This window comes from Panthera tigris, chromosome X (assembly GCF_018350195.1).
Source record: "Panthera tigris isolate Pti1 chromosome X, P.tigris_Pti1_mat1.1, whole genome shotgun sequence".
Lineage (NCBI taxonomy): Eukaryota > Metazoa > Chordata > Mammalia > Carnivora > Felidae > Panthera > Panthera tigris.
The window spans coordinates 37,644,158-37,932,515 of record NC_056677.1 but is presented as its reverse complement, the minus strand read 5'-3'; the positions used below and the strand labels follow the sequence as shown (position 1 = coordinate 37,932,515).

The following is a 288,358-nucleotide window of genomic DNA, read 5'->3' as shown; positions in this document are numbered from 1 at the left end:
GATCTGTGATCTTGAAAAGGGGGGAAAAAAAACCCCTTACATTTGCATTTTTTACTAACCTCTAGCTAGGATTAACATTTCTTTCCATTTGCATGTAGATAACAAACCACAGTAGTATTAGCAGTACCTTGTGACTTTGTCACTAGTAAGAAATGCAGGCGGGCATTGTTACATCAGGTTCATTGTTATAATGAACCTGCACGAATAGCCTTATGTTTTATTAATTTTCACCATCTATTCATTTCCCCCAAGTTTACTGTGCCTGGAAGCCTAAAACCCTTTTCTTTCATCCTTTCATGTCTCTACAAATGCATTGCTCTTTTGTTAAGATGCTGTATAAGCCCAAGTTCTAACAGCTTCTTTGAGTTGCTTGTCATCGAGTTCTCCCAGGTGTATGCATTTGCAATTTAAAAAAAATTATTTTTTATTAAAATTTTTTTAAGTGTCTATTTTTGAGAGAGAGAGAGAGAGAGAGAGAGAGAGCGCGAGAGCAAGGGAAGGGCAGAGAGAGAGAGGGAGAAGAAAATCCTAAGTAGGCTTCAGGCTCCGAGCTGTCAGTGCCGAGCCCTATGCGGGGCTTGAACCCCTTGAACCATGAGATCATGACTTGAGGCAAAGTCAGACGCTTAGCTGACTGAGCCACCCAGGCGCCCCTCATGTCAGAACTTTTAGATGGGAGCCTATTCTTTCTGTTTATGTGAAGGTCACTTATGTGTTTTTTTATTAATTTTTTAATGTTTTTTAATTTATTTTGAGAGAGAGATCTAGAGACAGACCAAATGGGGAAGGGGCACAGAGAGAGAGAGAGAGAGAGAGAGAGGGAGAGAGAGAATCCCAAACAGGCTCCAAACTGTCAGCCCAGAGCCCGACTCGGGGCTTGCCCCACAAACCGTGAGGTGTCATGACCTGAGCTGAAATCATGAGTGAAAAGCTTGACCAGAAGGAACCACCCCGGTGCCCTATGTGAAGGTCATTTCAAACAAGACCCAAAGCGCATTTTCATCATGTCCTCTCAAAGCCATTTGCCAAGAGGATCCACAGAACAGAAGAGTGACACAGCAGTTCCAGAGACGCCTCAGAGGGAAGATATATTGAGGAAGATGAATCCTTCACGTTGAGGAGGGAGGCAGATGTGTTCCTAACTAGCTTAAGATATTGCTTCTGTGGCTGGCACATTCAATCAGGGACAGCAGACCCCAGGCCTCTGGCATTTCTTTGCTATCTCTCTTTGGCTTCCTCTCTTTCCTTCTTTTTCTCCCTCTCCCCTTGGCTTATACCAAAGTGAAACGTAAAATCTTTCAATTGGGTTTAAGTTTTAAACACTAATGGAGGCAGAGGGCCTGGGTGGCTGAGTCCCTTAAGTGCCAGACTCGGTTTCTGCTCAAGTCATGGTTCATGGGTTCCAGCCCCGCATTGGGCTCCGCGCTGACAGTGCAAGGCCCGCTTGGGATTCTCTCTCTCCCCCCACCTCTCTGTGTGCCCCTCCCCTGCTGGTGCTTTCTGTCTCTCTTACAATAAATAAATAAATAAGAAAAAATACACTCATGGATGCATGGGGAAATTGTCGGTGTGCACAGTTTTATAAAAGAGATTCCGCAGGATGTTATGGGTCCTCACGTGTACTCCCTAGTCACCTTTATTTGCCTAGGTAGTAGGCTGAAATTTGTCAGGTGACTGCCCGCTGTGTATTCTAGGAGCCTTTTAATTTTTTTATCCCTGTCTCTTGGATGGATGAACTTGAGATTATATTTGAACCAGGATTATATTTGCTCAGTATTCCCCTTGGCTTTCCCCAGATCTTTGATTCTTGCGTTGTTGAAATTTCAGTAAGAATTGCTCTCTCTCTTGCAGGGGTCTTACATAGCTGATGACCTAGTGAACAGAAAGTCGCTTAGTGACTGTTCCTTCCACGGGATTCTTCCAGTTCTACTGCTAGTTCCTTATGTAGCTTCTTGTGCAGTTCTTGAAAAATCAGGATGTGTGAATCCCTTTCTATATCCCCCTTATAAGAAACTCAGTCATGACATCTTATTTTTTCTTCAGTTTTTATTTACATTCTAGTTAGTTAGCATACAGTATTTTTGTTAGTTTCAGGTGTACAATATAGTGATTCAACACTTCCATACATCACCTGGTGCTCATCACAGGTGCACTCTTCAATCCTTATCACTTATTTAAAATTTTTTTAATGTTTATTTATTTTTGAGAGACAGAGAGAGACAGAGCATGTGCGAGGGAGGGGCAGAGAGAGAGGGAGACACAGAATCCGAAGCAGGCTCCAGGCTCCCAGCTGTCAGCACAGAGCCTGACTCGGGGCTCGAACCCACAAGCCGTGAGATCATGACCTGAGCTGAAGTTGGACGCCCAACCGACTGAGCCACCCAGGCGCCCCAATCCTCATCACTTATTTAACCCACACACCCACCCAGCTCTTTTTTTTTAAGTTTTATTTATTTATTTTGAGAGAGGGAGAGCTTGTGTGAGTGGGTGTGGGGCAGAGAGAGGAAGAGAGAGAGAGAACCCCAAGCAGGTTCCACACCTTCAGCGCAGAGCCCCATGCGGGGCTCCAACCCATGAACCACAGGATCATGACCTGAACCAAAACCAAGAGTCGGATGCCTAACTGACTGAGCCACCCAGGAGCCCCTAAGATTTTACTTTTAAATAATCTCTGTACCCAATGTGGGGCTTAAATTTACAGCCCCGAGATCAAGAGTCGCATGCTCTACCGAGTGAGCCAGCCAGGAGTCCCAACCTATTATTTTTTTTTTTATAACCCTCTTCTATTGAATATTATTCCATCTATCTTATTTTTTATTTATTAAGTTTTTAAAAATGTTTGTTCATTTATTTTTGAGAGAGAGAGTGCAAGCAGGGAACGAGCAGAGAAACAGAGGGAGACAGAATCTAAAGCAGTCTCCAGGCTCCGAGCTGTCAGTACAGAGCCTGACATGGGACTCGAATCTATGAACTGTGAGATCATGACCTGAGTTGAGGTCGGACACTAAACCAGCTGAGCCACCCAGGGGCCCCTTATTGACTTTTAAGGGCTTTATTGAGGTGTAATTGAACTACAACAAACTGCACATATCTAAAAGTACAGTTTGATGTGTTTTAGCATCTGTATGCACACTGAAACCATCACCATGGTTAAGAAAATGAACATTTCCATCAGCCCCAAACATTTCCTTGAGCAGCTTCATCATCCCCCCCCATACCTAATTCCCAGGCAGCCACTGATCTGCTCTGTGTCACTCTAGATTAGTTTGCATTTTCCAGTATGTTGCATACGCTGATTGAAATAGGATATGTTCTTTGTTTTAATCTTGCTTCTTTCACTCAGCATATTATTTTGAAATTCACGCATGTTGTGGTCTGTATCACAGCTCATTCTCTTTTATTGCTGATGTTGGGTATTCATGGATATTGGGGAATTGTAGATCTACTACGATTTGTTTATATTCACCTCTCAAACATTGGGTTGATTCCGGTTTTGTTTATTACAAATAGAGCTGCTATGAACATTCGCATGCAGGTCTTTGTATGGATTTGGGCTTTTATTTCTCTCGGATAATGCCTGCAGGTGGAATGCGTGGATGATACAGTTGTTCTATGTTTCACTCTTAAAGAAACTGCCAAACTGTTTTCCAAATGGTTATGCTATTTTATATCCCTACGAGTAATGTACAGGGTTCCCGTACCTCCATATTTTTGGTGTACCCTGTTGAATATTAAGAGTGTCACCTTGGCAAAATGGATTTGGTATAATTGGCATAATAAAGAGAAAGCTTTTATTTTGTATAGGAGTCCATTTACATGTATGTTGGAGAGAAGTAATAATATTGTTCTAACAAGTGTTACTATTCTGTTCTCTATTTTTTTTTTTTTTTTTTTTTTTTTTTTTTTTAGGGAGAGAGAGAAGAAATCTTAAGCAGGCTCCATGCTCAGCGAGGAGCCAGATGCAGGGTTTGATCCTAGTACCCTGGGATCATGACCTGAGCTGAAATCAAGAGTCAGAGGCCCAACCAACTGAGCCACCTAGGTGCCCAACGTTCCATGTTCTTAAAATCCAAATTCCTATTACCCTCTCTTTGAAAATCATATCCAGGGGCGCCTGGCTGGCTCATTTGGTAAAGCATGTGACTCTTGATCTTGGGGTGTTGAGTTTGAGCCCCACGTTGGGCGTGGAGTTTACTTAAGAAAAATAAATTAAAAAAAAAAAGGAAAATTCTATCCCACTGAAAAGAAATAAAACAATAAAATTCTAGTATGGAAAATAAAACCATCAGGGCACCTGGCTGGCTCAGTCAGTAGAACATACTCTTGATCTTGAGGTCGTGGGTTTGAGACCCATGTAGGGGGTGGAGATTACTTAAAAAAAAAAAAAAGGAAAATGAAACCATTGACTTCATATTTAAATAGCTAAGGTATGTTAACACATGTTAGGAATAATTATTGCAAACTTGTATGACAAGAAGACAGATGATAAATTTATCACCACATTTTTTTGGATTTGAAATGTAAAAATAAACATTCAGAGTGTTTGATGGACACATTTCTTGGTGATATACAAGTGATTTTCCAAGTACTGCTGCAGTAAAGGAACAGACTTTTCTATTTGTCAAACTCATCTAGGGCAGTGAGGCTAAAGTAGTAACTCACAGACCAGGCTATTTCATGAGCATTTCTTCCCTCAAGGAAATGCAGAGCAATACAGTAGACACATTTCTGTGTCTCTAGTACCTCACTGTGAGTTTCACTTTGGAACATTTGTGCAAAACATAAAGCTGGCACCTTCACATCTGATAATACACATCTGCTCAAGTAACACGGGGTCTAACTGGTTAAGGATGAAATGTAGCTAACAGCACTTTCCCTTCCAGGTGTCCTTGGGTCCTGGGGCTTTACTGCTGATGGCTTTCTGGGTCGAGTAACCTTGAGGCAAAATCCCTTTGGTAGATCAGTAAATAAAGTCTTTTTACTGCACTTGCTAGAGCAAATAGAGTGAGGGCAATGATCCCGGGCTTTGGACTGTTTAAAAGCTCTAAAAGTCTTGGAAGACATTCCACAGTGGGACAGTGTCTTAGCCTGCTACTGTCCCACGTTCCAACCCATTTCAACGAACTCTTCTGTCCAGTTCCTAGAGAACCAGTGAAGTGAATGAATCCTGTCCAACGTGATACGGAGTATCTCGAAATTAAAAAAATACTACAAAAACTGATACAGACAAAGTCTTTTTGGTATCTTAAATTGTGAGAAAAAATATTTTAAATGCAGGATATAATTGTTTAAAAGTGATATTAGGGGTCACCGGGTGGCTCAGTCGGTTAAGCATCTGACTCTTGGTTTTGGCTCGGGTCATGATCTCGAGGTCATGGGATTGAGCCCCGAGTTGAGCCCTGCGTCTAGCTTTGCACTGGGCATAGAACCTGTTTGGGATTCTCTCTCCCTCTTTCTCTGCCCCTTCCCTGCTAGCTCATGTGTGTGGGCTCTTTCTCCCTCTCTCTCTTTGTCTCAAAATAAATAAAACTAAAAAAAAAAGTAATATTAGGTGGAAGAAAACTTTTCTACTCAACAGCAGAAATACAGGATGTGTTCATCTTTCTTCTTAGAGGAGCATTTTTCATATTTTATGAATTCTTTGTAATCACTTTGCGATTACGTAACAGCCCATCAAATGCATACATTGACTTACTTTACATGTTTGACATTTGTTTTCTTGCCACTCGAGTTATGCTGTAATGAAAAAATGCGTAGACCAAAGCTTTTCCAGTATTTGGAATTGTTTCTTTAAGAGAGATTCCAAGAAACAGAATTACCTTAACATACAGAATATTAATGTCTTAGTTTTAGTATCAAATGTCACCGTATCCCCCCTGCCCTTCTGGCAAAGGCTGTCCCAATTTGCACCATGCCAGTGGTAAGAATGTGTTTCATCAAAACCTCACCAACGTTAGGCATTTTATAATTTTTTAATGTATGCTAATTTAATAGAGAAAACATTGTTTTAATTGCATTTTATATAACTAGAGATGATTTGTTCTTTTAAAATTTTAATGTTTTATTTTTGAGAGAGATAGAGTATGAGTGAGGGAGGGGCAGAGAGCGAGGGAGACACAGAATCTGAAGCAGGCTCCAGGCTCTGAGCTGTCAGCACAGAGCCCGACACAGGGCTCAAACCCATGAACTGTGAGATCAGGACCTGAGCAGAAGTCAGATGCTCAACTGACTGAGCCACCCAGGCACCCCATGGTTTGTTCTTAATACTTTATTTTGAGTTATCTACTCATGCTATGAAACATTTATATCTTTTGAAGTATCCATGCTTTTATTTATTGATGTATATGAGCTTCTTAGACATTAAAAATATCAATCCTTGGTCTAGCCATGAAAAACCTACCACAAATGAAAACTCAGCACTTCTGCCTGGGAATATAGTTCTAAAATAACCCCATGTCGAAACATCCCTACAACTAAAACTAAGTTGAACCTAAATCATTTTTTATTCCTTTTAAAAATTTTTTTACTTTCATTTATTTATTTTTTTTTTTAGTTTATGTATTTTGAGAGAGAGCGAGAGAGACTGTGGATACGTGTGTGGATGGGGGAGGGGCAGAGAGAGAGAGAGGGAGAGAGAATCCCAAGCAGGCTCCCCACGGAGCCTGATGTGGAGCTTGAACCCATGAACCATGAGATTATGATCTGAGCTGAAACCAAGAATCGGACGCTGGAAACCACAATTTAAAAAATAATTTAGCTTCTGGGGTGCCTGGTTGGCTACGTCGGTTAAGTGTTGGACTCTTGGTTTTGGCTCAGGTCATGATCTCATGGTTTGTAAGTTCGGGCTCCAAGTTGGGCTCTGTGCTGTGGGCTGTGCACTGGCAGCACAGAGCCTGCTTGGGATTCTTTCTGTCGCCCTCTCTCTCTCTGCCCCTGCCCGTTATCTTTCTCTCTCTCTCTCTTTCTCAAAAATGAATAAGTAAACTTAAAAAAAAAAATTTCAGTTTCCTATCGACCTCTTTAAAGTTCCTCACTTTACCACTCTTTTTTTTTTTTTTTACAATTTTTTTTAATGTTTATTTTTGAGACAGAGAGAGACAGAGCATGAGCGGGGGAGGGGCAGAGAGAGAGGGAGACACAGAATCCAAGGTAGGCTCCAGGCTCCCAGCTGTCAGCACAGAGCCCGACGCGGGTCTCGAACTCACGGACCATGAGATCATGATCTGAGCCGAAGTCGGACACTTAACCGACCGAGCCACCCAGGCGCCCCTTTCACTTTTCCACGCTTAAAACAATATTCCAAGGAAGATACTTTCTGCTGCATTCATATTTTAGCTATTTGCACTCATGGCCTTTCTGTTTGCCAAACTTCGAATATCTTTTACATTTTATAAGGGGTTGTTTGAGATCAGAATCCCTATGCCCAGAAAGTAGACCCTGAGCCAGAACTTAGTGTATAGAAAGTGTCTTCAGGATCATTCTCAGGATCAACACCTGGGGAAGTGAAAGGAGCAGGGCCTGGTGGAGGTGAATGGTGCTACAGACAGAGCAAAGGTGTCAGCTGATATCCCAGGGAGCTCTGAAGCTGGGATGGCCCTTCAGAGTTGCTATTGACTTTGAGATAGGGGGACCAGACTCTCCACTCTAACCTTGACCAGTCAATGGATGAGGTGTACTTAGAAAGGGAGCATGATCTTAAGGCAGTTGATTCTTCTTTGCTTTTGCCAACTCCTGGACAGGCTTCAGCTGAGAGATAGAAGCCAGCAGCATTCCTGGCAGTTGGGATAATGAAGTTCTCAGTCCTCAAGGTGGAATCTGGGATGACGGATTGCGACAGGGTTGAAAATGCTGGCGAGACTCACAGTTCTTTGTGGCGAGTGACTTGTCGTCTGCCATATCTGGTCTTCCACAGGCCTGGGAGGGGGAGTGTGGCTTTGTTAAACCTAATTTGGTCCCAGGTCTTTGCATTCTGGGTCTTACCCAGTGGTTTACCTTCGAACTTTGGGTGGAGTTCAGGTGCTTCCTGGCACGTAGAGTCACCATTTCTAAGGTTCACGTGGCGGATCTGTGAATTACACATAACTCCTCTTCTTGCCCCAAGAAGATGCCCACACCAAGCCCTGCAGATCTAAAGGGATCGTGGGAAAACTGGCCTTCCCAGGACCTCGATGTGCCAAAGTGGGCCTCACGTCTTCCTGATCTTTTAACATCCTACATCCTCGCTCAATTTGGACCTGATAGTCCTTGATCAGATCAGAAATCAGTCAGTTTTGATCTTGGATGTTGAAGGAATTGCTGCCCAGGCATTGGCTTAAATATTTCTAACAGATTTGAGGGGAAATTTCTAGGCCCCCACAGAAGGCAGGCATTTTGCAGGGTCCTTTCGGTTTGTGTTTATTATTATCTACAACCAGAGAACAGAGAGATGTACCAGAGGCCCCTAGATATAAAAGGTTATAGAGGTTCTTCTGAAAGCCTAGCTGTATCTACGGTAAGACTCATTGAAAACTTGTTGAAGAATCATATTCATTGCTTAAAAAGAATGCCAAGGGCCCACTCAGACGAGTTAAGGAGGGGTCATGGGAGATGTTAAGGCAGGTGCTGAAGGTGGCCACCTACAGAGCATCTTAATAGACCTTTCTCGGGGCACTTGGCTGGCTAATCCGGAAGAGTGTGCGACTCTTGATCTCGGGGTTGTGAGTTTGAGCCACACGTTAGGTGTAGAGATGACTTAAATAAATAAAAGTTAAAGACCTTTCTCCCCGAGATGGTTCAAGCCTTTTTTCTTCCAGCTTGCCACGTACTCACAAAAAGAATAGTAATAAGCCTACTGCACTGCTCCTTGAGTCAGAGGAACTTGACTAAACTTCGTCCATATGCAACTGTAAAGAAATCAGGTAACTGCCCTGAACCTCAGTGTTCTCTTCTGCAAAATGGGAGCAGTATCTGAGCCTGGTTCTTGTGATCGTTCCAATGGCATTAATGTATTAATACCTTACTTCTGGAGTATCACTGAAGCAAAAGGTATTCTGCTTGAGTGAGTTTTTCAGATAACCCATCTATCTAGTAGGTGGCATAATGTTAACTATTTTGAGTGGCAATCTTTAAACATTTTTTTTTATGTTTGTTTATTCTTGAGACAGAGACAGAGCATGAACAGGGGAGGGGCAGAGAGACAGGGAGGCATAGAATCTGAAACAGGCTCCAAGCTCTGAGCTGTCAGCACAGAGCCCGACGCGGGGCTCGAACCCACATACTGTGAGATTGTGACCTGAGCCGAAGTCGGATGCTTAACCAACTGAGCCACCCAGGCACCCCTTGAGTGGCAATCTTTTAGAAACTACATTATACATTATATACATTATACATTATAAATCTTTTAGAAACTGCATTATACGTAATACATTGAAGTTTTTTTTTCAGGTTTATTTACTTATTTTGAGAGAGAGAGGGGGAGAGTAAGAGAGAGCATATGAGCAGGAGAGGGGCAGAGAGAGAGGGGGACAGAAGATCCGAAGCGGGCTGGTTGTGTGCTGGCAGCAGAGAGCCCGATGAGGGGCTCGATCTCATGAACTGTGAGATCATGACCTGAGCCGAAGCTGGACGCCCAACCAACTGAGCCACCCAGGCACCCCAAATACAGTGGAGTTTTTGAAAGTCGTTCACAAGAAACATAATCTTCTTGATAACTTTGGTCACCATTATGAATATCAGCCATAGTATTTTGATATCATGAACTCCATTTAAACTGTGTTTTTTCTCAATTTTAACTTTCTTTTTTTTTTCTACTTTTTTTTTTTTTTTTAATTTATTTTTGGGACAGAGAGAGACAGAGCATGAACGGGGGAGGGTCAGAGAGAGAGGGAGACACAGAATCGGAAACAGGCTCCAGGCTACGAGCCATCAGCCCAGAGCCTGACGCGGGGCTCGAACTCACGGACCGCGAGATCGTGACCTGGCTGAAGTCGGACGCTTAACCGACTGCGCCACCCAGGCGCCCTCAATTTTAACTTTCTGTTGAAGTACACTGTACATCCAGAAAATTGCACAAGCCAAACACAGCTGGGTAGTTAGCACACAGATAAAGAAACAGAGCATTACCAGCATTCCAGAAGCTTGACTCCTGCTCCCTTCTAGTTACTACGTGCACCCCTCCAAGAGAAACCATCATCCGGACTTCTAGTAGCATAGGTTAGTTTTGCCTGAAGTGTTATCTCATTGCAAATATTTTATTTAACAAGAGTAAATGATCATTTCTTCTTATGATCTCACAATTTTTATGTAATTTAGTACACTTTGATTCTGCTTTGTTAGTTGTTTTTCATCAATTCATCTATTCGAGCTACATTTTTTTAAAGTTTTATTTATTTTTTAATTTATTTTTTATTTTTTTATTAAAAAAATTTTTTTTTTACATTTATTTATTTTTGAGAGACAGAGAGAGACAGAGCACAAGTGGGGGAGGGGCAGAGATAGAAGGAGACACAGAATCTGAAGCAAGCTCCAGGCTCCCAGCTGTCAGCACAGAGCCCGATGCGGGGCTCGAACTCATGAACGGTGAGATCATGACATGAGCTGAAGTCGGGCGCTTAACCGACTGAGCCACCCAGGCAAGGCACCCCTGTTCTGTTTTTGTTTTTTTAAGTTTATTTATTTTGAGAGAGACAGGGATAGTGTGAGTGTTTTCTTAGTGCCCCTTACCCATTTAGCCCATCCCCCCCTCCCATACCCCCTCCAGTAACCCTCTGTCTGTTCTCCATATTTATGAGTCTCTTATGCTTTGCCCCCTGTTTTTATAGTATTTTTGCTTCCCTTCCTTTATGTTCATCTGTTCTGTGTCTTAAAGTCCTCATATGAGTGAAGTCATATATTTGTCTTTGACTAATTTCGCTTAGCATAATGCCCTCCAGTTCCATCCACGTAGTTGCAAATGGCAACATTTCATTCTTTTTGATTGCCGGGTAATATATATATATATATATGTATATATGTATATATGTGTATATGTATATATATATATGTATATATGTATATATATATATGTATATATGTATATATATATATATATATATATACACACACACACACACACACACACACACACACACACCACGTCTTCTTTATCCATTCATCTGTCGACGGACATTTGAGCTCTTTCCATACTTTGGCTATTGTTGCTGGGGGTGCTATAAACATGGGGGTGCATGTGTCCCTTTGAAACAGCACACCTGTATCCCGTGGATAAATGCCTAGTAGTGCAATTGCTGGGTCGTAGGGCAGTTTTATTTTTAGTTTTTTGAGGAACCTCCATACTGTTTTCCAGAGTGGCTGCATCAGTTTGCATTCCTACCAACAATGCAAAAGAGATCCTCTTTCTCCGCATCCTCGCCAACATCTGTTGTTGCCTGAGTTGTTAATGTTAGCCATTCTGACAGGTGTCAGGTGGTATTTCACTGTGGTTTTGATTTGTATTTCCCTGATGATGAGTGATGTTGAGCATTTTTTTCATGTGTTGGTTGGCCATCTGGATGTCTTCTTTGGAGAAGTGTCTATTCATGTCTTTTGCCCATTTCTTCACTGGATTATTTGTTTTTTGGGTGTTGAGTTTGTTTGATAAGTTCTTTATAGATTTTGGGTACTGAACCTTTATCTGATATGTCATTTGCAAATATCTTCTCCCATTCTGTCGGTTGCCTTTTAGTTTTGCTGATTGTTTCCTTTGCTGTGCAGAAGCTTTTTATTTTGATGAGGTCCCAGTAGTCCATTTTTTTTTGTTCCCTTGCCTCCAGAGACGTGTTGAGTAAGAAGTTGCTGCAGCCAAGATCAAAGAGGTTTTTGCCTGCTTTCTCCTCGAGGATTTTGATGGCTTCCTGTCGTAAATTTAGGTCTTTCATCCATTTTGAGTTTATTTTTGTGTCTGGTGTAAGAAAGTGGTCCAGGTTCATTCTTCTGCATGTTGCTGTCCAGTTTTCCCAGCGCCACTTGCTGAAGAGACTGTCTTTATTCCATTGGATATTCTTTCCTGCTTTGTCAAAGATTAGTTGGCCATACGTTTGTGAGTCCATTTCTGGGTTCTCTATTCTGATCCATTGATCTGAGTGTCTGTTCTTGTGCCAGTACCATACTGTCGTGATGGTTACAGCTTTGTAGTACAGCTTGAAGTCTGGGATTGTGATGCCTCCCGTTTTGGTTTTTTTTTTTCAAGATTGCTTTGGCTATTCAGGGTCTTTTCTGGTTCCGTACAAATTTTAGGATTATTTGTTCTAGCTCTGTGAAGAATGCTGGTGTTATTTTGGGGCACCTGGGTGGCTCAGTCGGTTGAGCGTCCAACTTTGGCTCGGGTCATGATGTTGCGGTTTGTGAGTTCGAGCCCCGCGTCGGGCTCTGTGCTGACAGCTCAGAGCCTGGAGCCTGCTTCAGATTCTGTGTCTCCCTCTCTCTCTGCCCCTCCCCCACTTGTGCTCTGTCTCTCTCTGTCAAAAATAAATAAATGTAAATTTTTTTTTTTTTTAGAAAAGAATGCTGGTGTTATTTTGATAGGGATTGCATTGAATATGTAGATTGCTTTGTAAAATGTATCGACATTTTAACAATATTTGTTCTCCCTATCCAGAAACATGCAATCTTTTTCCATTTTTTTTTTTGTGTGTTCTTCAATTTCTTTCATAAGCTTTCTATAGTTTTCAGTGTATAGATTTTTTACCTCTTTGGTTAGATTTATTCCTAGGTATTTTATGGTTTTTGGTACAAGTGTAAATGGAATCGATTCTTTTATTTCTCTTTCTGTCGCTTCGTTGTTGGTGTATAGGAATGCAACCGATTCTGTGCGTTGATTTTATATTCTGCAACTTCGCTAAATTCATGACTCAATTCTAGCAGTTTTTTGGTGGAATCTTTTGGGTTTTCCATATGGAGTATCAGGTCATCTGCAAAGAGTGAAAGCTTGACCTCCTCCTGGTCGATTTGGATGCCTTTTATTTCTTTGTGTTTGACTGCAGAGGCTAAGACTTCCAATACTATGTTGAATAACAGTGGCGAGAGTGGACATCCCTGTCTTGTTCCTCACCTTAGGGGGAAAGCTCTCAGTTTTTCCCCATTGAGAATGATATTAGCGTTGGGTCGTTCATCTGTGGCTTTTATGATCTCGCGGCATGCTCCTTCGATCCCTACTTTCTTGAGGGTTTTTATCAAGAAAGGATGCACATTTTGTCAAATGCTTTCTCTGCATCTATCGAGAGGATCATATGGCTCTTGCCCTTTCTTTTATTGATGTGATGAATCACGTTAATTGTTTTGTGGATATTGAACCAGCCCTGCATCCCAGGTATAAATCCCACTGGTCGTGGTGAATAATTTTTTTAATGTATTATTGGATCTGATTGGCTAATATCTTGTTGAGGATTTTTACATCCATGTTCATCAGGGAAATTGGTCTATAGTTCTCCTTTTTAGTGGGGTCTCTGGTTTTGGAATTTAGCTACATTTTTAAAAAAAGTTTATTTATTTTGAGAGAGAAAGAGACAGCATGAATGCGGGAGGGGCAGAGAGAAGGAGAGAGAGAATCCCAAGCAGGCTCCTTGCTGCCAGCCAGCATGGAGTCCAACACGGGGCTTGAACCCAGGAATGGTGAGATCATGACCTGAGCAGAAAACAAGAGTCGGATGCTTAAGTGACTGAGCCACCCGTGCACTCCAAGCTACATTATGTGATACCTGTTATATGCCTGACACTGTTCTAACAACTGAGGACAAGACACACCCAGTCCTTGACCTTGTGGAATTCACATGGGAGGACAGACAAAAGTAAACATAGAAAAGTACTAAAGATTGTCTTAAGTGTTATGATGGGAATCATTAAAGTTCTAAGATAGGGAGTAGAGTGAGACACTTCTTTTTAAATTTTTAAAATTTTTGTTTAATTCTTTGTTTACTTTTGAGAGAGAGAGAGAGAGAGAGAGCGCGCGTGAGTGAGCTCGAGTGGGGCAGGGGCACAGAGAGAAGAGGACAGAGGATCCGAAGCAGGCTCTGTGCTGTCAGCAGAGAGCCTGCCTGACATGGGGCTCAAACTCAGGAGTCATGCGATCGTGACCTGAGCCGAAGTTGGATGCTTAACTGACCAAGCCACTCACGTGCCCCTCAACATTTTTAATTTTAATTTTTTAAAGGTTTATTCAAGTCATCTCTACACCCCGTGTCGAGCTCAAACTCACGACCCTGAGATCAAGAGTTGCGTGCTCCTCTGACTGAGCCAGCCAGGTGGCCCTAGGGAGTAAAGTGAGACGCTTTTGGCGGAATTGCCCTGAAACACATTTTTCAAGAGGGACATTGAGGTTAAGCAAGCGCCAGCCATGCAAAAAGTCAGGGGAAGCATGTAACAAAAGTAGAGGAACAGGAGGCTCAAAGGCCTTGCGTTGATCCTAGAGCTTAGCATATTCTAGGAACTTATTATCAGGCCCATGTGGAGGAGGTATTTTGAACAAGGGAAATGTGGTAAGGGTGAATTTGGAAAGATGAGCAGAAGAACATTCATGTAGCGTCTTCTAGGGCATATGGTGAGCATGTTGGATCGTATTTTCCGAGCACTCGGAAGCAGTTGGAAGATTTCATGGAGGGACATACAACGATGCGATGTTTGTTCTAGCCTCTGTGGGGAGAGTGGATGGAAAGAGAGAAGCATGGACGTGAGGAGGAGGGAAGTTACGAGGAGGGGTGTTAAAGCCTACACAACAGGAATGGAGTCGCTCATTGCTAAGCCCCTTGTCGCCAAACTGAGACTTAGAGTTTTGGCTGTCCCCAGATTGGAATCTTAAACCAATCAGGAATCACGTGCTGAACATGAGTTAGGTAATCTGCTTGATAATCCCTACCATCCCCTGTAAGGAAAGTAATCTTGCAATAACCAACCCAACTTTTGCCTAATATAAAACTTCCTTGTTCCTGCTCCCTTCTGCCTAGAAAATCTCTTGCCTGTGCAGCCCTTTCTATTATCTAGACTGGATGGTGCCCGATTCGTGAACAGCTGAATAAAGCCACGAAATCCTTTAAAATTTACCCAGTTGATTTTTTTGTATTCTTTAACAGCAACTACTGCTGCAGTCCTTGTGGAAAGGGCTAGCGGCTTGGACCAAGGTTGAGGCAGTGGAGCTGGAAACAGCAGGCGCGTTCCGGACCTGTTTTGTAATCAGAATTGACAGGGCTTCTCAGTCAGTTGGGTGTGGTGTACGCGTGCGCGTACATGCGCTTACGCGCGTGTACGTGCGTTTACATGCTGTACGTGCGCTTACGTGCCTGTATGTGCGTGGCCGTGCGTGGCCGTGCGCTTACCTGCTGACGTGCGAACGTGCACCCAGAGGGGAGGGACGTGGCCGAGGAGAGGTGAGGGAAAGGTAGGAGTTGGGGTTGACTCCTGATGACTCCTAGGAGCAGCTAGAAGAATCGTGGAATGGTGGCGCCGCCATTTATTGGGGGGTGGGGAGGAGGGGAGGTTGGTTTTTTTCCCCCTCGGTCATAAAAATAAAGCAATATGTTTTCCAATGAAGTGGCCTCAGAAAACCTACTCTAGTACTAGGTGAATCTTCGGTAAAGAAATGGTAAATAAATGAATAGCCTTTAAGATCGACTGTTAACTTTAACTTTACGTATGTATAAGTAATCTCTGTGGCCAAGTGTGGGGCTCGAACTCCTGACGCCAAGATCAAGAGTCGCATGGTCTACCGACTGAGCCTGCCAGGCGCCCCCCGGAGATGAACTGTTAACTTTCATCACTGTCCCCTTTCATTACTTGCCCACACCTTCAGATTTTCTTGTCTTTAATCTTATGAGGCCTGGAAACCCAGGTAACATCCTGTCAGCTCCGTGCAATTCAATCTTTATCATCATTCCTCTGTTTTTTTTTTTTTTTTTTCTTCCCCATTCCCTCCAGTTCTGGTAGAACCTGTGCTCTGGATCCTGTCCTTTAGTATTGTGAAATAACAAAAGTCAACCGAGTACATTTGAAGATCTAATTGGCTTTATTAAGCGATTCAGGACGCTGGTAGCATCCCATCTCGAAAGGAAGCAGGGCGGGGCAAAGAAGTTACTAGCAAAAGAAAAGAAAGGATCCCTTCAGGCCTGGATGGCTGCCTTTAGGGGGTGGGGATGAGGAAGGAAACAGCCAGGATTTTAACCTACAGGTTACACTCAGGGAATTTCAGATCCGACTGTTGGAAGGTGACACTCCTGGGAGAGGTTGAAGCTGAAAGAGTCTTGATTTGCTGTCGTGGGGGGCAAAGGATTCCATGTTTCCCCCAAATGTCTCCATTTGGGGCTGTTTTTTTATTTTTATTTTTATGTTCGTTCTAAGATTTTTTTGTTTTGTTTTGTTTTTTTTAGCAAGCTTTACACCCAACATGGGACTCGAACTCACAACCCTGAGATCAAGAGTCGCAGGCGGCACCGGCTGAGTGAGTCAGGCACCTCAGGCTTGTTTCTATCTAAAAGGTATTCGTATCCATCGCTGCATTCTCCCTTGCCCCCATTATTTTTAGCCCCTCCTTTTCTCTGCTCTCATCCCATCAAAATGTAAATACGCTCGAGTTTCTCCCATTAAAAAGTGATGAGAGAAAACCAGGCTTTAAAGGCCTGAGCTAGGAGGAAAGCCATCTTAGGTTTCCTTCTACGTTGGCATGATTGTATGTAAACTTGGTTTAAACAGAGCCTGATGCCTCACCTGCTTTGTGAGCACCTGCTTTGTGAATGCGTTGCCTAAAGGAAAACCACCTTGTCCTTGAGACAACACCAGTGCTCCTACCCCCTGCACTCCTTGATGTTAAACCCCTTGACTCTTGCCTATATGCTAATCTATAATCTGCGCTTTTTTACAAGATGTAAAAAAGTACATAAGTTCGTAAAAACGGTTCATTCTCCAGAGTACCTTCTGGAGTGAACAGTGTGTTTCCTGGGCAGCTGTCCTAATTTAGGGTGGAATAAAATTCTCTTTGTTTCTTTTAATGTTGATTTATTTATATTTGAGGGAGGGGAGGAGCAGAGAGAAAGAGAGAGGGAGATAGAGAATCCTAAGCAGAATTTCTTATCTGTTAGCGAGAGCCGGGGCATGAGCCCATGAACCAGGAGATCGTGACCTGAGCCGAAATGAAGAGGCAGACGCTCAACCCACTGAGCCACCCAGGCGCCTCTCTCTTTGTTACTGTTAGAGATTCTAAAAGGTTTGTTCATTTTGCCTCTACAAAAGCAAAAGCAAAAAAAAGTCTCTTTTTGTCCCCTCCTGCTTCCCCTATTGCTTATTCCATTCTTTCTCATTTCCTGATTCTCTCATCCTCTAGCTCTCACAACCCCTTTGCACAACCAAACTTCTAGAACGAGTTGGTTACACTTGATGTTTTTCCTAGTTCTGCTCCCACTCTTTAGAGATCTGTATTCTGGCTCTACCACTAGGCTCAGTCTGGTTTTGCCAAGCTTTTTTTGTTTTTTTTTTTAATGTTTATCTATTTTTGAGAGAGAAAGAGAGAGAGAGAGAGAGAGGGAGAGAGAGAGAATCCAAAGCAGGCTCCAGGCTCCGAGATGTCAGCACAGAGCCCAACATGGGGCTCAAACCCACGAACCGTGAGATCATGAGCTGAGCCAAAGTCAGGGGCTTAACTGACTGAGCCACCCAGGCACCCCTGGTTTTGCCAACTTTTGTCAATCAGCTGCTTATCACTGAGCTAATGAACATTTGTTAGCTGTCATTTTCTTTGGCTTGGTTTTTTTTTATGTTTTATTTTTGAAAGAGCAGGGAAGGGGCAGAGAGAGAGGGGACAGAGGATCGGAAGTGGGCTCTGTGCTGACAGCAGAGAGCCTGATGTGGGGCTCGAACTCACGAACTGCAAGATCATGGCCTGAGCCTAAGTCGGCCGCCTAACAGACTGAGCCACCCAGGGGCCCCATTGTCTTTGCTTTCATCAGCACTCATTGTCTCCTCTCTCCTGGAAGAGCTCTTTCCTTTTGTTTCTGGAGCCATCACACGTTTCGATTTCTACCTACTTTTCCGGAGGCTCTCTCTCTGACTCCTTCCCTTCTGCCTTTTCTGGATGGTTTTTTTTTTTTTGTCTTTCATGACGTTGACTTAGGGACCCTCTCTTTTCACTCTATGTCCTCTGAGTGGGTGATCTCATCTTCTTGTCTGGCTTCCTTTGCCAAACACAGGGTGAAGACTCCCAAGTCAGATCTTCCATGAGAGCCCCAGACAGGAGTCATCCGCCTGCCACTAAAATGTCATCACTTGTATGTGGGCACTAGAAGTTCACTCAACAGGTCTAGAATAAAATTCCTCATTTCCCCCAACATAATTGCTACCTCTCCTCTCCTTTATTATCTTAATGATCTGCACGATCATCTACCTGGCTGAAAAAATCACTTCCTCCAAGAAGCCTTCTGTGATTGTCTGCCCTAGTTTAGGTCTCACTGCCATGTATTCCTTTAATTCTCTTCCAATAATGGCATGCACACGATTTTATTACAGCCATTTATTTAATTATCTATATCCTTCTATACAATGTAAGGTTTGTGAGTGCATGAACTTGTCAATCTAAAGTTGTCGGGAGGCAGTAGTTTAGGAAGAACATTCATTTGGGATCAGAGAATTGCAATTCGGGGTACACAGATTTGGGTAGCAACCCATATAGTGTCCCACTGAGGGAGCAAAAGTCAGGGTTTTTAAAGTGTAAAAGGAATGCCTGTATATGTTAAGATTTTTCTTAATGTTTATTTTATTTTTGAGAAAGATAGAGCAGGGAAGAGGCAGAGAGAGAGAGGGACACAGAGAACCTTAAGTGGGCTTTGTGCTGACAGCAGAAAGCCCGATGCAGGGCTCGAACTCACGAAGTTCGAGCTGAAGTAGGACGCTTAACCGACTTAGCCACCCAGGTGCTCTTTGCTCCTTGATGTTTTGACACGCCACCAGTCGTCTATTGATTCTGGTTTTCTTAAAATTGTGAAGACTATTTTGAAAATATTATTAGAGCCTGAACATCTTAACATGGTTTTTTAGTTACGCTCAGCATTTTTCTACCTCAACGATTTGAAGGTTTATAGATGAGCTAAGGCAATAAATAGTCCCAGGGTAGCAAGTTGTCTCAAAAGTGTAATTTAATGCCTTCTTTTCAAAAGCAGCTGTTTGGTGTTGTGAGTATGCAGTTCCAAATCCGAGATTATTTAACCTAGATGAAAGTAAGAGCATCTGACCAGTGAGGTTGAGGGACTCCAGGCCTTTCTGAAGAACCGGACAGCCAGATGTTCCCCTTGGGTCCTAGGCCATGCCACGTGCTCACCAATCCCATTTCATTTTCCAGTATCTGGATGCATGGGAAGGGGACAGTCCCCGAATTCTGTTGCATTTAGGTTTCAGTTACATGGCTGGATTCCGGATAATGAGTTGGCATGCGAAACTGAGCGGAAGACACGTTTTCTGAATGGTAGAGCTTCAGAATGGTGGAGCTCCTATGCCTTGGGTGACTTCAGTGTGCAGCACAATCTTCCACTGAGTGTTACTGATCACCTGATTTAAGTAAGGAATAATCTTTTGTTGGGTTAGGCTGCAGAGATTTGAGGGTTTTCTGATGAATCTACCCATCATTGATAGGAACCTGGGACCGAACTGAAAATTTATTTATTTTTAAGTGTATTTATTTTGAGAGAGAGAGAGTGAGGGGGGCGGTGGAGAGAATCCCAAGCAGGCTCCACACTGTCAGCGCAGAGCCCGACGGGCAGCTGGAACTCACGAACCCGGAATTCACGACCTGAGCCGAAACCCAAGAATTGGATGCTTAACCGACCGAGCCACCCAGGCGCCCTCTGAACCGAAAATTTGGAACTGAGGTTAGAATTATACTCTGGTTCCTAGGCAAACATTTCAGAAAAAGCTACTTTACTCCACAACGTGGGAGAGTTTGTAAGTAAACCGGCATTTTGCTGGGGTCCTTCCCTTTTTTAAGAGAGATCATTTACTTGCTTACAGATATAACCAGAGGGTTTCGTTTTATTTTTTTCGTATGTTCTCTCCAAAACTTTTTTTTTTCTTTAGAGGCTTAGTGTTTCCTGTGGCATCCGGCTTAACTGTGGGAAGACTTCCAGGGCCAGAAATCACCAGTGTTTTCTCTTTTGGAGATATGAGGTCTGTCTTCTGGGTACCCCATCCCTAAAGGGATAAAGTGTTTTTAGAAAAGAGGAACAGAGAGCCGAGAGAGAAATTAAAGTTCTTGCTTCATTTGACTTTCCATTTCCTGAGAGATGTACCTAGAGCCCTTGATCTTCCCTTGGAAACGGTCACTCTCCTCCAGCTCCCCCCAACTGCCATTTGGCTTTTCTATCCTTAGCTTTGCCTTTTGCTTCCCAAGTACCCTTTGTTTCACATCTCTCAGTCTGAATACTCTCTCCTCTTTGTCAAAAAAATCGCATCCCATTTCACGTGGAAAGGCCTCTGTGTTCAACACAGAGATGCACCACTGAGATCCGTCTGGAAGAAAAGATGTGCTAGCTAGTGGTGAGGAGTGCAGTTAGCAGACAGCTTCCAGCCCTTGGCTCTTCCAGGGTGGGCCTTGTCTGCAGAGAGCTGCCTTGTGGAGGTCATGCCCTTCCGGCACAGCCCCCGTCCAATGGCCGAGGGAGGGCGTGGTATAAACACCCTGTTATTTTGGCCAGATGGGAGAGATCTCTGACGATCAATGTTTTTTTTAGGATTTTACTCTGTTTTTTAAAGTTTATTTATTTTGAGAGACAGAGAGAGAGAGAGAGAGAGAGAGAGAGCGCAAGCAGGGGAGGGGCACAGAGAGAGGGAGAGAGAGAAAGAATCCCAAGCAGGCTCCACACTGTCTCAGTGCACAGAGCCTGATGTGGGGCTTGAACTCACGAACCGTGAGATCATGACCTGAGCTGAAATCAAGAGTTGGACGCAAAACCACCTGAGCCACCCGGGCCCCCCCAAAGATTTTATTTTTAAGTAATCTCTGCATGCCACGTGGGGCTCAAACTTACAACCCTGAGATCAAGAGCAGCCTGCTTTACCGACTGAACCAGCCAGGTACTCGGCAGGCAATTCTATCTTCAGAGATTCCCCTTGGGATTGAATTAATCAGACCGGCTCGGTAGCCCAGCTTCTCCTTTTGTTCCCCTTCCTTTCAAACATGTTGATTGCTAATAAGCATCTTGCACCCCAGACTCTGTCACAGCATCTTCTTCCTGAGAGCTCAACCTGTAGGAGGCTGTCTGGATCCTGTCTGGTTCCTGAATTTGTCTGCCAAGTATCCTGCATATTTCTGGGTAGAACTTGCTTGATGTTTATGGCTGGTTGGTCAGCAGGCAGTAGTGGGAGTAGGGTGTGTGAACGGGTGGAGACCTACTTTTGTCCAAGGGGACTGTTGTCAATAACAGCTCCATTACTCAGTGACCTAAGCACCTCTTTTTTTTTTTTCTTTTACATTTATTTATTTTTGAGAGACCGAGAGAGACAGAGCACAAGTTAGGGGAGGGGCAGAGAGAGAGAGAGGACACAGAATCCATAGCAGGCTGGAGCTCTGAGGTGTCAGCACAGAGTCCGACGTGGGGCTCAAACTCACGAATCATGAGATCAGGACCTGAGCCGAAGTCGGACACTTAACCTAACCAACTAAGCCACCCAGGTGCCCCGTCTTAAGCACCTCTCTTAAGTGCTGCCATTCATTTCCTTTAGAGATCATACAGTTCAGATACATACTGGGGAAAAAACATACTCCCCCAATTAACAAAGGGCTGTCTGCTTTAAGAAAATTTTTTTTAATGTTTTATTTATTTTTGAGGGAGAGAGAGGGAGGGAGAGAGAGAAAGAGAGAGAGAGAGACAGAGAGAGAACGAGTGTGGGGGAGGAGCAGAGAGAGAGGGAGACACAGAATCCAAAGCAGGCTCCAGGCTCTTGAGCTGTCAGCACAGAGTCCGACGTGGGGCTCAAACTCACGAATCGTGAGATCATGACCTGAGCTGAAGTGAGCCACCCAGGCACCCCAGGGCTGTCTGCTTTTAGAGACAGTGGAAAATGTGGGTTTTTATTTTTTGGGTTTTTTTTTTTGTTTTTTGTATTATTTGAGAATAATACAACTGCTAACAGTCATATTTCCGCTGTAATCCAGTGATTCAATTCTGCCATAGAAAAGAAATTAATTGGGATAGGTGAAAGTCATAACAAGTGTTAAGCATCAATAGTAAGCTCATAATAGGCAAAATTCATAGGATGTGTTAAGTACAGATAATGAGTAATCATGTGAAGCAGGCAGAATATAAAAGGTTTTAAATTTAGATAGTAAGTCATCTAATTAAAAAAAAAAAACGTTTTAATGTTTCTATTTATTTTTGAGAGACCAAGAGAGACAGAGTGCGCGTGGGGGAGGGGCAGGGAGAGGGAGACACAGAATCTGAAGCAGGCTCCAGGCTCTGAGCTGTCAGCACAGAGCCCGATGCGGGGTTTGAACTCCATCATGACCTGAGCCGAAGTCGGAAGTTTAACCGACTCAGCCACCAGGTACCCTAATAAGTTAGTCCTCTTAAGATAATAAATGGAATATGTAATTGAACAGACAAGACCGTTCTTATGAGTAGAGGGTGGTGATGGGAAGACCAAAGCCACATCGCCATCATGCTACCTCTGGCTGACAGTTATGTCACCCCTAAACTGGCCACCCATTGGTATCAAACATCCTGTAGGGGAACAGTTATGGCTTCACATGTGTTCTTCCCAAGAAAAACGAATGACTCTCATAGCTGTTGAACAGGCTTACTGACAAGGTACACGTCCAAGTGTGCTTGTCTCTGCGTCTCCCCAACTGGGCAAGTGTATACCTGTAATCTCAGGAATCTTCAATGTGCGAGCTGAGAGCCCACAATACGTAGTTTGTAACTACACCATCATTGGGGTAAGGCTGATGTGGAGAGGGGGGAGAGAGAGAGATGGACAGAAAGAGAGAAATATTGAGGGAGAGTGGGAGAGGGAGAGAGAAAAGGAGAACATTCGAAGGATTCAGATGTGTGGTTCTTCCACCCCTGCCTGTACACTATTCTAAGTATATTAAGCTATCCCATTTCTACCTTCTTGTTCCTCACTGTAGTTTACTTATTTTTTATTTTTATTTTTTAAATGTTTGTTTTATTTTTATTTATTTTGAGAAAGAGACAGTGTGAGCGAGGGAGAGGGAGAGAGAATCCCAAGCAGGCTCTGTACTGACGCGGGGCTCGATCCCATGAATCTTGAGACCATGACCTGAGCATTTTAGTCAGAAGCTGAAATCAAGAGTCAGACGCTTAACTGACTCAGTCACCCAGGCACCCTTCCTCACAGATTTAATAAACTGTGTCTTTATTATTTGTATCATAATGTGGTTTGTGAATCTTTCTGTTCTGTAAACTCCAGGATTTTGGGATACCTTGGCTGATAGTGATGATGGCCCCCATTTTGTCAAAGTGATTTCCCACATGATAGAGTAGGTCACCATTACTTTGCTTTCTTACTAAACAGCTTGGCACTCTTAAGCGGCAGTCACAAGGCAATACCACTAATATTTAATCGGAACTTTATCTGCTTTACAGGCAAACACACTCATTTTTGCTTTAGGTGGTAATGGTTTTAAAATAAGTCCAGGGGCACCTGGGTGACTTGGTCGGTTAAGCGTCCGACTTCGGCTCAGGTCATGATCTCAAGATTCGTGGATTCGAGCCCCTCCTTGGGCTCTGTGCTGACAGCTCCCAGCCTGCTTCAGATCCTCTGTCTCCCTCTCTCTCTTCCCTGGCCCCGCTCATGCTCTCTCTCTCTCTCTCTCTCTCTAAAATAAAAAATAAACATTAAAAAAAAATTTAAATAAGTCTACAAATTTTTTGCTCCTTCTTTCAAGATGTGGAGTTGAATTTCCTCTTTGAGTGTGTGTGGGCTGGGCTTTGAGACTCACTTCTAATGAATAGCATGGCAGAACTGATGCTGTCTACTTCCAGGATGAAGTCATGATGCCACTGTGGTTTCTTCTTTGCTTCTCTCGGCCTTGGATCGTTGTCTCTTGGGGATATCCGCTCTTATTGTGACCCATGGTATGTGCCTGTGCTGTGACCCATCTGGTAGCAGCTGAGGTCTTTGGCCAACAGTCACATGAGTGAGCTTGGAGAAGGCTTTCCTTCTCTGTGCCTGTAGGGTGACTTTAGCCCTGGCCAACATTATGACCTTAGGGCAGCCCCCGAATCAGAGCTACCCACTAGGCTGCTCTCAGATTTTCGACCAACAGAAACTTTTCAATATTGGTTGTTTTAAGACACCAAGTTTCAGAGTAACTTGTTATTCAGCCCTAGGTAACTAATACAATGATCCAGTATGACAGGTTGCCCAGGATGGGGGGTTCTTACATATGAATATTCATGAGAACAGGGTTCTTCCTATCCTGTCTGACTTTATCTGGTTAAACACAGAGAGAGCAAGGAAACCATCCATTTGTAGAGAAGAAAGAATCAACATTTCCAGGTTTTGTGGAATTGCTGGAAACTCTATGTTTAAAACAGGTTCATTTTCATAAAGCTGTGCCATTGTCATGATCTTTAAAAAGCTTGGAATAATTTGCTGTGCCCTTTCTGCGTTTGAATGAGAAATGATATCCCCCAGGGAGTCCATGCCTCATGAGAAGCAAAAACCTTTTGGGGATTTAATGCCTTATCGTGGTCCCTCAGATTGATACTTAACCTAAAATTGTATTTAACACATCAAAACCCAAACTTCCCCTCCTTTCGCATGGAAAAATCTGATTACCTAATTTAGTATTAGGTTTACGTCAAGCTTCGGGGAAGCTCTAAGATTCAATACTTGCAGCAAAGCTGATTTGTAGTCCCACACAACTGAGTATATGTGCTGCTTCTAGTTACCATGGCCTGTCTGTCTTGTGGTAATGCCAGAGTCCTGTTTTCTCTTTGAAGATTTGATGAAAATGTCCAAGATGTTGGGGAGGAAGAACTACTTTGGCCTTCAGTGACTCTTTCACAGCCCCACTTTCCATCAAGGGTTAGCTAAAAATTTTGAGGGGTGACCGTATGCCTTGATTTTTTTTCCCTAGCAGTGCTCTTGTGCAGTTTGGATGGTTCTAGAAATGTGTAGCTTATATAGTACTTTTAAAACTTGGTGGCACAAATACATATTTTTGTGCTTAGATTTGAGTGCCCTCGCTGGGTTGTGAATTCCTCTCGGGCTGTGTGGAACAAAGAAAGCACAGACGGGCTTTGAAACAGACAGATGTGGGCTGGTCCTGCTGCTTTACTAGAAGTATGACTCAGGCGCAGCACATCATGTCCTTAAGGTTTGGTTTTTCTCATCACCAGAAAGAACACAGTGATTTTAGTTTCACAGTGGATTTCTAAGGGCTTGGTGCGATCGTAGATGTCACAATCTGCGACACGGTAGACACTCCTTTTTTCCTCATTTACCCATCACTGTAAACCATTACCATGCCTCTTACTCGTACTTACTCCATGACATTTCATGGCGCCTGCTGTAGTGTTTCACAGTGAATATTTATTCAATTTGTTCTTTAAAAAAAATGTTTTATTTATTTTTGAGAGAGAGAGTGAGGGGGAGGGTCAGAGAGAGAGGGAGACACAAGGATCCAAAGCAGGCTCTGTGCTGAGAGCAGAGAGCCTGATGCGGGGCTTGAACCCATGCACCGTAGAATCATGACCTGAGCTGAAGTCGGTCGCTTTTTTTTTTTTTTAATGTTTTTTTTTTATTTTTGAGAGAGAGAGAGAATGAGAGAGAGACAGAGTGTAAGCGGGAGAGGGGCAGAGTGAGAGGGAGACACGGAATCAGAAGCAGGCTCCAGGCTCTGAGCTCTCAGCACAGAACCCCACGTGGGGTTTGAATCCACAAACGGTGAGATCATGACCTGAGCCGAAGTCAGTCGCTTAACCGACTGAGACACCCAGGTAACCCAGAATTTTTTTTAAGTTTATTTATTTATTTTTTTTCGGTAATCTGTACACCCGATATGGGGTTCCAGCTTATGGCCCTGAGATCAAGAGTCGCATGCTCTTCCGACTGAGCCAGCCAGGCACCCCTTGAATTTATTCTCATCTTTTAATCGTATCAGTAACACTTCGGAGTTTTACAAACTCTGATGGGATCAGAAATAGTTATCGAGTAACCAAATTACTGTGTGCTGTCTGTGTCTGTGTATAATCATACTACCTAATGAATAGCATGGCATCCATCCTTAGCATACAGCCTTGCTAACACAAAACAAATCAGTCCAGACAGGAGAATCATGGGAGTGCATAATTCTGTCCTTTGGAAACTGCTACTCGCCTTCCTCCTCCCCATGTCATTCAACTTATCTTTTAGAAACAGATTGGTTTACTTTTGTTAGAATATTCATGAGTTCTTCATCATTGTTATCTGAATACCATTTTTATGGTAACCAGAAATAGTGGTTTCAGTGAACTCAGGTAAATCTGATTCATTATTTATTCTTTAAAAAAATATTTTTTATTATTTCTTTATTTTTTATTTGAGAGAGAGAGAGAGGGAGAGAAAGAAAAGACACGGGGGTACAAGGGATCAAGCAGGGAAGCGGGGGAGGGCAGAGAGAATCCCAAGCAGGCTCCATGCTCAACACTGAGTCTGATCCGGGGATTGATCCCACGACCCTGAGATCGTGACCTGAGCCCAAATCAAGAGTGAGATGCTCAACCAACTGAGCCAGCCAGGCGCCCCCAGTTAGAATTATTTTGATGTCTGTGTTTAACCGATTTTGCCCTCTCTCCCATACAAGTCCGTAAACTCCATCCCTCCTTATTTTCCTAGTGCCTCTTGCATCTTGTGGGGAATGGTACAAAACACTGGCTTGCCCTGTGTTTTCTTCCCATTCATCATATCTTTATACGATCTTCCTTCCATCTGTATGTGATGGATAAAGAATAAAGGTTTTGATAGATTGAGAACTGTTGATATTTACCTTTTCAGTAAAAAAGCTTTCACTGAGTCCCTGGACAGCTTAGTGATGGAGTTTGCCAGTAAATAAAACCTAACTAAGAGGTTTTAAAACTCCTTTAAATATTAAGAAAAGCTACAGAATATATTGAGGAAGGGTAGCAGAGAATGTTAGCTTTGGGGCGCCTGGGTGGTTCAGTTGGTTGAGTCTGACTTCGGCTCAGGTTATGATCTCACGGTTCTTGGGTTTGAGCCCCACGTTGGGCTCTGTGCTGCCAGCTCGGAGCCTGGAGCCTGCTTCAGATTCTGTGTCTTCTTCTTTCTCTGCCCTTCCCCTGTTCGTGCTCTGTCTGTCTCTCTCTCAAAAACAAACATTAAAAAAAATTTTTTTTTTTAAAGAGTGTAGCCAAGCATCATTTAAAGTTTTCTGAATGTTGTCAAAGTAGGGACTTTTTCCTTGTGTTGGTGTTTCGTTTAAGTACGTTGGCTCTTTTTCTCTGGTTAACTTTCTTCCATTTGTTTTTTTCTTCTGTCAGCCCCTGGTCTTTGGGAACTAGGGGTCCAGTTGGGTAAGAAGGTGGTTAACCATGAATTAGAGCACAGGGTCAATTTTACTTAATCCTAGGTGAAGATGAAACATGAGCATTTCAAAGTGTAGTTAATGCATGGGAATTGGAGCAAATAAGTGGAAGTAAGTTCTAGTAGAACAGGGATTTAACAAGGACAACAGTGAATCCAGGCACTTTTGAGTTTTTTCCTGCTCTTACTCTTTTTTTTTTTTTAATTTTGTTTTAATGTTTATTTTTGAGAAAGAGAGAGAGAGAGAGACAGAGCACGAGTAGGAGAGGGGCAGAGAGAGAGAGGAAGACACAATCCAGAGCAGGCATCAGGCTCTGAGCTGTCAGCTCAGAGTCCAACACGGGACTCGAACCCATGAACGCTGAGATCATGACCTGAGCTGAAGTCAGATGCTTAATCAACTGAGCCACCCAGGTGGCCTGCTCTATCTTGTTCTTAAATGAGATTAAATTTCTACATCTAAATCTGGTGTCTGCCATTCAGTTTTACTTATTTTTTTTAAGTTTTTTTTCTGTTTATTTTTTATTTTAGAGAGAAAGGACATGAGCAGGGGAGAGGGGCAGAGGGAGAGAGAGAATCTCAAGCAGGCTGTACACTCAGCAATGAGCCCAGTGCAGGGCTCGATCCCATGACCCTGGGATGGTGACTTGAGCTGAAATGAGGAGTTGGATGTTTAACCGACTGAGCCACTCAGGAACCCCAAAATTTACTTTTAAGTAATACTACCCCTAACGTGGGCCTCAGACTCAGGACCCCGAGATCAAGAGTCCTTTGCTCCTCTGACTGAACCAGCAAGGTGCCCCTTCCATTCGGTTTCCAACTGGAAAGCTCAGGCCTGATACTTAACTTGGGCCAGATAAGAAACCAGACTTTAAAATTGGATCTGAGGAAACTTGGTTTTTAGAGGTGCTCACCGTGTGGGACAACCATAGATCAGGGATTCGAGACACTTTTTCCATTATTGTTTCTTTTTTTGGTTCCCTTACAAGTCGTTTCTCTTCTGAGTACAATTAACATTCAGTGCTAGAGCTGATTTATATTATATGCGGATTATCCCAGTTCCAGTAGGATTTATCTTGAAATTGGTGTTCCTTGGCTTTCTTCTTGGCATTCAGACTTGCATCAAAAGGATCCAGGTCATGGTCCGTCGCCAATAATAACTTTACGTCGTGTGGTGTTGTATTCCTCACAGAGTGTTTCCACTTTTGTTCTCATTTCCTCTTCAGGCATCTTTTTTATTTTCACTTTTTCATTTTTTTTTGAGAGAGAACACGCAAACAGGGGAGGGGGCAGCGAGAGAGAATCCCGAGCAGGCTCCATGACCGATGCAGGGCTTGATCTCATGACCTTGAAGTCCTGACCTGAGCCGAAACCAAGAGTCGGATGCTTAACTGACTGAGCCACCCAGGTGTTCTCATTTTGTCTTTAGGCACCTTGACTTGGGATCTGTACTTCAGAACCATGACCAAACTGAAGCTTTGGAGGGGGAGTTGCCCAAGGACGTAGAGCGAGTGCGAGATCAAGTTGGGATGAGACTGCAGATTTGTTTATTTTGCCTAGCCAAGCAAGTTCTTGGTCTTAACTACTCCCCACCCTCCCCATGGTCCAGGAGTGCTCGTGTGCTTGCTCATCTCTGACAGTAGAAATGGCCTCAGATTTCCAATAACGTTCAAATGTCAGTGACGTTCAGATGCAATTTGTCTCTGGCTCTCAAATCAGTTGTCCCAAACTAATCTAATAACTTGGGGCTTTCTTTGTTTAATCAAATCGTTAAGACAGGCAATAATAAAAGACTTTCTCCAATGCCAGCAGGGGTTAATTCTATTATTTCAACTGTTTCTAGTGAAAGTTTTGCTGCTGTAGAATAACTAGAAAATCGAGTTCTTTTCTGGTCTGATTGACCCTTCCTTTACTAGCCTCTTGCTCAATCAGTCGCCTTGATAAGTCTCTCCTAGTGTACTTTTTTTTTTTTTTTTTTTTTTCAGAATACGAGTTTGCCTTTGTAATATGGTTAGGACTCAAGAGAAAGCATTTGATCTTGGGTTTCTTCATTTGCAAAGCTCTAATGACCTCCCTTTTTCCTGCTCTTAGTACTCTTAGAACCTTTTACGCCCAGTCAGAGTTAGACAAAGACATTTTCATGGAACATTTGGCAGGCAAATTATGGGCAGCAGAAAGGCCGTGCTTGGATGTGATAAAGTAAAAATTATCTTAGATTGAGAAAGGAAAAATCTGACTTGTCATCCAGCAACTTGGGATAACAGATAGAGATAAAGACAGCTGCGTATGATCGGGAAACAGTATTTTTCTCCAGGTTCTTGCAGTTGTAAAATATCATAAGAACCTTTTTTTTTTAATGCTTATTTATTTCCTTGAGAGAAAGAGAGGGAGGGTCAGAGAGAGAAGGAGAGAGAGAATCCCAAGCAGGCTTTGTCAGTGTGCAGTGGGTCGCGGTGCTCGATCCCACAAATCGTGAGATCATGACCTGACCCGAGATCAGGAGTCAGATGCTTTGCCGACTGAGCCACCCAGGCACCCTGAATTTTGTTGTTGTTGTTGTTAAATGTTTATTTATTTATTTTGAGAGCAAGAGAGAGTGCGAGTTCGAGCAGGGGATGGGCAGAGAGAGAGGCAGAGACCGAGAGAGAGAGAATCCCAAGCAGTCTCCATGCTGTCAGCTGGTTCTCAGGAACCTCGAGATCATGACCTGAGTGGAAGTCAAGAGTCGGATGCTTAACCAACTGAACCACCCATGTGCCCCAAGAACCTTTTTTTTTTTTTAAAGCAAAAGATGGAAATTTCTTCAGTTTATTTTATGATGCTAACATTAATATGAAAATGAAGGTCATAATACAAAAAGAAGGAAGGAAAGAAGGTAGAGAGGGAGAGAGGATGGAGGGAGAAATAAAGCTATAGAACAATATCACTTAATTGCAAATAGACTCCAGCAACATATCAGAAGAGAACCCAGTATGACTAAGGGGCCAGTGTGGCCGAAGATCAGTTAAACTATTAGCCTAATCCATTTAAGTTATAAATTAAAGTGATAAACACCCCATATGATTATAACATGCACTGAAAAGGCATTTGGTAAAATATAGCCACAAGTCCTTTGAATGACTAGTTCTTTTTTACTCACTAAGAAACTTTGTTCTCTGTTCATCCCATCATTTATCTAAACTCCACTCTCCCCAAACTCGTAACTACCTTTTCCTTTACTGAGAGATGATGCCCCATCGTTCCTCTGTTGTTTCTTCTCACTAATTGCAGTGGGTCGACAAGCCTGACTGTTAGACCACAGGTTTGTCCCTGGTGGCTTGAAGCTGATTGAACTAAGATAGGGGAAGGAAAATTTTTCCTTCTAGCCTTCAAGGTCTTCCAGCTGGTTTTAGAATTGCGGGTACCTGCGTGGCTCAGTTGGTTAAGTGTGCGACTTTGGCTCCCCGGTCATGATGTCACTATTCGTGGGTTCGAGCCCCGTGTCGGGCTCTGCACTGACAGTGTGGAGCCTGCTTGAGATTCTCTCCCTCCCTCTCCCTTTGCCCCCCCCAATAAATAAATACACTTCAAAAAAATTAAATTGACACGAGACTATTTAACAGGAGAAAAAAAATCCCAAAGTTTTAATTGAAATGAAATGGCCAAGACAGTCCGATTTTACACTTTTTATTTTTATTTTTATTTTTTTAATTATTTTATTTTATTATATGAAGTTTATTGTCAAATTAGTTTCCATACAAAGATTTTACACTTTTTAGGCAAAGAGACAATAAATCTTGGTTGGGGGGCACTGACAGGACAAAAAAAAAAAACTTCGGGAGTGTGAAAAATCCCTAAAAGGAAAGGTCACTTAGAATGAAGTGGGGAGGCCAGCAGGGGGAACTCTCCACCCTCTACTACTCATGGTCAATTGCAGACCAGATAGAAAGAGGAAGACAGACTCCCGTGTATCCCAGCCGTCCCCTTAACAGCCCAGCCAATGACAGTGAGAACTCAGCCAATGAAAAGCCACTATACTTTCAACTCCCAGTTTACTCAGATGGGCCTTTTGTTTATTTTTATTACAGCCTTCAAAACCTAAACTTCTCCCTTTCCTCTATAAAAGAGCATTCTTTTTCTTTGTTCGTCGGACTTGCTTCTGGTTTTCCCTTGGCTTGCTTGTCCCGGATTGCAATTCTCTGCTCTTCTCAAATAAACCCATGTTTGCTGGTAAAATGACTGGCAGTTTTATTTTTAAGGTGAATAGGAGAGTTTCCAGTAGTAAGGAACTCTAAACAGAATTTTGGCTGGGATAGTAAATTAGTAAAAAGTAACAGGGGTCGTTTACACAGTCATCTTGGCTTTAAATTTACCATCTTTGATGGTAAGGATGTCTCTTTACCTCTTGATACAGGGAGGGCACCTTTCACATGGGAGACATATTTCTCACTTTCTAGAGACAAAGGGGAGCAGGGTCAGAGTGTTCTTTTTGCTTTGACTGCTTCTTAAGTAACTTTTATTCAAAATAGGGTCACCTGGGTGCCTCAGTCGGTTGACTATCTGACTTTGGCTCAGGTCATGATCTCACAGTTCATGGGCTCAAGCCCCACATGGGGCTCTTTGCTGACGGCTCAGAACCTGGATCCTGCTTTGGATTCTGTGTCTCCCTCTCTCTCCGACCCTGCCCTTCTTGAGTTCTCTCTCTCTCTCTCTCAAAAATAAATACACATTAAAATAATTTTTTTAAATAATACGTTGGGGTGCCTTGGGTGGCTCAGTCCGTTAGGCGCTTGACTTTTGATCTCGGCTCAGGTCATGATCTCACAGTTTGTGGGATTGAGCCCCATGTTAGGCTCTGTGCTGACAGTGGAGCCTGCTTGGGATTCTGTTTCTCCTCTCTGCCCCTCCCCTGCTTGTGTGAGTGCGCGCGCGCTCTCTCTCTCTCAAAAAGTAAATAAACATAAAGAAAAGAATAAAATAAAATAACATGTTGGGGGCACCTGGGTGGCTCAGTCAGTTAAGCATCTGACTCTTAGATTTCTGCTCAGGTCATGATTTCATGGTTCATGAGATGGAGCCCCGGGTCAAATTCCTGCTTGCAATTCTCTCTCTTCCTCTCTCTTTGCCCCTCCCCGACTTGTAAATAAATAAATAATAAAATAGTATGTAAAAAAAAAAACCTGTCAATGTGGTGCATTTTGGGGTAGCCTGACTTTGGTCCTTAAAATGGTCAGTGGGTTGGTTGGTTTTCTTGGAAAAAAAATTGTTCACTCAAAAAACACCAGTGCAAGACTCTTCCTTGAAGGAGAGACTCTGAAGTCTGTCTGATGTTGGCTGATTGTTTTGCAAGTTTCCTGTGGCCAAAGTGTACCTCAAACTGCTTATTTGAAAGAAGCTCTTCCCCTGGTGTGCTCCCGACCATTGCTCAATTCACAGCCAGCTCAATTTTCCAGTTGAGAATAAGGAAGAAGTCAAATACATTATGTTGGCCTCTAGATACAGGCTTCTCTTAGAAAATGGCATTCTTCACCCAACTGGTCAGTGTTTGCTACACCCTGATGAGAATATTCAGTGGTCCGATGAGTTGGTCTTTGGAAGGACAGCTTCACTTGTGAATAGAACACTTTTGAAAAACAGCTTGGTCTGATTTTTGACCACTCTTTCCATGGCCACATACCAGTTGTGCCCTGTGCCTGTCAGTGTTAAAAAGATCAAGTTCACGGCTTGCAGTCCATTTGGTTTTCTTTTCCTGTTCTGCCTTATTTCTCATCTTGGGTCCGGAAGTCTGGGAAACGTCAGGAAACTTCACTACTTTTCTTTTTCTTCAATAAGTCTAAAACACTCTCACTTTTCATCCACAAGTGACTTTTTCTCTTAAACTCCCATAGCTGTTATAAACTACCGAAGCAACCAGCTGTGGAGAAAAATCGAGCCTAAAGTCATTGACTTAAGTCCTATCCTTTCAGGTATTAGTGGCTTGTCTTGTCCTGCAAGGACTTTTAACAAAAAAAAAATTTTTTTTAATGTTTATTTATTTTGGGGAGGGAGGGGCAGAGAGAGCGGAAGACACAGAATCTGAAGCAGGCTGCAGGCTCTGAGCTGCCAGCACAGAGCCCGATTTGGGGCTTGAACTCAAGAACTGTGAGATCATGACCTGAGCTGGAGTCGGACCCTCAACCGACTGAGCCACCCAGGTCCCCTTGTCCTGCAAGGACTTTTGACTTTGCTTTTAACTTACTGTGTTACCTTCTGCATGTTTCTTTCCTTCTCAGTTTAAAAGTCCATGAAAGGTAAGTTGTTTCATTCTTTGTGCATGGCTAAGCTTTGTTGGACCCTGTTATTTTGCAGGATTTCCTATTTGGTTTCCTGAGGCCCCTGGGGCTCTGAGTCAAGCTTTGTTTTTGCAAAGGTCTGCTCAGCTGCATGGTGACTCTTTAACACATGAGGGCTTTCTGTGTGGCTGCAGTTTCCATTTGAGACTCTCTGGGCCTCACATAAGGCCACTCTTTCAGGCACCTAGAGGTAACCTTAAACTATCAGCAGTTTTGTCTCAGGACAAGGGCCGAGTTCAGCTGTAGCCATGTTGTGATAGTCCTTGGGGCTTAGAACCAGTGGGGGACCCCTGGGAAAGAAGAAGCCTGTGGGGTAGGGTAACAGTGAGGGTGTGGAAAACCTGGTTGCTTATGGGGATGAGGGTGGCTGGTAAGCCAGAGTGGTTCTAGAGGGGCCAGATGGTGTTGGAAGCAGAGGGATGCCTAGACTAGCAGGCTTCATGCTGTGTGAAACTTGGATGTACGAAATCTTAAAAGGCAAGTGGCTGGTTAAAAAGATGGAAGGTAATCCACTCGCTTCATAAGGGTAGCTAGTCCCAAAAGCCAGGACGTCTGGAGCAACAGAGCCTGTTGATGTGAGGAGACTAAATGACAGGTGGGCACTTCTAGGGTATTCGGGAGGAGTCATGTCCCCCAGGTACTATCTATCCGATGAACATTCAGTGGAGACGCCAGAGGGATAGAAACTGTAATTGGTGTGGAACTGTGTTGGGGGTAAGTAATTAGTCCCTAAAGTGGAATTGGCACAACATTCACGCTTGGGGGAAACAATGGCATGGGTATTCTTCAAACCCCATTAATGTGCCTTAGATGCCTGGGAGTGATGGGGGAGGAGACCTAGGCACAGACTTTTGAAGAGCCTTGAGCTTATCCTCAAAATGTGGTTTTTGGACAAGGGGCACCTGGGTGGCCCAGTCGGTTAAGCGTCTGGCTTTGGCTCAAATCACCATCTCATGGTTCCTGAGTTCGAGCCCTGTGTCAGGCTCTCTGATATCAGTGGGGAGCCTGCTTCAGATCCTCTGCCTCCCTCCCTCTCTCTGCGCCCCCCCCCCCAAATTAAGTAAAGTAAAAATATGGCTTGGACTTGAAATACAGTGGTTTAGTCCACAAGTTGTAAAGTTTTGCTAAGCAAGGTTTGGTGGTGGCTGGAGTCCATGCGGTACCTGTGTTAAGTGCGAAATATGCCATGTCTTTGAAGATGTCCAGTAGGGTAGTGTCCCAATAGCCACGAGAAAATTCATACAAGATCCAGAGATGTTCGGCGTTTGAACGAGGGTCAAAGCTTTATGTTCCCATCCTTTGTTCTAAGCCGGATCGAGGTGTCACAGAGTTTCGCAAAGTTTCCTCGTTATGTCAAGTATCATCACCAGGGGTCTCTATTCCAGGTGTGTCAGAAGGAAAAGATGAATACGAGCCTCTTGGAGCTATTGCCGCTACCTGAAGCAAGATCCTATGGAGACTACTGCCCAGGTAAATTGTGTTAATTCCAGCTATAGCCTTGCATTTTTTTCCTGGCTTTGGGTGGGCACCCATTCATTATCCAAGCCAGATTGTTCTCTCCAGTTGTAGTAGTAGCCGAAAGCCCTTCCTGAAGTCTGGCAAGGCCATAGGTATCCCAGAAGTGTAGTTCAGTAAAGACCTGTAACCTTCAGATGGGAAGGATCCAGAACAAATGAAGGATGGCCAACACTCTGATCTTGATGTGGCAGAGGTTTCACCCTCCTTTAGCCATGCCCTGGAACCATCCCTGGTGTTCGTGTCAACAAACTCAGTCTGTCTGGATTCCAAAGGGGAGTCTCCTCTGGTTATGGGCTAGGAAACTAGGAAACTTGTGGAAACTAGGCCAGTCGTGCAGGTATAGAAAACAGAGGCAACTCCCTTGTTTCTGTGTTTGAAATATTTGTAGAGACAGATCATTTAAAACGTGAATATGAGGAGGAGGGTGCTGTAAGACACATAGATAGGTCTTGGTGGCACAGCTCAGAAAATAATGACAGGATCTTGGGGTAACGCCAGTAGGTTAATATCTTGAAGAACCCTATTTCCAAAGGCTCAGTACAGTCACTAAAGTAAATCAGAACTCTGTTTTACAGGGGTGGTCTTGTGAGATATCGCCCCATCCTTAGCAGGGGCTATCCATCAGTCCAGCATTTTCTGCCGGCCTGTTGGGCCAAGTCTTGGTAGTCCATCCTGTTGGACTGGAGACAGTTACTGGGCCCCATTGCTCAGAGGGATGAAATGAGCATGGGGGTGGGAGAGACCATGTAGGATCCTACTCGTCAGTGTCTAGTGCTGGGCCGGGGTGCTTCCTAGCCACAGGAACAAAAGCTTTCTGAGCCTGGGGCACCGCACTGTAACAGCTCACTTGGGGGGTGTGCTCCCCTGGGTGCTAGTGTGAACGCAGCTGGCTGTGGGGGCCGTCTCCTACTCAGTGGGGATAAGCAGGAAATGTGTGGAAAGGGAATTTAGCTGACCTGCAACCATTCTCAAATCTACTCTTTTATTTTATTATTTAAAAAAAAAATTTTTTTTAACATTTATTTATTTTTGAGAGACAGAGAGAGACAGAGCATGAGCAGGGGAGGGGCAGAGAGAGAGGGAGATACAGAATCCGAAGCAGGCTCCAAGCTGTCAGCACAGGGCCCGATGTGGGGCTTGAACTCATAAACTGCGAGTTAATGACCTGAGCTGAAGTCGGATGCTTAACCGACTGAGCCACCCAGGCACCCCTTATTTTAGTATTTTATTTATTTATTTATTTATTTATTTTAAAGTCTTTTCTTATTTATTTTGAGAGTAAGAACATGAATGGGGGAGGAACAGAGAGAGAATCTCAAGCAGACTCCACGCTGTCAGCAGAGAGCTTGACTCAGGGCTCAATGTCACAAACCATGAGATCATGACCTGAGCTGAAGTCAAGAGTTGGATGCTTAACCAGCTGAGTCAGCCAGACACCCCTCAAATCTGCTTATTTAGAGGTTGGTCAGCCCATTGGGCTTGGTCACTGCTCCCTTTGCCTCTGTGCACCTCTTCCTGAGCTTAATAATTAGGCCAGTGTCATTGCTCATGCATGTATGTGCATGGAGCACATGTCTTGTGATGAAAACTCCCGTGGCTTCTCCATGGAGTACCAGATTTCATGACAGAGTTGTAGGTCTGTCCCATGTCCTCCCTTCTTAGTAAGCTGGGACTTGTAGAATGTTGCCGTTCAGTTTCCCGTGAATTTCAAATTCTGCATTTCCGTATTCAGTTATGACAGTACGGAACAGCAGGTCAAGTGGGTGGGCTTGATGGGAATTACTCTGGGGTGGTAGCAATCATGCAGGCCCTGCAACATCAGAGAGTTATTATTACTGGAGGTTATAGGGCTGGTATTCTTTTTTAATGAAAAAAAATTATTTATTTATTTTGAGAGAGACAGAAAAAGTGTGAGCAGGGGAGGGGCAGAGAGAGAGGGAGAATCCCAAGCAGGCTGTGCACTCTCAGCCCAGAGTCGACGATACGAGGCTCAAACTCGAGAACCGCTGACATGGGACCTGAACTGAAATCAAGAGTCGGACGCTTAACTGACTGAGCCACCCAGGCGCCCCAGGGCTGGTATTTCTGACCTGATGGCTTCTCTGCAATCTAGTCTTTTCAGGATTGACAGAGTTTTCAAACTGTACTGTCTTCACAGGAGCGGTAGAATTGAAGAGGTTGGTTTGGTCTGATCCAATTGATCGATGAATGGGACCTGTAACAGGAGAGGAAAGTGTGGTTTCAAAAGCTGCAGCCTTCCTTCAACTCAGACTTGCTCCCTGACCAGGGGAAGCCTGTAGGCTTGGAGCCGTCCTGGAGGTGGGGGGTAAGCAGTTTGGGCCTCAAGCTCAGATCCTGAGCCTAGGAAATGACCTGGTCAGTATAATGAAATTGGACATGTACCAGACCTTGGGCTTCATGGGCCATTGGTTGGCTACCTTTTGAATTCTGCACTTGATTGACAGGACTCTAGTGTCTATCTCTAGAACAAATCTGTTCCTTTTCAAACAGGAGTCATCTAGTTTTATTCCTTATTTAGCTAGATCTCCCACGAGTCTGTTAGAATCCTGTTTAAAAAAATTTTTTTTTAAATGTTTTTATTTATTTTGGAGAGGAAGAGAGAGAGAGAGAGACAGACAGAGCAGGAGTAGGGGGAGGGCAGAGAGAGAGAGGGAGACATAGAATCCAAAGCAGACTCCAGGCTCTGAGCTGTTAGCACAGAGCTCAACGTGGTGCTTGAACCCATGAATCGTGAGATCATGACCTGAGCTGAAGTCGGATGCTCAACCGACTGAGCCACCCAGGCGCCCCAGGTCTGTTAGACTTCTTGTTGGAATCTCCTCCTATCTGAAAGACCTCCTGACGCATTCATCGTACCACCTATTTGGTCATTTGCTTGGTAGGGCCAGGGAGGGTAGCCTCTGCTTTACAGATTCCCAGTGCTTTTTTTTTCTAAGTTTATTTATTTATTTTGAGAGAGAGAGAGAGAGAGAGAGAGAGAGAGAGAGAGAGTGGAAGCTCAGAGAGAGGCAGAGTGAGAATCTTATGCAGGCTCCACGCGGTCAGCACGGAGCCCAGAGCCTCATGTGGGGCTTGAACCCACAACCCTGGGATCATGACCTGAGCCTAAATCCAGAGTCGGATGCTTAACTGACTAAGCCACCCAGGTGTCCCTGATTATCTGTTTTTTCTGGTGTATGCGTTTTCATCCTTTTTTGACTGGTTCTCCTTGTTTCTGAGACCACGGGATGGGGACCTCGTCAGTGGAAGTGTGGAGGTTTCTCTTCAGTGTAGTGAAGTGTCTATGTGCATCCTGGAGAGTCCAGATTCTGGGGCTTCCCTAAGGAATTGGCCTGTAACCCCCAGCTGCCTCAGGCACAGAGTAAATGACCCCAGGATAGTCCTGCTTTGCTCCATAAGGTTTTGTTTTTGTTTTTGTTTTTACTGGGGCAGAAACATACAGTTAGATGCCATCAGATCACCGGGACTTTGGCTTCTATTTCTAACTATCTGACTTGTTTGGCAAAACTTTTCTTCCTTACACCCTTAAGACGGCAGTGAGGATGTACAAACTAGCATCACCTCTGCTACTCACAGTGGTGATGATACTAAACAAAACCTGAGAGATTTTTCTGAAAAATCAGATGTAGCTCTGTAGAGTCCTAAATTGCCATTTGGGGCCGGTATCAGAATCTGCCTTTCACATTGGCTTGGAATGATCACAAACAAGCTGTGGTGCTGGGTGGCTCAGTCAGTTGAAGGCTGACTCTTTAATTTGTCACAGGTCATGATCTCGTGGTTCTTGAGATCTCAGGGCTTGTTGAGCCCCTGTGTGGGGCTGTGTGCTGACAGCGTTGAGCTGCTTGGGATTCTCTCTCTCCATCTTTCTCTGTCCCTCCCCTACTCATGCTGTTTCTCTCAAAATAAATAAATAAACATTAAACAAAATCCAAACAAGCTATTTATCTGAAATATGTATTTGCATCTTTAATGGTGAATGGCTTTTCATGTAGAAAAGCTTCATGTTTTCCTTTGCTCCTACTCAAATTGGCAATATTGGCCATTCCAGTGTGCAACATTAGATTGAGGTAGGAAGTCTGAAGCTCATTGTCACCAGCTATATTTCAGTATAACATTTAAAAAAATGCTGCAGTGATCCCTCCTGCCCTTTGGAAGTTCCTCTGTTCAGTTGCTGCATGGGGCTTGGTTTCTTTTTCCCATGGACCAGTTTGACAGCCTGAAATCTGTGGGCAGTTCAGAATAATGTAAATAAAGGTCCAGATGAAACACATGGGCCTTCAAAGAAAAGAATTTGAAAGGTACCAATTTTAAAACAAGTTTGTGATAGAAAAATATGTACCTCAGTGCATTAAGTAATAAGACCGTACATTGAAGCCCAGGCAAGTTACAATTTAAAGACACCAGTGTGGGGGTGCCTGGGTGGCTCAGTCGGTTAAGTGTCTGACTTCGGCTCCGGTCATGATCTCATGGTTTGTGGGTTCGAGCCCCACGTCGGGCTCTGTGCTGACAGCTCGGAGCTTGGAGTTTGCTTTGGATTCTGTGTCTCCCTCTCTCTCGGCCCCTCCCTTGTTCACGCTCTGTCTCTCTCTGTCTCAAAAATAAATGTTAAAAAAAAAATAAAGACACCAATGTGAAGGCTGCTTAGCTTGAATCCTAGCATTCAGTTGGACTGGTCTTTGGGTAAGACAATATGCATGTCCTACTGCACAGCCAGTCAGTTCTAATTTTCTTATTTTAATGCATTCCAGGGTTGAAAAATCTTGATTTCACAAATTGTTTCATTTAGCAAAGATTTTTTTTAATGTTTAATTTTGAGAGAGAGAGAGACCTAGAGTGTGAGCAGGGGAGGGGCAGAGAGCCGGAGACACAGAATCCAAAGCAGGCTCCAGCCTCCGAGCTGTCAGTACAGAGCCCGATGGTGGGGCTCGAACCCACAAACCTCAAGATCGTGAAGATAGCCGATTGGGCGCTTAAATGACTGGGCCACCCAGGCGCCACAAAACTGTTTCATTTTTTTAAATCTATTTTTAATTATTTTTTTTTTTTTTGAGAGAGTGGGAGCTTGAGTGGGGGAGGGGTAGGGAGCAAGGAAGGGAAAGAATCCCAAGCAGGTGCAAGTTCTCAGTGCAGAGCCTGACGTGGGGCTCGAACCCAGGAAGTGTGAGTTCATGACCTGAGCCGAAGTCGAATGCTTAACTGACAGAGCTACCCAGATGCCCCTCACAAATTATTTCAAAAGGAATTAGACCTTTCCTAATTCATATTGCAATGTAAAAACACTTACTCTCCAGGGTTTTTTGAGTTAAATTCCAGTTGTATTAAAGCATTCACACGAAGATCAATAGGCTATTTTACAACTCAACAATAGAGAAATAACCCAATTAAGAAATGGGCAAAGTATTTGCATAGTCTTTTCTCCCAAGAATATATACAATGGCTAACTAGCACATTAGCCATTTGAGAAAAGGAAATCAAAACTACCGTGAAATATCACTTAACTCCTACTAGAATGGCTGAAAAAGAAAAGACCGTAACAAGTATTAACAAGGATGTAGAGAACTGGACCCTCATAACTGTTGCTAAGAATGTAAAATTGTGTCACTGCCGTGGAAAACAGTTTGTCAGTTCCTTAAGATGTTCAGTATAGAATTATCACATGACCCACCAATTCCACTCCTAGGTGTATATCCAAGAAAAGGTAAAGTATATGTCTACACAAAAACCTGTGCATAAATGCTCATAGCAGTAGTTTTCATAACAGCCAAAAAGTGGACATCAACTGTTGAATGGACAAACACAACTTGGCATATCTGTACGGTGGAATATTATTCGCCAGTTAAAAGGACAAAACTTGAAAACATGCTAAGTGAAAGAAGCCAGTCACAAAAGGCCACACATTGTGTGTTTCCACTGGTAGAGACAAATCCATGAAGACAAAGTAGATTAGCAGTTGCCAGGGGCTGGGGGAAAAGAAAGAATGGGGGTAACTGTAACGGGTATGGGATTTCTTTTGGGGATGATGAAATGTTTGGAAGTTAGTGATGGTTATACAACCTTGTGACTATACTAATAAAACACTGAATTGTATACTGAGGTTAATTATTTAATTTGTGAATTAAATCTCAAAGCCATTATTATTTTTTTAAATGTTTAGTTTTGTGAGAGGGAGAGAAAGAGAGCACGTGCAAGTGGGGGAGGGGCAGAGAGTGAGGGAGACAGAAGATCTGAAGCAGGCTCTGTGCTGACAGACAGGCCGACGTGGGGCTTGAACTCACAGACCACGAGATCACAACCTGAGCCGAAGTCGGACTCTTAACCGACTGAGCCACCCAGGCGCCCCTTAAAGCCATTATTTAAAAAAAAAAAAATCAACAGGCCATCTTTGGCTAGGTCAAATTCTTTGATACACTTTTTGAAAAAAAAAATTGTTTTTTAAATTTTTTTTTAGGGCTTATTCATTTTTCAGAGACAGAGACAGAGCATGAGTCGGGGAGGGACACAGAGAGAGGGAGACACAGGATTGGAAGCAGGCTCTGGGTTCTGAGCTGTCAGCACAGAACCTGACGTGGGGCTTGAGTTCATGGACCGCAGGATCATGACCGGATGCTTAACCGACTGAGCCACCCGGGCGCCCCTGTGTAGTTAATATTAAGTGGGCCACCTGAGCCCACCTAGGAAAAGGCCACTAAATGAGCCCTAGAGGATGGTATTAACCTTTGTCAGGGGGAGACTCTCCTGCTGAGTATTCCTGCTTCCTCTACCACAGCTCTATCCGTGTTCCCTTTGTGAACCAGCAGCTTCCTTGCAAGGAGCCACGTGTTACCTTCAGGTGTTCTGAGATTATGCTTTGAACTAGGGCTTTCCGGATCTGTTTATGTGACTTCTTTGAGATCCCCAGAGGGCAAACCCCTCTTCCTGTTTTCTTTGCTGCCTTTGATATTAATTATGCTGGTAGAGAGGAGTAGACCACCAACACCGAGCCCTTGTTTTCACTTCTGCGAGATCATAGAATACTGTGTCCGTGCTGTGACTGGAATGCCATGTCTGAATCACTGGTGAGTCTGACACTAGGTAATCCAGTGTTCTCCTAATGAAGAATGATGAACCTATTAGCTTGGTTGCACAAATAGAACATTTTATGCCCTGTTCTTTACCTCATCTTTGTTCCTATTGATACAGCATCATAAAGGACACGACTGATAGGATAAACATCCTGCTGGAACACTAATTGTTTTTTTTCTTTAAAAAGTTTTTTTGTTAATGTTTATTTATATTTGAGAGAACGAGGGGAAGAGCGGGGGGGGGGGGGGGGACAGAGTATCCGAAGCAGACTTTGCACTGAGAGCAGCAAGGCCGATGCAAGGCTTGAACTCACAACCCATGACATCATGACCTGAGCTGAAGTCTGACGCTCAATGTAGCGAGCCACCCAGGCACTCCTAGTTGTTATTTTTCTTAATGCTCATCCTTTTGAGTTATGGGCAACAAAAATTACTACTATGTTTTTTTTTTAAACATTTATTTATTCTTGAGAGACAGAAAGACTGAGCATGAGTGGAGGAGGGGCACAGAGAGAGAGAGAGAGGCACAGAATCTGAAGCAGGCTCCATGCTCCGAGCTGTTAGCACAGAGCCCAATGCCAGGCCCAAACCCACAAACCACGAGATCATGACCTGAGCTGAAATCGGATGCTTCACTGACTGAGCCACCCGGGTGCTCATAGTTGTTATTTTTCTTAATGCTTATCCTTTTGAGTTATGGACAATAAAAATTACTACTACATTTTAGCACTCTCCAATGCCAAGTAAAATTTGGTGTGAGTGCAAGAATTCATAAGAAGGTCACAGCAAAAGCTTTGCAACCTGTTTTTTTTTTAGATTCAAATAGTTCTGGGTCCCCAGGTAGTAGTTGTTACTCATAATAGGATGGTAGCCTAATATGCCTATTGGTGTTCTGAATGTATCGGACATAACAGTAGTAATGCTTTCCAAATAACTAGTCCTAAAAACAAGGCTTCCCATATACCCAAGTGAAAAATATCTAGCCTATAGGTCGTTCTAAAGTCTTGGAAGAATTAAAATACAAATTGAGGGTTGGGAGGAGGGCTCTCTAGCTCCCATAGGGAGAAACCTGCTCCCAGACTGAGGCTTCATATCCTTTGCATCTCCTATTTCTGACTTGAATTTGTTCCTGAAAACACGCGGGTCGAAAAATTTAAAGGATCGATTTTTTTTTTTTTTTTTTTTACGTTTTATCTTATTTATGTTGAGAGAGAGTCAGAGCAACTCGTGTGAGTGGGAGAGGGGCAGAGAGATAGAAGGAGAGTGAGAATCCCAAGCAGACTCTGCACTGACGTGGGGCTCGATCCTAGGAACTGAACCATGAGATCATGACCTGAGCTGAAATCAAGAGTAGGACTCTTAATCAGCTGAGCCACCCAGGCGCCCCACGATTCATTGCTTTAACTTTTAAGACATTTTTTAAATGTTTATTTATTTTGAGGGAGAGAGAGAGCAAGCGAGCATGAGCAGGGTCGGTGCAGAGGAAGAGGGAGAGAAAGAATCCCAAGCAGACTCTGGTGCCAGTGCAGAGCCTAATGCAGGGCTTGAACTCACCCACTCTCTCACCATGTGAGAACATGGCCTGAACTGAAACCAAGAGTTGGACGTTTAACCACCTGAGCCCCCCAGACCTCCCAGGATCGATTACTTTAAATGGGACAAATGAGGGGCGCCTGGGTGGCTCAGTCGGTTAAGCATCCGACTTCGGCTCAGGTCATGATCTCGCGGTCCGTGAGTTCGAGCTCCGCGTCAGGGTCTGTGCTGCCAGCTCAGAGCCTGGAGCCTGTTTCAGATTCTGTGTCTCCCTCTCTCTGACCCTCCCCCATTCATGCTCTGTCTCCCTCTGTCTCAAAAAAATAAATAAACATTAAAAATAAATAAATAAATAAATAAATAAATAAATAAATAAATGGGACAAATGAGTTATTATTCCATCCCCAAATCCAAATCCATTTCCCCCAAGTTCCACTAAAAGCAAAATAAAGTCCTGAATGCTTCTAACAATTCATAAAGGACTTTTACGTAATAGCATATTACGCTGCTATTTCTAGTTACTTAACGTGTAATGAATTCATTAGCTACTTAGGTGTATTTGTTTTGGGGGTTCCACGAATATGAATTGTTTTCCTTCGACGTAGCAACCAACACTTTAGGAGGAAGATGTATAGGGCCTGACATTATTTCCCATCGGCTTCTGACACACCCAGGGTGGGGCTTGAACTCATGACCCTGAGATCAAGAGTCCTATGCTCTACTGTGAGAACCAGCCAGGTGCCCCTCTCTCAGACTTCTTGCTCTACCCCTGCAGGCTGCATTCCCTTGCCCTCTGAAGGCTGGCTTTTTACTGGTTTTGGCCAATGGGAGATACTGGTATGAGAGATCAAAGACTGGCAGGTGGGGAGAAGCAAAATATTAGGATATTTTCCTCCATCTTTCTGTGCCTCAGACACTACTTTGGCAGGGGTTCTGTCTCTTCCAGAGATCTAACTCTGGCTGTAGTTTCAGCTTTTGCCAGCTGCTCTTGACCTCTGAGAATTCTTCTCCTTTCTCTTGATGTCCTAGGCTAAGGGTTGCTGTTGGTTCCTGGTTTTGCTCATCTGCAGGTTCATTCACCACTGTGTTTACTTCTCATTTCCTCTATCATTTATGTGGACCATTCACTGTTAAATTCCATCCGTTGTAGATTTGAAGTGGCTTCTGTTTTCATGTTTAGATTAACATGCACTGTGCTGCTTGGTGCTTGCAGGTGAGAAAGTGAGCCTCTGAAGGAGTGAGTGAGATAGTAAATGTCTGAAGTTCAACTACATCTGAATGAAAGGAATGAACGAACAGTCTTGCTTTCTTGGCACTCAGGCACTGCAAGTAGATGGTGCTAAACCATCATGGAAACCATAAACAAAGCGACTGAAATTGGACAATTGTTTGTATTTCCTTTGCTTGCCATGACACTGCTCTTGATAACAAGATTGAATTTGTAATTGCATTTTGGAATGTGTTGATTCTATTTAGGTCATGATTACATAGACACGATTGCTATTGAAAATAAATCTTAATGATTTAGCATCAGGTGTCTATGCCTCGTCTTCCTTCGATTAATGGAATCATGTTAAAAATTTTTTTAAATGTTTTTTTTAAATTTGTTTTTGAGACAAAAAGCGAGTGGGGGGAGGGACAGAGAGAGGGGGACAGAAGATCTGAAGCAGGCTCTGTGCTGACAGCAGAGAGCCCGACCGGGACTCGAACTCAGGAACCGTGAGATCATGACCTGAGCCAAAGTCGGACGCTTAACCGACTAAGCCAACCAGGTGCCCCTGAACATTTTCTTAAAATGCTTTTCCACTTGTTCAGATGGTGTTGTGGGTTGAATTCTATCCCCCAGAGTGATAGGTTGAAATCCTAATCCCTGGTACCTGTGAATGTGAATTTACTTGGAAATTGGGTCTTTGCAGATGTAATCAAGTTAAGATGAAGTCATACTGAGTTTTGCTTTTCCAACAATTTGTATTAATGGAATCAGGTACTATGTACTCTTGGGGGAAGGAGTCTGGTTTCCTCTACTCAGAATAATTATTTTAAGGTACACATTGTTATATTGTGTTGATTCATATGTTGTGTATCAAGAGTTCATTCCTTTTATTGCTGAGTAGTATTTCACTTTATAAATATGTCACAATTTATTGATCTCTTCACCTACTGATGAAGATTTAGGTTGTTTCCAGTTCTTAAGTATTATAAATCTGTTATGAACAGCTTTGTATTCACATACTTCTCTTTCTATAGAAATCTGCTTTCATCTTTTCTATTTAAGAATAGAGTCGGTGGATCACGGGGTATGTATATGTTTAACTTATTTTTTTATTTTATTTAAATCCAAGTTAGTTAACATATAGTGTAATAATGGTTTCAGGAGTAGAATTTGGTGATTTATCGCTTACATATAACGCCCAGTGCTCACCCCTACAAGTGCCCTCCTTAATGCCCATCACCCATTCAGCCCATCCCTCCACCCAACATCCCTCTGTACTTAAGAGTCTCTTATGGTTTGCCCATGTTTAACTTCTTAGAAAACTGTCGAACTGTGTTGGACTGTGGGTAGTTTTTATCTTCAAGTTTCCTTTTTCTTTGGCAGTATCCAATCTGCTGTTGATCCTATTCGGTGTGTATTTCATTTCAGACATTGTATTTCATTTTTATAACTTGGTTTAGGTCCTTTTTTTTTTTTTTTTTTTTGAAAAATCTTTTAACGTTTTAATTTTGAGAGGGAAAGACAGAGTGTGAGTGGGGAGGGGCAGAGAGAGAGGGAGACATAGAATCCGAAGCAGGCTCCAGGATCTGAGCTGTCAGTAAAGAGCCCAACACGGAGTTTGAACTCATGAACCATGAGATCGTGACCTGAGCTGAAATGGGATGCTTAACTGAGTGAGCCACCCAGGTGCCCTGGTTTAGGTCCCTTTTAATCTTACATGTCTATACCTTTTGAACATGGCACTGAATTATAATAACTTTTAATGTCCTCTTTCTCAATTCTAGTATTTGTATCATTCTGGATCTGTTCTGCTTTATGGTTTTCCCCATTATGAGACTTATTTTACTCTTTCCTTGCATGCCACGTAATTATTGATTGGATGCTGGGCATTGTGAGTTTTACTGTGTTGGGTGCTGGGTATTTTTGTATTGCTACAAATCTTAATTTTTCTTTTTTTTAATTAAAAAAAATTTTAATGTTTTTATTTATTTTTGAGACAGAGAGAGACAGAGCATGAGCAGGGGAGGGGTAGAGAGAGGGAGACACAGAATCTGAAGCAGGCTCCAGGCTCTGAGCTGTCAGCACAGAGCCTGATGTGGGGCTCGAACTCACAGACTGTGAGATCATGACCTGAGCTGAAGTCGGATGCTTAACTGACTGAACCACCCAGGCACCTCCTTAATTTTTATTTTAAGGTTTGTTTATTTTTAAGAGAGAGAGAGAGACAGAGTGCCAGTGGGGGAGGGGCAGAGAGGGGGAAGGAGGGAGGGAGAGAGAGAGAGAGAGAGAGAGAGAATCCGAAGCAGGCTCCAGGCTCTGAGCTGTCAGCACAGAGCCTGACACGGGGCTCGAACCCACAAACCAGGAGCTCATGATCTGAACTGAAGTCGTATGCTTAACCAACTGAGCCACCCAGGTGCCCTAAATCTTTTTGAGGTTTATTATAAGAGCTGGTTATGTCACGTGGTAACAATTTAATATTTTCTGGTCTTGTTTCTATGATTTGTTAGGAGGTTCTGGAGCACTGTTCAGTCTTGGGCTAATTATCCTCCGTTACTAAGGTGGGATTTTAAGATCTTCCTGAGTATGCTCTTCCAGTGTCCCATAAATTGTTACTTTTTCCAGTCTGGTGGGTGTTGCAGGCAATGCTTTTGGCCCTGTGGGAATACCAGGTACTGTTTCCTTTCAGATGGTACTAAATCTTTAAGGGAGACCCTCTGCACATCTCTGTGGTTTCCTCTCTCAAGTTCTCTCCTGTATGGTACGCTGTCTACCAGCTCTAGCTTCCTTAATCTCCCTGGACTCTCGACTCAGTTTTTTTGTTTGTTTGAGGCTGGAGGATAGATATAGTTCTTGTTACTTCATTCTGGCCATAAGTGGAAATCTGGACCAAAGTTTTTAAAAACTTGAGAGAATAATCTCTCACATCATCAAGAGGTCCCGGCAAGCCAGTGGTTTTCTCATGGCATGGGCATCAATTGTAGCTCGTTGTCTCCCTGACCTCCCAGTTTAATACTTCTCTAAATTCCGCCCCCCCCATTCTTCCCCAGTTAATCAGACTAATAAACGGTGTATTTGACAATGTAACCCACAGAGGTGCGCCTGGGTGGCTCTGTCAGTTGAGCGTCCGTCTCCTGATTTCTCAGATCATGATCCCAGAATGGTGGGATCAAAGCCCAAGTAGGGCTCCATACTGAGTGTAGAGCCTGCTTAAGATTCTCTCTCTTTCTGCTTCTGCCCCTCCCCCCGTCTCGTGTGCTCTATGTTGCTTTCTCTCTCTAAGAAAAACAGTGTAACCCACAGATGGTGAGAGTTTTTTCTCCCAGATACCAAATATCGGGTGTCTTTTCCAACATCATTCCTTTAGTACTCTAACACCTACTGGGTGTCCAACAATTGAATTCAATTCTGATACTAAGTCTTGGAGTTAGGGTCAGACTCCAAAGATTAAGGGCTCAGTCCCACACGACCGTCCCTATTTCAGACAGCAGCTACAAATGGAGTAACCAGGCTAGCCACCTTTTTGTCTGGCTAGCTACAAATTCAGGGGTTTCCCCAACCTTCACTCAGGTTTGAAAATTTGCTAGAGCTACTTAACAGAATCCAGGAAACTGCTTTACTTACTATGCCATTATCAGTTGGTTATGAAGGATGCAACTCTGGAAAGCCAAATAGAATTGGATGCATAGGACAAAGTATGGGGAGAGAGGCACAGAGCTTCCGTTTCTTCTCTGGCATGCCACCCTTCCAGCACTTCAGGGTGTTCAGTAACCTAGAAGCTCTCTGAATTCCCTTGTTTTGGGGTTCTCATTGGTGTTTCATTATGTAGCTATGACCTAATAAATCTTTATCTGTAGGTGATCGAACGCAACCTCCAGCCCCTCTACCTTCCTCGGAGATCAGGGGGTGGGGCTCTGAGTTTCAAACCTCTGATCACGTGGTTGGCTCCCTTGGCAACCAGCCCCCCATCCTGAAGTTATTTAGGAGCCCACCAGTAGTAACCTAATGAGCAGAAACTCAGAGTGGAAGGCACTCCTATCAGGAAATTGCAAGGGTTTTAGGTGGTCTGTGCAAGGAACCAGAGGCAAAGGCCAAATACAAGTTTTCTCTGACACCATGGGTGGAGAAAGGCATTCAAACAGGAAATGAACTCAACAGTTAAAAAGTAAAGTGACTACTTTGTGCAATGCTGTGTCTCCAGCACTTGGAATGGTCTTGTTGAGTGTTGGACTATTAATAAATCAAAGCTCAGATCACTATGTACTGATGTTGACATTTTACTACCTCAAGTGAAATGTACAAAACTTAGCTCCATTTTATTCTTTGCCTTCCTCCTTTATAATGTAATTGTTTTAAACACGTTGAACGCATCAGATAATGGAACTTTTGCTTCAAGCATCAAACATAATTTAAGACTCAACAGGAGGATAGTCCTTTATATTTACCTATATTTCTACCCTTTCTGTCATTCATTCTTCATGATTTATTTATTTATTTTGAGAGAGACAGAGACAGCACAAGTTGGGGAGGGGCAGAGAGAGAGAGAGAGGGAGAGAGAGAGAATCCCAAGCAAGCTCCGCACTGCCCATGCAGAGCCCGATGTAGGGCTTGAACCCATGAAGCTGTGAGATCATGACCTGAACCAAAACCAAGAGTCAGACGCTTAACCGACTGAGCCACCCAGGCGCCCCTCTCCTTTTCTGTTTTAACCATACTTAAAATCATACTGGGTGGCTCAGTCAGTTGAGCATCTGTCTCTTTAATATCAGCTCAGGTCATGAACTCAGAGTTGTGAGATTAAGGCCCTCGTCAGGCTCTGCACTGAACTTGGAGCCTGGTTAAGATTCTCTCTCTTCTTTCTCTGCTCCTCCCCAGTTTGTGTGCCCACACGCATGCTCTCTCTCTCCCTCAGAAAAGAAAAAAAACCCCAACGGGTGTCTGGGTGGCTCAGTCGGTTGAGGGTACGACTTTGGCTCATGTCATGGTCTCAAGGTTCGTGAGTTGGAGCCCCACATCGGGCTCTGTGCTGACAGCTTGGAGCCTGGAGCCCGCTTCGGATTCTGTGTCTCATTCTCTCTCTGCCCGTTCCCCACTTGTGCTCTGTCTCTCTCTGTCTCTCAAAAATAAATAAATGTAATAAGAAAAACAAGACCAAAAACCAGTACTTCTATAAATGTAGTAAGTTCATGTCAAAGATTTAACTCATTATTGAGGGGTCTTGCAAGTTGTTGTAGAGCTGGTTCAATGGATAATTCAAGAGATTCAGTATATGTGGGTCCTGAAAGAATGTTGGAATAAGCTTGGAAAAATTGGTACAAAACTGTTTAATGGCATCATAAATGCCTCCGGGGTTATTTTTCTACCGGAAAGGAAAATCCCTTGCATCTCTGTTGGACAGAAGTCTATATGTTGACATGTAACTATATGGTCTTGAGCCCCGATAATAGTAAAAGGAGGTGAATGGTGTATTTTCCTAGATAATTAACTTATCTGTGAATGGATCTCTTAGAAAATACTTCGGTGTGACATTAAAAGCAACATGCATCCGTTCTTCTGCACTGTTTCCAAGTTGTGCATAAATTTTCTCAACATCTGTAGACATTTCCTGTTCCTTTTGGTGGTACCCTTAGGAGTGGAATTGCTAGAATGTGTATGTTGGCTTTCACGTGGTTCTTACGCTCTTTGGCACAGCTCTTCTACAAGCCCAGAGTTGTAAGAAGAGGTGGGGCGTAGTCATATAGCAAGTACAGCTGCCAAGGTATTACCCTTCTTCAGCGGGCAAGGTTTGCCATTAAATCATCCTCTGGTTTCATCGTTGACACTCCCGAATTGCAGTAATGGCTGTGTTTCCAGTCTGTCGGTAATAAGACTTTGTGCTTCATTTAGGATTCTCCAGTCTAACAACAGGGTTTGACTGTGGCTCATTTACTAACGTAGACCATTCTGAAATAGAAATCTTCCTGACATCTGCTTCTCTGCCTTGGGTAGCCAAACTTCCTGCTCATGAAGGCTTGGCCCTGGACAAAGCCTTTCAGCTCTCGTCCGTCTCACTGACTGATGGGGTCCAAGCTGCACTTTATCTGCCTCTCCAGTCTGCCTGGACTAGGTGTCTTGCACACCACGCTTTCTGTTCTGTGGCCTTGCCCCGCTCCCGGTTTTGTTTCCTTTCTATTCTTTTTTCTCTTTTTTCCCCAGTCCTAAGGGCAAAGGATATGAAAATCTTGGTTGCTATGAGATTGTGCTTGATTAAAGGCTTTTAAAACTTTCTCTGGAATTGAGGGCTGTCATTCCAAGCACTTCTTGAAATCAAAGAAATGATTATTCATAGAGATTGTGGCACAATGACTGGGCGGACAGGGAATAGACAGAAGAGCTGGTGTGTGGGGGTCCCACAGACCTGATGGTTTGTGTGCCTTGTAAGTGTAGCCTGATCTCTGGGGCTTCCAGTTTCCCAAGACTGTAAGTAAATTTCTTTTAATACTAGAGTCCTTCTTTTCCTCTTGTATGATGGAAACATTTTTATTTTTATTAAAAAAATTTTTTTTAATGTTTATTTACTTTTGAGAGAGACAGAGACAGAATGCGAGTGGGTTAGGGGCAGAGAGAGAGGGAGACACAGATCTGAAGCAGGATCCAGGCTCCAAGCTATCAGCACAGAGCCCCACGTGGGGCTCGAGCTCACGAGCTGTGGGATCATGACCTGAGCTGAATGAAGTTGGATGTTCAACCGACTGGGCCACCCAGGCGCCCCTGATGAAAACGTTTTTAAAGTTTTATTTATTTATTTTGATCGAGCAAGCGAGAGAGCGAGCGAGAGAGAGAGTAAGTACAGGAGGGGCAGAGAGAGAGAGGGAGAGAGAGAATCCCAAGCAGGCTTCACACAGCACAGTGCCTGTCGCGGGGCTAGAACTCATGAACTATGCGATCATGACCTGAACTGAAACCAAGAGTTGGCCACTTAACTGACTGAGCCACCCAGGCGCCCCATGATGGAACCTTCTTAATTTAAGGTAGGCGTATTTGTCACATGGATGGGAGACTTCATTTACTCCCTGTTCTGATTCATGTGGGATGAAAGCTACTCCTTGAAGATCTGAGAAACTTCCTTTGGTTTCCATATAGGTTCAGACTTCTAAACTAATATGAAACAAAAAAAGTAAAAGTTCAGACTTCAAGAACAGAGTTTATCTCACTAGTTTGAATGGCAAATCGAGTGCTTGGACAAATTGTCGCTTTGAGTACTAACAAATTTAACCTTGTTTTATTCCCAGTCGGGTGACCCGGGTCATGAAAATTATTTGCGACACCTCAAACTTGCAAATAACTTGCTTGGTTGAATAGCACAGCATTAGCTACAATATTGACGATATGCCAGGAAGATCCATCTTTTCCTGGGTTTGGAGGTGGTATTTTAAAAAATAACATATGCGTGGTCTGACTTTTCCTATCCAATATTGAGTAGGAACACACTCTGCTAATGAGCTGCTCATTTAGCATCATTTTTTTTTTCTTAGAGAGAGAGAGGGTGCAAATGAGCAAGGGGCAGAGAGGGAGAAAGAGAGAGAGAGGGAGAAGTGGGGCTTGTGTTTACCCAAAGCAGGGCTGGAGCTCACCCAACCTGGGGCTCAAACTCACAAACTGAGATCATGACCTGAGCTGAAGTCTGATTCTTAACCGACTGAGTCACCCAGGCACCCATCATTTAGCATCATATTAATGGGAAGCCATAACCCTAAAAAAAAAAATGTTTATTCATTTTTGAGAGAGAGCGCATGAGCTGGGGAGGGGCAGAGAGAGAGGGGGACAGAGGATCCAAATCTGGCTCAGTGCTGACAGCAGTGAACCTGATGCAGGGCTCAAACCCACGAATAGCGAGATCGTGACCTGAGCCGAAGTCAGAAGCTCAACCGACTGAGCCACCCAGGCGCTGCAGAAGCCATAACGTTTTAACGTTTTCTTAAAATCTGAGGCTGTGTCATGAGCCCTTGCTAATCTTGGCTCTGGTATTATTTCCTTGGGTAGAAAGGTTTGAGGTCTTTCAGAGAAGCAGAAACAAAGAAGGGATTTTACTGGGAGAAGTACGTGTGAGGGATGTAGTGGGAAGGAGCCACGAGTGGATGAGGAGGGGAGACTTCAGACCGCAATGTAGGTCTGCAAAGGAATGCCCGCAAAGGAATATAAAGGAAGGATTGGGCAGGAAGAGCCTCAGACTACTGCAGACTCTGAGGAGGTTTCAGTTAAAGCTGATGCAGAGTTCTGAGCAGAAGTCGCGCGTCAGGAGTCTCTCGTCGGGCAGAAATGGCGCAGCTCCTGCTTACTGCTGTGCTCGGGGCGGGGGATCAGCCCGAGAGAAGCATGACCTGCTGTGAATTCCATGGTGGATCCAGCGGGAAACTGTCCATCAGGTGTTCCCCAACTGTCCTTCAACTGTTCCCTCGAAGGGAGCTGTGAGCCGCATACCTGCCCAGCCACCTCAGACAGCAGCTTTGCTGAAATCTGGTGGTAACTCCATGGAAACCGCGCCTGTTATGTCGCATCTTTCCCCGAGCTCAGGCTTAGAGCAGGAGTGTGATTTAGCCAGGTGTTGTGCCAGGCAGGGTCTCAACAGGAAACAGATGGCACACCAATTAGGCTCATTTAAGGAGGGCTTATTTACAAAAGGTTTAATTACAACATAGGCAGAGTGAAGAGGACTTCGAGAGCTAGTACGGGTCGCCAGTCAGAAGCTGCTGTTACTGCCACCGGATGAGAAGAGTGGAGGGGACGGAGCCATTAGCGGAGACCGGAATGAGGGAGAATCCTGTAGGGCAGGCCCTGAGCCGGGAACCGTGACCTTCCGCAACAGGACGAGCCCAAGGCAGCCTTGCAGGAGAGAATCATGGGCCTAAAAACCCAATGGCACCCTCCTTTTCCTTTCTGCTCTCCTGCGTTCACATGCTCCTGTGTCGTCGGGTCTCCATTCTGCACACATCAGCTTCTCAGGGTGGAGAGCAGTAAGGAGAAGGGTCAAAAGTGGGTCTGGAAGGCAAAGGAAGATACCCAGCCCGGGTGACATTCCGCATACGTTGGCCATTGGCCGTTTCGCTTTTTGCCCTGCACTACACTGCGTGTCTCCGCCCTGTCTCCGGGGAAGAGATTACTTTCCGTGGCTCTGGATTCCCCAAGCCTAGGACCTGGAAGTTCAAGGAGTTTTAACTGATCAGGTTCTCCTTTATCTTTCCATGTCCTTCCTTCCCCTGACTTTGCAAGTGCCCTTCCTTGAATGGTTGAATTTCGAGGACCTTGGGCCTGGTGTGACTCTCTTGGCGCCCCGGCGTGGTGTTACTACCGAGTGACAGGGCCCTGAGCTCAGTTCAGAACCGAGTTGGGGACCTAGCAATCGCAGCCACCTCAGGACTCTTCTCTCTTCTCCCGGGCATCTGGCAGGAGGACCTTCCCACCAGATGAGCTTTTGCTGCCATCTTCTGGTATCCTGTCTCCACAACCGAGACTCCTCTGGAAATTGTACTCACACCTCAGCTGCTGAGGGTGGGGTCTGGGGGAATGACGATTAGACCCGGTTTGAAAACCAGCAGGCCCCCCATGGACCCCTAATCTCTTGTTGGTGAGAGGGCAGGAGAAGCCAGTAGTTCAAGGAGCAGTAAAATAAAATTGCTCTGGTCTTGAATTATGGTAACCCCAAACCTTGATTTTTATCCTATTACTATAGCTTTAACGACAGGCTGAAATGTGAGCGACGGCTATCCCTTCCCCCCTTCCCTGACACCTGGATTATGGCGGTAAGCCTGGATAAAGCACACTTCTCTAGCGCACTACAGTGGTTACCCAAAGAGAGAGAGTAGAGAATCAGCAAGGAAGGGGCAGAGAGGGAAAGAGGGAGAGAGAGAATCCCAAGCAAGCTTCGTGCTGTCAGTGCAGAGCCTGACGTGTGGCTTAAGCTCATGAACTGTGGGATCGTGAAAGACCTGAGCTGAAATCAAGAATCGACACTTAACCGACTGAGCTAGCCGCGTGCCCCACCATCTTAATCATTTTTTTTAATTTTTTTTTAACGTTTATTTCTTTATTTTTGAGACAGAGAGAGACAGAGCATGAACGGGGGAGGGTCAGAGAGAGGGAGACACAGAATCTGAAACAGGCTCCAGGCTCTGAACGGTCAGCACAGAGCCCGACGCGGGGCTCGAACTCACGGACCGCGAGATCATGACCTGAGCCGAAGTCGGCCGCTTCACCGACCGAGCCACCCAGGCGCCCCTCTTAATCATTTTTTAACGTGTACATTCAATTCGGTGGCAGTAAGTACATTCACATTGCCGGGCAACCATTGCTGCCATCCATTTTTTTACATTAAAATTGCATTAAAGCTGCCATCCAACTTTTACATTTTCTCAAACAGAAGCTCTGTATCTCTCCGTTCAACACCAGCTCCCCATTTCCTCCTCTGCCCTAGCCCCTGGCAACCACCATTCGACTCTCTGCTTCTATGAATTTAACTACTCTAGAGACCTCATGTAAGTGTACTCCTACAGTATTTGTCCTTTTGTCACTGGCGTTTTCCCCCCACTCAACATAATATTCTCAAGGTTCATCCATGTGGTAGCATGTGGCAGTATTTCCTTCCTTTTTGTGGATGTAGAATATTCCATTGTATGGATCTACATATGCACAAAATAGAGAGGAATATAGTAAGTACCGATATATATATATATATATATATATATATATATATATATATATATATATTTAAAAAAAATTTTTTTTAACATTTCTTTACTTTTGAGACAGAGAGAGACCGAGCACGAATGGGGGAGGGGCAGAGAGAGAGGGAGACACAGAATCGGAAGCAGGCTCCAGGCTCCCAGCCATCAGCCCAGAGCCTGACGCGGGGCTCGAACTCACGGACCGTGAGATCGTGACCTGAGCTGAAGTCGGATGCTCAACCGACTGAGCCACCCAGGCGCCCCATATATATATATATATATATATATATATATATATTTTAATGTTTATTTTTATTTTTGAGAGGGAGACAGAGGCTGAGTGGGGGAGAGGGGGGAGAGATAGGGAGACATAGAATCCAAAGCAGGCTTCAGCCTCTGAGCTGTCAGTACAGAGCCCGATGCAGGGCTTGAACTCATGAACCTCGAGGTCATGATCGGAGTCGAAGTGGACACTTAAACGACATAGCCACCAGGCGCCCCTATATGTATATATATTTTAATGTTTATTTTTGAGAGCGAGAGGGAGTGCGAGCTGGGGAGGGGCAGAAAAAGAGGGAGACAGAGGATCTGAAGAAGGCTCTGCGCTGTCAACACAGAGCCTGATTTGGGGCTTGAACTCATGAGCTGTGAGATCATGACCTGAGCCCAAGTCAGAGGCTTAACCAGACTGAGCCACCCAGGCGCCCCAATACTGATTTATATAAAAATGCCAGAGAAAATAGTCAGTTTTGAGGAATGAAACATTACAGATAGAATTAAATTCCTTCTCTCCAATCCCATTCTCTTTCCTCCCTCCCCAAGAGCAATCACCGTGCTGAAGTTGGTGGGTTTTCTTCCATTGTGTATTTTAATATTTCACCACATATTTAGTTTTCCAAAAACAATGTGTTGTATTGTGCTTTTATATTCATAAACAGTATGTATGTGTCATTCTGAAGTTTGCTTCTTTCGTGGTATTGCTTTGAGGATTCATCCTTGTTGATACATAGAGCTCTTCTTCATTCTGTTTTTCTGCTCTATGCCATTTAAGTGTGTGCATATGACAAATTAGCCATCCTCGTGTTGCTGAACGTTTAGGATGTTTCCTTTTTGTTTAAAATTTTTTTTTTGCTGTTGCAGATAATGCTATGAACATCCTTCGGACACCTCTCCTTGAGACCCTTAGATCTCGAGCATATCCACTGAATTTGAACTGCTGAGCCGTAGGTCAGCTACATCTTCACTTTTATTAGATTTTGCTAAATTCTTATTGGTATAGCAGACTAGCACTTCAAATTTGGACAGCAGCTTTGGAGGATTTCCATTTTTCCACATTCTTGCCTCCAGTTGGTATCAGATTTCTTATATATATATTTCCAATGTTTAATTTGTTTGATAGCACAAGCAGGGGAGGGGTAGAAAGAGAGGGAGACAGAGGATATGAAGCGGGTTCTGTGCTGACAGCAGAGAGCCCGATGCGGGGCTCAAACCCACAGACCGCGAGATCAGGACCTGAGCCAGAGTCGGACTGAGCCACCCGGGCACCCCTCAGACTTCTTTCTTAATATTTGACAAGCTGTTGGGTATAAAATGGTATCGCGTTGTTTTCATTTCCTTGATATCTAGGGACCATAATCATCTTTTTACATGTCTGTTGGTCATTTGGGGTTTCTTTCTATAGAAAGCTTAGGACTCGTTTGTATTTTAGAACTTGGAGGGCTTCTAACACAGCAGACTGCTGAAAGCTTCTGATGGGTGTTGACTGACTGGCTTCCCGAAGCATTCGAGCGTGAGCCCTCCACTTGCCTGTTGCAGAGCGAGCCGCCACCAGATGCCAGTACTGTACCACAATCTTCAAGGCCTGCTTTGCTGGGGAAGTCGTTTTCCGTAGGATTCAAGATGGTGGGTCTTAAATCACGTAAGCTAAATACAATTCTGGATTTCTGGACATTTGTGTAAACAACTTGTCAAGATGAAAATCAGCAAAGGCTATTATTCTTCAGAGTGGAATTTCCAAGCGAGTTACGCTCTGTGTCTTAATGTCTGAGTAAACGATAGATTTCTGATTCCTCCTGTGCCAGTCTTAACAAAATGTTGAAGGCAAACAGCTTTCAAGTGATTATGTGCCAGGAGCTGTGCTAAGCACTTTTCGTATGTCGTCATGTAGTTCTCACTGCAGCTGTGTGGGGTAGGCCTTTTTACTTCATCTGTCAGATAGGGATCACTGAGTTAGAGGGGTTAAGTAAATTGCTCACTAGCACACACAGCTGGTTAAAATGTCACAAGCATGGTCTTCCAACACAGGCAGACTGGTTCCAAAGTTTGTATTTCCCACTATTATGCTGGTCTTGTTCTCAACATGTGCAACTCTGCAATCAACCCATGTCCAAACCCCTCAGGCAGTTGGTGCTTAGGGATAAGAATAAACTAGAGCTAACAAGGGGGAATCCTTTCTAAAACTGTCTCCCGGTGGTGGAGACACATCTGCTTATTTCTGAGGTCAGCTGTATCTTCTAGAAATAAGCCTTTTTTCTCTCTCTTTTCTTTTCTTTTCTTTTCTTTAATTTTCTTTTCGTTTCTTTTCTTTTCTTTTCTTTTCTTTTCTTTTCTTTTCTCTTTTCCTTTCTTTCCTTTCCTTTCCTTTCCTTTTTAAAAATCTTATTCTCTTCTAAATCAGTTTCTAAAAACAATCCAAATTTTCTCTCCCCCTGCCTCTTTGCAAACTTTCTTGGAATTTTCCGGCATCCAGGAAGAAGACCCTTGTTTGCTAATGTTGCATGTGTTCAGCAGTGCAGATTTCCCTTGTAAATGTAAATGTCTTCTAGGAAAAGGATAACTTTTTACTCTGTTTTATAGTTTCCCCTGTGTCTGCTGTTTTTCAAAATTATCCACCCAAAATAATCCTTATTCCAAAGAGAACTATTTTGGGGTGGTGTCTTCTACAACCCTTCAGCTGTATCACTGACAGTTGGGGAACACTACTTCTCACGGTAGAACTGGAGTTTGGCATAGAAAAAACCTCTTGGGCATCTCTCCGAATGTTCTTGGCTCTACCTCTTGTTCCAGTGACTATTGTGGTGGCCGATTCTTAGGAAGCTTAAGCCATTTTGAAGGGGGCCACCAAACAGTCCCTGGTTCTGGGCCCACACTGATCTGCCTTGGTTTCTGCCCTGGGGCTTTTTCTGACTCCTATTTGTATCCTACAAGAGAGTTAAGACCACTGGGGTGTCCCTTGACCGAAGGAGGACAGAAACTAATGGACAAGCGCTTCCTTTTCTTCGCTAGACACATAATGCTCAGACACATTCTGTACATTTCCTTCGAAGGTCTCGAAGATCACTCATCCTTGGTAGTGGCCAACCTGATAACCTGTCCTTAGATTGAATTTCCCTCCTGTCACCCACCTCTTGGTCTCACACTCATGCTCCTTGGTTAGCACCTCCGAATAAGCTGCTGTTAGAACCCACAACCAACCACTAGGAATCCACCTATAATAATAATCATAATCATGATCATGATAAAAAGAATAAAAAATAGGTCTGTTTAGCTTTTTTGTTGGAGCAAGGGAGAACACATTCCAGGGACCTGTCAGGAACAGGGAATAGGGACGGGCTTCTTACAGGACTTGGGGGTTGTATTGGTTGATCCTGAGGAGGATTTAAGAAACTGGGGATCGGTTCTGATATGGATGTCACCAGGGAGCGGGGGCAATTGAATTATTGGTTATTTTTCATAATTTTTATTTAGGACTTGGGTGGATTAAAGACAGGCTAGGGTTGTCGTTGCTAAGAAATGTCAGTCATTCGTGTTAGTCAGGAAAGGGGGTGTTTACTTACGGTGTGCATATGTGTGTGCACATGTGGTTGTAGAGTGGTCTTGTCCCTGTCATGTTCAAAACACTGTCACAGACTACTTGTCTGGATATTGTTTATAATTCTGTGAGCCTTGTGTATATTCTGATAAGAACATCATGGCTTAGCCCTTAGCAGTGTGGTTTTCCCTTTTTAAAAAAAAAATTTTTTTAAGCAATCTCTGTACCCAGTGTGGGACTCAAACTCATGACCCTGAGGTCAAGAGTCTACCGACTGAGCCAGCCAGGTGCCCCTGGTTTTCACTTTCTTCTTTTTTTTTAAATTTATTTTTATTTTTTAATTTTATTTTTTAAAATTTACATCCAAATTAGTTAGCATATAGTGAAACAATGATTTCAGGAGTAGATTCCTTAATGCCCCTTATCCATTTAGCCCATCCCCCCTCCCACAATCCCTCCAGTAACCCTCGGTTTATTCTCCATATTTAAGAGTCTCTTCTGTTTTGTCCCCCTCCGTGTTTTTATATTATTTTTGTGTCCCTTCTCTTATGTTCATCTGTTTTGTCTCCTAAAGTCCTCATATGAGCGAAGTCATATGATTTTTGTCTTTCTCTGACTAATTTCATTCAGCACTCAGCATAATAACCCTCCGGTTCCATCCACGTAGTTACAAATGGCAAGATTTCATTCTTTTTGATTCCCGAGTGATACTCCATTGTATGTATATACCACATCTTCTTAATCCATTCATCCATCGATGGACATTGGGCTCTTTCCATACTTTGGCTATTGTTGATCGTGCTGCTATAAGCATGGGGGTGCACGTGTCCCTTCGAAACAGCACACCTGTGTCCCGTGGATAAATGCCTAGTAGTGCAATTGCTGGGTCGTAGGGTAGTTCTATGTTTAGTTTTTTGAGAAACCTCCATACTGTTTTCCAGAGTGGCTGCACCAGCTTGCATTCCCACGGTTTTCACTTTCTTATTACCTATTCACAAACCTTAGCCCATGTCCCTCCAAAGCAGAGCCTGAGGAAAAGAAAAAAGGTTGGACTAGTTAATTTTTAACATTTATTTATTTTAAGTGAGAGAAAGAGAGAGACAGTGCGAGTGGGAGAGGCGCAGAGAGAGGGAGGCACAGGACCAGGAGGTTCCACACTTTGAGCGCAGAGCCCAGTGCAGGGCTCGAACTCACAAACCGTGAGATTGTGACCTGAGCCAAAGTCAAGAGTCAGCCCCTTAACCGACTGAACCACCCAGGCTCCCTTTGTTAACTTTCCTACCGAGCGGTTCGGCCTCCTCTCTATGGAGAGGAGGTCTGCTTTTGCCCGTGTTCTTTCTTCTGAGAATGTCTTTTTGTTGTGCCTGGTGAAAGGCTGCCTACTCTTCAGTATTTAGCCTGGCCATCACTTCATCCATGTTGCCTCACTGGAGTCCACCAGGCAGGGCAGTAGTCAGGAGATTGAGCTCTGTGCCCGAGCACTTCCTGCCTCTGCTTTTATAATTTGGCCTTCTGTAAGGTGTGGGAGACAAAGCTGGTCGAGAGGAGAGCAGATGATGGGTCTTCTTTCCATCACCATTAAATTGGAAAATGATATAAACAAACATTCATCAAAATTGACGTTTAAAGGGGCACCTGGGTGGCTCAGTAGGTTAAGTGTACAACTTTAGCTTAGGTTATAATCTCACGATTGGTGGGTTCGAGCCCCGCGTTGGTCTCTGTGCTGACAGCTCAGAGCCTGGATGGACCTTGCTTCAGATTCTGTCTTTCTCTTTCTCTCTCTCTGCCCCTTCCTTGCTCATTCTCTTTCTCTTAAAAATAAATAAACATTGAAAAAAATTGGCATTTAAAAAAATGGCATTTGATGCTTACTCTAGGTCGTAGATATGGTTCTAGGACACTGACTACAAATAAGATGGTTTGGTTAGGAATGCTGTAAATAATAAATATATCGAATTGTAGTTTGACAGCCACCATTTGGCCACAAGCTACAGTCAGTTTTTTTTTAATTTATTTATCTTGACAGAAAAAGAGACTGCACAAGTGGGGGAGGAGCAGAGAAGGGAGAGAGAAAGAATCTCAAGCAGTCTGTACACTGTCAGCACAGAGCCCAATGTGGGGCTCGAACTCACGAACCGTGGGATCATAACTTGAGCTGAAACCAAGAACCGGCCATTTAACCGACTGAGCCCTACAACCTACATTTCTTTCTTTTTTTCTTTTTAATTTTTATGTTTGTTTATTTTTGGGAAAGAGACAGGGACAGAGTGCAAGCAGGGGAGGGGCAGAGAGAGAGAGGGGGAGACACAGAATCCGAAGCGGGCTCCAGGCTCTGAGGTGTCAGCACAGAGCCCGATGTGGGACTCGAACCCACAAACCGTGAGATCATGACCTGAGCCGAAATCGGACGCTTAACCTACTGAGCCACCCAGGCACCCCTACAGCCTACATTTCTTAGGCAAATTTTCTCACACCTTCCTTACCAAGATGGTTTTATGTCATTTAAAGTGCTCCATCTACTGTTATGTCATTAAAGTGCTCCATCTACTGTTCCTTCAGCATGTTTGCCACTTTCCCGTCTTCCCACCTGTGCTCACAGGCTAGCCCTCAGCCGGCAGGAAGGTATTGCCCTGTCTCTCTGCCTCCTCACAACATATTAGTGCTATGCGGATAACAGACGTGAAGGGATGTGGTCTGAATGCTTAGGAGAAGTAGTGACATCTGATCCCGGCTGTCAAGTGTTGGGACGCTTGCCCCTCAATTTTCACCGCCCACTGTCCTGCCACTGCATTTCACTAAGTATGGGACGGTATGATCTCTTTGTGAGCTTCATGCCTTCAATTCAGTAGAGCTCGGGGTCATCAGGTTTCTTCTTTAGTGAGGGACCTAGGAGTCTTGAGAAATGATTCCTCAGAATCAACTGGATGGTCTGAAGATCAGTGCCCCTGACTTGAATGGGTGGGATGATTTTGAGTATCCGTATGGCCTGCCAGTCTGTCAGTCCTCTGGTACAGCCCCCCACTGAGCAGAGTCTCGGGGTGAGAGCCTGTAGGCAAAAAATGGGTAGAATGGTCACACTCAAATGTCTGAGACTCAGGAGTCGACGTACATTTATTTCCAGAGTAACCTTGAAAATGCATAGATGAGGGGAGACGACTTGTCCCCATTTCTGAGGAAAACATAGCCCATCTGTGCCGGGGAGAAGCTCCATATATATAACCCACTAAGTACCGCCATTATGCCAGGGTCCTCACCTATGATGGCAGGTTTTTATAAACCGAGGGGCATTGCCTCTCGAGGGCCTGAGCGGGGTGACATCTCAGTTACAGGGAAGCACAGCAGGAAGAGGGAGAAACGGCTGAGGTGTCCCTCGAGGTTCCCAGATATAGTGCCTCCCTGCTTTCCTCTACCTCCGCCCAAACCTGACGATCCCGCTGTAGCAGGTGTGGGAAACCGATTTAGAGAAGTATGACTGATGATGGTGGCTTGTACAATTCTGTATTCACACAGGATCCCCAGGAATCAAGACAGCCCATTTAAAAACAAATTAGAGAAATTTGCCCTCGGGGGTTCTCACTGGGGTGTTGAAAACATAGCCTTATGTATTAATGTTTCTGAATCGCATTAGATGCTGGGAAAGATCTTGTCCCAAGATACAACACCTTGAGTTTCTTTTGTCTTCCTGTATTCATATGGACACAGAGCTCAGCCTTTCTCTCTGGGTTCCCGTTTTTGTAATAAGCCCGAGAATAATGGTTTAGTGCGCCCTCGGTGTCCATCCTGATTGGTATACCTTGAGGAGGAGAAAAGCGGAGAACCTGCTCAGAACTCCAAGGGGTTCTACTAGTCTTGCCGTGCACTTCAATTTTTTTTTTTAAGTTTATTTGTTTATTTTGAGAGAGAGAGAGTGAGAGCTCAAGTGGGGGAGGGACAGAGAGAAGAGGAGGGGGCTGTCAGCATAGAGCCCGATGCAGGGCTTGAACTCACTTACCATGAGATCATGACCTGAGCCAAAGTCAGATGCTTAACCCACTGAGCCACCCAGGCGCCCGCCACACACTTCAATTCTGTCTCTGTCGAGTGACCTTTGGTGATTGAGGTGCTTGATCTGGAGATAGTACTTCCTGGGTTGCCCACAGTTCCAGTCTATCTGAGACTTGTCTGGGCCTCCAAGTTGCAGTTCCTTATCTACAAGGGCTCTGTTATTTCACATCTTCACTCACGAGCACTTCCCTGGGTCTCATTCCACACGCAGGAGGAGCTTTGGGGTAGATTCCTCAGTTGGCCTTTTCACGCACCCTTAACAATATTTCTTCAGCACTGGAGATGCTGGCATAGAAGCCCCCATTCTGGTCTCGCCTCTTTCCCCTTGCAAGAAGGTTGTATTATCAAGGCGTGGCTATCTTTTCTATCACCAGGTCCTAGCCACAGACACCTCTAACCACCAAAATGGGGTTCAGTGACTTTGAGTCACAGGAGTTAGTTTGTGGCCTCAACCTCTGCCCTCACAGAAGGTCCCTATCAAAATCTCCCATGGCTTTCTCAGAAAAGGAGTCTTACAATGAATAGAAATGGGCAGGGGTTGGTTGGGGGTGGTGGTGCCTGGGTGATTCTGCTCCAACTATCAAAAGGGCTAGAGCTCCAAATCTTTCTCTTGATTCTGTGCAAGCAGAAAGGAGCATCTGTTTTCCACGAAATGAGGAGGGTTGGCTCCGAAGTGATTTAATGTCCCCATCGCTATACATAGAAATGGTTCTTAGAGCAACGACCACTTAAAAGTTACCAGGAAAAAAGCCCCCAAACCTTTGGCCTTATTGAGTACAATTTGTTCCTTTATTGTGTATGTAGAATGTAAAGGAGATTTTGGGGGGAGTTTACCATTTTTTTTAAGTGTATTTATTTTGTGTGTGAGAGAGAAACCCAAGCAGGCTCTGCACTGTCAGTGCAGAGCCGGACACGGGGCTCGAACTCGTGAACTGTGAGATCATGACCTGAGCCAAGATCAGGAGTTGGACACTTAACCAACTGAGCCACCCAGGCGCCCCGGGAGTTTACCTTTTTGTTCACTGTTGTGGTCATTGGTTTTACTCATTTAAGGCTGTCTACCTTCCAGATACATGGTAAGACTGAACTTCCTAACACTTTGGTGGGACCATGTGACCCATTTTGGCTAATGAATTATGAGCTCTTAATTTCTTTTTTACTTTTTTAAAAATTTTTTTATTTTTTAAAATTTACATCCAAATTATTTAGCATATAGGGCAACAATGATTTCAGGAGTAGATTCCTTAGTGCCCCTTACCCATTTAGCCCATCCCCCCTCCCACAACCACTCGAGCAGCCCTCGGTTTGTTCTCCATATTTATGAGTCTCTTCTGTTTTGTCCCCCTCCCTGTTTTTATATTATTTTTGTTTCCCTTCCCTTATGTTCATTTGTTTTGTCTCTTAAAGTCCTCATATGAGTGAAATCATATGATTTTTGTCTTTCTCTGACTAATTTCACTCAGCATAATACCCTCCGGTTCCATCCACGTAGTTACAAATGGCAAGATTTCATTCTTTTTGATTCCCGAGTAATACTCCATTGTATGTATATACCACATCTTCTTAATCCATTCATCCATCGATGGACATTGGGCTCTTTCCATACTTTGGCTATTGTTGATCGTGCTGCTATAAGCATGGGGGTGCACGTGTCCCTTCGAAACAGCACACCTGTGTCCCGTGGATAAATGCCTTGTAGTGCAATTGCAGGGTCGTAAGGTAGTTCTATGTTTAGTTTCTTGAGGAACCTCCATACTTCCAGAGTGGCCGCACCAGCTTGCATTCCCATGAACTCTTAATTTCTTAGTGTGAAACCCTCTAGAGCTATCCTTCTCCCCCATCTACTGGCAGTGATCTCTTAGCTTGGGTCCTGAACTTGAGGAAAAGTAGTCTTAAACCACAGCCAACCCATGAGGAAGATATGATCAGGAAATGAACCTTTGCCCTTTGTTTCATATTCCCCACAGACTTGGTTTTTGTGGCAGCCATGAAGTAGGGTTGGATGGCTTTTCAATAAACAACTTGCATGAGGTGAGGCGTGTGGATAGCTGGTGGCCTCTGGCCGCCGTGCTTTCGGGATCCATGGGAGCATTAGAGCGGTGGCCATGTTTTGGAGTAGCTCCCAGATAGTGATGGAACACAGTGGGAATATATCAGGGCCTGGCAGTTTCTGCCTGACGTGGACAATCTTTGCTTCATTCCTCCATTGTGTTGGTCAGACTCCTCACACCGTTGCCTCGTGAGCCTCTGCCTGCTGGAGTCTTCTTTCCTTCTTCCCTTTCACTGGAGTCTGGGGTCTGAAGGCTTTCTCTGCCCAATCCTGCCTTCTCCCCATTGATGTTTCACACGTTAGTCTCCAACACGTGTCTTCTACTCCTGTGTCTGCTTACCAGAGGAGCCAACCTGATACCATTATGCTGTGATAGAAGCCATCTTATCTCGTGCCTAGAGTGAGTAAGGCATGTGTCCTGCAGCGTAGAGGATGCTAAGCAAAGGAAAGTGAGAAATGAGCAGGTATGAACTAATATTCTTCAGGGGTAGCACACAGCTACCTTTTTTTTAAAAACCATTTTTAACATTTATGTATCTTTGAGAGAGAGAGAGAGCACGCAAACGGTGGGAGGGGCAGAGAGAGAGGGAGACACAGAACCTGAAGAGAGAGAGAGAGAGAGAGGGAGCAAATAGTGTAGGGGCAGAGAGAGAGGGAGACACAGAACCCGAAGCAGGCTCCAGGCTCTGAGCTGTCAGCACAGAACCTGATGCTGGGCTCAAACTCATAGACTGCGAGATCATGACCTGAGCTGAAGTTGGATGCTTAACCCACTGAGCCACCCAGGTGCCGTAGTACATAGCTACCTTTAAACTATCGGTGCCTGAAACTCGCAGAGCATTGATGACGGCTGCAAGTGTTCGTTTGATCGTTGCCGTGTTCCTGAACGTGTCTCCCTCCATGCCCTTACCTGAAGGGTACTGCTCCAGCTTTTGTTTTCAACGTCAAACCCAATCTCTGTCCCTTTACTTACCAATGGATCTATGCTATCTAATGGAGCAGAATGTGTGGGGGATCCGTCCCTTTCCCCTAACCCAAAGTAGAGAGAATCATTTATTTCACAGTTAAAAGTGAAGATTAACTCCTGTCCCATGAGTTTCCTGTTTAGAGAAACATACTGTGGGCATATAATGTTCCTTAATTATGAGGAGAATCATGTGTTTCCTCCGTTCCCGAATGGTTATTATTCAGCCGGGAACGAGAACACCAAATAGGTCAAAAGGACATAATCTGTAGTTCCTGCACATGGTGATCAAAATAATATGCTTTGGGTTTTTATAATCATCTTCGGTAGCTAGTGACTCATTAAGTATGATATGCCCCACAGGTTGTCCTTACTGACACTGAACCAGAAGTTATGGCCCCGTGCTTAAGTGTTCCACAATTACCTTCCTCAGGATGTTAATTATCAACTTGGATCTCTCTCCTGGATGACTCAGTGGGCTGTAATAGCCCTGATGGTAAATACCTATGGCAGGGCTGTGAAGCAATCATCCCCATAAAGGGGGCCTGGATCACTAAGACGGAAATGGTCCCATAAATATTAGCGCCTGACAGGTCTTCAGGAGGCAATCCCTCCAGCTAAGAGAAGCCATTTCGCATATTCAGCGCAATTTGCTGTACTGAGCTAGAATTCCATTGCTGGGGCATAGCTGACTTATCTGTAGGAAAATATGTCTGAGAAAGAATGATTTTCCCCCAAATTCTACTTCTTTTGCTCGTTCACTTGCTGATCAGTGTTCCAGTTGAGTCTTCAAAGCAGCAGAGGCTGAGGTGGAGTTAAAAATGCAAGTAGTTGGGGCGCCTGGGTGGCTCAGTCTGTTGAGCGTCCGACTCTTGATCTCGCGGTTCGTGAGTTTGAGCCCCGCATCAGGCTCTGTGCTGGCAGTGTGCAGCCTGCTTGGGATTCTCTCTTTCCCTCTGTCTGCCCTTCCCCTGCTCGCATGTACACGCTCCCTCCCCACCCCCCCACTCTCGCTCTCAAAATAAATAAACTTAAAAAAAAATGTAAGTAATTTATTTGGGGGACAAATACCCGCAGAAAGTAAGCTAGAGGAAGCAGGATTTCACAGGCAAAGCCTTCAGTCAGTGATCCTGAGTCGATTCCTGAGGAAGGGGGATGAGAAACAGAACTAGGCAGAATTGCTTCAGACCGGGATGCATGTATGAGCAGGTCTTGGGCAACCCATTGGCGTGCCCCAGAGAAAAGGTAGCTCATTAGAGGGATCCCACTGTCCCATTAGATAGAAATGGTAGGCCCTAGTGACCTGCCATGCTAAGTCAGCAGTCTCGGCTCAAAAGAAGGAAACTGGCTGCTAACTGCAGTTTGTGCAGCTCCATGACAAGTGCCTTCCGGAAGGGAGAGGGGAATGGTGCACCTCCATGGGTGTTAAATATAGCATCATCTTTTTGTAAGTGCAACATGGATTCCTTTTTGGGGTTACCCTCAGGGAATACATCAATGCAAAAATAATGGCAGTGTGATACATAGGACCTCAGAGTCCTAATGGTCAGGAATTGAGATAAATGACACTTGGCGGGGGGGCAGGGGCGGGGCGGCTAGTTAGTGCTTTGGGATCATCTGTGGCTCTACCTCTACTAGTGGGGGGTAACTTTTGTCAGCTCTTTTCCTAACCAGTCTGAGCCTTGGTTTCCTGATCTATGAAATGGGAATATCTACATTGAATGATAATTGTCATGGGGCACCTGGGTGGCTCAGTTGGTTGAGCGTCCGACTCTTGGTTTTGGCTTAGGTCATGATCTTGAGGTTTGTGGGTTTGAGCCCCATGTCAGGCTCCTTGAGCTGACAGCGTGGAGCCTGCTTGAGAGCCTCTCTCTCTCTCTCTCTCTCTCTCTCTCTCTCTGCCCCTCCCCTGTGCATGCTCTCTCTATAAATAAATAAACGTTTATAAAAAAAAAGAAGAAAGACAGTTGTCAGGGTTAAATTTCAGTTGAAAAAGTTTGCTTTGCAAGGGCACCTGGGTGGCTCAGTCAGTTAAGCCTCTGATGTCGCCTCAGGTCATGAGTTCGAGCCCCACATCGGGCTCTGTGCTGACAGCTCAGAGCCTGGAGCCTGATTCGGATTCTGTGTCTCCCTCTCTTTCAAAAATAAATAAGCATGAAAAAATAAAAAAAAATTGCTTTGTAAAGCACCTGAGATAATATTTTTGTGCATTTTATTTATTTATTTATTTTTAAAGTAGGCGCAATATGGGGCTTGAACTCAAGACGCTGAGATGAAGAGTCAGATGTTCTACCTGACTGGGCCAGCCAGGTGCCCCTCATCTTTCTAATTTTTTGGGTGCAAGCTAACCTTTATTTTATTTATTTATTTTTTAAACGTTTCTTGTATTTATTTTGAGAGAGAGAGAGAAGTCGGGGAGAGAGGGAGAGAGAGACGACCAGGCAGGCTCCATGCTGTCAGCACAGAGCCCGATGCAAGGACTCCATCTGACAAACCATGAGATCTTGGCCTGAGGCAAAATCAGGAGTTGCATGGTTAACCAAGTGAGCCACCCAGGGGCCCCGGAGGCTGACCTTTAAATTAAACTCGATTAGCCTGATTAAGACCAGTTTGGGAGCTGGAGATTCAAGAAGAGAAATGCCTGATTATTTCAGGATTATTAAAGTCAGATATTTTAATCAGTATTCGCGTGTTGGGTTTCTTTCACTTGCAACCAAAAATTAGATAAGGAAAAAGAATTTATTGGTTTATGTACACAATCTGTAAGAAGGCCAGAGATAATAATGGATTCAGAAATAATTGGAACCAGGGGTTGAAACACCCCAGGACCCTCATTCTTGACCTTCCTCTTTGTTTCAGTTTTATTCTCTTAGGCTATCACTTTCCCCAAGGGGAAAAGTCAAGTCTCCTGTTTCTCTGCTGGTGAAGCTGGGAATATGTATTTATGTGAATCCTGGAACTGCCAGTGAATTGTATGTCTTTCATTCTAATCCAGAAGATCTTGTTGGGGTGCCTGGCTGGCTCAATTGGGAGCATGTGACTTGATCACAGGGTCTTGAGTTGGAGCCCCTTGTTGTGCATAGGGATTACTTTCAAAGAAAAAAAAATCTTTTTTAGGGCAATCTCCACCCAAATCAGGTAGAGCGATGGAGGGTGGAGCGGTTGATTAAGAAAGAGGTTGATTAAGAGCATGGTTTACCCAAAGCCACTTCCTTCAAGGTCAGTGAAGAGAGAGAACTAGATATCTCCAAGATACTACATTGAAAGTGAAGCAAACATAGCCTGTGTGTCATCAACTCTTTCTTTTTCCATTGCAACCTCTAGCAATGAGGTGTAGAATTTATGGCGGTGAGGGGTACAGTGGATTGGGGTTAAGAATAGTCCTTTTGTCTTAGAACAAAAAAAGAAAAAGAATATTTTCCTTAATTTCTTTTTACACATTGTTTTCTGCCATAATTTTGTCCTACTTTAATGGAAAGGATGAGGTTCAACTGTCTCTTGGTGTCTTAGGTTTGGTTAGCCCTGAAGCAGACCCTGAGGCAAGGATTTGAGTAGAAGTACTTAATTTCGAAGATGATCCCAGTGGTCCATAGGTAAGGGGAATGGAGAAGTAAGATGGAGATTGACTGGAAACCAGTAAAGTGTGTATTTGTGTGTGTGTGCCAGTAAAACTTTATTTAAATGTTAATTCCTGTATAGTTAACATACAGTGTTATATTAGTTTCAGGGGTACAGTGTAGTGATTCAGCAATTTCCATGCATTACCCAGTGCTCATCAAGATAAGTGTACTCTTTAAAAAAAAATTTTTTTTTTTTTAACATTTATTTATTCTTGAAAGAGAGAGAGACAGAGCATGAGCAAGGGAGGGGCGGAGCAAGAGAGGGACACAGAGTCTGAAGCAGGCCCCAGGCTCTGAGCCATCAGCAGAGAGCCCGATGCGGGGCTGGAACTCTTGAGCCATGAGATCATGACCTGAGCTGAACTCTGATGCTTAAAGGACTTAGCCACTCAGGTGCCCCAAGATAAGTGTACTCTTAATCCTCCTCAACTATTTCACTCCTTCCCCCACCTACCTTCCCTCTGCTAACAGTTTGTGCTCTATAGTTAAGTTATTTTTGTGTGTGTGTGGTTTGTCTCGCTTGTTTTTTTTCTTTGTTCATTTGTTTTTTAAATTCCACATATGACTGAAATCATATGGTGACTGTCTTTCTCTGACTGGCTTATTTCACTTAGCATTATACTCTCTAGGTCCATCCATGCTATTGCAAATTTGTTACAAGATTTCATTCTTTATTGTGGTTGAATAATATTCCATTATATATATACCACATCTTTTTTATACATTCATCGATCAGTGGACACTTTGGGTGCTACCATAATTTAAGTATTGTAAATAATACTGCAATAAACTGAAGGGTGCATGTATCCCTTTGAATTAGTGTTTTTTTTTTTTTTTTTTGCTAAATGCCCAGTAGTGCAATTACTGGATTGTAGGGTAGTTCTGTTTTTAACTTGTTGAGGAACCTCCATACTGTCTTCCACAGCGGCTGCACCAGTTTGCATTCCCAGCAACAGTGCACGAGTTCCTTTTTCTCCACATCCTCGCCAACACTTGTTTCTTGTGTTTTTGATTTTAGTCATTCTGACAGGTGTGAGGTTGTATCTCATGGCACTTTCGATTTGCATTTCCCTGATGGGGAGTCATGTTGAGCATCTTTTCATGTGTCTGTTGGTCATTTGCATGTTGTCTTTGGAGAAACGTCACTCATTTTTTAATTGCACAATTTGGTGTTTGGGTCTTAAGTTCTCTCAGTTCTTCATATATTTTGGATACTAACCCTTTATCACGTATGGCATTTGCAAATATCTTCTCCCATTCAGTGAATTGTCTTTTAGTTTTGTTGATTGTTTCCTTCACTGTGCAGAAGCTTTTGTTTAAAATAAATTTATTTTTGGGGCGCCTGGGTGGCTCAGTCGGTTAAGCGGCCGACTTAGGCTCAGGTCATGATCTCGCAGTCCGTGAGTTCGGGCCCCGCGTCGGGCTCTGTGCTGACAGCTCGGAGCCTGGAGCCTGTTTCGGATTCTGTGTCTCCCTCTCTCTGACCCTCCCCCGTTCATGCTCTGTCTCTCTCTGTCTCAAAAATAAATAAACGTTAAAAAAAAAATTAAAAAAAAAAAATAAAATAAAATAAATTTATTTTTATTTGAGAGGGAGAGAGAGAGTGTGAGCAGGGGAAAGGGACAGAAGGAGAAAGAGCATCCCAAGCAGGCTCCATGTTTAGCACGTAGCCTGATGTGGGGCTCGATCCCATGAGCCTGGTATTATGACGTGAGTTGAAATCAAGGGTCAGACGCTCAACCAACTGAGCTATCAGGCGCCCTGAAGCTTTTCATTTTGATGTAGTCCCAATGGTATATTTTTGCTTTTATTTCCTTTGCCTCGGGAGACCTATTTAGAAAAATGTTGTTATGGCCGATGTCAAAGAAGTTACTGTCTGTGCTCTCTTCTAGGATTTTTATGGTTTCAGGTCTCACATTTAAGTCGTTCATCCATTTTGAGTTTATTTTTGTTTATGGGGTGAGAAAGCAGTCCAGTTTCATTGTCTTGCATGTATCTGTCCAGCTTTCCCAACACCATTAGTAAAATGTGTATTGACCCCTGGGCTACTTACCTGTGAGCACCTGGGGCTCCATTCCACTGAGACCCTCTGTAAGATGGTGTTCTACATTTAGGGCAAGGAGGCTGGAGTGTTCATGCAACAAACTGCCTGTCACTGAAGGAGGGCTTTTGGGATGTTGACTCCCTGTTACTTCTGGCCTACCTGTTCATGCTGGGTTGGGTGGGTTTCAGCAGCCAGAGAAAGTCCTCGGGCACAGTTACCGGTTCTTTCTTTTGGAAGCCATTGATTGGGTTGGCACGCACTCTAATAGTGAATATATTAATTATCTGTTGCTGCATAACAAATTATCCCCAGATCTCAGGTGATAATAAATGCTTGTTATCAATAAATGCTTTTTTCTTACAGTGTTACTGAGATGTTATTGACCTATAGCACTGTAGAAGTTTAAAGGGTGCTGCATAAGGACTTGACCTACGTATAGAATGAAATGATTACCACGAGAGGTTTAGTTAGCATCCATCAGCTCCTACGAGTATGAAAGAAAAAGAAAAAGCTTTTTTATCCTTGTTATGAGAACTTTTAGGATTTCTTTTCTTAGCAACTTTGAAATAAACCATACCGCAGCAAAGTTAACGGTAGTCACCATGTTGACTGTACATCCCTAAAACTTGCTTATCTTGTACCTGGAAGTGTACCTTTTGATTTTTTTTTAATGTTTATTTATTTTTGAGAGACAGAGAAAGACAGAGCACGAACAGGGGAGGAGCAGAGAGAGCAAGGGAGACACAGAATCGGAATCAGGGTCCAGGCTCTGAGCTTCCAGTGCAGAGCCCGTCGTGGGGCTCGAACCCACAAACAAGGAGATTGTGTCCTGAGCTGATGTCAGATGCTTTACTGACTGAGCCACCCGGGCACCCCTGGAAGTGTAACTTTTGACCTCCTTCCTCCAATTTCCCCACCCCTTGCCTCTGATAAGCACAAATCTGGTCTCTCTGTGAGTTTGGGTGGTTTTTGGTGTTCTTTATATTTATTATTCCACATATAAATGAAATCATACACTGTGTCTCTTTCTTGAACTTATTTCATTTAGTATAATGCCCTCAAGTTCTATCTGTGTTGTCTCCAATGGTAGGATTTCCTTTTTTATGGCTCAGTAGTATTCCACAGTGTGTATGTGTGAGAACTTTATTCATTTATCTGTCGATGGACACCTAGGTTATTACTGTATCTTGGCTAATGTTTTAAAAAAATTTTTTTAAGATTCATTTATTTTTGAGACAGAGAGAGACAGAGCATGAGTAGGGAAGGGGCAGAGAGAGAGGGAGACACAGAATCCGAAGCAGGCTCCAGGCTCTGAGCTGTCAGCACAGAGCCCGACACGGGGCTTGAACTCACAAACCATGAGATCATGACCTGAGCTGAAATCGGACGCCAAACGACTGAGCCACCCTGGTGCTGCAGCCATACCTTGGCTATTATAAATAATGCTACAGTGAACATGGTGGTACAGCTATCTCTTTGACAGAGTGCTTTTGTTTCCTTTGGATATATACCCATAGGTAGAAATGCTGGATCATGTGGTAGTTCTATTTTTTTTTTTTTACAGTGTTTGTTTATTTATTTTCAGAGAGAGAGAGAGTGCATGAGCAGGGGAGGGGTGGAGAGAAAGGGAGAAAAAGAATCTCAAGTAGGCTCCTCGCCCTCAGCGCAGAGCCCAACATAGGGATCTATCCCGTGAATCATGAGATCGTGACCTGAGCCGAAATCCAGAGTTGGATGCTCAACTGACTGATGCACCCAGGCACTCCTGGTAGTTCTGTTTTTAATTTTTTTTTTTGAGGAATTTCCATGCAGCTTTCCATTGTTTCTACCAACTTATGTTCCCATCACTGGTACACAAGGGTGGTTTCACCCAATCCATGCCAACACTTACTATTTCTTGTCTTTTTGATAATAGGCATTCTGACAGGTGTGAGATGATATCTCGTGGTGGTTTCGATTTGTATTCCCTGGTGATTAGGGATGTTGTGGCACTTTACATGTACCTGTTGTCCACTTGTATATGTATCTGTACACCTTCTTTAGAAAAATGTCTGTTCAGATCCTTTGCCCATTGTAAAATTGATTATTTGGGTTTTTTTGCCTATTGAGCTGAGGAGTTTTTAACATATTTTGATATTAATCTCTTATCAAATGTGATTTGCAAATATTTTCTCCCATTCTATAGGTTGTCTTTTTGTTCTGTTTTTTTTTTTTGTTTGTTTGTTTTTTTGCTATGTGGAAACTTTTTAGTTTGATATAGTCTTGCTGATTTGTTTGTGCTTTAGGTATCCTCTTCAAAAACTCATTACCAAGACCCATGTCAAGGAGCTTTGTTCCTCCCTTTTGTTCTACGAGTTTTTGTGGTCTCAGGTATTAAATGTTTATTATTTCTAAGTCACTGTTTCTGTGGGTCAGGAAATAGCTTCAGTGGATAATTCTGGCTCAGGTTTCCTCATGAATTGGATTCAAGATGGCAGCCAGGCTCCAGTCATCTGAAAGCTTGACTGAGGCTGGAGGCTCTGCTTCCAAGATGGTGGACTTGCATGGCAGTTGGCAGGGGGCCTCAGTTGCTTGCCAAGAAGGCCACTCCTTAGGGCTGCTTCAGTATCTTCAAGGCATAGCCATCAACTTCTTCAGAGTAATTCATCTGAGAGAGAGCAAAGAGGAAGCCTCCATGACTTTTATGACCTCGTCTTGGCAGTCACACACCAGAATCTATTTTTGCCATATACTATTTTTGTTAGAAGCAAATCACTCTTTCCAATCCCTGCTTAAGTGTAAGGTTTTCATTGTCCACCTTGTGAAAGGAGGTGTGTTAAAGAATTTGTGGCCATATTTTCAAACCACCAGAGTGAGTATGAGAGGATATGGGCTGGGCAGCAATAGTGTTTGCTAATGATGAGTCTGTGTCGTGTTGCTGCATATCACCAATCTGGGTTCTTATAGTTCCTGGTAGAAGGCATGAGGATCAATGAATCTGTCGATTGCTTTTTAACGCTCACTTCATCCCTTTCCAAACACATATAATATTCTCTTCCTGACTCTCTGTTCTTCTTTACCCTGTGTTTCCCCCAAAAGGTCAACAGTTGTTTTTTTACCACTAGACTAATGGATCTTAAACAAATTATTTCTCCATGTCAGAGTCTCTATATTGTACCACTCCAGAGGCACCATCCTATTATAATTTAAAGGTTTTTTTTAACGTTTTATTTAATTTTGAGAGAGAGAGAGACAGAGTCGGTGGGGGGGGCAGAGAGAGAGGGAGACACAGAATCTGAAGCAGGCTCCAGGCTCCGAGCTGTCAGCACAGAGCCCGATGCGGGGCTCGAACTTACAGACCGCGAGATCATGACCCAAGCTGAAAGTCGGACACTCAACTGACTGAGCCACCCAGGGGCCTTACCATCTCATTATAATTTAAAGACTATGATGCTGAATACCTTGGTGGTACACCCACAGCCGCATAACCCTTTTTACTAGGATCTCTAAGTTTATGTATGTGATCTGCCTGATGATTGGTCCTTCGCTGTCAAAGGACGTTGGTAACCTGGGCCTTGGAATTTGCGTCTGTGTACAAAATTCCCTGTTGTGCCTAATATCACCACTTCTCTTTTTTATTTTATAGTTTTATTTTTTAAAGTTTATTTAGAGAGAGTGAGAGAGAGAAGGTGAGGGGCAGAGAGAGGGAGAGACAGAATCCCACACGGGCTTCATGCTGTGAGCAAGGAGCCCGACATGGGGCTCGAACTCCCAAATCGTGAGACCATGCCCTGAGCCGAGGTCAAGAGTCAGACGCTTAACCGACTGAGGCACCCAGGCGCCCCACCAGTTCTCTATTTTACTACTACCTCTATTACCCCTATTTCAAGAATCTCTAGACCCCTTTTTTTCCCTCTTCAATGTTATATATTATTTGACATTTTCTAGAGAGATTTTATTTTATTTTATTTTATTTTCTCTTCTCTCTAGCATCTATCTATCATTTGTTTATCTATCTCTATATCCAACGTGGGGCTTGAACTCATAATGTCGAGATCAAGAGTCGGATGCTTTACTGACTGATGTAGCCAGGCACCCCTGGAGAGTAATTTTATAAGAATGCGTGAAAGATACTATATGACTGTCACAGACTCTGCTTGGGTGAACCCAAACTGAGACAGAGAATCTAGTGCAGGTGGTTTATTTGGGAATTGTTTTCATGAGGTAACAGTGGAGAAGTGGGAACATGAGATGGGGAAGGGAGAAAACGCAATGTAAGTGTACACAGTGGAGGTCATTGCTATGAAGGAGAGCATCTTCCTTCCACCTGGGCCTTGTAAGAAGTGTAAAGAGAGTGGGGAGCCTGCGCAGCTCAGTCGATTAAACGTCTGACTCTTGATTTTGGCTCGGGTCATGATCTCCCAGTCATGAGATCGAGTCCCACGTTGGATCCACACTGAGTGTGGAGTCTGCTTGGGATTCTCTGTCTCCCTCTCTCTCTCTGCCCCTCCCTGGCTCGTGTGTGCTCTCTCTCTCTCTCTGTCTCTCGCTCAAAATGAATAAATAAACAAACATTAAAAAAAAAAGTGTAAAGCAACTGATGGGAGACTAGAAATTTTATCTGTGTATCCATCTCTCCATTCCCCCGATTCTTTGGAAACTGCCCTTGGGGCCATTACTTTCCCCTCCCTCTGGGTCTCATTTAACATGCAGGCGGAGCAAACTGCTAATATCCTGGACAAAGTCCTAAAGCAAAAAGCTAAAAGAAGAGGTGTGGCTTGAGGTGGGATAGAGGCAGAAGTGGGTCTTTGCACAGAACTGTCCTTTATAGCTTTGGTTGAAATGGGAGTAGGGCCCAGAGCGTATAATTAAGGTACTGGAGTCATCTTGTACAAAGGCCAAATAGTGGATATTGAGACACCTGTTGGGCTAAATGAAAGAAACCCTGATGGCAAATCACTGTCAGCGATTGCAGTTGTCAAAGCAGAGGGAGCTGGCAGTTTACCTGGTAGGTCGGCACCCAAAAATCTTGACTCAGAGAGAAGACTGTAACTTATATCGAAATCGGACCTCGAGCAGATAGGCAGGGATAACTGGAAGGCAGACCTTAGCAAGGCACAGCTCAGCAAAGAAACAAGTAAGTAAACGTAAGTGGCTCTTTGCTAGAGGAGTCGGTGCATAAAGATGGCTTCCCAAGAGGCCAGGTAGCAGTCTGATCTGTAGTAAGGCTGTAAGGTTTCTAGCAGAGTTTGGTATCTGGGGGAAGGATGTGAGGCAGGGTAACACTGGGGGAGAGGGAGGACAGAGACACAACACATCAGGAGTCCTGTTTGATTGGCATGGCTGAAAACAAGAGTACTAAAGTGACCCTGTGGGTAGTGCTAGAGGAATTGGTAGAATAGAGGAGAAAGAGTATGGTGTTCATAGTAGAAGGTTGAAATAGGGTGAGGTTCTTTCCAGAAGGCAGGGCTGAATGGGCTGTGGTCACACATTTGGGTGTCACTCTTGAGAAGCATGACTGTATGTAAAGCTAATGTACAGCTATTCCAGGACCTAATCGTTCTATTTCTTTAATGGTTCTTGACTGTCCATTTTTTTGAGAGAGAGAGAGAAAGAGTGCCTGCTCGAGAACGAGCAGGGGTGGGGCAGAGAGTGAGAGGGAGAGAGAATCTTAACCAGGCTCCATGCTCAGCTTGGAGCCTGATATCTCAGGACCTTGAGAGCATGACCTCAGCTGAAATCAAGAGTCAGACGCTTAACTGACTGAGTCACCCCGGTGCCCCTTAAGACACTATTCTTCGGAGTGCCCTCGAAAAGATTTATAAAACTCCTGGTCTCTTAAGTATAACAATGTAAGCAACTCCTATCTGGTGCCACATCAAGCTACTACACACCTCAGTTTGCAGAGAACAAGGCTCTAAAGGGAAAGGATAGAGAATAATGTCTTTGTATGAAGGAGAAAGGGGTGGAGGGGGTGGTGAGGAGAGACAGGTGGTTCTCAAGGTGTGATCCCTGGACTAGAAGCATCAGCATTTAGAATGAAGTGGAAATGTGAATTCTCAGGCTCCATGCCCGACCTACTGACTCAGCAGTCGGTTTTAGCAAGTTCTCCAGGTCATTTTGACCCTTCCTAAAGCTTGGGAGATACCCCCGTGCGCATGCACACATACACACACACAAAAGCTAAGCCGGGATGCCATTTCCGTTCACTGCCCCCCTGCCCACCCCATTACTGTTGAATCAGACTCAGGTTCACAGTTCAGGACAACGCTCCAAGTGTCCACTATTGATTAATCAATTCAGGAATGTCTGCCTGAACTTTGTGATGGGGCAGGGGATGGAGGTTACACATATCAGTTACAAGGGCATATCCAGGTAGGCACAATGGATCTCCAGCAGAACAAACACTGCAGATAAATAAACACTTGAGATGTTCCCAGATCATTTTTCCTCTTGGCCAGGGCTACTCAAACTTTCATCTGCACGTGAATCCCCTGGGGATTGGATTTAACCTGCAGATTTGGGTTCAGTCGGCCTCGTGCTTGGTCCAAATTCTGCTGTTTTTAATCGCCTCCCAGATGCTGCTGGTGGTGCTGGTCACCATGCCTCAATTTTTTTTTTTTTTTTTTTTTTTTTGTGGTAAAGTTTATTTATTTATTTTTGAGAGAGAAAGCGCGAGCAGGCGAAGGGCCAAGAGAGAGAGAAGGAGGCATAGAATCCAGAGCAGTCTCCCGGCCGCAGCTGTCAGCGCAGAGCCTGACACGGGGCCCGAACCCATGAACCTCGAGATCATGACCTGAGCCGAAGTTGGACTCTTAACCGACTGAGCCACGCAGGTGCCCCCTGACGCCTCGATTTTAACACCAACTCTCTAATCTTAATTGTTCTGCCTTATTTTTGTGATTCCCTGCCAAAATACTATTTTTCGCAAAAATAAGATAGTATTCTATTTTCCAAAGAAAAATACCAAACCAAACGATACTGGGTAGAATGCCCTAAAGGGCAATTAACTGCAGCATCCGGGTGTATATTTTGTGCAGTGCTCAGTCGCTGCTCCTGTGCCCCTGCCTGTGTCAGACCTGTGTTGCAGCATTGAGAGAAACCCCTGGAACCTTCCCACCTTTATTTGTGTTTGTTCCCTCACACTGTTTTCTACCTTTGGTTCAATGCAACGTGGGAGCCAAAATGGTAAACAGCATTTGATGACTGATGCCTTTCCCTTCCTCTCTCTCTTAAATAAAATCTACCTGCTGTCAATTATGGAGTGCTTCTAGGCAGCTTTAGAAATGTTAGGAAAATCAGGCCAGTAATACTTTGGAACCTGTTCTCCCTGGGGTTCCCTTGCATTCCAGCAATAATAATACATTAAAAGCCTCCTCATCTTCTCCTCTTCAACCTTTCTTTTCTTGTACGTGTTTCTTCTTTTCCTAGCCTTGCCTAAGTTATTCTACTTGGTTTTTTCCCTACCAAAAAAAAAAAAAAAATTGCTCAGTCACCATGGAGTACAGCCAGCTGCAGCAGTGACAACCAAGATCCTCTGTGCATTAAGAAACAACCGATCAAAAACAAAGAAAAAAAAACCCCAAAAACCCTTTAGGTTATTGTTTTTCTTCTCCTAAAATTCATTTGTTCTTTTTTCTTTTAATGTTTTTTATTTAGTTTTTGAGAGAGCACAAGTGGGAGAGAGAAAGAGAGAGAGATTGAGACAGACAGTGGATCCTAATCAGGCTCCAGGCTCCTAGGTGTCCGCACAGATCCCGACTCGGGGCTCAAACCTGTGAATCATGACATCGTGACCTGAGTTGAAGTTGGTCACTCAGCCAGCTGAGCCACCCAGGGGCCCCTTCTTTTTTCTTTTTTTTCTTCTCTGTCTCTCCCCCTTACAGCTTCCCCCTCCTCCTACCCCCTCCCATCTCCCTGTTTTTCCCTCCTTCCTTCTTCCTTGTTCTCTTCCTCCTACCTTCTCTGGTTTGTCCCCACCCTCTTCTACCTTTGTCTTCCCTCCCCACCATCATTGCTGCTGGAGTGTTCAGCCATTAGAAAAATCTCTGCTAGTAAGGTTGATGTGTGCATCCAAAGTCTGTCCTTGTGGACTCCTCTGATCCCTAGCTCAGTGAAGCCTGGAAGGGTTATTTGAGGCTCCCCGTGCAGTAACCACCCTTCAAACGAGTGCCCCAATTGTTTGTTTTAAAGTACTGCATGTATGTATGTATGTATGTATGTATGTATGTATGTATTTATTTATTGTTGAGAGAGAGGGAGAGAGGCAGAAGCGGGGCTCACCCGTTGAGGTGCTGGAACTCACGCACCGTAAGACCATGGCCTGCACGGAAGTCTGATGTTTAACCGACTGAGCCCCCCAGGTGCCCCTACTGAATTGTTATTAAGTGACAACCTGAAATCTAACACTTGCAGCTGGGAAATGGAGTTACTATTAATCTGGAACAAACAAGGTATGGTTAAGGCAGCGGTGTGCTTATGCCATTTCATTTGAACAGGTGACATCATGAGGTGGGCCACGGCTCTCTCCAACTCGGGGGTGGGGACGTTAGTCTCACGTTCACTGCCTGGATTGCCTTTTTTTTTTTTTTTTTTAAGTTTTATTTATTTTGAGAGAGAATGCGAGCAGAGGAGGGACAGAGAGAGTCCCAAGCAGGCTCTGTGCTGTTACCGCGGAGCCTGACGAACTCTTGAACCGTGAGATCATGACCTGAGCCGAAAACCAGGAGTTGGTCCCTTAACCAACTGAACCACCCAGGCGCCCCCGGAATGTCTTATTGATATGGTCAAAGTATGGGCTGCAGCTTCCTTGATAGGCCGATGTCCCGAGCCTCTGAGAGCTGCATGGACATGTGTGTGACATCATCACGGCCCATGCAAGCACTTCTGCCAGGTCCAGGGCTCTGAAGCCATTTGGTGGTATTTTAGCAATACAACCGGGGGCGGGTGGTGGGGAGAAGCAAAACTGGAGAGCTGTCAGAACACCCAGTGCCTTGTCTTCCCACAGCAGCCTTGCTGGGAGCAGTCTTCCCTGAGGTTCTCTCTCCTCTGACCCTCTGGGCTGTGTTTTCTCCTCCCGAGCTTGCTCGAAGCACTGCCCAGCACTTTCTTTCTTTTTTTTTTTTTAGTTTATTGATTTATTTATTTTGAAAGGGAGAGAGAGAGAGCATGCTCAGGGGAGGGGAAGAGAGAAAGGAAGAGAGAGAATGCCAAGCAAGCTCCATGCGCTCAGCGCGGAGCCCTGTGTGGGGCTCGAACTCACAAACCATGAGATCATGACTTGAGTCAAAACCAGAAGTCGGACACTTAACCGGCTGAGCCACCCAGGTGCCCCTACCCAGCACTTTTCTGATTGCATGAGGCTTTGGCGGTGCCTGCAGCCGACCGGCAGAAATCACATTTTGCAATCGCAGGCTGAGTAGAAGGAAAAGCTGGGCGGTGCCTTCTCCGTCCCCTCTTTGTTCTTATATTTCTGAGTCCTTGTCGAAATCTACACGCCGTGCTTTGTTTTTGTACACGGTGGCCTAGCCTTATGTGCACATTGAACATAAATGAATTTTCCTGTACGTGTGCAAAAGGGAGATACTGAGGAGGGATTTAAATATGTCAAGAGACTCTGCCCATCTAGCACTCAACGGCCGAGTGCTCCAGATTGAGACTTCCTAAGCGGATAGCAGATTCCATGCTTCCATCTCCGGCTCCTTGCACCTATTTTTGTGCCTCACTGAGTCTGATTCTAGTATTTAAAGACTCAGCATGTATTTTGAATACGATATGACCCCTGTGTGAAACTGGGCTGCATGGGAGAATTCGGTTTCTCCAAACAGGTGTTTCAGTGGAGTATTCAAACAAGAGTGTAGGGGTGAAAAAGAAGAGCATGGGAACTGCAATCAGACTGCCTGGCTCCACATCCCGGCACTAGCAACTGGCTGTTTTGCCCTCAGTCTCTCTGTGACTCAATTTCCCATCTGTACAGTGGGGTTAGTGTTTGTAGGGGACGAAACACTTTTCCTCTCCCCCTTAGGTTCAGTCGCCAGGGCCTGCGAATTAAACAGACAAAAGACAGATTAACAGGAGAAAACATTTATTATTCATGCACACAGGAGCTTTACTGAGAAGTGAAAAACCCAAAGTTAGAAGTGGTGAGGCTTGAGAGTTTATATGCAATTTTATCAAAGGCAATATAGTGTGGAGAATCACCCGGACAAAGGAAAAGGGAGTTTCAGAGTCTGGGGTCTGTCTGTAAATTGGTACAGGGTAAATAGCTGGAGCATACTAATGGCAGTAAAGTGTTATTTTGTAAGATTTGTTAATGCAGTTTCAAATTGGTGCCATTTCTGGGCTCTTCCTTTCTTGGTATGGGAGAGGGGAGGGAGATAGCTTCATAAAATGAAATTTATGCCCTGCTTTTAGGCAGAAAGGGGGAGGACAGAGAGGTCTCATGTCTGCTGTTGCTTTCAGCTCAGAATAATCTTTCTGCCAAAGTGGAGTGTTTCGGGGTGGCATAGTATGATCCCTTTCAGAGGGTTGTTAGGATTAACTCCAGTGAGCATTTTAGAAATGGTATTTTTCCCTCTCAGTGAGATAGGGGAGCGGGTCTTTAACCACACAGCTGGGGAAGTACATGTATGCTCTTTGGGGACCATTGGCAAATGGGAGTTCCTTCCCCAACCAACAACCCACAGAAGCCAAGGTGGGCAATCCAGTAGCCACGGAGAGCGAGGCCTGGCCCTGCTGAAGACCTTTCCTCAACCCATAGGGCTTAGAGTGGGCTGGTGGCTTGAGGGCCTGGCTGGTGGTTAGGGGTTGTGTTGGGCTGGGCAGACTGAGGAATGATGGTTTATCTCTAATGGCCACTCTTCCTGCCCTCAGTGCTGGTATTTCCTCATAATATGCCTGTGTTCTTTTTTTTTTTTTTTTTTTTTTTTAAATTTTTTTTTTTCAACGTTTTTTATTTATTTTTGGGACAGAGAGAGACAGAGCATGAGCGGGGGAGGGGCAGAGAGAGAGGGAGACACAGAATCGGAAACAGGCTCCAGGCTCCGAGCCATCAGCCCAGAGCCTGACGCGGGGCTCGAACTCACAGACCGCGAGATCGTGACCTGGCTGAAGTCGGACGCTTAACCGACTGCGCCACCCAGGCGCCCCAATATGCCTGTGTTCTAACAACTTCCACCCACAACTGGCTCATGAGCTAGTCAGTCTAAGGGTCACAGTCAGACATAGGTAGAGCAGAGCTGGTTTTCTTCATATTCCTCTACTCTGCTCTCCAATATTTTCTCTACCAGCCCCTGAATAAATGCTTCATGGGCTGTTCCTCAGTATTATCATGGTAACCCAAGCCTCCCGGAAATCTCTTTTTCGAGCTGAATCCATTTAGAGTTCCTCCTCTAGGGGCTCAGCTTTAAATCCAGCTAATAAGGTAAACTAAGGCCTGCTGAGGTGTTAATGAGGGTTAATGAGTTTGACTTACTGAGGCCCAGCTTGTGGTGATAACGGTTAACTGCTACAAAATTATTTGATGGCACAGTTTGCCCCTTCTCTTCTTCCTTCCCCATTCCCACTGGCCTGCTATAATTCACAAAATGTCCAGCTTGAGTCATTTCTTTGGGCTAATAAGCTAGTGAGGGGCCTAAAGTTATGTGCTTAAGTAGGGACACACTGAAGAACAAGGAGATCTGAGAGGCCCCTTGTTTCTGACAAAAGCCGGCCAGTTAGGTTTTCATGGGCATGATGATTTAGGGTGGGAAGAAGAGAACATGGGAGGTATCCCCTTTGTAGTTAAGAAAGGGACTTAATTTGGAAGCACCTGGGTGGCTCAGTCTGTGAAGCAAAAGACTCTTGATTTTGGCTCAGGTCATGATCTCGTGGTTCGTGAGTTTGTGCCCTGTGTTCGGCTCCATGCTGACACCATGGAGCCTGCTTGAGATTCTCTCCCTCCCTCTCTGCCTCTTCTCCACTCTTTCTTTTTCTGTCTCAAAATAAACAGATAAATATATAAGCTTCAAAAAAAAAAAAAAGGAGAGAAAGGAACTCATTTTCCCCTGAATATCATGCCCGTCTAAAGAACTCCTATCAGATCTGGAACATTTGCAAAGTATCCTCCCCCAGGGCATCCGCTCCTGTGAAATATTTGGAATAACTAAGAGTGTAGCTAGTTAACTGGGCTGTTAAAATCCAAGTGTGTTTTCTACTCCTGGATATTGGAAGATCTTCCTTCCTAAATCAATTGTGTGCTGAGCCTCGGACTTGCTCTTTTGTCCCGAGTTGCCGTCCACCTAGATGTGTCTGTAAAGCAAGTTGGTGTATTCATGATCCTGACTACTTTGTTCTGTAAAGCCCAGAAAATTCTTGGATGGCTTTCCGAAACTGCAGTTTTGGGTCCAGATGCCTCCCGACGAGGCAAATTGTCCACCCACCGTGTTCATCTCTGCGGAGGCTTTGTTGTGTGGAAATAAATGATCGCCACCCACGTGAGAACAAAAGCTATTCATTCAGAGCTCTACCAAGGGAGTCAGCCACCGTCACTTGTGTTTTGGCAGCGACTCAGGCAGGCAGAGAGGTGGGAAGGCTTTATCTCGGAAAAAGAGGAAGGCTTCAGGGGTGTCCCGATGGCTCGCACGGTGAAGCCAGAGGTGGCTGACTAGAAGTGGGGCATCTCAGGTGGTTATTTAGGGGGGGCGTGCCTGGCTTGCTCTCATTGGTCCTAACTCAGAAGTAGGGACAAAAATTAGGGAAACCGTCAGTCATTTAGTCAAGTCTTGGCCATTTCAGGCCAATTATTCTAGGAGTTACAAGTCCGATTACAGACAGTAGGCAGACTTTTGGGCCCGGTTACTGGGTATAATGTGCTGGTTTCCCTCACTGCTCGCTGCACGTTATGGGCCAGAGTTCAATTTTTATATAGATGGTCTGGCCATCTGTCCATTAGCCATTCATTCTCTCAGTCGAGAGGTACAACGCTTCATAGCTCTTTGTGTGAATGAAGTTATCTGATGATTTTCCATACACTGCACGCGGACTTTGGGAAATAGTTTCTTTAAGAAACTCCGAAGTGGTTGCTGTGCTGTGTTGCCAGGATCCCTCTTCAGGAGGGGAGGACTCACTCCACTAGGTGCCCTCGGGCGTCAGGGACTTGCTCTCTCCTCAAGGAGCTGACTTGCTCAAGGTAGTGCCTTTTCCCCACGGGTGGCCAATAGCCAATGACCGGTCAGTGCAGGGGCTGTAGCGGCCTGGCCCCCTCATCCCAAGTTGTGACAACTTTCCAGCTTCTGGGCTCCCATTACGCTCTACCGAGACCTTGGCTGGGACGGCACCATGCCTCGCCTTCTCCGTCTGCCCAGCTCTGCTGCCCTTTCTTGGCCGAGCGAGCACTTCAGGATAATCTTCCTGTTTGGTAATCTCCACCTCCGTCTGCCTCCCCGGGAATAGTACCTATAACAATCCCTCCTTCTCTTCTCCTGATTTGAGGGTACCATCTGCTTCCTGCTGGGACCATGACTGACTGACACAGGTTATGACATTTACTATTTATTCGTTAAGTGCAGGTTTATGATTCACGACAGGATTTTGTTGTTGTTGTTGTTGTTAGTGTTAGTTTTTCACATAGACCAGGGCCCGTGGGGTTAGTTTTTGTGAATTGGGGTGTGTGTAACAGGTTTTTAATTTTGAGAGAGAGAGAGAGAGAGGGAAAGCATGAGCAGGGCAGGGGCAGAGAGAGAGGGAGAAAGAACCCCAAGCAGACTCTGTGCTGTCAGGGAGGAGCCCGATGCAGGGCTCCATCCCACCATTGTGAGATCATGACCCGAGCCGAAATCCAGAGTCAAAGGCTTAACCGACTGAGCCACCCAGGCGCCCCTAATTTCTTTCTTTTTCTTTCTTTCTTTCTTTTTTCTTTCTTTCTTTCTTTCTTTCTTTCTTTCTTTCTTTCTTTCTTTCTTTCTTCTTTCTTCCTTCTTTCCTTCCTTCCTTCCTTTTTCTTTCTCTTTCTTTCTTTCTTTCTTTCTTTCTTTCTTTCTTTCTTTCTTAAGAGAATTGTTATTTATTTTTTTGAAGTTTATTTATTTAGAGAGCAAGCACACACAAGTAGGGGAAGGGCAGAGAGAGGGAGGATGGAGAGAGGGTCCCAAGCAGGCTTTGCACTTGTGCATAGACTGATGCGGGGCCTGAAGTCACAAACCGCGAGATCATGACCTGAGCCGAAGTCAGATGCTTAACCCACTGAGTCACCCAGGTGCCCCCTAATTTCTTTTTTAATCACATTTTCTGGTCTGTCAGATTTACACACGCACACACACACACACACACACACACACACACACACTCCTTATCATGCCCGATATATATATACATCTAGGATTCAGAATTTAATGGAAGTTTGTTACTACACAGAGAAGGGACAGATGTGGCATGTGTTGGTTTAGACTTGTATGAAGATGATCAGAGGAAATGACAGAACAGCTCATCTGTTGCCAGATTATTATAAATCTTTCGCACGATGTCCGACATAACTACCCTGTAAGAACATGTACCAAGAATCTCTGCGGTTCAGATTATGGCAATTTTGACAAACATTGGGCTCTCCTGGCTCTTGAGCCAAGTTCAGCATCCCCAAGACAACACCATCCTAGGGAAGAAAGTGGGACCCGTGTGCAGGTGCGGTGAAAAACATGTCCACGTGCAACTTCCTTGTGCTGTGGAAAGTTCTTTTTCTGCAGAATTTCTGTGAGAGGTAGAATTGTAGCACAGAGCTTTATTTATTTACTTATTTATTTTTAAATGTTTAGTTTTCAGAGGGGTTGGTGTGTGCGTGGGGCAGGGGCAGAGAGAGAGAGGCGGGGACAGAGGATCTGAAGCAGGCTTTGTGCTGACAGCAGCGAGCCCGATGCGGGGCTTGAACTCACCCACCGTGAGATCATGACCTGAGCTGAAGTCTGACACTCAACCAACTGAGCCACCCAGATGCGCCTAGCACACAGCTTTAAAGCATGGGCCCTGGAACCAGACTGCCTTGGATCAAATCTGCCTTTTGCCATTTACCTGCTGTGTGGCCTTGGGCAACTACTTAACTTCTCTGTGCCTCAATTTCCTCATTTGTTCAGTGGAGAAGATGGTAAGATTTGATCAGGTAGTTGTGCTGAATAAACAAGTTAATCTAAATGAAGAATTTAGGATTGTGCCTGGCATGTAGTAAGCATCATGTAACTACTTATGAAGTCAGTTTCATTGTTTTCCATGTAGAATTTAACAATTCTTGTGTGGTTAGATCTGTTTACATTTTCCTGTTTATTTTTTTCCATTAGGAAAGAAATCACAGAGGAAGACCAAACAAAAAGACTTTCCAACCCTAATATGATAGCCTTCACCTATATTTTTCTCTTGCACATTTCTTTTCAATCATGAAAAATGTGGGGCACCTGGGTGGCTCAGTCAGTTAAGCGTCTGACTTCAGCTCAGGTCATGATCTCAGGGTTTGTGAGTTCGAGCCCCAGGTCTGGCTCTGTGCTGATCGTGCAGAGCCTGCTTGGGATTCTCTCTCTTTCCCTCTCTCTCTGCCCTTTCCCCCACTTGGGTGTGCCTGCTCTCTAAATAAATAAACTTTATTTATTTGTTTGTTTATTTTTTAAATAGAGGGTTCCTGGGTTTTTTGTGTGTGTGTGTGTTTTTTAGTGTTTTATTTATTTTTGAGAGATAGACAGAACACGAGTCAGGGAGGGACAGAGAGAGAGAGGGAGACCCAGAATCTGAAGCAGGCTCCAGGGCTCTGAGCTGTCAGCACAGACCCTGACGCGGGGCTCAAACCCATCAACTGTGAGATCATGACCTGAGCTGAAGTCGGACACTTAACCAACTGAGCCACCCAGGTGCCCCAAAACTTTAAAAAAAATAATGAAAAATGTGTTACGGCTGAAAAAATAAGAAAGTTTAAAGACAAGAAATATGTACTTCATTTCCTTCCAGTCTATCAGGCAGAGTTTTAATATTCATAACATGTAAAGAGTACTATAAATCAATAAAAAGACAAAGTACCTACTAGACATATGGGCAAAGTATATATACAGGCAATTTACGGAAGAAGTATGAATAACCCAGTAAACATGAAAAGATGAGTCACCTTACCAGTAATGCAAAAGTGCAAATTAAAACTAAGATCCTTTGCCATCTATTATTTTGGCAATAATAGGGAGATGAGCAAACTAGATTCCTTTATTCCTAAACAAATTCCCACCCCCATCTTTATCCCACGCTATCGCTAGCATTTTGGAAGCTCTTCATGTTCTGTCCATGCTAGGGCTTGCTATTCAGTTGAAATAAGGTTTTTTTTGTTTGTTTGTTTGTTTTTTTTTTTTTTTTTGGTTATGAAGTAATGTTTTTCTATCAACATTTAAAATTTCAATATCCGTAATCTACCCCCTCCCCCCATCTTTTGTTTTCTGTCTTGACTCTCTCAACATCTTTTTGCTGAATTCATGCTTGCCGTGGAAGATGGAGTGGAGGATTCCTCCAGTACTTTCTTCAACTGTGTCCATTTATTTGTATTGCTGTAAATTGTGCTTTCACTTTCTAAGAGCTGATTTCGTCTTTCTCATAGCCATCTTTTGCTTTTCTGGGTTCTCTTTTCTCTTGAATCTCCTGAGCTGCGGCTGCCATTTGGAAGTTCGGATTTTAAGATAGCCCCTCATGTTTCAGATAAACCTCGCGTTTTTCTTCAACCACGCGAGTAGGTTCTATTACCTGCAATCAAAATAATGCCTAACTAGGACAGGAGTCTTACTGAAAACTGGAGGTGGGAGAGATCGCATCTAGTTAGTTGAATCAGCAAAGGCTTTATGAGGAAGTTTGTAACATTTATGTTTCCGGAAGCTTTTGTTATCACCTACCAAGAATGGGTAAAGTGTTCCTGGTTGAAGGAGGAACAGTAACAGAAGCAAGTCAGTAAAAAGCGTAAGAAGCATTCTGATTTGGCTGGCTCCCAGGATAGAGGGGCCAGTGTGCAAGCTGCAAAGGTGTTTTGGAGATACCATATGGAGGCCCTTGAATGCCGGGGACAGATTTTGAAATGAGTCTGACATTGAGGAGCTATGAAAAGGGTTTGACCAAGAGCAGTGGCATAATTGAAGAGGCTGTTTGTAAGAAATCATCTGGGCACAGTATGCAGATTGGGATGGAGTGGTGACTTAGAGCAGGGCAAGTCCGGGAGACTGTTGAATTAACTCCCAGTGTAATGAAGGTCTGAATGTGGGGAAATGGAAATATTTCACATTCTAGGCAGGATTTGGGTATGGTTGTGTTTTTATGTTCTAAGGCTCAAGCATTCACGGATAATAGTGATAAAATGCAGCATGGCCAAAAATGTAACCCTTGGGGTGCCTCGGTAGCTCAGTCAGTTGAGCATCTGAGTTGGGCTCAGGTCGTGATCTCTGTGCTCTTGAGTTCGAGCCCCCAGTCAGGCTTTGTGCTGACAGCTCAGAGCCTGGAGCCTGCTTCGGATTCTGTATCCCTCTCTCTCTGCCCCTCCCCCACTTGCGCTCGCTCTCTCTCTCTCTCTCTCTCTCTCAAAATCAGTAAATAAAAAACTTAAGAAAATATTTTAAGTGGAGTAAAGGGTGAGTTCGTTTTTGATGTAGCAAGAGTTACATTTTTAAATTCTTTTAATTTTTATTTATTTTTGAGGGAGAGAGACAGAGAGAGAGAGGGAGAGAGGGAGAGAGAATTAGCAGGGGAGGGGCAGAGAGGGGGAGACAGAATCCCAAGCAAGGTCCCTGCTGTTGGAACCCGATATGGGGGTGGGGGCTCGAACTCACGAACCATGAGATCATGACCTCAGCTGAAACCAAGAGTTGGAGGCTAACTGACTGAGCCACCCAGACACCCGTACCCCCCTTAAAATATTAATCGAACAGTTTCTCACGGTATTTCAACCAATGACATTGACAATGTGTATGAAATTAGTATTGCATCCTTTGATAGATCTTCGAAGAACTCAATCTTTAGAAATGTGTTTCTGAAAACGAATTCTTCATTTTTCCTCGAGAGTCCTCAGCTAAGCAGTCTCTTACTTTTAGCATGTTCCAGAATAATTGTATTGATCTTGCTCCTTGAGTCGTTTCTGGGAAAATCTGCACTCTGAAGCTTTTCTTAACTTCAGAGACCCAGGGGAAAGGGGGGGCTGGCCCCTCCCAATACAGCCAGTAAGCTCAGGAATGCTGAGGTGAGAATAGGACAAAAGAGTTTAATTTGCTTTGGTAATAGCACATCAACCTGAATTTGTTTTCCCTCCTGGGACTATGGATCAGTACTGCAGGAGCTCGAGGTGAGAATGGGGAGGATACATAGATTTTCCGAGTACAGTGGATTCCGTGGTATGCTGTTCTGATCTGTCTCCTCATCAGTCCAGGACTTTGAAGTGCTGATTCTCTGCTTCTGGGAGTGCTGTCAGCTCTTTCTGGGAATTGCCCTTGGTTGTTAACATTGCCTTGCTTTGCCCGTCTGGCTTAGTCTGTAGAGCGTGCGATTCTTGATCATGGGGTCTCGAATTCAAGCCCCGCGTTGGGTGTAGAGTTTACTTAGAGAAAAACTGCCTTGCTCAAGGTCAGACCTTCCTTTGGGGGCTGAGTGGCTAGACTGTATCCAGTGGATGGTCATTTTGGGGGTATAAAGGCCCAGGTCATCAGCCCAACTTGGGACAACCTTGAAAGGTCAGCCCAGCTTTAGGGCTCCTTCTGGAATTGGCTGAGACATTCTGTAGGAGTTTCCTGTTACTGAGTATAACAAATTAACATACATTTAAGGGCTTAAAGCAACATCGATTTGTTAATGTACAGTTCTGGAGGTCAGACGTCTGAAATGGATCTCACGGGGCTCCAATTAAGGTGTCAGCAAGGCCGTGTTCCTTCTGGAGGCTTTTGGGGAGAATCCACTCCCTTGCATGTTTCAGCTTCTGGAGGCCAGTGTGGTCCTTGGCTCATGACCCCTTCTTCCATCTTCCTAGCCAGCCATGTAGCATCTTCTCTCTTCTCTGACCTCTGCTTCCATTCTTACTCTCTGACTCTGACCCGCCTGCCTCCATCTTTTCCTTAGAAGGATCCATGTGACTACATTGGGCCCATCTGGATCATCCAGGCTGATCGTCCCATCTGAAGACCCTTTACTTAATCACAACTTCTAAAGTCCCTTCTGCCATCTAAGGTGATATTCATCGGGTCTAGGGATTAGGACATGGATAACTTTGGGGGAAGGGTCTTTATTCTGCCCGCCACACCTTTGCTGTGGCTGCATCACAGACTGACTTCTCCTTCTGCCCGGTACTACTGCCCTGCATCCCCTGCAGGTGTCGATCCTAAGAGTACTTCTAGTAAACTTCCTTGCATATAAATATCCATCTTATAGTGTATTCCTGGGTGGACCCAATCTGTTGCACAGAGAAATAGAGTAGCTTAGGAGAAGGGTCTGGGCAAGGAACTCTGCACTTCTGGTGGGGTTAAATTATAGGTACTCGGTTTTGTTTTTAAGTTTGTTTATTTTTGAGAGAGTGCAAGTGGGAGAGCGACAGAGAGAGGGGGACAGAGGATCCGAAGTGGGTTTGTGGTGACAGCGTGACAGCAGCGAGCCCACCATGGTGCTCCAACTCGTGAACTGCAAGATCACGACCTAAGCGGAAGGCAGACGCTCAACCGACTGAGCCACCCAGGTGCCCCAGAGTGTAAGTACTTCTGAGAGCCTTGGCTGACCAGAGGCGAACTTGGAATTCCTTTGGATAGTACCCTGTCTTTACTCCCTAATGTAACATTCCATAAGTTTAGGGGCTTCGATCCTATATTAAAAGTGAGGGGTTCTGTGCTCACTTCGGCAACACATATACTGAAAGCAAGATACTCAGCTTCTCCTTGGCTTTCTCATATAAGAGATCCTCCCATGTAATGCTGAGCAGAAATGTCAGGGGTGTCAAAGGGTAAAGTAGACAGGAGGCGTGTCTCAGGTAGGGCTTCCTGAGCAGCAGATTTGAAGAGGAGGGTAAGTCTACAGAAGGTTTCTTAGGAAATACTGTAGTGTGAACACTTAGGGAGGAGGGGAGGAAGTAGATTTGGGCAGACGGAGAAATTGGGTTCCAGTGTAGTCTCGATCAGCAATTTAGACAGTCCTGGGGGGTAGCTCTGGAGCTGGGATGGTCCTTTAAAGGGGTCCCAAGTCGGACACCCCTGCCTTGGCTAATCACTGCAAGCCATCTGCCTTCAACGAGGGGAGGGAAAACTGCCAAACTGGTGTGACAAAGTGGCTGTATGATTTTGCACTGCGATGAGACCCAATATGGGAGTTCTAGTCACTCCACATCCTCATCAACGCTTGGTTTTGTCAGTTGTTATTATGCTTATTATTATTTTTTAGCCATTCTTTTTATTTTTATTTTTTTAAAGTTTATTTATTTTTAAGAGAGACAGAGTGTGAGTGGGGGAGGGCCAGAGAGATAGGGAGACCAAAATCGGAAGCTCTGAGCCATCAGCACAGAGCCCGATGCAGAGCCCGAACCACGAACCGTGAGAACATGACCTGAGTGGAAGTCGGATGCTTAACTGACTGAGCCACCCAGGCGCCCCCCGATTCTTTTTTTTTTTTTTTTATGTTTATTTATTTTTGAGAGAGACAGAGCATGAGCAGGGGAGGGAGGGGCAGATTGAGAGAGGGAGACACAGAATCCGAAGAAGGCTCCAAGCTCTGAGCTGTCAGCACAGAGCCTGATCCAGGGCTTGAACTCAGGAACCGTGTGATCACGAGCTGAGCCAAAGTTGGAAGTTGGACACTTAACCAACTGAGCCAGCCACGTATCCTCTTTTTAGACATTCGTGAGGGTGTGTATCTCACTGTGGTTTTAATTTGCATTTCCACAATGACTAATGGGTGTTGAACATCTTTTTTTGGTGCCTGTTCGCTATCCATATTTCGTTGGTGAGGTGTCTTCACATCTTCTACTCATTGTTATTGTTGAATTTGAGTACAGGTCTTTTATCAGATATGTTTGCAATATTTTCTTAAGTCTGTTACTTGTCTCTTCAAGTGGTCTTTTTTTTTTTTTTTTTTTGTGAGAATAAATGAGAATTGGGCACCCACGAGGCTCAGTCGGTTAAGCATCCGACTTTGGCTCAAGTCATGATCTCACGGACTGCGAGTTCCAGTCCCGCATCTCTCTTACTACTGTCAGTGGGGAGCCCGATTTAGATCCTTTGTCTCACTCTCTCTGTGGCCCCCCTCCCCCCACTATCATGTGTTCTCTCTCTCTCTCTCTCTCAAAAGTAAATAAACAGTGTAAAAAAAAGAAGAATAAATTTTCACAATCTGAGCTCAGTGCCTAGGTTTTGAGCATGGAACAAGCAAAGAAGGACCAAGGTGGGAAAAGCTGGAGTGGCATAGCTGTGCATCCAAGGACCACGGTCAGGAAGATTGACCAGTTTTTGTAAGACACATTTTTCTGTGCTTCAGTTACTTGTGCTTCATGGCGCTGATGTAGAATTACCAAAAATAAATACAGCAAATTATACCAAGCTTGATTGGGAAACCTTGAGTTCCCTCCTACTGGGGAGATTCCTGCCAGTAGAAATAGCACTCATGCAATGCTAATTATACAAAACAGTTGCTTACTCTGTATGTAGTAAGGTGTAAATGAGAAGATGGTACTCAATAAATAAAATCAACTGTAAAGAGAGAAGCTGCTGGTCCAAAGAGGCCTAGTCTGTTTTGGCAAGAGCCTGGGGGAACCCACCTATGTTGCTTGAAAGCAGCACCTAAGACACAAGGCTTTCGGTGCGGGTGGTTTATTTGGGCTGTCATCTCAGGCAGTAAGAGTGGGACCTGCAAGGAGAATAAGCTGTTTGAAAACGTAGTGGGTGATGTCACTGCTATGGCCTAGCTCTCGTGTATTGACTCCGTTTGCCCAAACCCCAGCTTCTGTGTGTTTTGCTCTTAGTGATTCATATCTACAGCCTCCTTTATAGAAGTACACTTGAACTATTAGAGTTGCCTTGTCTAGAGACATTGAGAGCAAGGAATGCCTGGGGGTTTGTCTTCCCAGTGCCCAAGGGCAGCCCATAGCCAATGGCTGATGGCTGTATAGGACAGCAGTAGGCCAGCTCCCTTACCATGAAGTGGGCCAAACAGGTATGACTGAAATCCCAGAGTTCCCCAAGGCTGGGATTCACCTAAAATCTCCCTCTTGGTTTGTTTCTTCCCCAGCCCTGCTCTGCTTCCTTAACTCCCCGCCTCCTTCCTCCTGGGAGCACGTACTTCTGTAATAGATCACTCACACATGAATCTTCATCTCCGGGTCTGCTTCTGGGGACAGGACCAAAACGCAAGGATGCATTATTGAGGTGGCCCCTGTAGGGAACAGGACCATTACTCTGCCACGACGTCATGAGCATACAGTTCGACAGTTTGCGACAAGGCTTCGTATTTTGCCTTTCTAAGAATACGAATATTGAAAAAAATGTTTAAGGAATTATGGGAAACAAACAAAAAAATAGAAAAAAAGAATTATGGGAAACATCAGTCCTTTATAAAGCTTATTTCCTCTGTATTTTGCATTCTCAGTAGTGAGATACAAAACGAGACATTTCATTTTTCAATGTCTCGGTGTCTGCTTTCATTCCAAGGTTTTAGTGAAAACTAATTTACATGATAAGGTAAAAGCAGTATATAAAATCTTAAGAATATTTCAATTTTCCCAATCCTTTCTACATATATGATATTATACAAGGTGCCTCTAAGTGAAAGAGTAACAGGAATAATGAGTTGCCATATTATGGAATTTAGTAAATCCATTAAAAATATTTTTTTAATATTTATTTATTTTGAGAGAGAGAGAGAGAGAGAGAGTGCACATGCGCATGTGCGCAGGGGAGGGGCAGAGAGAGAGGGAGACAGAATCCCAAGCAGAATCTGCACTATCAGTGCAGAGCCCCACATGGGATTCAATCCCAGGAACTGTGAGATCATGACTTGAGCTGAAATCAAGAGTTGGAGGCTTAATCAACTGAGCCACCCAGGCACCCCCAAGAAATTTTTTTTGTTTTATTTATATAATTAATCTCTATACCCAAAATGGGGGTTGAACTCACAACACCAAGATCAAGAGACGCATGCTCTTTCAATTGAGCCAGCCAGGTGCCCCATAGTAAAGCCTTTTGTACATTCTTCCCAGAAAATGAGAAAATTGAATGACTGAATTGCCTGTATAACAAATGCATGTGCAAATCACATGCTATACAAGGCACCTGCCTGGCCCAGTTGGTAGAGTATACGACTCTTGATCTTGGGGTTATAGGTTCGAGCCCCACATTGGATGTAGAGATTACTTTAAAAAAATCACATGCTTTCCCATGCCTTTTCAAGCTATTTGAAGGAGGAGCTAATTATCAACTAATATATCAGTAACAGTGCTTTCTGTTGATATAGCCACTGTTTGACTTTAGCATATAGCTTGGATTGGAGTCACTTTGCTGGAATACATCTATTGGTATTCATTTACGTAACTAGGTGAACACGGTTTCTCAGTTCTTACCTCTATAAACAATATGAATTTACTGGAACCTTTTAGGATCCTGGGTCTATTATTTAGTTCATCTCATGAAAGGCTGATGGTGTGCCCGGGTGTGGTTTACTCTGGAGATTGCAGTAAAGAGCACCCCTATGCTATACATTTTATTTTTTTCGTTTTTCTTTTCCTTACCAATTAGACAAGAAGGCTCGAGTTAGGTTGTATTTCTGCTATGTCTGGGCCACAGGGATGCTGTGGACCTGTTTACTCACGATTGCAAAGAAGCAGTAGAGAGTCCTTTTATGAAATTCTTCAGACAGAACCACATTAATGCTATCACTTGGAATTACTTGGAAAGACGCTTTCAATACGAGGCCACGTTGCGCGCCATATCATCAGGGATCTAATGAAAATTTAGTAATGTGTATATTTCCTTGATGGATTTTGAGTATCTGATTCTCTTAGCATCTTCAATTATACATTTTTTAGGAAAGCCATCTTTAAACATCCCATTCGTAATAACCAGTCCTACATAAATAGATTTTATGTATCCAGATTGGGAGTTGGAATTTTCCAAGATTTTACTCACCCTTAACTGGTGCTTTTTGTTATACTTTGTACAAATGAGAGCTCATCAATATAACCATTGTATTCATTGTACTTGTCAATATCTTAACTCTATGAAAGCCAGAACAAAACTAGTGAGCACTGCCTTGCTGTTCTAGTAAATTTTAATTTTGAGAAAATCTTGCAGTCATTGCAAAGAAAATGTGAAGAGTTAGGTTGATGGTGAACTAGACTGGTTGATTTTAAGTGCCCCTGAGAGACTGAAGAAGAGAGAAGGGAAAAAAATAATCATGCCAACATTTGACTCTGGAAAATAAGCAGCTTCATCATATATCAGTGCCTAAAATATGAGTGAACATAAGAATTGCAAATGAATTGGGGAGGAGAGAACTCTGTCTTCTTTCACTTGATTTTGTTTTGCATTGGGCTAAGGGATTTTTTTCCTACTACAAACTAACAATGAATTTCCAACTTTAAACTGTGGCAGGGGCGAGATTTACCCTGTTGCAAGTTGCAGTAATGAAATAGATGCTTTGTCGAAGATCCGCTTTTTTGGCCTCTTTTAAAATCCTGTAAGTGGAGTCTAATGAAGCTGATTAATTAGAAAAATGATAGTATTCATGGCAGAGAAATACCTTACCACAAACATATACTTAATCCTGAAAGCATGATGCCGTGTGTGTCCATATGCTCAGGTTCTGGAGTCCTTCGGTTTTACCTTCAGGTGAGGAGCCAGATCCTGCCGGATTAAATGAGCAAGTCTTGGGTTGTTGACCTACATGGTTTGATTTATGGAATGAATAGTCCTCTGTAATTCTCTACGCTGTGCTGCTTCCCAAGTGCTGATTCTTGGTTTTTATTTTTTAAAAGTTGTATTGAAAATTGCTTTTAATGCTTATTTATTTTTGAGAGAGAGACAGAGCATGAGTGGGGGAGGAGCAGAGGGAGAGGGAAGCACATGATCTGAAGCAGGTCCCAGGCTCTGAGCTGTCTGTATGGGGCCTGATGCGGGGCTCGAACTCATGAGCTGTGAGATCATGACCTGAGCTGAAGTCTGACGTTGAACCAACTGAGCCACCCAGGCACCCCCAAAATTTTATTTTATTAAAAAAAAATTTTTTTTAACGTTTATTTATTTTTGAGACAGAGAGAGACAGAGCATGAACGGGGGAGGGTCAGAGAGAGGGAGACACAGAATCTGAAACAGGCTCCAGGCTCTGAGCTGTCAGCACAGAGCCCGACGTGGGGCTCGAACTCACGGACCACGAGATCATGACCTGGGTCGAAGTCGGCCGCTTAACCGACTGAGCCACCCAGGCGCCCCCCCAAAATTTTATTTTTAAGTAATCTCTACACCCAACATGGGGCTGAAGCTCACAACCCCTAGATCGAGTGTCGGCATGCACCACTGACTGAGCCAGTCAGGTGTCCCTGATTCTTGCCTTTTTTTTTTTTTTAAAGAGAGAGAGAGTGGGGGAGGGGCAGAGAGAGAGGGAGACAGAGCATCTTAAGCAGGGTCCATGCTCAGCACAGAGCCCGACCTGGGGCTTGATCTCACAACCATGAGAACACGACCTGAGCCGAAATGAAGAGTTGGATGCTTAACCAACGGAGCCACCCAGGCGCTCCGATTTGCTTTTTAAACCAAAACTCCGTGGGAACTTCTACCTTGACAATTATTACTATGTCTTGGGATTTTTTTTCATCTACCTTTGTTGCGGATGCAAGCATGGTGTACCTCATCTGTCCCTTCGGTAGATGACCATGTGACTTAGGTGGAGGCAAATCTGAGTACAGAATCCAGCTCTTCTAAGTGTGTGACCTCAGGCAAGTCACTAGGATTTAGAGCTTGGATTTGGAGCTTTATGACCATCTACAAAGGATGTAATGTTCTTATTCACCCCTAATGTATCAGCTCTGTGAGTCCTAGAAGAGAGCTCTTGCTTTTTTTTTTTTTTTTCTTTTTAAACGGAGGGACACACATACAAATACTTAGGAAAGTGAGATATGTACGCTACGAATACAGCCCTCTTTACATGGATGAATAAAGCAGCCCAAGGTCAATGTGAGCCACCTGGCATTTGTCCCTGTACTCTGGTTACTCAATTTTAACTGATTCACATGCTAAAGAATGCAGGGTTATCTCTCGTATTTTTCACCTTGAGTAAATCTAGATAACAATGTGAGATGAAAAACGATGGTACACCTAATGGCAAGCTTAAGGTGAAATTCCATGAGATAAGAAATGTCCTGTATGTACGTATGTGAGTATCCGCTGGGCAGTGGGGAGAGAAAAAGTGAGAGACAACTTCGCATTCAGGGGGAGGACCACTAAGTTGTCAATATGGACCTGGGCAGAGACACTGGGGCATTTGTCTCGGGGTGGATGTGGCTCTTTAACCTTGTTGGAGGATGTTACCTTACCAGGGGATGCCAAGTTTCATCAAAACCCATGGCCAGGGGCGCTTGGGTGGCTCAGTCGCTTAAGCATCTGACTTCAGTTCAGGTCATGATCTCATGGTTCCTGAGTTTGAGCTCCACGTCGGGCTCTGCTCTGACAACAAAGAGCCTGCTTTGGATCGTCTGTTTCTCTCTCTCTGCCCCTCCCTCCCTCCCTCTCTTTCTCTATCTTTCTCAAAAATAAACATTAAAAAAAAACCCCACAGCCATCACCCTCCATCGAATCCAAACCCATCATAGTAGCCTCAGCAAGTTCAAAGACAGCATGGGTAAGAAATAACTTAAGCGGTAAAATGGCAAGCTTCCTGCTAAATTGTATCAGCAGTAGTCTGGGAAGTATATATGAGAATGAATTCTAAAGATACTAGACCGGAGAAGGTGAAGTGTAACTGGCTAAATCTACCTATTAATAGTTCTGGCCTCATCGGAAACTTGACGGTCTGGACCATCCAGACATATTTGTTTCCATGTATTACCTGAAATGGCTGGGGTGGTTGACTAAGACGAACAGTAGAGTGGCCTATAAGGTTGAGATGCCAGAAGTAGCCTGAAGGCACTCAGGGACTCAAAAATTGGAATGTTGGAGTGAATTTATTGTGTGTGCCCATTCCCCAACTTCTCCCACGGTATCCACTCACATGATGAAAATGACATACTCCCTCCCTTCTCCCTGCTGCCCTGAGAAATGCATGGGGTTAGGGGCTTGAGTACTCTGTCATAGCTATCTTGTTCAGGTTTGCAGTGATGGTTGGAGAGGCTGCCGTTGAGCTGGGCTTCCTCATTTCACTGGGAAGGATGGAATCTCCAAATGATAAAGGCCAAGGGGAGACATTTAACTATTGGAGATAAAATGGGCCCAATTACTGTTACAGGCAACAGAGCCAGAGTGGCATTTGGATGTTTTGTTGTAGGGATCTCTGGGGATGGCTAATTGATTTCGGTGTTCATAACTGAAAAACATTATCAGTTTATTGTCACAGTTCAGCTTCCTCAAGACCAAATCCTGAGACAAGATGTGCACTGGGAAATTTTCCTGGGGCGTGCTATTGGGATCAACAGCTATGATGGAGTGAAGGGATCAGAATTAAGGCGATGGAGAAGTTGAGCTGCGATGTGGTCACAACAGAGGCCGTAGCTAATCCTACAGTGTGCTCCGAAGCTCAGCTTCAGAGGGTTCTGATTTGGAGCAGTGTTACCTGGGCTTTATGCCTCTGTGGTGGCCAGTCATTGGATGGATATAGGCTGCTCCTAAAAGGGGGCATGATCTCAGGCAAGGCTGTTCTTTCTTCAGGCCTAGGCAAGCCTCAGAGAGGGAGTCAGTTGAGAACTGTTTGCTGTCAATACTTAACAACTAGGGGAATGAGTACTTCGGTCTTAAAAGTTGGGATGGGTTTTTGAGAGATGCCCTCAAGTCCTCACAACACCTACTGAAGTACTATAGGACTTATATTATTGGAAGAGGGAGGGAATATCTAGGTCTAGCAAGGAGACCTGACTTGAATTTATCACAATGGGAATCATAGCCTCTCACCCTGTCTTCAGACCTGAGCCGGTCGCAGCTAGAGCCCCTTGAATAAAAGAGTACTGGGTCCCCTGGAAAGAGGATCCCTGTGACATAGTCCTAAGCATAGGTTGTAAATTTGCCTCAAAACTTTCCTCCAGGGGACTTGGAGCTATTTATCGAGTGATCATGGACTGGGGAATAGGAAAACAGTCTTATTAGGGATTGCCAAGTAGAGGCTCACCTAGACCTGGAATTGTCAAATGTTCCTGTAGCTTACCAGTCAGATGGTCGTCAGAAGTTAGGTGTCAAATAGAGTTTTAGGCCGAGATTAGGGTTATTTCCCAAGTTCTGGAATTATCACTGGGATAGACAGTCTCAACATCTGGAAGAATCTCTACTTTGATTCCTGTATCCATAGAGTTGATTGTCATTATAGTAGGCATGGCCAAGTGAAATCACGTGGAACTCTTCTCCCCTATCACGATAATAAACCCAAAGCAGTATTACATTCCCAGGGCAACTGTAAATATTGGTGTCAACATGACAATTTCGAAAGATGGTGGGAAGGATGATTCCTATGACATTCCTACTTAATTTGACCATTTGTCTTCTTTTTTTTTTTTTAAATTTTTTTTTTAACGTTTATTTATTTTTGAGACAGAGAGAGACAGAGCATGAATGGGGGAGGGTCAGAGAGAGGGAGACACAGAATTGAAACAGGCTCCGGGCTCTGAGCTGTCAGCACAGGGGCCCGATGCGGGGCTCGAACTCACGGACCGCGAGATGGTGACCTGAGCCGAAGTCGGCGCTCAACCGACTGAGCCACCCAGGCGCCCCAACCATTTGTCTTCTGAAGAGGCCATCTGAGTCTTGGAGAATGGTTTCAGAGAATCACACAGTTTATTGGGTGTTGACTCATTTCATTAGTGGCTGCATATATAATCTTGTTCCTAGACTAGTCAACATAGTGTTTGGAATCTACCTGGGCAGGAGAAGCTTCTTCCTGACCTCTAAGGGAATACACAGCACCTTCCCCTTTTTACTCCGTAGACTAGCCAACTCTTTTGTAGCTTAATTCCGTGTATGAAATCTATCCTCTTGAAACATCTAGAGTGGTGTGGCAGGTTGAATTCCCTGGGAATCAAGATAAAAGAGACGTTAGCATGCAGGATATTTATTATATGCAGAGAGAGGGTGAATGGAGGCTTGGGCAGAGGGAGAAGTTGGTTTGCGGTGCAGTCTCAACCGAAGTCTCTGCCCGCCCCACCTGGAGCTCTGAAGCTGGGGTGGTCCTTCAGGGTGGCCTGAAGATGTAGGAAGAGTGGAGAAGACCTTTATTACTCATATGTTGAGCAGTTACTGGGTGGATGTGGGGAAGATCTTGGATAGGGGACTCTTTCTAGCTGAGGCAATCCCCAGGAGGGGCCTGAAAGCAGAGGACTATCTGCCATCGGTACTCTCAGTAGCTGGAGAAGATCCTCCAGTCGTCAGGTGGGATGTAGATGATACACAAATCACAACCAGCACTAGAAGTGAGCAGTGGAACAAAGGAGGGTATTAGAGTGAAGGAGGCAGCGCAGACGATGATGTGATGCTCCCTCACATGGTCAGCTTCTCGTGGGTGACTGAAGAGTTTTGACCAGCTTCCACACTGGCCAGTGCCATGGCAGAAGGGGCATTTGTCCACTCAGATGGAGGTCTCTGTATTTCTCTTCTTTGCAAGCTCATATTATGCATAGCCAGAGGAAAAAAAGAGCAGCATTTATGCCCACACTTGTTACACATTTACTATGAGCTATATGATTGCATTAAGTGTTCTGTATGTTACGAAAATGATTTCAGAGGAAAAGCTTCCAAAACAGCTCGTTTATGGCTACAGTGAATGTCTCCTTTGCAGTTGCACTTGTCAAAACAGCCTGTCCCACATCATCTCTCCCCGACCCCCGCTCTTCAGCTTTGCAGGGGAAGAAATAAGAGCTAATGAGAGAGAGAGCAAGAGAGAGAGCGAGTGAGCAGGGAAATGGAGTTTAGAAAAACAGTTGAAGAGACGCCTTGAAGACTTCTTGAAAGCAAGCTTGACCATCTTGCACCCTTTCTTAAAAATGCATGGAGATGATCCAATTAGTTGGAGAGCTGGATTTTTTTCCCCCACTGCATGTGTAAGAAGACGAACAGTGAGAAAACACTGGTTGGAGTCTTTGGAGCTGAAAATCAAGAGAATTCCTCAAAAGAAGGAGATAATATTATGGATAATGGGAGGTAAGGGCATGAGGAATTTATCAGGAATGTTGCGACACATTTCAGTGATGCCGTGAGGGAAATTTACGAACAAGTGACTGGTAGAAAGAAAAACTCAGAATGAAGAATGATAGCGAATTTGCTGGTGCCTGAGCTGACAGGGGAATGGAGGAAGAAAAATAGTATGTGTGTAGAGTCTGTGTGAGACACAGTGGCTCGGAACCGGAGTGCCAGATGAAGCTGGCTGCTCCTGTGACATCACCGCATGGGCTCTGGGGAAGCCTCTCCCCCCGACCCTCCCATGCCGCCCCACCTGGTGTCTTTGAAATTTGCTGTTAGAAATGACTTTATTGTGTTTTTTTTCCTTGGAATTGTATTTTGTAGCCTACAGCATCTAGCGGGAGCCTGGGTGCTGGGATGTATTCTGGTAACACTTGCTGATTATTTTGAAAATGTGAATCCTCTTAGGAGTTGGAAACGTGACTTTTCATGCTTAGTGGGGAATAGCTACATGTGATAGATGCTTTCCTTAGCTGTTTGAGAGCCCTGAGCGTGCATCCGAGATGAGGGGCAGTTGGAAGAAGAGTGCCCCCCCCCCAAAAAAAAAAGAGAGGGAGAGGGAGAGAGGAAAAGCCCATCAAATGGCCCCAAAAGATCTGCACTTCCTGTTTTCCAGTGCAGCTTCAGGCCATGGGAAGATGGTGTGGTGGAGTCAGTGTTGTGAGTTCAAATCCTGCCCTGAGCTTAACTTTCACAGTTAAATGTTACAGTATTTATAACCATAAAGCACAAGGTAAAAGTTAGAATATTTATAAGTATTTAACTGTAAATCACAAGTTAAAAGATGTTTTCAGTAGAAAATATCTTTCCTTCATTTGCACCATACTAATGGAGTACTGCTTTCATTTTAGTGTCCTCTTCCAATATTTGCTATTTTTTTAACAATGGTAGTTTTCTTAAGGTTTTTAAAAAAAAATTATTAATTTTGAGAGACAGAGCATGAACGGGGAGGTGCAGAGAGAGAGGGAGACAGAATCTGAAGCCGGCTCCAGGCCCCGAGCTGTCAGCACAGAGCCCCATGTGGGGCTCGAACTGAAAAACCAAGAGGTCATGACCTGAGCTGAAGTCGGATGCTTAACCAACTGAGCCATCCAGGTACTCCTGTTCATTTAAAAAAATTTTTTTTATTTTTATTAATTTTATTTTTTAAATTTACATCCAAATTAGTTAGCATATAGTACAACAGTGATTTCAGGAGTAGATTCCTTAATGCCCCTTACCCATTTAGCCCATCCCCCTTCCCATAACCCTTACAGTAACCCTCTGTTTATTCTCTGTATTGAAGAGTTTCTTTTTATTTGCCCCCTCCCTGTTTTTATAGTATTTTTGCTTCCCTTCCTTTATGTTCATCTGTTCTGTGTCTTAAAGTCCTCATATGAGTGAAGTCATATGATATTTGTCTTTCTCTGATTGACTAATTTCGCTTAGCAGAATACCCTCCAGTTCCATCCATGTAGTTGCGAATGGCAAGATTTCATTCTTTTTGATTGCCGAGTACTACTCCTTTGTATGTATATACCACATCTTCTTTATCCATTCATCCATCGATGGGCATTTGCGCTCTTTCCATACTTTGGCTATTGTTGATCGTGCTGCTATAAACATGGGGGTGCACGTGCCCCTTGGAAACAGCACACCTGTATCCCTTGGATAAATACTTAGTAGTGCAATTGCTGGGTTGTAGGGTCGTTCTATTTTTAATTTTTTGAGGAACCTCCCTACTGTTTTCCAGAGTGGCTGCACCACTTTGCATTCCCACCAACAGTGCCAAAGAGATCCTCTTTCTCCGCATCCTCGCCGACATCTGTTGTTGCCTGAGTTTTTCATGTTAGCCATTCTGACAGGTGTGAGGTGGTATCTCATGGGGTTTTGATTTGTATTTCCCTGATGATGAGTGATGTTGAGCATTTTGTCATGTGTCGGTTGGCCATCTGGATGTCTTCTTTGGAGAAGTGTCTATTCATGTCTTTTGCCCATTTCTTCACTGGATTCTTTGTTTTTTGGGTGTTGAGTTTGATAAGTTCTTTATAGATTTTGGATACTAACCCTTTATCTGATTTGTCGTTTGCAAATATCTTCTCCCAGTCTGTCAGTTGTCTTTTAGTTTTGCTGATTGTTTCCTTCGCTATGCAGAAGCTTTTTATTTTGATGAGGTCCCGATAGTTCATTTTTGCTTTTGTTTCCCTTGCCTCCAGAGACGTGTTGAGTAAGAAGTTGCTGCGGGCAAGATCAAAGAGGTTTTTGCCTCTTTCTCCTCGAGGATTTTGATGGCTTCTTGTCTTACATTGAGGTCTTTCATCCATTTTGAGTTTATTTTTGTGTCTGGTTTAATAAAGTGGTCCAGGTTCATTCTTCTGCCTGTCCCTGTCCAGTTTTCCCAGCACCACTTGCTGAAGAGACTGTCTTTATTCCATTGGAAATTCTTTCCTGCTTTGTCAAAGATTAGTTGGCCATACGTTTGTGGGTCCATTTCTGGGTTCTTTATTCTTTTCCATTAATCTGAGTGTCTGTTTTTGTGCCACATTTTTTTTTTAAGTTTATTTATTTGTGTTGAAAGAGACAGACAGCACAAGTGGGGGAGGGGCAGATAGAGAGGGAGCCAGAGAATCCCAAGCCGGCTCAGCTCTGTCAGCACTGAGCAGGACATGGGGCCGGAACTCACAATACCGTGAGATCATGACCTGAGCTGAAATCAAGAGTCAGACACTTAACCGAGTGAGCTACCCAGGCCCCCCCAATATTTGTTCTTATATATATAAAATTCTGTAGTTATAGGTTATTTCATGTTCTGATTTTTTTCACATAAAAATGTTTTCATGTTGGTACATACTGTTAATCAGTATAGTTTTTCTTGGGTTTCTGTGCCATGTTTTACCCCATTGTATTTCTTTTTGTTTTTTAATCTTTATTTAGTTTTGAGAGAGAGAGAGAGAGACAGAGTGTGAATGGAGGAAGGGCAAGGAGAGGGAGACACAGAATCCGAAGCAGGCTCCAGGCTCTGAGCTCTCAGCACAGAGCCCGATGCGGAGCTCGAACCCGTGAATCCTGAGATCATGACCTGAGCTGAAGCCCCACCGACTGAGCCAGCCAGGTGTCCCTCCCCATTGTATTTGTATAGGACGGTTGTGCTGGTTTGTCATTTTCACACTCTAGAGCAGTCTCAGATTTGAGAAGAAGGACTGCTTGGTCAAAGGGTTATGACTGTTTAGACAGCTTTTAGTTATTGCTGGATTGCTTTCCAAAATGTTTGTGGCAATTTAAATATTCTCCCTCCTTTGCCAGTCTTGGGGGTTAACATTTTCCAGGATTCTATTCTTTTAATGGTGTAAAAAAAAATGTGACTTTACTGTTGTACCCTTTCTTTGAAGATTGGCAAGGTTTAATGGGTTCCACCCCCAGTTTGAACTTTTCTGAAAGTAAAAAGTGAAAAGAATATGTAACAAATTTACGATAGGTTCCAGGGAGAATATAGATTTCTTTATACCTTTATCTTCATGCACGAACTGGAAACCTCTTGCCACAGTGTTTTTATCATCTTCTCTGCCTCTATTTCTTTTTTTTTTTTTTTAAAGACTTTACTTTTCAGTAATCTTTACACCCAGTGTGGGCCCCATACTCATAACCCCGAGATCAAAAGTCACATGCTGTACCAACTGATACAGCCAGGTACCCCAATTCTGTCTCTGTTTCTTTTTTTTTTTTTTTACAACTTTATTTGTTTATTTAATGTTTATTTGTTTTTGAGAAAGAGAGAGTGTGAGTGGGGGAGGTGCCGAGAGAGGGGGACAAGAGGATCCTATGCCGAGTCTGCGCTGATAGCCGTGAGCCCAACACGGGGTTCACACTCACAAACTGCGACATTATGACCTGAGTTGAAGTCTGACGCTCAACCACCTGAGCCACCCAGACGCCCCTGTTTTTAAGTATTATTTTTGCTGAACCATTTGAGAACATGCTGAATACATTGTACCCCTTTCCCTATTAACAATATTGTATTATGTTGTATTTCCTTATTTTGATAATTATACCATCATTATGCAAAAATGCTTATTATTTTTAGGAAATACATTTAAGTTTTATGTAATCTCCAATTCATATTTCAGTTTCACAAATTGTTTCAAGAATATCTCGGCAAACAAAATTTCTTTCCTGTCCAGGAACCAAACAGTGGTAATGCATGCCCTTAGCCGAACATTTCAAAGCATTACATTAGCATTACATTACATTAGCATGAACATTTCAAAGCATTAGTAGTCTTTCATAACTCTGGCATTTTTCAAAGAATACAGGGCAGTTATTCTGTAGAATGCCCAGCAGTGATCAGGTAAACGTTTAACAAATGTCTGTCTGGAAAAGTCCTGCTATGTAGCATTTCCAGTTCTTACAGTGTATATATTCCCGTCATGGCTGACGTCAAGTTACCAATACCAAGGTGTTGCTGAACGTGCCATTGGAAAGAACCATGCATGGTCAGCTCTCCTGAGCTGTATGTGTGAGCCAAACTCTAGCACATCCCTGAATGTCCCTCAGTTTGGATTTGCTACTTGCTTTCTCACAAATAGAACAGGTTATGCTCTTCTGTTGGGAATGCCAATGACGTCATGTTATGTACTTTTCTCAGTACCTCAAGTCAGGAGGCATGTGATGTACATACATCCCACTTGTACTTATTATAGAGGGAGAAAAAAAAATCGATGTGTGTATCTAATGTAATTTCATTTCTTCCTCAACATATGAAATGAATGGAGGTGAGGATAAACGGATGTTCTGGTGGAAGCAGAGGAAGTCCTCTTCTCAATGTCCTGCTATTTTCACACTGGCCCTGAGAAGGCTCTGAGTTTCACAGTTTGAGAGTCACTGCCTTAAATGGAGGATGTGGGTTTGTTTTCAAAGGGCGTAGTATTCTGATTACTCCTGAAGGTTGTGCAATGTTAGTAGGAAGTATTGGTTCACTTATTAATATCGTGCATGTTCAGTGTGCCGACTTAAATGCACTAGTGGGACCCATTTTCATCTCTATCTAACTTAAAAAATATAGTTTTATAAATATATATATTTCTATGGATATATAGATAACATATATACATGTACACATATATACATACATGTATATAAATAACACACGTATCTATATGGATAAATTTGTTTTATTCGAGAGAGAGAACATGTGAGTTGGGGAGAAGGGCAGAAGAAGGGAGAGAGAATCTCAAGCAGGCTCCACACTTATGTGGAGTCCAACGTGGGGCTCGATCCCACAACCCCAGGATCATGACCTGAGCTGACATCAAGAGTTGGGCACTAAACCAACTGAGCCACCCAGGTGCCCAGAGAGACATTTTTTTAAGTAAACTCTACCCTCAATGTGGGGCTCATACTTATGACCCTGAGATCAGTAATTGCACACTCTACCGACTGAACCAGCTGTGAGCCCCACAACTTAAATATATTTTTAATTAAAGAGATTTGCATATCAAAGTTTAGTGTCTCTTAATTTAATGATCTCATTCTTATTGCTTTAATAGTGATAGACTTAATTTGGCTGTGCGACAATAAATGTTACATAATTTACTGGCATCTGTCATCTGTGAAAGGAGAAAGACATTCTGCTCATAGGTTCCTGGGTCTATATGGGATGGGACATTAAAATTCCAAATTAGACTGTTCCCAAGGGGAGAGAGACTAGCCTAAGTCACCACAGAATAACTGCAAGACTGTCACCCTATACTCTCTGAGCCTTCTCTTCCTTAAGTTGGAAAATTTCTAAAGTTTATTTATGTAGTTAAGCATTTACTTATTTTGAGAGAAAGAGAGAGAGAGAGGCAGAGAGAGAGAGAGAGAGAGAGCATGCTCATGCCAGTGATAACAGGGAGAGAGAGAATCCCAAACAGACTCTGAGCTGTTAGCACGCAGGGAGTTCAACGGGGGCTTCTCCATCTCACGAACCTTGAGATCATGACCTGAGCCAAAAATCAACACTCGGCCACTCAACCAAATGAGCCACCCAGATGCCCCGGAAATCTTTTCTTTTCTTTCTTTTCTTTTCTTTCTTAAGATACCACGATTCCTCCAATTATTTCAAGAGTTAAAAAAATATTTTTTTAATTTTGATTTTAATTTTAGAGAGAGAGCTTGTGAGTGGGGGAAAGGAGAGAGAGAGAGAGAGAGAGAGAGAGAGAGAGAGAGAGAATCTCAACCCTGGGATTATGGCCTGAGCTGAAATCAAGAGTCGGTTTCTACCGACTAATCCACCCAGGTGCCCCTAATTTTTTGAACACTTTTAATGAAAAAGGAAACAAAAGGCAGATGGGGAAAAAAATAATGATAGTGTAGAACGTCTTATTTTGGGGGTAACTCTGTTTTATTGTGCTGAAATATTACATCAAATACAGCAGTTAAATCTTGAAAATGATTCTATCATATTTTCCTCTTACAGTAAGTATATCTTTATACTTCAGCAGATAAATAGAACTCCAGTGTTATGAATCTCATACAGTAGACTTTTCTTTCACATTATAGATTATTTATATATTTAGAAACAAATACTGAGATGGTAATGATAAACCCGAAAAAAAACACATGCCTTTTTAATATTATGGGCGTTATTCCAGGATGCCAGAAGTGAGGTTGATGCGCGCGATTGGCTCTTCAGTTCTTCAAAGGTTCTGAAATGAAAGGAATAGTAAATTTTGGCTAAATACCAAGATTAAAACCAACTTTCAGCTCTCTCTAGCAGTTGGCCCATGCTGCAGCCTTTTAGAAGTGTTTTTTGGAATTACTTTTGAAATGCACTTTGGCTGAGAAAGCCGCCAAGGCCCTTGGCAGAACTGAAGCACCTTTGGTACCTAGTCGCAGTGCCCGCGTGCCAGACTTCGTCTTCCCTTGTTGCTGTTGATTGGATTTCATCTCCCCTTTCCCCCGGGAGAATATGCACATTTTTCAATGCCTTTTCGTTGTTCTCTATTTTAGGTGTGTTTCACACATTCCCTTTTTTAAAAATTAAAAAAAATTTTTTCAAATGTTTATTTATTTTTGCAAGAGGGAGAGAGAGTGCATGAGTGGGGTAGGGGCAGAGAGAGAGAGAGAGAGAGAGAGGGAGGGAGGGAGAGAAAGAATCCCAAGCAGGCTCCATCCATGCTGTCAGTGCCGAGCCCGATGCGGGGCTCAAACCCAGGAACCGTGAGATGATGGCCTGAGCCAAAGCCAGATGCTTAACCAACTGAGCCACCCAGGTGCCCCACACTTTTTTTTAAAGTTTATTTATTTACTTCTAGAGAGGGAGGGAAAGTGGGAGGGAGGGAGAGAGAGAGAGAGAGAGAACGAATTTTCATGGGGGCAAGGGGCAGAGAGAGAGGGAGAGAGAATTCCAAGTAGGCTCTGTGCTGCTCAGCACAGAACCCAAGGGGGAGCTCAATCTCTGTGCTGTTTAGTGCAGAGCCCAATGTGGGGCTCGATCTCGCCACTGTGAGATCATGACCTGAACCAAAATCAAGACTCTGCCACTTAACCGATTGAACCACCAGGTGCCACCCCCCTGCCCCGCCACCGCATATTCACTTTTTAAATGGAGTACAAAAAATAAAGAAGCCAAGGTTAGAACTGAGGACGGCATTAGATAACTTTGACAACTGTTCTAGCTCCCACTTTTGAGGGGTGGGTAGCTTGAGATACAAATGGAAGGCATGGAAACCCTGGTGGTTATTCTTGTTACATAGTTCTTCACAGTATCTTGAGGCCATAAAAGAAAACAAAAGCGAAAAATCAAGATCTAGAGCTACCAAAATTCTACAATATCTGAAGGCAGAGGCCATGTTTTCGGTTTCTTTTATGATTTAGGGCTGGACACATTAGTACGTAGACATTAGTACGTGGATAAGTACCAGCCATGTGAAACTAGACTCCAGCAATCCAGTCCTTTGGGTTTAGGCCAAGATTTACTGTGGTCTGAGTAGAACCAGGGAAGGGAAGCCCCACGTTTTTCATGTTTACCCTCTTCCATGTCCTCTGAGATGTTTTGGTGATTCATCACTAATTCTTCCAGCAAATCTGTATTGTCTTCTATATGGCACTTGCCATAAAGATATGACTAAGCTAAATGTTATCTTTGCTTAAGGGTCTGGTTGTAGCTTAAGTTCTGGTCAACCTAACTTTGCTGTTTGGCCTAGATCGGACAGCCATGGGCAGAAGGCAAATCCAATCCTCTGATAGATTTTCTGGGACATGGTATTATGCACATGCTTGCAAACTCTCATATGTTTTTTCAAGGAACCCAAATTCCTTGGGATATAGAGCCCCAAATTAAGGTTCTTTTCATTTAAAATACATCTAAGTAAGATTACGAAATAATCCCGACTAATTTCAGTCTATATAAAGAGCAAGCAAATCTGGGAGAATTCTTTCTCAGGTTCTCCTCCTCCCTCTTCTTTCTCCCAACACCATACCCTCATTCTGAACACAGGAAACAAAAAAATGTTACCAGTAGCTCCAGGCAAAGAACAAACTGGGTCATTAGAGATTTTTACATCTTTCCCAGTTTTGTAAGTCCGTGGTCTTTTTTGGAAGAGCATATTATGGAGAGATTGATCATGCATGCAAAAGGAAATGTTTGCAAAAATACATCACTGGTTTGTCTTTGCTGTAGCCATCAGATACATCTACAGAAGAATTTCGTAGATAAAATTTAATCCTCTTCTCCTATGAATATTTGTCTCCTTTGCTCCTTAGAGGATTTCTAGTGAATACCCATTTTTCATTGAACTGTAAGTTTTGGAAGCCATTATGCACATTAGAGGGATTATTTGGAAAAGAGCTACTTTGAATTAGAGCCCCAACAGGAAACAGATGACGCTCTTGAATTAGAATCACTGAAGGGGGGGATTAATAAGGGCACTGTTTCTAAGATGTGGATGTGATATAGGGGAACCATAAAAGATACTTCAGAAACCAAAGACTTTAGTGATGGTACCTGTAAAGATGTTACAATGTCCTGAAGGGAGTTGAGAAGGTACTCACTGGGACCCATAAGGGGAGAGTTTTGGAGAGACAGCTGCCTTTGATTGAGGAAGCCATTCAGTTCAAGGCAGACTGGCAGGGAGGGAATTAGGGAAATAAATAACCTGGTCTCAATTTTCTCTCTGATCTGTGGCAAGGGTCTTCATGAACCAAACCCCACTGGAAAGTAAAAGAGAAGGAAGACATTGATATAGTTTATACAGATCAGGCTTTGAAGGCAGAGAGCAGGATGGAGAACAGATTTGGAAGGACAAATGGAAGCTATCCTGGGGCACCTTCCTTGTTGGGGTTAGAAACCCCTTGAACATAGGGTGTAGCACAAAGAGATTACAAAGTTATCTATTTGCTTGAGCAATCCCTCCAACTTTAGATTTAGGTATGCCTCTACTGAGTCCCTGTTTAGCGTCAGAGTCTATTTGGTGTGAATAAAATAGACAAAAATTCCTACACTCATTGAGTAGGAATTGGTGGCCTATTGGCGCCATTTTTATTGGTGGCCATTTGTATTAGGAGTTGTTTAGTTGCAAGAGAAAGTCACTTAAGTTAGAGATTTTAAGGGCGCCTGGGTGGCTCAGTTGGTTAAGCAACTGGCTCTTGGTTTCGGCTCAGGTCATGATCTCACGGTTCATGGGTTTGAGCCCCGCATCCGCCTACACAGCAGTGCGGAGCCTGCTTGTGATTCTCTTCTCTCCTCTCTCTGCACTTCCCTCCTCCTCTCTCACTCTCAAAATAAATAAATAAAAACTTCGAAAAAGGAAATTTAAAAATGATTACGTGTAAGACATCCCCCTCAACTGTTATAAGTCCATCCGGCAACCACTCTGAGTTTTCTATTATACCTCTCTTCTTTCTCTTCTCTCTCACAATATCTCTATCTCTCTTCCCCTACCTCTTGTCCACCAGGAAAAAGTGGTTTTACTTTTTCTACATATCCCTCTGAATCTGTTCTCTCCTGTGTATCAGGCAGACTTCATGTTAAGGCTCTTTTTTCTGTTTCCCCATGTTTTCGATTTGTATGTATCTTGGTATCTACCGTTTCCTGTGATGTATATGAAAGTACTGTCTCAAGTGGTGGTGTTCATTCTCCTGTAGTCTACACTACCTTCACCGTAAAAATGGCTGTTCACGTGACAGATGGTCTTCTGTGCCATATCTAGTCACCCATTTGTCTATTCTCTAAAAATTCATTAGAATATTGAGCACCTTTTTGCATAAGAGGTCAAAAGAAAATTCCCGTGCAATGATGGACATTTTGTTCACTCAGGTAGGTATTGGGACTGGAGTCGTCTGGGCATATGATGAGCTATACGCTATTGGAAGAAGCGGCTAGCAGATGGAACAAACCAAAGTCAGAGCTCAAAGTCCTAGGCTATTTCCCGTTTGAAGCACAGTGCCCAAGAGATGGGAGCACAGACCAACTCATGTGCAGAGTGGTTGAAAAATGGTAGAGGGACTATTAATCTGGAATAAGAATCCAGGTTCTGCAGGAGGAGAAACTCTGAATCTCAGATTGTTCTGTACTCAGCAAGCACTTACCCAGAGTCTGCTCTGCCAGAGGTTCTACTCTAGCCAACCTGGTTCCTGCCCTCAAGTGGGTTTACTCATTTACGAGGGTGCAATAGGGAGTTGTTGATGGTTTCAGGGCCCACCCACATATTTGGATTTCTGACTTCATCTCTCCCACTTGCTGTGCATTTTCTTTAACATTTACATATGCTGAACACTTCCATTCTATTTTGAAACAATAGGTTCATGCGCCTTGTTTTCTAAGCATCACTTAATTTTCTTATTTATTTCACAAGGTATAACATTATATATACGTGCACTGTGTGCCTTCAATGATCTACTCTGCCTTTTGCAGCAGTTTTGGGTGTAATGAGGGGGGAGGTATAATTGTAGTCTGTCCTTCCACATTTTTCTAGCCTCTGGTTTTGAGTAACCGCCATGGCCTAAACTTGCTGCTTGAGTTTACATTTGAATTTTTTTTAACGTTTATTCAATTATTTATTTATTTATTTATTTTGAGAGAGAAAGTGAGTGAGAGAGTAAGCCAGGGAGGGGCAGAGAGAGAGAGAGAGAGAGAGAGAGTGAAATCCCAAGTAAGCTCTGAGCTGTCATGGGGCTGAAACTCATGAACTGTGAGATCATGACCTGAGCCAAAACCGAAAGTCAGACACTTACCGACCTGAGCCACCCAGGTGCCCCTTGAGTTGACATTTGGAAAGAGAATTCCCTACATCTGATACAGTTCTGCATCCGGTGTGCAGTCTTAGATTTTCTGAGGAGTGTGTGGATTCAGTCTCCCTGGGCTGCATGGGTGCAGGTTGCAACGTCATTTCATTCTAGACTGGGTTTCCTACATTTGCAGTGTGCATAGAACTTTGTATAGATCTTGTTAGAAATGCAGAAGTGTAGACATAGATCTTGGATTTATTAGTTTCCTAAGACTGCCATAACAAAGTATCTCAAACTGGGTGACTTAAACAACAGAAATTTACTGTCTCACTATTCTGGAGGCTAGAAGTTTGAGATCAGTGGGTCGGCAGGGCCGTGCTCCCTCTGAGGGCACTAGCAAAGGATCATGTCAGATCTCTCTCTTAACTTCTGGTACTTCCTTGGCTTGTGGCAGCATAACTGCAGTCTTTACCTGGTGTTCTCCCTGGGTGAGTGTCTGTGGCCAAGTTTCTCCTTTTTTATAAGTATACCGATCAAATTGGATTATGGGGCCTTCCATATTTTGACTTAAGAATTCAGTAGCTAAACGCATTTCAGATGATCCTATTTCCAAATAAGGTCACATTCTAAGGTGTACAGGGAGCTGGAACTTCAACAATTGAATTTTGAGGGGGACAGAATTCAACCCATCAGAATGGATGGGTTACTAGGAAGTGGTATTTTTCATACGGTATTGGCAACTTGAGTTGACCCCCATCTTGGACTCCAGTAGCTTAATGCCAACCAGTTCTTTTTTTTTTTTTTAAGTTTATTTATTTTGAGAGAGAGAGAGAGAAAGAGATGGAGAAAGGGAATATCCCAAGCAGGCACTGCACTGTCCGTGCAGAGCCTGATGCAGGGCTTGAACCCATAAACTGCGAGATCACGACCTGAGCTGAAGTCCGCTGCTTAACCAACCGAGTCACCCAGGTGCCCTTAATGCCAACCAGTTCTAAGCAGATTTTGGTCCATTGCATACAGGGGCACCTGGATATACCTGTCCCCCTGCCCCATAGAGCGGCTCTTCTTCTTGCCCAAGCTACTCCAACCTGGTCGCATGGATTGCCTGTTACAGCTTACTCAGTGGTGACACACGAATAACTCAGAAGTATGGGGGAATTAATACCCCATGGGCAATGAGAGATAAAATCCCAACGAATAAAATCTTCCTCTTTCATCATCAAGTGAATAGAGCTGAAACCCTTTGCACTATGGTCTTTGGGCATCTTGCCAAAACTGACCACCTATCACCAGTAGCAGTGGCCAACTTGCTCACTGCATCCTTATTTTGTTTTGTCCACCTTCCCTCTCATTTCTTCAATTCCTTATTCCTGCTCCTTGAGTTCACTTCCCAAATAAACTGCCTGTATCAAAACCTTTGTCTAAGGTCACGTCTCCCATACACAAAGCCTCAGATCCAAGTTTCCCAGGTAATCCTGGTGGAAGTGATCCATGAACCAATCTTTGAGAAGTTTTCCAAAATTCTGTGCAAAAAAGAATGGGTTAACCTCCTATGTTAATGTATTTGTTTAGTAGGACATACCCCACACCACCTTCTTTCATTTATTCTGGAAAAATATGAGAGATCCTGAAGTTAGGAGCTATATGAGCAGAGGTCCAAAACTACAGTAAATCTCAAAATGAGAAGCAAAGCACCCACTGTGACAGATGCCAATAAGTGACCAGATACTATGGCTAGTACTGTCTGACCTCAGAAGACCTCTGGGTGTTGGTTCAGTGTGAGTCAATTCTCAAAGCCTCATTAACTCTGTGCACTGAGAAAATTTAGTTTGGGGCCCTTAAATCTGTGGGTCATACGTGGCCACCCCTTCATTAAGCAAGATCCTTTGGGGCTTTAGCAGTAGTCAAGAGGTGGGAAAGCCAGCAGGCTAAGAACCTGCAAGAGGTTAGGATGTGGTATTTCCCTGCTATATCCCATCTAAACAAGTCTTGTGCTGCTGAGAACCCTATCCCATTCTTAAAGCTTCATTTGAATAAACCACCAATTTATGATAGCCTTGAATTTGGCGGGGCAGATATTCTAACCTGGACTTTCTTAAGTTTATTTTTTATTTATTTTTGAGAGAGAGAGCATGAGCATGAGAGGGAGAGGGAGAGGGACAGAGAGAGTGGGAGAGAGACAATCCCAAGCAGACTCTGCACTGTCAGTACAGAGTCGGATGTGGGGCTTGACCTCGCCAGCTGTGAGATCATGACCTGAGCTGAAATCAAGAATTGGACACATAACTGACTGAGGCACCCAGGAGCCCCTAACATGGACTTCCCGTTTGCTACTTTCTCTTTGCTGAAGTCTCTATTTGGACTTTCTCTTTGCTACTTGGCTGACAGGAGGGCCAGTTCTGAGACTTGAATTGGCAATTTAAAAAGACAAACACTCACCAGAATGGTCAGCTCAGCAGAAAAGATGACAGCTCTATGTTCTAAGTATCATGATTTCAAATCCTGTCATGGTTGGTCGGTCGTATGTGCTCAGACACAGTGGGGGAAAAATATCCCTGGGGGGGGGGAAGAGAAATAATATTAACTAAGGAAGAGAAATGGAAAATTTATGTGTTTCTGTGTGTATAAAATGATAATCATTATCATTTAGTGTCCAGAAACATGGTTTGTGCATGGATGATTCAACATGGAAGAAGAGAGTGAATAAGAGAACATGATGAGGACAGACCAGCCAGGCTGTGGCCACCCAGTGACCCTACATCTACTGGTAATGAGGCTGGTCATCATACTATCCATGTTGCGCTTGAAAGGTTTTGGACTTGGGGAGATTTGGGCTTATCCCACATCTCCCACATTTACCATCTACGTACTGGCCAGTTACTTAACGTGTCTAGTAATAGCACCTTGCAGGGCAGTAATGATTAAATGAGAGAATGTATCAAAGACACCCCAGCTAATTATTAGTACATAGTAGCCATTCAATAAATGGGATAAATTATAGTAATTGTTACACAAAAACTATTTTAGTGGACTGTAATTTAGCATATATGGATTACGTCTCAGGATTTTGTGTGCCGTCTTAGTTCCTGAAGTGACTTAAAGAACTGAGCCAGTAGTCACTGGGCATGGACCACAAGGGCAAGATAGAGGGAAAGTTGGTATGTATTTGAGGTGATCACATATATGCATTTGATGTGTATACTTATAATGTGACATATACATGTACTTACATTTTTTATTTTTAAAAATCCTCATAAACCTGTTTCTCTTTATCTTGTTCTTTTTTTCATGATTGTAATATCTTCTCAGTTCAGTGAGGTGTATAGATGATTGTTCAGGGAGCAGAAATGTCAGTCAAAGGATCTGTTTCCTCTAATTGCTTTTTTCCTGTGTCTCTGCTGATCTTGGCTGTCCGTTTACATCTATAAGAGGGACACTGAAAAGTTGATTGTAACACCAGTGGGAGTTGTCAACTGTGAATATCCCTGTAGGTATCTGGCTGGGTCATATCTTTGGGGGAACTTTGATGAAGTTTTCCTGTTTCATTGGTTGTTTTCCTGAGCAAAGATGTTTTCAGTAGCTTTCCTTGAGGATAAAGGCATAATGACCAGTATTTCTGGGAGCAGATAGCGCAGAGGTCTGGGGAAAGCTCACCATCCAGTATTGACATTCTCAGTCTGTTTGCATCTTTACTCGACTGGCGGATGCCAGGTACAAAGACTCTACTTTTGCCCTTTCTAGAGAGTACAGCTCCAACATTGCTCTGAGGTGAATGGAGGAAGTTTCAAGGAGTGAAGGAATGGATCTGGGGACCTAATTGCTGCCCAAATAGATTTTATTTAAGCTCATCTTCCTTACTTCAGATCTTTGTTTTTCCCGTCTCTCCTCACTTCTAGAAGTACCGAATGCTGCTACTGAGGATTTTGTTGTGCGAGTGGATGTACTTTGTGTTGTTTCCTCACTGCTGGCTCAAGATTAAGAGTTTGTGCGTCCTAAAATCCTTTACCCTTGGTTGCCTGTCAGCTTTCCAGTTTCCAAAATATTATTACTGTTGTGGCCTCTTCTGTTTATCAGATCCTTGTGGTTTTGTGCCTTTAAGGTATTAAAGTGAGTTTGTTCAATCTATTATCTTTAGCTACTCTTGTATACTTGTTATGCTCTTGATTAAATCTACTTAGTTTAGGGATACCTGAGTGGCTCAGTTGTTTGAGTGTCTGACTCTTTGGTTTCAGCTCAGGTCATGATCGTACGGTTCACAGATCGAGCCCCTCATCAGGCTTTGCGCTGACAGCATGGAGCCTGCTTGGGATTCTTTCTCATTCTCTTGGCCCCTACTCCGCCCTCTGTCTCTCAAAATAAATAACTAAACATTAAAAAAATTTTTTTTGAAGGTTTTATTTATTTTTGAGAGACAGAGAGAGACAGCGCAAGTGGGGGAAGGGCAGAGAGAGAGGGGGAGACACCGAATCTGAAACAGGCTCCAGGCTCTGAGCTGACAGCACAGAGCCCGACGTGGGGCTTGAACTCACAGGCCACGAGATCATGACCTGAGCTGAAGTCAGATTCTTAACCGACTGAGCCACCCAGGCGCCCCAAACATTTTTTTAAAAGTCTGCTTAGTGTAGAAGTTTTATTTTTCGACCTTTACATAGTATTCAGCAAAGCAAGGTTGCACAACATGAAGACAGAGGAAGAATAACTGGGTCAAAAAGAAATGAAATGAATTTTGTGTCTTGAAATATCTATGGACTTGAACCTGGGCCTCAGGCCTGCCATGTCCATACTCCCATATGTAGTTAGAACATTTATGAGTGTTCCCTCTTGCAAGTTCTCCATGTGACTAGTTTAATGAAATATCAACCATTTTGTCTGGTGTTTCCCCTCAAGAATGTCCTAGAGAACAGTTAAGTTCATGCCCCAGAACGACTTCTTAAATTCTGCCCTCTAATAAACGTGAATATAATAACCGGGAAGAAAAAGGCATTGATAAATATATATGTGTGTATATATGTATGTGTATCCATATACAGTAAAGCCTTAGATTGCGAGTGAGTTCTGTGAGTGTTCCGCAAGACAAGCAGACATTTCTAATCAATTTTAACTTGATAAACCAGCGATGTCTTGCAATACGAGTGGTACATGATGCCGAATGTCACATGGTCACAACTGAGCTAATGGTTCTTGAAATTTGCTTTGATACACGAGTTCTTTGGATTACAAGCATGTTTCTCGAATGGATTATGCTCACAAAGCAAGGTTTTACTGCAGAAGATATATTCTGGAGCCTGGTGTAGACTGTGCTCTCAATTCTTATTCCGCTTATTGGCCTAAACTGCAGTGGTCAGAAATAAGGCAAAGTCACATTACCTGATTGTGAACTTGGCTACGCAAGCTGACACTTACTCAGGCACGTGTGTTGTGGTCCCTTGGAAAACCTGCGATCCAGACCCTTCCTCTTCAGGATGTGCTGCCCCTGCTTCCTCTTCATACAGTACATTGAAAACTCAGAGGAGGACTGGGGAAAACGACCCCTTTTCCATCTATCTAGGGTTGCTGCCATTCCTTTCCGTTCCCACGGCCAGCCTGTCCTGTCTCCTCCTGTTTCCTCACTTCCCTCCAGAAAAGAAAACAATGAAAAATATTGCAGATGTTTCTGAAACCCCAAACTTCTAAGACTTGTTTACCAGTTTTCCTGTCGTTTAAGCCCTGTTGACTTCAGTTTTTCCATCTATGGTGTAAGGAGATAAACTATGACCTCTTCTGACCTTTAATAATTGTTCTGTATTTTCTTTTTCTTTTTTAAAATTTTTATTTATTTATTTTGAGAGAGAGAAAAGCACAAGTCAGGGAGGCGCAGAGAGAGAGGGAGAGAGAAAGCATCCCAAGCAGGGTCTGCCCTGCCAGCTCGAACCCATAAACCATGAGCTCATGACCTGAGCCGCAGTCGGATGCTTAACTGAATGAGCCACCCAGGCGCCCCTGTTCTCTGTTTTCTTGTACACCCAGAATATACCACAGAATGTCTATATAAATTCCATGTTGCAAACTAAATGGAGACGCACGTCGTCAGAAAAATCCTCTGATTAGATTTCACCAATAGGGAAGAGGGGAAATGCATTAATCAAGCAGAGAGAGGTGTTCCTTTTTCCTTCCATGAGGCATTGGCTGCTGCCTTTGGGAAAGTAAGTTATTTTAAATCGAAATGGGGATGAGCAATCTGTGACCAGACACATGGATTATCAGAGAGTTGTGCGAGGGCACAGGTAGTCGGAAAAGGAAGCAAGGAGTTGCTCTAGTCAGTCACCGAATGGCCTAGGTAAAGTAAGAGATTTGAGGTCAGGATGGGCAAGACTTCCCTTACCAGGTATAGGCATGGATCAGGAATAAGACGCAAGGGGGCTTTCTCTTCTCCCTGGAGGAACCTTTAGAAAGTTTGAGGGAAAGTAGAGGCATGGACCAGGACACCCAGCCTGCCAGCAGTTTGTAGTCTGGGAATAAGGCAGACCGGAACTGACCCTGATCTGAAAGCCAGGGAGCCAGGCTTCCAGTTCTCGTTCTACAACTAGCTGGGTGATTTGACCCGATGTAATGTTCAGACTTCTTCTCTGTAAGGTTAGCAGATTCAACTGCTGTTCTTGAAAACCGTATATTTTTAACATTTTTATAATTCTATAAAATGGAAAAGAAAAGGTTTCTTTGTATTAGTGAAAAGATCATTATTTTTTAGGTTGCTGCTGTTAATTGGTTGCTATATGTTAGGCATTGGATTTTGCATTTTAGATACATTAGAAGTTATAACTGAGATGGTTCTTTATCTGTAAACACTACGGATAAATATTGTAACAGATAACAAAGCCACGATTTGAACCCAGTCTACCAACCACTGGATTTAGAATTGTAGAATAGAGAGTACCTTAAATTAAAAGAGTATTCAAGCCAATAATCCTTTTTAACACATGAGGAACCCGAAGAGTAGAATCTTTGTTCCAGTACTTCCTTAAGGTATAAATTGAAGGAAGTCAGTCTTGTTCCCTAGTTTTCTGGGTCTCTTAATTCTAAGTGCAGCTTTTTTCCCCCCATGCTGTAGGCTGCTTTGCTGTTGAAAAATTGCCTCAAGCTGGTCTCCAGCTGTGTCTTTCAAGAAATAACTGCTTAGGGTACAAGGAGGTAACCTGAACCCCTTGGAGAAACACAGTCTTTCAGATGTGCTTGGCTCAGCATTTCTGAAAGGTCCTTTGCATAGGCATGTGACTTTCAGACCTCATTGGATGTGACTTTAAAACAAACAAACAAACACTGTCTTCCAGAACCTTTTCTCTGGGCCTAATTCCATTCAAATTAGAGCTGTAGTCCCAGTATGCAGTGAGCAAGATTTGCCAGGTTATTTATATGTGAGAAGAGAGCCTGCTTCATTTTGTCAAAGTTTATACAAAGTGTCAGCATGGAAAGTATGAGCATTGCCCCCTGGGGGCCAACGTTATGCCCTGTTTATACTTTTCCATTGCACCAGTTCCCTGTCTCCATCTAGCTAGCGCTTGTTGAAGGCAAAGCCCGTGGCTGTGCTATGTTAGTTAATCATGGTTTGCACTGGGCCATTTCTAGAGTGCATAGCAAAGAAGTAAGAGAGACAAAATCAGGTATATACGAAGTAAGGAAGAGGAAAGAAATATAATAAAACTATAAGCTTTTTTTTTTTTTTTTTTTTTTTTTTTTTAAGTAGGCTTCATGCCCAGTGTGGAGCCCAACATGGGCTTGAACTTACCACCCTGAGATCAAGACCTGAGCTGAGATCAAGATGCTTAACCAACTGAGCCACCTGGGTGCTCCTAAGCTTCCTTTTCACCTTTGGTTATATTGCAACAAATACCTTCTTTTCAAATTGCCACTTCCTCCCCACTTTCAGTTTAGAATAGGATATTAAATGATATTTTAAGATTTGATGTAAGATAAATCAAGAGAGCATAATACAAAATTATACGTTAAGTCTGCTATCATGCAACAATAAGCTTTCATAATGAAAAATAATTGCAAGGGAACATTTGAAAATAAAAATAGTTTTGAATTATGGGTGCTTATATCTGCTCTCAACATGCTTATTAATTGTTATATGGCCTTTTAATTAGACAAGCACAGAGATTTTAAATGGGTTCTCCAGCAGGAAAATGGGGGCCAAGGATAAGAGCAAGCAATTCACAAAGGAAGCAAAAAAACCCCAAAAAACAAAAAAGACCACTAAACATATCAAAATCCCCCAATTTTGTTGATGCTAAAATGCCTGCTCCTGAAGTTTAATTTCATATGTCAACTTGACAAGACCACAGAGTTGTCAGACATTTGGCCAAACATTATTCTGGGTATGTTTGTTGGGGTGTTTGTAGATGAGATTAACCTTTTAATTGTTAGGCACAATAAAGTAGATTGCTCTCTTCAATGGGGGTTGGCCTACTGCAGTGGGTCAAAGACCTGAATAGACCATAAAGGCTGAATAAGAGGGAACTCCTGTCTATTTACTTGAGCTGGCATATTTTCTGCCTCTGGACTTGAACTGAAACACTGGTTCTTCTTGGGTCTCTAGCTTGCTGATTACAGATCTTGGGACTTCTCGTTCTCCAGAATTGTGTGAACCTATGCCTTATATTAAAAAAAAAATCTCTTTTTTCTCTGGAGAAACCTAATACAAGATTTAACAATAAAAAATATCATCGGGGTGCCTGGGTGGTTCAGTTGGTGAAAGATCCGACTTCTGCCCAGGTCATGATCTCATGGTTTGTGAGTTCAAGCCCCGCGTCGGGCTCTCTTCTGTCACCACCGAGTCAGCTTTGGATCTCTGTCTCTTTTTCTGCTCCTCCCCTGTTCTCTTTCTCTCAAAAATAAACAAACATTAAGAAAATCATTTTGTGCCCATTATCTTAGTTTGCTAGAGTTGCTATAATAAAGTACCACAAACTCAGGGCTTAAATAACAAACATTTCTTGTGTCACATTGCTGGAGACTGGATGTCTGAGGTCAATGTGTCAGCAGGACTCTGGTTCCTTTTGAGTCCTATGACGAATAACGTATTCTGTGCCTCCCCTAGCTTTTGACGGTTCACTGGCAATTGATGACATTCCTTGCTTCTAGAAGCATGTCTGTCTTCGTCTTCACCTGGCATTCTTTCTGTGTGTGTCTATATCCAAATCTCCCCTTACTATAAAGACACCAGTCATACTGGAATAGGGATGCCCCCTACTCCATCATGACCTCATCTTAACTAATTATATCACCAGTTACCCTATCTTAAATAATTATATCTGCAATGACCCTATTTCCAAATAAGTCTGCATTCTAAAGTACTTACGGTAAGGACTTCAACATATGAATTTTAAGGTGACACAGTTTGACCCATAACATTCCGCTGTCTGTTCCTCACAGATTCACATCACATCCACAATATAGTCATCCATCCCGGCATCTTAGAACGTCTTTGCCCATAACAGCGCTATTATTAGTAAATACAAAATATTGCCCAAATATCCTCTAGAAATGGTACAGGTGATGTAGGGTTCATCCAGGGGCAGAATTCCTCTCCATCTGTGAATCTGTGAAACCAAACAAGTTACTAGCTTTCAACATACAAGGTGGGACCAACACAGGATCTGGATATGTATTCCCATTCTAAAAGGGAGAAACTGGAAGGAGAAAAAGGTATCACAAATCCCAAGCAAGTCCAAAACCTAGAAGGATGAATTCGTTTAGATTTTAGGGCTTGAGAACAATCCTCTTTGGTTAATTAATGCTCGCTCCTGCAGGCTCTGGGCCAGAATTTTGCCCCCTTGGCCCTGGGAAATGGCCTTGCCCCACCCCCACCTCTAGGCCCCACCCCCGCCAGGACTGTGCTCTCTGGGTTGTTGAGATGAGTGACAGCCTCACCAATTTCTACATTCATGCCTCTGTCCTCAAAGTCATTCTCCTTCCATTTAATTCCTATATTAAAGTCCAAATCCTAGTACTTCAGAATGCAATCTTATTTAGAAATAAGGTCATTGCAGCTATAATTAGTTACAGTCAGGTCATGCTGGAGAAAGGCGGGGGACTAATCCGGTATGACTGGTGTCCGTATAGAAAGGGGAAATTTGGACACAAACACAGGGAAAATGCCACATATAGACAAAGACCGAGATGAGGGTGATGCTTCTATAAGTAAGGAATGTCATAGATTGCCAGGAGACCGCTTGACGCGTTGAGTAGTTACTCTAATATCCTGTGGAATATAAGGTTTTCCCCCTCTGGTTGGTGGAAAGACAAAGTATTCAAGACCCTCATTGGTCTCCAAGGATCTTGGATAGTTCTATCCTTAGCCTGAGGTAGATTTCTTCTCATACTATTGTGCTGATCGTTACTGAAGACATAACAAAGATCTTCTGGAGATCGATCTTTGTTTCTATGCAGGTGTCTCCTCTGTTACCCTGTCCTGTGAACCTTAGCCACCATGGCCTCTTGGACCCCCTCAGTCCATCTTTCTAACTCAGGGAGATTGTTGGGTTCTTCTGAGTTCCCTCTGTGAGGTGGCCTCAAAACTGTCTTGACATTAAGCTGGGAAAATCATAGGCCTTCCCTTATCTGTTTCCCCTTTTATAGGAGTCATACATTGTCCTATGCCTGATATCCGATATCTGAAAACCCTTAGACTATATGTTTTGTTTTCTGTCTTCATTGTTTTAGGTGGGAGGATAAATATACTCCGTATTATTTTACTTGGGCCAGAAGCGGTTATCTCTTTTCAGCCACATTGAAAGACCATTCCCTGCCTAAATTCCATAGTAGGCTTTTTTTAAAGTTTATTTCTTTATTTTAAGAGAGAGAGAGAGAGAGAGAGAGAGAGAGAGAGAATCCCTAGCAGGCTATGCACCATCAGCGTGTAGTCTGAAACAGGGCTCAAATTCATGAAATCATGAGATCATGAGCTGAGGTGGAAGTCAAGAGTTGGATGCTTAACTGACTGAGCCACCCAGGCACCCCTCTAGTAGATTTTTAAAATAATCTTTTTTTAAATTATTGAACTGTAGTTAACACACAATGTTATTAGATTCCCGTGTGCAACACAGTGATTTGACAAGTCTGTACATGATGCTGTGCTCACAAGTGTTGCTGCCATGTGATGTCTTACAACTTTGTTAAAATACCATTGACGCTATTCCCTGTGCTGAACCTTTCTTCCTTGTGGCTTATTCATTCCATACCATCCTTTTTAAACTTGCCCTCCTTCTTCTTATATTTACCTCCACCAATTCTGCATGCTTTCCAGATTAAACTTTCTGAAACACTTTTCTAAGAAAGCAAGACACCTCTTTTCTTAAATAGCTTTAGTCACCTTACAATCCCTAAACTCCTTTTTTCTTTTCTTCTAATGTTTAAGGCCTCCTTTTAGAATGAAAAGCATTTCATGGGGCGCCTGGTGGGTCAGTCGATTGAGCGTCCGACTGCAGCTCAGGTCACGATCTCATGATTTGTGGGTTCGAGCCCCGCGTCAGGCTGTGTGCTGACAGCTCAGAACCTGGAGCCTGCTTCGGATGCTGTGTCTCCCTCTCTCTCCCCCTCTGTCTCCCCGCTCACGCTCTGTCTCTCAAAAATAAATAAACATTAAAAAAATTAAAAAAAATGAAAACATTTCACTTGACATCTCCCTTCTTTGTCTTTGAGGGATCTGCACCTTGGAATAGCACAGAATTATCCTTCTGTGCATAATCAGTGATCCTAGGTGTGCGGGAAGGTCAGAGCATGGGGACGTATGTAGCTGACGGTCAAAACCTGTGATGTTAGGATTGTGTCTTATTTACTCGAATCCTTAGTTTATAACATATCTGGCATATATTTGATAACTATGCATTCCGGGTAAACCACAGTACCTGGAACAGAACTTTTTTCGTAACAGTTCTCCAAAAACACAGCTTCGCTTAGCAAGCGGTAAATAAATGGAAGACCTCAAAAATGTATGAATTGCAAGAATTCCTCTTCATCAGTGAGGCCGTATTGTCACTGGTGTTTTCTGTTGCATATCAAGCCATGGGTAGCTCAGTCTGGGGAAACTTACTGACTTACCATTGTTTCTGCATCTCAAAGACTGGGATTTAGCATAAAATATTTGGGAGGAGGAATTCCAAGGAAAAGCAAAACCGTGCCTGGGGGAAATGTCACTCGCTGAGATTCGATTAAGAAAAAATAAGGAGGCGGTTTTCCTAGCATTTCACTTGTCACTTTTATTTGTCAATAAAATGTTTTTGAATTTTCCCAGTTTTTAGAACAACCGACAGCGGCCGCTAAGCTGCCTGGCTGATTATCTCAGCACTGACCTGTAAGCAGCCCCCTCTGGGGTGAAATGCAATTGAGTCTCCGTATTAACTCCACTCCTGAGCAGCTCCCCAGCAGTCTTGGTTATCAGGCTCAGAACACATTGAGTTAAGTAGGAAGGAGCTCGGTGGGTAATAGTTTTGTGACGCAGATGACTATCAGCAAGGCTAAGCCGAAAATGACTTCTCTGGGGCTGCCCGGGATAGGAAAATCGGGGTGAAAGTTGAGGTTTTGCTGCAAGGTTTGGTTTTCTATCCTCTGGAATGGTCTTGCTCTGTGGGTTAAAGGCCACCGCTGTACTCATGAATATATACTATTTCTGGCTGCTGTAATTGATTAGCTACACTTTGCGGCTAGCATGCCAGCCTCCATTCGAGGCCTGAGGGGCAGTACAGGATAGCGGAAACGTCGAAGCTCTGAGTTATCATTGGCCACGTGAAAACAGACAGCGACCCTGACAGCAATACAATACATATGAAACGGAGTGAATTTTGAACCGCTGTCTTTCTGGCGCTTCCTAGTACGGCCTCCATGTTGGTTAGATTGCTCTAGATTTTTTAATTTTTTATTAAAAAATTTTTTATTAAAATTTTTTAATGTTTATTCATTTTTGAAAGACAGAGAGAAACAGAGCACAAGCAGGCGTGGGGTGGAGAGAGAGGGAGACACAGAATCTGAAAAGGGCTCCAGGCTCCGAGCTGTCAGCACAGAACCCGACGCGGGGCTCGAACTCACGGACCGCGAGATCACGACCTGAGCTGAAGTCGGACGCTTAACTGACTGAGCCACCTAGACACCCCAGGTTGCTCTAGAGTTTACAGGGAAAGGACTCTGAAACCCTCAATCTTAATATTTCTTAATTTTGCCTTTATCTTCATTTATATATCTAAGCAGATAGTCTTATCCATGTGGTAGGAAATGGATTCGACATCTAACATGGTATGGCCTTAGTCCAAGACCTGGACTGTGGGGAAGACTACATTGTGTTGAATCCCAACTTTACCTGTTAGGAGCTGTGTGATCCTGGGTAAATTACCACACCTGTCTGTGCCTCAGTATTTTCATCTGTAACATGGAGATAATACAATGACTGCAGTCATGGTTGTTCTAGTACCAAGTAAGTTAATAAATATCAAGTACTTCCCTGGTGCTTCCCACATTGTAGACCTTATTCTGAGTTTTAGTCATTAGTATTATCTGAAATCACAAGAGAATAGGAGTGTGCCTGTCTACAATGTAAAGCTTGGAATTCATGCTGATGTTACCTTTCCATCCTCGACCCCTATTTGTGAAGGGCTTTCCTTTGTGTTTGCTTGCGCACACAGGTAATTTGTTCTCTGGGGTTTGATAACTCTGCTGTCTTAGCTGATGAGCAGCTCGGCAGATGGAGACTTCGTTTGCCCTTTCACTTGTTCTGTAAATAAGGAGCGGCTAGCACAAGCAGTGTGTATTTCTAAATACTGCTGTTTGTAACTATATTTTTCACTAAATAAAAGCACTGGCTTTTTGAAAAAAAAATTTTTTTTTTTGAGAGACAGAGAGAGAATGAGCGAGCACAAGGAGGGTAGGGGCAGGGTGGGGTCGGGGGGAGAGAATCCCAAGCAGGCTCCGAGCTGTCAGTGCAGAGCCTGATGTGGGGCTAGATCTCACGAACTGTGCCATCATGACCTGAGCTAAAAGCAAGAGTCGGACGCTCAACCAACTGAGCCACCCAGATGCCTCAAAGACTGTGGCTTTTATGGGAAGTCTTTACGTCGTGTTGCTGGGAGTACAAAACTGCATGGATACTCCTTAAGTGTCTGAGATAGGTACCAGCTACCATCGATCATGGGGCTCTTGTCTGTAGGGCTGTAGACACATGCTTTACGAAGCATGTCTCCTGGAGCTCTCAAAACCACTTTGTGAGGTGGATGGCATTATCCCCACCTTAGAGATGGTGAAATAGAAGCTCAGAGGGACGAAGGTACTTAACAGGGTCACACATCTCTGTCACCTAGGTCTGTTTGATTTTTTTTTTAAATTTTTTAATGTTTATTTATTTTTGAGAGAGAAGGAGAGAGACAGAGATAGAGCATGAATGGAGGAGGGGAAGTGAGAGAGGGAAACACAGAATCCAAAGCAGACTCCAGGCTCTGAGCTGTCAGCATAGAGCCCTGTGTGGGGCTTGAGCTCACGAACCGTGAGATAATGACCTGAGCTGAAGTCAGATGCTTAACCGATTGAACCACCCAGGCGCACCTAGGTCTATTTGATTTTGAATCTTCCAGTTTGTTTTATCACACTGCACTGCCACTCTTCCTGTTTTTGTCTCAGAATTGGCCTTACTCCGGATACTGTGCGTTGATTTATTTTTTCCTTCTTGGCCTTGTATTGCTTTGGTGATGGTTTTCAGCAACAGACATAAACATCAGAGTTCAATGAAGATAGTTGACTTTAGTTCAGAAAACTAAGCCCAGAGACTTTCCTTGTGGTGTTAGTGAATGAAATCATTGTTAACTTAAAAAAAATTATTTTACTTATTTATTTATTTTTAAGGTTTTTTTTAAGTTTTATTTATTTATTTTGGGAGGGAGACAGAGAGTGAGCAGGGGAGGGGAAGAAAGAGAGGGAGAGAGAGAATTCCAAGCAGGCTCTGTGCTTTCACTGTGGAACCTGACGTGGCGACATTTGAAAACGTTCTAGTAAATGGGAGAAATTAGGGGCACCTAGGTGGCTCACTCGACTCTGACTTCGGCTCAGGTCATGATCTCAAGGTTCGTGAGATCGAGCCCCACCTTGGGCTCTATGCTGACAGCTCAGAGCCTGGAACCTGCTTCAGATTCTGTATCTCACGAACCGCAAGATCACGACCTGAGCCGAGACCAAGAGTTGGACGCTTATCCCACTGAGCCACCTAGGTGCTCCTAAAACGATTTCTATTCAAGTATATAGTTGACAAAATGTTACATTAGTTTCAAGTGTAAAATGTAGTGATTCGATAAGTCTGTAGGTTATGCTGTGCTCACCACAAGTGTGGCTACCGTATATCACCATGCAACAGTATTATAATCCCATCGAGTATATTCCTTATGGTTTGCCTTTATTTTCCTGTCCCTGATTAATTGTGTAACTGGAAGCCTGTATCTCCCACTCCCCTCACCCCATTTTGCCCATTACCCCCTGGCAACCGGCAACCACCAGTTTGTCTGCTGTGTTTACGGGTCTGTTTCTGTCTCGTGTTTCTTCCTTTGCTTTTTTTAGATTCCACATATGAGTGAAATTGTGTGGTATTTGCCTATTTTGGTCTGACTTATTTCACTTAGCATTATACCCTCTGGGTCCAATTGATGGTTAAACTTTGAAGCATCTCTCCAAGTCACCTGTCATGGCTACTAAGAAAGTTTGTTTTTCCCTCCCCCGTTCATGCTCTGTCTCTCTCTGTCTCAAAAAAAAAAAAAAAAAAAAATAACGTTAAAAAAAAAAAAGCAGGGGGGGGGCGCCTGGGTGGCTCAGTCGGTTGAGCATCCGACTTCGGCTCAGGTCACGATCTCACGGTCCGTGAGTTCGAGCCCCGAGTCGGGCTCTGGGCAGATGGCTCAGAGCCTGGAGCCTGCTTCGGATTCTGTGTCTCCCTCTCTCTCTGCCCCTCCCCCATTCATGCTCTGTCTCTCTCTGTCTCAAAAAAAAAAAAAAAAAAAAAAAATGTTAAAAAAAAAAAAAGAAAGCTTGTTTTTTTTTTGCTTCAGCCTTAAATACTCTGATGACCTGAGAGTTAGCGCACCCTAGTCCCCACTGTGCTGAGAAGGTAGCCACAGTGATGGAGTGAGGTGAGAAATACAGGTTGAGCTTTTCACAACACACAGAAAAACCCGTAGGCTCTTCTAGGACGTACGTGGGTGTTATCACGAGGAAGGAAGATCTGGAAATGACTGTTTATCAAAGCTGTGATTGAAGGAGGCAGTGCTTCTCAGTTCTTGTCTAACTTTTCATTTTCGCAGTGGCTACACAGCACGGTGGTTTAGAACCATTGTTGGATGCTGGAGCCAGTGGGGTGGCTTCCAACAACAGCTGGACCTTACTGACCAGACGAGTGACGTTGGGCAGCAACTTAACTCATTGACTCTTCACCAGAGCCCTATGAGGTAGGTACTAGTATTATCCCCACTTCACAGATGAGGAAACTGAGGTGCACAGAGAGTTTATATGGCCTGCCTAAGGTCACCTGTCCGAGCCAATCGTTTAAATTGGGGCCTTGGTGTACAAGAAGCCAGGATGCAAATGGAAGCTTCAAGTGAAATGCTTTGTCCCTTTTCCCGCCGTATCTCCCAGCCCCTTTCCGTATCTGTCATCAACGTAATTGGCTCTTGCCTTGACACATTTTCTTTCTCCCATGTCTCTGCGAGTTCCATCCTGACTCATCTCACTTCCTTCCAAGTGGGAAGCATCTGTTGCCAATGGAGGAGGAATGGAGGGGATGGTGAGGTGTCCCCTGGACGGAGAATACTGACAAGTGCTGGGAATCCTCTTGCGGAGCTCTGTGACATCCGCTCGGCTCTATGTGCATGCCCTACCTCGGCTTCTTGTGCTTCATGGGTGACGGGGAGGAGAATTTTCCTCTGTCCTTCAAGGTTCTTTTAGCAGCTCTAAGAATTAAATTGACATGAGACAGATTCACATGGGAAAATCACATTTGGTTCTGCAGGTACAGGGGCGCCATGAGAATGTGAGGTCCGCAGGCAGTCAGGCAGTTGAGGCTCATGTGCCGTCCAGAGCTAAGGAGAAAGGGGGAGGGGTCCGGGGCTTCAGCGTCAAGGAGGACATTTCACAGGAAGCTGAAAGAGAGTAAGTGACTGGTAAACCAGTGTTTCCAGGGGCTGCCATAAGCAACGGAACATGGAGGAATTTCAACAAACAGATTTTGCTGGATTTCTCCCCATCTGCACACCTAGTTCCTAAGATACTGCAGTTATCTATGGTTCTCGTTTCCTTCCTGGAGCAGGTCTTACATCCGATTCTTTTAGGCAGTTAGGCGGAAGGGCAAGGGGCCTTCCTGAACCTTCTATTTCTTAAAAAGAAGCAGGCTAAAACAATGCATATGCCAAGGAGTCACATTTTGGTTTGGCAAACTTTGCTTCCATCCGATATGCCTAAGAGTCACCTGGAGATACTGTGGAGATGAAGAGTCTGATTCAGTGGGTCTGGGGAGGGGCCTGGGATGTGTATTTATTTTTTTAATTTTTTTTATTTTTTAACCTTTATTTATTTTTGAGACAGAGAGAGACAGAGCATGAACGGGGGAGAGTCAGAGAGAGGGAGACACAGAATCTGAAACAGGCTCCAGGCTCTGAGCCGTCAGCACAGAGCCCGACGTGGGGCTCGAACTCACGGACCTCGAGATCATGACCTGAGCCGAAGTCGGCCGCTTAACCGACTGAGCCACCCAGGCGCCCCTGGGATGTGTATTTTTAACAAGGTCCTTGGTGATGCTAATTCCGCAGGGCCCTGGCTTAAATTTTGAGTATAAGTGCTACCTCATCTCTTTTCCCCAGAAGAAGGGACACATGAATATGGGTGAGTCTGATGTCTGGGAGATTCATGTCAAAATAATGAAGCTACATAATAAAGATCTCAAATGAGAAAAAAAGAAAAACCAAACAAACAAAAGAAGGGACACACATCAGTTACTTACGCGGTGAGCATTCAGGGCATTTCAGGACTGTAACAGGGAGCATGGCTAGGTCCTCCTAGAATATCCTGCTAATGAGAATCACGATTTATTATGAGTCCTAATGAGCCCTAAGCTTCCCGTTAGTGGGCTGTTAAATTCTCCCAGTTTGTGGGGGTGGGGATGTGTGGTGATGGGGTGATGTGTGATTGGACATAATGCATGCCCACTGAGCTGTAGCTGTGCCCACTAACCCAGTCTCCAGGTCTAGGCTGCTGCTGTCCCATTCCTGACCTTACCTCTGTTTCCTTCTCAGAGTTAAGTCTGTAGAATTCCAGCTCCTTGACTGGAGCCCTGACCACCTGCCTCATCTTGCCAGTCCCTCTTTTTTAAATATATTTTTTATTTTTTTATTTTAGAAAGAGACCAGGAGCAGGGGAGAGGGGCACAGAGAGAGGGAGAGAATCTTGGCACAGAGCCCAACGTGGGGCTTGATCCCACAACCCTGGGATCGTGACCTGAGCCAAAAGCAAGAGCCAGTCGACGCTCAACAACCTGAGCCATCCAGGCGGTCCTTGCCAGTCCCTCTTGTAACAGCACGTGACCTTGATCTTATTCCTTGAGACCCTGGCATTCTCCTCTAAGGTGGCCTGAAATGCTCACTTCTCCACTTGCCTGACTACAGCTATTATCACTGAGCTGTGAGGTTTGGTAATCAAATATTTTGCCCGATGTTCCAGAAGGGTGATTTTTCCAGTTCTGTCATTTTATTAGTTGGATTTCATTTATAAGAAAGAGTTTCTCTTATTAAGTGGGAATGAACTACAGGTTCCTCAACAAGAGCACTCTTAACAAAATTATCGTATCACTGTGGATTGATGTATTTAAATCTTTTAACCTTTTTATAATCTGTTAGGAGTCCCTATTCTTTTTATGTCCACATTGTCTCCAGTTTGGCTAGCATGGGCCCTTTCTTGCTACCCCGTGTATCCTGTGGATATGTCCCCATTTCTCTGTGAGCCTTTCCTTCCTTTCTAGTATAAAATAATTCCGGCTCCCTTTCATTTTCCTTGCCACAGACATGGCTCTGACTAATTCTCCATGTAGATTCCTTCTAGAGGGAAATGGTTCTTATACATCAAGATCTGAGTGCCAGCTCTCTTCAGTACCACTGGGATGGCATTGCTTCTAATACCTTTGAGGGACAGAGCTAGCATATATTAATATGAACTAAATTGTTTAAAATATATTTCCAATTCAAATTTAATACTACAGGGTTTTTTTCTTACTCGATTTTGATTTGTTTTTCTTTTCTCTAACACTTAAAATTTTGGTCTCCAAAAAGATTAACCATTTCCTTCCTCATCCTACAATATACAGTAGCAAAATTTAAATACCGATATTCTTACTATTTTAATGGCTGAGTTCAGTTTAAGATCATTTTGCTGTTCTCTTTGTCTTAAGTCTTTAACAAACAGATTGTACGTGCTTTGTGAACATCTAAGGGTTAAGAGCTATGTAAAAAATCCCTTGAAACAACTTTTTTATGATTATTACCAATTTTATATGAAATTAGGTTTACCTGTTGATATCTGTGCCCAGTTGTAATTTTTTTTACTTCTTCATACAAATTTATTTTTGTTTACAGAAGTCATTTACACGGTTTGAAGTCGAAAATTTATTTTATGTTGTGAAAGTTTATTTATTTTGAGAGAGAGAGAGAGAGAGAGAACATGAGTGAATGCGCACCAGCCAGTGGGGCAGGGGCAGAGAGAGAGCGAGAGCGAGAGCGCGCATGTGAGAGAGAGAGAGAGAGAGAGAGAGAGAGAGAGAGAGAGAGAGAAAGAATCCCAAGCAGCCTCCACGCTGTCAGTGCAGAGCCTGATGTGGGGCCAGTCTCACAAACTGTGAGATCGTGACCTAAGCCCAGGTCAGACATTCAGCCGACACAGTCACCCAGGCGCCCCTCCAAACTTTATTTTAAAAACTACATTCTGAGAAAACCCACTTCCATCCCTTTAAACTGTAGCCCTTAGCAACCACTTTCAGTAGTTTGTGGTTTTTCTTTTTTTCTTTTCACTAGTTTAGACCAGAGTCCATGTTATCAGGGAATCAGCTTGTTATTTATATATTAGTTCTATTGTTTTTCTTTTTCCTAATTCATTAACTGTCCTTCTATATTTCGTGTTTTCTACCATATGCTTTATTGAATTTATTTTCCGAGTTGGATGTTTGATTTTCCTGCTTTTACTTTCCTCAATTGTAGTATTTAAAGCTATGAATATCCTTATTACCCATGTTATGTGAGGTTTATTATTATTTTTTTTTTTTGGAAATTTTGCATTGATTTAATTTCTCCCATTTATTTTATACTTTTTTAAAAAAAAACATTTTTTAATGTTTATTTATTTTTGAGAGAGAAAGAGACAGCATGTGAGTAGGGGAGGGGCAGAGAGAGAGGGAGATACAGAATCTGAAGCAGGTTCCAGGCTGTGAGCTGTCAGCACAGAGCCCAGCGTGGGGCTCGATCTCACAAACCTTGGGATCATGACCTGAGCCGAAGTCAGATGCTTAACTGACTGAGCCCATCCGGGTGCCCCTAATTTCTCCCATTTAATAGAACGTTTTCAAATGTTCTCTATGTTTCCCAGCCTGCTTTGCAGTTATGTTGGCCATGTGACTGATTTTATCCAGTAGAGGGTGAACAGTAGTATGTTTCACTTCTGGATGAAGGCAGTGGAGTTGACAGTATTCCCCTGCCTATGTTCTTTCTCTTCTCTCTCTGAGTGGCTAGAAGTGAAAGACTCCATCATGGTGCAATTGTATAGGAAGGTGCCCGCATTTCTGATTTACTGCTCTGGGGAAGGGTTGGCAAACCTTTTCTATACAGGGCCTGATAATAAATATTTTTGATATGGGCCATACTATCTCTGTTGCAAAAACTCAACTCTGTTATTGTAGCCATAGGAATACATAAATGAATGGGTATGGCTGTGTTCCAACTAAACTTTATTTATAAAGATGGAGCCTGGCCAGATTTGGCCCGTGCATCATAATTTGTTAACCTCTGGGTTAGAGGGAAGACCCCCAGGATAGCTGTCCAAACTGCATTCGATCTCTTCAAAGATGACAAGTAAATTTTACCGTATTGGGTCACTGAGTTTTGGGATTGTTTGCTACAGTAGATAACAACGTTTCCTCTAGAGGGAAATACAAGGAAGAATCTGAGAATCAGATTCAGTGATTTGCTCAAGAGCCATAGCTAGTCTTTGACAAACCTGTATCTACGGAATCAGCGCTAAAGTTCATGTTTTCCCATGACATTCCATTGCATCTCTATCTTCTTTACTCTTTCCATTCAAGACATTTTAGACAAGAGAGATTGAATGATATGCCACAAATCGTGCTCGTTAGAACCGTAGCAGTTTATTGTCTAAAAACTGTTTACTTGTTTCCTCTCTTACGTATGGGGAAAATGTATTTCCCTGAAACTTGGTCTGTGGGATTTGCTTTGGCCTCAGAGTGGAAAGAGTGTAGTTTGTGGCCCCTCATAGATTAGCTTGGCCTTGTGACTTGCCTTAGCCAATGATACGATAGAAACCCGATGCAAGTAGAAATGTGAACCGTGTGCCTATAAGCGAGCTGGTCTTCTGGCACCTTTGTCGTTGCCCTGGCTGGCTTCTGTTTCTTTAGCTGGGCTCCACAATGTGAGCACACATAGATCAGACTTGGGCCCCTGCAACAAGGGAACAAACCAGGCTGGAGTCTCAGATTAAAGCAGAGCTACTCCGCCAAACTCAGCCTCAGTCATGGATGCGTAAGTGAAAATAAATGATTGTAGTTTTAATCCACTGAGTTTGGAGGTGGCTTTATTACAAGGAATTATTTTGACAATGTGAAACTCATAAAGGCAGAGACCCTCCCCACCAACAAAAACGTTTTCTGAATCCTTTCTATGGTTTCCATGGAGTAGTCTTTGACTGACACTTTCATAGACCCTTAAATTTAAAAAAATTTCCATTATAACTTCCTCCCTCTTTTGTATACTATCCCTTTTTTCACTGTGATAATGAGTTGTATTGATTTGATTTTCCTATACATTTTAACAACCAGCTACAATTCACCTTTCTATTATCTAGAAATAAATAAGCAGGGTTGAAATAAAATAAACGAGAACCCACATCTTCTCTCGTTTAAAACTTAGGTGGCAGTTAAAGGCACTTGTTTAATACAGAAAAGCAACCAGTTGAAACTAGCTATTAATATGTCAATCTACCCACTAACCGTATTCTTAAATGGGAAGAAAATAGAATCTGACTTCCTTCTTTCCTTTTTTTCCCTTCTCTCCTGTACACCCCAACACAGACAAAGCTGTAAGCTCTACAGTATGATCCTCAGAATTGATAGCAAAGAAAACAGCTTTTGGTTGGTCTTATTCTTCTAGGGAATTGGTATTTTCCTTAACTAGTACTGAGTTACGTAGGCAGAGGCACAGACAGTGGTCAGAGAATCCTCAGGAAGGCTGGAGACTTTTGTGAGACAAAGATTGATTGATTGAAGCCCATAGCTAGGCTGATCTGTCTCTTCCAAGAAGATTGTTACATAAGCAGCAAAACTAGACTCGCAAGCAGAAAAATTGCATTTTGATACACTATTCAGTTCTCTGACCTTTCTATGAAAGAGACTGGCAAATAAACAAATGGTAATTTGTACTTGAACCCCATCATGCAATTCAATTTTTGCTTATGCTCTCCATTTTTTTTTCTTCTTTCCAACGGTTCATTTAAAATAATATGCTTGGCTTATTTTAAAAAAAGTCATTATGTATTTCTTCTCTGAACCCTTCTTAGGTCACCTTGCTGCTAATTGAGACCACAAGACAATTCCCCTCTTAATTGTTTCTTTGTTTGTGCCGTGATTCCACATCACTTCTTTTCTTGTTTTTAATTATCGGGTTGAGAGGTAACAGATAGTCTTTTGGTCTGCATTAAAGAGGTCAGGTGTAGTAATATGATCTTTTAATGCTTTTGTTTGCCAACTATTGATTCCTTGTCTGTAAGTGTTATTACCCTCTCTCCCCTACACAGACGTTCCCTCTTCCCGAGGTGTCCGAAATTGCGCCACCCCACCCCCCCCCACCAAGGATTTCTCTTACCTCAGATTTTTACACCTTTTGTTTTCTTTATGATGATTATTGGAAGAGAGTCAGAGGCTCTAAGCTACCGGTTTCTTTGTTCCCACGGCAACCTTGATGACATCAGGGAGACGACTTGTCAATTCCACCAGGATTCCAGTGTAAATGAGTGTTACAGATGCCTCTTAATTGTAGTTTAAGTCTTGTCTGTGCTAAAAACAACCCCACGCTTTCGTAGTGGAGGTGGTGAAGAAAAGTTCATTCCCTCAAGGCTGCCCACACAGTGCAAGTCACAGCTTCCACGGTCTTTCAGAAGTGTTTTGCTGTCAGAAAACATTCACCTAACACCACACTCACCTGTAACTTGGTAATCAACCCACGTAGAGACGGCTCTTCTATTTGGCATGTGGTTGAGATCGACTGGGTGCAGTAGTACAACCCCTTCTCTTATTTGCCACAAAAAGGGGCCACGTTTCTAGGATTTCTGCCTGGGAAACCAAACACTTGGGTTTGCCTCTGTGAATCTGGAAACCAAAGGCGGGCTGGGCCAAAAATCATATCCAAATTTCCCATTGACCTGACGTGTTCTACTGTTTCCATTTTTGTCACAGCCCGAGACTTCAATGCTATGAGTCCTTTAAAGTAAGTTTTCCACCTTCAGGGACTCTACCTGTTTAAATCTTTTATTGCAAAGTCTTTGTTTAAGCTTGCCCTAATTATAACAACTCCCTTGACATGCGCCACTCCCCTCTCCAAGCCCTTTCTCCCCTCCAAATTAACTTCGCAACCCTCTATCTGCAAAGGGCTGTAGTTAACAGCTGGCACTCCCAGATTTCCAGGAGGGACGGGCTCCTCTTAGCAGACCAGCCGAACTGCCTAATAGTCTTTGATGTTTTGCTTTGCTTATCTGTGCCACAATTCCCCACTATCAGATCTCCATGCTGCGGGTCTCACTGGGCTTTTGTCTGATCCCTGGTTAGTTTCAGACACTCTTAGATCTTGCCTCTACTGAGTTCTTTGCTCTTCTGTTCTTGTCCTGGGCTGTTGCCCAGGTGTGTGGACTGGACGGGAGGCGGGGGAACGTCTGTTGCATCATTCTGTGTACATATCCTTCACTCTAATGTGTACTGACAGGTAGATGGGCAAAATAAATATAAACATGTTCTGCCTTCTGAGTTCCACACATCACAAATCAAGCGAAGTGAATTAAGTTTTCAGCATTTTTGCAGTGCTGCTTTCTGTAACAGCAACCACTTTGCATGGAAGGATTTCATTTTCAGCCCCTCGTGTTCCCCAGTTGCCTGGAATAGAAAACCCACAAAGCACAGGATGGCGTTTGGTCAACTTACAGTTGGATACTATAAAGTAATTGTGAGAGAATTAATCCCTAGTTGCAGCAATGGATGTTGAATGTCCCTTAAGCCTAAGTGACAGTGTTAGGCAAAGATTATGATGTCCAAGTCCTCTCTAAAGGTTTAAGACCCAAGAAGGTGATAAGACTCAGATGCAAAGTCCTCATGAAGTTTATCTTCAGAGAAGGCAAAATCACCCAAGTTGAATACGACGCATTTTATCTGTATAGTTGTAAAAGGTGATCACATAGATACTTCATTAAGAGTCGCTAATGACAGGGTGCCTGAGCGGCTCCGTTGGTTAAGCATCCAACTTCTGCTCAGGTCATGATCTCACGGTTCGTGAGTTCGGGTCCCATTATCGGTTGAACACAATCTTTGCTTTGGGTAAAAAAACACAACCTCTCTTCGGGTGAGCCCCGCTTCTCTCTCTGTGTGTCTCTGTCTGTCTTTTTCTCTCTGCCCCTCTGCCCTTTGTGTGATTCTCTGTGGCTCTCTCTGCCTCTGGCTAACTTGCACCCTTTCTCCTGTTTAAAAAAAAAAAATTACTCATGACAAAGATGCACATTTTTTTTTAAACTTCTTTTTTTTAGGTTTATTTATTTATTTTGAGAGAGAGAGGGAGGGAGGGAGAATGTCTGCACGAGTGGGGGAGGTGCAGAGAGAGAATCCCAAGCAAGTTCCACGTTGTCAGCACAGAGCCCAAGGTGGGGCTTGATCTCCCGAACCGTGAGAGCATGACCTGAGCCAGAATTAACAGTCAGATACTTAACGGACTGAGCCATCCAAGTGCCCCCGCACGTTTTCTTTTCAGACAGAAGGATGAATAATATGGTAATCACTTCCTTTCACATTTAAGACCATAAATGTACATGATGTCTTGAGTCCTAGGTGAGGAAGGCATGATAGCGTTTAAAACCTAGTCAATAGTGCTACATCTGTTCTGGTCAACTAAGATAATTGAAGGGTATTCTTATTCACAGGCAGATAAAAGGATAAGTTGCTATTTCAGAGTTAATCGTACGACTCATTGCTCCCACAGTTGATGATTTTCTATCCAGCTAGATACATCGGAGTCACGTAAGTAATTATGTGAGTGTGATTTAGGCTTGTGGTGAGCAATATTGGTTTCCTAGTTACAATGCCATGACCTTCCCATGATTTCGTGTGCCACTCTGTCAGACAGTTTCCATGTGTGTTACCAACATCTTACCTCAAATGCTGGCTTTATTGTTCTCCCTCTTGTCTCGGAGCTTTCTGTAATGCCAGAGAAGTTTATTCAGTCCTCTTGGAGGACAGCTCTGTAGGTGGAAGGTAACACCCTAAGATTCAGCCAGCAACAAGGAGACAACTGTTTTTTTTTTTAATAGTTTTAAATGTTTATTTATTTTTGACAGACAGAGTGAGACAGAGGGTGAGCAGGGGAGGGGCAGAGAGAGAGGGAGACATAGAATCTGAAGCAGGCTCTAGGCTCCGAGCTGTCAGCACAGAGCCCGACGCGGGGCTCGAACTCCCGAGCCATGAGATCATGACCTGAGCCGAAGTCGGATGGATGCTTAACCAACTGGGCCGCCCCAGGCACCTACAAGGAGACAATTCTAAGGCATTCAGAAGGTCTCCAGTTGCCCACAGCAGTGACCAGCACAGTAACATAAACCTGTAGTAGACTTTTCTCCTTCATTCTCCCCCTACTCTGTCTCACCTGTCCTGGCATCAACGCCCAAATAAACAAGAGCACCCAAATGTGTATAACACATTCTGTATACACCGAAGAACATCTGGAAAGACACTCACCAAACTGTTAGCATGGTTACCTATGGGGATTGGAATGGATGGGAATGTGTGCTAAGAGTCCTAACAGATGCTAGTGTTGTCCTGTTCTTATCTCCTGGGCACTCGGTTGTTCCCATACGTGCCTCTAGTTTCTTACTGCAGGCATATGCCACTCTCCACAAGAGTGTTTCCCTTAGACATAAGAGTTGTCTTGGCGTGCCCACAGAGTCAGCTGGAAGTTCTGAGCAGTTAGCACCCCCTGGGCAGCCCTCGGCCAACGAAGAATGAGTGGTGGTAAATAAATACTTTAGCTTCCGCACCCTCAGGTGGGACAGTTCTGAGGCATGTTCTGTCCCCAGGAGTGGCAAACTTTTTCTGTGGGGCTAGATAGGAAATAATGGAGGATTTGAGGGTGATACCGATCGTCAAAATTCCTAGGAAAACACGTAAGCAAAAGAGGGTGTGGTTTGATTCTATTAAAACTTTGTTTATATGGGCTCCTGGGTGGTTCAGTCCGTTAAGCATCCCACTGTTGATTTCGGCTCAGGTCATGATCTCACAGTTCGTGAGATTGAGTCCTGAGTCAGGCTCTGAGCTGACCGTGTGGAGCTTGCTTAGGATTCTCTCTCTTCTTCTGTCTCTGCCCCACTCCTGTGTGCACACACATGCGCGTGCTCTCTCTTCCTCAAAATAAATACACTTTAAAACCTTGTTTATAAAAAGTTTTTGCTCATGTGCTGCAGTTTGCCAACTTCTGATTACATCCTCTACTAGAGATTTCAGGGCTATTGGCCCCAAATGTACCCAGTGAGGCCCAGCTCATCGACACATTGTTCATTGACTTTCCTTCCCTCCTCTGTGTCCTTTCTTGTCTCCCTCACTATCTATGTTCCTTGACCTTCCAAACACTATAACTTGTGTCCAGACTCCGGGTCTGCTTTTTGAGGAATCCAGCGTAAGAGAGGAAGTTACCTTTTTACATCTGTATAATTTTAATTTTACAAGAATACATTAAATTAAAGTCCGTTCAAAGAGAAGATTAATAAAGAGCACTGGATGCTGCACCAGCTACTTTCAGAAGAGTCTTAATAGAGGGAGGAAAATCCTGCCACTTTGGGAAAGTAAGCTTGTATTCTCTTGGGGTCACCCTGGCCTTGACAGTGTTCTGATTAATAAGTATACCTTAATCAGTACCAAAAGTGTTTCTGAAACCCTGGTGGTGAATCAGAATTTAGTTCATCATCTAATCTCATATTCTCTGTTTACAAAATGTCTACCTTTACATGTGTTAGTTTGTGTGTGGCTTCCATTATTACTCAGGTCTCCACTACATTCCCTTTACTCTCTGTCCTTCAGCTTTTGATCCATTATTAAGACCTTCAGGTTGAAAGGGAGCCCTATACTTGAAGGAATCGTTAACAACCGTAATGACCACCCAAAATCCGTTGTCTTGAGTTTGACCCAGGCTGGGTTTAACTTATTTCCTTGAGCAATCAGGGTGGTGCCCAGGCAATCATAATGATTAAATGAGAAGAGTGGTTCCCTTTTTGGGGGAATGGTGGCTAGTATGTGGGGTGAGGGCCACATGGAAGGCCCTTGGGATGTTGGTAATATTCTCTTTAACTGGATCGTGGTTATAAGGGTATTCATTTTGTGATAAATTATTTTTTTTAAGTTTATTTATGTTTGAGAGAGAGAGAGGGAGAGACAGAGAACACCAAGCAGGCTCACTCCCTGTCAACGCAGAGCCTGCCGCAGGGCTCAATCCCACAAACTATGAGATCATGACTCGAGATGAAATCAAGAGTCAGACGCTTAACCAACTGAGCTACCCAGGTGCCCCCATTTTGTGATAAATTCTTGAGTTGTACATACTAGTTTTGTGCTATTTTCTGTGTGTGTGAAAAAAGCCGTGGTGGTCATATTGTCCATTCTTTTATTTTTTTATTTTTTTATTTTGTTAATGTTTATTTTTGAAAGAGAGGTGGAAAGGAGGGACAGAAAGAGAGGGAGACACAGAATCCAAAGCGGGCTCCAGACTCTGAGCACCTGGCACAGAGCCTGACGCGGGGCTCGAAGTCAGGGACTGCGAGATCATGAGCTAAGCCAAAGTCGGATGCTCAACCGACTGAGCCTCCCAGGCGACCCCATATTGTCCATTCTTATATTCAGTACCCAGATGGAAGGAAGGCCATGCTTTAAGACAGTTTGCCACTTAGGAAAAGTTCCAGATTATTCTGCATTCTCTTTTTGGCCGTCATGGAGCTGCACCACTGAGATCTTGCTTTAAAAATGAACTTGCCATTCAGCCATAGCACCTTCAGAATGCACCTCAGCTTTTGAGCAGAGTTTGTACTCTTCCCGCAGAGCCTCTAGCCCAAGATGGAGCATGATTGGGCTTACTAGGGCCTGGTCATTTTATCCAATGGGAGGGTTTACTAACGGGGCAGTCTTTGCTGCCGTGCTCCCTGTTAGGGTGACCAACACTTTGTCAGGTCTGTGACTCCCTATCCTTGCATGAATTTACTTCCCCTGTTTTATCTTAAAACAGTTTTTTAATCTTTATTTATTTTTGAGAGAGAGAGAGACAGAGTGTGAGCAGGGGAAGAACAGAGAGAGAAGGAGACACAGAATCCGAAGCAGGCTCCAGGCTCTGAGCTGTCAGCACAGAGCCCGATGCAGGGCTCGTCCCCACGAACTGCAAGATTATGACCCGAGCCAAAGTCGGAAGCTTAACTGACTGAGCCACCCAGGCGCCCCCACCCCCCCGTTTTACCTTTCAGGGAGTTACTTCCCCAAATTATTGTACTCCTAAATTGGTCTCAACAATTGTTTCCTGGAGGACCCAAATGTCATACTCTTCACACTGAGAACAGCATGGCCAACAGTGTTTTGGATCGCAGCCCCTGTTGGTATTAAACACACTGATTAAAGGAGACTGGGTGGCCTAGACAGCTGAGCACACAACTCGATTTCCACTCTGGTTGTGATCCCAGGGTCGTGGGATCGAGCCCCGTATTGGGCTTCACGCTCAGCATGGAGCCTGCTTAAAATTCTCTCTCTTTCTCTTCTGCTCCTCTCTGCTGCTCATACTGTCTTGGTTTCTCTTTCTGTCTCAAATAAAATAAAAATAAAAACAAAAACCAAAACCCACACTGATTAGCTTGTGTCAAGAGGGGAAAAAAAAAGACTAATTAGAAGGAATGCATAAGTTAAAAATGTTGCCCTGGCTTGTCTTGATAATCTGTCTTGTTACTTTTTTGGATATCACAAAGTAAACATACCTGTTTCTTTGAGCACCCTGTTTTCTCATTAGAGAAGCACATAGAAGATTCCATGCATCTCCTTACCATATGAATTGGCATGAAGACAAAGTCTCAGAAGTCTAGTCCTAGTTCTTCAGTCCTTAAGGGTATTGTGAACTTTCAGTGACATAGTGGAGTGTCAAGATGGTAAACATCCTGAATGATCTCCCCTTGAATTAAGGCTCAGCACAGTGAATTGCATGCTCTTGAATGGCAGGGTCTGGGTCTTACACACTCTTGTACCACTCTACTGGACTCAGTCCCCAAAACTGACAAGGAAAGATTACACTGGACAAGTAAAAGAGGCAGTGAAGACTTTTTTATTTTTATTTATTTATTTATTTATTTATTTTTTAACGTTTATTTATTTTTGAGACAGAGAGAGACAGAGCATGAACGGGGGAGGGGCAGAGAGAGAGGGAGACACAGAACTGGAAGCAGGCTCCAGGCTCTGAGCCATCAGCCCAGAGCCCGACTCGGGGCTCGAACTCACGGACTGTGAGATCGTGACCTGAGCTGAAGTCGGATGCTTAACCGACTGAGCCACCCAGGCGCCCCAATTTTTTGTTTTTTAAATAGAGAGAGTGCGTGAGAGAGCACTAGTGGGGGAGAGAAGCAGAGAGACAGAATCGTAATCAGGGTCCTCGATCATCTCAGAGCCCAACATGGGGCTCGACCCCACGACCCTGGGATCATGACCTGAGCAGAGGATGCTCAACTGACTGAGCCACCCAGACGCCCCCAGGCAATGAAGACTTTATTCAAGACCATTGGTATAGGAGCTACAGACTGAACACTCTGAATACAGTATAGGCAGCTGTGGATTTACAGCCAACGGGGCGAGTGTGGTGGGGGGGGGGGGTGGTGATTAGTAAATGGAAAATTACTAAGAGGAACTTGGCTAGGTATCAGAAGGGGTGGTGGATTTTTGATAAACTGGTTTGGCGGTGTTCTTTCTGAACTGGGTTTGGCAGATCAAGGAGCCTAGGCCTAGGGGAGGAGAAAAACATTTCTTTCTCTACCCTGTTAGTTTTGGTACTGGGGCCTTCCAGAAGACAAATTGTCAAGAGAACATGTTTATTAGGTATGAATACGAAGGCCTTCATAGAAAAGAAGTGAGACCCCAAAGAAGAGACTAGACCTGGAGGTTTATATACCATTTTCACAAAGAGCTGTAACATTTGGAGAAGTGATACAAAGAAGAAAAAGGGGTTTGGGCTTCTAGGAGGTGCTGAATGCATGTCGGGAAATATATTTGGCAAAGCCATGGAAGATAAGGGTTATTTTCGTAAGGTTTGTTATGCAGACTCAATTTCAAGCAGTCTCCCTGGTGATAAGTTTGTCCCTGGTGATGAAGAATGGTTCTCCCCTTCCTGGTTTGGGAGCAGGCAGGCTAGGGGGATATCTCCATAAGGTGAAATTTGTACCTTGCCTTCTGGCAGAAAGGGGAGGGCAGAGAGCTTTTCCTGCATCTTCTGTTTTTCAGTTGCCTTCACCTAAAAATAATCCTTATGCCACAGTGGCCTGTTTGGCAGTTGCAAACCACAGTCCCCTTCCAGGACACTGATGGCAGGTCAAAGATGAGACCTAGTGTTGAAGGAGTGCTCACAGGAACCCGACTAACGTTTGGCCAAGGAGGGAGTCCCTGTCAGCACTTAGGAGGTCTTCCAAGATTTGGGTTATGTAACAACAGTCAAAAGATCATTTCGCCACAGCAGCATAATTTTCCTTTAACCCCAGGGGGTCAAAGAGTCGAAATGCATTTTTGGTATCACCCAGAGGAAATGCCTTCTTACCTACCCGTAATCAGAGCGATGTTTTGAAAGGAATGGTCTATTTTATCTTATTTGTAAAATGTTTCTTGAAAAACAAACTGACTGGTGGCCCAGTCAGTTGAGCCTCTGACTTCAGCTCAGGTGGTGATCTTGAGGATCTTGATGATCTTTGAGCCCCTCGTCGGGCTCTCTGGTGTCAGGGCAGAGCCCGCTTTGGATCCTTTGTCCCTCTGTCTCTGCCCCTCCCCTGCACGCTCTCTCTCTTAAAAATCAAAACAAAGAACTTAATTTTTAAAATTATTTTTATTTTTTCATTTAATAAATATGTATGTATGTGTGTATGTATGTATGTATTTATTTATTTAATATAATTTATTGTCAAATTGGCTAACATACAGTGTGTAAAGTGTGTTCTTGGTTTTTGGGCTAGGCACCCGTGGTTCCTCGCTTACATACAACACTCAGTGCTCATCTCAACAAGTGCCTTTCTCAATGCCCAGCACCCATTTTCCCCTCTCCTCTATCCCCCCATCCATCTTCTGTATTTGAGAGTCTCTTATGGTTTTCCTCCCTCCCTCTCTGTAGCTAATTTTTCCCCTTCCCTTCCCCCATAGTCTTCTGTTAAGTTTCTCAAGTTCCACATATGAGTGAAAACATGGTATCTGTCCTTCTCTGACTGACTTATTTCACTTGGCATAAGAGAGAGAGAGAGAGAGAAAGAGCACAAGTGGGGGAGCGGCAGAGAGAGAGGGAGACACAAAATCAGAAGCAGGCTCCAGGCTCTGAGCTGTCTGCACAGAGCCCCACGGGGGGCTTGAACCCATGAACGGTGAGATCGTGACCTGAACCGAAGTCGGAGGCACAACAGACTGAGCTACCCAGATGCCCTGAAAGGAATGGTTTATTTTAAATGTTTAATATTTTGTAGGTATCTGAATTTGAACCCTACATAAATACTCCTTCCAAAAAATATCCAGTTAGGTAACCCGCTTTCTGCTAAATGGAAGAATTTCACAGATGGGACATTCTGTGAAAATGTGGGCTGCCTCGTGGCAGCACTAAAGCTATTGTTCCAGACTGTGTGTTGGGCTACAAAGGGCCCTCTGCGAGCACCCAGCTTTTGTCCTTCCCATGCATTAAAGCAGGAGTCTGTCTGCAGAGGGTTTTTTTTTTTTTTTTTTTTTTTTTTTTTACATGGGGACTCCACTGGATTGTGGAAAGTGCTAAGGATAAAATGTGTCCCTCCAAATTGAGACAAAAAAAGAGGGGGGTGCATTAGCTGCCTCATGCTGCCTGGTAGTCACAGGGACTGTGGGTCTGTAATATGCTCTGTTCTGTCTGAATAGGTTCAGCTTGATGGGAAGCCCATTACCTGATGCACAGAGAGCTGGAATACCTGGGGACAAGGCTCTTTGGGGAGATGATTACCACTTAATGGGTCTCACTGTCTGGTAAATAAGAACCTGCCTTGGAAGAGGGCTGTGCTCACACATAGGGGCTGTTGCAAGATTTTTCTACTGCACAGAATCTTTTTGGATTGATAGCTCTAATTTTTCTGCTTTGGCCATAGGATAAACTCCATCCCTTTGAGGATTCTCATGATGGTGGCTTTCAGACTGGGGGATTTGTACTCCCAGGGCTATGTGCAGGCTTTCCAAGGGGGACACAGGCATGGATGGTTTTAAGGGGATCTCTTTATAAATCCTAAACTTCCATATTTACTCTTTTCTACATTTTCTTTTCTTTTTTTAAGAAATTTTAAAAATGTTTATTCATTTTTGAGAGAGAGAGACAGCGTATGAGCGGGGAGAGGCAGAGAGAGAGAGGGAGACAGAGAATCTGAAGCAGGCTCCAGGCTCTGAGCTGTTCACACAGAGCCTGATGTGGGGCTCGAACCTATGAACTGCGAGAACGTGACCTGAGCCAAAGTGGGATGCTCAATTGAGTGAGCCACCTGGGAGCCCCTCTTGTCTACATTTTTTTTGTGAGAAAATGCAGTTGGGATCAAGCTCAATTTCCACTCCCCTTTTATTTCACAATGACCTATATTGTATATCACAAAAGAAAGGCCTCCCCCTTACTCAGTCAGAACCATGTTAGGAGTCTTTTCCATGAGCATTACCTTCCTGGGTAACAAATACAGGGATCTTTCCAAATGTTGGAGTGAAAACTTCTCCCACGGCAAAACTAAACTTCTGTTGTTTCCATTCAGCTATATCTTCCCAATATATAACTGCATTTCAGGTTTGATCATTTTCCAATTTCTGTAATAGAGTGTATTTTGATCAAATATGTGTTACTAATAAACATTTCTTCTGGAACGAAGTCTAATTAAAATCAACACTCAAGCCTGAAGGTCAGGAGGAATTTTAAATATTAAAGTTTTCATTTATAGACACATTGTTATTGCAGAGAGGTATGTTAGGGTAATCGGTGGGACTTTAAAGCATCAAAATGTATCTCAACAGGATTAAATTATGAAGGAGAAGTAATTTGGAAATATGAGTTCAAGGAGAATAAGGAATAATTTAATATTTCTGACAGTTAAGGGAAGAGCTTGTTCATGTGTATTTTAAATTGAAGACCGTGGTTCAAATTGCTTTGGTATTTATATTCTTTTGAGTGATGTGACAGTTTTAATTTAAAATAACAATGTTTACAGTATGTTGGAAATTATATCTTTGGCAAACATTTAAAGTTATGATGGAAAAGTTTAAACATTAACTGCAAAAGTACCTGAAGAGCCACATATTATTTTGGCAAATAAACTTTTTATCCTCAAATACTTTCAGATTTACCTAAAAGATGTAAAGAGAGTGCAGAGTTTCTGTCTGCCCTTCGACTAGTTTCTGCAAATGTGAACATTTACATAACCATGATACATTTGTGAAAACTGAAAATTTAACGTTAACAGAAATAATAACTGAATTCTATATTTGATTCAAATTACCTCAGTCTTTTTCTTGTCTTCATTTTCTTTCTTTCTTCCTTATTTTATTTAAACAAATTTTTTAAATGTTTATTATTTATTTTTGAGAGAGAGAGACAGAGCACAAGTGAGGGATGGGCAGAGGGCGGGGGGTGGGGGGAGACCCAGAATCTGAAGCAGGCTCCCAGCTCTGAGCTGTCAGCACAGAGCTCGACGTGGGGCTCGAATTCACGAACCACGAGATCATGATCTAAGCCGAAGTCGGACACTCAACTGACTGAGCCACCCAGAGGCCTCTCTTTCTTCCTCCTTTTAAAGATATAATGTCTTTTTGTCCATTTCAGGATCCCATCTATGTTACCACATCATACTTAGTTGTCTTGTCTACTTACTTAATCTCCTCTGATCTGTGATAGCTCCCAGGTCCTTTGCTTTAATGACCTTGACAGTTTTGAAGAGTATTGGTCAGGTATTTTTTAGAATATCCATCAATTTGGAGTTTTCTGGTGTTTGATTAGATTGGGGTTATGGGTTTTGGAGACAAAGACCACAGAAGTAAAGTGCCTTTATGTAAACATCATATTGAGGGTACATGGAATCAGCATAACTTATTAATGTTAATCTTAGTTATCTGGCCAAAGCAGTGCTTGCCAAGTTTGTCCACCATGATGCTACTATGTTCCATTTCTGAATTCATATTTGTTAGAAGGAAGTCACCAAATCCAATCTACACTCAAGGGTGAAGGGATTATGTCCACATCCTGGAGGTGAGACCATCTCCACATGTTCTACGGGAAGATTTGACCTTTGTGCCTCATATTTCTTCAATAATTTATTTACATATTATGAATTCATGCATATATACATATATTTTAATGTTTAGTTTTGAGAGAGAGAGAGAGACAGAGTGTGAGCAGGGAAGGGTCAGAGAGAGAGGGAGACACAGAGTGTGAAGCAGGTTCCAGGTTCTGAGCTGTCAGCCCAGAGCCTGATGCAGGGCTTGAAAACAATGATGATGAGATCATGACCTGAGCCAAAGTCGGACATTTAACTGATTGAGACACCTAGGCACCCCTGGACTCATGTATATTCAGGGGCTTGATGTACAAATCGACAATGGACAGACGATATATACGAAAAACAAAAACGAAAGAAAACAGAATAAAAACAAACTCTGACCCACAAACTAACCCATTATCTACACTAATTAGCTCAGAAAGCCAGCCTGCTGTCTATACATCGGGCCTGCAGGAAGTCGATTTGCTATTTCCAGCAATAATTCAGGAAGCCAAATAACAATTCTTGCAACAGTCAGCCCTAAATGGCCAGGACTTGAGGAATAACTGCTAGCTGCCCTAATTTTTGTCCCTGCTCCTCATTTAGGACTAACCAGAGGAAGCCAACTGTGAATCTCTCACCCATCACAAAAGATGACCCACTTCTAGTTAGTCCACCTCCAGCCAAAGCACCTCTGAAGCCTCCCTCTTTTTTCCATATAAAGCTTTGCCATCTCTCCACCTGCCTTTGAATATATGCCAAGACGGTAGCACCCAAACACAAATCCAAGTGATGGTCGCCTCCCTTCGTATAGCCTTTGCCTATTCTCATTTGGTTCATCTCCATTTGTTTCCAGAATATTTATTTTTTACTTGGGTTATAACCCAGTATTACTTTATTTATTCTATCACTCAATACGTTCCAGCTTTGGCCATCGGGAGCCCTTTCAGCTTGGCTCTTGTTTCTCATAAACACGACCGATCCGTTTATTCCTTTGAGCACTTCCTTTCTTTCTATCAATACCGAATGTTTCAGGCTCAGCCTGTGTATTTCCTTTCTGAGTCCCAGAATCATGTATTTTTCCAAGGAGCCCCGGGTTTTTTTTTTTTTTTTAATTAAAGAATGGTATTTGAAAAAAAAAATGTGGGCACTGACGGGCTGGCCTTGTTGCTACTGGGGTATCACTACTTCTAGGCCCTTCCAGGAGAATGAGCTGGCAAATATATGTATGTATACTACCCATGTATATGTACACCCATGTATAATGATTTTTCTCTCTATTTTCATATACATTAAGCTAAACGTGAATTTGGATTAATGTCTCTAACTCTACTGCGGTGCCACAGGATTCGTTCTTGTCTTTCCATAGCTTCTTTTGAACCTTTTTCTCTGTTAAGTGAGGTATGACATGGCTCCCGGGTCAATCATTTATTGACTTACATATTCAATCACAGTATATCCATAAAATTTTCGTTCTTCTTCACCCATACCCCTTGAGAAACACACTTACCTGAAGAGCATCCTGTGCATGTACGGTCTTTTTGCCTTCAACCTTACGTTTTCCGGTCGCAACGCTGTTTTCCAACATTACTCAGGTCTTCTTGTCCCCACACTTCTCATTGCATTATAAATTAATGATAAAAGCTAGAATAATTTCTCATAATGTGAATTCCATCTGGGCATCCTTTGGCATTCTGGTTGATTTTTTTTTTTTTAACGTTTGCATACTTTAGAAGTCAGTCTTTGTGATATACTTAGGGTTTTGACAAATGCACAATACCATGTATCCACCATACAGAATGGCTGTGCCTCCCTAAAAATTCACCTATGCACTTCCTTTGTAGTTATCTAGTCCCCCTTTTCTAAATATTGGTGTCCTTTGTTCTGTTTTTCATTGCTATATAGCTTTACCTTTTCCAGAATGTCCTATAAATGTTAATTATATACTATGTATCCTTTTGCATCTGGCTTCTTTCACTTAGCAAAATTTATTTATGACTCATGCATGTTGTTGTGTGAGTCAAGAATTCATTCCTTCTCATCAGTGACTAGTATTCCATCATATGGATGCACTAAAGTTTGCTTATCCATTGTCCTACGGAAGGGGATTTGGTCGCTTGCGGTGTTCAGAGATCGTGAAAAGCTGGTAAAGCACTTACGTGTAGGTTTGTGCATAAACATAAATTTTCGATTCACTTGGCAATATCTAGGAGTGCAGTTGCGGGATCATAGTGCAGATCTACGTGTGACTATATAAGCAAGTGCTAATCTGTCTTCCAAAGTGACATTACTCTTTGATTTCCCACTGGCAATGAACGAGAGGTCATGTTACTTTCCATCCTTGCTAACACTTTTATTGTCAGGTTTTTTTTTTTCTTTTTTAGCCATTCTAATGTATAGTAAGTCATTTTTTTTAAGTTTATTTATTTATTTTTGGAAGAGAGAGAGAGCACAAGCAGGCGTGGGGCTCGAACCCATGAACTGAGGGATAATGGCCTGCGTTAAAACCAACAGTCAGTTGCTTAACCACCTGAGCCACCCAGGGGCCCCAGTAATGTCATTATTTTAATGGTCATTTCCATAATGACAAATGATCCCGAACATCTTTTCATGTGCTTACTTATCTTACTTAAATTTTCCTTGATGAAGTATCTGTTCAACTCTTTGTTTTTATTTAAGTGGCTTGTTTCCTTATTGTTAAATTTTAAGAGCTCTTTTTATGTTCGGGATATGTCCTTTATCAGATATTTAATTTTCAAATATTTTCTCCCAATCTGTGTCTTGCTTCATTTTTTTTTTTTTAACATTTGTTTATTTTTGAGAAGAGAGAGAGCATGAGTGGGGGAGGAGAGAGAAAGAGGGAGACAGAATCTGAAACAGGCTCCGGGCTCTGAGCTGTCAGCGCAGAGCCCGACGCAGGGCTCGAACTCACGGACCGTTGAGATCATGACCTGAGCCGAAGTTGGAGGCTTAGCCGACTGAGCCACCCAGGCACCCCTGTCTTGCTTCATTTTTAATTCTCTTAACAGTGTCTTTCAAAGAGTAAAATTTTAATTAGTCGAAGTTCAATTTATTAAATTTTTCCTTTCATAGATAATGCTTGTGCTGTTGTATCTAAAATTTTATTGCCATAACCACGGTCACACAGATTTTCTCCTGTGCTTTCTTCTAGAAGTTTTATAGTTTTACATTTTACACTTAGTTCGGTGGTCCATTTTGGGTTATATTTGGCATATAGTGTGAGGTATGTGTTGTGGTTCGTGTTTTTGCATATGGACAGCCAATTGTTTAAGCAACATCTGTCGAAAAATGTATACTTTCTCCGTTGAATTGCCTTTGAACTTTTGTCAAATCTACATTGACTGTATTTGGGTGGGCTTATTTCTGGGCTGTTCCACTGATCTCTGTGTTTACCTTTTTTGTCAGTAGTACACTTCTGTGAGTATTGTAGCTTTATAGTAAGAATTGAAATCTGGTAATGGGTATCCTTCCGCTTTGTTCTTTTTCAGATTTTCTGTGAGTATTCTAGTTTCTTTTTCTTTTCATTGAAATCTTAGAATCAGCCTTTTGGAGTCTAAAAATGCTTTCTGTATTTTGATGAAGATTTTTCGTGGACTCTGGGTCTGGAGTTCTCTCTTGTCCAGGAAGAGTGGACGCAGGGTTGAAATGAGAGAGAGGCTTATGTCCTGGAGGAGACAAGAGCCCAGAGTAGGGGTTCTTGTTCCATTTTTATTAGGATCAGAGGGCTTGCAAGCGTGATGGATGTGCACAAAGGGACAATGAATCCGTGAACATTAATACTCATGGGTGTGAGAGAAAGGGGGTTTTGAAGATATGTGGTGTTAGGGATTTGGGTCAACACAAAACAAAATCCTGGTGCTGGACAGATGGTTGTTTACAGCAGGCCTGAGGCACCACATCTGTTTGTCTAAACTTGCCTAGGGGACTAGAAAGAAAGACCATGCTACCTGAGGGTGAACAAGGCACCTTTCTTTTGCTAATTAGCTCCCCTCTGGGCAACTCTGCCCTGCTGTGGACTATAGCCCTCTTTAAGTGCTTATGTATTTTGGTCCTTCCTTCCTGTGAAAGCAGCTTTCTGCTGTTGTACTAAGTTGGGGGGCACTTCCGCCCCGAATACCTAATCTTCCTTTACCTCATCTTGGATGTTTTTATCCTGAGACTTTCTATTCCTATACCTATGTCGTCCTATACTGGGGGCCTTTGCCCTGTTGACCTAATCTGTTTTACCTAATCTTGGATGTGTTCTTCCTGTGGCTTTCTATGTCTTTATGCCTTGTTAACCCATCGGTGCAAACTCAGGGAATTCCTAAACTTATTCCCCACAAAAATTGTGCTGGATTTATAGATCAAATTAGGGAGAATTAATATCTTTACAATACTGGGCCTTTCCAACTCATGAACTATGTATTTCTCCATTTATTTAGGGTTTCTTTGATTCCTCTCAAATGTTTTAGTTTTCAATATACAGATCCTATAGAATATGTGTTGTTAGGTTTATACCTGCATTAGTCGGTGTTTAACCATGAAGCAAGATAAGTAGGAGGGTCTATCTATCTATCTATCTATCTGTCTATCTACTGAGATTTATTACAATGAATTGGCTCTTGTGGATGTGAGAGCTGGTCAGGAAGAGATCACCAGCAGTATGTTCACAAGTAGGCTTTCTTTCCTATCTCTCCTTCTCAAGTCTTAGCCTAGCTCTGTTTTTTTAATGTTTATTTATTTTTGAGAGAAAGAGACAGACAGACAGACAGAGCATGAGTGGGGAAGGGGCAGAGAGACAGGGAGACACAGAATCTGAAGCAGGCTCCAGGCTAAGAGCTATCAGCATAGAGGCCGATCTGGGACTCTAACCCACAAACCTTGAGATCCTGACCTCGGCCAAAATTGGATGCTTAACTGACTAAGCCACCCAGGTGCCCCGCCTTAGCCTACCTCTTAAGGCTTTTCCTAGGACTAAATCAGGGTCTCCTAGATTACCCAGAATAATCTCCCTTACTTAAAATCAACTGATTATGGACTTTAAATCTTTTCTTCTTCAAAGTGTATTTATTTAATTTTGAGAGAGATAAAGAGGCAGAGAGACAGTGAAAGAAAGAATCCCAAGCAGGTTCCGCACCTTCAGAGTGGAACCTGATGAGGGGCTTGAACTCACAACTGGGGGATCATGTCCTGGGCGGAAATCAAGAGTTGGACTGAGCCACACAGGTGCCCAGTATTTAAATCCTTACAATACTTTTATAGCAACAACTAGATGTAATCTCTGGGAACTGTAGGTTAGGCAAGGTGACACATCAGAAAATCTATTATAATACTTAAGCATTTCATTTTTAAATATTACAAATGGTGTGTAATTTTAATTTCAGTATTTTGTTTGTGGCATTTAAAGATACAACTTCCTGGGGTGCCTGGGTGGTTGATTCGGTTGAGCATCCGACTTTAGCTCAGGTCATGATCTCACAGCTCGTTAGTTCGAGCCCCACGTCGGGCTCTGTGCTGACAGCTCGGAGCCTGGAGCGTGCTTAGGATTCTGTGTCTCCCTCTCTCTCTCTGCCCCTAACCCACTCGCATTCTGTCTCTGTGTCTCTCAAAAATAAATAAACATTAAAGATACAACTTTCTGTTGTATATGGAACCTATATCCTGCAGCCTTGCTAAATTCACTTAGTTACAGCAGGGTTTATTTGTAGATTCTTTAGGACTTTTGACATCATCAATTATATTGTCTCAAATAAAGAAAATTTTAGCTCTTCCTTTCCCATCTGCATGCCTTTTCTTTCCCTTTTCTGTCTTTTTTGGATCAACTAGGACTTCTAGTACTCTGTGGAATTGGAGTGGTGAGAGAGAACATCCTTGCCTTGTTTCTGATTTTAAAGGGATTGCATTTAGTCTCTCACCATAAAGTATGATGTTAGGGGTAGTTCTTTTGTAGATTCACTATTAGATTTAGGACGTTTCTTTGTGTTTCTGGTTTGCTTTGTAGTGTCATGAATTGATGTTGTATTGTCTTGAATGCTTTTTCTATATTTATTTATATAATCAGATATCTTTTCTTATTTAGCCAGTTAATGTGGTGAATGCAATGATTGAGTTTCGAATATTGAACCAGCTTTGTATTCCTATATGAACCACAGTTGGTTGTGCTATATTATCCATTTTATATATTGTGGGGTTTGATTTGGTAGTATTATTAATTTTTTAAGATTTTTATTTTTTTAAGTATTCTCTGCACCCAGTGTGGGACTTGAACTCATGACCTTGAGATCAAGAGTTGCATGCTTCACCGACTGAGCCAACCATGCACCAAAATAATTTGGTATTATTTTGAAGAATAGTTTTACATTCATCATTCATGAGAGATATTGGTCTATAGTTTCCCTTTTCTGTAATGTATTTGTGTAGCTTAGGTATTAGATTAATGCTTGTCTCTTTTCAAAGTTTTTGTTAATATTTATTTATTCTTAAGAGAGAGACAGAGAGACAGACAGACAGACATGAGCAGGAGAGGGGCAGAGAGAGACTGAGACACAGAATCCGAAGCAGGGCCAGGCTCTGAGCTGTCAGCACAGAGCCCAACACGGGGCTCAAACTCACGAACCGTGAGATCGTGACCTGAGCCGAAGTTGGACACTTAACCAACTGAACCACCCAGGCACCCCAATGCTTTCCTTTTTTAGATGTCACCTTATTTCAGTAAAAGTTCAGATGTCAACTTAAAGAGCCTGAGGAGGTACTTGTCATTGTAAAAAATTAGTGTGGCAGGCATGTGAGGAGAAGCATTTTGAAGGGGAGTGGTTTATACTGACAGTCAGTGGGACCTTTTACTACTTCTTGGCACTCTTTTGCCTTTGGTGTGTGTTCTGTGTCTAAAAGCTTGCATCCTTGGGGCACTAGGGTGGCTTAGTTGGTGATGCATTTTCTGTTGATTTTGGCTTAGGTCATGTTCCCAGCGTGGAAGGATGGAGCCCCTCGTCGGGCTCTGCGCTGAGCTGGGGGCCTGCTTGAGATTCTCTCTCTCTCTCTCTCTCTCTCTCTCTCTCTCTCTCTCTCTCTCCCCCTCTGCTCCTCTCCCTTGCTCTCTCTTTCTCTAAAATGAAAACATAAAAAAAAAAGCTTGCACCCCTAACTTTGCTTCAGCGGGCTGTGCTGTCAGCCTAGCAGACCTTGTGCTGCAGAAACAGAGAGCTAGATGTATCTGAGATTTTATATGTCCCCATGTCCTCCTCAGTCAATTGGACTGTTGTGTGCCGAAGTACGAAGGTCTGTTTCTTTGCCTTTGCGTGAGACGATTTGGAGGGATGACTCATCTTCTAGAACTGCCCTGAAGCACCAGGTGGAAGCTATCCTCCATGGACCCTTGCCTGAAATCAAGCCTTTGCTTGCCTTGCCGGCTGTCTCTGCCTTGATCCCACTACTTCTGCCTTACTGCTTCCTCCTGGAAGCATGTACTGAATAAATATATAATTTTTTACTTTATTTATTTACCTTTTTTAGAGAGACTAAAGCAGCGTGAGCGGGGGAGGGGCAGGGAGAGAGGGAAATAGTGAATTCCAAGCAAGCTCTGCATTCTTGGCTAGGAGCTCCATGCGGGTCCCGAACTCATGAAAACCGTGAGATTGTGACCTGACTCGAAACCAAGAGTCAGAGGCTTAACCAACTGAGCCGCCCAGGCACCCCATAAATTTCTTGAGCACAAATCCTCCTCGTGGGATTTGCTTCCAGGAAACTCAATCTAGGTTACCCATCAATCTTATCTCCCACAGTGCTACCACACTTCCCTTCATTTCGTCATTACTCTTGTTCTCTTCATGCCGAAGTAATGTGACACATTGTGCTGTCTCAGCCTTGAATCCACCCCCCACCCCCCCCCACCGCGTCTCTGCATGGTGACAACAAAATTGAAGGCCATTTCCTGGCGCCTGGGTGGCTCAGTCGGTTAAGCGTCCGACTTCGGCTCAGGTCACGATCTCACAGTTCATGGGTTCAGGCCCCGCGTCGTGATCTGTGCTGATGGCTCAGAGCCTGGAGCCTGCTTCAGATTCTGTGTCTCTCTCTCTCTCTCTCTCTCTCTGCCCCTCCCTGCTCACGCTCTGTCTCTCAAAAATTAATAAATAAAGATTGAAAGAAAAAATTACAAAAAAAGAAATAATCGAAGGCCATTTCAAAGTTCAAATCTTCTGAAAAATCCTACTGGACATTTCTTACAGGTAATTAGCCTGTCCTCTGGACCCATAGAGCACTGCATTTTTGTGTCTTTGTTCACACATGAGTTTCTTTTGCTAGAATTGAAATTTCTTAATTGTGGGAGACAAATTTTCTTCATTTTGGTTTCCCTAGCACTATACTGGTATGTAACAAGTGCTTCAAAAATATTTGTAGAATAAATTAGATAACTAGTTAAACTTATGCTTCTAGTACATCTAGTCTGTATTGAATTTACATATCCGTGTATGTAATGTGCATATTATTTCCTTTTATTGTCAAACCATTTCATGAACATGCTGGGGCTCCTGGGTGGCTCAGTCAGTTGAGCTTCTGACTCTTGCCTTAAGCTCAGGTCATGATGCCACAGTTTGTGGGATTAAGCTCTTTCTCCCTCTCGCTCTGCGTCTCCCCCACAAAAGAAAGAAATAAACTTAAAAAACAGATGCTTCTAGAAAGGGAATCTAATTTCCAGCACATAGGCAAGAGCCAGCGGGGGAAGCCTGTAACTTTCATTAGAGAGCCCTCAGGCACACCTACATGAGCTTTTTGAGTGATATCACAGTCTTCTCTGGATGGGAAGTATTTATTGTCTGCATTACATGGATATGGGAAATGAAGATTTAGGCGCATTAAATTATCCACCCATGTTTTGCACCTGTGTCCATCCAAATACGAACCAAGGCAAAGGCCACTATATTAATAGTGAAGAATGACTTTACAGGTCCTCTTTCTGTCACTCCCCCTAACCCTGGTTGTTCAACTTTGGTCACTGATGCCAATGCTGCATGGTCAAAATGGTCACATGGGACACTGTCGCTGAGCAGTAGGCTCCAGGGTAAAACTGCATTGAGAAGCCCTGATTTGTCATCCAAGAGTGTACATTTTGCTGATCTTTGCTCCAGGAGAAAGTCACAAAAAGCATTGATTTGAAAATAAAAAAAGAAAGGGTCTGTGGATCAGAAACCCTTAATCTGATCTATGGTCCAGGAGTTATGACTGACATGGTGATTTGGATCCCCAGAGGTTGTCAAAGATTAAAGGGGAAAGTATGTTTCACCAAAGGAGAACAAGATACATAGAAAAGTGTTTAGTGCAAATGACTAGGAAATTGAGTAGACTGAGACAACCAGTACTTAGGATGCACCATGTGACGTGACCAAAGTAATGCTGACAGAACATCCAGAAGTAGGAGGCATCTGACTTCCTTTTTTCTAATGGCCATTGTCTACATCTGTGCGATCTGTGTGTTGCACCATGGTGGCCGCCTAAAGGCCTTAGTTGGGGCTGAATTGTCTGCCTCTAGGATGGAGAGCAGGTGTTTTTTTCCTACTGTATCCACCTAGAAGGGCATCTTTTTCTCATTTGCACAATTTGCACAATGGCCCAATTTCTGTTTTCTTTCTTTCTTTCTTTCTTTCTTTCTTTCTTTCTTTCTTTCTTTCTCTCTCTCTCTCTTTCTTTCTTTCTTTCTTTCTTTCTTTCTTTCTTTCTTTCTTTTTTTTAATGTTTATTTATTTTTGAGAGAGAGAGAGACAGATCTTGAGCCAGGGTTGGGGCAGAGAGAGAGGGAGACACAGAATCCGAAGCAGGCTCCAGACTCTCAGGTGTCAGCACAGATCTCCACTCCTGGCTCTAGCTCACCAGCTGTGAGGTCATGACCTGAGCCAAAGTAGGACACTTAACCCATTGAGCCTCCCAGGTCCCCCCCACCCCCCATCTTCTTTTGGTAATAGCACCACCTTACTTTTCCCTTGGAATGATCCCCCAGCATGTGTCATGGGGCTGGTCAGATTTTATGTTGTGCTGGTCCAAATGCTCCCACCCTAGGGGTTCACTCATGAGCCCCGCTGGGTGAATAAGGCTGTCCTGGGAATTGCAACTTGAGATCGGTGGCACAGGGTCGGGGGTGTTTAAAGCTGATTTATTGTGTAGCTGGAGCTGGGATTAAATTTTTGCTGCTGAGATCCTCAGAGCCCCCTGGCTCCCTTGCTTCTTGAGTTCTAAAACTTTACCAATTCCTTTCACCCTTTCAGTCAAAACGAGGATGGCTGTAGAGGGAAACTATGGCTCAAAGAAAGATTCTTGTTGATCAACAAATAGAAAGGAGACCAGAATCTGAGCTCTTTGAGGTTTTAGCCCTCAAAAGTAATATTAATTCAGCTGTTCTTTCAACAACTACCGAGTTTTTTTTTTTATTTTCAATTCTCAGTAGGCATTTTTTACCCTTTCAAGTTTGTGAATCAGTTTGTGTTTTTTTTAAAGGTTTTTTAACATTTATTCATTTCTCAGAGACAGAGAGACAGATTGTGAGTGGGGGATGGGCAGGAGGAGAGAGAGAGAGAGAGAGGGAGACACAAAATCTGAAATAGGCTCCAGGCTCTGAGCTGTCAGCACAGATCCTGATGCAGGGCTTGAACTCATGGACCGCGAGATCATGACCTGAGCCGATGTCAGATGCTTAACCAACTGAACCACCCAGGTACCCCTTTATTTCATTTATTTTATATGAGAGAGAGTGAGCAAGCAGGGGAGGCAGCCGACGGGAGAAAGAGAGAATCTTAGGCAGGATCCATGTTCAGCTTGGAGCCCGATGGGGGGCTCCATCTCAGGATCCTGAGATCATGACCTGAACCAAAATCAAGAGTTAGATGCTTATTTGGTGGAGTGTCTGACTCTTGATTTCAGCTCAGGTTATGATCTCACAGTTTGTGGGTTCCATGGCCTGTGTCAGGCTCTGCACTGACAACAGAGAGCGGACCTTGCTTTGGATTCTCTCTCCCTCTTTCTCTGCTCCTCGTCTGCTTGCTATCTCTCTCTCTCTCTCTCTCTCTCTCTCTCTTCTCTGTCTCTCTCTCTCAAAATAAATAAACTTAAAAACAACAACAACCAACAACAGCTAGTATGTTACATGTAAGAGAGTGTTTCTTATTTTTTCCCGATATACCATTGTACGTTTAATATCTCTTATAATCAACAGTATCTGACAGACCGACTCCCAGTAACCGGTGCCTCACATAACTGAAATTGAAGGTTTTCTTGGGCTGTCCCATCAAGGCCGGCGCCGAAGGAGATGTGGTTTAAGGTGAAGCCTCAGCACGAATCTATCCCAGCTTATTGGTACTTTTATATTTTAGCAGTTTCCCTGTCTTCAGCAAGAATCTGCTGGCACTGTTCTGCCCATCATTCTGGTAGTTCATAGGTATAGTGAAATCTACTCAGAATGGTTTATTCTCGTTCTATAGAGATGAATGCTAGGAGGCTGAATAGCTCTGCTCTCTACAGGCTCTAGAGTAACATTCTACTCAGTCGAGGGTTACACGCTCTGTATGAGCTATCCTCGGTTTTCAGTCCGAGTTTGCAAGGCTGCCTTGAGGACATTTCTAACTCTGGGTTAGATGCCGTCTCTGGCAGAGTGTGAGCTTTGATCAATAAGCCACAGGTTTGCTTTCTAGAAAGTTTGACCCTCACTTTAAACAATTTCTGAAATCAAGATGCTTCATAGAGCAGGTCTAAAAATTGTCAAGTAACTTCTAAATAAACCCCATTCTTTTACTTGAAAATTAATTTTACTTTTTACTTAAAAAGCATTGTTCCTTCTCTTTGAGAATGAGTTGTTTTTTTTTTTTAAGTTTATCTTGGGGTGGGGGGAGTGAGAGAGAGACAGAAAATGAGAGAGCACAAGTGGGGGAGGCAGAGAAAAGAGAGGGAGACAGAGGATCCGAAGCAGGCTCTGTGCTACCAGCACATAGCCCGCGGAGGGGCTCAAACTCAAGAACCATGAGATCATGTCCTGAGCCAAATTTGGATGCCTCACCGACTGAGCCACCCAGGCGCCCCAAGAATGAGTTTTTAAAATTTTTAAAATTTATTTTTTATAGTTTAAATTTTAAAAATTATTTATTTATTTTTGAGAGACAGAGTGAGACCGAGTGTGAACGGGGGAAGGGCAGAAAGAGAGGGAGACACAGATTTCAAAGCAGGCTCCAGGCTCCAAGCAAGCGGTCAGCACAGAGGTCGATGCGGGCCTTGAACCCATGAACTGTGAGATCATGACCTGAGCCGAAGTGGGATGCTCACCCAACTGAGCCACCCAGGCGCCCCAGAATGAGTTTTTTTTTTTTTTAAATGAGATATAAATTCATGCCATGGTCACGTTATGTGCAGTATGCAATCACTGTAGTAAAAACTAAGAGAGTCAGAAAGTTAGAAATAAGGGCAGATTTGAAAGAACTCATGGTTTTCTAAGTCTCTTAACTACTGTGGACCTTGTATAAAGACAGGGATGGTGGTTGACCCATCTGACCCTCGGTGTCATGGGAAATATTAGAGACAGGGCTTTGGAAACTTACCCGCTCTACAAATCCAAGCTGTTATTATTACAGCTGGTTGTTCAGGCTGAAAGGAATTTTATCTCAATAAAACAATTTCAAGCAGGCCGACACCACAAATTAGGCATTCCCACAGCCATCACTGAACCTGACAGTAAACAGAATATAGAAGCAGGGCCTGCCATGAAAATATTGAGCCAAATCAATTATTAATTGACAGGTATGTGTGAAATGTTTGGTTTTGAATTACTGATGGTAGATCTCAAGGAAGTCAAGGCAGAAGGCCACCTTACCTCTCCAGAATGTGAAGGTGAGTGGTTGAGGGAAAAATAAAGAAAAAGGTACATGCCCACGGGCACAGAACTCAGTGAGACCCAAAGGAAATCAGGCAGAGGTGTCTTAAACTACATTATAATGTATATTTAACCATTCAGCAGTCCCTTTGCTCCCTGCCCAGTTTACAAAAATGACTGAGGTAAAGTAGTTGTCCAGGAAGGAGAAGTTCAGAATAAAGTGATTTAGCATCAGGGAAGTAAGCACTAAACCCTAATACCTTAAGTTTCTTATATAATGCCGTATGTTTCATTTTGAGAGAGAGAGCAAGTGTGCGTGTGCGCAGGGGCGAGTTGGGGAGGGGCAGAGAGGGAGGGGGACCGAGAATCCGAAGTGGGCTCCTGGTTGACAGTAGAGATCCTGATGCGGGGCCTGAACTCATGAACCCTGAGATCAAGACCCGAGTTGAAGTCCGAGGGTTAACGGACAGAGCCACCCAGGCGCCCCTATCACACCGTATGTTTAAACTGCATTTTGAAAGTAACAGTTTATGAGACAAAATAGACTTGAGGCATACCACCCAAAACTTATGGCAAATATTAGCCAGGGAACTATCAAAAATAAGTGTGCGAGACTAATAACACACTGGCACAGAGAAATCTGCACGGATATGTGTACCTGGCGTTACAGTCTTGTCAACCTTTTGCTCCCTGGAACATTGGAGTTTCTATTTCCTCCTCCAACATTGGCCCTAGAGAACTGTTTCATCCAACATTATATTGCATCAAAATTAAACATTTCATCCAGCATGTAGACTTCTTCATCACTTTCTATCAACCTGAAGGGAAATGAATGCCTTTGCAGCTTCTGTACCTGCCTTCAGAACTACTGCATTAGAGCAATTCCTGAAGTCACTGAGCCACTTGCACTAAAGGAATTGCCTTCTACAGGATTTTTAGTTTTTTTTCTTAAGGTCTTCATGTATTGCTACATCTTCCCTGTTCAGTGTGGAAAAAACTCATTTCCAGTTGCTCAAAGCATTACATGCAGAAGTCGTGGTCTGTGTATGCTTTTTTCCATGAGGGACAGCTACAGGTTTTGTGGGTTCTGAAGTTCATATAATTTGGAGGGCTTCCCTTCAAGAATATCAAATTTTACTTTATTTTATTGTCTTATATTATTTTATCTCATCTCATTTCATTTCATATTATTTATTTTGAGAGAAAGGGTGTGAGAGCAAGGCAGGGGCAAAAAGAGAGGGGGAGAGAGAGAATCCCAAGCAGGCTCTGCACTGTCAGTGAGAAGCCCTGTGTGGGGCTCGAACTCATGGACTGCAAGATCGTGACCTGAGCCGAAGTCGAACGCTTGATTGACTGAGCCACCCAGGTGCCCCAAGAATGTCATATTTTATATGAAATTAAATAACAAGGTGTTTAATAGGAAAAATGTCAGTGACTGTGGAAGTGAGTGGAATCTTTAAGACACAAGGCAGAAGGAAGTATACATAAACACTACTCCACTTGATGACATTGTTTCTTATTTCAGAAATTCTGAAATCATGATACTTGTAGGCTAGAATTGAACAATTATGTAAATGGATCACCACTGTTAGGAGCCAGATGTCTGTTGGAATGGGAAGTTACACATAATCAAGGGGAGGGAGGCTAGAATGATCTATGGAGACATCGGTTTGAACTGGTGTTTACCTTAATATAGACACAGGTGGCTACATATAGAAATATTAAATTAATTATAGCCACATGTACTTTCTTATTCTGTCCGAGGATTGTAGACATAAAACACCCTAACATCAACACATACACTTGGAGCAAAGATCTTGGGTTTTAAGACCGTCCTCAATAAAAGGAATTAAGACTTCAGAGAAATTATTCTAGAACGTGAGTAGGAAATATACAAGATGAGCCTACGGCCTGTTGCAGTGACGGAGAGAAAAAAAGTGCTCAAAAACAGACACACACACACACACACATACACACACACACACACACACTAATGGTTTTACTGTCAAAGGGACACAGAAGAAAGTGAAAGTACTCTCCTCCGTGGACAAAGCCAGAACACTTTGAGCCACCAATTAAGTGAAATAGAATTGAGCTGAGAGTATAAAAGAACTATCCCTGAGTCCATAATGCTACAAATACATGACTGTATAAATAAGTAAATGGGGGAGAATTGATAAACGTATGCAGAAAATTTCATTAATGTATGTAGTTACCCTTCCCTCTGCGATGTGGCTGTAACTCCCCACTCCTTATGCAAGGACTGCGTGTAGTCACTTTCTTCTAAAGATTACAGTAGGAAAAAAGGGAAAAGGAGGTAACTTTATAGTCAAGAAACCTGACAAATTCTACCTCAGCCAGGAGATGAAGGTTAATATCATGAGTGATAAGTCATGTCGATAGTATTGAATCTTGATGCGATGTGATGAGACTGTCACTTTATTTCTGTGGTCTTTCTCTCCAAAACTCATAACCCCTGTCTACCCTTGATCCTAACCAAAAGGCTGATTAGCGATCATAACCCCTGTCTAATCATTAGAAAAACATCAGACAGATCTCAATTGAGAGACATTCTATTTGACCAGTACTCCCCAAAACTGTCGAGGTCATCAAAAACAGAGTCTGACAAATATCATATGATTTCGCTCATCTGTGGAATTTGAGAAAAAAAACACATGAACATAGGGGAAGGGATAAAAAAAAATGAGAAAGGGAACCAAACCATAAGAGACTCTTAACTATAGAGAACAAAACTGAGGGTTGACCGAAGGAGGTGAGAGATGGGCTAGACAAGTGATGGCCACTAAGGAGGGCACTGGTGATGAGCACTGGGTGTTCTATGTAAGTGAAGAATCGCTCATTTCTAGTCAGTTTTACCATATGTTAACTACGATTTAAATAAAAACTTGCAATAAAAAAACGTGACAAACAACATAAAACCGGAGTCTGAGGAAGTGTCACAGTCAAGAGAAGCCTAAGGAAACGTGTCAACTTAATGTAATTGTGGCTAAATAAAATTCTCAAAATGACAAAATTGTGGGGATGGAGAAAAAAGTAGTAGCTGGCAAGGTTGGGAGTGTTGGGGGAAGGGGGGTGCTGGGAGTGAATCTAAAGAGGTGGCACTACGGGTGCCTGCGTGGCTCAGTAGGTTGAACGTCCAGCTTTGGCTCAGGTCATGATCTCACGGTTTCTGAGTTCGAGTCCTGCGTTGGGCTCTGTCCTGACAGCTCAGAGCCTGGAGCCTGTTTCAGATTCTGTGTCTCCCTCTCTCTCTGCCCCTCCCCCATTCACACTGTCTGTGTCTCTCTCTTTCAAAAATAAACAAACATTAAAAAAAATAGAGAGGTCGCACTAGGCAGGTCTTTGAGATATTGGAATGGTTCTGTATCTTGATTGTGGTCATCGTTGTATGAATCTACACATGTGATGAGATGATACAGAACTATATGGACCTTTATTTTACTATCCCTTTATTTTATTACCTAGCATAAGTTGATACAGTGGGCAGTAGGACTATGCCTGCAAGCCACTCCTATGCTGTATTGCATGTTATACTAGGACTATCAGCATTAACTTGGTCACATTGCCCACTGCACCCACGTTGCCCACTCTCCATAATCTACATATATCTCCAACTCGCTTTTCCCTTGGCTGGGTACCAGGATGCCTGCATTCATTTTAATGCCTCATGGACTCATGGGCATGTTATAATATCTCCTTGCCAGTTCTGCAAATATTCCCATGGGAACACAATGTTAGGGTTCTTCCTAGGGTCTGGGAAGGGGCCCATGTAATTGAGGGTCCCTAAATTTTAGCTTCATTAGCTTCCCGGCAAATCTACTTCTGCATTCCATGTTGTACTGGTGTCATCCCACTATTAATCATGTATGAACCCAGCTCACAAAGAGGGTTGTTGTGGTGCAGCCGATAATACTGCTGTGTATGATAAATGCTGTAGCATTGAAGGAAGAGTCAGATTTTGGCCAGAGTGCTAAGGGGTCAGGGGTGTGAAATCTAGAGAGAAGAAACCGCAGTTGAAAACCCTCCCCAATCTCAGGGCTTTGACTTTGGAGAGGCAAAGCAGAATGGGAAAGCTCCAAGTCAAGGGGATGTCTTTGTTAGCCCCATGGCTCTCAGAAAGAGATTTGTGAACCATCCAGAAAAGGAAATACTGGGATGGAACCACATGGCTTCTCCACTTGTGAATGTGAAGCTCCCAGATACTCCCTTACACTTCTGCAGCCCTGGATGCCTGTAACCCAGAGCCCAGCCTGTCTGAAATTTGGAAAAAGGCCACTTCCACGTCCTTCTGGAAGGAGTCATGGCAGGGACGTCTGCTCCATTTTACCTCCCTAGGAAAGGAGGAGGGAACATGGTCTATCCCGAAGCAACCCTATTCAGTGTTATTCTCCTGGCAACTACGTGTAGAAAGTTCAACTGGATGATAACTCCGGTTAAATCTGAGGTTTCAAAATGTAGCGTTCATTGGGATCACCAAGGTGCTTGTTTGAAAGGAATCATGTGGGCAACCCCAGGGATAGCGAGGCAGGGGGGTGCGTGGGTTTCGTTCTGAAAAACACTGAGCTTCTGTCCTTCGGGTGAGACTGGCATTGGGGACTACTTGATTCTTTCCTTTCTTTCTTTCTTTTTCTTTTTTTTTTTTTTTTGATAGTTGCCTTCTATCTAGATTGCTGGAGGGGAAAAGACTAATTAAAAACGTGGCCCCCTACTTATCTTGCTGCGATAATTGCTCTGCAAAAGCACAGATGATGTAATGGTCCAGTCCCTCGTGGTTTTCGCCTACCCTTTCTGAAGTCCCCTCTGATGGAGGGCTCCTTGGTCCTGAGACAGGATCACCCTTTCCTCCAGGGGGTGGGGGCAGGGCAGGTCTGCAGCACCCAGGGGCTGGCACACACTTCTCTGCTCTTCCCTTAACTGTCTGCCCTCCTGCACCTGAGCCACAAATGCCAATTAGGAACAGATGTAAACAGCATATGCCTGAGTGTACAAGCCGTCTGTTCTAGAAAGCACAGTAATCTTTGGCTTCCTAGTGCTTGAACTAGCGGAAATGTTAATTTTAGATCATTTCTCCTAAAAGTATATGTGCTACCTCACCAGCTGTGTGTGGTTTACAGACTCAGCATGGGGATTCACGGAGCATTTCCACATCTAAAAGGATTCTCCTCCAACTGCACAAGGCCATCAATCGAGAAGCCTGTTCCCTGGCTCAGAAGGAAAACTCTCCTGCCCTCCGATAATTCCGGGTGACTGTGTGTGCCCTGTCACAGGCTCCCTGCATGGAGAAGGCTTGTTTTCACACGGAGCTGGACTTTAGTTTGCCATGCAGTGACGCGTTCCACAGGATTTCAGGGCAGGCAGGGACGAGGGAAGCTGGAGTCGGGACTCGGGCATTCTCTGTGGACTCTGAAACTCCCGCTCTCCCGCTCAAAGCTCCTATCCTGCTGGTTGAGAGATAGCCAAATGAGGATTAAGCTAGGAGTTACTGAGTGACTCTTGCATGCTTCATCTAGTTTAACCTTCTTCACAACTCTGTAAGGCAAATCGTGTTTTTATTATCTGGGTGTCCCTAGGAAACAGAGCCTTGGGCCGGGATTTAGTGTTCACTTGCTTTCTCTAGGAGAGGCATTCTCAGAGCAGGGAGAGTGAGGGAAAAGGGAAATTGGTAGGAAAGGCTAGGAAGCAAAGCCTTGAGATTTATTACTATACTGGCCACTGTCTCACCACGACCCTTGAAGAGCCACAGCTAGATCGCCCACGAGGTCCACGTAGGCACGGGCACGGGGCATCTTGGAACAGGCTGGGTGGACAGCTCCTGTTTTGGAACATTCCATCAGAGGGATTTTGCCTGACTTATTCTATCTGCTGCCTCTCACTGGTTCACGTTTGCTCTGGGAGGGGGCGGGTATAAACGGCCTCCTACCTGTAGGTCGTTTTAATCAAGCCCCTGTAGCAGCTGTTCTGGAAGCCAGGTTCTGCGTGTTGTGGTGTGGCCTTTCCCTGGACTACAGGATTGGCTGAAAGAGTCAGAGACTGGAAACGTGTGGCTTCTCACTTCCGAGCAGCAGAGCCACGCTAATCAATCAGTGTATCAGTGGGGTCTTCGGGGAAGCAGACGGTGACATGGAAGTAGGTGTGTAGGGGTTCCCTCCTGGGGAAAGCCCCGGCCCCAGATAGGGTCTAGCCTGCCGTGCCCTGTGATTGGTTGGGAGCTGCCTCAGCCCCAAACCTCGCATGCATGTTGGCAGAGACACCAGCTAACTGTGCTCCTTGTGACTGAGGGGCAAGATCTCTCTCTCTTTTTCTTTTTTAAGTTTATTTACTTATTCTGAGAGAGAGAGAGAGAGAGAGGGAGAGAGCATGAGTTGGGGAGGGGCAGCAGAGAAAGAGCGAGAGAGAGCGAGAGAGCGGATCCCAAGCAGGCTCCGTGCTCAGTCCAGAGCCCGGCACGGGGTTCGATCCCACGAACCTTGAGATCATGACCTGAGCCTAAACCAAGAGTCGGGTGCCCGCAAGATCTTCTTTGAAGCGAAGTAAGAACGGTGAACGTCCCTGGCTGCCACAATTGGCCACAAAGGTGGTGGGAATGAAATCCACAGACAAGGGAACAGGAGTAACGTTGAGGAGGTACAGAAGCGAATCAGTCTGATAGGGGATTGCACCCATTTGATGGATAGAAGGGAGACTTGATAGGTTTTTATCAGTTATTTAAGTGTGGAAGGCTAGTCAGTATAATTGTGAAGATCTGAACTCAGTTTTAGCTGACGCGAAGGCATTTGGTTCTTTGTGCAGGTCCGGTGTCTTATGATGCTGTGGCAGGCAAGGAGTCTCACGAATTTTCTTTCTTAAAAAAAATTGTTTTTTTAATGTTTATTTATTTTTGAGAGAGAGAGAGAGAGAGTGCAAGCAGGGGAGAGGCAGAAAGAGGGAGACACAGAAACCGAAGCAGGCTCCAGGTTCTGAGCTGTCAGCACAGAGCCTGATGCGGAGCTCCAACCCTCGTACCGTGAGACCATGACCCGAGCCGAAGTCGGATGCTTAACCGACTGAGCCACCCAGGCGCCCCGAGGGGGCTAGCGAAGTTTCTGCTGGGGGAATCATGTGATGTGATTGGGTTTGTCTCCTAGTTATTATTTCTCATTTGTAGCGTCCAAACCAACTCCCTGATCTTTCTGGAGGTTTTGCAAACTGCTCAAACCTTCATGATGTATCATTTGTGTACTTCAAGCAGCTAGAGCCTGATGTATGGCCACGGTGAGGGGCCCTTGCCAGTAGAGTGCTTTTTAATAAAGATTTTATGGAGGGATTTCCAGAATTCCAAGGAAGAGAGTTTGCTAAATTACGGCGATGACCTGGCTCACAGGCAAATGAACCTGAACCCAACCCATTGTATTGTTATTCCTTGTAGAGAGCCATGGATTGCCAGGCCTTCCAAAGATCCAGCATGATTCTTTTCAAATCTCATGGTATTGTTGAGCATGAACTGAGGCAACCAAGTCACCAGGGGGTTGTGGACCCAGTGTCGGATTGTTCTCTTTGGGTTTATGAGAGCTGGGTTGTAAATTTTCTGGAATTTTGCAAATATTGGTGGCTTGGAATAGATTAGGGTAGAGTATTCACACCTTGAAAATTGGCCAAACGTACACGTTGGTCTTTCCCTCCCTCCCCATGGCTTTGCTAGAGAGCCCATTTCTCAGTGTCACCTGGAACGTACCTCTACAGCCTTTGGAATAAATTTGTGTGTGTGTGTGTGTGGTACTCTATGCAGTCTGTTTTCTGGGGTCAGATTTGATGTTTTTAGTGTGATATGAGGGCACAGAAATATGCCTCCTGCTTCCTGAATTTCCATCTCCATTGTTGCATTTATTTCTATGTCAACAAGCACCCCCAACGAAGTGGTGTTAAAAACATGTGTCATGCCTAGGGATTCTGTGTGTCAGGGGTTCGTGCTGGGCATATGGGGATGGTTTGTCTCTGCCACATCATGTCTGGGGCCTCTGTCGGGAAGATTTACATGACTAGGTGTGAATTCAGTAGCTGAGGCTGGAATTATCCGGAAGGTTTTTTGCTCACATGCCTAGAATTCCTCAAAGACCTTGGTTATCTGCAGCTCTCAAGCAGAGGAGGACACATGACCTCTCCATGTGGCTGAGCTTCTTTTTCTTTTTTAATTTTTGTTAATGATTTTTTAGTTTTGAGAAAGAGAGAGTGAGAGAGGGAGACTGCAAGCGGGTGAGGGGCAGAGAGAGAGGGAGAGATGGAATCGGAAGCAGGCTCCAGACTCTGAGCTATCATCACAGAGCCCGATGCGGGGCTTGAACCCATGAACCGTGAGATCATGACTTAAGCCGAAGTCGGATGCTTAACCGACTGAACCACCCAGGCGCCCTATGGCTCAGCTTAAAAGCATAGTGGCAAGCCCCAAAAAGCAGTGTACTAAGAGGGATGATCAGAAATTATGCGTTTAAAGGGAGCCTGGTAGAACTTTATGGCTCTTTATGACCCAGGCTTAGAAGCCACACTGTATTACTTCAGTGATGTTTTAATGGTTGAAGCATTCACGAGTATACCCAGATTCAAGGCAAGGACCTCACAAGTCCGTGGGAGATTTCATAAAGAATTTAGAGCACTGTTTTTAAACCACTCCTCCCCCCATCCTGTCCCTAATATACATCTTGTCAAACATTTTGAAATAGTGCTATTCAGGATTTATTCCTTGGAGGTAACAGTGAGAAGAAATTCTCTTGGAAATCAATACTTTATCAGTGTATCATAGGTGATGTTTTCCAATGTGATAGTCTAGAACAGGTCACAATGGACTGGAGGTTGCATAGAACATTCAGGACCTGGCGCCTGGGACAAGAAGGGGTTATGGGAGATATGTAGGGACTGAAAAATTACTTCTCAAGTTAGCATATGGTAGCCCTGCTCGTTGGCGTCATAGGGAAGAGTCCAGAGTGTGGAAAACCTATCCATTCCTCAGAAAACCTCAGAGTAAGGAGAGGCTCCTTGCCACCTTAACCGCCACTCCCTTGTGTGTCTCTATTTATGTGCCAGATTCTGTGCTGGATTTTGGGAGGCACTGAGAATGAGGGAGAACAAACACTTCTTCCTGTCCAGGAACTTTTCCTCGAGTGGGGAAATCCAGATAAGTAAATGGGCACGTGCAGTGTATTAAACGTGAGGAGAAAAGCCCGGAACGCTCTGGGACCACGGAGCAGAGGGAGCCAACCCAAACTGGGAAATGAGGAATGAGACAAGGGAGCCCTGTAGGATGAGTAGGAGTGTCTCTGGTAAAGGGTTGTAGGGAAGGGCATCTGGAAAAGGGGAAGTGTGCTGCCAGGTCACAGCGAATTACGGGGGGCTTTTTCTTCTTGCAAAGTGGCTGAGCCTGCAGTCCAACCGGGAATGGTGGAGAGGACTTGGAAGTTGATAATGGAATAGGGGTTGAATCATAGAACGTGGGCTGAGCTGTTTAAATTCTATCCTGTAGGCTATATGCTTCAGTATGATACGTAAGGATTTACCTTTTTCTTGAGAATTTTTTTAACGTTTATTTATTTTTGAGAGACAGAGTGCGAGCAGGGGAGGAGCAGAGAGAGACTGAGACACAGACTCCGAAGCAGGCTCCAGGCTCTGAGCTGTCAGCACAGAGCCCAACAGGGGTTCGACCCCATCAACCGTGAGATCATGACCTGAGCTGAAGTCGGACGCTTAACCGGCTGACGCTAATGCTTAACGCTAATCCAGGCGCCACAGGATTTACATTTCACGGAGATCGCTCTGGCTAAAGTTTGCCAAATGGCTTAGAGTGGAAAAGGTATGAAGGTAGAGATACTAGTTATGAGGTCCTTTGTGCTAACAGAGATTATGCATAATTCTATTACTGCAGTAATACAGGTAATGGTGGTGAGTGTGTAGACAGGAGGATGGATTCCGTGTCTATTCTAGAGGTGCAATTATCTGGTGTTTGTGACTGATTAGATTTGAGAACTTAAATCAAGGGAAATCTAGGATGGCTGGGAACAGGGGTGATAGTGTTTTTCAGAGAAACAGGTAATACACGGGATGGAGGGAGACAGAGGAGGTAGGGATAGTAAGAAATGAATGCAGGTCTAGACCTATCACTTGAGCCCCTTATAAGGCAATGAGATGAAAAATATGGGGAGGGGCGCCTGGGTGGCTCAGTGGGTTGGGCCTCCGTCTTCGGTTCAGGTCATGATCTTGTGGTTCATGGGTTCGAGCCCTGCATCAGGCTCCCTGCTGTTCTCGCGGACCCCATTTCAGATTCTCTGTCTTCCTCTCTCTGCCCCTTCCCCACTTGAGTGCCTCACTCTCTCTCAAAAAAGAAATAAACATTAAAAAATATATATAGGGGCGCCTGGGTGGCTCCGTCGGTTAAGTGTCCGACTTTGGCTCAGGTCATGATCTCATGGTCTGCGAGTTTGAGGCCCGCGTTGGGCTCTGTGCTGACAGCTCAGAGTCTGGAACCTGCTTCATATTCTGTGTCTCCCTCTCTCTCTTTGCCCCTCCCCCACTTGTGCTCTGTCTCTCTGTCTCTCAGAAACAAATAAATGTAAAAAAAAAAAAAACGAATGCCAAGCGCCAAGTTATTTATATAAATATATTGGGAGGCGTCTATAGTAACAGATTTCAGAATCATCAGTATATAGTCCTGCTGTGAATGAATCCACAGAAATTGATGAATTTGCCTAGAATGGGAATAGAGTGACCAGAAAAATGGTTCAAGGGTAAAACCCCACAGGGCAATGATTTTAAGAGAGAAAGTAGTAGTAGTAGTAATAATAATAATAATAATAATAATAATGATAGAAATCATCTATAGTCTCTTATTTTACCAATAAGCTCTTTTCCAGTTTTATTTGCTTTCATGATTCCATAAGTAACCTTTTAGTTACAATTTTAATATATATACACTGAAAAATGTGCCTGTTTATGAATGTTTAAGCATATTTCCACATACATACATAGACGTTAGGACTGTGCTTTTAAATGTCTCCGTAATATCCCATTATATGGTAATACTATAATTTGCCGTCCATTTTTTTAGTGGTTACTATTTAGACTTTTCCTGAGTTTGCTAAATGGAATGTTTATATTCATAGTGAGTCTTTTCAGTCACTCCTAGAGTTAAGGAAATTCGTGACAAATTTGTATAATTTCGAAATTTCAGGGTGACCTTATAATACAGTGAATCCAAACCTAGCTCAAGATTTAGCTCATTTATGTCTTTGATTTTAAAGACTGTCAGAGTTGAAATTCTCTATTATCAGGGCTGTGACATAAAATAGACCCTTTTGAAGGGGTTTATCATTAATAATACTAGATACAAATCCATACTTCAGAGAGTCTCGTTGTTAATTCTGCTGGTCGGATGTTAACTTCTCAGTAGGTCACATTAACTCATCATTTTTTTTTTTATCTTGTCTTTTGTCTAATAAAGAGTTCACATTAGAGTAGCAATTTTAGCCTTGCTGTTCAATATTTTGTTTGCTTGAGATCATATTCTTAGTGCTACCTTCAGTCATGTATGAGCGCATGCATGCTCTCTCTCTCTCTTTCTGGCAGAAAGTACTTCTATCTCCTTTAACCACTATATGAGGGTTCGTTTAGTTAAAACTTGCTGATATGACCCATTTGTCTTAATAACTGTGTGGGTGCAAACAGCAATCCAATGCAACGTACTGTGCTGTGTAACCCATCGTGGGAGGCACCGTCCCTGTGTGCAGTCCCTGACTTTAGACTTAGGTAATGGGTATGGGTGCCTCATAGTAAAAAGTGGTACAGCCTCTTTCCTTCCTTTATAATTCATACATAGATATAACTAGAATTTCTAATATTTTTCCCTCCCCCCTACTTCCTACTCCAGGGTCCAATTCCAGATCCCACATTGGATCATATTGCATTCCCCTTGAGTGTGAACACCCTACTTTTGAGACCACTGCTCCGAAAGACATCTCTGGTCTTTGCACTCTTAACAAGCTTCTTCTGTGGGTGACTGGGTGGCTCAGTTGGTTAAACGTCTGACTGGCTCAGCTCATGATCTCACGGTTTGTGGGTTCTAGCCCCGTGTTGGGCTCTGTGCTGACAGGTAGGAGCCTGGAGCCTGCTTTGGATTCTCTGTCTCCCTCTCTGTCTCTCTGTCCCTCCCCTGCTCACTCTCTGTCCCTCTATTGAAAATAAATACACATTAAACAAGCTTCTTCTGTTGTCTGCATCAAGCTTCTGCTGTCTAGCAAGTTCCTGGGACTAGTGGGGTAAAGCTAGTTCATTCCATGGAGTAAACAGAGCCTTTGGATAAAAAGAAAGCATTATTGGGGCTCTTGGGTGAATCAGTCAGTTAAGCGTCCGACTTCGGCTCAGGTCATGATCTTATGGTTCATGAGTTCAAGCCCCATGTTGGGCTCCGTGCTGACAACTTGGAGCCTGGAGCCCACTTCGGATTCCGTGTCTCCCCCTTTCTCTCTGCCCCTCTCCTGGTTGCACTCTCTCTCTCTCTCTCTCTCTCTCTCTCTCTTTCAGAAACAAATAAACATTAAAAAAGCTTTTTTAAAAATAGAAAGCATTATTATTAAATACAGTTTTTCTTCAGAAATCTGTAAAAATAGTAATAGCAATCTAATCATGACTGCACAAGTGTATAAGATTACTTACAATGCATCGTATCGTGTTGCCAGTTAAGAATCACTGATATGTAACCAACCTATTGATATAATTAAACACCGATGTTTTCAAGTGCATGCAGCCCTGTGAACTTCGTTGGTGTAGTTACTAGACCTCACCTGAGAGCTAGACCATTTTTCTTTGCCTTCATGGTTTGTTTCCTTCTCTTATTCATTGATTCATCCATTCATTCTACAAGGTGTTAAAGAGTGCCTTCAATAATAAATAAAAGCTAATATTTATTGATTTAGTTGCTTTGTTCCAGTCCCTGTTCTAAGCACACTGAGTATATTAACTGTAACTCTCACAATTATCCTTAGGGAGATTTTCACAGGCCTCATGTACAATCCCTAGTCGCCACAGGTATTTTCAAATAACCTTGAGTATGCCGGTTCATAAAACCTTGGTAAGAGGGAAGCCACAAACCAACAGTCTGGTCCTGCTGCAAAGCCTTTTCTTGAACTCAAAACTGGCAGTCTTCTGGGTTAGCTGGCAAATGGGTCTGAACAGCATGCCCCAGTGTGGTAGTTGGTTGCTAAGATTGAGTAACAAGCTGTCCATGGCCATTCAGCTAGGAGATTGCTTCAATAAGCTAAGGACCATGCTAAGCTGTGTAAGTAGAGAAAGTCACATCCTGGTCTAAAGGAGCTCCCAGATACGTGGGATAGAGAAAAAGATGATTGCTCTGCAGTGGGGTATATGTCTATGATAGAGGTAAATATGGACAGCCTTGAAATCACATCGGAGACTGACCTCTTTAGATTTTGGAGACAACTACCACCACATTTGGGCATGTGCTCCTGAGGTATCCTTTCTAAAATCTTTATTAATTACAAATGGTAATAATAATCTTATGGGAAAAATGCCGCAGATGTACGAGTAACTGATCAAAGTGACCCTCACCAGTAATAAACACATGTTGACAACATGTATTCCTGCAGAAGATGCACTAGAAAGGCACAACAGCTCTGTTTCATGCCCCCAAGTACAGAACCTCAGGAAAATCATGAGGAAACGTCACATGAACCCATATTGATGGACATTCTATCAAATTACTCTTTCGTAGTGTTGTCACTATTCTTTAGTGTTCTTCAAAAGTGTCTAGGTCCTGAAGGCCAAGGAAAGAAAGACCTGAGGGGCTCCCTCAGATTGGAGGAATTGAAAAAGTCATGGAAACTGAATCCAATATGGGATCCTGGAACAGGAATAGGATTCGAGTGAAAAAACTGGTAAAATTTATTTACTTATGTATTTATTTAAAATTCATTTGAGAGGGAGAGAGGATGCTAGTGGAGGAGGGGAGAGAGAATCCGAAGCCAACTACGCAGTGTTAGTGTGGAGCCCGACGTGAACCTCGAACTCACAAACCATGACATCATGACCTGACCCCAAATCAAGAGTCAGATGCTTAACTGACTGAGCCACCCAGGCTCCCCAAATTGGTAAAATGTAAATGAATTTGGTAATTGTGTTAATAGTGTATCATTGTCAGCTTTCTAGTTTTCATAATTGTACTATGGTTATTTAAGATGGCAGCATTGGAGGAAGCTGAGTAAAGGGTATATGGGAACTCTTTCTCAAGCAGAGTCTGAGAACTTATAGACCCCTGAGTAGGGTATGAGAATGTCAGTTGCTCTACATTCTTGCCGTTCCTTGATATTATCTGTTGGTATTTTATATTTATACTTCCATGGTGACTAATGACATTGAGCACATTTCTTTTAATATTTACATATTATTGGCCACTTGGATTTTTTTAACCTCCTTTTAAAGTGTTTACCCATATTCCGATTAGGTTGTCTGTCTCTTAAAAGTTTTCAAGGAAGGAGTAGTTTGATATGTCCTGCATTATAGGAGAGCCTTTATTTTTGTTTTGGTCATGATCTTGGTTAATGTATTCTCTTATAATGAATTTCAGATTTCAAAAACATCCTAGGCTTTCTGGCACTAATATTGACTGAATTGCTATTATTTTGAAATAGTTATAATTAAATTTATAATTAATATCTGTTGGTTTCATCTTTCCAATGTTGAACAAGTGAAAAATGGGAACCAAATTCTTGAGTACTTTGTACTGTTAAATATATTATCTAATTCAATATTCACAAAACCATACATCATAATTATTACCATCCCCAATTTACACTTGTTATAAACTGAGGCATAGAAATATTAAATAAAGTTGACCAAGGCCACAGATAGAAAAATCAGGATCTCAGCCTTAAGCCATTCGATGAGTTTATTTTGTGAATGCCATTCCAGAAACTGAAATTTATTTGGTTGTGATCAATGACACAAACTACTTCGGTACATCATATCTAGATAATATTTGTTATAAGAGTGGGTTCATTCCTCCTCTAGTCCAGATCAATGGTTTCTTAAAATGTTTGGTTTATTGGGGCACCTGGGTGGTTCAGTCACTTAAACGTCCAACTTCAGCTCAGGTCATGATCTCACGGTTCGTGAGTGTGAGCCCCGTGTTGGGCTCTGTGCTGACAGTTCGGAGCCTGGGGCCTGCTTTGGATTCTGTGTCTCCCTCTCTCTCTGCCCACCCCACTTGTGCTCCGTCTCTCAAAAAAAATGAATAAACATTAAAAAAATTTTTTAAAAATATTTGGTTTATGGAACCTATGAGGGACGAGTGTGTGTGTGATGTTAAGGAATTTGACAGGTATATACTAGGTTTCCACCCTGCTTGGTGGTGAGATCTTCATTGAAAGGAATGTAGCGTGTTAGCTCTGACATAGAAAGAGCTTCTGAGTAATCATACTCATCTTTAAAAAAAAAATAATTGGGGCGCCTGGGTGGCTCAGTCGGTTGAGCGCCGACTTCGGCTCAGGTCACGATCTCGCGGTCCAGGAGTTCGAGCCCCGCATCGGGCCCCTGTGCTGACAGCTCAGAGCCCGGAGCCTGTTTCAATTCTGTGTCTCCCTCTCTCTGACCTTCCCCCATTCATGCTCTGTCTCTCTCTGTCTCAAAAATAAATAAACATTTAAAAAAAAAATTAAAAAAAAAATAATTGAAGAAACTGAAAAATCAGTGAGTTGTTTTGGACCTATCCAAGAACTAAGGTGACAAGACAAACAAGAAATATGGGGAGACAAGTGACTAGAGCATAACTGGCAATATAATCTTTAATTGCAGTAGGAGCTACTGGTACAATAAAGTAGTAGGAACACAAATAGGAATTTTGATGAATCACTGGAGACAGAGAATACTAGCATGAGAGGGGAAAACATTTCCTAGGTGGTTCCCACACTTTCCTGGGTTTTATCTCTAGGAACCCCACTAAGTCTTCATGATGAAGGGCCAAGAAAGATACCATCTTGCCTCTGGCAAGAGGAGGGGAAATGAACTACTGAGAAATTGGTCCAGAACATTCTTTATTATTATTATTTAGTTTATTTAGTTATTTTTAGAGATAGAGAGACCAAGTAGGGGAGAGGCAGAGAAAGAGAGAATCCCGAGCAGGCTCCTCACTGTCAGTGCAGAGCTTGATGTGGGGCTCGAACTCATGAGCTGTGAGATTGTGACCTGAGCAGAGATCAAGAGTTGGACATTCAACAGATTGAGCCACCCAGGAGCCCCAGCCTAGAGCATTCTTGGGCTCCTCTCCAGGAGAAAAGACTACCAACATCTTATCCCACCCGGGGGATGGGCAGCGCTCCTTCGGCCCCCTCTAGCTGTCCTGTCTCACCTAAGAAGGGCAAAAAAGCTAAAGAACACTTGTGAAACTCACAGCCCAGAGATATTGACCCAATAAAATATGGAGATTTAAGTATAGCAGTGTAAAATTCTCTTCAGTCTCCATAGTTTACCACCACTCCAACAGGGCTCCAGCATAATAACAGGATTTTAGCTGAAAGACTGTCAAAACACAGACGTTTTGTAAAGAGGCATATTTAGGGAAGCCCAAATACAACACGAGAGACAAAAACTTAAAATGCTCAGTTAAAGCCAGAGAAGGCAGAAAAAGAAGGGAGAAAAAAAAAGGAATAAGAGCAACAAAGAGAAAACAGTTATAAACATGATAATTGACTGTATCAATAATTGAAATGAGAAAGATCTAAATACACCAATCAAAGGAAAGAGATTGTCAGAGAAGATACAAAAATAAGATCCAACGATATATTGTCCACAAATATGCCACTCGATTTTTTAAAACGTTGATTTATTTCTTTGGAGAAAACTTGAGTGAGCAGGGGAGGGGCAGAGAGAGCGTGAGGGAGAGAATCCGGACCCCCTACGTGGGGCTTGATCTCTCAAACCATGAGATCATGACCTGAGCCGAAATCAAGTGTTGGATGCTTAACCTAATGAGCAACCCAGGCACTCCCTCCAAAAAAACCCTCCACTTTAAATATAAAGAATAGGGTATATGAGAAGTAAAGGATTGGATAAAAATTTATTATGCTAATACTAATCAAAAGAAGGCCGGAGTAGCTATATTAGTCCCTAGATTGAGAAGAAGCAGAATTATCATGGATCAAGCGAGAAGTGATATGATAAAGGAGTCCATTCTCCAAGAAGATATAAGAACCCTTAATGTGCATGCACTTTACAACAGGGTACCAAAATACGTTAGTTAAAAACTGGTAGAACTAAAAAACTGGTAGAACACATGCCCCCCAAGTCCCCGCTAAAAGTGCTGCTATTAACACTTCCATTGCAACAAATGATAGGTTGGAGAGGCAGAAAATCTCTAAGGCTGTGGATTAGTTAAGACTAATGCTAAATAGCATTATCAATCCACTTGATCTATTTGGCATTTATAGGACACTCCACCCAGGAAGAGCAGAAAACACTTTCTTTTCAAACTCACACGGAATATTCACCTAGATAGACCATGTCCCGAATCACAAAATGCACTTAATCAAATTTAATATGGCCAAAATCCTATGTACGTCTCAGGCCACAATGAAATTAAAGTAGAAATCAATAAGAGAGTGATAGCTGGATAGTCCCAAAACATTTGAAAGTTAAACTGCATGCTCCTAAATAACACACAAGTCAAAAAGTCTTGAAACATTTAAAAATATTTTTAACTAAACGAAAATGACAATAGAACTTAGTAAAATGTATGAGGTCTAGTGAAAAGTGTTTGAGGAGAATTGATAGCCTTAAATACATATTATAAAAGATGGTCTAAAGTTAGCAGCGTAACATTTCACCTTACAAAACCAGAGAAAGAGGAGCAATTTAAGCCTAATGCCAGCAGAAGAAAAGAAATAATAAAAATTAGTGTGGAAACAAATGAGAAAATCAACAAACTCCAAAACTGCTTCTTTGAAAAATCACTAAAATTAATAAATCTCAAGTGAGGCTAACCGTGAAGAAAGAGAAAACATAAATTACCGTTATCATCAATGGAAGATCAGTGAACAGTAGCTGATCCTGTGGATATTGAAAGGATAATAAAGGAATGCTATGAAAAAAAAAAAAAAAAAGGAATGCTATGAGCAAGTCTAGGCCCCTAAGTTTGATAATATCCATTAAATGGAAAATTCCTTGAAAGATAAAAACTACTAAAATGCTTATAAGAAGACACCGATGACTTCAACACCCCCACATCTACTAAAAAGCTTGAATTTATAATTAGTAGCCCCCCCCCCCCGAAACAAAGAGCTGGGACTAGATGGTTTCACAGATTCCTCCAAACATTTAAGGAGGAAATGATACCAATTCTCCACAATCTCTTTCAGAAAATAAAAGCAAAAGATGTGCTTCCAAAATCATTCTCTGAGCACAGCATTACTGTATTACCAAAACCAGATAAAAGCATTATGAGAAAAGAAAACTACATACCAATATCTCCTATGGACATAGATTCAAAATCATAAAATGTTAGCAAATGAAAAATATATATATAGAAAGGATTATATTTCACAAACAAATGGGATTTACAGGTATACAAGACTGGTTCACAGGGTGCCTGAGTGGCTCAGGTCATGATCTCCTGGTTCGTGAGTTCAAGCCCCGTATCTGGCTCTGTGCTGACAGTTCAGAGCTTGGCGTCCTTGTCTGATTCTGTATCTCCCTCTCTCTGCCCCTCCCCCACTCATTGTTTTTTTTCTTTCTCTCTCTCTCTCACTCTCAAAAATAAAATAAACGTTAAAAATAATTTTTTAAGAAAATCAGTGAGTCTAATTCACTACATCAATGTGCTAAAGAAAAATCACGTGATTATATTAATTGACACGGATAAAGTGTTTTTGACTAAATGCAACACTCATTCATAAAAATCACTCAGCAAACTAGGAATCGAGGGGACCTCTTGCAGATTGATAAAGAACATCCTACAGATGACACCGTATTTAATAGTGAAAAGTAGACCCTTTAATATCAGAAACAAAGTTGAAATGTCTTGTCACTACTCCTCTTAAACATCATAATGGAAGTTTTGGCTTGTTCAATAAGACAGGAGAAACAGAATAAGAGAGGGAGAGAAGGAAAGAAAGAAAAGGCACATAGATTTGGAAGGAAGAAACAAAACTATTTACAAATGACCTGATTGTCTATGTAAAATCACCCCCAACACATTTACCCCCCCCCCAATACCAGAACCAATAAGAGAATATGGAAAGGTCATAGGACATAAAGGTAATATCTTAAAGTCAATTGCTTTTCTGTATACAAGCAAGGAACAATTGGAATTAGAAATTAAAATAATGCCAATTATAATAGCACCAAAAAATTAAATAGATAGATAGATAGATATAATAAATGATTGAATAAATAAACAGGAAAATAAATTTGTGCCGAAGAATTCCAGAATTTATGTAATACTCTATCCTAAAAGAGGTGGAACTTAACTCTTACTCCTCAATTGTGAACTGTGCAAGTTGATCTTGCAGAGGGCAGTACTGCAAGTGGGGAATAAAAGAGTAATTTTCCAGTGGAGAATTTTTTTTAAGTTGACTTATAGGGTGAGAGGAAGGACAGAGAGAGAGAGAGAACGAGGGACAGAATCCCAAGCAGGCTCCTGTGCTGTCAGTGAGGAGCCCGATGTGGGGCTAGATCTCACGAACCACAAGATCATGACCTGAGTCAAAATCAAGAGTCGGACCCTTCGCCAACTGAGCCACCCCAGGTAGGTAACCCTCTGGTGGAGAAATTTGACAAATGCTACCTGAGCCACGTGATCAAGATCCATACTAACAGTGAGAAGTCATGTTAATAGTATGTACCTTTGATATGATGTGATGAGAATGGCACTTTATATTTGTGGCCTTTCTCAAAGTACTACAACCCCAGAGTAATCATGATAAATTTCAGACAAATCCCAACTCCGAGACATTCTATAAAACATGTGGCCAGCACTCCTCTAAACTGTGAGGGTCATGAGAAACAGGGAAAATCTGAAAGAAAAAGAGGAACGGCCAAGAGGAACCCAAAGAGACATGATAATGAACTGAAATGTGGTGTCCCTGGAGGGTGTAGTGAAACAAAAGGAAATTAGGTTAAAACTAAGGAAGTCTGAATGAAGTATGGACTTCAGTTAATAGTAATGTATTGATATTATTCTTTTAATTATTACAAATCTATCAGAGCAATGTAAGATGTAAACCATAGGAGAAATTGGGTGCAGAGCAAATGGTAATTCCGTGTACTATCTTCACATTTATTCCCTTTAATTCTAAAAATGAACTGTATTAAAACAGGGGTGTTGGGCAGGGGGATGGGCTAAATGGGCATTAAGGAGGGCACTTGTCGGGACGAGCACTGGGTGTTAAACATAAGTGATGAATCGCAAAATTCTACTCCTGAAACCATTACTACGCTATATGTTAAATAGCTTGGATTCAAATAAAATGAACAACAAGCAAACAAAAAAAATAGTGGGGCACCTGGGTGACTCAGTTGGTTAAGTTGTGTAACTCTTGATTTCGGCTCAGTCGTGATCTTGAGTTTCTTGAGTTCGAGTCCCTCATTGGGCTTTGCACTGACTGTAGAGCCTGCTTAAGATTCTCTCTCTTTCTTCCTCTGCATTTCTCCCCCACTCGCACGCTCACTCTCTGTCAAAATAAATTAATTAAAAAAAATAAAAATAAAAAACCAGAAAGCAACGAATCAGGGTTTGGCACATAGTTCCTTGTAATAAAAGAAGCATAACCATGGACAGATTGTGAAAACACTGAATGCACTCCTGAGTTCATAGAGTATCAACGTTTTTGTTTTGTTTTTAATTTCTATTTTATAAGGTTAAAAATTTTTTTAATTTTAGTTTAATTAACATACAGTGTTACTCATTTCAAGCGTACTATATAGTGATTCAACAACTCCATACATCATCTGGTGCTCATCGAGACAAGTGGCCTCCTTAATCCCCATCACCTATTTAACCCATCCCCCCACCCACCTCCCCTCTGGTAACCATCAGTTCTCTATAGTTAAGGGTTGCAGGGCACCTGGGTGGCTCAGTCGGTTGGGCGTCTGACTTCGGCTCAGGCCTCCATCTCCCGCTTTGTGAGTTCGAGCCCCACATCGGCCTCTGTGCTGACACCTCAGATCCTGGAGCCTGCTTGGGATTCTATGTCTCCCTCCCTGCTCATGCTCTGTCTCTCAAAAATAAAGAAACATTAAAAGAAAAAAAGTTGCATTTTTTCATTTGCCTGTCTCTTTTTTCCTTTGTTCTTTGTTGTTTGTTTGTTTCTTAAATTCCACATATGAGTGAAATCTTATGGTACTTGTCTTTCTTTGACTGGCTTCTTTTGCTTAGGATTATACTCTAGATCCATCCATGTTGTTTCAAATGACATGATTTCATTCTTTTGTATGTCTGAATAATATTCCATTATACACACACACATAAATATACACACGACATGTTCTTTATCCGTTAATCTATTGATGGACACTTGGGTTGCTTCCATAACTCGGCTGTTGTAAATATTGCTGCAGTAAGCATAGGGGTGCACGTATCTCTTTGAATTAGTGTTTTTGTATTTTGTGGGTAAATACCCGGTAGTTTGATTCCTGGATCATAGGGTAGTTCTATTTTTAACTTTTTGAGCAATCTCCATATTCTTTTCTACAGTGGCTGCACCAGTTTGCATTCCCAAGAGTACACAAGGGTTCCTATTTTTCCACATCCTTGCTAAAACTTGTCATTTCTTGTATTTTTGATTTTAGCCATTCTGACAGAAGTGAGGCAATATCTCATTGAGGTTTTGATGTGCACGTCCCAGATGATGAGTGATGTTGAGCATCTTTTCGTATGTCTGGTGGCCATCCATATGTCTTCTTTGGAGAAATGTTTGTTCATGTCTTCTGCCCATTTTTTAATTAGATTGTTTGCTTTTTGTGTGTTGCATTGTATCAATTCTTTATATAGTTGGATACTAACTTTTTATCAGATATGTCACTTGAAATGTCTGCTCCCATTCTGCAGGTTGCCTTTTAGTTTTGTTGATTGTTTCCTCTGCTGGGCAGAAGCTTTTCATTTTGATATATTCCCAATAGTTTATTTTTGCTTTTGTTTCCCTTGCCTCAGGAGGCATGTCTAGAAAGAAGTTGCTATGGCCCGTGCCAGAGAGGTTACTTTCTGTGCTCTCGTCTAGGATTTTTATCATTTCGGGTCTCACATTTAGGTCTTTAAGCCATTTTGAATTTATTTTTGTTCATGGTGTAAGAAAGTGGTCCAGTTTCATTCTTTCGCATGTAGCTGTCCCCTTTTCCCAACACGGTCTGTTGAAGGGACCGTCTTTTTCCCATTGTTTATTCTTGCCCCTCTTTCTTGTTGTTCTTGGCCAAGTAATTTTGTAAGTATGTCATTATACTAAAAAAAGTGAATTTTTGCAAGAACTTAGAAAAGATGAAAGTTTCATTGTGAGCTGTGCGCACTGAAGAACGTTAGTGGTTTTAGTTTTAATCCAGCTGCATGCTATTGGGATGTAGCATAACTGCCAATTATTCCATGACCTACTTCTTAATATAACAATAAATGTCAGTGGTTCTGGAGTCAATGATAGTATTTGAGGGAGACACTATTTCTGAATTCTTCCTCTACTGAGTTATGTATTAGTTTGACCAATCCAGGGCACAGGAGTTCACCGGAATCATACTGAACTGGGTAAGGCATCTTTCTCTTGAAAACATACATATTTGGGGCATCTGGGTTAAGCATCTGACTTAAGTCGGTTAAGCATCTGACTTCACCTCAGGTCATGATTTTGTGCTTCGTGAGTTCGAACCCCTATTGAGCTCTGTGCTGACATCGCAGAGCCTGCTTCGGATCCTCTCTCTCTGTTCCTTCTCTGCTCATGCTCTCTTTCTCAAAAATAAATAAGTAAAGAAACAAAAAAAAAAGAAGGATACAAATTCAACCATTAATCAGCTCAACTTGATCTTCTTTTGCATGCGTTGTATACTTCCTGTTTGCCCCTTCCCATCTGTTCTGTACCGTTCTTTACCCTACTCTCTGCCCTAGAAAGCTGAAGGCTACAGGCTAAATTAAAGGGTTCCTTTGTTCTGTGGCTCCCTGTTAGGTTTAGACAATAGGGAGCACCAGCTGGAAAATAAAGAGGAAGAAAAGGTTAGGGCATTTGGTCCTCAGATTCCCTTCCTGTTGGGTGCCTGAGTGCTGGTTGTGTCCTACAGGTAGGTTTTAGTACCTTCCACAATCCTATACAGGCCCCGTTGCCTTACCTTATTTGGTGGAGGGCTTGTAAAACGTCCAGCAGGCTTAAAAAAAATTGTTTTTATTGTTTATTTTTGAGAGAGAGACAGAGCGTGAGTGGGGGAGGGGCAGAGAGAGGGGGACACACAGAATGCAAAGCAGGCTCCAGGCTCTGAGCTGTCAGCACAGAGCCTGACGTGGGGCTCAAACTCCCGAACCGCGAGATGGTGACTTGAGTCGATGTCGGACTCTTAAACGACTGAGTCACCCAGGTGCCCCAAATATCTAGTAGATTGATTTTAGCCTGGGGTTCCTCTACTAACCTGTTTTCTTTTCCTACCTGTATACCTTTATAAATTGAGTCTTCATTATATTTTTCTTCAAATTAACCTAATGAGACTGTCCCATCTGTTGACTTCTAAGAACGCTGTCTGCTACCTCAAATTTAACATGCCCCAACCTTTGCAACAACCCTCTCTTCTAAGAGCTGTTTCCCCCATGTTGTTTTTTTGAATATGTATTTATTTATTGGGAGAGTGAAAGTAGGGGAGGGGCTGAGAGAGGGGGACAGAGGATCTGAAGTGGGCTGTGTGCTCACAGGCTGACAGCTGCGAGCCTGACGTGGGGCTCGAACCCACAAACTGTGTGATCATGACCTGAACCAAAATCAGATGCTCAACCAACTGAGACACCCAGACACCCCTCCCCATATTGTCAGATGGCAGCTCCATTCTTCCAGTTGGTCAGGCCAGATAGCTTGGCTTGACCTTTACCTCTCAAACCTTCCATAAAATCAGCAAATCCTGTTATGTCTATCTTAAAAATATGTCCAAGATCTGGCCACCTAGGATTGTTGGCACTATTATCCCCTTGGTGCAAGCCAATATCACCCGTTGTGTAGATTTTTATAGGTTTCTCCTAACTAGTTTTCCTGCTTCCATCCTCGCCCTGTGCGATCTAGTATTATCCTCACAGCAGACAGAGTGATCCTTAAAACACACACACACACACACACACACACACACACACGTCATATTCTACCATTGCCTTGCTCAGTACCATGTGCCAGCATGACCTGGCTTGCCCGATCATGAATCCTCTCAACCTCGAGTAGCATCTGGTCTGGAGAAAGTGCCTTCAGCTGATCTGTCACCGGCAATCAGTCAGATGGAACTCGAGAAACCTGAGTCCCCTGATGGTGTGGACAGACATTAGATCATGGAGGTGTGCTGGTAAGCAGATGATCCTCCCCTGGACCATGCAAGTCCACCCTGTTCAGACATCCAGTCCATAATATAACATTTCATCCAGAAGAAAAACACTGCTTCTAAAGGCTTCTTATTTCCTTCAGCATGAAATCAAAGTCTTGACCATGGCCTCCAAGGCCCTTACATGCTCTGCCCTTGGGCACCTCCCTGGTCCCAGCTTCTCCCATTTTCCTCTTCATTCTTTCTGTTGCAGCCACTGTTGCCTTCTTGTTATCCCTTAAACAGACCAGGCATGCTCCTGCTTCAGGGCTTTCTCTTCCCATTCCCTCTCTTGGATCACTTTTCTTCCAAATATCCCTATGGCTTATGTTAGATGCTGCTCGACTGTGCCTTTACCTAGGCAAGCATTCCCTGCGAAGGAGCCTGACTGCCGTCTCTCATCTCTATCCATCTCTCTTAACTCTTGTAATTTTCTTTAGAGCATTTATCACCAGACAACTATTTCTGTTTTTTTGTCTGTCTTCCCAACCTGAATATGAGGCAGGAGTTCTGACTGTTTTGTTTATAGCTGATCTCCAGTGCCTAGAATCGCTCCTAGTACATAGTAGGCATGCCACAAATATTTATGCAGTGAATGAATGTGTATGGTAACTGACATCATCGTGCGTTTTCACACAATGGTTTTGCATTGTCGCATATCCAGTTTTCAGTAAAGGTCACATAATTTCAGACTAGACCTTCTAACTCCGTGTGGGAAGTTTCCCGGAAGGAGAGAAGCAGTGTACTTTAGCAGTACAGAAACATCTAGGTTTTCGAGCATAATTTCTTCCAAAACCTGCTTGTAATGCAAAGCACTCGTATATCAAAGCGAATTTAAGAACCATTGGCTCAGCTGTGATCATGTGGCATTCAACGACAAGTACTACTCGTATTGCAAGACATTGCTAGTCATGTTTTTCTTGAGAAAATTTTCATCTTTATCTTGGCCCGTTGTATCCAAATATAGATGCAATAATTGTAATTGTGAGGTATGTTTTCCTAAATGCCTATCAAGTATCTTACTCGATGTGTTATTATGAATAGAGCGGAGATTATATGTTACCTGACTGGATAAGGTAACATTTATTGCTTTCTTTCTCTTTGGAGAGTTAGAATATTTCCACATACAATTTGCCATACAGTCAGTGTTTTTGCCAGGAGAATCTTTGCACCTCATTCTTGAACTTGTCATCTCCCCCTACCTACTGTCTCCAGTCCCAGCCATCCTCGTATGCTGGTCAGTGTGTCTGCTCTGGATTTTCTCAATGTTATCTCGGAGTTAGGCTGGAAGGTGATCGGAACCGGAGTTTCGGGTTGTTTTATTTAGTGCCTAATAACCATTCCGTAAAGGAATTGCTTTTACTGAATGATACTTGGGCCCTAAACCATTGGCTCCTTTTGAGGGAACTGGTGGAAACCAAGTGAAACCCAGTGTCACAAGTTACTACAGAGCACAGTCAGTAATTTCACCCACTGCTTTCCATAATATTCTCTACAAGAGGACCCACGGAAGGAACTGTTCTCAGATTTATGTATCACCACCAAGCAACGTTTTTTTCTATCTTATGGACTCTTTGAGTCGTGTTCATTATCATGTTTACTTTACAAAGCGAAACGAAATTGTTGTAACTATATAGAACTTTCTGCTTTGCAACTCCAATGTCATCTCTGACTTTTTCCTATCATATCAATCCCCGCAAGTGTTCATTTGTATTCTTTTGTACAACATGTCTTTTTGAAGGCAACCTTAGATCCTTTGTGGGACAATCTGGGGTATAAATAAATAACTGGTGGGTGTTTTTTTGTTGTTGTTTTTCGTTTTGTTGGTATCCCACTGTGCTGCATCATTAATTGTGTATGAGCCTGTACTGAGCTGGAGGAAGAAATCTGCACGCCCTAAATTGTATTTTTAAACCTGACAGTTTACAGAATAGTTTAAAAAATGAATGAGCTCAAAGCCATTTCCTTGCACGGATCACTGATGATCATGCTTCTCCAGAAACTCTTAGAGTTGTTGACATCGTCATGTTATTGGCTGCATAATTAAAATTAGTTACAAATTTTAAAATGTGTATATCGTTGTTTTCCACTTATCTCCAAGTTGAATGCTAATGACATAAGTTGGCAAAATGTTAATATTTGGTGAATCTGGGTTAAGTATATGTAACTATTCACTGTATTCATCTTTTGACTCTTTGGTGGGTTTGAAAATATTTATTGTAAAAAGGAAAACATAAGCAAATAAAAATGTAATGCTCGCAAAGAATCCTCTGGCCCTACTCCACCTTGAAATATGTTAGGCTGAATAGAATTCAAAGAATCACCAGTGTTATGCGAATCTTGAAGCAATTCTTCTATTATGCTAATGGATGGACATCTGTGCTTCCCTCCTTACAGATGAGGGATGATTTGTGCGCAACAAAATCAAAAGTGTCTTTGAACATTATTCCAAGTTAAATACTGTTATCTTGTGCCATTGAGTTATGTGAACGGGTCAGAACTTTGTTCAAGCTCTTGTGTCTGATATTTACTTTGTAGGTACTCTCTGGTAAATATCATTCTCTGGAAATGGTTTCTTCATTTTTTTTTTTAAGAGCTATGTTTCTGTGAGATTGACATATTTGGGGGTGAAGAGTATAAGTATCACTTAAATCTCTCCTGGATTTTTTCTCACTTCATAAGTTTGCTAGCTTCTTATACTCGTCCTCATCCAGATGGAAAATCTTTATGTCACATGGCTGTGGTTCTGAGTTGCTCCATATACTATGAAACACAGTGACTGCTTCACTCTAATGATACAACTTGTCGTCCATTACCTGCCTTTCCCAGAGCTGTCAAACATAACTTGAGCCATTAAACTCAAGGGAGCTTTCCAGATCTACACATGACTTTTTTCCAAGGGGAGAGAGTAGAGTCATGTAGCTTATTATTGTGAGCTAGTCAACCCAGTATTTACTGAGCACTTACTAGGTGTTCTGACCTTTTCCTCGGTAAGATAAAGAAATTCGTTGTGCTTTAAAGGTTAGCAAAAGTTGAGGCGCCTGCGTGGCTCAGTCAGTTAAGCGACTGACTTTGGCTCAGGTCATGATCTCCCGGTTTGTGGGTTCGAGTCCCACATGGGGCTCTGTGGTGACAGCTCAGAGCCAGGAGCCTGCTTTGGATTTTGTGTGTCCTTCTCTCTCTCTCTGGCTCCCCCCCCCCCCCTTTTGCACTCTGTCTCTGTCTTTCAAAACTAAATAAACATTAAAAAATTAAAAAAAGAAGGAAAAGAAAAAAGTGGTTAGCGAAAATTTTTGTGGACAGAGATGGGAGAAAGGTGTACTGCATGGGGTGAAAAATATTTTTCAACACAGGGATAAACAAAGGATTATATTCAGAAAATCCAACAGTATTACTGGTGTTTGGCTGGAAAATTGGTTGGGTGACAGGGAATATTGAGAAACAAACCTTGAATACCATGCAAGATAACTGATCATTTACCTTTTCGCCATTTTATATTGACCGAAAAATTTCTGAGGAGAAGACAGATTGATCTGGTTACGGTGAGGAGGATAGAGGCCAAAAGGGATGAGTGTAGGAAAGGAGATGGTTTTAAAACCTACTGGCAATGGCTTACACAAAAAAGTTAAGCAGGCTTGTACCAGTGTCTTAGAAGGGTAAAAGGGAATCATGGGAGAGAGATAACGAAAAGAAATTCATTTAGCCAATGATTGTTAGGAGTGCGATTATGGAGTAAAGGGAGGATGAGATGGAAAAAGTTCTCGAGGTTTCAATCTTGGGCAGAGAGAGAGGGAGACACAGAAGCAGAAGCAGGCTCCAGGCTCTGAGCTGTCAGTACAGAGCCTGACGCGGGGCTCAAACTCACGAGCTGTGAGATCATGACCTGAGCCGAAGTCGGACACTCAACCGACTGAGCCCCCCAGGCGCCCCATAAGTTTCAATCTTGAAAGTACTAAAAAGCTAGTGAAGGTGTTAGAAGAAATACGAAATAAGACAGGATTAGAAATACGAAATAAGAGACGATTTGCATCGGGAAGTGTTAACATGTTTATTTGAAAAAACATTTTAATAATATACATATGGAGAAATGGACTGATTTTAAGTGTTTAGTGGCTTTCTTGAAATGGTTACCTGTGTAACCCACAAGTGGATCAACATAAAAAATAAAATGTTACCCAGACACCTCCATGATGTTCTTAGTTATTATTCTAACTTATCTCAGTGTAGAACAGTTGTACCTGTTTTGGGGTAATACATTGATAGGCTGGCAAATATTTAACAACCAGCTCTGAGGGGTAGATGAGGGCGGAGCCCTGATCTGTAACTTTTGAAGATTTCTGTGGTGTAACTACTCCCACCGCAGGTGATTGTGAACTACCAAAAATAGATAGACGAAGGTGGAGTTGAGAAGAAATACACTCCGTGAGTTCTCACAGGCTGATATGAACAGGCTCCATCACACGCATGGAACAATATGATGTATATCTTTTTGTGTTAGCAACTATCGCCTACACGTATGTTTGTAAGATTCATCCACGTGCTGGTGCAGTAGTGGTTCATACTGGTTTATTCCTAGATCCCGATTTCTTCACCCAAACTAGAGGCGGACAATTGGGTTGTTTCCGTTTTTAGCTACTGTAAATAATGTTGCTAGGAAGCCTCTTGTACTTGACTTTTCTATCGGGTATATACTTAGGAGTTCATTTACTGGTGTGCAAGTGGCCAGCTTGCCAAACAGCTTTCAAAGTGGTGTGCCAGTTTACACTCCCGGTGGCATTATCTGAGAGGTCCAGTCCCTGTATAGCCTTGCCAGAACATGGTATTGTCAGTCTATTAATTTAGCCATTCTAGAGATTATGTAGTAGTACCTAATTGTGGCTTTTGTTTGTCTTTTCCTCATGAGCTATGAGTTTGGTTACTGGCCATTTGGACATCATCTTTGGGACGTGCCTTTTTGGCTTTTGGCCCATTTGTTTTTCATTGGGCTGCCTGCATTTTCTTACAGATTTCCGAATAAGAGTTCTTTGCTGAGTTGATAAATCTGTGGCTTGATTTTTCCATCTCTAAAATCTCCCAATTTTAATGAAATCCAATTTGTTAGGCCATAATAGTTTATACTGTTTGGTATCCTGTTAAAGGATATTTTCCTACTTTACAGGCATTGAAGATACTCTCATTGGTTTTTTTCTATTTTTTTTTCCTTTCCACACTTCAATGTAACGTATATACCAAATTAAGTTTTGTTTATGCTGTGAGGTAGGAGACTGGAGTTGTTTACTGTATGAGTATACAACTGATTTGAACCATTCCTTCCCTAGTGCGCTACTCTGGCACAATCCTGTTGTCTGTCCAATAATGACAAATTTGTTTCTTTTGTGTGTGTGTGTATGTGTGGATGAGTGGTGTGTGTGTTTGGGCATCTGTGTAGTGTGTGTGTGTGTGTGTGTGTGTGTGTGTGTGTCTGTGTGTCTGTAGTGTGTATATGGTGATTGTGTGGTGTGTGTGTGTGTTATGTGTGAGTATTGTAGGCATGGTATGTGTTGTATTTGTGTGTGTGTGTGTGTGTGCGCACGCGCGTGCAAGTTTTTATTTAAATTCCAGTTAGTTGTTTTTAGTTTCTTTTTTTTTTTTTTATAACCTTACCATGTTTCTTTTTTTCTTTGATTTTCCTTATTTCGCTGGGGAGAATCGCTGGTACATGTTGGAATTAGTCTCGGTGGTTATCTGTGCTTCATTTCCTATGTCAGGGGGAAAGCATTCAATAATTTATCATTAATTATGACATTTGATAAGCAGTGTTTTTTGTTTCGTTGGTTTTGTGTGATAACCTTATAAAAGATTGAGAAAGTTGTTATCTGTTTCCATAGATATTAAATTTTATCAAATAATTTTTCATTATCCATTGAGATAGTCCTACAGATGTTTTTTACTTTATTTCGTGTTAATGCAGTGAATTGCATTGACTGATTTTTGAATGTTAAAGCAACTGCACCTTCCTAAAGTTAACTTATTTGTGCCATTTTATCCTTTTTATAGGTTGATGGATATGATTTGAAAATGTTCCTTTAGGTTTTAAAAAAAATCTCTATTCATAATAGAGTTTTATCTATAATTAACCTTTTAAATAATGTACCTACATATTTTGTATCAAGGTTATCTTAACCTCACAAAACTACTTGGAAGAGTCTCCTTTTTTTCAAGTTTCTGGAGGATTTTTCTGTTTTCTTAAATTAGTATAATTTTTTTCTTAAATATTGGAGATAATTTACTGGGCAAGCCAGCTGGGCTTTTGGAAGCTTTACACATTTTGAATTCACATTCCTTGCAAGAAATAAGGCTATGCTTTTTCATTAGATTGAGATGTAATTAATGTACCATAAATCAGCCCCCCTTTAAATAATAAAACTTAGTGGTTTCTAGTATATTCCCAAAGTTGTTCACCTATCATTACTAATTCCAGAATATTCTCATCACCACAAAAAGACATCTTGAACTCATTAGTAGTTACCCCCCTATTCCTCCTTCTCCCCAGCTCCTGGAAGACTGTAGTTTACTTTCTGTCTCAGTGGATTTACCTAGTCTGTACATTTTATATAAATCGAATTATACAACATGTAGATTTTGTCTGACTTTTTCACCTAGAATATTGTTTTCTGGGTTCATTTATGCTTCAGCCTGTATCAGTACTTCATTTCTTTTTATGGCTGGACAATAAGGTATAGATACACCACATTTTGTTTATCCATTCATCAACTAATGGATGCTCTTTGGCTGTTATGAATAACTCTGCTGTGAATATTCACGTATAAGGTTTTTGTGTGTTTTTCTTTTTTTTTTTTTTTTACATATATTTATTTATTTATTTATTTATTATTTTTTTTTTTTAAATTTTTTTTTCAACGTTTTTTATTTATTTTTGGGACAGAGAGAGACAGAGCACGAACGGGGGAGGGTCAGAGAGAGAGGGAGACACAGAATCGGAAACAGGCTCCAGGCTCCGAGCCATCAGCCCAGAGCCTGACGCGGGGCTCGAACTCACGGACCGCGAGATCGTGACCTGGCTGAAGTCGGACGCTTAACCGACTGCGCCACCCAGGCGCCCCTACATATATTTATTTTTGAGAGACAGAGAGAGACAGAGCGTGAGCAAGGGAGGGGCCCAGAGAGAGGGAGACACAGAATCCGAAGCAGGCTCCAGGCTCTGAGCTGTCAGCACAGAGCCCGACTTGGAGATCGAACTCACAAACTGTGAGATCATGACCTGAGCCGAAGTCAGCCGCTCAACCGACTGAGCCACCTAGGCATCCCTGTGTATGTTTCAAAGATTTTTTATTTTTAAGTAATCTCTACACCCAACAAGGGGCTTGAGCTCTCAGACCCCACGATTAAGACTCACATGCTCCACTGACTGAGCGAGCCAGGCTCCCCTCGTTCCCAAGCTTCTGTATGAACTTACTTCATTAATCCCCAGGGCAGCTATCCCACGGTACGTTCTGAGTAGGAATGTATGAGGTTTCGATTTCTTCACATCCTCGGTACATGATACTGCCTATCATTTTGATTAGAGTGATCCTAGTATGTGAGTATGATTAGAGCGATCCTAATATGAAATGCTATCATATTATTTTGATTTGCATTTTTGTAATAAATAAGAATTTCCAACATGTTTTCATGTACTTATTGGCCATCTGTATGTCTTTTTTGGAGAAACATCTATTCAAATCCTTTGCCAATTTTTAAATTGGATTATTTACCTTTTTATTTTTTAGTTGGAAACCTTCTTTATATATTCTGGATATAAGTCTTTACCAGATATATGGAGAATATTTTCCCTCATTCTCTCTCATTTTCACTTTCTTGTTACAATCACTTAAAGCACCAAAGTTATTTTAATTCAATTTACCTTTTTTCTTGTTGGTTGTGCTTTTGTTGACATGTATAAGAAACTGTTGCCTGATCTGGAGTTGTGGAAATTTACACTTTTAGTTTCTTCTAAGGATATTATGGTATTTGTTCTTATAATGAAACCTTCACATATTTTGAGATTATTTTTCTGTATAGTGTAAAGTTAGAGTCCACATTCATTCTTTTGCATGTGGATATCCTGTTGTCCCAGCAGCATTAATAGAAAAGACCATCTTTTTCCCCCCTGAATTGTCTTGACACCGTAGTCAAAGATCAATTGACCATAATTGTGAGAGTTTATTTCTGGACACTTTGTTCTATTCTATTGATCTGTACCATCCTGTGTTGACAGTATAACTTTGTAGTAAGTTTTAAAGTCAGGAAGCTGGAGCCTTCCAACTTTGTTCTTCTTTCTTCAGGATTTTTTTTGGGGGGGGGTGCTGTATAGAATCCATTGTATTTCCATACACCTTTAGGATCAACTTGTCATTTACTGCAAAAAAGGCCACTGGGATTTTGATAATGCACCGACTAAATAGACCAATTTGGGGAGTATTGTCATCCTAACAATTAATAATTAAGTGTTACCACCTTAACAATGAAGTCTCCTAATTTATGAACATGGGGTTATTTTCCATTTTTAAGGTCTTCCTAGTTTTTTAAGATGACATTTTACAGGGTTCAGTGTACAACACCTGTACTTCTTTTGTTAAAATTATTCACGAATATTTCACTTCTTTTAATGCTATTGCAAATGGAATTGTTGTTTTGTTTGTTAATGTTTATTTATTTTTGACAGAGAGAGAGAGAGAGACAGAGAGAGAGAGAGAGGGGGAAGGGCCAGAGAGAGAGGGAGACACAGTATCTGAAGCAGGCTCCGGGCTCTGAGCTGTCAGCACAGAGCCCGATGTGGGGCTCAAACTCTCAAACCGCGAGATCATGACCTGAGCTGATGTCGGACGCTTAACCTACTGAGCCACCCAGGTGCCCCTGGAATTGTTTTTTTTTAAGATTTGAAGTTGTGTGTGTGTGTGTGTGGGGGTGTGTGTGTGTGTGTTTTGATAGAAAGAAAGAGAAGGAGGGGCTGAGAGAGAGGGAGAGAGAGAACCCCAAACAGGAACCATGCTGTCTGTGCAGTGCCCAGTGTGGGGCTTGATCTCACAACCGTGAGATCATCGTGAAATAGGAGTCAGACCCTTAACCCAGATACCCATGTCTTACAACTTGTAACTCCATTTACTCTCATTCTTCTTTGGCTTATCATTTTTATGTATTTTAATTCTCTATTATAAACTCATAGATTAATACTATTATTGTCTCAAACAGTGAAGTCATCCAAATATTTATCCTTTGTAGTGGCTCTTTATGCATACTTGCATTACTATAATTCTATTTCGGATAATTTTCCTTTTTTTCTTCTTCCTGCTAACTATGGTATATCTTTAATGAATCCAATAAGGTTCTGTTTGTTTGCCTAAAAATCTATGGATTTTCGTTGGGGGGAGGAGGGAAAAAAATCTATGGATTTTCAAAGTGCCTGGTTGGGTCAGACAGTTAAGCCTCTGGCTCTTGATCTCAGCTCAAGTCTTGACCTCGGGTCGTGAGTTCAAGCCCTGCATTGGGCTCTGTGCCAGATATGAAGCCTACTGAAAGAAAAATAAATCTACGGATTTTCTTTTTATTTTTGAAGGATATTTTCCCTCAATTCTAAGTTGGTAATTCTTATATTTTAGCATTTCAAATAGGTCAGTCTACTCTTTTTTGTGTATTATATGTGTTGAAAATTTGAATGTTTGGGGCGCCTGGGCGGCTCAGTCGGTTAACTGTCTGACTTTGGCTCAGGTCATGATCTCTAGGTTTGTCAGTTTGAACCCCGCAAGGGGATCTGTGCTGGCAGCTTGGAACCTGGAGCCAGCTTCTGATTCTGTGTCTCAGTCTCTCTCTGCCCTTCCCCCACTTGTGCTCTGTCTCTCTCTGCCTCTCAAAAAAATAAAATAAAAATAAATGTTGAAGTTACAGCATCCTTCTTTACCTTCTCATGATTGCTAAGTGAACTTCTTTCATGGTTGCAGAATTTGGAAATCGTATTAAAAAATTAAAAAAAAGAGAAAAGAAAATTTGAATGTTTGTCATATAGTCTTATTGTTCTTTAGGAGGTAATATATCATTGTCTGTGTTCGCTTCAATTTTTTTTCCTTTTTCGGTTATAATTTTAATGACTTTATGCTTATATGTGATTTTCTTTGTAATTACACAGTTGGGATTCATGGAGCATCTTGATAATGTTGTTTGAGAAAATTATAGGCTTGCAATTTTTCAAAGATTACTTCCACCCAATCTCTCTTTCCAGTCTTACCAGAAATACAAATTATTCATATGATAGGCTTTTTCCCACATCCCACGTATCTATCTCTTATACTCTTTTCTCATTTCTTACTTTTTCTCTCTGTGTTTCATTGTGTGTCTTTTCCATCACCTTACTATTCACTACTGCATCCTTTTTTTTGGTGCTGATATGCCATTGATTATATTTCGTGTTTAATTTTGTGTTATTAAGCTTTCCATTTTGGAATTTCTAGCTCAGTCTTTTTTTTTTTTTAATAGATTCCAGTTCTGTAGGGAGAAATTTCTTTTTTTTTTTAAATCTCTTTTCTTGAATGACTTAATCCTGTTTATAAAGTTTTAAAGTCCATGCCTGATAATTTCTGAATAGTCGTATAGGTTCCATTTCTTTATTTATTTCTCTTGATTTTTAGCCCTTTGGTTCTGTTTCCTGCCATGCTTTTAATTTTTGATTGAATGGGAAGTGTGGTTTATAAAGATTCGCAGAGGCTCAGCTCCAGAGAAGATGTACTTGGCTTCCAGTATAAGGTGAGGCTAGAGGAATCACCTTGTCCTAGGTGAAAATGCTCCGTTTTCACACTGCTCTTACTTTTAGAGTGTAGGCATTCTGTAGCATCAACTAACATTCTGGAGTGTGTATCTGGGCACGTTTTCCAATGGTGGGCCCTGACCGCTGGTCTCCATCCTCTTAGCGGTTGTTTTCTTCTTGGTTCTTGGTTTCTTCTTGGTTCCAGAATCATGCTTCATGTGTTTTCAGATTGCCTCAAGGGAAGATGGCATGCCTGATGTCAGGTGCGTCTCAGTGTGTTTCCTTCTCTCTGGGATGCTGGTCCTTTGACTCCTGACTCTTCAAGGTCTTCAATTATTTTTGTATTGCAATAGCTTTTATCCTTTTCTCTCACTGGGAGATTTAGTCTGTGAACAACTAATCCTTTCTGGCTAGAAACTGGAGGAATATTCAGGAGGCCTTATATGACAGTAGTCTGTAAATTGGATTTTAGGATTTAGAAACAAGTAGTAGCTAGCCTTGTAGATTTCACTCTCGTCAACATGCGTAAGATTTTTGAAAGCTTGGAACACCAAGGGAATGAGATCATTAGAAAGGCTCTACCAAAAAAGGAATGTAAAGCAGTAAGTGAGAAAAAGAAAAGGTCACTAAAATAGGAAGATAACTGAAGATGTACAATTTCACAGAGAAAGATTCAAGAAGAACATAACTAAATCGAATTTTACAGAATTCAAAGAGAAGGAAGAGTCAGAAAGGATCATTGAATTTCATGTCTAGGAGGACACTTTTGACAATTTAGTGAGTAGTTTTAGAGAAGATAGGAGTACTGCTTAGATTGTGAGAGATTAAAGAATAAGAAAGCATTAGGAAATGGAAGAATCCGATTTTTTAAAAGGAATTCAGCAATAAAAGAACAGAGAAGGATCAGAAACTTAGTGGTGTAGCAAATCTCAGGAAATGTTTTAGAGAAATTTTAAGTATATGTGAATATAAAGGTAGGAGATTTTAAAGATCCAGGTAGGGGAGAGATTAACCTTGCAAGTGAGGACAAAGGTATCTATGATAAGGATATCTAAGGTGTGGAGTTGTGAATACATATAAATGGGAAACCTAGAAAAGGAAGCCATGGAATACTTCATCTTCTGAGAGAGAATGAAAGGAAAAGAGATTCCATTTATTTTATTTTTTTAAAGTTTATTTATTTTGAGGGAGAGCGAGCGCGAGTAGGGGAGGGCCAGGAAGAGAGAGTCCCAAGCAGGCTCTGTGCTGTTAGCAAGGAGCCCGACATGGGGTTGAACCCACGAACTGGAGATCATGACCTGAGCCAGAGTCAGATGCTTAACTGATGGAGCCATCCAGGTGCCCTAAAGCGATTCCATTAATTCCAGTTCAGAAGGAGTTGAGGTTACAGGCTGAGGGTAGGGATGAGAGTCAAATTTGAAAAGAATGAAGTTCTATTTTTTTTATTAAATTAAATTAATTAATTTTTTTTGTAGACAGATTTCGAGAGGGAGGAGAGGGGCAGAGGAAGAGAGAGATTGAGAGAGAGAGAGAGAGAGAGAGAGAGAGAGAGAGAGAATCTTAAGCTCCACGCTCAGCACTGACCCTGATGGGGAGGTCTATCCCCTGACCCTGGGGTCATGACTTGAGCTGAAATCAGCAGTCCGAATCTCAACCGACGGAGCCACCCAGGTGCCCCAGAAGAATGGAGTTCCAGAGGGACTAACTTCTGAGGGCCCTTGGAATTACAGGGCTCAAGGGACAGTGAAATGAAAGTGCTAAACATCCACTTGGATAATCTTCTTAGCTGATTTTAGTGACACGCTCATCAACGAGAGAGACCTGGACACCCACAAACTACAGATACAGATGGGAGGAAGTTAATTTGAAAGAAGATGTGTTTCGGGACACCTGGGTGGCTCAGTTGGTTGAACGTCTGACTTTGGCTCAGGTCATGATCTCACTGTTCGTTCGTGGGTTGGAGCCCCACCTGGGGCTCCCTCCTCTCAGTGTAGAGCCCTCTTCTGATCCTCTCTCCCCCCACCTCTGCCCCTCCCCAACTTGTGCACGCTCTCTCTCTCAAAAATAAATAAACATTAAAAAAAAAAGATCCCTCTTTCTCTGCCCCTCCCCCGTTCATGCTCTATCTCTGTCTCAAAAATAAATAAATGTTAAAAAAAAAAATTAAAAAAAAAAAGAAACAAGATGTGTTTCAAAGGATAAAAGATTATCAAGCAAGAGTGGGAGAAAATAGAAAGAAATGTTTTTTGTTGATAGCTCTTTGCTGTGAGAGATGAGGTGCCTTATCAGAGAGTTATGTGCTTGGGCGCTGTGATTTTTATTTCCAGGGTATTGTACAAACATATAAGGATGCATTGGAATTTGATCCAAAGCGGCACAGGAAAAGGGAGTGGCAGAGTGTCTTGCAAAAGGCGAGTGGGCCTGCAGGTGAACAGATGAAGTGGAAGGCATCCAAAGGAGAGGAGGAAGTCGCGTTGGTGGTCCAAAGATGAGGAAATGTGGATCATGCCATTGGGACATGGGTGGACCTAGCGGGTATTACGCTAAGTGAAGTTAAGCCGGACTGAGAAGAACAAATATCACATGCTTCCACTCCTGCGGGATTTGAACAAAAGAAAGGAGTAAACAAACAAAAAGCAGAATCAGACCCATAAATACACAGGACAAACCGGCTGGCGGTTGCCCGAGTAGGGATGGGCAAAATAGGTGTAGGAGAGCAGGAGATCCAGGCTTCCAGTGAAGGAATGAACTAGTCACTGGAATAAAAGGCACAGCGTAGGGAATATAGTCCATGGTATTGCAGTTGTGGTGAGCACAGCATAAGGTATAGACTTGTCAAGTCACTTTATTGGGCACCTGAAACTAATGTAACAGCTGTGTGTCAACTCTACTAAAAAAAGAAAACGAGGACGTGGGATGCTGGGCAGTAGCCCAGACGCGCATGTTAGGGACCAGGCACTACTGCGGAGGCTGGAAGTTTGTAATTGGGATTATGTTCATTTACATTTTGAAAGAAAGAGAGAGAGAGAGAGAGAGAAAGAGGTCGGCGGGGAGGGGCAGAGAGAGGGAGACTGAATCTGAAGCAGGCTCCAGGCTCTGTGAGCTGTCAGCACAGAGCCCCAGGCGGGCCTCCTGAGCAGTGAGATCATGATGTGAGCCGAAGTCAGATGCCTAACCAACTGAGCCATCTCAGGGCGCCAACTTTTTGTGGTTTTTCCAGGTTCTTTGAATTGAGGGTGTTGGGCTCTTGGGGACTTACCGTGAGGTGGTTGGCTATGGCAGTGGAAACCTGAATTTCAGCGAGATAACGCTGGTAAACTTTAATTTTAACCTACGTTAATTATATCCTTTCAGTGTTTCTTACAAAAGTGGGGGGGGGGCGGGGAAGAAACGATTTTCTCTGTTTTCTCCGATTCTGTGAATGGGGCCTGATGAATGAAACTGACAAAATACAGATTAACAGGAGAAGAAAGCGTTATTACATTTGTGCCTGGAGCTTCATAGAAGAGGAAGGAAAGCTCAAGGACAGGGTAGACCGTGGGGTTATGTAACATTTTAAAAGAGTGTGGTGAAAAGCTTTTGGGCTTTGGGGGAGGGAGAGGGGAAGGGAAGTTGAAATAGGAGATGTATGGTAAGTAGAGGCTGTTTAGTAAGGTTTGTTATGGAGATTCACATCCTCTTAAGTCTTAATATCTTCTGAGAGGTAAGGAGAGGAGGCCAACTTTACAAATAGAAATTTCCTTTAGGAAAGGGGAAATTGAGGGGCACCTGGGTCTCTCAGTGGCTTGAGAGACTCTAGATTTAAGCTTCTTTCTCTCCCTTTCTCTCTGCCCCTCCCCTGCTCACTCACATGCTCTCTCTCTCTCTCTCTCTTTCAAATAAAAAAAAAAATGTGTACTTTTTAAAAAAGAGAAATCGATGCCCTGTTTTTAGAGCTTTTCCGGCATCTGATGTTTCTGGGTTTCCCTCAGCACAAGATAATCCTTATCCCAAAGTGGCATTTTAGGGTGGCATATTCTGGTTCCCTTCCATACGATTCAGCAACACTCTCCAGTTACACCTTTTAGTGTATTTTCGAAGTTGGTTGTAATTGGCATCGAGTGACAATTTCTGGATTTAAATTCTTCATCAATTTTCCTTCCTGTGGAGGCCATACCAGTTCAGGATTAGCTCTTCATAAGGTGTAAAGAATTAGGAATTCTATTCCAGAAATGTTTTCAAAGTCACGCCAGACTGATGTTTCTCGGTTTTGAGTCCAGTCTTCTCTCTTGGGACTTCAGTTTTGTTCATCTTACAACCTGGCTGATGTGTAGCTCCTTTATGAGTTTTTTTAAGGGGATAATTTCCAAAGTGTCTCTTTCATGTCTATGGTTCTCATCTGTTCTATTCCTTTTCAAATAGATGTAAGGACTAGCTCTTTTGCTAAACATATGGTTCAGTGCCTGATATTTACTGGCTCGATCTTGGACCCAATTTATTAGTTTAATCCCCAATTCCCTGTTTTGTTTCTCAGCTTTTTTGTTTCCTTTTGTAAAGTGGAAACACCACTCTTGCTGAGACTCTTCTGATGTAGGCTAAAACCCATACCACAAACATTTGGAAACCTACTGCTGCTTGGGGGGCCATATGGCAACTTAAGAGAATCCCAGTTACTGCTGCCAACTCCCTGACTGCTAGGAAAACAGAACTCCATTGTTTCTAAAGCCCTGGGAGGGGGGAGAGCTAAGTTTTCCTCCTTCTTTTGCAAAACAGCAGGAACTGTAAATAATAATCCTCTAGGTAACACAAGTAGGTAAACATTGCCAAGGTTTGTTATCTGAAGTGCTAAAATTCCTACCTTCCTGTTGTGTTGTTGTTCCACTATGGGTTCAGGATTTCTGCTGCTCCTGGTGGTACCCAGCCAGAGAAGAAATAAGATGGGGCAGAAAAATATTATGTGTATACCTAGGGAACATGGAGGAAATCTGTTGGTTTTTTATCGTATTTCGAATCTGGAGAAACATTTCATTTCAGATAGTTATTTTATCCTGACAAAAGATTGGAAACGCGACTCTCTTTTATTAGCATTCACTAGAGGACCACCACTTTCCGTTCTTACATTATTTGTTTATATGTATTTTTTAAGTTTATTTATGTATTTTGGGAGAGAGAGTGTGCGCATGTGGGATGGTTTGGAAGGGGGCAGAGACAGAGAGAGAGAGAGAAAGAGAGGTAGAGGTACCCAAACAGACTACCCAACAGTCTGTTTGCTACCCAAACAGACTCCGTGCTGTCAGCCCGACTTGGGGCTTGATCTTATGAACCACGAGATCGTGACCTGAGCTGAAGTCAAGAGTCAGATACTTAACTGACTCAGCCACCCAGGTGTCCTGATTCTTACATTATTTAAAAGTTTTCTAGGGGGGCCTGGGTGGCTCAGTCAGTTAAGCGTCTGACTTTGGCTTCGGTCATGATCTCACAGTTCATGAGTTGGAGCCCCACATCAGGCTCTGTGCTGACAGCTCAGAGCCTAGAGCCTGCCCCTCTCCTCCTGCTTGCGCTCTGTCTGTCTCTCTCTCTCTCAAAAATAAATAAAAACATTTTAAAAAATTTTCTGGTGAGTTAACAGTTCTTGGATATATGAAACCTGGCGGGCAAATCCTGAGTGTTCTTCTTCCTTTTTGGTATGAAGATTACTGTACATATTTTTTTTTAAGAAAATAATTTTCTGTTGTTTACCCGTGTGAAACAGGTATGATTTGTGTCGCTTGACTGATTATTGTGAATTCATTGCATATTTGCTTACTGTACGGGAGAAATATATAGAATATTTTTTTTCCAACAAATCACATGTGATTGGGTATTTATACCACTTTTCATTCTCTTCCTTGTAGGGAGCCTTGTTAATCAACAGACTCTCAGAATCGTCCTTTTTTATCCTCTGAGAACTTGCTGTATTCCATAGGTCCACTTGATGCTCAGTGCCATGTATAGGAATAAAATATGCTGCCCGGCTTTCCCAAATAAATGCTCCATTTACTGGAATCTGAATTATATTTAGTTGCATAAGTCCTAGGATGGATGTGTCAGTGTGTACTGACAAGCACTAATAATTGGTGTTGATTAGGAAAATCATAGAAAAGGTAACATGAAAAACATTTCAACAGAGAGAAAGAGCGTCCTTGAGTTGGGAGTGGGGATGGGATTTCAAGTAGAGGAAAAAGCATGAAGGAAGGTCTGGAAGGTGTCTAAAGTGTCTAAATTGGTATCTGGTTATAACTTATATGGACATTTCAAGCTTCGCTACATCGAATTGGATGTTAATACAAGTACTTGTAAAACATCACAGCAATTTTATTTTCTATCCGCGCCTTTTGGCAGAAGAAAACATTACTTCAGACGTGAGTTCTCAGCCCAGTATCCCATAAGATAGGTTTCAACCGTTTCGCGTGGCAGTACTCACCCACAAGGGTGCATGCAGAGACGGGTACACAGGAATACCAACCGTGCCCTTTGCTCTTTGCGTGTCCACCCATTTCTCTGAGAACGTAAGCCTACTTTTGTAATCGGAGAAACTAATGAAGCAATTTCCCATTCTATCTTGGCATATAGTACCATAGCTAGTCACTTAAACATTTCTCATGTTGGGTGTCACATGTACTGTCAGATCACAGAGAGGTTGACAAAGTTTTCAGCGATACAGAAGTTAGCTCTAGACTTTCCTGCATGCCAGAAGTTTCTCCTTAGCTGATTTTGCTCTGGCTTCTCATCTCCACGATGTGAGTTCTGAGAAACGGCCGTGCCATCTGCTCTAGATGAGCAGGGGCTTGTTGTAACCAGCCTCAAATGGCCACCAGTAATCTCAGCCTCCCAGTCAGTGTTCATTCACACCCCCTGTGTAGTCTCCTCCCAATACCAGAGGAAGTTTATCGGGCGTAACCAATAGAATACAGCAGAAATTATAGCACATCACTTCTGAGATTCATTTATAAAGACTGTGGCTTCCATTTTGGGTTCTTGTTCTAACTCTCGGGTTGCTTACTCTCAAAAAAGCCAGTGGCCATGTTGTGAAGACAGGCATTAAGTCTACGAAGAGGCCCATGTGGCAGGGGACTGAGGTCTCTAGCAGATGGCCAGTGACGAACTGAGCTCTACCAAGAACCATGTAAGTGAGTTTGGAAGCAGATTCTCTAGCCTTGGTTGATGCAGCTATGGCTGACAGCAACCTCATGAGTGACTCTGAGCTACAATTACTAAGTTAACCCACTCTTGGATTTTGATCCACTGAAATTAGGAGACGATAAATCTTTATTGTTTTAAGCTGCTACATTTTGGGGGCAACTTCTTATGCAACAATAGGTAACTAATTCATGACACGTTTGAGTGAGAGTTTGTCTGCTTCAGAAACCACAGAGGTGACTCAAAGTGGGTCTTTGAAATTTCTGGGGATGATGACAGGTGATTTCATGTCACCTCAACAAGGCATAGCCTCTGAGCACCACTCTGGGCTCATGCCCCAGAGGATGTAACTACACAGTTAGAATGTAGAAGCTTCAGATGCATGATCCATCATGTCTGGGACCACACTTCTGCCTGAAACATGCAGCATCTCTGTTTTCATATTTGATCCTTTAATTTAAAACCAGTAAATGTCTTATGTATCCAGTATGTGGTTCAGATACTAAATTTTGATTTCAGCAAAACTAAAAAGCAAAAGGCAGTCCTCATGGTTGGAAGTGAGGAAACAACTCATATATTTGGACAAGATGGATCCCTCAGCAGCTACATAGCGGTGAGAGGGGAGTTGGGCTTGTGAATGGAGACCCCTGTGTGGGAAGCAAATGGACCCGGAAAGAACCTTGGTATCTTCTTTTGTAAAATTAGGGAAACAACAACCAACAGAGATTTTGTGATGATTAACTGTGCTACTGGTTGTGAAAGTATTTGCCACTTTTAAACATCATTTAAAAATACGAGGCACCTGAGTGGCTCAGTCGGGTAAGCCTCTGGCTTCGTCTCAGGTCATGATCTTGTGGTTCTTCAGTTCGAGCCCCACATCGGGCTCTGTGCTGACAGCTCAGAGCCTGGAACCTGCTTCGGATTCTGTGTCTCCCTGTCTCTCTGGCCCTTCCCCTCTCGAGCTCTGTCTCTCTCTCTTTCTCTCTCTCTCAAAAACTCTTGATTTCGGCTCAGCTCATGATCTCAAGGTTCCTGGGTTTGAGCCCCACCTCGGGCTCTGCACTGACAGTGCGGTTCTTGCTTGGGATTCCCTTGCTGTCCCTCCACTGCTCATGCTCTCTTTCTCAAAATACATAAATACATACATACATAAATAAATAAAGAAGGTTAAAAAAAAAAGGCATTCTCTAAGGTGCAGTGCATTGGCCTTAGGAAATGTGTCCATTCACAGAAGAGGAATCCCGGATCCATTGAGCAAATATCATCTGAGCACCTACTTGGTGCTGGACACTGTGCTAGCACTGTTGGGATGACAATAATGAGCAAAAGAAACCTAGTCTTTGCTCTCAGAGAATTTACAGCCTAGTGGGGGACGTAGTAATGAATCCAATGCTCTCACATCAAGTGAAAACAAAACTCCCGCAGTGACTAGTGAGGTGGTTGAAGGACTTTTAGTAGACCTAGAAAGGGAGATTGGACCGCTTGAGGAAAATCACAGAATGCTCTCCCAGGAAGTGACACTTGAGCTGAGATCTGAATGAGAAGTAAGGGCTAAATAAGGGTTGGAAGTGCCTCTCAGGATGAGGGACAAGCAGGTCCAAGTGACCCAGTGGCAGGACGGTGTACTCTGAGTGGTAGGAACCAAAAATCCAGTGAAGCTGGAAGGCAGAAAGTGCAAATCCTTTTCCGAGTTCGTGTGTCTGCCTTGGTCTGCAGTCGACCCGTTGGCATTTCTGCACGTCAAGCCCCTGATAGTGAGGGTAAAACTTGTTTTATTTGCTCCTCTCCCAAACATTTTTTCTCTTAACTGTGTTTCTTCACTGTGTAAGGTTTGGGGGAGGAATTCTTGAAAGATGCAAAAATAGTACATTCCCTTTGTGGTTTTTGCATCTCTTTTTTTATCGCGTTGGATGAGCAAGGTCTGAGAACTATACTGTTGGGAAGTAGGTCCTAAAAGAACCATTTCTTCTCCTTTTAGCTTTGGTGTGGAGCCACTAGCCAGGATTGACGAGCTCTGTAAGAAAGATCTTTGTGCAAATGATTAATTGGGAAGAACACCCACACTTTTTATCAGAGGACTAATACCCTTAATTTGCAAAGAAAGCTGGGAAATCATTAACGTGTGTGTGTGTGTGTGTGTGTGTGTGTGTGTGTGTGTTTATCCTAAAGGAAAAACAGGTGAAGGACATGAATAGGTAATTTACAGAGTATCTGATACAAATGACCAATAGGCATGGGAACAAAAGTTCAGACTCAATAGTGGAAGAAAATGTAAGATGATATCATTAATTGCCTTTGAATTCATTAAGATTTCCAACACTGTTAATATCCATTGTTGATGACTGTATAGGAAAATGAATATTCTCATACAGTTTTCACAAGTTTATGAAGGCATCGTGTTGGGCCCACCAGACCACCAGGAGATTTCCTGATTTGCTAGGAGGACTCACGGGACTCAACATATAGTCCTACTGAAGGCTGAGTAATTTTATTTTTTAATTATAATATAGTTAACAGAATGTGGTATATTAGTTTCAGGTGTACAACATAATGATTCAACAATTCTACACATTTTTCAGTGCTCACCACGAATGACTGATTTATTATACTGAAAGCATACAAAGTAAAATCGGCAAAGGGAAAACGGTACATGGAGTTTGAGCCCCATGTCGGGCTCTGTGCTGACAGCTCAGAGCCCAGAGCCTGCTTCCAATTCTGTCTTCCTCTATCTCTACCCCTCCTTCACTCATGCTCTGTCTCTTTCTCTCTCAAAAATAATAAATATTTTTAAAATTTTTAAAAAGCTTTGATGAAACAATCAACTGACTGTATATAAAAGGATTTATTTCTGGTTATCAGTTCTCTTCCATTGATCTATGTGCCTATTCTTTTTTTTTTTAATTAAAAAAAATTTTTTTTTAATTGCGGGGCTTGAACTCAGGAACTGTGAGCTCATGACCTGAGTCAAAGTCGGATGCTTAACCAACTGAGCCACCCAGGCGCCCCTGTATGTGCCCGTTTTTATGCTAGTACCACACAGTCTTGACAAATAATGGCTTTGTAGCAAGTTTCAAAATTAGCAAGTAAAGGTACCTAACTTATTCCTTCTTTTTCAAAATTGTCTTGGACATTATGGGTCTTTGCTTTTCCATACAAATTTTAAGTTCAATTTTTAAATTTCTGCAAAAAAAGAACCTGATGAACTTGTATAGAGATTGCATTGAATCCATAAATAAATAAAGATAAACTTGCCATCTTAACTATTGAGCCTTCCACCTTGTAAACATGGAATGACTCTCCATGCATTTAGATGTTTTTAATTTCTCTCAGAAATATTTTGTAATTTTCATTGTATAATCTTACAGTTCTTTAGTGAAATTCACTCATAAAGATTTTATTTTTTGATGTGATTTTGAAAATAATTGCATTATGTTTTTAAAAATGTTTATTGTTGAGGGAGAGAGAGAGAGTGGGGGAGGGACAGAGAGAGAGGTAGACAGAGGTTCTGAAGAGGGCTCTGCGCTGACAGCAGAGAGCCTGACACGGGGCTCAAACTCATGAACCACAAGATCATTACCTGAGCTGAAGGCAGACACCCAACCGATCGAGCTGCCCAGGTGCCCCTGAAAATAATTGTATTGTTAATTTCAATTTTCAGGTTGTTTATCATCTGTATATAGAAATACAAGTGATTTTTTTGTGTATCGATCTTATATTCTGTGATATCATATTAATTCTAATGGTTTCTTTTGTGTATTCCTTAGGATTTTGTATTTGCATTACTTTTTCTTTAAATGTTTGATACAATTTACAGGTAAAGTTATCTGGACCTGAGATTTGATTTGTAGGACGATATGTAATTATAAGTTCAGTTTCTTTACCTATTGTAAGTATTATAGGTATATTCAGTTTTTCTATTTGTTCTCAGCTCAGGTTGGTTAATGTTTTAAAACTTTGTTCTTTTCTTTTTTTAAAAATTTTTAATGTTTTATTATTTATTTTTGAGAGAGAGAGGCAGAGCATGAGTGGGGGATGGACAGAGAGAGAGGGAGACACAGAATCTGATGCAGCTCCAGGCTCTGAGCTGTCAGCACAGAGCCCGACACAGGGCTCGAACTCACGAACCATGAGATCATGAACTGAGCCAAAGTCAGACACTTAGCTGACTGAGCTACCCAAGCACCCTTAAAATTTGTTCTTTTCATATAAGTTGTTGAGTATGTTGACATAAACTTGTTCATACTATTTCTTAATCATTCTTTTGATTTTAGAGGTGTCAGTGGTGATGTCCCATATTTCATTGCTCATTTTGGCATTCTGTATCTTATCTTTTATTTTCATGGTTAATAAATGGCTAATGGTTTGCCAATTTAGTTGATCTTTTGAAAAAACCAATCTTTGTTTTTGCTCGTATTTATCACTTTTGTTTTCTGTTTCATTGATTTCTATTCTATTTTGTTTCATTTCTTCTCTTTGCCTTGTATTTAGTTTGCTCTTCTTTTTTGAAATCATTAAGATGTAAGCTTCGATGATTGGTTTAAGTTCACTCTTCTTTCCTAATATAGTCATTTAAAGCTGTAAATTTCTGTCTAATCACTGCTTAACAAAAATTATGATGTGTCCTTTTCATTTTCTTTCAGTTCAAAAGAAATTCCAGCACCTTTGTAGTTTCTTTTTTGACCCATGGATCATCTAGAAATGTATTATTTAATTGGCCCATATTTGTGGAGCTTCCAAATTCCCTTATTTTTGATATCCAATTTAATTCTGTTGCGATTAAAGGATGTATTTGGTATTATTTCAGTCCTTCCAAATTTATTCATACTTGCTTTATGGCCTATTGTGTGGTCCTTGTGGAGACTTCCTCAGAAATAGTCTGCATTGCTGTTGTTCCATGTGTACTTGAAAATAATTGCTGTTGTTGAGTGCAGTGTCCTGTAGACATTCGTTGGCTCAATTGACAGTATTGCTCAAATCTTCTATATTTTTGGCTGTTTTTCTTTCTAATCGTTACATCAATCAGATGTACTTATTGAGAGTGCAGTGTTGCGATCTCCAAGTATTACTGTTTAATTGTGTATTTCTTCAGTTCTGTAAGTTTTTGTTTCACGTGTTTTGGAGCAGTGTTAGGTGCATATATACTTGTGATTACTCTATCTTCCTGTTGAGTTGATCCTTTTTATTTTTTTAATTAAAAAATGTTTATTTATTTTTTGAGAGAGACAGAGTGTGAACAAGGGAGGCATAGAGAGAGAGGGAGACTCTGAAGAAGGCCACAGGCACAGAGCCCGACGCGGGGCTCAAACCCACGAACCGTGAGATCATGACCTGAGCCATAGTCGGACACTTAATTGACTGAGCCACCCAGGCACTCCTGTTTGTTTTAAATATTTAAAAAATGTTTATTTATTTTTTGAGAGACAGAGAGAGCACAAATGGGAGGAGGACAGAAAGAGAGAGAGAGAGACTGAGGGAGAGTCCCAAGCAGGCTCCATGTTCAGCATGTACTCCAATGCAGGGTGTGGGGGGGCTGGATTTCCCAACCCAGAGATCACAGCCTGAGCCAAAATCAAGAGTCTGACGTTCAACTGACTGAGCCACCCAGGCATCTGGTGAATCAATCCTTTTTTTAAAATAAAAATAAAATTTCCCTTTTTGTCTCTAGTAACATTTTGTCTTCTTAAGGTCTACCTTGTCTGATTTTAACATCCAACTCTTTTTTAACATCTGCATTCTCTGTCTTTCTCCATCTTCTTGTTTTCAACGTATTTGTGTCTTTAACTGTGTCTCTCATGGACAGTATATAGTTGGGTTCTCTTTCTTTTTATGTAGTCTGATAACCCCTTACTTTTGTATGGGACTTTAAAAAAAATTTTTTTTTACATTTATTTATTTTTGAGAAACAGAGTGAGTCAAAGTGTGAGCGGGGGAGGGGCAGAGAGAGAAGGAGACACAGAATCTGAAGCAGGCTCCAGGCTCTGAGCAAGCCGTAGGCACAGAGCCTGATGCGGGGCTCGAACCCACAAACTGTGAGATCATGACCTGAACTGAAGTCGGATGCTCAACCGACTGAGCCACCCAGGTGCCCTTGTATGGGACATTTAACTCATTTATACTTAGTGTAATTATTTATATGGTAGGATTTACATTTGCCATTTTGCTCTTTGTTTACTATGAGTCTCATCCTTTGGCTCCTTTCTATTCATTCATTATTTCTTTCTTTTATGTTAAATGGATATTTTCTAGCATATCATTTAAATTTTTTATTGGCTTTTCTTCTCTATTTTTTGTTATTTTTATAGTTGTTGTTCTGGATATTATAAATAACATCTGAACTTTGAAAGCAATCCGTTTGAATTAATACCAATGTAATTTCAGTTGGATGCAAAAACTTTGCTCCTATACATCTCCCTACTCTTTTCTTCCTTTCTGTTCTTTTTTTTTTATAGATTTTATTTTTAAGTAACCTCTACACCCAACATGGGGTTTGGACTCACCATCCTGAGATCAAGAGCTAAGTGCTCTACTGACTAAGTCAGCCAGGCACCTCTCTTCCTTTGTATTATTGACATACAAATTACATTTTTACATTTTGTATTAACTTTCATTATGATTGTTTTATGCAGTTGTCTTTCAAACTAATTAGGAGAAGAAAGGAGTTAACATATGTTTATACAGTTTAAAAAAATTACCCTTTTAATTAATTATCTTAACAGTCTTCTGTTTTCTTTGTGTGGATCCAAATTATTATCTGATGTCTGTGTTTTCTTTAGATGGAAGTGCTCTCTTTTATATTTCTTATAAGGCAGTTATCCTGGTGAGAAATTCTTTGTCTTTGTTTCTCTGGCGATATTTTTATTTATCCTTCACTTTTAAGGGATAATTTTGCTGGATATCTGTCTTATTTGATAGTCCCTTTTATTTTAGCCCTTGGAATTTGTCATCCAACTATGCTCTGGCCTTCATGCTTTCTGACAGAAATCACCTGTTACTCTTAGTGAGGATTCCTTGTATGAAGAGTTTTTCTCTTGTTGTTTTTAAATTTTTTTAATGTTTATTTGTTTATTTATTTAGTGTTTATTTTTGAGAGAGAGAGAGAGAGAGAGAGAGAGAGAGAGAGAGAGAGAGATTGAGACACAGAATCTGAAGCAGGCTCCAAGCTCCCAGCTGTCAGCACTGAGCCCGACGTGGGGCTCGAACCCACAGGCACGAGATCATGACTTGAGCAGGTCAGACGCTTAAATGACTGAGCTACCCAGGCTCCCCTCTCTTGCTGTTTTTAATATTTCCTCATTATCTTTGACTTTTGACAATTTGACTGCAAGGTGTGTAATTGCAGATATTTGTTCACTTTTCCTACTTTGGAGTTGGATGGACTTGTGGTTATGTAGATTAATGTTCTTCATCAAAATTGGGAAGTCTTTGGTTTTTTTTTACTTTAACTTAATTTTTTCAAATGTTTTTTTTCTGCCTTTTCTTCTTTCTTTTCTTACTCTGGGGCCACCATCATGCAGATGTTGGTAAGTTTAGTAGTGCCACATGGGTTTCTGAGATTCTGTTCATTTTTCCTCATTCTGTTTATCTTCTGTTCCTCAGACTGAATAATCTTAATTAACCTCTTTTCAAGTTTGTTCTTTCTGTTGACCGCTCAAATCTGTTGGTGAGCCCCTGTAGGGAATTTTACATTTCAGTTATTATAATTTAAATCTGTAGCATTTTTTTGGTTTTCCTTTTTTTAAATTTTGCTCTTTTGATATTCTCTATTTGGTAAGACCTGGTTGGCATACTTTTATTCTTTGATTCTAGTCCTTTATTTCTTTGAACATATTTATTGTGGCTTATTTAAAGTTTTTGTCTAACTTGGGGCACCTGGGTGGCTCAGTTGGTTGAGCACCTGACTCTTGATTTAGGCTTAGGTCATGATCCCCAGGTCGTGGGGATCTGTGCTGAGTGTGGAGCCTGCTTAAAATTCTCTCTCTCTCTTTCTCTCTCTCTCTCTCTTTCTCCCTCTGCCCCTGTCTGCTGCTTGCGTGAATTGTCTCTCTCTCAAATTAAAAATAATAATAAATAAAGTCTTTGTCCAACTTAAAATCTTGGGCCCCAGTAGACATTTTCTATTGCTTGCTGGTTTCCTGTGTGGGGTCGATAATTTCCTGGTATGTTGCAAATTTCATAATTCTCTTTAAGCGGGACATTTTTGATAACATTCTCTGGCAGCTTTGGAATTAGAGCTCCCCATCACCCTGTGGATTAGTCGTTGTCTCTATGGTTAGTTTTGTGCTTTCTGCTTGTTTGCTTAGTGCCTTTCCTGGACTATGTGTATAGATTTCATATTCCTTGCTATGTGTGGTGACTGAGCTTACTTAAAAGTAAAAAAAGAAAAAAAAGAATTAAGCCTGGCTTCTTATGGGTCACCTCTGGATCAGTATAGTTTAGTGGTCAGCCGATGATCAGTCAAAAGAGTTCCTTAAATACACTGAGAGAAATAGATCTTCTGCCCTTTGTCAGGTGATTCTGTCTCTGGGTGTCGGCATTCCTTCAAATATCAGGCATTTTTAAAGTCAGCCTAAGCTTTCACTTTCTGATTGCCCAGGGCCTGGAGTTCAACCAAAAGTGAGTCACTTGGGCCCTCTCCTTCCTCATTTTTTCCCCAAGCATAAGCACACTCCTTCACGTGCACACAGACTACTAAGCCCCCGGAAATAGCTATTTTTTTACATATTTATTTATTTATTTATTTATTTATTTATTTTGAGAGAAAGAGAGAAGCGGGGTGGGGGGGGTGCACACGTGCTTGCCTGTGATCGGGGGGAGGGGCAGAGAGAGAAGGAGAGAGAGAATCCCAAGCTGGCTCAGAGCTCTCAGCATGGCTCCTGCTGGGCTCATTCTCAGGAACCATGAGATCATGACCTAAACAGAGATCAAGGGTCAGAGGCTTACCTAACTGAGCCACCCAGGCGCCCGGCCCCCAGAAATATCTTCAAGCTTTCTAAAGTCTCTTAAGGTTGCCTACATCCCCAGGTCTACCTCTGATATTTTTGGCCAGGCTCTTGTTTTCCCCAAATGAAATCACAGTCTTGGGCAGCTGTGTTAAGAATTCCAGCTGATTGCCATTGTTTTCAGTCACACCCTGGGGACAGGGTCTGTCTCACATAGCTGAGCTCTGAGACTGAGTAGTAACAATTCTCTGGAAGTGGAGCTTTTACAGAGAGCTGTGGGTCTGGACAACATACTGACCATGCCCCGGGTGGGGGGAAGGCTTTTTTTTTTTTTTTTTTTAATTTTTTTAACGTTTATTTGTTTTGGAGACAGAGAGAGACAGAGCATGAACGGGGGAGGGTCAGAGAGAGGGAGACACAGAATCCGAAACAGGCTCCAGGCTCCGAGCTGTCAGCACAGAGCCCGAGCTGTCAGCACAGACCCCGACGCGGGGCTCGAACTCACGGACCGGACCGCGAGATCATGACCTGAGCCGAAGTCGGCCGCTTAACCGACTGAGCCACCCAGGCGCCCCGGGGGGAGGCTTTTAACACAGCTCCAGAGAAGGTCACTTCTCTGTGTTGGCTGTAAGACCCCCAGCTTTTCATGGCTACCTTGCCCGTGACTCAGGGAGGGGAGGGGACATGGGAGAAGACTTAAATGAATGTGTGATAGACTGGACCCCTCGGTTCTTACCAGGAAAGAGTCCTTTTTCTTGAGTAAACTCTTTTCAGTTTGTCCCGAGCCTTTGGTTAATTTTCAGACGTAATAAATGGTGGCTTTAGATTGCTGTGGCAGTCTTTTAGGGGGGTGCACTTTCACCAAGGTCCTTACTCTGACACTTTGGCAGTCAACTCAATTGCTCATACATTCTTAAATAAGTGGAAATTGGTATTACTTTCCCAGAGGGCAGATTATGAATTTTAATATAAATTATTTTAAGAAGTTGATGCCTTTTTACCTGCCTGGTTCTTGAGCAGCTGATCAGAAGGAAATAATCAGAATTCCACAAAATGGTTATGTACAGTATTATTCATAGCAGAGAACATAATATACATATATATCCAGCCATATATGTTTGGTTAAACAGTTTCTTACGTGACTTTCAATGACTGCGTAAAATTTTAAATGTAATTGTACTATAAATAAATATACAACATGAGGAATTCTTTAAAGCATACTCATGAATAACCAATGTATGAACCCAGTTTTCTTTATCATACATTGCGATTCATATTATAAATTATATATGTATATTATACACATGTTATATATGTATATTTTGTAATGCACAAACGTATAAATGTGTATATATATATATATATACGCACACACAAACATATATGAGGATATATATAATATATACTGTGGTATTAAAGGGAATATTTGTGCACGTTGGATAATGCTTATTTTCTTTCTTCAGCTTTTATGTATTTTAAACATTTTTAGTGTCAACACATTTCTTTTGCCATTTGAGAAAAAAATAATGCACGTGTTAAAACTAATTTGATAGGGGCACTTGGGTGGCTCAGTTGGTTAAGCATCCGGCTTCGGCTTAGGTCATGATGGCACAGTTCTTGAGTTCGAGCCCTGCGTCAGGTTCTATGCTGACTGCTCAGAGCTTGGAGCCGTCTTCAGATTCTGTGTCCCTCTCTCTCTCTGCTCCTTCCCCGCTCATACTCCCTCTCTCAAGAATAAATAAACATTAAACAAAAAATTAAAAAAAGACTACTTTAATAGACTGTAAGTTGTCATTACATCTATTGGGATGTTGCAGATTATTACATGAGGGTTCCTTGACACAGAAGCAAAAAAGCTTAGGGCGCCTGGGCGACTCAGTTGATTAAGTGTCTGACTTTGACTCAGGTCATGATCTCTCGGTTCATGAGTTCGAGTCCCACATGGGGCTGTGTGCTCACAGCATGGAGTCTGCTTCAGATCCTCTGTCTCTCTCTCTCTCTCTCTCTCTGCCCCACCCCATTTCGCTCTCGCGTGCGTGCACGTATGCGCTCTCTCTGTCTGTCTCTCTCTCAAATCAATCAAAGAGACAACAACGACAAAAAACTAGTATCCTAGGGAAGGTTTTGCTCTCATTTTGTGCCTCCTTTGCCACTCTGTCTAACACATTCTGTGAGATCAGCATGGAGAGTCTGTACTTCAACATGTGAGGGTCAACTTATTATTAGCCTGGTGTTGTGGATGCTGAGATGTGCTGTCCAAATTTCCTCTTCAGGTCGGAAGCACTTATTTCCCCGGAGTGTTGGTTGCTGGCAGTTCAAAGCTGATTCTGTTCCCAGGAATTGCCCTTGGCTGAAATGGCTTCGTCTTCCAAGGTTATACCTCTTTCCAAGGGGCAGCCAGCATTCAGTAACCAAGTGATGCAGGCTACAAGGCTGATCCCCTTGCTTCAGTTTGGGACATATCTGGGGGCCACCCCAGCTTCAGAGCTTTCCATGAGGCCGACCGGTCTCTGTTGCAGTTATATTACAGTTCGGTTTCTCCCATTCTCCTTTACACGTGCTGTTCACATAGAGCACTCCCCTGGAACGCTGTTGCACAAATCTTCATCTTTGGGTGACTTTCCCAGGGAACCCAACCTTACTACCTACAAAACCTGTAGAAATCCTTGAGATGACTCTTCAGGTATGGAACCTAGCTGTCCGGTCAATAGCCATTCTCTCCTTCTTTCTTAGAAAGTGAACTTCAATTTAGGCTGTCAGTGGGCACAGCTGACGTTACAAAATATATTTCCCAGACTTCATTGCAGTCAGGGATGTCCCATGATACAGTTCTGGCCAATGAGATGTGAGCAAAAGTCACTGCTTTGTAAAGAAGCTAAGTAGCTGATAGCCATCCTTCTGCCCTTCACCCTCTCTCTTCTTTCTTTTTATTTGATTATTTATTTATTTATTTCTTTGAGTGAGAGAGTACATACAAGTGGGGAAGGAGGCAGAGGGAGATAGAGAATCTTAAGCAAGTTCGATGTTCAGCACAGAGCCAGACGCAGGGGCTCAATCCCACAGTCCTGGGATCATGACCTGAGCTGAAATCAAGAGTCGGATGCCCAACAGACTGAGCCACCCAGGTGCTTCTCTTCTTTCTTTCTGAAAGGTAGTTTTAATGCTGGCAGGGGACCTGAGATTTGGGAACCTGAGCTCCAACATCCTTCAGTTCCTGAACCAATGTCAGCAACCACTTCGCTTACGACTTTCATAAACTGAGAAAAAGAAACCACATCTTGTTTAAGTGCTTGTTGTTCAGGGCTGCCTGGGTGGCTCAGTCGGTTAAGCGTCCGACTTCAGCTCAGGTCATGATCTTAAGGTGCATGAGTTCGAGCCCCGCGTTGGGCTCTGTGCTGACAGCTCAGAGCCTGGAACCTGCTTCGGATTCTGTGTCTCCCTCTTTTTCTCTTCCTTGCCCACTCATGCTCTGTCTCTCAAAAATAAATACACATTAAAAAAAAAGTTATTGTTGTTGGATTTTGTTATATTCAGTCAAACTCCATCCCTGTCTAATAAAGGTGTGGGAAAATACTTTTAGGCTCTGGATTCAGATGAGAGGTGAGTTAGAGTTTAGACTCTAAGCTGGAGTTAGAGGATCTTGACCTTGAGTCTCAGTTCACTTACACATTCAGCCTCAACTCGTATTCATGAGCTAGGAGACCATTACCTAAGACACCAGCTTCTTAATGAGGAGTAAATGAATGAGAAGGTGTAAGAGTATCTAGCACAACGCCTGGCATAACATGAGGCCTCTGCTGATATGAGGTCACTTCTTATTACTCCAATGCCAGCCCCTTGCAGGTGCCAATTTTGTTCTTGTAGGTTACAGCATATCAGATGGGTACGCTGGGTCCAAGGAGTCCTGACGGAGACCTCTCGCACCTTGTCACCAACCACCCGAGATAGGGATCCATTCTTTCCTGGCCTGCCGTTTCCTGCACCAGTGTGATACAGCAGAGGAAATGAGGAGAGTGAGAAAGTGTTGCATTGTGATTCCCTGGGAGGGAGATCATGACACAGAACTGAAGCATGCAGGATGTTTATTGAGGAGTGGCCTTAGCTTCAATCCCTGTGAAAGGGAAGGGAAGGGAGCAAGATTAGGCAGAAGGAGACATCCAGCTGTGATGTAGGCCCTGTGACAGCCTCTAGTGACCCCACAGAGTTTTTCCCAGGTCGGGCCAACATGGCCCGGCCCGTTATGCTCTGACATGGTTAAAACACTGGGTGTAGAGAAGGGGCGAGACCTTGGCCAGCCTGCTCCCTGCAGCTGAGGCAGACCCTGAAGAGGCTGACAGCTGGAGGCTGTCTCTCTACAGCAGTCCCAGCAGCTCGAGCGACACATCCTTCATCGAGGAGGGATCTGGTTAGAGGATCATCTCAGTGTTCACTACAGATGGGTGGGAGAAACACAGAAACAGGAAATGACAGTTTGGGAACTTCGTTATAAACTAACAAAATACTTTCTGTTGCTTCAAAGGCTGTTGCAGCTCTAGTTCCTGTCTGGGGGAAGTTTTGAAAGGAAATGACTAGAAATCAAGATTCCTTTACACTCGTCCTTTTCTCATCTTGACAAACTCAGTCTTGGCCTTGCTTCCTTTGAAGCACGAGAACCAGATTGTGTCTATGGCGTTGGAGATAAAAGATCTGAGCTACCGGTTTGTGAGTTTGAGCCCCACATCGGGTTCTGTGTTGACAGCTCAGAGCCTGCTTGGGGATTCTGTCTCCCTCTCTCTCTTCCCCTCCCCTGCTTGCTTTCTGTCTCGCTCTCTTTCTCTCTCTTCCTTCAGGTAAATAAAAAACATTACAAAAAAAAAAAAAAAGACTTGCTCATAATAACCAAACCAGAAGACAAACGATTAAGCAGGAGATGGTTAGTTAATGATAAGTCCCTGAATTCTTTGTTCCGTAGAGCATCCATTATGTTTGGGGAGCGTCTAAAGCTTATTAGTTAATTTCTGCTGCATCTCTGTCAGATGGATTTCTGCTTTAATTCTCCCCAGAAAAGCCAGAAGTATAGCTGAGGCCCTTGAAACCTCCACTCTGCAGTGGGGCGACCTTGCCAACATAGAGCAGAGGTTGGCAAACTACAGCCCTTGGGCCAAATCGTGCCTATTGCTTGTTGTCATATGAGTTAAGAGCTAAGAATGCTGTTTACCTTTTCATTTTATGTTTTATTTTGGGGGGTTTTTTTGGTTTGTTTTTGCTATTTACATTTTTTCATAAATTTTTTGTAACGTTTATTCATATTTTGAGAGAGAGAGAGAGAGAGAGAGAGAGAGAGAGAGAGAGAATGAGTGGGGGAGAGGCAGAGAGAGAGGGAGACACAGAATCCGAAGCAGGCTCCAGGCTCTGAGCTGGCAGCACAGAGCCTGACGTGGGGCTCGAACTCACGTGCAGTGAGATCATCACCTGAGCTGAAGTCGGACGCTCAAGTGACTGAGCCACCCAGATGCCCCTGCCGTTTACATTTTTAAAGGGTTTTAAGAAAAGGAGAAATATAATATGTAGCAGAGACCGTATGATGTGCCCTGCAAAACCTATAATTCCTACTCTCTAGTGCTTTGCGGGAGAAGCTTGCTGAGTCCTGCTTTAGAGAATTTTGCACGGGAGTAGCCACACCCATGGTTTCCTCAGGACATTAGAAGCTCACTACACCTTTCCCCTACGCTCTCTGTGGCAGGTTCCCAAAAGCAGAGCCTGAAGCTGGGATGCTTGTGCAAGTAGTTTAGGCAGGGAGAGCACCGCAGTGAAACCTCTAAGGCGTCCTGTCGTCAGGAAAGGGCCGAAACAGCCAGGCCAAGAGGGGGGTTCGGTGCAACTGTAGGCTCAGCCTTGATCTCACACGGAGCTCTGTAATGTGAAGAATGCCATGGGATTGTCCCACCTCGGGGCCAGAGGGTTGGGCTTGAATACCCCAATATTAGTGCGTCGTAATGTGCCAATGCCCAGCAAAGGGGTATGTGTAACCTCCTAGGCCTCTTTTGCATAAAGAAGTCCCTGGTTACCTGGCCCAGTTCTGGAGAGACAAGTGAGCTGGGAGCTATTAGCTAATCGTCTTAGCAGCTGGAGAATGGACACAATAGCCCCCTGAAGGGTGTCTGGGCAGGGACCCAGCAGTAACCACCACACAAGTGAGAGTGGACTGCGGAGGCTACTGGAACCTTATACCCGCCATGGGCAGGTTGAAGCCTCCCTTGTACCCTGTAGAGGCTTTGACTCTAAGTGGCTGCCGGGATGGGCTCCAACATCCTATTCGCAGATACACAGCCATCCCCAAGAGAAGGGTAGCGGCCTTATGAACGTGTGAGAAGCCAGATCTGCCTTCTAGATTCGAGGAGGCAGAGTGATGCAATGTCTGAGCTGGACAGGGTTTAAGAGTCATCAGATCCAGTGCTCTCATTTTAAAGGGAAGGACGGATTCTATATGGTTCCACAGCTGGCAAGCAACGCAGTTAGCATTCCATCCGTGTTTTCAAATACAGCATAGGGTGGTTCTCACCTGTAGGATGAACACGTTGAAAGGTTAATTTTCTCTGCCATCTAATTCATTAACCATGTGGCTAACTAATGTTGGCTTTTTGTTTCTTCAAGTTTATTTATTTTGAGCGAGAGTGCAAGCTCACACGTGAGCAGAGGAGCAGCAGAAAGAGAAGGAGAGAGAATTCCCAAGCAGGCTCCCCACTGTCCGCGCAGAGCCTGACGCACAGGGCATGACCTGACCCGAAATCAAGAGTCGGACACTTAACTGATTGAGCCACTCAGGGGCCCCAAACTAACATGTTTGTAATAAACTTTGTATTTTATTGTAGACAAGTTTTAGATTTGCAGAATTTTCATGTAGATAGTGTAGAGAATTCCTGTATACACATCATTACCCCTGTTATTAACATCTGGCATTAGTACAATATTAATATATATACTTCTATGTGTAAAGAACTGTGTCTTTATTGTGCTAAAATTGGTTCACACTGATGTCTCCAATTCTAGTCCGTTACGACATGAATCATTCTGGCTTCCTTCCCTGTAATCTTCCACTCCAGCAGTGAGATCTGGCTTCCATTGTCTGCCATCCATTTAATTAACTGTTCGATTCTAGTATAAATGTATGGTGTTTTCTGAATTGTTAACCCATACCCCCACGGGAAGCAATTTTATCAACTAGAGCACAGTGGTGAAATATAGAACCTTTTACTTTTAGTCTTATGAACTCCACTCATTTTCAAGTTGACTTACATCAGCACCTTTTCATCCATTACCTTCCTTGAGGCTGTTCCAATCCTTTGTAATACATTTAGATTTGTTGGTCACATTCTGCATTCCGTCCTAGGATCTTGTGGCTTCCCAAATTTTATTTTTTTAATTTGCACACATGAGGCTTAGTTTGTGCTGGTTAGCCCTATGGGTTTTGAACATTTTTTTTTAATGTTTATTTATTTTTGAGACAGAGAGAGACAGAGCATGAGCAGGGGAGGGGTAGAGAGAGAGGGAGACATAGAATCTGAAGCAGGTTCCCGGCTCTGAGCTGTCAGCACAGAGCCCGACGCGGGGCTCGAACTCACGAGCCGTGAGATAATGACCTGAGCCGAAGTCAGACGCTCAACTGACTGAGCCACCCAGGCGCCCCTTGAAAAATGTTTAACGCATTATTTTCACCATTATGGCATCATAAATTCTGGAAAAGGCAAAAGTATATAGACAGTAAACACGTTAATGCTATCTGTGGACTTGGGCGAATGGATATGAGGGTCAAATAGGTGAAGCACGATGTTTTTTTAGAATGAGCAAGGAAGTGTTCTTCCTGTTTCTATTTTCTGGAAGAAATTGTAAAAACTTGCTATCATTTTGTCTGTAAGTATTTGGTGAATTTGCCCAATTGAAATCATCTGGGTCTCTGGTGCTTTCTTCCTTGGAAATTAATTATTTCAATTTCATTAGTAGATATAAGGCTGTTCAAGTTAATGTTCCTCCTCTGTGAGTTTTGGCAGTTTGTGTCTTTCAAGGAATTAGTCTGTTTCATCTATCAAAGTTGTGGGCATAGATGTTTTCAGTTTTCTTTTTTTTTTTTTTTTGTTTTCAGTTTTCTATTATTGTCATTTTAATGTTCATGTGATTAGTAGTGAGGAACCATTTTTCATTTTTGATATTGGTAATTTGGGTCTTCAGTCTTTTTATGTTGGTTAACCTCTCTATGGGTTTATTAATTTTATTGATCTTTTGGTTTTGCAGATTTTGTCTCTTGGTTTCCTATTTTCATTTTCACAGTTTCCTACTCTTGATTTTATTTTTTCCCTACCACCTGCTTTAGGCTGAAATTGCTCTTGTTTCTCTCATTTCCTAAGGTTTAAGCTAAATTTACTGCTTTTAGATCTTTCTTCTTTGCTAATGTGTGTTTAATGTTCTAAATTTCCCTCTAAACTCTGATTTCACTGCATCTCACAAATTTTGAGAAGTTATCTTTTCTTTAAGAAAAAAAAATTTTTAATGTTGATTTATTTTTGAGAGAGGGAAAGACAGAATCTGACGCAGGCTTCAGGCTCTGAGCTGTCAGCACAGAGCCTAACGTAGGACTTGAACCCAGGAACCGTGAGATCATGACCTCAGCCAAAGTCTGACGCTCAACAGACTGACCCACCCAAGTACCCGTCTTTTTTTCTTTCTTTCAGAGAGTGAGAGATTGCAACTAGGGGAAAGGGGCAGAGGGAGAGAGAGTCAACCTTAAGCAGGCTCCCCGCTCACTGTGGAGCCCGATGTGGGGCTCAATCCGATGACCGTAGTATCATGACCTAAGCCAAAATCAAGAGTCAGATGCTCTACTGACTGAGCCACCCAAGCAACCCAAGAAATCGCCCTTTTATTTTCGCTTAATTCAACATATTTTTATATTATGTTCTTGAGCTTTTTCCATTACCCATCTATTATTACAAAAGTGTTGCATAATATCCAAATATTTGGGAATTTTCCAGGTATCATTTGTTGATTTCTCTTTTAAATTTCATTGTGGTCTGTGAACATATTTTGTATGATTTCTATTTTTTAAAAATTTGTTATGGTATAGCTTATGGCCCAGAATGTGATTTATCTTGGGGAATGTTCCTTGCAAGCTTAATAAGAATGTATATTCCACTGATGTTGAAAAGAGCATTCTATTAACGTCAATTAGATCAAGTTGATAGCTGTTGCTGTTCAAGTCAACTGTATCCTGTTGATTTCTTACCTCCTTGACCTATCAAGTAGTGACAGAGGTGTTGAAGTCTCCAACTGTAATACTGGATTTGTCTGTTTCTCCTGTTACTTTAATCAGTGTTGGTCTCCTACAGTTTGGTGCTCTGTTGTTCAATCATATTTAGGATTTTATGCGTTTTTAGAAAATTGTTATTATTTATTCATGTTTATTCATTTTTGAGAGAGTGAGAGAGAGAGCACGAGCTGGGGAGGGACAGAATGAGGGGAGGGCAGAAGATCCTACGTGCGCTCTGTGCTGATAATAGCGAGACCGATGTGGGGTTTGAACCCATGAGCCGTGAGATTGTGACCTGAGCTGAAATCAGACGCCTAACTGACTGAGCCACCCAGGTGCCTCATTGACTCCTTTGGTATTATGTCTTCTTTTTATGCCTGACAAATTTCCTCTCTCTGAAGTCTACTTTGTCTCGGATGAACAACATAGATATTCTGGCTTTCTTTGATTAGTGTTAGTATAGTGCATTTTTCTTTCATTATCTTCAAAGTATCACAGTCTGAATGTTTCAAGTAGATTTCTTGTGCGGTTTTGCCCTTTCAGGAAAAGTCATTGCTTTTCAGCGTGCTCAGTTTGTTTCTTGTTGTAAGGACCGAAGTGATGACTTCCGAGCTTTTTATGTCAGAGCTGAAACTAGAAGTTTTACTGAAAAATCAACATCTTCGAGGCGCCTGGGTGGCTTAGTCGGTTAAGGGTCTGACTTCGGCTCAGGTCATGAGGTCACTGCTTGTGAGTTCGAGCCCCGCACTGGGCTCAGACGGCTCAGAGCCGACAGCTCAGAGCCTGGATGATTCTGTGCCTGTCTCTCTCCGCCCCTCTCCAGCTGACACTCTGTCTCTGTCTCTCTCTCTCTCAAAAATAAGTAAACATTAAAAACATTTTAAAATCAACATCTTGAATCACTAAATTCTATTCCCGAAACCAATATTGCTATATATGTTAACTAAAATTTAAATAAAAATTTGAAACAACAAAAAAATAAATCTTACTTTTAGATGTTTCATGGCTTAATTAAATAAATGGTGACTGAGCTTGTATTTTGTAAAAATCAACATCTTCTTTCTCTCCAACATGTATAAAGATCCTTCCCTTTTTTTCTCGCATCCTCTTTCAGAGGGTTGCCTCAGCAGAGTTGTTTGATCTCTGAGAATACTGTTTTCTTCTTTATATCACAGCTGTCTGACTTTTAAAATTCTCATAGGGCTGTACAACCTCACTTTCTACCCAGAAATTCTACTAATTCTCACATCTGGTTCCCAACAATGATGTCAGCTTCACTCATGCCTTTGTGGACCATTCTTATATACTTTCTTTTTTTAAAAAAATTTTTTTTAACGTTTATTTATTTTTGAGAGAGAGACACACAGTGCGAGTGGGGGAGGGGCAGAGAGAGAGGGAGACACAGAATTTGAAGCAGGGTCCAGGCTCCGAGCTGCCCACACAGAGCTCAACGTGGGGCTCGAACTGACAAACCGTGAGTTCATCACCCAGTCTGAAGTCAGAGGGACGATTAACTGAGTGAGCCACCCAGGCACCCCTTACATTTTTATATACTTTCTTGTAGAGATTCCACTGTGTTTTTTTTTTTCCTTTTGCTTTCCTTTGGAGGTGCTCCAGAGTGTCTGTCAAGTTACATGAATCCCAATTGAGAACCTAATTTAAATTCCTTCTCCTGGGGTCCTGAAGTGCATAAAAAGTAAAGGTTTAGAATTTGGGGTAGGTGAACATCCCGTTTCAATGTTTCTCAACAGTCAGGGTATGATGGCCTGTGCAGATCACAACAGATGACAGAGAACTGTATAGATTTTCATGTAACCAAAGGGATAGTGGGAGACATTCCAGAGTTGGCCAGGCTAGGGTTGGACGATATCTCAGGAACACAGCTTAAAAAAAAATAAAAAAGGCCTTTCTACTCTGTCAAACCTAGCGTTTTGGGGTTTTGCCTCTTGGTTTCAAGATGGATGCCCCATTTGTCTCTCTCTCTCTCTCTCTCTGGGGTGGTTGACATCTCTATTGCTTTGAAGGTGGGGGGCAGGTGCTCAGGAGCTCTTGGTGGGGCGGGCCTCTTCCTCTTCACCGTCACAGGCTTCTGGCTGCGAGGGATGGAGCTGACTGTGCGAATGGCAGCCACGTACGGATCTGGGTGGTCCTTGTTCTTGTGGATCCTGTGCCTGATGCTTCCAAGGGTGGCCGAGGCGTTCTTGTTCATGGTGGTCCACAGGGCTAGTGGGTTTTCCCTGGAGGGATCTCCGCTTCACGGCCACCACTATGCGTCTGCCATCAGCCCCAGGCTTCTCGCCCACAGTGTAGAGGTGAATCAGCCTGTTGTCATTAAAGGAGTTGGGAGCCTTCAGGTTATTGGGGTCGGTGCTGAACGTCTGCTTGTTCGTCTCGATCAGGAAGCTGGAACTGTTCCTCGGGACCGTCCATTGGAGGTGGGTGGATGTGGCGACAGCTCCCTTCCCTATGGCAGCCCGAGTCGGAAAGTGCAGCTATCTCTTAACAGGAAGGAGAAAGGAGGGGCCCTGTTAAGCTCTTTGTTTATAACCAGTTATATCGTACGGGCACCCCTAGTGGAAGAGAGACCGGGGAAGTGAGGGGAGCCTCCCCAGGAGGTGTGCTCGGAAGAGGGAGTTGAGGCTGAGTGTGAAGTAATGCGTGGCTCACCCAAGTTTCTGCAACAGTACACTATGTCATTTGTCCCTTACCACAACCGTCTGTCATAGAAACTGGGTGGTGGAAAGTCTGATGTGGATTGAGGGGCAAGTGTTCTGACTTTGATATCAGTATTTTTCTTCCTTCTTGTCTTTCAAGACGTATTGCATGATTCTGTTCCTCCATGAAACTGGGCCACGCCAGTCTCATTTCATGCGGAAACTCTTTATTTTCTAGGCAAGCGTTTTAAATAATAAAGTTTTGATATCTACTCGAAGGCATTCTTTTTTCTGTTGATAACTTATTCATGCAGTTCTTGGTGATGTTAATGATAATCATTGTGTATTTTCAAGAAGAGAATACAGTTTACCCTAGAAATAACTCTGAAAAATATCTCTGATCCAGTCCTTCAGAAATCCCACACTGAAAAAATTCAATTGTGCCCCTTATTTCTTGTTTTTGCTCTTTTTGTCGTCAAAGATAAATATTGACAAGGGGTAAACATTTTGACATGAGAAAAAAAGAGTTGAAATCTCAAATAGACTAAAAGGTAAAGGATGGAGTAGTCAGTTTAACAAAAAAGGTATATAAATGGAAAATGAGCATATGAAAATGTTTTATCTTAAAAGATAATAAAAGAAATGCAAATGAAACCAACAATGAAATTCTTTCATCCATAAATTTGCAAATTATAAAATATTAATACCCAGCTTTAACTAAAGTTGAATGAATTAAGTCGCCTCATAGAGGCCTGATATAAATTAGTATAAGTTGACACAAGTTTACTGGAAGGCAATATGGAAATCTGTATTAAGGTTCTTAAAAATATTCGTAGCGCATGAGCTATCCATTCCACTTCTAAAAATGTATCTTAGCAAAATTAAGACAAATGTCCACTGGCACATAGCCAAAGTGTAATATTTTCAGTGTTACTGACGGCAAAATGTCTATAGCATGTATGTGTGTGTATATGGAGGGAGACTAAGTAACCCACAACAGAAATTTGTTTAAACTTGTTTATGTAAAAACTATTGTGGTATATATATGGAATCAGACCTAGCTTCCACAGGAAACAGAGATGATACACTTGAAATAGGATAATTCAAGAAGGCTTTATTTACAGGCAAGAGCTTAAGGCTAGTAGTAGCCAAGATATTATTACGTATCTTATAAGTATAAGAGTATAAGAGTAAAGTATAAGTATAAGAGAAAAGGGAAGGAATGTTGTGTAGAGTTGGTTGCTCTTAATGGGGTGCCTGGGTGGCTCAGCCGGTTAAGCGTCTGACTTCGGCTCAGGTCATGATCTCACGGTATGTGAGTTCGAGCCCCGAGACAGACTGTGCTGACAGCTCAGAGCCTGGGGCCTACTTCAGATTCTGTGTCTCCCTCTCTCTCTGCCTCCCCCACTCATGCTCTGTCTCTGTCTCTGTCTCTCTCTTAAAAATAAATACACATTAAAAAAAAAGAGTCGTCTGTGACCTTCAGTTGAAGAAAATAGCCAGCTACAGGTTACCTTCCAGGGAGAGAACCAAGGGAATAAATACCTTGTCTCACAACCCTCCCATCTCTGCAGTCTACTGCCAGGGCTCCGCTGGCCAAACTCAACAGGAAACACGAAATACTTAAAAATAGTGGAAAATGGATCTGGAGAGGGTGCCAAGCAGAAGTCATCCCAAACAGTCCACTCCTATTGATTCACAACATCCACTCTTGTATTCCATTGGAATAAAATCTTCATTATCCTAACAGAGGAATATATGAACTCCCATTAACTGCTGTATCACGGCAGGATGAGAAAAATTCCTTTGTCTTCTCACCTGAATTGTAAAACATTAGGAAACCCCAGGGTTCAAATAATACAGTGTGGTAAAGGGGTTAGTTACACAAAATATAGCTGTCTTAGGTTTCACTTCTGTAGATGGTTTTGCTGGCTAAGCTGATTATCATAGCTACTTTCTTGTACCACATATTACATGTGCTCTTATCCTTGGCTGGCATGTCAGTTGGATGGTAATGTTTACTGGGGGGGGGGGAGGGGGGGGTGGGGTAGTCAAAACTTACAGCCTTAAAGGATTTGAGTCTTGGATGTCTGGTTTTTACTGCAGTCATTCATGGATCAGGACTCTTGAGTATGGTCAACTAAAATATGCCCTGGTGAATGCCCTTGGGTTTCAACATGGTCCTTTTTGACTTCATTGTGTAGCAGCAACCACATTTCCCCCGGGTAATCAGAGTAAATCACTGAATAAATCACCAGTATAGTGACCTTCTTCTGCAGTTGGTTTAGTGGCACAAGAAACCCCAGATGACCATGTATTCATCTCCACTTCTGCTCCTGGGACCGTATCTGTGTTCTCTGATGCAGGGATTTCTCCTTTGGCCACTAGGATATCCACACCCACGGGGCCCAAGTTTGTAATAACCGGAACAAAAATAATTCCAGTTATTAGATATAAGATTCAATTTTTTAATGTTTATTTTTGAGAAAGAGACCACATATGAGTGGGGGAGGGGCAGAGAGAGGGAGACACAGAATCCGAAGGAGGCTCCAGGCTCTGAGCTGTCAGCACAGAGCCCGATGCCGGCTCAAACCCACGAAGCATGAGATCATAACCTGAGCCGAAATCGGACGCTTAACCAACTGAGCCACCCGGGCGCCCCTGGATATAATATTGACGGTTGCCGAGGTGGTTTTCCTCCAGCTGGTACTGTAACTGAAACTTTCTGCTCTCCACATAAAGCCAGCTGCTTTGGGTAGAAGGAGCACCTGGCAAGGCCTATGAGATCAATGAGCACTGGAAAACATTACTGCCTGTGGGAGAGGTCATAAAAGGGGACTTTGAGAAAGTCCACATACTAAAGGTGAAACTTGAACCCTCCACCATCAGCAGAACAAAGACCAGCAGCCCTCAGACTCCCTTGGCAAGTGTTTCAAAGATTATTTGTGAAGACCGAATTTCCTAGAGAGAAGATCCACACTGACTGACATTTGGGGGCTTTTCAATGAAAAAGTTGTTTGGCCATCTGATTGTTTATGAAGTCCCTGGGCAGACAAGGCCTGCCCCTGGACAAACACCTTCTGATCAACTTTTTGTTATCTCAACTTTAAATATGAATGGGCTATCAAGCATCACCAAATGTTTAGAGAAAGCGATCAACACCAACAAAGAGACCAAACCGGCGCCTGGGTGGTTCAGTTGGTTGAGCTTGTGACATTCCTTCAGGTCATGATCTCATGGTTTGTGAATTTGAGCACTGCGTTAGGCTCTGCGGTGACGGTGCATAGCCTGCTTGGGATTCTCTGTCTGTCTGCCCCGTCCCTGCCCTCTCTCTCTAAAAATAAGTAAATAAACTTTTTTTTTTTTTTTTTTTTTTTTTTTTAAGAAAAGAACGTAGAGGTTCTTGGGTGTCTCAGTCAGTTAAGCTCTTGACTTTGGCTCAGGTCATGATCTCACGGTTCGTGAGTTCGTGCCCCACTTCTGGCTGGCTGCTGTCTGCGCAGAGCCCAGTTTGGATCCATTGTTCCCCTCTTTCTCTGCCCCTCCTCAACAACTCATGCTCTCTCTCTTAAAAATTAATAAACATTTAAAAAGAAAAAAAAAGAACTTAACTTGTATCTTCATGGATTAAGAATGAGCTTTTGGACAAATACTGTACGATTTCACTCATGTGGAATTTAAGAAGCAAAACAGAGGAACATATGGGAAGGAGAGAAAAATAAGAGAAGAGGGAAACAAACCACAGGAATCTTTTAAAAATAGAGAACAAACTAAGAGTTGATGGAAGGAGGTGGGGGGGATCGGCTAGATGGGTGATGGTTACTAAGGAGGGCACTTGTGATGAGCACTGGGTGTTATATGTAAGTGATGAGTCACTGAATTCTACTCCTGATACCAATAGTACACTGTATGTTAACTAAAATAAAAAAGAAAGATGAGCCCTTGGACATTAAAAATATGATTAAAAATAAGAAATTTGATTAAAACATTGGAACGTTCAGTCATGGAAATATTCTAGTTATTGGAATAAAAAAAGAAAACAATTTATAAGAAAGACAAAAGATTTTTTTACAAAATACAGAGGTAGAACAGGCAAATAAGGATTTCTGAAAGTGATCATTTTCTTCCCAGAATAATTTTCCCTGTTTTATAAAAAATAATACGAGAACATTCCCCAGAATCAATGGACTTGAATCTCCAACCTGCATGAGTCCCATGAGAGCCCTGCACAATGAATGAAAAAAAAAAAAGTCCCTCTCAGTTTATTTTATTTGGAACCTCAGAAGTCCAGAAATAAAGAGAAGATCCTAAATTAGTACAGAAAAAAAAAAAAAAACACCAATTAGATCACTGACGAAGTATATGAAATAAGGATAACTTTGTACTTCTGTGCAATGTCTGAGGTTGGAAAACAGTGGAACGTATCTAAAACAGAGAAAACAAAAGCTGTATATGTAAAAGATTCTTTTAGAAATATAAAAGCAGGACTCGGGTGGCTCAGTCGATTAAGCATCAAACTTCGGCTCAGGTCATGATCTCGTGGTCTGTGAGTTCAAGCCCCGCGTCAGACTCTGTGCTGACAGCTCAGAGCCTGGAGCCTGCTTTGGATTCCCTCTCTCTCTGCCTCTGCTTGTGCTCTCTTTCTCAAATAAATAAACATTTAAAAAATTTTTTTTAAAGAAAAAAAGAAATGTAAACGTTAGCATCAGAATAAAGAGGTAAAAAGCCTCTGGGGAATGGAGTAGAAAGGAGAGTACAGAATTGCTATTTACTTATTTAGTTTTGTTATAAGCCTAGTAGATCTATTTAATCTTAAAAATGGTCTGAAGTTACAAATGAAAATTACTTTAAAAAATCAGATGCGTAGTAGGCTGGATCAGATAAACTTTGAGATTACAGCTAGTTTTTTCTTCCAAGAGCTGGTTAGGTGTCTTGCAATTGACCACAATATGGAATATTCCCTTGCATAAAGGCATGAAAATTATAAGAATATTAATATTAGGTATAATTTTTTCTCGAAAGCAGCAGAATAGAATTAAAGTAAAAATATTCTCAGTGTATTGATTGCTGACTGAATACCGGGCATTTTGCATAATTGGTGACTGATTTTCACAATAAACCTGCATGTCAGTTCAGACTTAGAAACTGAGATTCAGATAAGTTAGTGGCAGAGCAGGGTTTTGAAATCAATTAATTTGACTACAAAATCCAGAATCCTCTCTCATGTAGACTGCTACTTGGTCCCAAAATACAAACCGATCCCGAGCTCTTCAGGCTTTTGCGTAGGAGAGAATGAAGAAAATGTACTTTTAGTGGATACAGTTTCAGATTTCAGTGTCTTCTATGGGACATTTACTAAATAATAGTAATAGTAATAATAATAATTAAACACTATCCTCAGGCAAAATTTCGGCACGAGGTTGAAAATTCGCAGTCTGTAAATAGTGGAAATATCCTTGTCCTCCGTACTTTTTTTTGGAGTAGTAATCCTTGAGCGGACCATCTTTAGTGGGTATCTGGCAACACAGCAAGGGACATCTAAAGCCTTCGAATAAATACAACTCGTTGTTTTGAAGTCTTAGTTTTATTTAGTGGAGCATAATTAAAGACATTATTTTCCATTAAAACAAACAGGTGATGGAGTCACGTGCAACATTGCCTCAAATTTTAAAGAAAAAAAAAGACACAAGACTTCCATGACACTTAGGAGTTGTAGTTGGCTTCTTCAAGCTACACAAACTGAATCCTTTGGGCTTTCCATTTCCTCTCCTATGACATTGTTGAAGGACTTCTCAGTGGACAACGTAGATGTTCTGCTGGGTGTGTAAAGCCTGCGTGTAAGGCCAAGTTCACACTGGTTCATGTCTTGTCTCATGCTCATACTAGCTCTGTGAATCTGAACAAATTCCTTAACTCTTCTGAGCCTGTGTTGTAAACTCGGGAGATACTAACGATCTCACAGGGTTGATGATGGATTACATGACATGATCAATGTAATGTGCCCAGTGCGTAGCAAATATTTAATACATGTTAGACCTTTCCTCTTCTCTCCCTACTTTCCATTCACATTTATTCCTCAGAATTCTACAAAATGCGAATTCACCTGGATACCTGTGCTGGTCTCCTAGAGATCTCAAGTTGGAGCAATTCAATAAGCTTCTAGAATCACCTTTTTCTCTCATCCTCCAAAAAGACTTTGGTTCAATTCATATGTTCTAAAAGTAATTTTTTTAAAAAGTTTTTTATACATGTCTCCTCTCCTCTTTATAACAAAAGATATATTACTTATGGAAGGAATTATCCTTACTTGAAAGACAAGGAAATTGTGGCTTAAAGATATCAGTGCCTTTCACAAGGTTTCACAGTAAATACAGAGCCTGGGACTAAGATTCTTGAAATAGAAGCCTGGGAACCCTAAGTTTTGCCTAAGCCCCCCAGATTTTCTCCTTACCTTCTTCTTTGTATGATGTCCTCCGTATCATTTCCAGTGCATTCTACCCCTGGTTAGCACCTTCATCCCTGATTGGCCCAATCACAGCATTCCCATCACTGAGCCATGAAATAGCTCTTTCCCAGCACAGAAGAATCACCTTTTTCCAAAAACAGTTGGTGGATGGAAGTGCTCCAGTTCCTCCAAGTAAATCCCCAACCTCTGTCCACCAATTTGTTCTCTGGTCTTGAGGCTCTGATAACACAATCACAAAATAATTCAACGTCGAATGTTCCAAAAATCTGAATTATTCTCTCATACCTTTGATCACCTTGCTATGCTAAGGATATTTACAACTTGGGGCGCCTGAGTGGCTCAGTCACTTAAGCATCAGACTTTGGCTCAGGTCATGATCTCATGGTTTGTGAGTTTGAGACCCACATTGGGCTCTGTGTTAACAGATCTTTTGAATCCTCTGTCTCTGTCTCTCTCTCTCTCCCCCCTCTCTCTCTCTCTCTGCCCCTTCCCCGATGTCTCTGAAAAATAAATAAATGTGAAAAAAAGAATATTTAAAACCCACAGATAATATGAAAAATTATACTAAAGTTGACAATATTTTTCTTTTCCTACATATTGTAAACCTTCCTAACCTAGCTCAATAATTCTGCCTAAGTAAAAAATGTATTGGAACTGCATCTTCCTTGTCTTTTCCTTCATCCTTTTTGGTGCTGATAGGGAACAAGGAAATGTCCCAAGGTTAGAAGGCAGGAAGGTAAAAGAAAATCAAGTGGTCTGGTCAATCTACTGACTAGTCTGTGAGTTCTTGCATAATTAGGAATTGGCTGGGTAATTTCCCTTTGAGGAAATGTAATCACCTATTTCTTGGAGCAGACCTTCGATTTGGAATCCCCTCATTAAATTGCATCTCTGAATTTTGCTAATTTCACGACTCATCAGCATATCTGGCATCCAGAAAATTTTAGGTGCATTCTGTGTTTAGGAAGGGGGTAAAAAACACCTCCCCCTCCCGAGACCCCTGGCAAAGAGCATAGATTCTGAGGAAGTCCTCATGACTCAGAAACAAAAATGCCCATTTCTACGATGAAGGCATTAAAGATAAAGAGGGAATCTTAGTATTTCATCTTTGTTCTTATTTATTGTCACTGCCTATGCAGAGTGTCTAAACTTGCTGCAACTAATTAGATTACCTGGGCATCGATTTGAAGACATTAGGGCAAGAGCCTGTTCCTTACAGGGAATTGGATATTGGTTATCCTCAGAAAATAAAAAGTACAGATCTATCCTCTGAGATTAGAATTTTACAAACTGTCTTAGTTATTGAACTATTTTAAAATGTAGCTGAATTTAGCATAATTTAGCATAACTTAATCTGGATCTTCAGAACAATAATCAGAAAAAATAATGAGCTATAAAAAACAGTTAAAAACAAGACGCTGTGCCTGGATGTATAAAAGTTCATAATTTCTCACAGAAGAGAGGATTATAAATCAAAATATTCCATTTAATTTAATTGTACGTGCCCAGGGAAGTATTTTGGGAATGGCAGGGGGAGAAGGGTTAAAAGCGAAATATTTACCCTAAACACACCCCACAGCAGTTTTTAATTTTCTCATAATATAATCATCCCTCTTCTCCCCGACTCCTGGTTTTTCTCTAAATACGCTGTTCGTTCCCATGACAGTCACTTTTGGTGGTTTAAATAAAGGGACTAATTAGATGCAATACATGGTTGAGAGTTTCCTGCTTGCTTGTTTTGTCGTGTTTTAGTTTTCATGTATTTCGCAAATAATCACGTTGTATCTACTACTTCCATTAAGCACTGCAGGGGACCAAAAAATTGAATGTGGCCCAGAGAGACAGAGACGGCACGAGTGGGGGAGGGTCAGAGAGAGAGGGAGAGCAAGAATCCCAAGCAGGCTCCAAGCTGCCAGTGCAGATCCTGTCTTGGGGCTCGAGCTCACAAAAGTGAGATCATGACCTGAACTGAAACCAAGAGCCGGTCGCTTCACTGACTGAGCCACCCAGGTGCCCCTAGATTGATCTGTGTATTTCAGCAAATGTTAACAGTGGAGTCATGAAATGAATAATCTTGATTCTTCTCTTCAGACTTCATTGATTCAACAAATATTTCTGAGTACCTATTGCATTAGAGGCCCTGTCACACGCCACTTTGCAATCTAAAGAATTGCCTGTTATTCCCTCAAATAGCCGAAGGGAATTATATGGAGAGAAAATTCCCATCTGCTATTTTATGACTGTCATTGGGTCTACTCGCTAAAGAACAGGATTAAATGTCATGGTGGCTTTTTAAAAAAAAAGTTGGTAAAGTGAGGAGGATATTTAAAAGATATGTAAATCAGACCCTATGTTGGTAATGGGAGTATATTGGTGCAACTATGTTGGAAAATTATTTTTCTGTTTTTATTAAATCTTGATACACATATACCCTATAAACCAGCGATTCAACTCCTATTTCTATACCCAGCAGAAGTGCACATATATATTACCCAAGACCTGTTTTAAGATTCTCAATAGCACTGCTATTAAGAATAGTCAAACAATGGAAACTACTCATATGTCCATCACCAGTGAAATGAAGAAATAAATTGTGGTACATTCACACGATTGAACTGAATCTACACAGTAATATGAATCAAATATTTACAACCTAATGCAACAACATGCATGGATTGCAGAAACAAAATGTTATATGAATGAAACCAGATGCAAAATATAGATCCATATGATTGCATTTATATAAAATCCACAGGGAGACCCAGCTAATCTTACTAGAAGTAAACATAGTAGTTTCCCTTGGGTGGTGGGGTGACTGGAAGAGATCATGAGACGGGGAGCTTCTGGGGTTCTCGTAAGTTCTGTTTCTTGACCTTGGTGCGAATTACGTGAGCTGATTAAGTAAGGGAAATTCATGGAGCCAGCATGCTCTTCTATATGCAAATTGTACTTCAATAAAAAGTTTAAAAGAAGGCACTAAAATAATCTTGCAAACCAGTAGGCTATACTGAGATTTACATGTCCTCTTAATTTACCTTACCTTTTATTCCTATTACTATTATTTTTCTTTCTATTTACTGTTTTGTTTATTTCTGGTAGAAGGGGGCAATGGCGTGTTGTACTGCATTCATTTGGAAGTTACGAGGCCAATTGGACATTGTACTTTAATTTGCACTGTGTGGTCTTTCTTTCGTCAAGATTTTCCATTTATTGTTCTAGAATGCCAAGGTTTTTCATCAGCACTCTTAGTATCAATCAGTGATGTGCAAAACTGTCAAAGTGAAGCGGAATTAGCTGTGAGTCTGTAACTTTGACAAATGCCATCGCAGTCTAGCTCCCTGCTAATCACAGTTATGGATACTGCATCGAGAAATAGTCCTTGAAAATTAATTAAGTCCTGTTATAGAGACTAAAATGAATGTAAAGGGCAGGGAGAAAAAGCTAACAAAAAGGGAATGACAAACAGCAGCTTATTGAATTGAAGAGATATCTTGCCATGTAAACAGAGAGATAATTAAATGCACAGAAGATACTAAATTGGGAGGTGTTGCCTTGACCAGCAAGGACTGAGAAATCATTCTGTTGGACTTGGGAAGGTTAAATTCAGGGCAGGAAATAAAATTAAATTCAACTGGGGGAAAATAGAAGCTTCTATGCCCAAGAAAAGTAATCTGAAACACAAATATCCTGTGAGAAAGAGAAGCCTGAAAGGCCAGTATCTTGAGAGACGCTGAGGAGAGCAAAAGCATAAAGAATTAGGTACCAGTACCTAAAAGGACTGCAGAGAACAGCTGTGATGGTTCTTAGGTTTTGTTTTCCTCTAAACCACTGTGGAGCCTCTTTCAAGGTTAACGGTAGTTTCGTAAAGACAAAAACAAAACAAAAAAAAACCCTGTAGAACTAGGAAATGTCATGTAGAAATCACATGAAAACTGAGTTGTGTATGGGAGAAGCAGTTGTATATCTGATCCTTGCCCAGTTACCTAGGAAGAAGACTGAAGCTTTCCTTTAAAAAAGTTACATGCACACTCGTAGTGCATTTGTGTGTGTGTGTGTGTGTGTGCGTGCGTGTGTGTATGTGTGTGTATTTGCGTGTATTCCTTGAGTCTCCTGTTGTATCATTATGCCTAGAGCAAAATTGATGAATACACTTCTAAGGTGCCTGAGGAGCCCAGAACTTGTTTGGTCCTGCCCCACCTTGACCTCTAGCTCATCACATATAAAAGCCAATCTCTGATAGTCTGGATTTAACCCTCCTTTTTATATACTTTGTCTTCTGGTTACTGTATTTACTGAAACGGTGGATAATATAAGCTATTCCTGAATGCATGTTGTATATTCTATAAATAATTCATCGGATACATTACATGCTCTCTTTTGTGTTATAAACATATCATTTGCTGATGGAAATTCCAGTACTAGCAGGATGTCAATAAAATAAAGGCATGCCAATTTTAGAGCACACCACCCAGAATTACTAGGATTCCAACAAATTGAAAAGTTACCAGAGAGATGGTGATTTTAAAAGTTTAAGGATATTTGTGAAATGGTGTTATAAATTATGAGAAATGAAGAGGTGAATTCTTTGAGGTAGAAAAATAGTGTCTTGAACCTGTCTAATTAGACTAGGGGAAGCAGAGAAAAGACAGGCTTGAAGAGAAGGTACTTGACCTAAAACGGGAAGATACAATGAAGGTAGTTTAAGTACTTAAACGCAATGGGAATCAGGAAGGTAAAACCCATTCTCTTGCTTTTCTGTGAGCTCAAGGGTACCATTCCCACAGAGCACCATGCTGTCCTCCAGGGGGTGCCATTCACATTATGGTCTGTGTGACACCAAGAAGTGCCCAAGGCCTACAGGAGTGGAGAGTAAGGGTTTCCAATTCTGTCTTAGGACTCCTAAGCATGTCCTAAGAATCAGAACTGAAAGAGAGCTTGGACCTAATCCTGAGGGCAGTGGGGAACCACTAAAGGCCTGCCTGATACTTTCCATTTTGCGACGTCATCACAACTGGTATATACTGTGAAAGGTAGACAGCTGATCTAAGAGAGTGTTGGGAGGAAAGGTTAAAGAGGGATGATGGAGAAATATCTAAGAAGTAGAATTTACACATCTGTCATGAGAATGATATTGACATGGAGAATGGATAGAAAGGGAATGCCAGAAACTTCCAAGTCAAATGGCTTGGTCAAAGAATAGATAGAGGAATACAAATCTAAGCTGCACTTTATTATTTGGGACAAGCTGCATTTTAGGTGTCTGGTGGATGTTGAACCTTCAGGCGAATTCTCTGGTGGAGAAATAGAAAGGTGGGCCAGTGGAAAAAGAGAAAGGCTTGGGTTGGAGATTGAGCTTTAGGAGTATTGAAACTTAGTGCCAGTTGATATCATGGGCTTGAATAAGATCTCCCATTGGAAAAGCATAGCGAGAGTGGCTGAAGATAAGACAGCATGAAATGGTTGGTAGAGAAAGTAAGTCACAAATACCGTTCATGACCTCGCGTCGACTTGGAGAAGTAAGGATTATCGCATCTACTCATCTTTCTTTTCTTGTTGTATGAACTTGAATGTTTTAACCCAATTCCCTTTTATTTACTTAGCTTCTCTGTTCTGGAGTGTTTGTTGCTGATTAATTTTGGAATTTAGTTTATGGTTCAAGAATACCAAAACCTGCATGTCACTAGAGATCTGGATGAGGACTTGGAAGCAGAAACTGGAGTGAATACATTTTTAGCTGGAAGAGAAGCACATACTGTGTTATTACTATTCTTTTAAAGTATACTCTGTGCCCAACGTGGGGCTCAAACTCATGACACTGAGATCAAGAGTTGCATGCCCTACTGACTGAGCCAGCTGGGCGCCCCTTAGTATGTACTGTGGTTAGGTGAGGACTTTTGTTTTTCCCCTTGGTGGTAAAAATATGGAGAAGAAAGGAAGCAAGGAAGGAAAGGGTGTCCGGGGATGGAAATATTAGATGACCACAAGTGGGGACTATAGTGGGCCATTGTCATTTTGATGGCCCAGATTCTGCACTCCCTTCTTGTTTAGGATGAATCCAAAAAGGATAGGTGATAGGACCCCAGCTCCCGCTATCAAAACCCAGAAAGGGAAAGGAGTTCCTTCCCTCTCTCCTGGAAGATATAGTCTGGGTCCATTAGAGAAACAGCTCGTCAACCATTCCCTCCTAAGACTTGGATTCTTGAAGGGTGATGCACTGGTGTAAGTCATTTATAAGTTATATTGGAGCGTGTGGCAGAAGGAAAGATTTGCCACCCAGCTGTAGGGAGCATGGTCAGCAGACAACCTCCAGCTGTCAGCAAGTTTAGGTCTGTTGCAGCTGCAGAGAGCCACCTCAGTGAAGGTCGCACTCCTTCCTGGGCAGTCTGCATCTGGCGACTAAGCAGAGTGATTGTATAAAGACGCCATTTTGGTCCCATGCAGGACCACCTTCTGGGCATTATTTTCTCCTGAGCTTCCCTCCAGGTTAGCAGAAGCTTTGACGGCTTTGTATCACAACGTTTACTGTGCCCAGTTCTGCTCTTTCTTTCTCTTCACGGTTTCAAATTTCTAATAAACATCTTTCACCCTAAACTCCATCTCCATGAAGGTCTCTGGTGAACCCGATCTGTGACATCCCACTGGGATGGTCATGTGTGTCTAGTTCCCCTGGCACCAGTGCTGAAAATCTAAGTAGAACATTCCTGTGACAGGGTCTTGATTTCCTGTGTATTGGATGAGCCCAGTTCTCCAACATACTTACCAGTCATTTATAGTTTTTTAGTATTCTTTTAGTAAATTTATGTGTCGGCTAATGATGAAAAAAAAAAAGTCCATTTTTATTACTGAACCTGGCTGGTGCAGTGTGTATTGAAATTTGAATATTTTCCATCATCCTGAATGAGGATTTGTTTGTGCTATGCCAGAAATTTTTGTCCTCACAAAGGTCTCTTCAGACATACTATCTTAAGAAAGGAAACAAGGTGGTTTTGGTTGGACACAATTTGAGAGGTGTCTTAGTTTGGGCTCCTTTAAAGAGACTCGGAGTGGCACCTAGGTGGCTCTGTCAGTTAAAGTGTCCAACTTCGGCTCAGGTCATGATCTCTCGTCTGTGAGTTCGAGCCCCACTTCGGGCTCTGTGTTGACAGCTCAGAGCCTGGAGCTTCAGATTCTGCCTGTCTCTCTCTCTCTCTCTCTCTCTCTCTCTGCCTCCCCCCTGCTCATACTCTGCTTCTCTCTTTCTCTCTCTCTCTCTCTCAAAAATAAACATTTAAAAAAATTTTTAAATAAATAAATAAGAGGAATCACAACAATATCAAGGGTTGGTGGAAACATACAGAGCCACAGGCACCTGGACCACTGTGGTAGGCAGGTACCATGATGCAAACACCATGAAAATCTTTGGGGGACCTGGGTGGCTCAGTCAGTTAAGCGTCCGACTTCAGCTCAGGTCATGATCTCTCGTCTGTGAGTTCGAGCCCCACTTCGGGCTCTGTGTTGACAGCCTGCTTCGGATTCTGTGTCTCCCTCTCTCTCTGCCCCTCTCCTGCTCACACTCTCTCTGTCTCAAAAATGAATAGACATTTAAAAAATTAAAAAAAAAAAAAAAGAGAGAGACCCTGAGACAAGGACGTGGGTATAGGCAGTTTATTTGGGAGTTGATCTCTGGATGTACAAAGAGTTCATCATTGAGGGAATCGAATTTGTGGGCAACTAGAGCTTTAATCTCATCAGGGTGCTTTCTAAGACACTTGTGAAACATGCTTCAGATTTGATGTCCCACAGCATGGGCAAGCTAATGTGTGTGTCCACCGTTTTCCATTGGCAGTGGCAATGGTTGGTCATGATGGGTATAAGCTATTAGAGCCTGAGTGGAAGACTATGGTGAGAATGAGTGGTTCAGTAAGCAAGGAGAACAGCATGGCAGGGAATCTTGGTGGGGCCTGTAAAGTCAGGCAGAGCGAAGCAAGTTGACCATTAGAAATCGGGAGCCAGGGGCACCTGGGTGGCTCAGTTGGTTGAATGTCCGACTCTTGATACCGGCCCAGGTCATGATCTCACAGTCATGGGATCGAGTCCCACTTTGGGCTTCGGGCTGGACATGGAATCTGCTTGGGATTCTCTCCCTCTCTGTCTCTGCCCCTCCTTTGGTCGCATGCTCTGTTTCTCAAAATAAGTAAACTTTGGGGACGCCTGGGTGGCTCAGTCGGTTAAGCGTCTGACTTCGGCTCAGGTCATGATCTCGCGGTCCGTGAGTTTGAGCCCCGCATCGGGCTCTGTGCTTACAGCTCGGAGACTGGAGCCTGTTTCAGATTCTGTGTCTCCCTCTCTCTGATCTTCCCCCGTTCATGCTCTGTCTCTCTCTGTCTCAAAACTAAATAAACGTTAAAAAAAAAAAAAAAAAGTAAACTTTGGGGGAAGAAAAAAGAAAGAAAGAAATTGGGAGCCAGAGATTTCTGTGTTAAGGTTGGAGATTGCCCTGCCTCCAAAGGGAGAATTGCAAGTATAAAGCAGGGTCTCAAACTTAAGAGAATATTCGAATTCTAACGAGACTGTTGGAACAAAACCAGTGAAGCATCCCTATTCTCAATTGGAGTTCATGAACCAAGGGAACACCGTGGGTGGGAATTTGTGAGTATTGAATTTTGCCTCATGGCGAACTCCATTGGATGTAGGGCTAGAGCAACTCAATCAGTTCCGAACCCATGTCGATACTGATCTAAGCCCGCAGGTGGGTGTCAGTTGGCAGTACCTGGGGGTCGGGCGTGGGGGGATGCCAAACACCGCCTTCTAACAGAGTCTCGTATTTGTCAGCCAAGCAGATTCTTGACGTCTTTGAAGGACTGAGGTTTTTCAGGCATCATATTTCTCCGATTGAGTCACAGGCACATGTATTTCTAGAATGTCAGTATAAATAATGAATGTCCATACGCAGTGTTCATACATTTGTCAATTTCTACTTTCATGACGTGGTAAGCTTTCAACATATTAATTCTTCTTCTTTTATGAGGAAAGGACTGTGCAAAATACAAGAGTGAATAAGGCATAGCTCCTGCCTTGCAGAAGTTTGCAGTATTATTAAGTGTGCACAATTAACATATTGTATATGTCTCTAGCACCCGACATACTGTCCGGTGTATAAGGGATGATTGGTACATGCTTACTAAATTAAGAGCTTGTGATTAAATCCCTGTTCTTTTAAGTTTAGTAACGGAGAGACCATCTCCACCTGAAAAGGGACAGATAGCTGTGTTTGCAGCGCCCACATTTACCTGTAATATTCACCTTCCCGTTGGGGTTCCGCTAATTCTTTGTGCCAGTGTGCTGACATACAAAGCTGTTCCTCTCCCCAAAGTGAGCTCATGGCAAAAGTGAGCTCATGGTTGGTCTCCAACTGCTGCAAATCATGCTCGAGGTTATGATGAAATATTTAATAGCTAGCACTTAGAATAATGCCTGGCACATGGTAAGCATTATATAAACCCTTCATGCATATTAACTCACTGAATGCTCACATCAACCTGTGGCATGGGTACTATCATTATCAAGAGATCGAGGCACGGAATGGCGAAGTGACTTGCATCAGCTTAGCCAGCTAGGAAGTGTCAAGCCAGGATTCCAGCCCAGGGAGTGTGACTCCAGGGTCTGTCTTTGTGTGTGTGCGTGCGCACGTGTGTGTAAGTATTTAAGTTCATTTATTTATTTTGAGAGAAAGCGTGCACACAGGAGCGAGCAGGGGAGGGGCAGAGAGCAGAGACAGAGCTTCCCAAGCATGCTTCTCAAGGTCAGCGCAGAGTCAGATGCGAGGCTCGAATCCACGAAGCGTGAGGTCATGACCTGAGCCAAAATCAAGAGTCAGCGGCTTAACGGACTGAGCCACCCAGGCGCCCCTGGTCTGCCTTTATCGGTAGTTCTCTATACTCCCCCAAGACTTCATTCAGATCCATAGGAAGCAAGGGGAAGCCAATTCTGGGAGAAATGTACAATGGACAAGTATAATCTGTTTCCCCCTTACTCTGGCAAGTTTCTCCATGTGCCATCTTTCTCCTTCTGCTTTGCAGCGTCTACTAAGGCCCCAAAGAGTCTGAATGAAGTGCCCACTGAGAAGCGCTTCTCTCTTTCTCAAGCCCCACCCCCTCTACCCAGACCAGCCCCTTCTCCCCATGACTGATGCCAGTTATGTTCATCCTTTAAGAGACCCTGCTTGCCATGCTTCCTTCTTTTCTTTTTTTTATCTTTATTTTTGAGACAGAGACAGAGTGTGAGTAGGGGAGGAGCAGAGAGAGGGAGACACAGAATCTGAAGCAGGCTCCAGGCCCTGAGGTGTCAGCACAGAGCCCGACGCGGGGCTCGAACTCACAAACCGTGAGATCATGACCTGAGCCGAAGTCAGACGCTCAACCGACTGAGCCACCCAGGCACCCCCATGCTTCCTTCTTAATACAAGGGAATACGCCTGGTAAACTAAAGAACGGTGAAAAAACAAAACGTTATTATCTTTTCTTAGCAGACATAATGGCACAGTTAAAATACATTGCTCTGACATCCTGTTTTATGAGAAAATGGCAAACATATCAGCAGGGATGTTCACAGAGCCTGTAACCAACGATCCAGTCCGTTTGGTAGTTACACACAGAAGCATCCTGAAGAAAGGTGGATATGCAGATGGATTTAATGACAGAGAAGGGGTTGGACCCACCTTTGCCACTCAAGAAAGAATGAATTGTTTTTAGGTTTGGATCAGTGCATGCTGTAGTGCCGATGAAAATGATTTGCCATGGGTTCATTACCCCCAAACCAGTGTGAACATCATTCCTTAACCAGTATTGAATTTAGATTTTGTTTTTCCTCCTGGTATAGAAGACAGCACATTGATTTTTGTATATTTTGACTAACACATTCCTGGAAGTAACGATTCAAAAATACCACTTCCTATTTCCTCTGGCATATGCGTAAGATTTGCCTACCATTGTGTTTGTGGAATAGTAACTGTGCAGTAAATACCGAAGAACTGGTAATGATATATGAGTGACTTCATAGATTTCTTTCTTTCTTTTTTTTTTAATGTTTCTTTAATTTTGAGATAGAGTATGAGCAGGAGCGGGGCAGAGAGAGAGAGAGGGATACACAGAATCGGAAGTAGGATCCAGGCTCTGAGCTGTCAGCACAGAGCCTGATGTGGGGCTCGAACCCACGTACTGTGAGATCATGACCTGAGCCGAAGTCGGACACTTATCCCACTGAGCCACCCAGGCACCCCATGACTTCATAGATTTCACCTAAAGGTGCTTATTTACACAAAAAGAATAGTTATTTCTTTGATCTTTCTAAAAATGGACGGTCATATCTCTTTTCTTCTCTTCTCTTCTCTTCTCTTCTCTTCTCTTCTCTTCTCTTCTCTTCTCCCCTCCCTTCCTTCAGTTTATTTATTTAGTTTGAGAGAGAAAGAGCGAGTAGGGGAGGGGCGGAGAGAGAGGGAGAGAGAGAAAATCCCAAGCAGGCTCCATACTTTCAGCGCAGACCCCGATGCGGGGCTCGAACCCACCAACAGTGAGATCATGACCTGAGCCGATGTCCTGAGCCGATGTCAGACACTTAGCCGACTGAGCCTCCCAGGCACACCTGTATCTGTTTACTTTCAATATCTAATTACCAATAAGAATATTATTGTTGTTATTTGTTTTCTCCTGAAGCAGAAATCTGGTTTTACTCTGTGCTGACTTATTTAAAAAAAGAAAAAGTAAAAGATGCTTTTCTCAGTGCAAATATAAAATATTTCTGCAGTGGGTTTCTGGAACTAGCAACACATTCATATGCATTTTTCAACTCAGACATGACAAACATCGAAGCAATTTAGGACTGTTCTCATAAATCGTGTCCACTCTGGTGGACTAGTTCCTAAATTTCTGGTGCTGCTTCCCACTGGAGAATACAAATGAATTTTAAAATCTTCATCGCATTCTACTGAGCACATTGCAAATGTTTATGAATATTCAACAAAATTAGAGGTTATTGGAGCCTTAAGATTTGAATTAGCATGGAAATGTAGCTTTTTGTAGTCCCTGGATACTAAAAAAGCTACTGTTTTGGTGTCTGCTGAGATAAGGTCAGGACAATTTCTCCGCCAGGGGGTGTAAATTCTCGTTTCTATGGAAGTGGCCAAAAAAAAAAAAAAAAAAAAAAATTCAAAAGGTCTGAAAATGCTGTCATGTGGGGCAGGGGTGAGGACATTGGGCAGGTTTCCCTGCAAGGCCTGAGGTCAGGTTGATAGTGTTCTTCGAATGTTTCAAGGAGGGGTGTGGAAGAGGGAAGGTGCTTCCTCTGTGTGTGCTCAGAAAACAGAACCAGGACCAAGGGAGTAAAGATACCATATTTCAGTTCTAATTGTGTTAAACCAGAACTGTCTACGAAGAAGCTCTTCAGAAGGTAGGTGTTCTCCATGACAAGAAGTGTTCAGGTAGAAATGGGATGGCCATGTATATAACGGATGAAGTTGACAGAATCCCTTCGATAGTTGGGAGGTAGGGTTGGGTCACTTATGATCTCTTTCCTACTTTGTTCTTTGGTTCATTTACTGATTTCATTTTGTGTTTTAGTTCTAACGTCATAACCATCCCCATAGGAGGGGGAGAAATGGTAGCCGAAATTGTGATCCAATGTGGTAATGCTGCTTCACTGTTGTAAACAGAGTGGCTTGTAATAGCTGGTAATTATCTTTAGGATCCAATTTCTACAGACCATTTTAATACACTAAGCTATTAGTTTCTTGGAGTTCAGACTTCTCCTTAACAAAAGATGGTTGCAAAATTAATTACAAAAAATAATATTCTTACCTACAAAAAAAATAGAATATATAAGGGAAGATTCCATATATGAGAACAAAACAACAATTGTATTAACTAAGAATAAGCCAAACCAGAAAGAAAAAAAAATGTATAAGACCTGTATAAAGAAAATTTGGAGGGGCCCCTGGCTGGCTCAGGCGGTGGAGGTCTTGATCTCAGGGTTGTGAGTTCGAGCCCCACGTTGGGTGTAGTGATTACTTAAAAATTAAATCTTTACAATAGTTATTTTATTGTATTACTTATTTACTTATTTAGTTTTATTTTAGAGAGAGAGAGCATGCTAGCAGGGAAGAGGGCCAGAGTGAGAGAGAAGGAGAAAGAATCTTAAGCAGGATCCACGGTCAGCATGGAGCCCATTGTAGGGCTTGCTCCCACGACCCCTTAGATCATGACTGGAGCTTAAATCAAGAATCGGATGTTTACCCGACTGAGCCACACAGGCTCCCTTGTGTGCATTAAATTTTTAAAATTAAAGCACTAGAAGAAAATATAAATGATTTGGAGAATACTCTTTTGAGCATGACATCCCCCCTCTGCACACCACACACACACTAAAGACAAAGTAAAGACTACATAAAAATACTTTGCTTTGGAAATTAAAGTCAAACAAAATTAAAGCAAATAATTATTGAATCTTCAAGAATGTACCTTTTTTTAGTGCCTTCGTAGAATTATCTGTGTGGATATGCCAGAATTACGGCACTCATCTGCTTGTGGTTTTTTAATCTGGTCTTATTTCAAAATTACTGTCTTTCTGCCTAAATAAATAAATATGACTGTCTTTCTGCATGAATCTTTACCAGCATTTCTGATTGTTTTGTTGCAATAAATTGACTAATCAGTGTATGAAAAGATGCTTAATCTTACCCTGTATTAAAAAAAACGAAACAGGGGCACCTGTGTGGCCCAGTTGGTTACATGTCAGACTTAAAAAAAAAATTTTTTTTTAAATGTTTATGTATTTGAGAGAGAGAGAGAGAGACAGAGCATGAGCGGGAGAGGAGGCAGAGAGAGAGTGAGACACAGAATCTGAACCAGGCTCCAGGCTCTGAGCTGTCAGCACAGAGCCCAACGTGGGGCTTCAACCCAGGAGCTCTGGAGATCATGACCTGACCTGAAGTCTGGCGCTTAACCGACTGAGCCACCCAGGCACCCCCTGTTTTGTTTTGTTTTTTTTCTAGAAGAGGTTATTGAAGACCAATTGTGAGCTAAAAGTATTCTATGCTAAACGCTACAAGATACAGTGGTGAAGGAGTTGGCCAAGTCCCAGCCTTCAAGGCATGAGCAAGAGAAACACAAAACAGGACCACAATTAAGATCATTTGGGATAGTATTAAGTTCCTTAACAAGCTTAAAACAAAGTGATTGGATAGACAGTGATGAGCGAAGGCTTGAGGGAATATTAATTTCAATTTTTACTTTTAGAACATTGTGTATTATTTGAGTTGCTGTTGCTAACTGTCAAATTTTCCTTTTAATTATGAAAAAAAAACAGAATAAAAATCTGTTTTGAATGATGATAGAAGAGGTAACTCCCCCCCCCCCCCCCGTAGCTGAGACAAAAATATGAAGTAAAAACGTATCTAGGTGAAAATGTCTAACTCTAGAAATAAATATGATGTTTTTACTTTTGTTTCCTGTTTCTTTTTGTTTTATAAGAAATTTACCATTAACTCTGGCAGTTTTCATGTGCCTTGTGGGAATCCGGGGAAAGGTAGTTGAGAGGATCCCTTAAGTGACTTAAATTATGAGAGTCAGTTTCTAGCTCTCCTGGTAGTGTTTAGAAAAGCTCCTTGAACCTTTATAGCACCCCTGTGACAAAAGAATCCCTTTCATCATTTAAAAATATTGTACAATATAACAGAGAGAAAATTGCATAAAACCTAAATATATGGTTTAACAACGAGCTGTAAAACAAACATTGTGTAACACTCTACAGATCAAAAAGTAGAAACTTCCCAGAAGCTTCTAGTGTGCTGCTTCTAGAGCGTAATCCCATCGTACCTTCCCACGCCCCACTCCTACACACGGGTAGACTAATATCCTGTCTCTGTTAGTGTTTTCCTCGTCCCTTCCCTCATAGTTTTTTTAATGTTTACTTACTTTTGAGAGAGAGAGAGAGAGAGAGAGAGTCAGAGACAGAGACAGAGCACCCATGGGGGAGGGGCAGAGAGAGAGGGAGACACAGAATCCAAAGCAGGCTCCAGGCTCCAGGCTGTCAGCACAGAGCCCAGGGATGTAGGGCTCGAACCCACGAACTGCGAGATCATGACCTGAGCTGAAGTTGGAAGCTTAACCTGACTGCGCCCCCCAGGCGCCCCGGTTTCTTCATGGTTTTATCACCTATATATTGTTTTCCTTTGTTTAAAAAAGTAGATTTCTCCTTTAGTTTGCCTATGTTTTGAATTTTCTACTAGTAGAATTACATGTATTTTTTTCTTTTTTGAGTTTGATGTTCCGCATGACAATTTGTCGATGTCCTCCATATTGTTGCAGTTAGCCAGTCGTGTGCTGGAGCTGACTGTACATAGCTCTTCTCAGCCCCGTGTTCAGCGACATTATGTTGGGAAACTTGAATTTGGCTGAGGTTTATACCATGAAGCGTTTATGGTATAGGAGCGTTTATACCATGAAAATTAGCAAATAAATGCACCAAATCAGAGCTCTTTCTTGGAGAGAGCCAGCTGTTAAATATGAACTAACACACCAGTGTATTTAGCTTTCGTGAAGTCATTTTAATTGCTGTACATTTTTTAATTGTAGGACTCTACTGCAGTGTATTTATCCATTATTCTGTCAATGGAAAGTAGTTTCCAGTGTTCTGCCATTACAAACAGGTCACTTACTAACTTTCTTGTATGTGTGTTCTTGTGCACATAAGGACACATCTATGTAGGTATGCACCTATAGCGAAACCTTTGGGGCACAGTTCAAGTTCACCTCTGATTCTTAGGCCTGTCCTAGTTCTTGGTTTAGTAACTCCTTATTATCTTGCTAGTCATTTTATGCTTCTTCAGTGATATTTGTAGTCTGCTTGTATTGGGGACAAAAAGTTGCCCTCTTCAAGTTTCTTCTGGCTGGTCTAAGAATTAAATTGACTTGAGACGGATTGACAAGAGAAAATCAAATGTGATTACAAATGTACAGGGAATCGACATAAATGAGAGATTCTAAAGACAGGCAAGATGAGGTATATATGTCATTCTGGACTCAGGAGAAGTGAGCAGGGGTCTGTACCTTCAAAAAGAAGGAAGGCAATTCACAGGAAGAATGGAAAGAGTAAATGGTAAACAAATGTTTGCTGGGCCATCCAGGAACAGGGGGACATAGAGATGACTTTGATCAAACAGACCTTGCCAGGTTCCTCTGTGTCTACCACCCCTCATTCACATTATACTGTAGTTATCTATTGTGATATCATCTTGCCCAGAGCAGGTCCTATCTCTAACTATGTTTTTAAATGTTTTATTTATTTTGAGAGAGAGAGAGAGAGAGAGAGAGAGAGAGAGAGAGAGAACCAGTGGAAAAGGGGCAGACAGAGGGAGAAGGAGAGAGAGAATCTCAAGCAGGCTTTGCACTGACCACAAGACCATGACCCGAGCTGAAATCAAAAGTGGGGCACCTAACCGATTAAACCATCCAGGTGCCCCTAAATTCTGGTAGGTGGTTACACAGAAAGCAAAAAGAAAAACTTTTTGAGTCTTCTGTTTCTTTTTTTTTTTTTAATGTTTATTTATTTTTGAGACAGAGAGAGACAGAGCATGAACGGGGGAGGGTCAGAGAAAGAGGGAGACACAGAATCCGAAGCAGGCTCCAGGCTCCGAGCTGTCAGCACAGAGCCCGACGCGGGGCTCGAACTCACGGACCAAGAGATCATGACCTGACCCAAAGTCAGACGCTTAACCAACTGAGCCACCCAGGCGCTGAGAGTCTTCTGTTTCTTAATGCAATCAGCCAATCCACATGCTGGAGACACATTTTGGGGTGTCAAATTTTGCTTCCTTCAGTCCCGCCTTTGAAATCTTTCCAAGACGTTTCATTGTCCAGAAGTTGAATTGGTAGATTTTTTCATATCACTGAATCCATGTCTTAGTGCTGACAATAGGTCAGTTTATGGAAACTCACTTCAGGAGACCCTGATGCATTTATGTTCACAACCTTAGGCCCATGTTACGCAAGCGATCAGATATTTAATAAGGCATTTTTATGGACACAAAAGAAAAACAATGGTTAATGATTGGAGCAAATTATAAAGCATTTTCTGAGTCTAGGGGTAGCCAGTCAAGAGAAGAGAAAATGTCTAAATGCATCTTTTGTAGTTTGAATGCTTCTTATGATGTCATGAGGTGGTCTGAATGGCCCGGAGAGCAACAGGCACAAAGGTTGCCTCTACATGAGTTATTATTGCAATTTCTCTGAAATTGAAATCAAATCATTCATATTCAGTTTGCAGGACTTCAGGGAAAAGGTCAGTTTTAGTTCTTGATTCTAAATTGGAAGGTGGGAGAAAAACTGAAAATGTTCATTCCTAGAGCTGTAGCCAGGCATCTGGCGGAAACAGAAGAATTCAGGATCCAGTCCCGTTTACAGTAAACGGTATTCGAATCTAATATTCAAAGAGGTGTGCCCTTCAAACATAATTTTTCCCTCTCCAATCACCCTCATTTCTACCAAAGATAGACAAATTAATACTAATTTTATTGCAAAAATAGTTTACTTTCAATAAACTTGACCTGATCATTTGCATAAGTGCAGCAAGAATAGTGATTGGTCATATAGACTCTTAACTCTTCCTTGCTGGACCTTTTCATGAAGAATCTCAGTTTGAACTTTTAAAAGCCTCTTGAGGCAAGAAGCCTAGCCAAATACTCCCCATCATACTTTTCCTGCAATGCCTATAGATGTGGGTTAATTCCTCTCTTCTCGAAGTACCTCAAATATCCTACAGTTCCTGCACCTGCCAGGATGGATGGAACCTTCCATACTGACCTGGCAATACTGATGGGAATCCTGTAAGCAAGATACCAGGCTTATATTTCCAAGGGGTTTTATTGGCTCCATTATGTCAACCTTAGTTCCTTAAAGCTGTCTGGTCATATGTGAGTCTATGCATGTTTCTCTCAAACGTGACTTTCCAGTCAAAGCCTTGGTAATATGACCAATGTTTCCACTTGTGTCCTGTTATGGGAGAACAGATACTTATTGATCTTATGCAAATAACTGACTTTCCATAAAATAAGAATACTTACTTCATTTTTGAATTTTGGAAGGATCAGGTAAGGAGAAAAAAGATAAATGTTTCCATTCTACATACAAAGATATAATTTCCCAAATGCTTCAGGTCAGAGTTAGCTTATTCTTCAGGTTTCCTGGGGCATCTACATGGCTTAGTCTGACTTCGGCTCAGGTTATGATCTCATGGTTTGTGAGTTCAAGCTCTACATCGGGATCTTTGCCGATAGCACAGAGCTTCCCTCGGATCCTCTGTCTCCCTCTCTCTGCCCCTCCACTGCTTATGCTCTCTCTCTCTTAAAAATAAATAAGCATTAAAAAAAGAAAGGTTTCCTTATATCTGGAACACAAAAGATGAAAGAACCAGCAGTATGTCAAAGAAAATGTCCTAAAAATTAGAAACATCTTTATGAGTTCTCTTAGTCCAATGTAATTAATTCTTGCTCGGCTTGATTCCAGTTTTTCCACTAGTTCTGGAACTTTTTACAGTCTACTATGTTAAAGTTGTCAGGACCTGTATTGTAGAGTGTTTTTCCTGTCTGTGAAGATGAAGCATTTTTGTAGGCATATTTTTGTAAAAGCAGTCTGAGTAAAAATATAGCTGTAAATGATAGAAAACTTTAAAAATGGCCATGGTTAAAGGTCTGATTGGGTTCATTGCAATGCAGTTAGCCAAGAAATTTGGTGTTTGTGTTAACAAACAACATTTTAAGATAGTAACTAAAATTATGGCTGATTACATTATACCCAGATGCAATCAGAATTTTAGGAATTTTATGCAATTTCTAGAACATTTCTATTAATAGTATTTACCCATGCAATCTAATATAAGAAGGTTCATTGTCACTTTTTGGACAATGCTTCACGTGTAATTTAACATATCAAATAAGCCCAATTAGTTTAATCTTTTACAAGGATAGAGAAAAAGTCTTTTGCAGTTTTCCAGGGACCTTCTGAAAAATCCCAGTTATTTTGACGTTAAAAAGACTTTATTTAAGATTTTATTTGGGGGAGATTTGTAAGAAGTATCAAAAAAGTTGAAAACACTTGATCAAACAGGGTCACTGTCACCGAAACGGCGCTTTTAGTGATTGATTTAAGCAACATGATAAAGACTTTGCAGGCAAATAGAGAAAGTTAAATAATTGTGAAAAGCCTTATCTCTTTTAATATTGAGAAGACTGGATTTTTGTCTTCTAAGTAATCAAAGAAATCACAGATCTGATAATGACAAACAAAATGTTTGTTTCTTAGGCATATTACATTAAAGGGAAAGAAAAAAAACATTTTTACAATTTATTATGAAGAGCAGACTAGTAATGTAAGAAAATTTTGTCTTTTTTTTTTTTTTTTTACATTTATTTATTTTTGAGACACAGAGACAGAGCATCAGTGGGGGAGGGACAGAGAGAGAATGAGACACAGAATCCGAAGCAGGCTTCAGGCTCTGAGCTGTCAGCACAGAGCCCAATGCGGGGCTCCAACTCACAAACCGTGAGATCATGACCTGAGCCGAAGTCGAACGCTTAACCGACTGAGCCACCCAGGCTCCCGAGAAACGTTTGTCTTGTTAACAGAGAAAAAAACTAAATTAAAATTTTGCACCAGTGTATTTCTGACATGAAGCCTCATATTTAAATAAATGTATTTATTCTTAGCCACCTTGACCACACATTGAGATTCCTTTTCAAAGATTCCTTTAGCACAAATTTTCTACAACTTTCTTTTTCAACATTCAGATGTTGTCCTTTCTTCTCTCTAAATAAACAGGCTCACTTTAGAACGAAAATTATCTTTTTTTTTTTTAAAGTAGGCCCCACACCCAACGTAGGGCTTGAACTCATGACCCCGAGACCAAGGGTAGTATGTTCTACTTACTGAGCCAACCAGGTGCCTCCAAATTACGTTTTTTAAATAAAAATGTCTTGAATAAGTTTTTTTTTTAATTTATTAAGTCTTTATTTTACTTCCAGTATACTTAACATCCAGTGTATATATAGTTAACATGCAGGTGTGCAATATAGTGATTTAACACTTCCATACATCACCCGGTGCTCCTGAGGACAAGTGCACTCCTTAATCCCCATCACCTGTTTCACCCATCCACCCACCCACCTCCTTTCTGGTAACCATCATTTTCTTCTCTCTAATCAAGAGTCTGTTTCTTGATTTGTCCCTCTTCTCTTTTTTTCCCTTTGCTCATTTGTTTTGTTTCCTAAATCCCACACATGCGTGAAATCATATGGTAGTTGTCTCTCTGTCTTATTTTGCTTAACATTATACTCTCTAGATCCATCCATGTTGTTGCAAATGGCAAGATTTCATTCTTTTTATAGCTGAATAACATTCCATACGTATATACACACACACAAACGCAAACAGACACACACACACACACACACACACACACACATATCTTTTTTATCATTTCATCAACTGACAGACACTCGGGCTGAGTCCATAATTTGGCTATTTCAGGTAATGCTGCCTTAAACATTGGGGTGCATGTATCCCTTTGAATTAGTGTTTTTGTATTCTTTGGATAAAGACCCAGCAGTGTGGTTGCTCGGCTGTAGGGTAGTTTTATTTTTAATAGTTTGGACACTAATACTTTGTCAAATATGTCATTTGCAAATATCTTCTCCCATTCTGTAGGTTGCCTTTTAGTTTTGTTGATTGTTTCCTTCACTGTGCAGAAGCTTTTTATTTTGATGTAGTCCCAATAGTTTATTTTTGCTTTTACTTCCCTTGCCTCAGGAGACATATCTAGAAAGATGTTGCTTTGGCCATTATCAAATTACTGCCTGTACTCTCTTGTAGGATTTTTATGGTTTCAAGTCTCACATTTAGGGCCTTAATCCATTTTAAGTTTGTTTGTGTATATGGTGTGAGAAAGTGGTCCAATTTTATTCTTTTGCATGTAGCTGTCCAGTTTTCCCAGCACCATTTGTTGAAGAGACTTTTTTTCCCATTGCATATTCTCTCCTGCTTTGTCCAAGTTCAATTGACCATATAATTATGGGCTTATGTCAGGTTTTTTTTTTTCTTTATTGTTCCATTGATCTATGCATCTATTTTAGGACAACATTACTTTTAACAAAAATGCATTCCTGGGGCACCTGGGTGGCTCAGCTCAGTTGGTTAAGCATCTGATTCTGGAGTTTGGCTTAAGTCGTGATCTCATGGTTCGTGAGATTAACTCATGGTTCGTGAGATTAAGCTTCGCATTGGGCTCTGTGCTGACAGTGTGGGTCCTGCCTGGGATTCTCTCTCCCTCTCTCTCTACCCCTCCCCTGCTCACTCTCTCTTTTTCAAGATAAATAAACATTTTTTAAAAACGCATTTCCATGCCTCATACCTTCTTTTACCAAAAGCACACATGCTACTTTTCTTGCATTTGGAGAGGTTTCCCTTGTTATTTCTAGAAGCTTTAAGCACATATATTAAGTAGAATTCTTAACCCTTAAAAAACTATTTTCTAGTGGAAACTAAGCAGTAAGTAATTGTGAACTGTCCATTACACCTGTATTCTTTAAATCGGCAAATTAATGAATACAGTTAATAATTTCTAGAAACATGTGCTTCTTCTTCACACTCCAATTGTTTTTAATGTTTACTCATTTTTGAGAGAGACAGAGAGAGAAAGAGAGAGAGAAAGAGAGAGAGAGTAAATGGGGGAGGAACAGAGAGAGAGGGAGACAGATTCCAGAGCAGGCTCCAGGTCTGAGCTGTCAGTACAGAGCCCCATGCGGGGCTCGAACTCATAAACGGTGAGATCATGACCTGAGCCTAAGTCGGTCGCTTAACTGACTGAGCCACCCAGGTGCCCCTTCATAGTACAATTTTTAAATGAAGCACAAAACATTTTTCCTAACAGACCCAAATTTATCTTTAGTTCCTCAGTAATAAGGAAGCCAAAAGTATTTAATTTTTCATTATTTTATCTTATTTGGAAGTGATCTAGTCAGTGAATTTCCATCATTTCAGATAACTTAGCAAAATTCTAAAATTTCAGGTTGCCAAAAACATTTTGGAAACTATCTTTTTTGATGATTTATTTTTTTAAAAACTTTTTATTTAATTTAGTTTTTTAATTTACATCCAGCTTAATTAGCATATAGTGCAACAATGATTTCAGGAATAGAGTCCTTAATGCCGCTTACCCATTCAGCCCATCCCCCTTCCCATAACCTCTCCAGGAACCCTCTGTTTGTTCTCCATATTTAAGAGTCTTTTATGTTTTGTCCCCTTCCCTGTTTTTATATTATTTTTGCTTCTCTTCCCTTATGTTCATCTGTTTTGTCTCTTCAAGTTCTCATATGAGTGAAGTCATAGGATATTTGTCTTTTTCTGACTGACTAATTTTGCTTAGCATGATAGCCTCCAGTTCCATCCACGTAGTTGCAAATGGCAAGATTTCATTCTTTCTCATTGCTGAGTAATACTCCATTGGATTTATATATACCACATCTTCTTTATCCACTCTTCTGTCGATGGGCATTGGGGCTCTTTCCATACTTCGGCTATTGTTGATCGTGCTGCTATAAACATTGGGGTGCATGTGCCCCTTTGAAACAGCACACCCATATCCCTTGGATAAATACCTAGTAGTGCAATTGCTGGGTCGTAGGGTACTTCTGTTCTTAACTTTTTGAGGAACCTCCATACTGTTTTCCAGAGTGGCTGCACCAGTTTGCATCCCCCCACCCCCACCCCGCCGCCCCGGCAGTGCAAAAGAGATCCTCTTTCTCTGCATCCTCACCAACATCTGATGTTGCCTGAATTGTTAACGTTAGCCATTCTGACAGGTGTGAGGTGGTATCTCCCTGATAATGAGTGATGTTGAGCATTTTTTCATGTGTCGGTTGGCCATGTGGAAGTCTTCTTTCTAAAACTTCTGGTTACCAAAAACATTTTGGAAACTATTTTTTTTTTTTTTTAATTTTTTTTTTAACGTTTATTTATTTTTGAGACAGAGAGAGACAGAGCATGAACGGGGGAGGGGCAGAGAGAGAGGGAGACACAGAATCGGAAGCAGGCTCCAGACTCTGAGCCATCAGCCCAGAGCCCGATGCGGGGCTCGAACTCACAGACCGCGAGATCGTGACCTGAGCCGAAGTCGGCCGCTTAACCGACTGAGCCACCCAGGCGCCCCTAGAAACTATTTTTAAGTACACATACCAAAACACATAACTTTTGCTGAAAAGATTACCTAAAAACTCTAATCTTACTTACATCTATCTAAATTATTTGCTCCCAGCAAAAACAGTTCAATTAACCCGTGAAAACTACATGAGACATTAGCCATCATCAGACATCAGCCATCATTATTTTTTTGCTGACCAAGGCTCTAACAGATTTAAAATTGAAGTATGTGGCCAAGAAAAGCAGGTAAAATAGAGAGTTGTGTGTCTGCGTTATATTCAGTGTTGATAAATCTGAGACGTGTGTATTCATTCAACCAACAAACTTAAACCAGCTTTTATTTACCAAAAATTATCCTTGATCGTATGATTCATTTGGGCCCATTTTTATTATATTTCTCAGATGTGGAAATTCTTAATTTATAAGATTTCTTTTTAATCCAATTAAGTAGAGCTCTCTACAAATTAATTTGGTAGTACTCCAGAAGTAGAAAGTGCCACATTCTATCATATAAACATATAGAGGACTTACTGTTTTAAAATTATAATACATATTTGTAAATAACAGTTGGAATAATTTAAGTTTACTTGCTCAGATTACTAAAGTCTTTTACTATTGCTATTTTCTATTTTACTACTACTATTTACTACTTATTTAGAGGAAAACTTTTAAGATTTTTATTTATCCTTGAAAATAATCTCGAAGCCATGGTCTAGGATTCAAGCTAGAGACCCCTTCTTTGCTTTTGGTATTTTGTTAAAGGTATCTTTTTTTTTCTTCCTAGTCTCAGTTGAGTGTGGGCACTGTTTTATAAACCAACCCCCTGGGGTGTTTACATTTCAAAGACATAGTAAGATTTATATCTTCAAGGCATAAGGAAAGAATGCAAGTTCCTTCAGAAAAGACTTTGGTTTCCTAAAGCCAATAATTTACTAGCACTTTGTGATAAATAAGGAACATTTTAGGATTGGTAAAAAAGAACAGATGGACTTTGGATTGCCTATACAGCCTCATTTTTTTCATTTTTCAAACACATGTAAGGTAAGGAGAGTTACTTTCAAATTTTTTTTTAGGTGCAGAACATTTTGTTTTTCCAATGTTCTAATTCTTGTTCTTTTGCAATACCTGCAAATAATCTGAAGGTAAATAGTAAAGGATCTGAGCATACTTTGATTTTTGTTCAAAGTCTAGTTTCTGTTTTTCCATTTTATTAAGGGAGCCTGTTTGGCTAGTTGTTACACTAATAAGACAATTAAGAGCTCTCTAAAAAGATTTACTTTTTCTTTCAAATATCGCCAGTTTAAACCATCCACTGTCTGGCTATTGATGAGTAGGCTGTATTAATCTCAACGGCTACTCAAACTAACAACATTTTTATGGTTTAACCATGGATGTTAAGAGGCATCCCAATGGAGAGTACAAAAATGTAGGCCTCACAAGATCCAAGAAGTTCACCTCTCAAAGTTAACCTAAGAAAGTAAAAGCCTTTGTTGTGCAGATGGTAAGGATTTTCCAGTGAAAACAGTATTTCTGGCCTCCCACAAAAATGCAAGATACCTCCAATCACAGACCCACTTATCTGTGATACTTGACAGGAGCTACTGGAATGGGATTTTTCCAGCAAAAAATGTTGAGAAGAAAGAGCTTCTTTTTTTTTTTTAATTTTATATTTTTAATTTTTTTAATTTAAATTAATTAATTCATTCATTTATTATTTAAACCCAAGTTAGTTAACATGTAGTATAATAATGATTTCAGGAATAGAGTTTAGTAATTCATCATTTACATGTAACACCCAGTGCTCATCCCAACAAGTGCCCTCCTTAATGCCCCTTGCCCATTTAGCCCATACCCCTACCCAATACCCACTCAGTTTGTTCTCTTTATTTAAGGGTCTCTTATGGTTTGTCTCCTTCTCTGTCTTTATATTATTTTTGCTTCCCTTCCTTTATGTTCATTTGTTTTGTTTCTTAAATTCCACATATGAGTAAAATATTTGTCTTTCTCTGACTTTTTTCACTTAGCATAATACACTCTAGTTCCATCCATGTTGTTGCAAATGGCAAGATTTCACTCTTTTACTGGCCAAGTAATATTCCATTGTACATTTGTAGCACATCTTCTTTGTCCATTCATCAGTCTATGGACATTTGGGCTCTTTCCATACTTTGGCTATTGTTGATAGTGCTGCTATAAGCCTTGGTGTACATGTGCCCCTTTCCTACTAATCTAAATTTAGAAAGAGAGATAGGAGACCCTTACCACTAATATTTCTATTAGACCCTGCAGGCAGATATCTGGAAGACTGACATGGTAAGAACTGTTATGCTCTGCCACTTTTTGTTTGGTGTCCCAGACTCCCTCAAGTGCAATAGTCCCTGGGCAAGTAGTATTTAAGCCAGTTAAAGTTTATCCTGATGAGTATGCCTCCTGTTGGGGAGGAAACATTTATTCTGTCGTTCAAGGTTCTTCTGGCTGGTCTAAGAATTAAATTGATATGAGGCAGATTGACAGGAGATAATTAAATGGAATTACTTACATTCAGGGAATCCACATAAACAAGAGAGATTCCAGAAACAGGCAAAATGACTAAGGAGAATGGGGTAGGGTTCTGGGGCTTCAAAGGTTAAGAAGGCAATTCACAAGAAGAATGGAAAGAGTAAATGTTGGGTAAACCAATGTTTTCTGGGCCATCCAGAGACAATGAGACAGAGAAATTTGATCAAACAGGTATTTCTAGGTTCTCCCCTATCTGTCATATGTAGTTTATAGTATACTACATTATCTATGATGATAGCTCCCTTGCCGGAGCAGGTCCTCTATTTAATTCTTTCAGGCAACTAAGGGGAGAGATAAGAAGAAAATCTTTTTGAGTCTTCTGTTTATTAAAAACAATCAGCTGAAAACAATTTACATGCCACACTTCATTTTAGCCAAATGAGTGAGAAGCGATAACAATTTACATGCCAAAAGATACATTTTGTGGTGGCCAATATTGCCTTCTTCATATTTACATTTTGTCTAGGGTTTTTGTTTTGTTTTGTTTTTAGTATTTTTTAGTAAGTGGTTTGGTCTAATTTATCCAGACATCTATGATGAAAAGCTCTCCTTTCACTGTTCCCTCGTAGCCCGGTAACACCTTGCCACTCTTCCCACTTCCGCTGCCTTTCCAATTACACCATCATACAAATAGCTCAAATCCGAGACAGGGCTTTTTCACAGGCAACATTTAATGGATACAAAGAATTATCTGTTCTGTAAGGAGAATTGATATCAGAAAAGAATAAATGCCCTACAGCTTAGTATAGAGCAAGATCCCTACATCCTATACGTTCCTTGGCTTCGAGCATAACAGTCTGTTCACAGGGAACATCGATTCTACCACTGGTGTCTGCTTTACTCTGCTGTGGCCATAAGAATGTTCAGGGGGCGAGATTTCAATCAGTATATTTGATTCTTTCCTTTGGCCTTTATTCAAGTAGCTTTTCTGCTTGAAGGAATTATGGAAGTTAGAGAACAATAAGGAGCAGAGGTAGGATGAAAAATGCCATATCCTATCCCTCTACTTCGAGAAACATTCTATTCTCTTCTTGATAACTAGTGTAGTAAGTGCTACCCAGGGAGTTTCCACTTGATCTCCTTGTACCCTAGATTTCTTCCAACCCCTCCCCTGCCATATACCAGTTTTAATACTCCCAAGGATCTGTTTGTTCGGCTTTCTGCTTAATAAAAACTACTTAATGTCATCAGTGTATTTCCCTTCCCAAGATATGAATATGTTAGTGATATTTTTGTCCCATGTTTTAACTTCAGTTATTACTCCTTATCCAAATAAGTTTTAGGGGTGTATCTGAGGGCAAATACTGTATATCATGGACCAACCTTGTCTTATCATTTTGTATCATCTTCAAAAGATGCCATGACAGCGCTAAGGATCTAGAAAGCCCTATATCAAGGTCTCTCCCACTGTAATAGAACACGATAGTGTACAAAATCATAACTTCCTGATCTTACGATGCAGATGAACGTCTTAAGGCAACAATGTAAAACGAATTCCAAGGATAACAGGCCCCCAACAAGGAAAGAGATACAACCTGTTTCCCCCCCGGCAGAGCATATGAAGGGGTATCTTACCTAAAATCACATGAGAAGAGAGCTAAAATATTAGAAATTCCTAAAGACCAAGGAGGGGATAGCGTGACAGTGTGTACTGCATCAGAGCCCCATTCCTTCCTGAGCTCTTTTCCTTGGTTCTCTGCCAGGTATTCATACGAAAGATTGGAAGGAAGGAAGGAGACCTGAGAGCAAGGGCATGAGTCACCACCCAATTCTTACACCTTTTTCTCATATGAAGCAAAAACCTTAAGCCAGTGGTGGAGGATCAGGAAATCCTCCTTTACTCAGGTCTAGGTAAGGATCCATTGCTTCTGACCACCTGACACCATGGAAATGATAGCTATTCTCCTGTGATCCAGGCATAGATTCATTGCTTTGGGAGTAAGAGTAGCAGCAAAAGCCATTTGTCCCCAGGAAAGAAGTGGGAAACCCTCCTTCCTCACCTCAAGTCACACGCAAAAGTAAACTGCCATTGTGGGATGTACAGGACATCTGCTTATAACCACACCATGAGCCTTGCACTAAATATCGAGAAATGGCTATTTACCAATTGTGGAATGTACTGGAAACCATGTCACCACTTTTCTCAAGAAAAAATATGCTGCTTTTGAGGGAAGAAGAAAATCAAAAGCCTTCTACCCCTTGAAAGAGGGGCAGGACACCCTCTTCAATCCAGATCCTCTATAGATAGAAGAAAGAGTTTCGTTGGCATAATAGTAGGGAGGGCAGGAATGCTGAGAATTCCTCACTCCATATTTCCAGGTATACATAGCTCAAGACTGAGGCTGACTGTGGACATCACAAGTGAGGGTAGCTGAAAAACATTTCAGACAAAAAGAAAGAAAATCTAATGCTAGCAGACCTGGTCTGCAATAAACAAAAGAGTAGATTTTGCAGGAAAAAAGGTACTAGATGCCAGAGGGAAATTTGGCTGTCCTTAAGAAATAGAGTGCTAGAAATAGTAAACAGGAAGGTAAATGTAAAAGCCTCATTTTCATATTTGTAGTGAGTTTAAAGAAATCAGGAATGTTAGTGTTTTTTAGGGATTTCTAATGTATGTGGATGTGACAGTCGTTTTAGAAATAAAAAGTATGGCGACTGTAGTACAAAGGATAGGTGGTAGAAATTGGAAGTGTACTGTTACAAGGGTCTTATACTACATACAATGCGTAATATTATTTCAAGGTGTAATGTGATAAATTCAATGTGTGTATTATAAACACTAAAGCTACCACTAAGTAAAATTTGACTAATAAGTAATGTAGGTAGAATAAAAGCAAAAGCATTCAATTAATGTAAAAGTAGGGATAAAAAGAGGGGGAAAAGGACTAAGAATATGGAAGTAATAGAAAAAGAGAAATATTGTAGCAGCCATATAAATAAGCATAAAAAATGGAAGTATCCTAAACATACTATTTGAGACCAAGGTTTTCAGGTTGGTTTAAAAACTGACAATCCAGCTCTATGCTAGCTATGAGAAACCTTCCTCAAATATGAAGACACTGGTAAGTAAGAAAACGGGAATAGAAAAACATATACCAGGAGAACAGTAACCAAAAGAAACCTGGGTTGGTTGTAATAATATCACAAAAAGTAGGTTTCATAATAAAACGTATTGATAGAGATAAAGAGGTATACTATCTAATGATGAAGGGGTCGTGATTTAAGACATCATGGCAATCCCAAATGTGTATGCAGCAAACTACAAGGCATCACATATTGAAAGCAAAAACTAATACCACTGACATAAGATGCAGATACAGGACAATTTTAGTTTCAGTTTTCAACACTTATCTTTCATTAATGGGTAGAACAAACGGATAAAAAAAATCAGCAACAACAGTGCAGAAGACCTGAACAACACTATAAAATCCACTTGATCTAATTCATAGTTATAGAACACTTCACGCAACAACATAATACACATTCTTTTCAAGAGTACATGGAGGGGGCTCCTGGGTGGCTCAGTCGGTTAAGTGTTCGACTTCGGCTCAGGTCATGATCTCATGGTCCGTGGCTTAGAGTCCCGCGTCGGGCTCTGTGCTGACAGCTCAGAGCCTGGAGCCTGCTTCAGATTCTGTCTCCCTCTCTGCCCTCTCCCACTCGTGCTATGTCTCTCTCTCTCTCTCAAAAATAAATAAACTTAAAAGAAATTTAAAAAAAAAGTACCTGGAACATTCCCCAAGTTGGATCATATTCTGGGCCATAAAATAGATTTCACCAATTTAAAATTATCTAAAGCAGTAAAAAATGTTTCGTTTCCGCATGGAATTAAACTGAAAATCAAGAGCAGGCTAAGAGACAGGTACATGGAAAATTCCTAAAATATTTGGAACTTAAATAATTCATGCATGAAAGAAGACATCACAAGGAAAATTCAGTGACTATTTTTAATTCAAAGAATTAAAATAATGTATTAAAAATTTTGGTTTATAGCTAAAGACATGTCTATTTCCAGTTTAAAAAATTGAAGAGGAAGAACACATTAAGCCCAAAACAATCAGAAGGAAGGAAATAATAAGAGGAGACATTAATGAAATAGAAGGCAACAAAAAAACCCCCAGAAATCAGTGAAACCAAAACTTTGTTCTTCGAAAATGTCAACAGAATTGATAAATATTTAGACAGATTTATCAAGAAGAAAGTACACAAGTTACTAATACCAGGAAAAACAAGAGACATCACTATAGATCATGTGGATATTAAATAAATATTCCCTTATTGGGAATATTACTAATAATTTTATGCCAATGAATTTGATGATGTAGAAGAAATGAGCAAATTCCTTGAAAGGCACATAATACCGAAGCTAATTTAGGAACAAATAGGTAACCAGATTAACTCTGTCTATATAAAGGAGATTTAATTTGTAGTGAAATACCTTCTCCAAAATGAAAGAAAGAAAAAGGTAGTAAGAAGTTTTTTTAAAAAGCCAGCCCTGTATGGACTCACTTTTGAATTCTGTCACATGTTCAAAGATGAAATAGTACCATTTTGTATATAAGCTTGTATTGAAAATAGAAGTGGAGGAAATATTTCTCAGATTATTGTATAATTTTGGCATTACTCTGATACCAAATGTGCACAAAGATATGACAAGAAAATCAAACTAGAGGTGAATTTCCTTCATAAATACAGAAGACAATTTTTTTTACAGAAGTATTAGAAGATCAAATCAGTAAAATTTTAAAAAGATAATCATAACCAACTGGGTCATACCCTAGCAATACAAATTTGTTGACATTCAAAATGAATGCAATTCATCATATTAACAGTATAAAAAGAAAAATGCATGTGTTTATCTTAATAGATGCAAACGATTGTTTGGCAAAAATTTAACATCCATTCATGGTAAAAATCTTAGCAAACTGGGAATTTCCCCCAACCTGATAAAGAGCATCGTTAATACACAGCTAGCATCATAATTATTGTTGAGTGACTAAGTATAGCAAGTGAGGCAAATATATCCGGTTTCCATTTATTCAATATTGTGCGAAAAGTCCAGCTAATACAACAAGGCAGAAAAAAGAAATGAAACGTGCACAGGTTGGAAAGGAAGAAACAAAATTCTTTTTGTTCTTATATGACCCATCTAACAAAGAAAATACTGAATTATCTACCAAAAAATGCACTAGAATTAATGAACAAGTTTAATGAGTTTAAGGCCAGTGTTCAAACTCAATTATATTTCCATGTACTAAGAAAGGATGATCATAAAATGACATTTTAAAATGAATTTGTAGGGGCGCTTGGGTGGCTCCGTCAGTGAAACGTTCAACTCTTGATTTCAGCTCCGGTCATGATCTCGTGGTTCATGGGATGGAGCCCTGCGTGAGGTTCTGCACCGACAGCACAGAACTTGCTTGGGACCCTCTCTGTCTCTTTCTCTCTCTCTCAAAATAAATAAATAAACTTTAAAATGAATCTATAAAAGCATCAAAAATAAATACTTAGGAATAATTTCAACAAAGTATATTCAAGTAGTGTGTTCTCTCTAGAAAACATTACTGAGAGAAATTTAAAAAGACAAATAGCTAGAGACATGTACTGTGTTCAGGGATTCGAAGAATCAATATAGGTAATATTTGAATTGTCCATGATATTTTCTTGTATACTAGATAGATGTCTTTCTCATGTTAGGGAATCACCTGTATTTAAAATTATTTTTTTTTTAAATTTTGTTTTTTAACGTTTATTTTTTGTTGAAGGAGAGAGAGAGACAAAGCGTGAGCAGGGGAGGGGCAGAGAGAGAGGGAGACACAGAATCTGAAGCAGGCTCCAAGCTCTGAGCTGTCAGCACAGAGCCTGTCGAGGGGCTCGAACTCATCAGCCTGAGCTGAAGCCGGACGCTTAACCGACTGAGCCACCCAGGTGCCCCAGGAATCACCTGTATTTAAACCTTATATCACATGGGCCCTTACATCACATGGGATTACGTGGGTCTGTTGCCCTTGGGCTCCTTCTCTACACTTCTTGAAGGCTAGTGGTTAGTAAATTATTGTTGAACAAAAAAATGGGTATGAGTTCTGTTTGTCCTGAGTTCTGTTTTTCTTCTAACCTTTTTTACAAGAAATATGTTAGCAATGTAAATGTAAAGATAAATTTGGCACATTCTACTCTAACAGTGAGTGAGGAATTCCCGATCTGTGGAAAATCAGGAAGAGAATTTAACCCGAAAAAACATTTTTATTCAGAGAAGGGAAAAATAACCTTTTTCTTTCTGCTGTACTTTCATCAAAATTGTATTTCTCTTGGTGGATTTCTACTGATGATTTTTTAATGATTTCTTGGTTAAATCCCCTAACTTTGAATGTTAGTTTTTGTTAGTTATTTTCTTTCCAAAATGAAAATCTTTACCTGCCTTTATCTTTGGGGTATCATAGTCATTTAATTCAAAAAATACTATGCAAGGAAATCCTTTTACTTTTGCAGTTTTATGTAGAGAGTGTTTTAAAATATGTACGGCCGCTCTGCTCATGTATTATTTTAACTGCCTTCTCTGACATCTGTAATATTTCAACATTTCCATATGTTGCCAAAGATGGGTCCTCTAGGTTTAAAGGATATATATACATATATATACAGCAGAACGTACTCTGAGGCCCCATGAATTTCTTCCTGGGATCTCGATTTGCATAGAGATTAGTGTTTAATTCAATAAAGGAAGGACAAAAAAAGAGTAGATTAAAATCTTTAAAAAGCGATTACCCCTTTTAACACTTACTTGAAACACACAGGGGTTAAATTTACCTTATTTCTATTAGAGAGGTATTGGTTTCTTCTCAGGGGGTGAGGGTTTTAAGGACAAAGAGTATTTTTCTATTGTGCATGATGCATTTTCAAGTATAAAAATCCCAGCTATGCCATTATTGTTAGAAATCAATCTTGAGGCCTCTGGTGTTTCCACTGGGGACACGGAGCCATCCTCCTAGGATAAAGGTTATTAAAAAGTACCAGTGTGAATCACGTCCGTTTATGAGCAGTGTGTGCCTCATGGACAGTCTCCTTTAAAGCTTCCGTTACGAAAGGTTTGGGGCTGCAAAAGAACTATGTATCTGAACTTCACAGGACGTCAACAATAAAAAAGTCCCAAGGCTCTTCGTATATGTAAAGACAGTCTTTTGATCATAAATATATTCCAGCCAAGTTAGTAGAAGGGTATCATTATTGTTGTTAAGGGTTTGGAGAATTGAAAAAACTTGCAGGAGCTTGACAAGTCTAGGAGTCCCATGCCAAAATATTACATAATAATAAAAGATCATTCTTTCATTATCTCTTGTGTGACTCCAGATTACACAGGTTTCATCATTTCCCGAATCCACATCATTTACATCTGTCCATTTCTTTCTTTTTAAAAAATTTTTTAATGTTTATTATTTTTGGAAGAGAGAGAGAGAGGCAGAGCGTGAGCAGGAGAGGGGCAGAGAGAGAGGGAGACATAGCATCTGAAGCAGGCTCCAGTCTCTGAGCTGTTAGCACAGAGCCCGATGCAGGGCTCGAACTCATAAGCCACGAGATCATGACCTGAGCTGAAGTCAGAGGCTCAACTGATGAGCTACCCAGGCGCCCCATACATCTGTCCATTTCTGCTCATGCAGCGCCCTTTGGAACCCTACCAGAAATAATATTCTCCCTCTCTTTCTGCTCATGTATGTTACCCATATTCCTTGACTCTTTGGCAGCATTAAGTTTTTGCTGACTGTTCATTTACAGTGATTTTTTTTTGCCCTTCTCTGATGTCTTGTGACACTAATCTACAATATTCATTTACCTTAAATCACATGTCTCTTGTAATATGCATTGAAATTAAATATTAAATTAAATATTTATCTTTCCAATTAGATTATTCACTTCCCCATTTCAAGAATGAAATAACTATTCGGGTCCTCTAAGGCAGTGTTTTTCAATTAGTGGGATGTGCCCCATGAGTGGATTATAAAATCACCTTAATGGATCACGACGAGTAATTTTAAGAACCGTAATGACCCTACCCATTATGGCTATGATACAGAATTTGAGAAGAATGTAAGAAACAAAATTCACCCAACATCCCAGAGTCAAAAATTTTCATAATTAATGTTAAATAAGTGCTAGGAAGTCATCAAAACCTCACTGTGTAAAGATGGAAAGTCAAATGGTGGGTGAGCAGGAATCATTTTATAAAAAAGGAGATTATTCTACCAAGTACTGTTTCTCACTAAAATTGTTTCAGGTAATTAACTGCCACCAAGTCTATAAACGAGGCTTAGTCAGTAGGGAATCTTGACCTTTGTGATCACTTTGGACCTCATTTGATTTAATATCGTTGGCAAGGAAACAATATGCCCAAAGTGGAGCCATCTGCCCCCCATGACAGCAAATCAAGACTTACTTACAGTTTCACCCTCTCTCAGGACTGTGACTTGAAGCAGTCCATGGTGGGGGTGTCTGGGTGGCTCAGTAGGTGAAGCATATGACTCTTCATTTCAGCTCAGGTCGTTATCTTACGGTTGGGGAGTTCGAGCTCCAGGTCAGGCTCTGTGCCGACATTGCAGAGACTACTTGGAATGCTCACTCCTCTCTCTCTCTGTCCCTTCTCTCTCTCTCTCTCTCTCTCTCTCTCTCTCTCTCTCTCTCTCAAAATAAATAAACTTAAAAAAAAATAGTCAATGTGAAATTTCCTGATTTGCAGTGGTGAAGTAGTTTGTGTGATAAAAACCCTGTAGTTCCTTTCTCACCGAAAGATGACCTGGCCTGAAACAAGTCTTTTCTTTTGAGTATTTAAAATAGATCTATCCTGAGGGACACCTGGGTCGCTCAGTCAGTTTAAGCGTCCTACTCTTGGTTTCGGGTCAGGTCATGATCTTACCTGGGAAGATAAGTTCTTGAGTTCAAGCTCTGAGTCGGGCTCTGTGCTGACAGCTCAGAGCCTGCTTAGGAATCTCTCTCACTCTCTGCTTGCTCTTCCCCCACTCGCATGGTCTCTCTCTCTCTCAAAATGAATAAACATTACAGAAAAAAAGATCTCCAATGAAACATTTCAAACCTACATAAAAGTAGATAGACTAACACAATAAGTCCCTGGACTCAGTTCACTTAGATTAGGCAGTTACCAGGATTTTGCCATACTTTATCTTACTGTTTCTTGTTTGCTTTTGCCTTTCCTGCAGTGGTTTAAAACAAACCTGAGACACACATCTCTAAAATTCGGGGACTTTTTCTTAAATAACACAATACCATTATCATACCTACAACATGCGCTAACAGTATGCATTTTTCTGATAACTGCCTTAGCCAGGAATATGCTTGCCCCAACTACACCTACAGCATATCCATTGCCAGGGCTGGGTCTTGCTGTTATTATAAACTTTGATATTTTGTTCATCATGTTTTTTTTTTCAATATTTCCGACGTTTAAATAATACTGCATTAAAGGGCACCTGGGTAACTCAGTCTGTTGAGCATCGGACTTTGGCTTAGGTCATCATCCCACGGTTCATGGGATTGAGCCCCACGTCGGGCTCTGCACTGAGCATGGAGCCTGCTTGGGATTCTCTCTGTCTCTGTCTCTGTCCCTCCCCAACTTGTGCACAAGGGCATGCTCCCTCTCTCTCAAAAATAAATAAACATTAAAAAAATTACAAAATATACTGCATTAAAATATTTGTCTTGATTAATGCATTTTAGGGGGCCTCTTTAGTTTTGTGCTTAAGGTGAGTGCCTCACTTTTCTTCTGCTAGTCTGAGCCCTGAGTTGGACCTCAGAGATCACTTCCCTTGATAGCACTGATGGGTATGAGGGTCAACCAGAACTCCAAGTTGAGTGAGTCCCCTTCAGCTGCAGCAAAGAAGCTGACAGAACTTCCTCACTCGCTGAGCTGGGGAAGGTACACAGTTGGGGCTGGGGGCTTTCCATGGGAGCAGCCACAGGGAAGAACCACAGACTCCCACAGGTCTTTCCTGAAGTTTAGCAGTTTTTCCAGCATATGTTGGGGAGGTTCAATTTTCCTCTACCCCTCAAGGTTATTTGGGGCATTGTAAATATTAAATTGACATGAGACAAATTAACAAAAGAAAATCAAATTTAATTATGTACATATGGAGGCTCCATAAGAATTTGATGCCTGAAGGGGCGCCTGGGTGGCTCAGTCAGTTAAGCATCCAACTCTTGATTTCTGCTCAGGTCATGATCTCACAAGAGCCCCTTGTCAGGCTCTGCACTGACAGCAAGGAGCCTGCTTCTCTCTCTCCTCTCTCTCTCTCTCCCTCTGCCCCTCACTCTGCTCATTTGTGCTCCCAGGCACATGATCGCTCTCTCAAAATAAATAAACATTTAAGAAAAAAAAGAAATTGTTAGGCCTGAAGGCAGTTAGGCAGCTGAGGCTTATATGCCATCTAAAGCTAAGAAGACAGGAAGCAGGGGTTTGGAACTTGAAAGGGAAGGAAAACATCTTTTTTTAAAATTTTTTTTTTATTTGTTTCTGAGACAGAGAGAAACAGAGTATGAGCAGGGGAGGGGCAGAGAGAGAGAGAGAGACACAGAATGTGAAGCAGGCTCCAGGCTCTGAGTTGTTGGCACAGAGCCCGATGAGGGGCTCGAACTCACGAGCTGTGAGATTATGACCTGAGCTAAAGTCGGACGCCCAACCGACTGAGCCACCCAGGCGCCCCAGGGAAGGAAAACATCTTATAGGAAGATGGAAAAGAGTATGTGTGGTAAACAACTGTTTCCTGGGATGCACATAGACAGTGGGACACAGAATAATTTTAACAGACTTTGCGACCTGTTTCTCCCTGTCTACCACACCGAGTTCATATTATATTGTAGTTATATATGGTGATAGCTAGCTAGCTAAATGATAGATCCCTTCTTGGAGCAGGTCCCCTATCTAAATTCTTTTAGGCAGGTAGGGGAAAAGTCAAAGATTTTTCCTGGGCCTTATGTTTCTTAGAAAATAATCCACATGTCAAAGTGGATTATTTTGGGGAGAGGATTTGCTTATGCCATCACTTGGCCAAGTCAGAATTCGGCCTCAGTTAGCATTTTTATTATTTTTATGTCAATAATTAAAGGATTTTAAAGAGGTAAAGGAAATTCATAGCCAGTAGAAACAAGTCGGATCTGCAGGCTATTTGCAATATTTTCAAAAGGCTTAGCCAAAATAACATATTAATTTCAATAAAAATGTCCAGAATAATTAAAAAGATGCCTTATCTGGCTTCTGTTGTAATCACATCATTTCAGGGTAGGATCACAGTTACTTACTGCTGTTCAGAAGCTGTGTTTGGTAGTTATAGATGTTTCTGATTAATTAGAAACAGAAAAGCAAATTATAACTTAATAAATGGTTTGTTTTCTAGTCACTGTCTTTCAAATTTTTTTTAAGGTTTTCATTTATTTTTGAGAGAGAGCGAGAGAGACAGAGAACAAACGGGGTAGGGGCAGAGAGAGAGGGAGACATAGAATCTGAAGCTGGCTCCCAGCTCTGGGCTGTCCGCACAGAGCCTAAAGCAGGGCTTGAACTCGTAAATCGCGAGATCATGACCTGAGCCGAAGTCAGAGGCTCAGCCCACTGAGCCACCCAGGCGCCCCTGGACACTGTCTTTCAGAACATGAACTCCACTGGGGAAGGAAGTAATAAATAAGTGGTGTTTGGTGGTTGAAAGGTTGAATCAGTACTTTAAAGAAAATTTAGAGCAGCCATTTCTCTTAAGCCCAGAGAATCTTTAAAGATGGAAGTGAGATAAACATTTGCTTCAAAAGCTTCCTAGGAGTGGTCTCAGGATTAGGAACATGACTCTCTTTTGGTAAAAGAAAGAAATATACACATGAAAATACTTTCTTACTTCTTCTTTGAAAATGGCAACAAAATCCACAATTCCAACTGTGACGTAATATTTTATATGTATGTTTAAAAACAAGACACCCCTGTTGAAAAACGTCTATTCCAGTGGTGTCTATTAACCCAAACCCAGAGACTTCTAACATTAAGACTTCACCTCTGATGGTGGACAGTTTTTGAAATGCAAATACCACTGGCTGAAGTCTCAATCTCAGCTACAGATAGTTGTTACAGATAGTTGTCAATTAGAGAATTCTCTGAGCAAATATGTGGAGCGAGCAAGAAAAAGAAGAATGAGGCATAGCAATGCTTGATAGGACCTCCAAAGAGGATTGTTCTTTGTCCAAAATGTTCTCAGGTACAAGTCCTAAAAACCATGCTATCCTGTTATATGGAGAATGGGTCTTGTTAACTCCGGCTCCTTTTGTTTCTCTGAGGTCTGTGAATGATAGGTCTGAATAGTTGAAATTTACAAATCAAGTTAACCAATTTTTTAACCTACAATAAACATTGACACGTGCTATCCTTTAATCATGGCAATTACACCTTCATAATAACACAATTTCCAACTTTATGTTTAGGGGCGTCTGGGTGGCTCAGTTGGTTAAGCATCCGACTTCAGTTCAGGTCGTGATCTCATGGTTTGTGAGTTCGAGCCCTGCTTCCGATCCAGTGATTCCCGCTCTCTCTGCCCCTCCCCGCTTGCACTCTGTCTGTCTGTCTCTCTCTCAAAAAGAAATACACTAAATAGTTTTTAAAAACTGTATATGTTTAAAAACTAAAGTACTAAAATTAATTATTATTTCGCATATCTGGTTCTTTTGATGGGTTAGTGATTTTTAGGTAAATAATAACATAAGGGAAATATGACATTAATGATTACATTTTTATAAAGTCATGAAATTTTTTTATTTCTTCATTTTGGCAAAATCCCTGATTAGTATGGTCAATATTTGCATGTACTTTCTGAACATTAGTTACATTGCTTACACTAATCTGACCCAACATTATTAAGATTAAAAGCCAAATACAAAATTATAATTAATAAATATTTCTTAGTAAAACGTTTTTAAATTAAAGATGAAAAATTTTTAATTTGTGAAAAGGTAATAAAATCTTACTAAATATTTTCCTTGAAATTAAAACTAAGAAGAATTTTGGCATTCCATGTTATTTTCGTTGACAATGGAAAGAACTGGGGCCACACTGCAAACAGTATGTCTAGGCCTATATATAATCAAATGTAAGAGTTATATAAATGGTTTAGTTTTGCAGAATATCCTTCAGATGCCACGCTGCAAACACCATGCTTATTTGTAATGATTTCCAAAGTAAGGCAAGAAAAGGGACCATCAGTATTATCGGGAAATACGCAGAAATCTACGGTGTTCCTGATTATCTGAGAAGGATTTGAAAAGTGAACCTTTTTCTCTTACTTTATGTACCTCTGTCATTCTTTTTGTCTTCAATTTTCTTTGTTTTTTATTATTTTTTAAAAATATTTGACAGAGAGAGAAAGAGAGATACAGAGACAGATCATGAGCAGGGGAGGGGCAGAGAGATGGGGAAAGAATCTGAAACAGGCTCCAGGCTCCGAGCTGTCAGCACAGAGCCTGATGGGGGCTCAAACTCCCGGGCAGTGGGATCAAGATCTGAGCCGAAGTCGATGCTTAACCTCCTGAGCCACCCAGGCACCCCTGTACTTCTGCCATTCTAATTCTCTTAGAACTCAAAAGAAGATTCTGTTTCCAATATCGGCAATAGCATATATCGCAAGCCTTCTGAGCACTGAAATGTGATTGCTTTTAGCTTTGTGCGCTTCCTTCTCAGGGGGCAAAGTGGCTTCGGGCTAGAAGTGGATGCTGAGGAGAGTCGGTTGTGTTGTGTTAGCACTGAGCACCAGGGCTTGAGTTCAAGAGGTGACCATCTGTTCTTCTGTGTGTTTTTATGTATGTATATTTGTGGTGTTGGGGTCCTCTAAAACATGAGCCCTGGGGGCAGGTGTTTTTACCCAGGTCTGAGTATGGTAGTAACAAAAATAGGCACTAAGTGGGGGAAACACCAAAGAGAGAAACTCCAGGGAGAGACTTTGCAAAATCAAAATTTCTTTTGTGCATGTGAAGTTTGCTGGGAGATAAGTGATGTAAACACCCAAATCTACCTTCTTTTAAAATTACCTAGTTAACTCCAGCGGTGCCCAGATGGCTCAGTCGGTTAAGCATCGGACTCTTGATGTCAGTTCAGGTCATGTTCTGAGGGTTTGTGATTTAAAACTCTTCGTCGGGCTCTGCGCTAACAATGCAGAGCCTCCTTGGGATTCTCTTTCTCTCCCTTTCTCTGCCCCTCCTCCACTCGCGCGTGCACTCTCTCTCTCTCTCTCTCTTTCTCAAAATAAGTAAATAAATAAAAACTTGGGAAAAGAAGGTGCTGCAGTTGAAATAAACCAGCACCATTTTATATATAAAAAAATAATCCAGGTAACTCCACATTGCTTTTGAATAATTCCGCAAATTGATTTTTTCCCCTGCAGTCAATATTGTCTTTTATAATTCATCCAGGTTGATTAGCCCAAGGTCATTCATTTTAATGATATATATGGTATTCTGTGGTGTGAGTATACTACCATTTATTTACCTATTCTTGTGTTGATGGTCATTTATGATATTTCCAGTGTTACAGGATTACAAGTGAATGCTGACAAATACTCATATATGCCTCTTTGTGCAAATGTGTGTTTCTCTAAGATACAGCCCAAAGGGAATGTTTAGGTTGAAGGGTATGCATGTCATCTACTTCCTAGATATTGACAGGTGGCACCAATTTACATTCTACCACCAGCGTGAGAGTCTTCATTTCTCTACGCTATAGCCAGATCTAGGTACTTTCAAACCAGTGATAGGTATCAAACTGTGTTTTATTATTATTTCATTTAGTACCTCCCTGATTACTCTACTCGGGAGAATGGTTATGTTTTTCAAATGTTTATTGACCTTTCTTTTTCTTTTTTAAAGTTTATTTATTTATTTTGAGAGAGACAGAGACAGCCCGAGTGGGGCAGGGGCAGAGAGAGAGGGAGAGAAAGAATCCCAAGCAGGGTCCGCGCTGTCCTAGGCAGAGCCCCATGTGGGGTTCAAACTAAGGAACCTTGAGATCATGACCTGATCCAAATGAAGAGTCAGATGCTTAACTGACTAAGCCACTCAGGAACCCCATGAAATCGTTAATGTTATTGAAGAATAAAATAAATAGACTACTCAGGTTAAGAAATGATCACTGCAACAACTTTAGAATTTTCCTCTTTGTTCTTCCTCGACTGACTGCATCTTTCTCCACATCCCTGGGGATAACCACTATCATGGCTTTGCTTTTCCTTATAGTTTCCCTCATTTATGTCTTTATTCTACCTTTGCATTTTATTGATAGTTTGGTTGAGTATGGGATTCAAAATACCATTCTAGATTTCAGTGTTGCTAATGAAACAGTACTGCTAAGTCAATATCTGTTTTTAACATTGATACTTTTTCATGACTGTCCATTGTTATCTGCGCTGCCGCCCCCCCTGCCCCTGGAAGCTTAAAGAATCTTTCCATCCCCACATTTCTTTTTTTTAAGTTTATTTATTTACTTTGAGAGAGGGAGAGAGAGAGAGTGGGGGAGGGGCAGGGAGAGAGAGAATTCCACGTATACTCCACATTGTCAGCACGGAGCCTGATATGAGGCTCAAACTCACGAACTGTGAGATCATGACCTGAGCTGAAATCAAGAGAAAGACTCTTAACCAACTCAGCCACGCAGGTGCCCCCCCATCCCCAAAATTCTTAAATGTTACAATAATGAATCCATACTAAGGTATAGGTTCACCTATTGTGATGGACACTTGGTGGCCCTTTTTCAATATGGAAATTTATTTTCGTCAGGTTGATCCAGTTTGTTGAATTATTTCATGGATGATTTCCTCCCTTCCATTTTTCTCTCTACTATCTTTTCTTGACTCCTATTGTTTAGCTTTTGTAATTTTGGATCGTTTGCCCGACTGTTTCTTTTTCACTTCAGTTTTCATTTTTATCCTTTTAATTTCTGGAAGATTACCTCAAGAGATTTGAGTTCTGGACCCAATATTCAAATTATTACCTTGGTCTCTTCCTAAATCCCAGTTTCGTCATATTTAGAAGGAACTAGCAAAATCATAAAATGTTTAATTGGCCTTCCAGCTCTCATTTGCTATGATTTTCACATTGAACCATCAGGTAAGCAGGCAGTTGTTTCTATTCCCTTTGTGGATAGATGGAAGAATTAAGTCTCAGAGTTTAAGATCAGAATTAGAACATATCCTTCTGCCTCCTGATGTAGTTTACCTCCCATTAGGCTATATCACATGACACAATAATCATAATGGTTATGAACAGAAAGTAGTTTGACTAAAATAATAAGTTGATTTTTAAAAAAAATTTTTTTTTAACGTTTATTTATTTTTGAGACAGAGAGAGACAGAGCATGAATGGGGGAGGGTCAGAGAGAGGGAGACACAGAATCCGAAACAGGCTCCAGGCTCCGAGCTGTCAGCACAGAGCCCGACGCGGGGCTTGAACTCACGGACCATGAGATCATGACCTGAGCCGAAGTCGGCCGCTCAACCGACTGAGCCACCCAGGTGCCCCAATAAGTTGATTTTTAAGTAATCTTTGGAGTGCCTGGGCAGCTCAGTCAGTTGACTCTTGATTTTGGCTCAGGTCATGATCTCAGCATCATGGGATCAAGCCCCACGTAGGGCTCTATGCTGAGCATGGGGCTTTGTGCTCTGCATGGAGCCTACTTAAGATTCTCTCTCTCTCTCTCTCTCTCTCTCTCTCTCTCTCTCTCTCCCTGTGTCCTTTGCCCTTGCTCATGCTCTTTCTCTCCCTACCATAAAAAAAATGAAGTAGTCTTTCTGTACTATACACACGTGTTGAAAATCTCTAATTGTATCTTTCTCTCTACCTCTATCTCTACCTCCATTCTAAATTTATCTATGATGATAATTCCTAGTCAATAAGATATTCACAGCAGTAGGTATAATAAACTGCTAACAAATGATAATTAGTTTTCACACTAACAAATTAAATTGACACTTTTTAACACTCAACTTTCTCCTTGAATAAAATACATTTGAAGCTTTGGAGGAATTGGGCTCTTAAATTTAGCATTAATGCTGTGGTCCTGAATCTAAAGTATATCTTTCTCTTAATTATATAATATAGATCTTTGTTCAGATGTCTCTCATCATTATTATTTTCCATTACTTAAGTGCTGATCTTCACGTGTTTATTTTCCTCCATATTTAAATGATAAAACATGTCATACATACAAGACAAGAAATATATTTAGAGTTAAAACGATAATACTGAAATTCCCATGTGCCCATCATCCACATTAAAATATAGAACCTTATCATTACCTTAGAAGATGATGTATGGTCCTCCCTGATTGCACCCTTTTGCCCACCCTCAGATACATCCATAATCCTGACCATACTAGTCACCTTGGGCTGCCATAACAGAATGCCAGAGACTGGGTGACTTAAACAAGAGAAATTCATTCTCTGCTAGTTCTGGAGGCCTAGAAGTGCAAGATCAAGGTGGCAGGTTTGATTTCATTCATAGACCTTGCTTCTTGGCTAGCAGACAGTCACTTTCTCACTATGCATTCACATAGTCATCTGTCTGTCTTTCTCTGTGTCCTAATCTTATACGGACACCAGTCAGCTTGGATTAAGTCCCACCCTAATGATCCCATTTCATTTAATTACCACTTTGATGTCCCTATCTCCAAATACAGTCACATTCTGAGTTACTGAGGGTTAGAGCTTCAACAGATGAATTTTGAGTGGACCCAATCCAGCCCTACCATAATGCTGATTTTTGTGTCAATTATACTTTTTCTGGTGTGAATATTTGTGTTCCTTTCTCAATTCATATGTTGAAACGTAATCTCTAAGATGACGGTATGAGGAGGTCGGACCTCTGAGAGGTGATTAGCAAGTGGGGACTCGACCGTTATAAAAGTGGCTCGAGAAAGCTTCCTGGACCCCTTTTACCACGTGAGGACACATTGAAAAGCTGCTGCATGTAAACCAGGGGGCAGGCCTTCACCAGTCGTGTGATTTGCCAGTGCCGTGATTGGGCCTTCCATCTTCTAAAACCGTGAGAAATTAATTTCTGTTGTTTATAAGCCTCCCAGTCGGGTATTTTGTTATAGCAGCTCAAACAGATGAGCCCCATTGGGCTCCTCATTGCCTGTGAATCAACAGGCAAAGATTGGTCCTGACTATCAAGGGGAAAATTGGACTACTGTTCCACAGAGATGGAAAGGAAAAGCATGTCTAAAATAAAGGCGGGCTTCTTTGGTGGCTCAGTCGGTGAAGCCTCTGACTTCAGATCAGATCATGATCTCTCGGTTCATGAGTTCCAGCCCCTCGTCAGGCTCTGTACTGACAGCTCAGAGCCTGGAGCCTGCTTCAGATTCTGTGTGTGTGTGTCTCTCTCTCCCTCTCCTGCTCACACTCTGTCCCTCTCTCTCTCTTTCAAAAATAAATAAAAAACATTAAAAAATATATAAAAATATAAAATACAGGCAGTCCCCTAGGGCATCTCTTAGCATGTCTTGTGATTAAGCCAATGGAAAGCTATCAACAGCCCAACCCAGGGAGGACCACCAATGGCCTAGTCCCTTCAGGAACAAAGGTTTAGGTCATCCCACCAGGTAAAGCAGCATGGACAGCTGAGGTTTGTGCTGAAGACAAAAGGAATGGGTAGTGGAAGAAGATAGTTATAAATACCAGCTAGGACCACATGGTCATGTACAGAAACAGGGATTATAATTGTTATGAGTATTTCCATTTTGTTATGGACACGTAGGTGTATATATATATACGTGTATTAAACGAATATCTTTGTTTTCTTTACTCTCTTATTCCCTTATCATATAACATAAGATGTATTGACGCTATATCAGTATTTAACTATTGTTAATTTTACCTCATAGTATTTAAGGGTGGGATAGCAGGAGAAGAGTAAGCATCGTTCAAGAAGTTTACCTCCTGGGAGTGCCTGGGTGTCTCAGTCGGTTAAGTGCCACACTCCTGATTTCGGTTCAGGTCATGATTCCATGGTTCCTGAGATCGAGCCCCACGTGGGCTTCTGTGCTCAGAGCGGGAGGCCTGCTTGGGATACTCTGTCTCTCTCTCTGCCCCTCCCCCTTTCTGTCTCTCTCTGTAAAAAATAAATAAACTTAAAAAAAAATAAGTTTACTTCCTGCAATGAGGAAAGGATTCGTGTATTTTTGGTTGTACCCAGGATAGTTGTATTGTGTTGGGGAGAATTTTAACCTATTTGTTGTCTTTATTTTGAGATTAAGCATGGTTTAAGGAGATGTGTATAGATGTTAAATTGACAGGGGATGGAATTGTGATGGTTCATTTTCTGCGTCCATTTTACTGGGCTACGGGATGCTCAGATAACTGGTAAAACATATTTTCTAAGTGTATCTTTAAGGGCATTTCTTGAAACGTTTGCATTTGAATTGGTGACCTGTCTGAGCAAAGCAGATGAGCACCCCCACCCCGCCAATATGAATGGGCACCATGTATTCTGTTAAGGGCCTGAAGAGAACAAATAGGTAGAGAAAGGGCGAATTCACTCTCTTCATCTGCTGGCATTGACGCCTCCTGTAGACTGTGGGACTTCTCAGCTTACATAACCTGTGAGCCAATTCTTGTAATACATTTCCCTTCATATAGCTATGTAGATCCTATTGGTCCTATTTCTCCGGAGAACCCAGACTAATGCAATACCTTTGTTTTACTATATATATATTTATCACTTGTCTTCTTTTAGGCTGCTATAACAAAATCCCATCAACTGAGTGGCTTATAGACAGCAGAAACTTATTTCTCACAAGTCCTGGAGGCTGGAAGTCTGAGATCAGCATCCTGACATGGCTGGGTTCTGCTAAGAGTTCTCTTCTGGCTTGTAGACTGCCAATTTCTTAAGGCATCCTCACATGGTGGAGGGCGGAGCAAAGGAAATCCGAGTCGTGAGGGCTCCACCCTTATAACTTCATCTAATCCTGTTTATCTCCCAAAGACTCCGCTTCCTAATACCATCACATTGGGGGGTAGGGTATCAGCATATGAATTTTGCGGGGACAGAAACATTCAGTGTATAGAACCGTCTGTGTATATACACATAAAGAGTACTTGGTTTTGCCAAGTTTTGAACTTTATGTCAGTGGAACTATTACTATTCCACTAGGATTTGCTTTCATTATTCCTTTGAGATAACATGATTGATTTCTACTACAGTTTTGGATTTTACTACATGAATATACCATGATTTATTCATTCATTCTACTATTACTGACGTCGGGTTGTTTCTGGTGGTTTCTTTTTTTGATATTATGAACATCACTAGTATGAACGTTTTTGTACACGCTTTCTGATGTATATTTGCAAGAACTTTTCTAAGCTTTTAGGGGCACCTGGGTGGCTTAGTTGGTTAAGCGTCAGACTCTTGGTTTCAGCTCAGGTCATGATTTTGCAGTTTTGCGAGTTCAAGCCCCGCATCAGGGTTTGTGATGGCGGCACAGAGCCTGCTTGGGGTTCTCTTTCTGCCCCTCCCCAACTCACGTTGTCTCTGTCTCTCTCAAAATAAATAAATTTAATAAAGCAATTTAAAAAAAGAATTTTTTCTAAGCTTTTATAGGGTAGTAGAACTTCCAGCTCATGGGATTTGTGTACAGTCAGTTTTACTCAAGGTGCCTTTTATTTCTAGGTCCCCTTCTAGTTTTATTTTTCACTCAATGACAGAAGTTTCCAGTTGCTCACCAATTGACATTTCCCCTTTCTTCCTTTAGCAGAACCCTCATTTTTAGCTGAGTATATTACCACTAAGTACAGATAATTTATTCTAACCCCCCTTGTTAAGAAAGCATAAATGTTGGCTGGGAATTTCTGGAAGGCTGCTTCAAGAAAGCTGATGGCTGGCAAGTTGCCCTTTGCACTTCCTGCTACTTGGAATGCAAGTTAGATAGTGGAAATCCAGCAGCCATCTTAACCTTTAAGAATGGAAACCATGTCATTGGATAATGGAGCAGAAATAAGGGATTCTGGTTTCCTGGAGACACCATGGATATCCATACCAGCTCTGGACTTCCACACTGCAGACTTCTTTAATTTGAGAAGATATATCTTGGTGCATTTAAATCACTGATTTTCATTCCGGGTACTTGCAGCTAAATACAATTCCTAATGAACACACTTTCCAATTTAATTTGATGCTCTGCTTCTGATATTTCAGCATACAAAAAAATGTTGAATTTTTAGTCTGTTATTTCTCAAGTTAGATGATTTTGTGATAACTCTTAGAGAAATGTCTTAATGTCAAAACATCAGTTATTCCCCCAAGGAATAGGAGATCTTTGATAGGAACACTTATTGGTCCCTAGGAAGCCATCCGAGTTTTCATTTTAACAGGGAGCCTCTGCCTTAAACAAGCGTTTCCATGCAAGGAAGAATTACAGAAGATGATATAATTATTACCTAAGAAGTTATGATTAATTTCACTGTACACTTTTTCTCATCTACCTCTATGCACCTCCCAGTTTTACACCCACCCCCTTTCATAATTAACCACTAGCATTTAAAAAAATCATTTTATGGTTCTGAGATATGATTCATAAGCAATATATTACTAGATGTACTTGTTTTGAGTCTATAAAATGGTAGTTTACTATATTTTGTCTTCTGGGATCTGCTTTTTTTCTCTCACAATGAGGTTTCCAAGATTCATCCATGATTTAATGATTCACTAAAAGCATGATTTAAGGTATAATTAGCTGTCATAATAGACATACCCTGAAATCTCAATATTACAACACAATAGAAGTTCATTTCTCTCCTGCATAATGTCTAAAAAGCACATGCTTCAATAGGGGATGGCTCGCATCCAAATTGTGAATCAGGGGCTTAGAATTCCTCCATCTTGTCCTGTGTTCTCCGCCACATATGGCTTCCTGGGTTGCCATCCTTATCTTCCCCCAAGCTGTTGAGGGAGGAAAAACATGTAGGATGTTTTTATAGATTATGTCCAGAAATGACACACATCACTTCTCCTCATCTTACATTCGTGAAAGCTCTGTCACATATGAGATGTGCTTCTCATATCTCCCTCTAACACAGAAGCTGCTGGAAGGAGTTCAATGAGCGGATGTCCTCCAGCTGCAGCACCTTTATGATCTACTACAACACCTGAGCTAAGGCTAGTCTTCTCAGGTACTGCCCAGCCAGTGACCCACCACGGCAAGTGTGTGAGGACCTGGACATTGCTGCCCAGTGGAGAATTTATCTATGGGCAGTCTTAGTGGCTGGAACATCACATTGAGCTGCTCAAAACTTTTTCAAAGCTGCACTGCAGTCTCATGTGCTTCTTACTCAAAATCCCTTCTTCCCCTCTCCTTTCTCATTGGTCCGATATGCATCATGGTTTGAAGGCTGTCTCTGTCTACTCTTCCTCCCTCTATCACTTGTTCACAGGGCTCACCCTCAATAAAACTCTTGTAGGCTTAATTCCATCACTGGGTTGCCTTCCCTGAGGATTCCAAATGACATGCATGATCACACATAAACACAAGAGTAGCTAGAAAATGTAGTCTAGCTGTAGGCCCAGATAGAAAAGCAAATAGGTGTAGTGATCAGCTAATCAGTATCTGCCATAATTTAGTTCACTCATTTTTTTGACAGATGATATGCCTTTTGTAAATATATCACAATCTATTATATTCATTTTCATATAAATGGACAGTTGGGTTGTTCTGAGTTTTGGTGTCTTTATCTGTTTTTTACCATTACAAATATTGCTGCCATGAAGAATATTTCATGTATTTTAAGCATAATTTTGAGAGTTTCCTTTCCCCGTAGGTACTTACATGTGCAATTGTCAAACTGTAAGATGTACCCATGTTCAACTTTGTAAGATTATGCCCAATTATTTTCCAAGAAGTTGTATCAATTTATATGAATGGTAGCAACGTATAGGTGTTCCCTTTGATCCACCTTCCCTCCTTCAGTTGTTTGTTAAGCTGTTAATTTGTGCCGTTATTGTAAGAGATAAGGTAATATTGGAATTATATAATAGTTTTCCTCTGTCTTCCATAGATTCTAGGATCTGGTATGGAAGGGTTATAAACATTTGTCCTAGTATAGCTAACCCCCCTCTCTATAGCTCATTCTTACCATTCAGCCCACTTAGGTCTGTCTGTGTTTCGTTTTTTCTCCATTGCTACTATTCATTATATTTTGCTTCCACATCAAGAGTTCTTTGCTTCGTCTTTCTCTTTTAATACCTCTAATTCTTTCATTATTAAAAACAAGATTTTGTCTGACATTTTCTTTTGATTAAGATTAATCTCAGAACTCTCTTAAAGAAAATTAACATCACATTAAATAAATAGAGGGAGCTGGAAAAAAGGGAGCCACAAAATGCACATAAACCAGCAAAATTCCATAGTTCTCCCATTCTCATACTCAACTCACTGAATATACACATATATAAGTATACACACAGATGTGTGTATATGGTGCATGTGTCTATATATGATTGGGTGAATATGTATATATGTGTGTACATATGCCATACACACAATACTATGACATAACGTATATGCCTTAAATATTTGTGTATTATGTTTATGTATGTTACATTTTATATGTGAGATAGGTAGACAGATTGATTGCTTCAAGGTACTTAACACAATGAAAAGTTACATGCCAACATGTTGGGCAACCTAGAAGAAATGGATTAATTCCCAGAAACCTAACAATCTTCTAGTACTGAATCATGAAGAAATAGAAAATCTGAACAAACCAATTACTTGTAAGCAGATTGAGTCTGTAATCAAAAACTTCACAGGAAAGTAAAGTCCAGGATCTGATGACTTTGGTGGTGAATTCTACCAACTTTTTAGAGAATAATTAATACCACTTCTTATCAAACATTTTCTAAAAATGGAAGAGAAGGGATCAATCCATAATGATTTTATGAGGTCACTATCAGTTTGATGCCAGAGAATGACAAAGATACTACTAGAAAAAGAAATTACAGGCTGATAACTGTTGTAGATGTTAAGTCTAAAGTTCTCTTTTGGCCAGCAAAAGAGCAGGACACAGGATTAAAGTGAGAGATGGCTAATGTCTGGGAAAAGACAAGGGCCCTGAATAAGGGTCCCTGCCCTGTATTTATTAATATCAGAAGGCTTACAAACGTGACGGGCATGTAGAAAGAGATTAACTGTGAGCATTAGTTGAGCACGTGATGGAAAAGGGGGATTTTGAAGGTATTCAGTGTTTGGGGTTTGGGTCAATATAAAACAAAATCCTGGAGCCAGGCAGATGGGCAGGTGGTTGTTAATGGCAGACAGGAGGTGCTCTGTCTTTTTATCTTAGCCAGCCTAGGGGATGAGACAGATTGGGGGAATAACCTCAGGGTTAACAAGGCACCTTTTCTTTTGTTAACCATCTCCGCTCTGGGCTGCTACACCTGCAGCGCAGAGGTCTATAGCTCAATTTACCTGTTTACCTAACTTGGCCCTTTCCTCCTGTGAAAGCAGCTTTCTGCTATAGTACTAAATTGGGGGGTATATTGGTCCTGCATGCCTGATCTTGTTTACTTCATATACCTTTGTATTGGGAGCCTTTGTGCCTCTTCCTATTTTGGGGCCTTTGCCCCTCCCTCTTTAATTTGCAGTGCCTTTGCACCCCCCTCTATTTTGGAGCGCCTTTGCCCCCATTTTCTATTTTTGGGGTGCCTTTGGACCTCCCTCTTCTTGGGGTGCCAATCTGGTTTACCCAAACATGGGTGTGAGCATTCTATGGCTTTGTATTTCTTTATGCCTTGTTAAGCTATCGGTGTAAGCCTGGGGGGATTCCTAAGCCTATCCCCTACAATAACTGTGATGAACATAGATGCAAATATCCTATACAAAATATTAGCAACCTGAATTCAACACTGCATGAAAAGGATCATACACCATGATCAAGTGGAATTTATTCCAGATTCCAGGGATGCAAGGTTCGTTCAATATATACAAATCTATAAGTCTGATGCATTACATTAACACAAGGAAGGATAAAAATCATATAATTATTTCAGTTGATACAGAAAAGGCATTTGACAAAATTCAACATCCTTTCATGATGAAAACTCTGAACAAAGTGTCTGTAGAAGGAGTACACTTCCACAAAATAAAGGCCATATATGAAAAGGTAATGGCTAACTTCGTACTCAATGGTGAAAATCTGTAAACTTTTCCTTTAATATCAGGATGTTGACAAGGATGCCCACTCTTGACACTTTTATTCAGCACAGCATTGGCAGTCCTAGCGAGAGCAATATGCAAGAAGAAGAAATTAAATGCATCCAAATCAGAAAGGAAGATGTGAAATTGTCTCCATTTGCAGATGACATGATATTTTATACAAACAACCCTGAACATTATACCAAAAATCTGTTAGAGCTAATAAATTCAGTAAAGTTGTAGGATACAATATCAATCTACAAAAATCAGTTGCACTTCTATACACTAATAAGAAACTGTTGGAAAGAGAAATTAAGAAAACAATTCCATTTACAAAGCACCAAAAAGAATAAAATTCTTAGGGACAAATTTGACCAAGGAGGTGAAAGATCTGTACACTGGAAAGTAAAATAATGATGAAAGAAATTAAAGAAGACATAAATAAGTGGAAAGATATTCCGTGCTCATGGGTTGGAATAATTAATATTGTTAAAATGACTATCTATACTACCCAAAGCAATCTATAGTCCAGTCTCTGTCAAATTCCAATGACAGGGAGCCCGGGTGGCTCAGTCGGTCAAGCATCTGACTCATGATATCAGCTCAGGTCATGATCTTGTAGTTGTTGGATGGATCCTGCTTTGGATTCTCTGTCTCTCTTTGCCTCTCCTGTGCCCATTCTCTCTCTCTCTCTGTCTCTCTCTCTGAGAATAAAATAAGCTTTAAAAAATTCCAATTGCGTTTTTCACAGAAGTAGAAAAAAAATCATATATTCAGATGGAACTAGAAGAGTCCCCGGGGCGCCGGAGCAATGCTGAGAAAGAACAAATCAAGGGGAGGCATCACGCTTCCTGATTTCAGTCTACATTACATAGTTTTAGTAATCAAAATAGTATGGTATTGGAATAGAAACTGCCACATAGTTAAAGAGAACAGAATAGTGCTGTGTATGTGTGGTTAATTAATTTTTGACAAAGTTGCTAAATATACAACTGAGAAAGTATAGTGCCTTCAACAAATGCTATTTGGAAAACTGAACACCTATATACAAAAGAATGAAACTGGACTCCTATCTTACACTATCCAGACAAATCCACTTAAAGTGAATTAAAGACCTGAATGTAAGATGTGAAACCTTAAACCTTCTAGAAAAAAATATAAGAAGTAAGCTCCTTGATATTGGTCTTGTCAAGGACTTTTTCTCTTGCCTTTACACAAAAAACAAAGGTAACAAAAGCAGAAAAAATAAATAAATGGAACTATATCAAAGTAAGAAGCTTGTGCACAGCACAGTAAACCAACTATCAACAGAATGAAAAAAACAGTGTGTGGAATGGGAGAAAATATATGCAAACCACATATCTGAAAAAGTGTTAATATCCAAAAAAATACAAGGAACCCCTAAACTCAAAAGCAAGAAAGCCCCACACATATCCCAATGAAAAAATGGGCAAAGTATTTAAATCAATATTTTTCCAAGCAATAGCTACAAATGGCCAGCAGGTAAAGGTGCAGGGAAGGTGCACTCATCAGCAGGGAAATGCAAATCAAAATCACAATGTCTGTTAGAATGTCTATTATCAAAAAAGTAAGAGATAACAAGTATTGGTGAGGATGTGGAAAAAGGGGCCCTTATATACTGCTGGTGGGAATATAAACTGGTGCAGCCCCTCTGGAAAACAGTATGGATGTTCCTCAAGAAAATAAAAATAGAACTACCACGGGATCCCACTACTGGGTATATATCCAAAAGAAACAAATCATTATCTCAAAGAGATATCTGTATCCACATGATTATAGTAGCATTATTCACTATAGCCAAAAGGTGGAAGCAATCCAGTGATGGATGAACTGGACAAAGTAAATGTGCTGTATCTATGACAGAATATGATTTAGCCTTAAAAAAGAAAGAAAACCTGCTGTTTGCAACAACATGGAGGACAATACATGCTAAGTGAAATAAACCAGAGAAAGACAAACATTGCATGGTATCACTTAAACACAGAATCTTAAAAAAATGTTTAATTTGTAGAACAGAGCAGAATGATGTTTGTCTGGTACGATTGCAAAGGGAGAGTGAGTGAAATCTGGTGAGGCTGATAATAGGGTATATATATACTTTCGCTTATAAGGTGAAGAAGGTCTGGGAATCTGGTATATACCATGGTGACTGTAGTTCAAAATATTGTAGTTTATAATTGAAATTTGCCAGGAGAGTAGAACTTAACTGTTCTTACCCCCCAAAAGAGTGAGGTGATAGGTATGTTAAATAAGTCGATGGTGGGGATCCTTTCACAACACATCCACATATCAAATCTTCACATTGGACATTTTCTGTTTGTTTTTTTTTAAATTTTCATCTATATTTGAGAGAGAGAGACAGAGAAAGAGTGTGCAGGGGAGGGGCAGAGAGAGAGACACAGAATATGAAGCAGGCTCCAGGCTCTGTGCTGCCAACACAGAGCCCGACGCGGGGCTCGAACTCACGAGCCAGGACATCATGACCTGAGCCGAAGTCGGACACTCAACCTAGTGAGCCACTCAGGCGCCCCTGGATGTTTTCTTTTTTTAAACACATTGTACATTTTCAGTATTACAATTTTGTCTGTTACACACTGATAGATTTGAAGAAAATGAAACTGCAGGCAAAAAAGATACCTGTTTGGTGTTTCTCTCTCCATGATTTTAGACCCTTCACTAAATATTACAAATACATGTGTGAGGTTAGTACAGTGGTTCTTTGTTAACTTGCCAGATTAAGGCATTTAATATATCTGTGGATCCTAGTTTCTTCAACTATAAACCTCGTCAGTTCATTCATCCAATAAATATTAAAAAAAAATTACTTTAACGTTTAATTTTGCCAGCGGGACAGAGTGCGAGTGGGGAGGAGTCAGAGAGAGGGAGACACAGAATCTGAAGCAGGCTCCAGGCTCTGAGCTGTCAGCACAGGGCCCGACGTGGGGCTCAAACTCAGGAACTGTGAGATCATGACCTGACCCAAAGTCTGACACTTAACTGACTGAGCCACCCCGGCACCCCTTATCCAATCAATATTTATTGAGTGCCTTTTTTATGCCAACCATTCTTTTAAGCAGTAGAAGCACATTATAGTTATTGTAAAAGAGATTTAAAAACAATTTATGTTTTTATTTTATTTTGAGAGACAGAGTGTGAGCGGGGAAGGGGGGCAGAGAGAGAGGGAGACACAGAATCTGAAGCAGGCTTCAGGCTCTGAGCTGTCAGCACAGAGCCTGACGCGGGCCTCGAACTCATGGACTGTGATATCATGACCTGAGTTGAAGCCGGATGCCCAGCCGACTGAGCCACTGAGGTGCCCCTCATAGAGATTTTTTCTAATATATGGTGACTCTCTTTTGACATTCATTCATCGCACCTTTCTAATGAAAAGACAAGCCATTCTGTGCAAGTCATTGTCAGGACTCATGAGTCATCCCTGCCTGCAGGGAGGGCAGCTGAAGGTAAATATCAGGAGAAGTTTCAAAACTGGTTCTCACAACGGAGTCAAGTCCCTATTTGCTAGATTTAGAAGAGAGAAAGGGTGGGGGTTTCTTACTGATGTGGGAGTATGATTCTGTGTATTGAGTGTGTTGAGGCAGAGACGGTTAATGGTGGGTACACAGGCCCCATTGGTAGGCTGCGACAAGGTTAGCTCAGTCAAGAAGATGATCATATTGGAGGCTATTGTGACAAAAGAACCATGGAAGGCACTAAGAAGCCAATATCCGGTTGAGGAGAAATGGTCCTCCAAGGGCAATTGCAACACCCAGTTCTAGAAGGTTCTGAGTTTGCCAAGATTCGGAGATAAAGCTATTCATAGAGGTCCTTGGGTTGTCAGGACTCCCACTTCCCTTTGTCCATCCTTAAAGTGGCAGATGTCTGGGAATAGCACTGCCAGTTAATACAACGTCAGGAAACACAAACTATTCACTTTGCTGGACAAGCTCAGAAATAAACAGATTTTTTCTTTTTTCTTTTTTTTTTTTTGCCTTTCGGAGCAAAATACAATGGTTGAAACTCAGTCATTTGACATCATTTTGTGTTTAAAGGAAACGAGAGATCGACGTGGGAGGTGAAAATGACTCTCCTGGTCCCAGGGAAACCTTATAGGAAAGCAGTGTTCTGCAGGCACCCAGCTGATCTGGGGAATTGGTGTGAAATCTGGCAAAATAGTGGGCTTGCCCTAGCTAATGGGCCGCCCCATTTCTGGAACCATGAAGGGAGGGCAGAGTCCATTCAGCTACTTTCAAGAGCATCCAATTTTGAAAATTTAGGTTTACAGTGTAACCCTGATTACTATTTTTTTAAAAAAATTTTTTTAACGTTTTATTTATTTTTGAGACAGAGAGAGACAAAGCATGAACAGGGGAGGGTCAGAGAGAGGGAGACACAGAATCTGAAACAGGCTCCAGGCTCTGAGCTGTCAGCACAGAGCCCGACGCGGGGCTCGAACTCACGGACCTCGAGATCATGACCTGAGCCAAAGTCGGCCACCCAACCGACTGAGCCACCCAGGCGCCCCACCCTGATTACTATTTAATCAGCAGCCTAGCCTCACTTCTCAGGAGGTAAAGCTATAGAACTCACCACTTGGGCCTGGAGACTCACTCACATGGACAAAATGAGTTCTTTCTTTAAAAAAAATTTTTTTTAATGTTTGTTTATTTTAGAGAGAGAGAGAGAGAGAGAGAGAACACAAGCAGGGGAGGGGCAGAGAGAGGAGGACAGAATCTGAAGCAGGCTCCAGGCTCTGAGCTGTCGGGGCAGAGCAGAATGTGGGGCTCGAACTCACCAACCTTGAGGTCATGATCTGAGCCGAAGTTGGCAGCATAAATGACTGAACCACCCAGGTGTCCCACAAGCTCCGTCTTTGGCCCAATACCTATAGATGTGACCTAGCCTACTCAGGCTGCCGTAAGAGAATACCATATACTGAGTGGCTTAAAACAACAGAAATTTCTTTTTTTTTACAGTTCTGAAGACTGCTAGTCCAAGATCAGGCTGCCAACATGGTCAGGTTCTAGTGAGAGTTCTCCTTCTGGCCTGTGGATAGCCATCATGTCCGTGTGCTCTCTTTACCTCTTTTTTATGCATGCACAAAGGAGAATTTGCTCTCTGGTGTCTCTTCTTATTAGGGTGCTAGTTCTTTTTTGAGGGCCCTGTTCTTATGACCTTGTCTGACCTAAATCACCTCTCAAAGGCCCCATGTTCAAATACCATCACCCTGGGGGTATAGAGCTTCAATATATGAATTTAGGGGGACACGATTCACTTCAGACTAGGGTGTACTTGCTTCTTGTCAACTTTACCTACAGATAAATTGACAGGGGTGTGGGTTTTTTTTTATCTGCTTTGGTCCTCTTTTTTAAACTTTTGTTTTTTTAAATAATCTCTACCTCTTATGTAGGGCTCAAAGTCACAACCTGGAAATCAAGAGTCACATGCTCCACTCACTGACCCAGCGAGGCGCCCCTCCCTTGGTCTTTATTAAAGAATAGAGATTTCTAGAAAGTCCAGAAATACATAATGCTGTGCATAAGCTGCTTATGCTTAAGGCTTAGCGTCAGGAACCACCTTAGTTTCATTCTTTTACATCTGAAATCAGTTACAATTACCGATTTGTTACCAACTTCAAGACCTAATATCCTAAGTCAGGAAGGAAAAAGCAGCCTGTTACCTCCAGAACTGATTTGATGTTCACAGCTAGACCTTAA

At 42.2% G+C, this 288,358-nt stretch overlaps 1 protein-coding gene across 1 annotated transcript; it reads right to left on the bottom strand.

The window, feature by feature from the left end:
* Positions 1-54,575: 54,575 nt before the first annotated feature.
* LOC102965112 (60S ribosomal protein L28-like) lies at positions 54,576-231,050 on the bottom strand. The gene is given in 4 exon segments (XM_042973941.1): positions 54,576-54,720; positions 224,528-224,737; positions 224,739-225,013; positions 230,916-231,050. Coding segments are annotated over 4 exon segments (765 nt in total).
* Positions 231,051-288,358: the final 57,308 nt, after the last annotated feature.